Genomic DNA, 288,358 nt, shown 5'->3' with positions numbered 1-288,358 from the left:
TTGTGAAGGACTAGTGCAGGCAGCACACAGCTCGGTGTTGCTTTGTATCACTGTCACAGCCCAACAGTATGAAGTCACATTCCTGAATCAAACTCTGATTGACATTGTGTATACTTTTTGAACAGTTTCCATAGCTGAGTGTCAAGGCAGCAGACATCTTGTAGAAGTTACTTTTTAAATCATGGTACTTTTCCACAGTGCTAATGTGTGACATTGTATGTTACGGTTTGTAAGGTTTCAGGAACCCAGCAAACTTTTATATTATGTATGAGGATCCATTTTTGATTCAGAAAGTTTAAAAAAAAAAAAATTGCTCTTTTATATTGTGTACTTTGTAATAAATATTAAGCAACTATTTTACCTGGGGTGCCTTGCAGAGATTGTAACATTTGTCAATTGGAAATAGCAAGAAGTGAAGGATTGGGGGGTAGAAAAGTAGCTTAGTGGTTGTAACATGCTGAAAATGAGGGAAGCCAAGGTTTAAATCCTGCTTCTCCCACTGACATTCCCCTCATCCATCCATCGTCTCAGGTACAACTTAGATTGTAGACCCTTTTGGAGAAAGACTTACCAGATGTACATTACCTTGAGTTTGATTTTGAAAAAGGTGTGTAATATTATTATTACTTTTTTTTAAATCTACAAATGATACAAGCTTACTAAAGATTTCTGACCACATTAGCTTAAACATTTTACAAATATTGCTCAGATTGGGTCCTGCCTGGTGAAGCTTTTGTAGCTTTGTTCCCTGTAAAACACAAACTTTTTTTTTTTTTATTGTCAAAATGCCATCTTGCGTGCATTTACTATGCCCAGTGACATAGTAAGGGGAGCAGAATGCCCCAGGCGCCATTTTTGCGGGTGGCACCAATGCCTCTCCTCCTCTCCCCATGTACCTTGTTAAACGTTTGCTGGTGCAAGCAGTATCTTCCACCTGCTGCTCGCGCTGGCCTCGGCTCCCTTCTGACACCACTTCACGGAATCAGGGCGTGATGTCAGAAGGGAGCCGAGGCCAACATGAGCAGCAGGTGAAAGATGCCACTAGTTCCAGCGAATATTTCAAGAGGTACAAGGGGGGGGGGGGTGGCGCTCAAGCGGTAGGGAAGAGTGGAGGGCGCACAGCATGGTAATGCCAGACGCCAACCTCCTTTACTTACACCACTGACCATGCCAATGTGTTCCCTTAATGAAAGTTTTACCAGGTTTTGTAATAGTAGTAAGTCTTTGCTGTCTTTTGGGGTACATTGCAAATAGACCTCTGTGGTTCAAAAGCCTCTCCCCAGTGATGCTAAAATTACTCAAAAACAAGTCAGCTGGTTTCACTCTTCTGTCACTGGTACCCAGCAGATGGGATTGAAGGCTGGTTCTCCAATATCTGCACTTACAGTATTGGCTTGAAACCAGCAAAAAGTAGGCAAACAGAACTGCACAAAGCATGAATCATAAATAGAAATCCTTTTCCTGTTCTTCTGTAGCTGAAGGATAGGCAGTGGTTATTGGGATAAATAAAACAGGCTTTTGGCTTATTTATTCCCTCCTCTTTTTCTTTCTGGTTACAAGACTTATAAATATTGTACTTTATGCATTCACATGGTAATTCTTTGTTATATATATGGGCACAATTGTTTTTTGTAATTTTTCCAATCCAGAATATGGTTCTGTGTTGTCTGTTTTCCCTTTTCTTTCTGTTTGACTTTTTATGGCACTTGTCTTTGTTTTCAGAGTGGTAAAATTCGTATTTTTGTAGCTTTCTGAACACTAATCTCAGATAAATATTGTATTAGATCTTGGTGAAAATTTTTGTTAATAAATGAACAAGCTATGGGTAATTAGATCTTGTTTTTCTTTGTAACTAAATGTACACAAATGTTGGCATCTTAACTGCCAGTGTGCAGGAGATGTCTGTTATTAACCCTGGAGAAAATTGGAGCCTTCTATAGCTGATTAACTTTCACTGGACCAACAAAAATGATGTTGCCATTGCAGATGTTGCTTCTTCAGAGGACTGACTTGGATTAGTCAAACAAAAGGTATCACAATGGGCAATTTGTACTTTTCTCCAAGCTCACTGTGACAAGAATCATCTAAATACCGTAAGTCTCTTACTAAATTGCCCTTCAAACATTTGGAATGCATAGAACATGTGAGTCTGATGCCTGTTGAGCATTATCCGCTTTAGCTTATTGTTTCTGCTGTTGCTTTATTGGTACTTGGCATCAGGAGACGCCAGCATTGATATGACAAGACATCCAATAGATCATTTCTATTGAAAGTTATTGAGGCTTTTTATTTTTAAAGAAACATGTTTAACCATATTGTAGCCCACTGTAGCCCAGGACAGGGCTCAATAGCACTCCCAGTGGTTACCACAAAATAGCACACTGATGTGTGACCCAAAATGGAGTCACCCTGCAGGACTGGACTTTAAACAGGAACAAAAAAATCACAAAGCACCACAATCAAAGTTCAGGGAAAAATGATTCAACTTTACTCATTCCTTTCTTGAAAGTAAGTAGTTCATCATTATAACTTGTACACTTGTCAGAATTCTCCCACAGCAGCAAGAAACCAAAATATCAAAAGCAACAAGTGAAAACAGTACAAAATAAAGTTCTGGGCTTGTTCCCAGCCTTAACTCAATCCTCGCTGCAGGTGAGGGTTTAGCTCTCCCTAGAGCTAATACTGCCTGTGCCCAAGCAGACAGTTTCAAAGAAAACACAAAACACAGTTCAAGGCATTTGTTCAATAGCTCTAGTGTCCAAAGTTCCATTAAAACCTCTGGCCAGTTCAGCTCACTGCCAGGATAGGAGAGTGTCAGGTTTTGCAAAAGAAAGGCCTCAATACAGGCTTTCAAAATTCCCGCCCAGGATGATAGCAAAACCTCTCCCAAACAATACACACTCCCAGCTTACCAAAACAAAAATAGTCCCAAACAGTCCAGAGCAAAAATCACAACTCACTATTTGCTGGTAGAGACCCAGTCTACCTGCATGGCTTCAGAAAAATCAGGAGCGTACTCTGACAGACTTCCTCACACTCCATGGGCTGTTCTTCTGGAAATAGCAGCTCCTCAGCTTGTCCAGCCTCTAACAGCTCCATGGGAATAGGACGGTTGCTCCCGCTTGGCTCCGGGGACTCCCTAGGGAGAAAAGGTTTAAACCTTCTCCCTAGCTGACCTCCCTGTCTGTTATCAACTGCAGGTTTAAATACTTTGGGGCAACGCCCTACTCTAGTTGAGTCAGCAGAGTAGCTGGGACCTCTTGGGCTCCCCCGGTGGTGGCTCGGGGATGAATCAACCAATTCTTCATCAAATAAATCAGGCTCCCTCTGGTGGTCACAGGCTAAATTATCAGTCTCAGGATTTACATGCACCTTCCTGATTCCACCTCGGGTTTTCATTTTTACTTTTTCCCCTGAACTAACAGGGACCCTGGCAGGCATCGTGTCTGCCTGGTCACAATATGTACACCAGAGCTCATGTTGCTGTAAGAATCGATGTTCTGCATTTCTGACTAATAGGTTTTATATTTTTAACTAATATTTGGCATCTTATTTCCATTTTACTAATCTCAGGAGTAGGAATTGTTCACACATTTTCAGTAATGTCCAGTTTAAGCTGAATGCACTTTTTACCCTGAAGTGAATAAGGGCTCAGAGCAGCACAGTGTGGGTTGTACTAGAATGTGCTATTTAAAATAGGGTTAATGGTCTCTTCTGTTAGTGGGAGCCATGCAAATGCTGCTTTCATTCACAACACGTCTTGGGAGAAGTTGCATTATTTTCCATGAACAGCAGACTGATGACTCTGGTCTGTATTTGCTGCTTCAGTAGTAGCCAGGCTGAAGAAGATTACACACAAGGAGTCAGGCCATATGTCCCTCTGTATGCATCTGTTAGCATATGGACCCTTCTATTGTATATGCATGTTCTGCCCTCAGACAGATCATAGAAAGCGAGCAAAGAGGGAATCTGTCTGAGAAGGGAGAACAAGGTAGGAAAGGCAAAAGCACCCTCCTGCTATCCTTTTTGAAAATAACTTCCCTATTGTTCAATTGGTGGTTTACATATTATATACAGGGACTTATTTTGTACCTGGGGCAATAGAGGACTATTTGACTTGCCAGAGTCATAAAGAGCTGGAATGGGAAGGAAAAGAAATGTGGGTTGGTATGCATTTTACAATTTAAATATTCATATCTGCTAGGAAAAAAAAAATTTAAGCAGGATTTAAACTCAGAGCATCTTTTCTTTTAAATTTTGAATCTAACATTAATGTAACCAGGAATAAAGCATACCCACAAGGAAAAATGCTGTCGATTCACTAGTTAAGCCATTGAGAAAGATGTCTGTCTAGTGTGATCATTCTCAATCCATTCACCAAACTGTATTTAACCTTCAGAGAATTTCAACCACCAACCAAGGCCCTTCAGTACTCTTAGAGCTCATTTCATTTGCTGACAGCAGCTGCAAGGAGGTGTACACCCCCACAAAATGCATTCTAAATCTTTTAAAGTGCATCTTAGATTCGACAGGAAACATCAGTGAAAGGTGACATTTTGTAGTATATTAGCATCAGAATTAAGAGAGAGGAATATTGCTTATCTGCTATGTTATAAGAGAGACACTTGAAAGCAATCAAATTTTACATCTCAAATGTTTTAGGTACCTGAAACTCATGAAGCATCCACTCGGTCAGCATTTGTTTCATTTTTTTTTGCATTTGGTTTAATGAATACCACATGAGAACACCAGTTTTTATACACTATGATAACCTCAGAATCGGAGCAGGTGGCTTGATTTGATATATTTCAGTTGTTATGATGTATAACGGTCTCTGAACCAGTGCTATGTCTCTTATGTTTTGGGGTTTTAACAATATTTTCCATTGCAATAGGAATGGTGTGCTGAACCTTAGGGTACTCTGTCCATTCTCATGAGCATACTGCAGAAAGATGTCAACCACAGCTTTTGAAACCTCCTTCTCCCAGGAGTCTGCTGCTCCCTTCGGTTTCTCTTTCTGCAGGCTCATTTTTTTAAAACAATTTGTGATAGATTTGTGGTTTTTTGCTCTAGTTGCAATCTTTTGTGAAATCATAGATCCCTTTTGATAAAGGTCTATTCTGCTTGCATAGAAAGGAGCAGATTTTAAATCTGCAGCTAGTGGGTGTATCCTTTGGAAACCTGTTTCAGCCAACCTGCTGAAGATTAATGGAGCTCGGATTCCATTCCCCTGGTGTTTGCTTATTCCTTTGCCTTGGTCAGGGGCTGGAGCGCAGGCTGTGTAGTCACTAATAGTGTTCCTTCGGGGCATTCACTGTGCCAGCTCCATTTTGCCTCCCCCCTTTATTTTTGTGAGAGGTCTGGTGGGTGTGGTTGAGGGTCAGTCTGTGGAGGTCTAACTGGCAGCCCAAAGATCCCAGCAAAGTGGCTGAGTGACTGCTCTGAATACCTACATGAACAGGTGTCGCCCCCTCAGCCCTTACTTTCATCTCTGAAGTAGTCCAAGAACACAAAAATTATAGTTTAAACATTCAAAACCTTAGGAGTTCTTGGCGTCCTAGTAACTGGTAGAATACCAACCAAAAATCTCCCCAAATTACAAGTGACTGGTCATTTTATTAGGTTTATGACATCACTTAATTAATTATTAAACATAAGTGGTTAAAACAGCTTCCAGTTAAATTACAATTGCTTCATTATAGCCAATGATATATTGCACTGTTCTTCAACCGCTGGTCTGTGGACCGGTGCTGGTCCGCAGGAAATTTCTGCCGGTCCGTGCAGGGCCGGCGAGATTGACGAGTTATTTTCAGCTGGGCTGGAGAGATCATGTGGAGCCTCCAACAGTGGCTTTCTCCCCTCTCTGCAGCCCCCCTTTCCAGTGCAGCGATTCAGGAAGGCAGCCTTGGGGCTTTTGCTGAGTCGCGGCCACCTCTGATGATGCAACTTTCTCTTTCCTCAGAGGCGGCACGACCCAACAAAGGACCTGAGGCTGCCTTACTGAATCACTGCGCTGGCAAGTAAGGAGAGCTGCTGGGAGGGGAGAAAGCTACTTTTGGAGGCTGGGAAGCTGCTGGGCTAGGGGAAAAAGGGACAGCTGCTACTAGACTTGGAGAGGGAGGAGAGATGCTGCTGGGAAGGGAGGAGGGAAAGGAGTCTGGGAAGCTGCTGGGCAAGGGGAAAAAAGGGACAGCTGCTATTAGACCTGGAGGGAAGGATAAGGAGAGATGCTGCTGGGAGGGGGAGGAAGGGAAGAGAGTTACTGCTGGACAGGAGGAGGAGGGAAGGGAGAAGGAAAAAGAAAGGAAACAGCTGGCAGGGAGATTAGAGGAGGGGAAGGGGAGAGACAGGCATGAGAAAGTAGAGAAATTGATGATGGGAAGGGGTCAGCAGAGAAATAAGCAGAGAGGGACAACGATGCTAGATCTGGTGTAGGAGAGATAAAAATGAGAGCAGTAAAGTTGGAATGAATCATGTAAAAAGAGAAGGGGTACAGGCTGGATGGAAAGGGGAGAGGGGCATAGAAAGAAGACAGATACCATATGGAAGGGGGAGAGGGCAGACAGTGGATGGGAAGGGGCAGATGCAGGATTGAAGAGACAGGGCAGACACTGGAGGGAAGAGTGTGAAAAGAAGATGAAAGCAGAAACCAGAGATGACAAAAGGTAGAAAAAAATAATTTTTCTATTTTGTGATTAGAATATATCAGATTTGAAATATATATCCTGCTAGATATATATGTTTAGATATAACTGGGGACTGCAAAGCCCAGGCAGTGCTTCTTTAGCTTCCAGCTAGCTTAAGGTGCTCTCTGACCAGGGGGCAGTTGCCCTAGTTGCATTTCCCTAACGCTATTCCTGTCATGTGTGACTGCAATATTCTGTTAGCATGATATTTCTGTGTAGCATTCTGTAATAATTTGGCTTGTTCAATTTTCTTGATAGTAGAGGGGATATTTGTGAAGGGAAGGGGAGACAGGGGTTTTGTTGATCCTTGCTCAGTATTATTTGTATTTATAAAATGACAATTGTACAGAATATTGTTTCTTTTTATACTTTAATAAAATACATTCAATATAAAATCATAACTGAGGCTTGTGCAGATGGGATCAGATAATTTGCGGGGACCGAGCTCGCGGAGATGGGGTGGAAATGGGGTTTTTAAATTTTAGTCCTAGTAGTTTGCCGGTCCACAAAATAATTCTTTTATATCTGCCGGTCCACGGGTGTAAAAAGGTTGAAAAACACTGATATATTGCATACTCTAGCAATGTTGTTTTGGTTAGTTCTGATCACGTGATTTTTTTTCCCAATCTTATTTCATTAGTAATTTTCCCTATCAACAATGACTTATTCAGCTTCACTCTTGTCAGCATTAGAGGAGATGTTCTATTTCAGTGCATTACTCAACTTGTAATAATGTGTCCATTTAGGGCACAATGACCTTAGGCACTTCCTCTATTCTGTTAATAGAACAGGATGTAACTGGGTCAAACATCTAAACAATATTCTTTTTACTGTAACTCTGAAGCATTTCTATATCCTTCATCTTCACCTTTTATTTATTTATATAAATACACACTGGTGTCTCTTCAGGTTTCTCAGGTAAGGGGTGTCTCATACATATTGGATTATGGGCCCTGCTTATATCCCACTTAATACAAATATTAACATCAGTGGAAGCAGAAAGCCTCTCCTAGAACAGTTACACCTGAGAAGAGCTGAAGCAGGCAGCAGCACTATATCCCTAGCACATAGTCTGTGAGTAAGGCTGTGACAGCCTGTGGGAAACATTGGGGGGGGGGGGGGGGGTTGTCTTCAAAAGCTTTTTTTAACTGTTTCTACAGCTAGGGCCTTGGTCCCCCTCTCCTAAAATCTTAGCTTTTGAGATTTTTGGTCAACCCTGAGGTGATTGCAGAGGAGCGCCCTTGTGCCATGTGTTGTGTCAAATGGGGAGGTGGGAACAGGTTTAGCTCCCATGCGACCTCTGAAACATGACACATAGCTTTTGAGCCTGTTAGGGGTGCAACAATTTCCCCACGAGCCCTGAACAGTGGTGCAGGGCACGCCGAACTGGTGCAGAGGCTCTTCAGCCAATAAAGAGGCATCTCCTCCCTTCTAAAGGGGGAGGAGAGTTGCCTACTAAGGCCTTTACCCTAGAGTTCATTAATCCGCTCTTTCAGGTGTATGTGCACTGCCAAAATATGCAATTTAAGTTCTCTGAAGAGTGACCCTTGGCGCATGTCTCTAAGAATCCTCAGAGCACTTCTATGAGAGCAGAATTCCTCCCTGACTGATTGTCAGTCATACAGATTCAGGGGATGAAATGTCAGTCTTGAACCCCTTACTGTCTCAAAGCGAGGCCTCCCTGATGGGAGATTTGACCTCTGTTAAGGATCAGGATGGAGTCCCAAGGACCCAGGAGAGGATCCCTCCATATGGCGGCTTTTCGTCTTCAGCCCTGTCATTCATTATTATAACAGTCTCTTCATGAGCTCAAGATTAAACTAAACCTTAAGTTTGTATACCGCATCATCTCCACAGTCGTAGAGCTCAGCACGGTTTACAGGAAATGGTGTAGAGAAGGAACTCTAGTGAGGGTTACAGGACAGTATAGAGAAAGTTTAGAGGGAGTTAGTATAACAAAGAGGAGGACATATTACATTTTTGAGAATAGCCAAGTTTTCGGAAAAGTTGGAGGTCGCCCAGATTCTGAATTGGGTAGAAAGGTTGTTCCAGAGCTCTGTGATTCTGAAGGAGAGGGATGTCCCTAGTTTTCCTGGATGGGATATGCCTTTTAATGAGGGGAAGGATAGTTTGCATTTTGGGGTGGATCTGGTGATGTTAGGATTTGAGGAATTCCAAGATAGTGGGATAAGGGGAGGAAGGATGCCGTGTAGGATCTTGAAAGTTAGGCAAGCACATTTAAAGTGGACCCTAGAGACTACTGGAAGCCAGTGAAGTTTGGACAGGAGTGGGGAGACATGGTCAAATTTACTTTTTGCGAAGATTAGTTTAGCCGCGGTATTCTGAATCCGCTGAAATCTTTGAAGGCTTTTCTTTGTTAGGCTTAAGTAGATGGAGTTACAATAGTCCAATCTGGAAAAGATGATGGATTGTACGAGGACAGCAAAGTGTTGTTGATGGAAGCAGGATCTCGCTTTCCTCAGCATGTGAAGGCTGAAAAAGCATTTTTTTAACCAAGGAATTGAGGTGGTCATTGAAGCAGAGTGTAGAGTCAATGATGATGCCCAGAACTTTGCTGGAGAACTCAAGCTGCAGTGTGGTGCCAGAGGACAGTGGGATGAGGGTGGATAGCTGTTCTAATTTTGGCCCGAGCCAAAGTAGTTTTGTTTTGGACTCGTTTAGTTTCATTTGTACGGTGAGGGCCCAGGATTGGAGGTTTGTTATACATAAGGATATGTTCTCGGAGAGGTTGGTGAGGTTCGAGTTGGTCTTGAGGAGAACAAGGATGTCATCAGCATAAGTGTAAAGTGTTTCCAGGGGGGAAAATGGAGGAGTTGCAGGGAGGACATATAGATGTTGAAGAGAATAGGGGATAAAGGTGATCCCTGTGGGACTCCACAAATCGGTTTCCAAGGAGAGGATGAGGTGCCATTCATATTAACAGTGTAAGAGCGGGAGCATAAGAATTTCGAGAACCAGTCTAAGACTGTAGAGTTAATGCCAATCTCAGAAAGTTGGAAAATAAGAATATCATGATGGACAAAGTCAAATGCTGCAGAAAGGTCAAATTGTAGAAGAACAGCAAACTTATTACGAGAATGAAGTTGTTGAACCTTTGAGATTAATGAGGCCAATAGGGATTCGGTGCTGAAGTTGGGTCTAAAGCCATATTGGTAAGGAAGAAAAATGGAGAATCTCTCTAAATAGGATGAGAGTTGGGTAGATATGATGGACTCTAGCATCTTGGTCAGGAGGGGAATATTTGCTATTGGGCAGTAGTTGGAAGGTGAGGAGGGGTCTAGGTCAGCTTTTTTTTAGTAGGAACAGATCATTTTGGGAACAGAGATCATCATGGGAACAGAGATCATTTTGTGTAAATAAGTTGTCTTTTTCAATCCATGATTCTGTGATGCACAAGAATCCAGGGTTAAGATCCTCAAGTAGGTCCTTCAAAATTTGAGTCTTGTTGCATGCGGATCTGGCGTTGCAATAAAGAGTCGGGACTGACGTGAGAGAGTCAGAGGCATGGTTGAAAAGATTGGCAGGGGGGACAGGCTTTAAAGAGGCGTGATTGACTCTTCGAGGGTTTTTTTTTGGAGGGATGACTTCTGGTGCGCATAAGCGTGGGGATTCTGAGGCCAGGGCAAATGTTACTGCCATTTGTAGAGTCGAGTAAGTTGGGAGAGGGAGGTTTCAAGCAGAGGGTGGTATTGAAAGATGAGCAGAGTAGGAGAAGAAGGAGCCACAGAGGTAGCTTCATGGTGAGAATTAGGGCAAGCCTTTGGGAGGGCTGGGTGGCAGGACCTAAATGTTTCATGAATAAGTAGCTTCAAACAGAGGAAAGGCTTAGTGTCGACTCAGGGAGAGAGCGTGGGACTTATTTAATTTCTGAGTGGTGGTTTAAATCAGGAGAGCAACTCGGTATCTAATTGCTGCTAATAAGACAAGAACGGAGGTGAACTTAAGCATCTATTGGATTTAAGTGGGAGCTTGAACGGAGGTAGAACTTGGTAACTAATCAGAATAAAACTCCGCACTATGCCCAATTAACTTCTATTGGTTTCGTGGGGGAGCAAAATCAGAGGTGGGACCTAGCATCTAAACAGGAAAGAACTTAGTACTGAGCCCGATCCTTAGCAATGTGCCCAACTTGACATCTAAATAGGTTCGTGTAAGATCTTAAACTGGGTGTCTAATTAGGATAAAACTAGGCACTATGCCCAACTAACATCTATTAGTTTCGTGAGAGAGCAAAAACAGAGGTGGAACTTTGCATACTGAACAAGGAAAGATACTTAGCGTTGAGCCTGATCTTTAGCATTGAGCAGAGTTTTAACATCTAAATAGTTTCATGAGAGAACTTAAACTGGGTATCTAATCGGGATAGGACTTAGCGCTATGCCCAACTAACATCTGTTAGTTTCGTGAGAGAGCAAAATCAGGGGTGGAACTTAGTATTTGAATAGGGGAAACATAGCAATGAGTCTGGTCCTTAGTATTGAGCACAATTTAACATCTAAATAGTTCCAAGTAAGAGCTAAACAAGGAAAAACTTAGCATTGAATCTAATCAAGGTGAGACAAGACCAATTCTTCATAAATAAGTGGTATCAGGCGGAGGAAGGAGGGACAAGATAGAGGGAAGCTTCCTCCTTCCTCTGCCCCGAAGAATCGCTGGGGAGGAGGGAACTTTTGGCGGCCCTCAATGGGCTGAAAAGCAGGATGCTGAAGTGGGCAAAAGTCTAGCCCGATCAATCCTGCAGAGTCAGGATTGATCTGCCTTAGACACAGTCATGTCAGTGTTCTCTTTAGAGCAGGGTTTGATCTCAGCCCACATCTTTTCTGTGGCACCCAGACATGAAACTCCTGGTTACAAAGCTATGACTAGGTTGTATCTTCTGGATGAAGAGCTCTAGCAAATGTTTGCCAAAGGTACACTCCTGGTGGCACAAATGACTAAATGCATATCCTTACCCAGTGAGGGAGGAGTCATGCTGAAGGATACACAGGACCGCTGAGTGGATATGATCCTCAGGAGGCAGTTTGAGGTCCTGGTCCTAGGAGTTAGGGTGGCGTGAGCTGCTTCTTTCATAGCAAGCACCTGCAATTCGCTGCTGCGAACCCTGGACATGACAGCAGCTGAGCCATTACCTCAGCTCATGCTGGCACAGGTGGACTATATGGCTAACACACTTTATGATGTGATTAGAGTGATGGCAAGAGTCTCCACATATTACATTGCTGCCAGACACATGTGTGGATCAGACAAAGGAGTGGGCAAGTCAACCTCCAAGGCTATGCTTAGCAGGCTCCCCTTCTAGGGACAATGCTTTTTGGCAATGACCTGGATGATCTTATGCCAGTGTGCAATATCCTCATCCCAAGTCCTTACCAGACAGCAGACCTCGAGTGTCTAGAAGCTAGAACTGGAGCTCTTTTTGGGGTTCTCTTGTTTTTTTTTGCCAATATGCCTCAGGAGGCTCATCTCAGATAATGTATGAAAGTTCCAGACAGAGATATTCAGGAAGCTGGAAAATCCAAAATACATGTTCTCAGGCCACAATGGCAGCCAAGAAGCCACAATGATGCCAGGCCTTCAGCCGCCCTTCAGAAAATTGGAGATCATCTCTTGGACTTTCTGGAGGCCTTGGAAAGCATAACAGATCTTTGGGTCTTGGATATTGTCAGGGAAGGTTGTATATCCTCTGTCTGACTGATTCATGGATTCTCTGGCAGGCTGACAGATCAGGCAGTCTAAGTCCAGGCAACATTAAACTAATTACTAGGTATTCAAGCCTTAGAACCAGTTCCGGAAGAACACTCATTCTCAGGCAGATGCTCAATATACTTTGTCGTGCCCAAGAAAGATTCCAACTTCTGGAGGCCCATTCTGAATCTCAAACATGTCAATGTGGCCCTGAGAGACAGTGAGATTTGTCATTGCTGTGGTCTAGCTGGGAGAGTTTCTGGCCATACTGGATTTGATGGAGGCTTATCTCCACATTCCAATTTTTCCAGCACACACAGTTCCTGAGAGTTTATGTGTTTGAGAATCATTATCAATTCTCAGCACTAGCATTTGGGCTGGTGACACCCCAAGGTGATGGTGGTTTTAGCAACTCATCATCTCTGCATGTTCATCCTTATCTAGACGACTGACTTGTCAGAACCCCCCTCCCCCTTTGAGAAGAGAAAGAAATAGTAGTGGTGGCATTTGTGCAAACTTTGCAGAGTCTGGGCTAGATTGGCTCAGATGTCCTTGGTATGCGGATCTAGTACGCTTACAAGTGGATAAATGTCTCCAGCTCCAGGTGTATCCAGTCTTGCTCACACAGGGGCAATTGCTCAAGACGATCCAAATCACTTCATTCTTAGCGGCATGGTTCTTAAGCACGTGGCATTAGCCTAAAAGGGATATTTAGAAGTGGTCATTACCACCCTACTGAAAGCCAAGAAACCGTCCACTCTTTCTGCATTTTCCAAAGCATGGGATACTTTTCACTGCTGATGCAATTAGGAGATTCTGGATCTCCACAAAACTCCAGTATCATTGGTACGTTTCAAAGGACGGGCCTGGCTTGCTTTAAAGACCAATAGAAGTGAGTTTTCCTGGCTGCTCACCCAGACATTTTTAGATTTTTCAAAGGAGCCCTGAGGCTTAGGCCGTCGATCTGAGATCCCTTTCCTTCCTGGAATCTCAACATCATGTTAGAGGGTCTTCAAAGGGCCCTGTATGCGCCTTTAGAGGCAGCTTTTCTCATGGATCTTGCAATCAAAATGGTGTTCCTAGTTGCAGTTACCTCAGCCAGAAGAGTCTTAGAATTGCAAGCTTTGTTGTGCAGGGAACCATTTCTGAGGATCAAGGAAATGGGAGTGACCTTGTGTACAGTACCTTCCTTTTTGCCAAGGGTTGCTCAACATTTCATATCAACCAGGAAGTCAGGTTACTAGCCTTTCAACCTACAGATTCTAAGAAGACAAGACTTTACAGCTGCTGGACGTCCGCAGAGTTCTCTTGCATTATCTGGAAGTGACTGAGTTTTGTTTATTGGGCCATCTCTTTGTCCTAACCAAAGAGTCAACCCAAGGCAGACCAGCCTCCAAGGCCATGATTTCCCGGAGGATTCAGACGGCGATCTCCTCCACCTAATGTCATTGAAAGAACATTCGACTAGAGGAGTAGCCTCCTCTTGGATGGAATCGAGGGCAATACATCTGGAGAAGATAACCTAGATCTGTGACATGGTCTTTCCTATATACTTGCACTGCCACATCCACCCTATAGAATTTAGTGAAAGAGGATTCTGCTTTTGGATCCTCAGTCCTTAAGGTTCAGCATACCATTCCTCTTGCACTGGAAGAAGTGATTAGGTTCTTACATTGATAATATCTTTTCCCAGAAGACAGAAATGGTATGCTGAAACCCTGCCTGATCATTTCTGATGGTGTCTGTTATGCTTCATGGTCCTTTTCATAGCTAAGATTTCTCTGCCAGTTGGTCTATGGGTTCTAAATCAGTTTGTAAATAGTAGCGCAAGAGATAATCGAGTGATATTCAAGCTGTTGCTTTTTATTTGATATGTTTTACTGTTGATTAGTTATGCTCATATATGTATTTAAGTTTCATTGACTGTTATAACATTATGAGTTCAGAACCTTGGTTTGGGAGAGTACTCTAGAGCTCTTGCATGTTTTGGAACAAACTGACTCCTGGGAGGAGGAGGTTTCAAAAGCTGTGATTAACATCTTTCTGCAGTATGCTCATGAGAACAGAATACACTAAGATTCAGCATACCATTTCTATCTACTGGAAAAGATATTATCAAGGTAAGAACCTAATCTTTTTCCAGTGCAATAGGAATGGTAAACTAAGAAATATGATTCCTGCACACTGGACTTCGAGAGCCTCTAGGTCAGATTAAAGCCCATAGAAAGTCCTCCCAGCTTTATTTTTTCCCCCCAAACAGGGTCAATTGATAAATACACTCCTTTTTTGGGGGGCTATCAGACTCCTCTGTATGTGGATGTTTAAGGGCAGGTTTATTGAACAATACAGGCTACTTGTTCATTACCATAAACTACTTGCCACTATGCTTTGGTAATCTTATGGATGTAAAAGCAGATAGCATCTGATAAAGAAATTTGTTTAGGCTTAGAAAACTGCTAGCTTCTCTCTGTCTTGATGTTTCTTTTGGAAATGGGTTGAGCCATGATCCAGGTTGACACTATGGAGACCTAATGAAAAAAATGCATTCAAAAAGGAGTGTCTGTTTGTTTTGTGCTATAACAATGATTAGAAAGAGCCATTGCAAAGCATTGACTTATCCAAGGCTTGGGTGATAGCTTGTCTGTTACTGGCAGGACTTGGTGAGAGGAACAGAAGGGGTTAAAGCTAAAAACTCTTGCTATTGGGGCACTAAACAGGATCAATAAGACCATGTAGATCTGATTTGATTTTTGGCCAATTTTAAAAGAGCTATTAATGCACTAAAAATTTTGTATGCAAATGATTTGTGCAGAGGTTCTTCATAATATTCATCTCTCCTGTCCGATTTATCACTGTAAGAGCAACTCTTACATGTGCAGAGCTGGCAGGGGAATAATAATAATAACAATTTATATACCGCAGGACCGTGAAGTTCTATGCAGTTTACAATGATTATAAGACTCCTGACACTCAGCTGTTTGGGCAGGAACCTTTTTTTTTTTTGATGGACAGATGTGGATATGTTACACATGCACAATATCTGTCTTATTAAAAAAAAACAAAAAAAAAACCCCCTGCTGTTGACATTCCTTGACAAACTGGCATCAGTGACCCACACCCCTGGCAGTGAAAACAGGAGGGATGCCCATTCTCCTGCCCTACTGAACACACACATGGGAAGAAATTGGTAGGGATGCCCCCCCACGCCAGGCATCCTAAACCATCCCCTCCCTTCCCCCTAAAAAAAGGAGGGATGCTCAGTCCCTCCTGCCACCAGATGCTCCGCTGAACACCCCCCCCTCTACCTTTGAAGAGAGCAGGAGCGAAACTCAGTGCCTCCAGCTCCAAGGCTCACTGATCCAAAATGGTGGGCTTTCCCCTCAGTGCATCTTGAAGATAAGGACAGAGAGAGGAACTGTGAATTCAAAAGGCAGGGAGCTGAGGGGGAGAGAGGATCTGGTTTGAAGGAAGAAGCACTAAGGCGTGAAGAGGGATGGAAGTGGCAAGAGTGGTGAGACTAAGAAGAAAAAAAAAATAAGAATAAGAATACAGCATTTAGATTTTTGTGCTCCTGGTTTAAAACAATCAGTTGTCTCATAACTGAGCAAATCCAAGAATTACTGAGTGGGACATACTATATTGCTAATTGCACTGAGCAAGTTTTGGGTAGCTACTGGTATCTGCTCTTTTCTTCCAACCTTGCAGTCACGATGGGTAAATAAAGTATTTCATTATAAGGACTGGGAAAGGAGGTTGAAATACCATGAACTGAAAATCTATCTTAAAATTTACTTTCTCAGTAGTTTTCATGTTAAGAGCTCTCGTCAGAGATTGAATGAATGGAGAATAGTACTGTTCCCATTCCTCACAAAAATTAAAAAGATTATTCCCCCATTACATTTCACGGGAGATAACCCAGTGCCCCCATCATATCTGTGTGAGCTTAAAGAAGTAGCACAGCAGTGGCAGGAGCCTATGACAGTATTTGGGATGGGGAAGAAAGGACATATTGTCTCACAAAACTGTTTCCTGCTTTGGCTCTCTTCAATAAAACTCTGCAACCACCTCCCAGGTCTCAACTTGGCTCCTTGAGCTGTCAGCTTGCTTGTTGGCCACTGGAGCAATATCCTGCAAGGCAGCCCAGCACACAACAGCTTAGCATGAGTGCATGCTCCTATGACCTATGTTGCTAGAAAACCCCTCTGTAAGACAAGTTTTGCTGTCGGTAAAAAGCCGAAAGGCTGCTGTTAATTTATCTCAGGATTATCGGATAAGGAGGAACAGCTTTTATGTTCTGGTTGGTCCATATGTTCAAAGTAGGTTACAAAATACAGGGCCTGATGGAGCAGATTAAAATGTGCTCTTATCAAAACTTTGCCAGCAAACCCATGCACAGTGAGAGCCTCGATCCTTCCGTTTCAGGTGCAGTTTTACAATATATCAAGCTGCAGTATCTGAATGCCATTATATTCTTCAAAGATACAGTTGACATTCTGCACACAGTACCTTTGCTGTCTAATATAACTGAGCCTAATTGAAATATCTAACCTGTTTCCCCAACAATGACGCATCACCCCCTGCATCAGCCCAGTTCTGGCCTTAATTATAAGGGGATGCCCAAGAGCAATAACTGTGCAGTAAATGAAGAGACAGTTGATTTCTTTACTTTCAGCCTCCAGAGCATCATCAGTGCAGGACCTCAGTCGAAACTGAAACTGGAATCGGAATCAGAATCATCACCTGAAACAGAGAAGGCAATGATGAGCACTTTGGTGCTTTACCTACATTGTGCGCAGGCACTGCTAATCAGCGATTTCAGAATAAATATGGGAATAGATGTGCCAACTGATCATAAATATACAGATAGTGTATCGGCACAAAGAAACCCAACCCAAACCATAGAGCCCACATGTCACATCCATAGAATGGTCAACCAGTGGTCCTTTAGTCTTGTACTTCACAAATTGTAAAATAATTTTATTTGTAAAAACACTTTGCAGATATGCTGCTGGCTTTGTAGCAAGCCTTTTGGAAATGGGGATCACACTGGACAGTAAATATTTTTAGAGAACACCTCTGTAAGAAAAGTTCTGCTGTTAGTAAAAAGCTGAAAGGCTTCTGTTAATTTTATCTCAGGAATATCAGATCAGGAGGAAAAGATTTTTCTATTGTTTTCTAACTTTCATCCTGTTTCCAGTTTCTCCTGATCGAGCTAGTCCACAAGTCGCATTTATTACTAGATGTATGCAGCCAAAATATTCTGTTTTATATTTTCTGTGGGGGGGGTTAAATTTTTACTGGAGGAGGCAGTGGCGTACCTAGCATGTGTGACACCCAGGGCCCATCATTTTTGGCACCCCCCACCCATCTGTACGAAGCCACACGACACACATGAGTACCTAGGAAAAGGCAGCATCTTACATACTGCAGTGAGAAATACAATAGCAATACACCCATTGTAGAACTAAACAAGCCAGACTAGTACAGATCAATCCTGCAGTCAATCCCAACAGAAAACCATGTCTTTCGAACACACAGAACACAGAAAACACCTTCGCCTAGTATGGAATGTCATCACAAACTTACCCCTCCCCCTTTTACAAAACTGTAGTGTGGATTTTAGCCACGGTGGTAACAGCTCTGACGCTCATAGAATTCTGAGCATCAGAGCTGCTACCACCACGGCTGGCGCTAAAAAACGCTCCACAGTTTTGTAAAAGGGGGAATAAAATAGAAATACATAGACAAAGGTTAAATTGAACCAGCAAGAAGCTGGACTCTGCATACAATGCAATACCACAAAAACAGTGACACATGTCTCCTAAAACAATAAATAAATAGAAAACTTTTGTTCTACCTTTGTCTTCTCTGGTTTCTGCTTTCCTCATCTTCTTTTTACTCTCTTCCTTCCATCCACTGTCTGCCATCTCTCTGCCCCTATATAGCATCTTCTCTCCTATACCCCTTCCAGAAACTTTATGCCTCCTCCTTCCATCTCTCCTTTCACCCCCATTGGTCTGGTATCTGTCTCCTCTCCTTCCCCCCTGCTCTGGCATCTCTCTCTTTGCTCCCTTCCTCCTGTTCTTCCCTGGTCTTCCTTCTCAATTTATTTTCTGCCTCTGTCTAAATTCTTTTTTACTATTCAGTCCTCAATTTCCCTTTCACTGTATCTACCTATGGCTTGCCACCTCTTTCCCTCACCCCTTCCAGTAACTAACTCTATCCTCTTCCCTCAATCCTGCATGTGCCCTTTTTTTTTTCTTTCTCCTCCCCACTTCCTTCCAGCATCTGCTCCCCCTTACCCTCAAACTTCCAGTCAGCAACTGTCCTGTCTGTTTCCCTCTCTCTACCCCTTCCATCTACTGTTCACCCTCTATCTCGCCCCTTCCATTCACTGCCCTCTGCTCTTTATCCAGTGTGCACCCTCTCTCTCTCTCTTCCATATGGCATCTTCCCTCTTTCTATGCTTCTTCCATAAACTATCTATCCCGTGCCCCTTCTCTCCTTTGTACATGATTGATTTCAACTCTGTCACCTCTCCGTTTTTCTCTCTCTGTCACCACCCCCTCCCCTATGCTCTGCCATCTCTCTCTTCTCCTTTCTTTCCTTCCCACCTCACGGTCTGGCATCATCCCTTCCCTGATTCCCGGCATCTCTCTCCTTTCCTTTTCTTCCATCTCGCCCTCCCTCTCCATGCTCTGACATCTCCTCCTTCCTTTCCCCCTTCCTTTTCCCTTGATCTGGCATAGCTTCCTCCTTCCCTCCATGCCCTGGTGTCTCTTCTTCCCTCCAAGCCCTGGCATCTCCTTTCATTCCCTCCAGTTGGGTACAGCAACACTCTCCCCAATTCTCTCCCCCCCTCTGCTCCCTTTCCTCCTTCTGTCACCCAAGGCCTGGTGTCCTGAACTTCATCGGGCAGCAGCAGCATTCACAATTCACTTCTGTTGCCCGCTTCAGGCCTTCCTCTCTGTCGGGTCCTGTCTTCATGAAAATAGGAAGTAGGCAGGACCCGGCAGAGAGGAAGACTTGAAGCCGGCAACAGCAGCGAATTGTAAAAGCTGCTGCTGCCCGAAGAAGATAATGGTGCCAGGCCTTGGAGCACCGAGGCAGACCACTTCTCCCCCTCCCAGCTGAACCCCCGCTGACCCTCCTATCTCTCCCCACCCCCCCAAGTGAACCTTTCCAACCCTCCCAGCGAGAGCAGCAAACCTCTCTCCAGTAGCGTCGGCTGCTTCACGGCTTTCTCCTGCCAGTGAAGCGTCACTGATGACGTTATCAGTGACACGGCAGAGGGAGGAGAAAGCCGCAAAGCAGCTGACGCTACTGGAGGGAAGTTTTCTGCTCTCGCTGGGAGGGTGGGAGCGCGATAGGGACCGTGCTGGCTGTGCACCCCCCCTAAGGCTGCACCCGGGGCGGACTGCCCTCCCCCGGTACGCCACTGGGAGGAGGACAAAATTGTACTAGTACATATGTTCAAAGGAATGTGCATTATTTGTGACAAAAATTGATTTAGGCAAAACCCAACATGTGAGGACATGGTACATGTTTCAAATAAATATACAAAGATCTCCCCAGAAACGTTTCTTGGCTAGATGCAGTAGCCAGGTGTGATAGAGGGGAGTACTGTTTTGAATTATAAGCTCCGGGCGTTCCCAGCTTCACTCTCTTTATTTTTTTTTTTCCTTTCCTTGCTAATTGCTGCCTGTGCATGAGTGTCCTTTCTGTAACTCTGGCTAATTCAAGAAATCCGTACATCACGTGATGCGCCTCGAGATTGGTCAGCACCCCATTGGTGCTTCAAAATAAAAAGTGGCCATGCGGGAGCTACAGCAGCATGAGGTGAGTTTCTTAGGTATTAACGTTTTTGTGTTGTGGAATGAATCGTCGGTGTTTCCATTATTTCCTATGGGGAAATTCGCTTTGATATACGAGTGCTTTGGATTACAAGCATGGTTTTGGAACAAATTATGCTAGCAAACCAAGGTTTTACTGTATATGAAAATTTGTTACAAAAGATATACTTTTTCTACCATATTGATATATTTAGCATTTACTGCTGTTTAATTTTATTAAATAGCTTGTACAAACTCTAAATTGTAAAAATAGCTCTCTCCAAACAGCTAAAATGAAGTTGTAGTACTTCTGACCCCCATTTCATGTGGGCAGTTTCTTGTATAAAACAAGGACATAGATTGTTTAAGTTGTCTAAACAGTGTGTGTTTTGTGGACTCAAATTCCCAGAGGGCTTAGCAGCTCCCAGAGGTATTGGCTGCTGCTTGCTGTAGACCACTTTCTTCTTCAGTTCTGGAAGAAAGCTGACTCCATCTTAACCACACCAATAAATACAGGGATACAGTTGTATATCTATATACTGTATATATAAAATCGGAGGTATGTATGTGTGTATGTGTGTGTGTGTGTATGTGCCGCGATCACGCAAAAACGGCTTGACCGATTTGAACGAACCTTGGTATGCAGATCCCTCACTACCTGGGGTGATATGTTCTGGGGGTCTTGCGGCCCACTTGCACACGTGGGCGGAGCTACAAACATAAATTCAGATTTCACCCATTCATGTCAATGGAAAAAATGTAAAAAGCTGCCATTCTCACAGTTATTCAAAAACGGCTTAACCGATTTGAACAAAACTTGGTATGCAGATCCCTCACTACCTGGGGTGATATGTTCTGGGGGTCCCGCGGCCCACCTGCACACGTGGGCGGAGCTACAAACAGAAAATCAGATTTCACCCATTCATGTCAATGGAAAAAATGTAAAAAGCTGCCATTCTCACTGTAATTCAAAATCGGCTTGACCGATTTGAACGAAACTTGGTATGCAGATCCCTCACTACCTGGGGTGATATGTTCTGGGGGTCTCGCGTCCCACCTGCACACGTGGGCGGAGCTACAAACAGAAATCACCCATTCATGTCAATGGAAAAAATGTAAAAAGCTGCCATTCTCACAGTAATTCAAAAACAGCTTGACCGATTTGAACGAAACTTGGTATGCAGATCCCTCACTACCTGGGGTGATATGTTCTGGGGGTCTCGCGTCCCACCTGCACACGTGGGCAGAGCTACAAACAGAAAATCAGATTTCACCCATTCATGTCAATGGAAAAAATGTAAAAAGCTGCCATTCTCACAGTAATTCAAAAACGGCTTGACCGATTTGAACGAAATTTGGTATGCAGATCCCTCACTACCTGGGGTTATATGTTCTGGGGGTCTCGCGGCCCACCTGCTCATGTGGGCGGAGCTACAAACATAAATTCAGATTTCACCCATTCATGTCAATGGAAAAAAATGGAAAAAGCTGCCATTCTCACAGTTATTCAAAAACGGCTTGACCGATTTGAACGAAACTTGGTATGCAGATCCCTCACTACCTGGGGTGATATGTTCTGGGGGTCTCGCGTCCCACCTGCACACGTGGGCGGAGCTACAAACAGTAAATCAGATTTCACCCATTCATGTCAATGGAAAAAATGTAAAAAGCTGCCATTCTCACTGTAATTCAAAATCGGCTTGACCGATTTGAACGAAACTTGGTATGCAGATCCCTCAGTACCTGGGGTGATATGTTCTGGGGGTCTCGCGTCCCACCTGCACACGTGGGCGGAGCTACAAACAGAAAATCAGATTTCACCCATTCATGTCAATGGAAAAAATGTAAAAAGCTGCCTTTCTCACTGTAATTCAAAAACGGCTTGACCGATTTGAACAAAACTTGGTATGCAGATCCCTCACTACCTGGGGTGATATGTTCTGGGAGTCTCGCGGCCCACCTGCACACGTGGGCGGAGCTACAAACAGAAAATCAGATTTCACCCATTCATGTCAATGGAAAAAATGTAAAAAGCTGCCTTTCTCCCTGTAATTCAAAAACGGCTTGACCGATTTGAACAAAACTTGGTATGCGGATCCCTCACTACCTGGGGTGATATGTTCTGGGGGTCTCGCGGCCCACCTGCACACATGGGCGGAGCTACAAACAGAAAATCAGATTTCACCCATTCATGTCAATGGAAAAAATGTAAAAAGCTGCCATTCTCACAGTAATTCAAAAACGGCTTGACCGATTTGAACGAAACTTGGTATGCAGATCCCTCACTACCTGGGGTGATATGTTCTGGGGGTCTCGCGGCCCACAACTCTATGTTGCTTGCTCAAGGGTGGGTTCACCCAAGAATTTATATGTTCTTTCTCCAGGAGGTGAAACTAAAAATGTTGTTTATAATCATGTTTTGCGTTAGTTGTATTGTATTCATTTTGTCAAATATTTTACATTATAATTTGAATATTTTACTTTTTATTAAGCTGTAAAAAAATAATTTCATTCACCAATATAAAGTATCTTTATTTGAATCCATTTACAGTGTTATTGCTATAATTAAATACCCGTGCAACGCCAGGGCATCAGCTAGTACTGAATAAAAACAAAATAGGCAGCCATTTTGGGACCCCACCTACTTCGTTTTTCTAGTTGCATTACAGTGTGCTAATGTGTTGCTGATTGTGAGTGATTATCATCAAGCAATTTTTCCTTGATGTAGCCTTGACGAGAAGGCGAAACAGAAGTGCTTACTGTTGGGAGTAAGCCGTCAGAGCAATCTACGAAGTTGGAGTAATCTTTGAAGAAGCAAGTGTAATGTAATGTAATGTAAGTAATGGATTGCTACAGATAGACGCTTGTTTGCACGAATGCTAGAATTTAAAAGCATTGGTTTCCCTAGCTGTAGCCTAAATCCCGCCTTAACCATTTTTTCTAAAATATCCCTTTCAACTCTGGGCGTACAGTGACACTGAAAAGGCCTAAGCAGTTTTCAGCTATGTCTAAAACCTGTTTCGATTATCGGCACTTGGATGACCTGTCTTTAAGGTTGTTCAAGTGCCAATTTGGGCGGGATTTTAGATGTATTTCTGTTTCAATTATGAGCCCCACAATTACCATTATAGAATACTCCCAAAAGTCTGTAGTTTTATGCCTAACTTTAAGATGTGGTCACTTAAGCTAGCTCAGTGGCTGGTGTATGTCCCTCCTAGGACCATGCCTCCTTGCAGTTACTATGGATTTTGCATACTAATACAGGCTTTTATAAAGCTATGGTAGAGGTTTCGACCATGGGCTGGCGCAGTAAATACTGTGATGCTCATAGGAATTCTGTGAGCATCAGAGCATTTACCCCACTGGCATGCAGTAGAAAACTCTACCGCAGCTTTATAAAAGGAGCCCTAACTTTGTAGAATACCGATTGGACAGTTATATGTGTAACTGCAAATTATTGCCAACTAACTTCAATTAGAACATCATTTAACAAGTTATGTATGTAATTACCACTATTCCATAGCCTGCATGAACGGTTTTCCATGTGATCCTTCAACAAATTAAATATTCACTGTAGATTAAAGTAACATTTATTTTAAAGAGATTTTTCAAGAATTTTTTTATTTACCACACCATCTGTAGTGACTTTTTTCACCCACATAAACTCAAGCATGAAAGTGGGTGTTTAAGATGATAAAATTAGGGTATTAGGGTGTAAATTTGTATACAGAAGCCTGCATCTTCTTACCTTCCTTCTTCTGAGTTTGTGGGGCAGCTGCAGAATCCCTTCCGCTGAGGAATGGTGTGAGATCATTAAAAATCAGGTAGGTATCGAGAGCAAATGCTACAGTTGCCATAAAGCCAAATACCTAGACAACAAAGTTTGTTATTCACATAACTCAATTAAATGGGAAATGTCTCCATTTTAGGGAGGGCCGGTCCCCCTCAGGACTGGTTTGGAAGCCATAGGTCTCATCTACCTGGCGGTTCGGTTGGCCAGGGTGCAGTTGCAAGAAATCAGGACTTTATCTCAGTGCTTCTTAACCCTCTTCTAGAGGCGCCTTGCCAGTCATGGTTTTGGAATTACCACATTGAATATGCATAAGGTAGATTTTCATATACTGAAGACATTGATTTACATACTCTCTCCTCCATTTTCATTGTGATAATCCTGAAAAACAGTGTTGGTGTTCCTCCAGCAGACAGTTAAGAAGTGTGGCCTATTCCACTCATTTGCTTTTTTTTTTTTTATTATCCTTTGTTTTTGACATCAAATACATAGTGCAAACATATGAACAATCAAGTAATTTAACATACTGCACTCTATTACAACAAATAATATAAAGCTGTTTAACCGCCCCCCCCCCCCCCCTGGATGTGTATAACAATCTTTCATGAATCAAAGGGAAATAATGTTAATAATAATATTAATAAGTTACATTCATAACTTGCAATAATTTGTTAACGGGCCCCAAATTTCCTTGAATTTGCTATGCTATCCCCTCTGCAAAGAATTAATGTTTTCAAACTTATAAATCTAGCATAATGATTCCCACCAGAAACTATAATTTAAGTTATCCCAGCTTTTCCAATTTTCCATTATCAGCTGCATGGCTACTCCTGTCATGATGAGGAACAATTTATTCTGGTTTGCATTAATTGGTTTCTTAGGTAATAGTATCGTTCCAAACAATATTATGTCATATGATAATGAAAGTGGAACTTCCAATATCGTAATAATTTGACCCCAAATGGATTTCCAGAATTTGAGTATCAGGGGACAATAATATAGCAAATGATCTAATGTCCCCATATCGAGATCACAGTGTCGGCATATATTAGACTTAGACCTATCTAACCTTTGTAGCCTAACAGGGGTCCAAAAAGATCTATGCAACAAGAATAACCAAGTCTGTCTCATAGATGCTGATGATGTACACCTCATCCTCCGATTCCAAATTTGAGATGCAGAAATCTGCTGCTTTGTTTCAATGTTCCAAATGTCTTTAAGATTAGTTTTTGGCTCTTTATTCACAAATTCAGATATCAATTTATACCACTGGGCAGCCTGATGTCCTAGGAAATCCGTCTGGCAGCCACTCTCATTTGATAATTCATCCTCTACCTAAATTTTATAGTTTACATAGGCCTGTAACACTTGTAACCAGAAAGTTAGTCGAGCTCTGTAAGGCACCTCTGCTTCACAGTATAAGTAAAAATATACATCCCCATTCTTATGCTCATAAAATCTGTAAGTTCTCTTTACAAGAAGATACAGAGCGGTGTTAATATAAGAGTTGTGAATAGCAGACCCTATGTCACAAGGCTGAAAGTGTTCAGAAGTTGCAAGATTGACATGCAATACTTACAGCTGCAGCCTTGGACGCTGCACTGGATGTTCTGGAAATCACAGCTATTGATATGGCAAAATACACAACAGCTGCAGTCCCACTCCGGATGAAGTCCTACGGAACATGAAAACATCACTAGCGTGAAAATAGAGCAATTGCTGTCAACAGTAACACAAGCCAAGGGAGAGGAATCGTTTGTTAGGATTTATTTTTTTTAAAATTCACCCTAGAGCAGGGATGTCAAAGTCCCTCCTTGAGGGCCGCAATCCAGTCGGGTTTTTAGGATTTCCCCCATGAATATGCATGAGATCTATTAGCATACAATGAAAGCAGTGCATGCAAATAGATCTCATGCATATTCATTGGGGAAATTCTGAAAACCCGACTGAATTACGGCCCTCGCGGAGGGACTTTAACACCCCTGCCCTAGAGAATGAAACAGAGACAAATTTTCCCCGTCCCTGCCCCATTCCTGTAAGCTCAGCCTTAACCTCAAACACTTATGATTATAAAGTGTTTGAGGCTTGTGCAGATGAGGACAAAGTTTGCAGGAATGGGGCAGGGACAGGAAAAGTACTCTCCAGGATGGGATGGAAAAATTAGTTCCCAGGGGGATGAGGAAAAATTTGTCTCCGTGTCATTCTCTAGTTCACCCAAGGCAGTGTACAGCAATAATAAGCCCAACTGGTAATAGCCTAGTATAGTAGTAAAAATATTCAAACACCAGTATTTATGACATCCTGTGGTATGCTACTACCAGGGTCAATTTAATACACACTGATACAGACAGCATAAGGCGTAAGCAGAGGTGAAACACACAGTATAAACAGATAAGACAGATTAACAAGCATTAGAAATAAGGGTAACAAGGAAGTCAGAAATGGTGCATGAAACCGATCTCTGCGTAAAAGTGGATGAGCAAGTCCTACAGTTGGTACAGCCAGTATTATGGTTATGTGTAAGTGACTAGTTAGGATGTTATGTTGGATATGACAAAAATCCTTAAATAACAATTTCAGAATAAAATTTTGCTTGTGAAAAATAAGGGTAGATTTGTGATTAACCCCACAATCTTCACTCATCTCTGAAAAAGGAGCAATGGCTCTCCACCAAATATTGCACTGCAATAGTTGCACAAACCATCCATCGATTCTTGTTTGAAGTTTGTCAAATTTTCATTTGACTCATACGTTATCATACCAGTCTCCTCTTAGATTAAGTATTGCTCTGGAAAGCTCTGTCCAGTCAGCTTATGTGAGCCATTAATAACAATTAACAGGCAAGTTTGCCTTGGATAATTCAGGATTATTACATATGAGATAATGTAAATGTAATATTACATTTTATATTATGTACCTTATTATTATTACATTGTAATATATACTTAATACAGCTCACCATCATGCAGAATCAATGGGAGCCCTGAGCATGTTTCCCTAGATAGTCCCATTTGGGGGTGATGGGAGAAAGTGAAACCTGACGTGTGTTCCTTCTGCCATGTTTACTCCGTATTCTTCCCACCTTCACCTTGAGGCCCCTCTTGCATCCCTGTCCATCCGTCCCACTGTTCCCTCCAGTTTCCACCACCAACTACTATTTATCATTTCTATAGCACTGAAAGGGGTATGCAGCACTGTACATTGAAGACGGTCCCTGCGCAGAAGAGCTTAAAATCTAATTTGGACAGACAGACAGGAAATCTTAGGGTTGGGAAGATTCTGGTAGAAGGAATGATAACAATGGGTAAAGGTATCAGTTCAGCCCAGGGCCCACTGGTTCAGGACCCCTGCTCTGAACTGTTTAATAACAAGATGGTGCAAAGGCTTAATGTTATGTGTATATTTATCAGTGAGGTACAGGGACTGTATATATATAATGTAGAGTCTACAAATAGAAGTGGATGAATCTGGGTAAGTTCCAGACCAGTATCTGGCTTCCATCTTGCTTAGGCGTTTTATCCTCACAACCAAGGAGTCCACATGTGAGCTGAGTGAAGAATCCTTCCTCTAAATTGGATTTTGGGAAACAAAGAGTTGCAGGGCTAGTGTTAAACATGCTGGGGGCCAAAGGCTAGGGCAGGGGTAAGCAATTCCGGACCTCGAGAGTCAGGTTTTCAGGATCTCCATCATGAATATGTATGAGATGGATTTGCATGCACTGCCTCCTTGAGATGCAAATCTATCTTATGCATATTTATTCTGGATATCCTGAAAACCTGACCTGGCTCCTGCTTTCGAGGACCGGAATTGCCTACCCCTGGGCTAGAGTTACCAGACATCCTCTTTTTTGAGGACTGCATGGGTGCCTGAAATTTTTTTTTTTTAAATGGGGGGGGAGGGTGTCTGTGTTTAGCCGGCTCTCCTGACTCACCCCCACTTCCCTCCTCCCTGGGCCCAGCCGCTGTAATTGAATCTTTGGGCAGCAGCAACAACGTAAGCCTGCTACTGCCAGCCTACTCTGGAAGCCACCTCTGCATGTCCTGCCTATGCAGGAACAGGAAGTCACTGCAGAGAGCTGGCTTCTGGGGCAGGCCGGTGATAGCAGGCTTACCTTGTTGCTGCTGCTGGCTGCCCAAAGATTCAATTACAGTAGCCGGGCCTAGGGATGAGGTGGGTGGGGGATCGGGAGGGGAAGCAGTGTCAGTGGAGGGAGAGGGCTGGAGCAGCATTATGGAAAGGAGAGAGTGCTGGAGAAAAAAAAGCATGGAATAGGGTAGTGCTGGACAGAAGATAGAAACAGCAGGAGAGAGAGGGGTGCCTAGTGGGGGGGGGGGGGGGGGAGAGAGGGACCAAGGCAATAGGTGAAGTCATGCATCCAATTTTTTTTTTCTTTGTTTTCACAAATATGGTAAGCCTACCAAAAGCCCATGGCAATTGTCCTGTTCAGACCCCCACCCCCTTCTGCTGGCTCTGATGTACTATAAGGGGAGAATGAAAGATGGCAGGAATAGAGAATAGTTGAGCTGGGGAAGAATGTGAAAGGAGGCTTGCAAAGAAGAAAGTAAGAAGAGACACGAAGAGTAACAAGCACAGAAAAGTAGGGAGCGGGGGTGTTCTATGGGGTCTGTTGTGGAGTCAGAGGCTTGGCTTGCTATTTTTTAGAGAGAGGTCAAATCCTTTGGCAAACAATCCACCTTTCCTTAGTAATCCACCTCCAGGAATTCTTTCTGTAAATAGTCTAAGCAGGAGAGAGAAAGAGGGGAAGGTAAGACTAGAATAGGCGATCAATGAGTAGGATTGCCAGATTTCCTGTACAAAAATAGAAGACACCTGGTTCCGCCCCCCTCACACCCACCTCCCCCAGCTTGGGACTGCATCTGCGCATGTGCGGACATTGACATGATGACATCACACAGGTGCATGTGAAGAGTAATGTCATTGTGACGACGCATATGCAGCCCTGAGGTTGGGGGACTTCCAAAACCTGGAAAAACTGCTCGGTTTTGGAAATCCCTTTGGGCTCCTGCCCAGTCCTCTAAAAAAGAGGGCATGTCTAAGTTTCCTAGACATCTGGTAGCCCTATCAATGAGGAATTCTGATTACACAGAAAATTGATATCTGAAAAGGTCGAGAGCAAATCAGGAACTGAAGCCGATGAATGTTTCTAGGAAGAATTACCCTGGGATTGGAAATGTAACAGTGTGGAACATCATTTCATGGGGAAAATCTAAGACCAGAGATGCTGATGAGCTCTTTCCACTGCCTTGGACATGTTTCGTTAGCCTCCCTCAAAGTGGGAGCACTAGGCCCATGGCTCTTATTACTGAAATGTTGCCAATAACCACCTATCGTACACAACTGTCAATACTGCTGCTTTAACAAGGAACTACATGAACAATCTTAAGGGTGGACCACCCGCTCATGTCCTGCGCCTTGCTCCAGGACCAGATTGCTCAGTTTGTTTCACATCTGCAATGGGTTTTCGAATCTACATACCCACAGGGGCCAGTGGATTCCTTTGAACTTCTCGTTAAGTTTCATTAAATATGCACTAGAGATGAACAGTGCCAGAAGAAACTCTAGCAGGGGTACCGTCATGAAAGCAGCATCGTTAGAGCAGATGTAACACACAAATGTGAAAAATGAGAGAACCTACAAAAAGAAATGAGAGTTATTTGTGATTACATAGTTAATGATAGAATAAAATCCAACATGACATCTAATCTGCACAGTAAAGGGGCTAGGATTGTATGAATTAAATGAAAAGTAATGCCTCTAGCTCCATAACATTTGTTTAAATGAAGATATTGTTATGAATAAAAAACAACAAAAATAATGCTTGAAACTTGCTTTTACAGTGGTACCTTGGTTTACGAGCATAATTCGTTCCAGAAGCATGCTCGTAATCCAAAGCATTTGTATATCAAAGCAAAGTTCCCCATAGGCCTTAATGTAAACTCAGACAATTCGTTCCACAACCGAGGTTTGACTGTACACGTCTCCCTCCATATTCGCGGGGGATGCGGGCAGAACATAACCGTGAATACTGAAAAAACGTGAATAACTTTTGCATGTTATTCGCGGTTTTTCAGTAAAATAGACCTGAAAAAGATAATAAACCGCGAATAACCCGACTTGCGATTTGCTCCATACAACGCCAGGAGCAGCAATTTCCTTCAGGAACCATCAGGAGCATTGATTTCTAATGTGAAACACCGGGTTCAGTGACGAAAATTAGGGGGCGGAGTCAGCAGCCGAAAAATCGCGAATCTGCAGATACGGAAACCGCGGATATGGAAGGGAGAAGTGTATATGTATTTACTTTGTTACATAGTTGCCACACATTTCTGCCAACGATGGACAAATTTTTGAAACCTATTGCCAAAGAACTGCATATCTTGCCTCTTGAATCAGTTGCTCAAAAGTCCTTGTCACCTCTTCATTCAAGTCAAACAGATGCCCCATGAAGGGATTCCTCCAACGTTGAAAAAAAAAAAATGATGAAAATTGTATGATCCTCAGTGTGCAACCTTTTCTAGTGTGAGACTTGTCCATTGTTGTTACAGGTCATTCACTGCATTTTTGATCATACACTTTGTCCCAGTGATGCACAGTGCTCCCATCAAAGCCATCGCCATAAACAACCTGTGCGCAGCAGTAAATTTCAATTGGAGAGACAACTCCAACGATCAGATATTCTATCGTGGTACATTGCTTAAATCATTGTGTGCTCACGGCATGCTTCCATTTTGCAAGGAATAGCAAACCCCCTCTTCACACAGACACTTCTCGCCAAGTGAAATGAAGGGATTTCAAAGAACAAGTAAACACGTGAAGTGTGTCGGTGTTGCCATCTGTTGATGGATATTGCAGACGGAGGCATTACTTTTTTATATGACCCTCGTAATACAGTATTCCTCCGCGAAATCGCGGTTTGTGGATCGTGGACTCAATCATTCTCAGTCTGCTTCAATTGCCTCTTCCTGTAGTAAAGTCGGGCTACACCAATCAGGAGCTGCATGTCAAAGCAGCTCCTGATTGGTGTAGCCCAACTTTACTACAGGAAGAGGCGGTCGGAGCAGACCGCAAGTGATTTTCTTCACCCTCCGGCGCTCCAGCTGTCCTCCAGCTGCCCTTTTGACGGGAAAAACCACATTCACTGTATTTTGAAATTCGTGGGGGGTTCCTGGAATGGAACCACCATGAATTTCGAGGGAGTACTGTACTATATGAGACAGAGAACCTAAGTAAATGCATCACAGGTTTTAAATGTATTACTTTACTTAAGGACCATATTTAACCAATACACACATTACCTATGTGGAAAAGTAACTGCCCCCACTGTTTGCACTACCTTTAGCAGCAATAATTGTCTAATGGCACACTTTGTTTACAGCTCAAAAAGAGGGAGAAAAGGCTTTCATAGTGCTCTACTTTTGAAATCCTTAAGAACAACCCTATCCTGGAGGACCACCAGGCCAGTCGGGTTTTCAGGCTAGCCCTAATGAATATTCATGAGAAAGATCTGCATAGAACGGAGGTGCCAGGCATGCAAATCTGCTCCATGCATATTCATTAGGGCTATCCCGAAAACCTGACTGGCCTGGTGGTCCTCCTGGACAGGGTTGGGAACCACTGCTTTAGAACAGTGTTTCTCAACTCAGTCCTGGAGTACCCCCTTGCCAGTCAGGTTTTCAGGATAGCCACATTGAATTTGCAAAAACTTGATTTGCATACACTGCCTTCATTATATGCAAATGTCTTTCATGCATATTCATTGTGGATATCTTAAAAACCTGACTGGCAAGGGGGTACTCCAGGACCGAGTTGAGAAACAGTACTTTAGAACAAACACTTTGGTGGTGATTCTATAAAATGCCAATTTTAGAAAGGATTAAGGGCATGCCTAAGCTGTTAGAGAATACTGACACTTTGCCACACCTACTTATAATAGGTCAATGACTGGCATAAGAGGGTGTACCTAAGTGTGCCATGCAATGCAGGCTTTTTGACATTTTATAAGTCATATGCATTGCTTGGTGGCACACCCATATCCTGCCCATGTGTATGCTGCCCCTTGACAGTTGTGTGCCAAGTGAAGAAAGGAGAGGGGATATGTGCTAGGGTTGGAGAAGGAAGAGTGAGGATGTGTCTTGGGGGGAGGGCTGACAATTTGGGGACAGAGAACAGGGGCTCTTGCTAGGAGTTAGGGAAGAAAGAGAACAGCGGCAGGTAGACACCATGTTGGAGGGCAGTGAGTGAGATACCAGGAGCAGAGAGAGTGATGGAGGAGGAGAAAGAAAGCAGGGTCTGAATCTATCAGAGGAAGGAAAGGGGTTCAAGCTATGCTGGGGCAGGAGAGAGAGAGAAAGACCTGGGGCTATGGAACCTGGTTTAAGAGAGCCAGGCATAAGGAGGAAAATGGCTGGGGGGGAGGGGGGGAAGGGGGATTTCAGCCCTGGGAGAGGAGTTAAGCCTTTTGATGGGGGAATTCTGTACACTTCCACAAGTATACACAAACTCACTTCCAAGTGAGGGGGGAGGGGGGCGGGGAATTCTGTATATACAATATTCAAGTCCAAAGGGTTAAAGTTTAATTATTAAACCCTTCCTGAATGTTGTGCAAAATTCTTACTGTTATTTATTGACTTTATAATTAAATTTTAATAAGACATAGGGCTCCTTTTACAAAGGTGCACTAGCGTTTTTAGCGCATGCACCGGATTAGCGCGTGCTATAGCGTGCGCTAGCCAAAAAACTACCACCTGCTCAAGAGGAGGCAGTAGCGGCTAATGCGCGTGGCATTTTAGCGTGCGCTATTCCGCGCGTTAAGGCCCTAGCACGCCTTTGTAAAAAGAGCCCATAGTCCCAGTAAGTTTTGTCACTTATCTTTATTATGCAGCATTACTAGCCAGCCCGAAGGGACCCGTTTCGCCATATACTGGCTTTATCAAGGGTTCAGTAGGAGCTATTTTCAAGCGTCCTTTCTGTAGCTACAATCAAAACAGTAGTTTACATAACATAGTAACATAGTAAATGACGGCAGATAAAGATCTGAATGGTCCATCCAGTCTGCCCAAAAGTTATACTCATTAAAAATACATGATTAGATTAACTTGTCTCTTCTTTGATATTTCTGGGCCGTAGACTGTAAAGTCTGGCATTGTCCTAAGATCCAAATGCTGAAGTTACCATCTAAGCTCATGTAGGTGCTTATTTTATACTGTGTCCGGACGAGCTGCATGGAAACTGAGCCCAATTCCCCAGGCCACTGCACTAAGCACTGAGCTCCTCCTCCACTTTTAAAATATTGTGCGTAGAATTTTCTGGCACAGAATTCAATTTGTTGTGCAGAAGGGTCACAGGGGTAACTCTCTTCCAACCAGAAGCAGGTTCAGTACCTCACCAGGGGAAAGCACTTGTGTTGGAGGGCAAGAATTGTCTTGCCTTCCTGTGGGGCTCCCTGATTCTGCTGGGTGCTTGAGCTGCAACTTTTCAGGCAAAAACATTGTGCCTTGGTGATATCTTGAAATTTTGTAAGTGGGTTGTATAATTTTTATTTAAACATATGTTAGACCACCAGTACAGTTCCCAGTTCAGCTACAGGACAAATAACACATTAGATAAATTACAAAACATATATTAAAACCATAGAGGAGATAGGTGAAAACTCTAGGATTGCATAGGACAACAGTAAAATCTGTGTATTTCATTTTCTATGCTGTTCTCCCAGGGAAGCTCCAAATGGTTTGGTGTCAGGTCAAAAACGCGCCGGGACAAAGGTGCGCCCAGATAATTGAGCGCAGCATGTGGGCGTGCACCGCACAAAATTACTGTTTTTAGGGCTCCGATGGGGGGGGCATGGGGGGAACCCTCCACTTTACTTAATAGAGATTGCGCCGCATTGTGGGGGCATTGTGGGGGGTTGTAACCTCCCACATTTTACTGAAAACTCCACTTTTTCCCTGTTTTTAGGGAAAAAGTTAAGTTTACAGTAAAATGTGGACGGTTACAACCCCCTAAACACCCCATAACGCCGGCGCGATCTCTATTAAGTAAACTGGGGGGGCTCCCCAACAAAACCCCCCGTCGGATCCCCTAAAAACTGTAATTTTCTTTGGCGTGCGCCTCCGTCTTGCGCTCAGTTGTCGGCGCGCGCCTTTGTCTTTCGCAGGGTTGTCTATGAACCAAATGGTTCACATTAATTTATTCAGGTACTCAAACATTTTTGCCCTGTATCTAATTTAATCTTCCATTGTGCGTCGCACATACCCATATAGGCTCAAGGCGACAAGTCCTGGTGGCCTCACAATCTGATGTACCTGGGGTAATGGGAGGATTGAGTGACTTGCCCAGGGTCACAGGAGGCAATGTGGATTTGAAGCTGTAGCTTTAACCACTGTGCCACACTCTTCCCCGTGTAAGAACAGAACACTGACATGAACAAAATGTACACGGTAGACCTGTGCCTTTTTCGCCTGGTACTTCTCATGTTACCTAGATGTTTTATTGTGGAAAGCGCGATTGGAGGAACCAAAACTTTAGAGCTAATTTAAAATTCTTGAAGGAGATCTCAGTAGGAAGATGACAAGGGTTTCTAGTGGCACACAGCCGAATCTGCTGTGAGACAATAACAGCAGCATCGAATTCACCTGAGGGCCAGGGTCACAGTATAGTGCCTGCCCACGGAAAACCCCATATGGGGGTTGTTAGCAGTGTACAATTTATTTTAAGTTGGGTTTGGACAGGGGAGGGCTGAGATTGAATTTATTTTTCATTCGTTTTGGCCCAATTCCTTCAGTGCCCACACCCTTGGCTCTGTTTCTCCCTGCAAAGCAGGTACCATGGATAGTGCCAACCTTGCCTATAACATCACAGCAAGTGAAATCTGAAGAAGGAATAAGCGCAGTCTTGCACGCCCAGACCCGAGCTCGATAAGAAGCACCACAATCCCAGTTGCCTCAGGATCAGTATACCAGTAGGGACTGGAGCTCAAGTGGAGTTTAAGCCACTTGTGGTCATGCTCATGCAATTAGCTGCTGAACATGAGGTATTTCTGGGAACCTTAGCAGTCTATGCCCAGCGCACACAGTTCTCATTTTCAGATGGTGCACGTGCAACCCGCGTGCCCTTTGTGCACTTAACTATACAACAAATAAAGTGCAGTATTACCAACCAAGGTTGTATTTTATACTGCCCTTTATTTGTTTTAATAAGCAACGCCCCCATCTTGTACATATCTGCAGTTTTGGGGTTGTTTTTGTACTTGCTGCTTGCTTCACTGCAGATCCCGTTGGATTTCTCTTTTCTTTGTGCTCCTTAACTATACAACATCATTTTTGCAATGAGTAGTGTTCCACACCTATATTTAGTCACTCAAGTAACCCCATATTAAAAAAAAAAACAATTTGGGTTTGCAAATCAGATTTCTTTCAAGCAGGGTTAAAACTCCGTGCTGAAAGTTGACCTCATCTGCAGTGTCCATCTTTTCGTTTCCTGACTTGCAAAGTTCAGATTTCAGGGAACCATTTCAACATTAGTAACTTCGAGGATACGCTGTTAACGCACGTTTTCAAAGCCCTTACCGATTCCACCAGGAGGAGCTGGCCTTTGCGGGAGGAGAGGAGCTCTTTGGCTGGGGTGCGAAGAGCTCCAAGCCCCGGCTGAGGCTCCGGGGCCGACTCAGGGTCCTCCATAGTCCTCCCGATCCCAGCGAAGCAACAGCCCTTTGGAAGGAAACACAAGCCAGCAGCGCGTTACAATTGCTTTTCGTTTGCGAGTTGTAAACGGGAAACGGAAATAGTGACGGGGCTGCGGAAATGTGAAAATAGTTCAGTATCTGCAAATCTGGAGATAGTTAAGAGGGGAGGGGGGGGGGGGGAAGCAGCTGGATTGCCTTAACGCCGGCTGACAGTGAACTTTCCTTATCCAGCTTCACAAGCCTTTTCTCTCCTCCTCTGCCTCTATCGCTTTCCTTCTGACCTCCTAGTTCAATTATACCTTCTTCATCTTCACCCTAATCCCCCCCTCCCTCCTCCTGCACAATCTGCTGGGGTGATGAATCCCATCCCTTCTTTTCTGTGCATAAGTGCGAAGTGGCCTAGCTCTAAGCTCTTACCTAAACTCTGCAAGCCCATTTGCCATTAGTTTCCTGGTGAAAGGTATTTATTCAGTTTTCTATACCATTTTCCCAGGAGAGCTCAGAACGGTTTACATGAGTTTATTCAAGTCCTCAAGCATTAGGGTTACTATATGACTCCAGAAAAAGGAGACTACACTTCCCCCTCCCTATTTGCGGTTTTGACACTCACAGTTTCACATATTCGCAATTTTTTTTTGGGGGGGGAGGAAACATTCCCGCCTCCCTCCAGCCTTCCTCCCGGGGGAGGAAACATTCCCGCCTCCCTCCAGCCTTCCTCCCGGCATCCCAGCCTTACCTGGCGGTCTAGCGGGCTTTTGGGGCAGGAGCAATCTTCCTAGGAAATGGCTGCCGTGAGCTCCCATCGTAGTCTCGAGAGACTAGGGGAACTCAAGGCAGTCATTTCCTATTGGCGATCTGCACGGGGCAGAAGCATAGGAAGATCGCTCCTGCCCCGAAAGCCTGCTAGACCACCAGGTAAGGCTGGGATGCAGGGGGGGAAGGCGGGAGGGAGGCGGGGGTGGGTTAGAGCTGGACGAGAAGTTATTCGCGGTTTTTCTCAATTTGCAGTCCGGCTCTGCCCCTATCCCCCGCGAATACTGAGGGAGAAGTGTATTGTAATAAACTCCAGGGAGTTAACTGTTTATCACTGAGATGTGACAGATATTAAATATGAAAAATCCCAGATCAATTATAACAACATATATTTTAAATACTGTATTATGTGACGTGCTCAGACCCACAACCCTGTGTATTAGTATAAAACTTAACCAGAGCCGCCACTGGGACCATCATGGCATGTCACTGTCCCTACCGCTATTGCAAAATGCTTGTGACTAAATCAATATATATTAAAACAAATGTGTTTTTGGTTGGTCACATGTGAAAGCGACTGCTGAGGTTCTACATCTAAACTGTGAGACGCTCAAATTAACCCCCCCCCCCCCCGAGTTTTGCGGCCTTCATCTGGAGGGGAACTTACTGCGGCTGCACTAACCAGATGAGTTGGCAAGGCGGAAACTGTAAAAGCGAACAAGGAGGACAGATTAAGATATCCAGGTTTTACTTCCATTGAAAGCAATGGGGGAGGGAAGTTTTATCTTTTGTACAGATATTGGTTGATTATAAGTGCTTGGTTGATTAGCATTATTTGTATATAAATTGTATTGCACTTTTTGTTGGCATTAAAAACTAAATAAAGTAAAATTAAAAAAAAGAAGAAGAAAGCAATGGAAGTAAGGAGGACACAGTGGCTTAGTAAGGGGGAGGGGTCTGCCCCTGGCACCATCTTGGTGAGGGCACCAGCACCCCATTCCTTCCCCTGCCGCGCGTGATCCTTCACTTTCCCCCAACCGTAAGCTGCTCATGCCAGCGTTGGCTCTCCCTCGGATGTCACTGCCGGGCCCTGTGCCTAGTAAGTGACATCCGAGGGAGAGCCAGCGCCAATGCGGGCAGTAAGTTGGTGTAGGCAAGGGGTGCACGCGGGTAGCAGGAGGGCAGGGAAGAGGGCGGGGGAGGGTCACCACCGCCCTGGGGGCCTCTCACCCTCGCTATGCCACTGGGAGGACAGACTGAGATGGCTGGGCTTTACTTTTATTGAAAGCAATGGATGTTTCAATCCGTAATCCTTTTTCTGGAGCCCGAGGGTAACCCTAAAAAAGGTCCAAGGAGCAAACGGCAGCCGACTTGCCTATAAATGAAAGCATTCATTCTCCTCTCCCTTGCCATACTGGTACACGTGATCAGAGGGCCCTACATTTAGTGAGAATGAGATGGTTTGGTCGTAGGATGGGGTGTAGGAAGAAGATAGCAGAGGCACTGTCAGAAGGCAGAACAAGCTTTACGTGCTGATAGAGTCTTGTGAGTTGTCTTGTGAGTTGCGGCTTGAGAGGCAGATCTTTGGGCTACCAAAGCTGAGCTTTTCTGGTACTGTATTAGTTTTTATTTTTTAACTCTCCTGCAGCCCCAGTCAGAAATAGCAATAGGAAAACTTCTGTACTGAAAGATGCTGCCAGTGACCATGTTCTGTCCACTGTTGGTTAATCAGTTTGATAATGTGGCTACTGGAGTTCTGTATCCAGTGTCAGCCTCTCTGGTACCCAGTTCTTGAGATGGTGGAGGGTGTTTTGAGATTTTGCTGGCTCTGAGTAACTGAATCCTTTAAATTACCTATAGTGCCTTAAAATAAAGTCTTTACACCCTGCTGTCTAAAATTGCCACTCAAAATGCATTAAAGTAGGCCTTCCACTGATCTGTATAGTCATTACGGGGTCTACATTCAGCATGATTTAAGCAGGCAAGAGAGTTGGCAGGCTGCTGTTATTTCATGGTATTTAATTGGGCAGTTATTGATCATGTAAAAACCGACTAGAAAAAGGGGAGCCTGTGGACAGATGCCGGGAGGAAGTGGCTAGTATGTGGATACTGGCAAAATTTTATGTTAGCATTTGCAAGACTGACTGACCTCATTTTCACTGCTTAGCTATGCAGGTGCTGACCCTGAATCTTGGCCGTCATCCACATAATGTTTGGGTGGCAGCCTGAAGCTGACCTTCCATTCCTCCTGCCACCTCCCAACAAGGTCCAATCCTCCTCCTAACACTTCCTCCACTGCCAGTTTTGAACCCTTCTTGCCAATCCCTCGCCTTAGAAAAGGGTCCCTCCACCATTCCCCAAATCCCAAGATAACCCCCCCAGGCCTATCTTAACAGGCCTGGTGATTTACTGGTCTTTAGGTCGGGAGTGAACCTTACTCCTACACCTAGTATCTTTGGATTAAAAATGGATGCCATGACCTCTAGCAATAGCCCTCACAGTGGAAGTGGCGGAGACAAAAATGGTGACATAATTCAAAATGCATTGGATAAGCACAAAGGGTCCTTAAATACAAAAAGGATGGAATCAAAACAAAACCTATTGTTTCTTAGACAGTAATTCCAATAGTAGGGAAGTAAGGTCAGTACTGTCTTGTTCATTTAATCAGAATTACACAGAAACAGAACAAGGTACATCATTACCAAAAATACTATATACTGTATAAGGCATCAAATCACCAACAGCAATTGACATAAAAAGAATGTTGTACCACCCAAATCTTATATAAACATCTCTGGCTCAACTGTGTTTATACTCCTTGGCAGTGGAGACAGACACTGTGCCAGATAAGCAGCTGGCATTATATATATATATATAAAAAAGCAGGTATAGACATTTTACAGCCTTAAATGTTTAAAGCTGACAGCAATTTTAGAAACCTGGACATACCACATAGCAATGTTTATAGCCCTTCTACCTAGACCTTTTTGTATGGCACATTTAAATCCAAGTTTCCAAGTTGATTAAAATTTGATATACTGCTTATAATAGCTGTCTAAGCGGTGTACAAAGTTACAATCTAAAAGTTTAAAAATGTTGAGGAATAAAACAAGGACATAAGACGTAACACGACATACTGGAACAAATGGAGAGAAGGGCTCAGTTGAAATAGGACAGAAGAACAGAACTGGATGGCTAGCTTTGCGCTTCCTTTATTGGAATCGGGAGGAGTAGGGATCTCAAAGGTCATAAGCATCCTTAAATAAGAAAGTTTTAAAGTTTGTTTTAAATTTGTCAAGATTTGTCTCTTCTCGTAAATATATTGGAAGCTGCATGGGAAAATTTGAAGTGACTCCAAAGTAGTTCTGGTCCTGCAAGGGAAACATTGCCTTAGAGGTAAACATCCTGTGACCTCAACCACTGCCCACCATACCTCCTAACAGCCTCCAGTGCAAAATTCCGCACTCTACTTCTACTTTAGATGCAAATCATGCTCGCAGATGGCCTTTTCCCAACCGACCTTAGCGAAATCATCATCATCCCGATTCAAAAAGACCCAAAAGGACCAACTGACTAGAGAGTTGCGCGGGGACAGAAATCCCACCCGTCCCTGCCAAAGTCCCACCCGTCCCTGCCAAAGTCCCACCTGTCCCCACCCATCCCCGTGAGGAATCCCACCCGTCCCCACGAGTAATCCCCTCCATCCCCACCCATCCCCGCAAGGAATCCCCTCCATCCCCACCCGTCTCCGTGAGGAATCCCCTCCGTCCCCACCCGTCCCTATAAACTACGGAAATAGTTATTTCATTTAATTATGCTACTGAATTAAAGACTCTGGTAGAAACCCATTTACAAATAAGCAAAGCGACTTTATTAATTTGGAAATGTTAATTGGGAAGAATACATACTTTGTAAACGGGTTTCTACCAGAGCCTCTAATGTTTATAAATTTTTATCAACACAACTAATATATTACTTTATCCTAAAGCAAAAAAAAAAAAAAAAGAAATAGAATTTTTTTCCTACCTTTGTTGCCTGGTTTCTGCTTTCCTCATGTTCTCATTCAATTCCTTCCATCCATTATCTCTCTTCTCTCTGCGTCTTCCATTTGCTCTGTTACTGTGCCTCTCCCTTTCTCCCCCCTTCCAAATTCGTCTGGCACCCATCTTCTTCCCTCCGCTCCCCCCATAGTCTGGCATCTCTGTCTTATTCCCTGCCAGCATCTTCTACCCACTCTCTCTTCCCCATTTCCTTTCAGCATCCTTCTCCTCCCCATCTTCCCCATGTCCTGTCAGTGTCCTTCTCCCCTCTCTGTCTTCCCCATGTGCTTTCAGTGTCCTTCTCCCCCTTTGTCTTCCCCATGTGCTATCAGCGTCCTTCTCCCCCCTCTGTCTTCCCCATGTCCTTTCAGCGTCTTTCTCCACTCCTTTGTCTTCTCCAGTGCTTTCAGTGTCCTTCTCCCCCCTCAGTTTTACCTTAAGCGTCTTTTCCTCTCCACTTCACCTTTCCTCCCTTTCTCCCTCCCTGCCCCTTACCTTTGTGGTGCTTCCCCGCCCGACTGACAACAGAACAGGCCCAGTTCGACAAACCTCCCTGACCTGTAGCCACGAATCTACATTACCTTCTTACAGCAGCCCCCCCTTGGTTCGCCACTGCCGATCGCAGCACACAGCCGAAGTCTTCCCAATGTCAGCGCTGACATCGTGGAAGACTTCCGTTCCGATTGGCTGTGTGCTGCGGCAGGGCAGGTCGGGAGAAGACGAGCCTCGCATCCAACCCAGCAGGAATCCTGCAACCCTCAGAGGCGTCCCCACGGGATCCCCGCGACCATAGGGGGCATCCCCACGGGATCCCCATGACCCTAGGGGGCGTCCCCATGGGATCACCATGACCCGAAGGGGGAACCCGCGGGTCCCGCAGGATTCCCGTCGTCCCCGTTCCCGTGCAGCTCTCTACAACTGACCAGCCATCCAACTACAGACCATTGCTTCAATACCTCTATATGTCAAACTAACAGAAGGTCTAGTAGCAAACTCCTCACCAACTATCTAGAAGACCACAACATACTTCACCCCACACAGTCTGGCTTCAGAACCAACTTCAGCACAGAGACATTACTGGGATCCCTTATGGACACAGCCAGACAACATCTTAGCACTGGGAAAAAAATGCTGCTCATACAACTGGATCTGACCGCAGCATTTGACCTAGTAGACCATAACATCTTACTGCAAATTCTGGACACAATAGGTATCTCTGATAAAGTATACTCTTGGTTTGAAAGCTTCCTGAAATCCAGAACATACAGAGTAAAATCGGATAAAGTAAAATCTGAACCTTGGTCCAACTCCTGCGGCGTACCTCAAGGATCCCCACTATCCCCTACTCTATTCAACCTATATACTGCCTCCCTCGGAACATACCTGGACAATCTAGACATTACCTCCTATAGTTATGCTGATGACATTACCATCCTCATACCGTTTGATCAATCAAAGATCGCCATGACAGACACACTACATCGAACACTAGAAGCAGTAGCGACCTGGATGAAAGATCACAAATTGAAACTCAATCCAGACAAAACAAAATTCATCCTCCTAGAAAATAACAAAGCCCCCACCTTAACCAATATAGAAATCAACTCAATCAACTACCCCATTCAAACCACCTTAAAACGATTAGGAATGACTATAGACAGATGCTGCACCATGCAGCATCAAATAAACAAAACAATACAGAAATCTTTCGCAGTAATGAGAAATTTAAGATAAGTACGAAAATTCTTCGAAAGACCACAATTTCAGCTCATAGTTCAATCCCTTATACTAGGCCTACTGGATTACTTCAACATCCTCTACCTCCCCTGCCCTGCAACAATGACTAAACAACTACAAACAATCCAAAATACAGCTCTGAAACTCATCTACTCACTGAAGAACCACGACCATATTACAGAAGCATACATCGACTCATGGCTACCAATTCAAGAAAGAATACTATTTAAATTCTACTGCATGCTATTTAAATCATTAAACGGAGACAGCCCAATCTACCTAAACAACCGCCTCTACCAAACTACGTCACCCAGACATAGAAAAACACCCCCCCCTTTCACACACCCTCCAATCAAAGAAGTCAAACGGAAAAAACTGTATGACGGCCTCCTAGCAGCAAAACTGGATAACCAGGTCTCCAACCTACTGATAACCACCCCCGAATACAAGATCTTCAGAAAAGAAATAAAAACGATACTCTTCAAGAAATCACTGAAACACTCTTAATATATCAATTACCTTCCATCCTCCTGCCTTCACCCCGCCCACAGATACTACCAGTTCTTCTCAACTTCTCTTGAATTCACCAATGATCTTCTACTGTAACCCTCCATTTATATCTCTTTTGTAATCCGCCTTCTCAACTTCTCTTGATTTCACTAATGATCCTATATTGTAACCCACCATTTATAACTCTTTTGTAATCCGCCTTGAACCGCAAGGTAATGGTGGAATAGAAATCTCTAATGTAATGTAATGTATGTGGGGAGGGGTGGGGGAAGAGACACTGCAAACCCTTGCGATCCTGGGCAAGTCACTCAGTCCTCCAGGTACATTAGATAGATTGTGAGGCCACCGGGATAGATCGGGACAAATGATGGAGTACCCAAATGACAAACAAACAACTAACTTTTGTTGGACAGAGCAAAGGCTCAGTGTCTACACCATACAAAAAGGCATGGGTTGAGATGCAAGGGGCTCTGGGCAGAATGATGAATTTGCTGAGAACCAAACAGGATCACAGAAGAAAACTGCTGCACCCAGAGGGGGAAGGGGACAGGTGAAGGGAAAAAGTGTTTGGCATGGTATTGGAAGTAGCAGGTGTGGAGTTGGAGGGGTTCCAAATGACAGAAATGGCAATCATGCTCACAGATTATCTTTCCAAAAATACTAGGACTAGGGGGCATGTGATGAAGCTACTAAATAGTAGATTTAAAACAAATTGGAGAAAATATTTATTCATACAATATATAATTAAACTCTGGAATTCACTGCCAGATAATGAGGTGAAATTAGTTAGCTTAGCAGGGTTTAAAAAAGGTATGGATAATTTCCTAAAAGAAGAGTCCTTGGGCCATTATTCAGATGGCTTGAGGAAATCCTCTGGTTTTTTTTTTTTTGATAGGATAAGCAGCATATAATCTGTTTTACTACTTGGGATCTAGCTAGGTACTGGAAACAGGGTACTGGGCTTGATGGACCTTCGATCTGTCCCAGTATGACAATTCTTATGTTCCCCCCAATGAAGGAGAAAGGTATCCAATACTGTCTTGCCATGTTTCCTGGACAGAACTGAGGAAAATTATTGTTGAATGGAGTGATAAAAAGATCTATCAAAGGGGTGTCCCACTCTTGAAAACTCTTGTAGGTGACACTGTTGTTCAAGGACCACTCATGGGGAAAATGACTTTTACTTAAGTCTGTCTGACCACATTGCCCTTGCTTGCCAGGCATGTATGTGATCCTGAGGGATATTCAGTGAGAAATGGTCCATTTTCACATGCTGATTCCCAACATAGGGTTAGATTCACTAAGCAAACCAATCGTGTACCGATTGGTTTGCGACCCGATTTTCTTCCGACCCGATTCACTAACCTCTGTGCCGATCCGATTCCGATCCTTCCATGCAAATGGGGGGAAATGGCATGCAAAGTAGGCAGGCAGCGATTCGCTAAACAAAAATCTTGAACACCGACTGGGCTGGGCGATGAACAAGAAGCGACTGCTGGGGACCAGTCACTCACGTCCTTTCCGACTGTCCTGCCAGCCCAGAAGACTTGAAATAAATCTGCTCTCTGCCTCCCCGACTCTCTCTCTGCCTCCCCGGCTCTCCTGCTATCTGCCGCGACCTGCTCTCCGCCTCCCCTGACTCTCCTGCTCTCTGCCGCCTTCCCTGCAGTGCGAGCCCATGGTTTTAACCGTCTTTAAACCCGTGGGTTAAAACCACGGGCTCGCACTTCAGGGAAGGGCGGCAGAGAGCAGGAGAGTCAGAGCCAGTAAAAAAAAGTTTAACAAAACAGACAGCAAACACATACATAGACCATCTACAGGCAAAGTAGATGGTCTGCGCATGCGTCGGGACCGCTACCCAGCGATCCGTATCATCAGATGGGGGCGTGCCTCCGATTGCCCCCATTTACATAAAGATGGTTGCTGAATCGGTCGGCCTGCCTCCAATCGCCCACGGATCAGACAGATCGGAAGGTTGGTGAATCTAGCTCATAGTACTGTACAGTACAATCCTATTTTTCCCTGCTTATTCATGTAGTAGAAGGCTACCTAGCTGGTTGAATTAGGCTAACTTTGCTGGACAGCCATTTCTGAAAGTCCTTAAAGTGTTCCATATTTCCCCAAGCTCTAAGGAATTTATTTGATGAAACTGTTCCTGAGTGAGCCATACACCATGAAGGCGAAACACGTCTAGATGAACTCCCCATCCCAGTTTGGATGCATCTTTCATTAGGGTTACATGATATTGAGGAATTTTGGAAGTGTACTCCCTTTGCCAGATTGGAATGATTTATCTGTTACGACAGTGAGTCTTGCAGTGGACTGGTGACAGAAACTATGTCCTGTAGCCTGAGACCACCAGGTGGATAAAGTTCATTGGGCTTATCTCAAATGTAGCTTTGCCAAGGGTGTTCTGTATACTCTGGATGACATGTGGCCCAACATCCTCAGTATTTGACCAATTGATGCTTGCTGACTTTTCTGAGTTTCTTCTCCAATGCAGCCTTTGTTGCAGAAGAAAGGCAGACACTTGAGTGGCGAATTTAAATTGTGTTGGGCTTACATGAGAATTGGGATAATTTATGATGAACTCTAATAACTCCAACATCCAAATGGAATATTGCTACTTAGCATAGAATGCTGCAACTATTTGAGTTTCTGTCAGGTATTTGTGGACTGGATTGACCACTGTGGAAACAAGATACTGGGCCATAGCACTCCCAATTTGGGTAGATACAGTGCTATGACTGCTTGGCTTTTTGTAAATATATGAGTTGCTGATATGAGGCCAAGAGGCAGTACACAGTACTAGTAGTGATGTTCCCTATGATTAATTTTAGATGCTTGCATGTGCCTATATGTGGGTTTAAGCAACCTTCAAGTCCACAAGACCTAGCCAGTTTAATAAATTTGTTCAGAGCCTTTGGGTCCAGGAGGGAGTAGAATCCTTCTTCCTTTTTGATCAGAAAATACTTGGAAAAAATCCCTGTTCACTTTCCTTGGTGGAATGTGCTCTAAGAGGGAAGAGAGAGTTCTTTTGTAAGTATTTCCTGATGCTGAGTGCTTAATCTTGATGTTTTCAGGGGACAATTTGGAGGAAGATCCAGTAGTTCAAGATGGTCTCTTATCTGGACTATTACTATTTTGACAATCCACCAATTTGAGATTACAAGGGGCCATATTTCTGTGAAAAATATTAGCCTCCCTTCTACTAGAAGGTCATCTTGAATGGATACAGGGACTCATGTAACTAATTTTTAGCTATCTTGGATTTTAGAATGTAAGCCACCCAAAAGGTTTAAGACCCTTGGTGTGGGATAGTAAGATTTAAATAAACTTGGAATGTATGTTCTTCTGGGTGGAGTCAAAATCCCATCCCTGGTTTTGGTTACAGACCTGCTTGGGAGGTTTGGAGCTCTCTCCTGTGTGGTATGAGAGCAAGATCCCTGTCTAGTCTAGGATGAGAGGTATGGTGGAGAATACCTCTGCCTTTGAGTAGATATGATCTGTTGCCCACTGGTCGATACCTCCTGAAGGAGGAGTCTGGGACATAAGTGGGCCTAGAGAGGGTCTTAAGGATGTTTTTATTCTGCTTGTAACAGTTGCAGCTTACTGCACCTTATCTCCAAGTAGATTTTTCTCCATGGAAAAGCAAGTCAGTTTGCTTTTACTGCACAGCAAATCTTGTCAGCCAGGCAAGTTTGTTGGTGTCAATGCCTGTTGATGAAGCTCTCAATGATATACTAAAAATATGAAAGGCTGCATGGATCATGCATTTTCTGCATACTACTATCTGGCTACTAGTTCATGGAGTTCTTCAGCCTTTTCCCTGAGGAGAGTTTGGCAAATGTCACTACACTGCACACAAATACATGTTCATGGAGAGCTGACAGGATGCTAGGTAGGTCATTCTGAAAAATCTTAAGACTCCAATGTCTGAGCTTCTCGCCCAGGGGGCACAGAGGACTGAGTCTAGGAAATTTGGCCCTTTTGAGAGCAGATTCAATCACAATGGAATGGTGAGGAAGATATTGCTTCTCAAATTTAGGAGTCTTTTGGACTATGTGCAAAGAGTTGACCTTTTAGAGTTGGGGGCTCTCCCACATTTTCATCTGAACTTCATTCAGGATTCTGTGAATGGGCACTGTCACAGCTTCCTTGGGTGGGTTGAAGACTCACCCTGTGCTCCTTCATCACTAGCTTTAATGGGATGGCATGTGCCAGGACATACATCTCTTGTGAGGCAAGGAGGGATCTAAAGAGATGCCTAGTGGCCCCTCCTCCAAGAAGATCTCTGGTTCCTTTTCAGAATCTCAGAAGTGCTCTGAATCAGATTTATATTTATAAAAGAACTTCAGGGTGTTTGAGTTTTGATTTACTGACACCTACCTCAGGTCTTGGCCAGGGGCTATCAAAAGACACCAAAGATTCCTGATGTGTTGAAGGTTTTTCCCTGATAACACTGGAAACTGACATTGGTGCAACCAACAGAGACTCCAAAACCCTTTGATCTCTCAGTGCTGGAGTGCTTCCTTCGGGCAGTACATGTGTCTTGCAGATTGACTGGACCACTTATGGTCTCAACATAAATGATGTAAAAGAGACAGCATTGCTTTGAACAAAGAAGTGCTCCATTCTCTTTTCAAAATTCTTTGAACTGTTCAAAGGCAGCTATTGACAAAGGCATGGGCATCTCAGTAGGAGGGGGCCACTTCTTCCTGAGTTAACTGGAGTATATCAACATTTAGGTTTCAAGTCCATGGAGGCTGTCTCCAATGTCACACTTTCTCCAATGTGACAGAAGATAAGCGGTTCTCACACTTAGGGTGCCTAGAGGACACCAATGATCACAGTGCCTCAATGCTCTTGGTATTGTGGTTCAATGAAGGCCAATGTCAAGTTATTGCAGCTTCAACCTGACAACTAGCATCATGTTCCTTTGGCACTGCTAAAGATGAGAATGAATCCTTCCCTCTTCTTCTGGCAAGCAGGCATCAGACAATGACTGATCACTGTTATTTATCGATGCTTGATCTTAAGGGTGATCAAGACACTCTTGATGTCAATGCATCTGGAACAATTTCCCATAAGGACATAAAAACTTAAGGATTGCCAAACTGAGACAGACTGAAGGTGGCCAACCCAGGTCCCAAGTACCTAGCTAGATCCCAAGTAGTAAAACAGATTTTATGCTGTTTATCCTAAGAATAAGCAGACGATTTCCCCAAGTCATTTCAATAATGGACAAAGGACTTCTCTTTTAGGAAATTATCCAAGCCTTTTTTTAAACCCCACTAAGTTAACTGATGTCACCACATTCTCCAGCAACAAATTCCAGAGATTAATTACATGCTGTGTTAAGAAATATTTTCTCTGGTTTGTTTTAAATCTACTTCTTAGTAGCTTCATCACATACCCCCTAGTCCTAGTATTTTTGGAAAGAGTAAACAAATGATTCACATCTACCCTTTCCACTCCATTCAGTATTTTATAGATCTCTATCATATCACCACAATATCTACTTTTAAAGAAATCCAGGGTCTCCTTACTTCTAGGAGACCCCACAATATGGATACCCCAATCAACATCTGGCATATTAAAATTACCTATTAGTAAAACTTCCTCTTTTACATCTATATTTTGAATATCTACAATTAAATCTGTCCACTTCTTTGGTCTGAGAAGGCCTGTATATCACATCAATGTAAATTGATGTTTCATGCCCTCTCTACAGACTAACCCACGGTGTCTTTTCCTTACCCTGTAGGTCCTGCAATTGTATGCCTCTGGCAGCCTGGCAACCAGACCCTGTCCTCCTGATATAAACACCCTTCCCTCCACAAACTTTGCTCCTGATCCCTACCTTCCCCCCACCCCCAGGGCTAATGTGATGATTGTTTTTTGGTAGTGCAGTGATGCTGACCCAATGCCACAATGGAGGAAGACCACTGCTGTACAGCATAAGAACATAAGAATAGCCATACTGGGTCAGACCAGTATCCCATTTTCACAGTGGCCAATCCAGGTCATAAGTACCTGGCAGAAACTCAAATAGTAGCAATGTTCCATGCTACGTTTCCCCCCTGTCTGTCTCAATAGCAGACTATGGACTTTTCCTTCAGGAACTTGTCCAAACCCCACTCTTACCACAAACTCTGTCAATGCATTCCAGAGCTTAACTATTCTCTGAGTGAAAAATTATTTCCTTCTATTGGTTTTAAAAGAATTTCCCTGTAATTTTGAGTGTCCCTTAGTCTTTGTAATTTTTGGAGTACAAAATTGATCCACTTGTACCTGTTCTACACCATTCAGAATTTTGTTGACTTCAAGCTTATCGCCCCTCAGCCATCTCTTTTTCAAACTGAAGAGCCCTAACCTCTTCAGCCTTTTCTCATAAGAGAGGAGTTCCATCTCCTTTATCATCTTGGTCACTCTTCTTTGAACCTTTTCTAATTCCGCTGTATTCTTTTTGATATAGCAACCAGAATTGAATGCAATTTTCAAGTGAGGTTGCACCATAGAGCGATGTGGAGGCATTATAACATTCTTAGTTTTATTTACCACTAGCTGATGCCCCGGCGTTGCACGGGTATTTAATTATAGCAATAACACTGTAAATGGATTCAAATAAAGATACTTTATAGTGGTGAATGAAATTATTTTTTTACAGCTTAATAAAAAGTACAATATTCAAATTATAATGTGAAATATTTGACAAAATGAATACAGTACAACTAACGCAAAACGTGATTATAAACAACATTTTTAGTTTCACCTCCTGGAGCAAGAACATATAAATTCTTGGGTGAACCCAGCCCTGAGCAAGCAACATAGAGTTGTGGGCCGCGAGACCCCCAGAACATATCACCCCAGGTAGTGAGGATCTGCATACCAAGTTTCGTTCAAATCGGTCCCACAGCTTTTTACATTTTTTCCATTGACTTGAATGGGTGAAATCTGATTTTCTGTTTGTAGCTCCGCCCACGTGTGCAGGTGGGCCGCGAGACCCCCAGAACATATCACCCCAGGTAGTGAGGGATCTGCATACCAAGTTTCGTTCAAATCGGTCAAGCCGTTTTTGCGTGATCGCGGCACATACACACACACACACACATACATACATACCTCCGATTTTATATATATAGATTCCTTTTCCAATAATTCCTAGCATCTTGTTTGCTTTTTTGGCTGCTGCTGTACATTGGGTGGAAGGTTTCAGCCTATTGTCTACAATGACATCCAGATCTTTTTCTTGGGCATTGACCCCTAAGGTGGACCCTAGCAGCTGGTAACTATGATTTGGGTTATTCTTCCCAATGTGCATCACTTTGCATTTGTCCACATTATATTTCATCTGCCACTTGAATGCCCAGTCTTCCAATTTCCTAAGGTTTTCCTGCAATTTGTCATAATCTGCATGTGTTTAACAACTTTGAACAGTTTAGTGTCATCTGCAAATTTAATTACCTCACTCATTGTTCCAGTTTCCAGCACTGGTCCCAGTACAGATCGCTGTGACACTCCATTTACCCTCCTCCATAGCGAAAAATGGCAATTTTAACGCTACCCTCTGTTTTCTGTCCGATAACCAATTCCTAATCCACAATATTACCTCCTATACCATGACTCTAATTTTCTCAGGAGCCTCTCATGAGGAACTTTATCAAACGCTTTCTGAAAATATGGATCATCACTGCACCACCAATGAACAAACCCCAGATGATCCTTAGGTAGAATTCTGGGGAGAAGGGTAGGGATTGGAGTGCAGTTTAACTATAAGAGACAGGATGTGGATATTGGCGGGTGGGGAGGCAGGGTGTGATTGCCAGAGAGGGGGCATATGACTAGTAATGGGGGAAAGGGAATTGTAGACATGGAGAGGTGCGCTGCCCTAGGACTCCTGTTTTTTTCCTTTATTTCTCCTCCTCAACCTTCTCTTGCCTCTGTGTTGATAGCACTACAGCATTTAGCACCTCCTCTTGAGGTAGCAGTAATTGCAGTCATTCTATCAGCAGCTAACACGCAATAATCACTCATGTACTGTCAGGGAAAACTACTTTCTGGTCCCATCTGATTGCCACATTAAAGTGTGACTTTTTTACCTTCTCCCCCAATATTCAGCCAATTGCGATCACTGCTTTTTTAAATGTTTACTGTCGCCAGTTGAATTAGCCCCCAGTATTCAGTGCCAGGCACCAGCATTAAATTTTCAGGGTAAATGTGAGTAGGCAGGCTGCCAGAGCTCATGTGGGCCTGGCCAATATTTAGCCAGGCCCATATAAGTGAGTTAAGCGGCCCAGCTGAATATCAGGCTAGGACCATTTAACTTATTTTGCTATAAATTTTTTTTAAAAAATAAAGAATCCTAGAGTACCCATTCTTCCCCAATAATGCCTTTTCACCCCTCTTCCCTGGACAACTTCACCCCTCATGTGTAGGTAGGCCCCCTGGGCCTACCCAAATACCTAGTGATCAAGGGGGGGGGGGGTCATTTGGGGCAGCAGTATAGCCTCCTCACTCCTGTCCCTTGATGGTGCCTTGATAAAGTGGCTGCCTCAATTTCTCACAGCACTACACCAAGCAGTGAGAGCTATCCATTGGTAAAATCAGCCCCAAGCTAGAAAACCCTCTCCTTTCCCATGTGCCTACCATGAGTGCTATATCTCTCCTTCTCTCTTCTTCACCCTGCCCTGCGATTTTGTCCTTGCCTCCAGCAGTGATTACCTCAAGTGGCGTTTAACCAGCATCAGGACTTTCTCCTGTAGGGCCCCACTTGCACATAAGCAGGAAGTTGCATCATAGTAAGTGGAGCCCTGCAGAGAGAAGATTCTGATACTGGCTGAACGTGGCTTAAGGTAATTGTTACTGGGGACAAGGCTGGAAAAACACAGTGAAGGGAGAAGGGAGAGCGATTATGACAGAGAGATACATGACCTATGTGTGTTGGGGGGAGAGATTGCATTAGAGTAGGGGAGAAATGCTGGACTGTAGGGTGGCAGGGGAGAGAGATACTGGTTTTAGAGTAGTGGGAAGGAAAGAGAAAGGATAGACGTTGAATATGGAGATAGACAAGGACACAGAGGGCCAGGGGGAGTCAAAGGAAGCTGTGCCACTTCACAGAGGGACAGGGTGGGTGTGGGAAGGGTGCTACTGGACATGGGGGAGGGCCTATCCACAGAAATTTGGCCTAAGCCCCATAGGTAGCTAAACAGATCCTGAATACATGCACATGACGAATAGGGGTAGAAGGGGAGCATGCTCCCATAATTTGCTATACAGTTATATGTGGTTTTACATTTTACAGGAAAATGCCAAAGAACAAATGGTTTTCCATTCAAGAAGCACTTGATATGATTCTCGAAGAAAGTTTGTGGCAGATATGTAGAAATCACTATTATCCCCCCGGACACTGTTGATGCCATGACTGATGAGGATAATACAAAGGAATATTATTAATCCAAGTAAAAACACATCCCTCCTCTCCAATATTCAGCTGTACTTAGCCAGCCAGGACTGGTTATCTGCTGATATTCAGTGGGAAAAAAATATGAATTCTATTTGCAACACAGCTGAGTGTTTTAACCTTGCAAAGAATATAGCTTTGTATTGTAGTGCTGCTATACCACTGACTGCTGCAGCTCTACACTATAGCTGAGTGCATCAGTTTTGCACTGCTGCTAAATGATTCAGCACCACATGACTGAGGTTGATGGGAAGGCATTCATGCATGCATGGTGCGGGCCTACCAAAAGCTTTTTTTTTTTGCAATGAACAGTGGGTAGGGCCCGCACCAGGTCTCTATCGGGGACATTATCCATATGTGAGAAACCTAGTGTACCTGAATGTAACACTCTTTGAGATACTACAAAAAAAGGGTGAGCTAAAGTCACATAATCTTCTTCTTCTATATATATAAAATCGGATGTATGTATGTATGTGCTGCGATCACGCAAAAACGGCTTGACCGATTTGAACGAAACTTGGTATGCCGATCCCTCACTACCTGGGGTGATATGTTCTGGGGGTCTCACGGCCCACCTGCACATGTGGGCGGAGCTACAAACATAAAATCAGATTTCACCCATTCATGTCAATGGAAAAAATGTAAAACAGCTGCCAACGCAAAAACGGCTTGCCCGATTTGAACGAAACTTGGTATGCAGATCCCTCACTACCTGGGGTGATATGTTCTGGGGGTATCGCGGCCAACCTGCACACCAGGGTGGAGCTACAAACAGAAAATCAGATTTCACCCATTCATGTCAATGGAAAAAATGTAAAACAGCTGCCAACGCAAAAACGGCTTGCCCGATTTGAACGAAACTTGATATGCGGATCCCTCACTACCCGGGATGATATGTTCTGGGGGTCTCGCGGCCCAACTGCACACATGGGCGGAGCTACAAACATAACTTCAGATTTCACCCATTCAAGTCAATGGGAAAAATGTAAAAAGCTGTGGGACCGATTTGAACGAAACTTGGTATGCAGATCCCTCACTACCTGGGGTGATATGTTCTGGGGGTCTCGCGGCCCACCTGCACACGTGGGCAGAGCTACAAACAGAAAATCAGATTTCACCCATTCATATCAATGGAAAAAATGTAAACAGCTGCCATTCTCACAGTAAATCAAAAACGGCTTGACCGATTTGAACGAAACTTGGTATGCAGATCCCTCACTACCTGGGGTGATATGTTCTGGGGGTCTCTTCACCCAAGAATTTATATGTTCTTGCTCCTGGAGGTGAAACTAAAAATGTTGTTTATAATCAAGTTTTGTGTTAGTTGTATTGTATTCATTCTGTCAAATATTTCACATTATAATTTGAATATTGTACTTTTTATAAAGCTGTAAACAAATAATTTCATTCACCACTATAAAGTATCTTTATTTGAATCCATTTACAGTGTTATTGCTATAATTAAATACCCGTGCAACGCCGGGGCATCAGCTAGTAAATAAATAATAATGTAACCGTGTTTTCTATGAGCCCATCAAGTTTATCTGCTTTTTTAACATTGAAACTTTTAGAGTGTGTGTCAGCAACTTTGGTCTCTAGGGAGGAAAGCACTGAAGAGGGAAGTGTCAGCTGGAGGAGAGGGGAAGAAGAGTTAGAATCTACCTCATTCCTGCCCCAAATAAAGAGAAGTTCTAGAAGTAACCCCTTGTCAAAAGCCAGAAATTGGTATAGATGAACCTATTTTAACCCAAAAAACTCCAGGACCCTGGGGATGCTGAGAAAAGAGCAGGACTGAGTTTTGTAGAAAAAAATATTATAAGATTTTTCTTTTCCAAGGGAATTAACCAATCCCTGGGGAGCAGATATAGACCAATTCCCTTCAGGAAGCAAGTTGACTAGCATCTGCCTTCTCCAATAGAGGAAGAAGAATCCATGGAAGTAGGCAAGGAATTAGCAGAGATGGGAGAGAGTGAGAGAAACGCTTGAAGAGGGAAAGAAAAGAAGATGGAAATTTTTAAAAGTTTTGAACCATGGTATAGAGGTTGAAGGTGTAGAGGCAGAAATAAGGGGCTGGGATAATCCTGCTGAGGAGCATGAGCTCGAAAATCTTGACATGGAGTATGAATAACCAAGTCTAATCTACACAGGTAGGGTTACCATATTTGCTAAGTCAAAAACGAGAACACCTGACCCCACCCATAGTGCCCTGTACTGCCCTTGCTTCCTGCTAGTCTTGACCCTAAACTGCCCCATGCCCCCTAGCACAGCCTCTCTCTACAACCCTCCCCCCCCACCCTGGAGTTGGATATGGCTTCTTTGAATCTCTCGTCCTCGGTACTTTCTCTGGTGCTGCAATTTAAGAACTTTGAGCAGTCAACAGCGTTAGCAATGTGATTCTTCTGCCATTGGCCTGCTCTGGAGGCCTTCATTCCACAGCACTTCCTTTTCCTGTGAAGGCGGGATGCTACTGAGTGAAGACTTCCGGAGCAGGCTAACTGTAGAAGGATCATGTCGATAATGCTGCCAGCTGCCCAAAGTTTTTAAATTGCAGCTTCAGAGAAGGTACTGGGGACAGGGGAGACTCACAAAAACTATACCAGACTCTGGGGTGGGGGCTGGAATGGAGAGAGGGACCCCAGAACCCAGACAGACTCTCTCCAGTCCAGGAAACCATCCAGATACCTGGACAACCCTTTAAAAAGAGGACATGTCTAGGTAAATCTGGACATGTGATAGCTCTATACACATGGTATATGTTTGTGAAAAGTTGCTCTACTGAGTTGTTTTTCTTTTTAACCAATGTGAAATATAAGAGAGGACAGACTGCAGATATTTTAGTCAGTCTCCACACAAGCTGTAAAGCTTTTTTTTTACATTGTTAAATCTGAAACAAATTCAGCTACCTAGGACAGTGTCCCTCAAACTTTCTCGAGCCGCAGCACACTAAAGGTAGTGGCCATGGCTTGAGGCACCTGGAAGTAAGCGGATATCGCCGTGATGATGTAATGCATATGCGTGACATCATCATGTGTGTGAAGGCCCTCCAGGCGGGCCCTGAGACGCCAGTGGAAGGTGCCAGAAGGGAAGAGGGCCAGAGAGAAGGATAGGTGCTGATGCCCACTGATTGCCTACGGGACGTGCCTCTCGCTATGAGAAGCACATCAGCTGGTACTGGCGCCTCTCCTCCTCCCCAATGTACCGTGGCACACCTGAAATCTCAGGAGGCGCACTAGTGTGCCTTGGCACATAGTTTGAGATACACGACCTAGGAGAATGTGGGAGGTCAGTGTATCTCAATCACAGGAGTTGGTGGTGTTTTAACATTTCCCATTCAGATTGTACCTGACTGGAATCAGAGTGAAGTTAAAGGTAGCTGAGAGAAATGGACTGACTTTTGATAATTTTGGATTTTCTTTTTGAAGCTGTGGAGAAAAGTATAGAACTGTGGAAGAATAAACCAATGCACTGTTTGAAGAAAGCAGCTAGAGGAGAAAAAAAAACTGTAAAGAATTGTATAATAAGAAAGCAGTGCTATGCCTGGTACAGGCCGTTACCAAGAAATGAATTATAAAGGACTAATTTGGGGTGTTCAGGGTAGGAAAGCAGAGAAGCAGGGTGAAGGAACTCCAACCCAGACTGAATAGAAGACAGTATAAACTCTAATTATTTTTACATTTTTGTTTCTCTAAAGCAATGTATCGCAAATTGTGTGCCTCCTGAGATTTCAGGAGTGCCGTGACACACTGGTGGAGAGTCGTCTACGCCAGCTGACTGCCTACAGGATGCGTCTCTCGCAGCGAGAGGCACGTCCTGTAGGAAGTCAGATGGCGTAGATGACTCTCCTCCTGGCTGGCGTCTCTTCTCCTCTCCCCACTCCTCCCAGATTCCTCCACCGAAGCGGGTCGCGGCCAGATGGACCTTTGTACATGCGTCAACATGATGTTACACATGCATGTGATGTCATTGCATTGATGTCCGCGCACTACTGGGGTGCCTTCCAGCCTGTGCACTGGATTTAGTGTGCCATTGGCCAGAAAGTTTGCGAGACATTGCTCTAAAGAGTTTGGGGACAATAAAGACTTCCTATTTTGGCTTATGATCTGCATTAAACTTTGATTATAATATCAAGAAGTCTAACCAAATCTGTTTGTTAAGGATTGGAGAACAAAGAAAGGTCTTTTCCTGGAAAGTTGCTGGTCCATGCTAAGTTTGGATTGCTGTTTTCCTGAGGAGGTTTGGCTAGGTAACCGCCTAGGCTCAGGAGATCAATATTTTATATATATAAAATGTAATTTATTTATATTACAAGATAGATGGATATATATTAATTGTATAATCCTGCCAAATTTCAGCCTCAGGTATGAATTCATTACATGCCTATAAAAAAACAGAGATATTTATCAATAAAAATCACACACCCCATTTTAGGTCCTTTTAGGCTATTGAATGTGAAAAAAATAAAAATTGTGTACAAAAATGCATATTCCCATTCTACTGATCCTTTAGTGCACAAAAGTTATTTAACCCTTCAAACTTTTATATCCTTTATCTCTATTATTTGTAACTCCATTTTGGTACCTTTTTATTCAGTGGCCTGGCACTGTTCTCTCGAACAGCCAATGGGGGTCAGGACTTACAGTTCTGCCAATGGGGGTCAGGAGGTGGGTGCTGTTTCACCATCATATATTCAGTAGTGAGGGACAGCAAGTCCTCCAGAATTCCTAGAGACTGAAAACAGAATATTGAAGCACCAACCCCCCTTCTGGCAGCAATGCAATTGGAGGATTTCTGCTCTCACTCAGAGGGAACAGTGTCAGCAGGTCATACATATGTACTGTATGTATGTATTTATTCATACAGACAGACATGCATATGCACAAAAACTCTATGGGGGCAATTCTAGAACTGGACACCTCCATTTAGGTGCCCTGAGGCTGCATATTAAGCGCCTATTCTATAATGGCACCTAGAGATCCAGGTTCTGTTACCAAATACTAACATAACCTGGTATCCGTGCACCTAACACTTATGCAACTGCAGTTGCACCAATCAAAGACCTGGTGTAACTGCATCAGGGGCATGCGTAATTTACAGTATTCTGTAAGTTGCATGTACGAGGGTAAATCAAAAAGTAAATGGCTTTAATAGAAGTAACTGAGCAATTGAACATATCACTTTTCCACATAGTCCCCATGCAATATGACGCATTTGTTGTATGTCATATCATTCAACTAGATTCTGCATTCCTGCAGAAAAGATGTTTTTCGGCTGCTCCCAAAGCCAGATGAGCACCACTTCCTTTAATTCATCAGGATTTGTCTTTTGCTCTCTGGGTGACAGTGATGCACCTATGTCTCGTTGCTGTTGACAATTCTCTCCAGAATACTCAGATCTTCTTCATACCATCTCAGGAACTGGGTCGCAACCTCCACACGCTATTGCTTGTGCAGATCAATAAGCTGTTTGGGAACCCATTGTGCGCAGACTTTCCTGTATCCCAAGTCATCATGCATTATGGCAAATGCAGATCCATAGCTGATATCCAAATTTGCAGCCAACTGAGTCTTCTATAATCAAGGCATCTACCCTTTCAATGTGCTCTTATGTGTGCAATGTTGATTTATTTATTTAAATTTTTATCTCGTTTTCCCAGAAGCTCAGAACGGATTACAATTTAACATTCACAATCAATTTAAGAACAGACTAGTCATGACAACAATTTGGTTACATTTAGACAATTACAGAATTATTCGAGGGTCCAGCCTAGTCTTAGCAAAGAGTAATTGGAGAGTAAACAGAGGAAGCTGTTCAGTTGAGGCCCTATTGTTGGAAGAGGAAGGTCTTTATTGCTCTACGGAAGGACATTAGTGAGTCAAGTGACCTTATCTGTGTGGGTAGTTGGTTCCATAGCTGAGGGACGACCAGAATGACCTTCGTCGGTTACACTTGTTCTTCCTGCTTTAAACCTTTTTACCCACTCATAAACCTTTCGTTGATTCATGGTGCTATGTCGATACTGAGTCAATATTCGATGGTGAATTTCTAAAGGTTTCACTCCCTCTGCCCAAAGAAAGCGCACTACTGAACGTTGTTCTTCAATGGTGCAATCTTGCAATGGAACATCCATGTTTCTGACCTCTTAACTGTCACATGACTAAAGGCTTAACACTGCACTATGCGTTGATGAACTATCCAACAGGCAATGGACGAGTACATATGTTGCATTTCGCTAGCTCTGTTCATGTTATCATGTAATTCAACAATTGCCTTTAAATTTTTATTTGCTCCTTGTAAAACTGTGCATATTCCTCTTGTATTTATGTAAGTTTTGCACACAGTTACAAAATAGCTCTCAGACACCCTGCTGGCACTTTCAGATGTACATGTACACGTATAGAGATCTCCCTCCGTATTCGCGGGGGTTGGTGCAGAGCCGGCCCATGAATGGGGAAAAATCGCAAATACATTTTTGGGCCGGCTCTGACCCACCCCTGCCTCCCCGGACCTTACCTGGTGGTCTAGAGAGATTACAACGGGAACTCAAGGCAGCCATTTTGATGATGGCTCTGCACAGGGAGCATAGGAAAATCACTCTTGCCCCGTGTCACCACTAGAACACCAGGTAAGGTCTGGGGAGGTTCAGGCAGCCTGCAAATAAAAGAAAAAAAGAAGAAAATAGAAGGAAAAAAGTCACGAATAATCGAATTCGTAAATAGGGAAACTGCAAATACTGAGGGAGAGCTGTAGATGCAAAAGGCACAAAACTGGAACTTAGATTATAGAATTGCCCTAAATGTGTAATTTGTTAAAATGCTATAAAAATTTAAACACACAAAGGGCTCCTTTTATCAAGCCGTGCTAGTGGTTTAACGCATGTAATAGTGCACATTAAACCGCCGGCCACATTAGCTGCTACCGCCTCCTCTTGAGCAGGCGGTAGTTTTTAGGACAGCGCGGGGGTTAGCGCGTGATGAAAAGTCGGGCGCACTAACCCTGCTAGCGCGGCTTGATAAAAGGAGCCCAAAGATTTTCTCAGATGTATTAATTTAGTCCATTAAAATAAACCACCACCAATTCTTCCTTCACACTTATTTTAACACTAGTTTTTAAGCCCGTTATATTAACGGGTGCTAGAATATATGTCTCTTTGTCTTTCTTTATTTCTATCTCTCTCTGCCGCTGTTTTTCATTCTTTTTGTCTCTCTCTCTGCTCCTTTCTTCTTCTTTTCTTTTTGTCTCCCTCCCTCCCACTATTTGTCTTTCTTTCTATGTGTCTTTCTCTCTGTCCCCTATGCAGCAGCATTTATTTCCCCCCTCCACTTTCCTGTGCAGTAGCTACATCAGCATTCTCTCCCCCTCCATATTCCTGTGCAGCATTTCCCTCCCACTCCACTTCCCTGTGCAGCATTTTATTCCCCCCCCCCACTTCCCTATGCAGCAGCTACATCAGCATTCCCTCCCCTGTCCATTTTCCTGTGCAGCAGTTATCATTTTTTTTTTGAGACCGTGAGAAGGGAAGGTGGGTGGTCCAGCAAGCAACTAAGGAAACCGGCCAGATTGTGGAAAGGGAGGTTTGGATGGTAGGGTGAGACCACAGTGGGAGGTTTGGATGGGAGGGTCAACGGGGGTTCAGGTGTGTAGAGAAAGTTAGTGTGGTGTTGGGGGGTGGCAATGACAAACTGACTTACTGTGAGTGAGGGGAGAGCGTGAAGAGTAAGGGAGCCGACAAAATTGCAGGGACCGTTTTATGTGTGCATGTACACTTCTCTGTGCTATCGACCTACGTGTAATGGAACACGTAGGTAAGATTGTGCATGCACACTTAGCGTTTTATTATAGTAGATATTCATAAACACAATGGAAGAAAAACCTTAGGGCCTGTTTTACAAAGCCGTGCTAGCTGCTGTCCCGCACGGCCACAGCCCCGAAGCCCTTTAAATTTCTATGGGCTTCGGGGACATTACTGTGCAGCAGCCGCTAGCACGGCTTTGTAAAACAGGCCCTTAGTATATCAAGCCCTAAATGGGGAAAATTCTTTAGTAAATTTAGTCATGGCATTTGGCACCAATGTATAAATGTCTTATTATGTGAAGCCAAAACAAAGAAATTGAGGCACCATATGTTTAAATAATAGTTTTAAAGCTTGGCTTCTGTGTTTATTTAGAGAAATAAAAATACAAAACTTTACAGTATTATGTTAAAATAAATTGATTTTTTAGAAAAATGAAATCATACACTCTCAGTGGCAGAAAACAAGAGTATTGTCATTTCAGTTGATTAATTAGGTCATCTGAACTGTCGAATAGATGACCATGTGAATCTCATGATAGTTAAATGCTTTCAGTTTCATTCTGATTGGGGAGATTGATTCCGGCTACTGGAAGGTTGTTTCTTTTTCATTACCTTTCCAAGAAGACACATATCCAAGTAACATAAAGCCACAACTGTCAAACCAAAAGCCTGCAATAACAAAATAAATAAATAAATATGAATGTAGATATATATATTTGTCCACACCACATTAATTAATCTCTTAGAAAGGTATAATATAGACAAAAAAAGTATATGCACATTACATTTGTAAATGTTTATGCACATATGCAGGTAGCTGCCAAAATTCCACCTTAGTGCTATTCTGCAAAAACGAGTTTAGCTTACACAGCGCACATGTCAAAGGGAAGTATATTTGGGCACTACCGGTAATACTTTCACCAGTTCTACATGGCACAGCTGCTTGTGCCTAACTTATATGCATATATTTAAGTGGTTAGTTTAGCATTAGCAAGGAAAGAAGACATCTACATTCCTTTATAGAATAGGCTCCTACCAAGTTTCTCCTGGCCGCTTAATTGTAGGTGCCCATTTATAGAATTGTCGTCTTAGGGGGCTTTTACTAAATAAGTTTTTGCTCTTAACGTGGCCTAAAGTAAAAATCAGCACACGTTAGGTGCAAAGGCTGCATGCTAATTGTTGGGGGCATGCCCAGTGTATCCTCTGTAGTTGAAGGAGGTACCAAGTGGAGCTCACCACATTATACAGTCCATGCCCCCATGATTCCTCTAGTTCTTGCCAACACCATATGTTGTTAACATGCAAAGAAGTACAGGCAATCATCACTCCACTGCGGTAGCTGTTGGCACACTTTTGTGGTAGTGGTTAGCTTGCTCTTAGTAAGGGGGAAGTTATAACATGGGCTACTGTTAAGACGGGGTATTTTACCACAAGTCATGCCATTTGAGCACAGGGTCCCATTTCATTCAATGAAACCCTTGTGTTAAAATAACCTGTGTTTGTGGTAGCCCTGTTGATAACTTCCCTCTTTAGTGCCTTAATAGCTTTATACGCTTTAGTACATGGACCCTTTAGGGGGATATTCTATAAATGGTACCAAAACTTAGGCACCAGCAGGTGCCTACCGATATCTAAGTTAATTTAGAAATGCTATTTAAACAGCTTACATTTCCGGCGCCTATCTTTGCTGGGGGATCTCAAAAATAAGGTACAGCTTGCTATCAGCTGATCACAGAAGGGGAATCCCTGGTCAGCTGGCCAGCTAGCTCAGGTGATCGGGGATTCCCTTGCTGCAATCAGCTGAACTGACAGGAAGAGTCCCATTTTCTCTCTCTCTCCTTCCCATCCAATTCCCAACTCCCCTCCAGAGAGCCCCCTCCTGCTAAGCCCGACATCCCTCCACACCACCCAAACCCCCTTCCCCTCTCCCAACCACCCACCCACACCTCCAATATCCCCCTGTACCTTTGGATGAAACATCGGCAGGAGGGATGCCCACTTCCGATAGGGCCGCCTCTTCAAAATGGTGGCCCTTCCCCCAGTACATCTTGGGATGCACTGGGAGGGGCCTAAGGCCCTAAGCCAATCAGGGCCTTAGTCCCCTCCCAGTGCACCTTGGGCCTTAGTCCCAACCCTAGTGCATCCCAAGATGAACTGAATATGGGGGCAGAATACACTGTTTTTAAACCTCTACTACCTCTCCTAGAAGGGTGTTCCAGGTGTCTACTGTCTTCTCTGTGAAAAAGCATTTCCTGATGTTACTCTTAATTGTACATCCCTGCAACCTCCATTTATGTCCTCTAGTCCTACCATCCTTACATCTCTAGAAGAGGTTTCTTTGTATATTAATACTTAAATGTCTGTATCACATCACCGCTCTCTCTCTCCTTTTCTCTAGCATAGGTATATTCAAGTTCTCCAGTCTCTTCTTATATGGCAAAAACCCTGTACCATTTTTGTCACCTTCCTCTGACTTGCCTCGACTTTTTATGTCCTTGAAGCGATACTGGACACAATACTGCAAGTGCGGCTTCACTAACATCTTGTAGAGGGGCATCAACACCTCCTTTCTTCTGCTGGTTATGTTTCTCTCTTTGCAAGTTAGAATTCTTCAGACAATAGCCACCACCCTGTCACGTTGTTTTGCTGCCCTGACATCCTCAGACACTATTACCCCAAAGTCTCTCACCCCCTAGCACATACTGCTCGTTTGGATTTTTACACCCCAAGTGCATCACTTTCACTTCTTTGCATTACATTTTAACTGCCAAACATTCAACCATTCTTCTAATTTTTGATGATCTCATCTCATGTTGTCCACTTCCTCAAGAGAGTCCTCTCTGTTGCAAATCGTGGTATCATACACAAAAATATTACATTACATTTGTTAATTATCTATACCAGAGAGAGATCAAGGTAGGTTATAAAAAAAAAAAAGATCATGAAAACTCTATAAACACAAACAGTTAGGGCTTTAATGTGCGGAATAGCGCGCGCAAAATTGCCGCGTGCACTAGGCCTTAAGGCCAGCATTGAGCTGGCTTTATTCTAGAAGCATACCGCGCAGTATAGCACGTGGTAATTTCATGCGTGCAGTAAAAACGCTAGCACACCTCAGTAAAAGGAGCCCTTAATTTCTAGTATAGCAATCATTCTTATTAAATTGCCAAAAAGACAAATATTCTCTATCTATATATATAAAATCGGATGTATGTATGTATGTGCCGCGATCACGCAAAAACGGCTTGACCGATTTGAACGAAACTTGGTATGCAGATCCCTCACTACCCGGGATGATATGTTCTGGGGGTCTCGCGGCCCACCTGCACACGTGGGCGGAGCTACAAACAGATAATCGGATTTCACCCATTCATGTCAATGGAAAAAATGTAAAGAGCTGCCAACGCAAAAACGGCTTGCCCGATTTGAACGAAACTTGGTATGCCGATCCCTCACTACCTGGGGTGATATGTTCTGGGGGTCTCACGGCCCACCTGCACATGTGGGCGGAGCTACAAACATAAAATCAGATTTCACCCATTCATGTCAATGGAAAAAATGTAAAACAGCTGCCAACGCAAAAACGGCTTGCCCGATTTGAACGAAACTTGGTATGCAGATCCCTCACTACCTGGGATGATATGTTCTGGGGGTATCGCGGCCAACCTGCACACCTGGGCGGAGCTACAAACAGAAAATCAGATTTCACCCATTCATGTCAATGGAAAAAATGTAAAAACTGCCTCCGCAAAACCGGCTTGCCCGATTTGAACGAAACTTGGTATGCGGATCCCTCACTACCTGGGGTGATATGTTCTAGGGGTCTCACGGCCCACCTACACATGTGGGCGGAGCTACAAACATAAAATCAGATTTCACCCATTCATGTCAATGGAAAAAAAGTAAAACAGCTGCCAACGCAAAAACGGCTTGCCCGATTTGAACAAAACTTGGTATGCGGATCCCTCACTACCCGGGATGATATGTTCTGGGGGTCTCGCGGCCCAACTGCACACGTGGGCGGAGCTACAAACAGAACTTCAGATTTCACCCATTCAAGTCAATGGGAAAAATGTAAAAAGCTGTGGGACTGATTTGAACTAAACTTGGTATGCTGATCCTTCACTACCTGGGGTGATATGTTCTGGGGGTCTCGCGGCCCACCTGCACACATGGGCGGAGCTACAAACAGAAAATCAGATTTCACCCATTCATGTTAATGGAAAAAATGTAAAAAACTGCCATTCTCACAGTAATTCCAACTACCTGGGGTGATATGTTCTGGGGGTCTCGCGGCCCACCTGCACACGTGGGCGGAGCTACAAACAGAACATCAGATTTCACCCATTCATGTCAATGGAAAAAATGTAAAAAGCTGCCATTCTCACTGTGACCAATTTGGACAAAACTTGGTATGCAGATCCCTCACTACCTGGGGTGATATGTTCTGGGGGTCTCGCGGCCCACCTGCACACGTGGGCGGAGCTACAAACAGAAAATCAGATTTCACCCATTCATGTCAATAGAAAAAATGTAAAAAGCTGCCATTCTCACAGTAATTCACAAACGGCTTGACCGATTTGAACGAAACTTGGTATACAGATCCCTCACTACCTGGGGTGATATGTTCTGGGGGTCTCGCGGCCCTCCTGCACATGTGGGCGGAGCTACAAACAGAAAATCACATTTCACCCATTCATGTCAATGGAAAAAATGTAAAAAGCTGCCATTCTCACAGTAATTCAAAAACGTCTTGACCAATTTGAACGAAACTTGGTATGCAGATCCCTCACTACCTGGGGTGATATGTTCTTGGGGTCTCGCGACCCCCCTGCACACGTGGGCGGAGCTACAAACAGAAAATCGGATTTCACCCATTCATGTCAATGGAAAAAATGTAAAAAGCTGCCATTCTCACAGTAATTCACAAACGGCTTGACCGATTTGAACGAAACTTGGTATGCAGATCCCTCACTACCTGGGGTGATATGTTCTGGGGGTCTCACGGTCCTCCTGCACACGTGGGCGGAGCTACAAACAGAAAATCAGATTTCACCCATTCATGTCAATGGAAAAAATGTAAAAAGCTGCCATTCTCACAGTAATTCCAACTACCTGGGGTGATATGTTCTGGGGGTCTCGCGGCCCACCTGCACACATGGGCGGAGCTACAAACAGAACATCAGATTTCACCCATTCATGTCAATGGAAAAAATGTAAAACGCTGCCATTCTCACAGTAATTCAAAAATGGCTTGACCGATTTGAACGAAACTTGGTATGCAGATCCCTCACTACCTGGGCTGATATGTTCTGGGGGTCTCGCGGCCCACCTGCACATGTGGGCGGAGCTACAAACAGAAAATCAGATTTCACCCATTCATGTCAATGGAAAAAATGTAAAAAGCTGCCATTCTCACAGTAATTCCAACTACCTGGGGTGATATGTCCTGGGGGTCTCGCGGCCCACCTGCACACGTGGGTGGAGCTACAAACAGAACATCAGATTTCACTCATTCATGTCAATGGAAAAAATGTAAACAGCTGCCATTCTCACAGTAAATCTAAAACGGCTTGACCGATTTGAACGAAACTTGGTATGCAGATCCCTCACTAACTGGGGTGATATGTTCTGGGGGTCTCTTCACCCAAGAATTTATATGTTCTTGCTCCAGGAGGTGAAACTAAAATTGTTGTTTATAATCACGTTTTGCGTTAGTTGTATTGTATTCATTTTGTCAAATATTTCACTTTTTAATTTGAATATTGTACTTTTTATTAAGCTGTAAAAAAATACTTTCATTCACCACTATAAAGTATGTTTATTTGAATCCATTTACAGTGTTATTGCTATAATTAAATACCCGTGCAAAGCCGGGGCATCAGCTAATATGGTAATATAATTGGACAATTTACAAAAATTATAAATGGATCATACATCATGGGGGTCCTAATTAAAATCAAAATACTCATCTCTAGAATATCATGCTGTTTGCCATATTAGCGAACAGCAAGGAGGGCACACTTTTCCTTTTATTTATTTAGTCATTTATTTAGCCCAGGGGTCTCAAAAGTCCCTCCTTGAGGCCCTCAATGAATATGCATGAGATCTATGTTCATGCACTGCTTTCAATGCATATTAATTGAGGAAATCCTGAAAAACCGACTGGATTCTGGCCCTCAAGGAGGGACTTTGAGATCCCTGATTTAGCCCATCCTCCCAAAGGAACCCATTCATATTATGGGTAGGACAAATTTTAGTGAGACATAGACTTTACAGCATTTACAGCATGGACAAGGGTATAGCTTATAGCAATTACAGTATAGATATAACATTTAGACTTACAAATACAGACAGTGGACATAGGGTGGTTTAAATTGCAGCATTTTCAGTGTAGATTTACTAGGAAGTGAAATAGGTTTTCTTTGCAGGTGGGTGCTTCTTTGTTGTCAGAGAATGTGGTAGTAATTCAGGTTATATTTGGGGTAGCATGCAAATTTTAGCGAGATTCCATTTGGTATATTAGGTGGTGTCTTTGGGATTCCAGCCGTCCAGGGTGTAGACCTGGGTCTTCAAGGAGCTGGGCTTGTAAAGGTTTTCATGGCTTTTCTGAAGTTCCAAAGACTGTCTAGTGATCTTATGGATGAGGGGATGACATGCCACATTCTGGGTATGTAATGAGAATATGAGCGTCCTCGGGCTGTCACAGATGTGAATGAGCGGCCTGGTTGCAGGACCAGCTGTTTTTCAGTTTGGGATCTCAGTGATCGGTTGGGGACGTAATTTTGAAGTTTTAATGTTATGTAGTTTGGTGTCATTTTGTGGAAAGTCTTGAGAGCTAGCACTAAGGCTTTAATGGTGCATCGTTTTTGGATAGGCAGCTGTTTTGGATAGCATGGATGTTAGTGCAGGGGTGACATGGTTGCAGAAGCCCAAATTTTTTAGGAGTCGGATTGTGGCATTTTGCACACCTTGTAGACGGGAGAGTGTTTTTGCTGGTAAACCCACTAGTAGAGCGCTGCAGTAATCTAAGCGGGATAGTACAAACACGTATAGTAGCTGAGCGAAATCGTTTTCTGAAAAGTAAGCACGGATGCATTTTAGTTGGCAGAGGTAGTAGAAGGATGAAGATACTAAATCTGATACATGGTCTGAGAACGACAGATTTGAGTTGATAGTCACTCCTAGGCTGCGGACTTTGTCTTTGGCTGTAAGGGTGTCATTTCCCCAGGAAAGAGATGGGCAGGGGTATGTGCAGGAGTCTTTATGCATATAGAGAAGTTCTGTTTTTGGTGCATTGAGCTGTAGTTTATTTGCAGTCATCCAGTTTTTTTTTAATTTCTGTTATGCAGCAGTGCAGTTTTTCCATTTTAGTCCTACAGCAATGTCACTCAAAAATATGTTGAATAGAATCAGCCAAAGGCACTCCACTACTTACATTACTACAGGGAGCCCTTTGCCCCGATCCAGCCAGGCGTGTGAGCTCCTCCCCCTGCAGTCCGTTGGAGAGATCAATCTGCCTGCTTTTAAATATCAGCAGCAGTGGGAGATCAACTGCTTTTACACCTAAGCAGTAGCGGGACCAGCCGCAACCACAGAGAGCCCACAGACCCGATCCTGCCAGGAGTGTGAGCTCCGCCCCCCCCTGCAGTCCGCTAGGAAGATCAATTGCTTTTACATCTAAGCAGCAACAGGACCAGCCGCCACTACCAGGAGCCCTTTGCCCCGATCCAGCCAGGCATGTGAGCTCCTCCCCCTGCAGTCCGTTGGAGAGATCAATCTGCCTGCTTTGAAATATCATAATGAATGAAAGACTGACTATGATGGTGATAATTACCAGTGAGGAGAAAGCAAATGACTCTTTAGAAAAAATGCTCAGAGAAGTGAAACTCTGAAGAGGAGGTGAAAACCTCCTCTTGAGGGAAGAGTTTACCGTCCAGTCATTGCATTATCTTGTGAAACATCACTCTCTGACCACTGGTAAAATATATGTCAATTGTTAAATTGTTCTTGCAAAGTCGACATAAAATGTTCAAAAATTCTTATGCAAAAAATCTCTCTCGCTGGAAAAATGATGCAATGCACTTATCTGTGAAATACCCTTAAGGATCTTAGGGCTCTTAGGGGTCTCAACGCGGCCCCGTTTCGAGTTCTGCTTCAGGAGACCCAGATACACTTTTTAAACCCTCTGTGCAATCGTAATGCCTTTCCAAGAGATAATCTGAAATACAACAAATCTTTATCAATACTACACACAGCGCAGAAGAATGCTCAAACTACGCTGTGGGGAAACATAACATCTTATTGGCAAAAAAGAGAAGGAAGGAAGCGCTAGAAAATCACATACCGTTCACTAAATTCGGAAATTCCAAACGACGGAGACCGTTACCCACCTCACCCGATTTATACTAAAGAGAGGGGGAGGGGGAGGGTAACCTCCGTCGAAACGTGATGACGTCATAACGTCAAGAGGTTACTGTTGCAAACGAACAACTGTCACTGTAAATAAAGGCTATTGAAAAAATGAAAAAAATGAAAAATTACAGGGTCGTTTGGAATTTCCGAATTTAGTGAACGGTATGTGATTTTCTAGCGCTTCCTTCCTTCTCTTTTTTGCCAATAAGATGTTATGTTTCCCCACAGCGTAGTTTGTTTGAGCATTCTTCTGTGCTGTGTGTGGTATTGATAAAGATTTGTTGTATTTCAGATTATCTCTTGGAAAGGCATTACGATTGCACAGAAGGTTTAAAAAGTGTATCTGGGTCTCCTGAAGCAGAACTCGAAACGGGGCCGCGTTGGAACCCCTAAGAGCCCTAAGATCCTTAAGAGTATTTCACAGATAAGTGCATTGCATCATTTTTCCAGCGAGAGAGATTTTTTGCATAAGAATTTTTGAACATTTTATGTCGACTTTGCAAGAACAATTTAACAATTGACATATATTTTACCAGTGGTCAGAGAGTGATGTTTCACAAGATAATGCAATGACTGGACGGTAAACTCTTCCCTCAAGAGGAGGTTTTCACCTCCTCTTCAGAGTTTCACTTCTCTGAGCATTTTTTCTAAAGAGTCATTTGCTTTCTCCTCACTGGTAATTATCACCATCATAGTCAGTCTTTCATTCATTATGATAGCTACTTTACTGACTAGTGTTTATACACAAGTCCCTGTATTTGTCCTTAACGAAGTTGCTTTTAAATATCAGCAGCAGTGGGAGATCAACTGCTTTTACACCTAAGCAGCAGCGGGACCAGCCGCAACTACCGGGAGCCCATAGACTAGAAGACAGAACTGCCTGCCTGCATAAATAACTGTTAGGTATATGTTTCCATCAGAGACATACAATTACTAGATGGAGGTGTAACTGTTAATTGCATGTATAATTGTTAGAGACTTGAATTAGGACAACCTAGGAACTATAGAGGCTTGTGTTATCATCAAAGACACATATAGTTGCTAAATGAATGAGTAATTGTTAGATGCTTGCGTAATTACTAGAGACTTGCAATAGAATTGCTTAACAAACTATATCTACTTGGACCACCTTCAAAACTACGCCAATCCAATTAACAACCATACAAACGATAACTCAAGAATTCACAGGCATTCCATTACACTTTTTGTGCTAGGAATAATACTTTACCCTGCTAACATGAATCCCCTCCTGATTTTACTGATCTGTCTGTTAATTGGCAACATCAAAGATGTTAACTCACTCCACCCACAATTACAATCAATCAACTACCCGGATCTATCAATTTTACACATCACTAATTCACAAGAAAACACAATAAATCATATTACCATTATCTCAAATAAAAGAAGACATCAACGAACACTTAAAAAAAGAATAAGGCAAGTAAAATCCGTCAAAACCACTACCGCTACCAAAACTATCACACCCACATCTGTCTCCTGTGCATACCTTAATACTAGATCTATCAGGAATAAAGCTTTCCTAATTAATGATTGGATCATCAACAAGCAAATAGCCTGCCTTTTACTAACTGAAACATGGCTACTATCTGAAGATGATCCAATAATAATTGATCTCCTACCAAACAATTTCAAAATCCTTCCGCTAAACCGCGTGGGGAAAAAAAGGAGGAGGATTAGCAATTATTCTTAAAGAAGGATTTGACTTTGAACTTCTGGATTCCAAAATGACAGACCATTTAGAAATTTTAGCCTGTAAAATTAGCAACTGTCAACTAGAAGAATCCCTATCCTGCATATCATTCTATGTCCCACCAAAAAGCTGGCCAAAAGCCAAAGAAGACTTCTTTGCATTTGTCCTAAACAATTCAATTGGTCCTTCTTATAATATCATCGCAGGCGACATAAACCTACACCTAGATGAAGTGGACAATAGAGAATGACACGGTGAAAAAATTGGTCCCCGTCACCGCCCCGTCCCCGTCTCACCATCCCCGTCACCGCCCCGTCCCCGTCTCACCATCCCCGTCACCGCCCCGTCCCCGTCTCACCATCCTCTTCACCGCCCCGTCACCGCCACTGCCACCCCATTCACCGCCCCGTCACCGCCACTGCAATCCCATTCACTTTTCTTTATTTACGTATAAAGGAAACATTCTTTAAAACTTTAAAACTTAGTTAAATATTAGTTAATAACTATACAAAAACAAAACACGCAGAGAAAAAATTAATTAATATAAATTCTCAAAACTGACACATTTTGATCACTAAATTTAAAATAGTTATTTTTCATACAGTTTTTCAATCACTAATCTTCCACCACCCCTGGGGCTAGCAATGCAAAAACAAACACGACATGTACTTTAAATGCTTACAATGTTAGCCTATATGGTAATTAGACGCGGCCGCTGTACCTAATCGCGGCAAAGATCTCCCTGCCGTGATTAGCATAGTGACCGCGGCTACGGCTGCAAGTCTCCCCTCCCCCCAGCGATCACGGCAGGAGGGCACCCAACCCCTCCTGTAGACCCCCCCAACGGCCCTCCCGACAATCGCAGCAGAAGGGTACCCAACCCCTCCTGCCGGTCCTCCCAATGGCCTCCCCTAAGATCGCTGGCAGGAGGGTACCCAACCCCTCCTGCTGGACCCCCCCCCCCAACGAACCCTCCCACCCCGGAACCCCCTTAGTCTTACTTTCCAAGTTGGACCGGACGGCTCCTCACACGTATGGCCAGCAGGCTTGCCTCCGTCCAAATGAGGCGGGCCCGCCCCTACCCTGCCCAACCCACAGGATCCTAGGGCCTGATTGGTCTAGGCACCTAAAGCCACTCCCGCTATAGGAGGGGCCTTAGGTGCTTGGGCCAATCAGGCCCTAGGATCCTGTGGGTTAGGCAGGGGAGGGGAGGGGCGGGCCCGCCTCATTTGGACGGAGGCAGGCCTGCTGGCCAGATGAGCGAGGAGCTGTCCGGTCCAACTTGGAAAGTAAGACTAAGGGGGTTCCGGGGTGGGAGGGTTCGTTGGGGGGGGGGTCCAGCAGGAGGGGTTGGGTACCCTCCTGCCGGCGATCTTAGGGGAGGCCATTGGGAGGACCGGCAGGAGGGGTTGGGTACCCTTCTGCTGCGATTGGCAGGAAGGGTTGATCTGACAAATGAGGAGCACGGTGAAACACAGGTAAATAGCGGTTCCTAGAAGGGGGTACATTGGCCCGCGGGGACAAACCTGTTCACCGTTTCCGCGGTCGGTGAATGGCCTTGTCCCCGTCACCGCAGCGACTGCTAGTTTTCTTCCCCGTTTTCGGCGGTGACCCGCGGCTTAAATGCGGTGGCCGCGGGTAAACCGTCACCGTGTCATTCTCTAGTGGACAACACAAATGCGATAGAGTTCAAAAACTTTCTATCCCTACTCAATTACAATCTTCCTCTACTCACACAAACACATGAAAAAGGCCATCAATTGGATGTGGTAGCCATGTCCACAAAGGATGTCCCAGACCCTGCCATTTCGCTACTTAAAGGCACCTGGATTCATGATATCTGGTCTGACCATTTTACTTATTATTTCCAGCTATTCTGGTCTTATCATAAATCTAAAACACGCCCAATTATAAAAAGAGAACATCACACAAGAGGCTATATTAATCCAAAAGAATTCTGGTCACAATACGAATTGCAAACAGAGATAGATGAAGGAATCGATTTTTGGGATCATACATAATAGCAAAAGCAATTCAAATAAATATAACAAATGGTTTGACATCGAACTTCTAAAAATGAAACAACTAGCTAGACGACTGGAAAGAACTTGGAAAAAAACAGAACTAGCCGACCGTAACAACTGGAGAGCTAACATAAAAATCTACAAACAAATGTTAAAAGACAAACGTAAAGCATTCTACTCCACTAAAATCAACTCATCTTGTAATGGATCACAAGGAATCAATACAAAAGAGCTATTCAACCTAATCACAAATTTATTTGACACCACTCGCTACACCTCACCCACTCACAACATTAAACTACCCTCTGCAAATGACTTAGCTCTGTACTTCGATTCTAAAATTAAGAACCTTAGAATCCATTGTTCAACAAACGACTCTTGTGATCATCAAATAGCGAACACCCAAGGAAATGATATACCGGCAGACATGATCTGGAGCTCCTTTCAGGATTTAGAGTGGAATGATTATATCAGATTATATAACAAATACTCTAGAATCTAGATCCTATTGCGTTCTGGACTCATGCCCCCCAGAAATTATGAAAGCAGCACCTTTAGAATTTAAATTATCACTGATGCAATACTTGGCTTACAACCTAAACAATGGGAAGTTCCTCTCTAATAATGGTCACATTATTATAACCCCAATTCTAAAAAATCATAAAGTATCCTCAGCCCTAATATCCAACTATAGACCGGTAGCTTCCATTCCGTTTATTATAAAAATTATGGAGGGATTGGTTCACACCCAACTGATGGGTTATCTTGATCAATTCTCTCTCCTCCATGAAACTCAATCTGGTTTTAGGCCATTATTCAGTACGGAGACAGTAATTGCGGCTATCTTAGACAATTTGCACCTACTGTTTAGTAAAGGCCTTAATGCCCTGATAATGCAATTCGATATGAGTTCTGCCTTTGATCTAGTGGACCACATGAAACTGCTGCAATGCCTAGATGCCATTGGTATCCGGGATAAGGTGCTGAACTGGTTCCGTGGCTTCCTTATATCCCGCACCTATCAGGTTCGTTTTAATTATGAGCTTTCCGACACCTGGAGCAATCCATCCGGTGTGCCCCAAGGCTCTCCACTATCCCCATTGCTCTTCAACGTCTACATGTCCTCACTGGGCACGAAGCTAACCCAGCTGGGGATAAAACTATTTAGTTATGCAGATGATCATCCCATTCACCAATTCTGTCTCCGAAACTATTCCCAAAGCTTCAGAAGCTATAAACATGATGGAACAATGGATGACAAACTTTAGGCTCAAACTTAATTCAGATAAAACGACTTTTTTCATTGTTCACCACATCCACTTGACATTAAATCACCCCTCTGTATTAATAATCTTAGTTACCCTATCCAGCCCTTCATAAAGATACTAGGTGTAACTCTGGATCAATGCCTAACCATGAAAGACCAAGTAGATTCCTTAATCAGAAAGGGATTTTTCACTCTCTGGAAACTCAGATCCCTTAAAGCTTATTTTGTTACATCGGGTTTTAGAATCCTAGTCCAATCCCTCGTACTAAGCCTGCTTGACTACTGTAACATCGCCTATTTGGCAATTTCCCAAAAAAATATGCGACGCCTACAACTGTTGCAGAATGCGGCAGTCAGACTAATCTTTGGACTAAAAAAATTTGACCACGTGACACCCTACTACCGGCAGCTACATTGGCTGCCGATGAAGGCACGCGTAAAGTTCAAATTTGCCTGTTTCTGCTTTAAAGCATTACACGGACTTGCCCCCAAATACATTACTGACCTTTTCTCCTTCTCAACCAACAGACACAAGAGAAGTTCACATTCCAACTTCGTTTCCCCCCCAGTGAGAGGTTGCAAACTGAAAAAAACACCATGAATTCCTTCTCTCACACCAAGCAGCATCATGGGGTAAAGACCTAGAACAATTACTTTCGCCCTCTACTTATGAGGAATTTAGGAAACGTCTAAAAACACACCTGTTCCTAAAACATCTTGACAACTGATCCACTTATCTCTTTCCTCTCAATAGCGACCTACTGTCCTTTTGATCACTTTTCTCCTCAACAATGAATTTCCTGTCTAATTACTTCTCTTTCTTCTTCCCCTCTTGAAGTCAGTCAATTTGTACCTTTGCTTAATCTTTTGTAATCCGCATAGAACTTCACGGTATTGCGGTATATAAGCTGTTATTATTATTATTTCTAGACTCCATTTACCGCTTCCCTCTGCTGCCTGTCAGTCAGTTAACCAGTTTATGTCCTAACTTTTACCCACTTAGTTTAATTATGAAGCTCCTATGAGGGACCATGTTAAAGGCCTTACTGAAATCCAAGTAGATTACATCCAGCACATGTCCACTATCCAATTCTCTGGTCACCCAGTCTAAGAAATCATATCAGGTTTGTTTGAAACAATTTTCCTTTGGTGAAAGCATGTTGCCTTGGATCTTGTTAGATTCCAGGAAAATCACTATCTTTTCATTGAGCTATATCTCCATTACCTTTCGATCGAAGTAAGACGTACAAGCCTATAGTTTCCTGCTTCTCTATCTCCACTTTTGTAAAAGATACCACACAGCCACCCTTCACCACTCCTGTAGAACAGAGATTCTCAATGTGGTATGTGTACCATTCTCAGGGGGCACGAGGCGCTGTATGTCTTCTAATCCTCTTTCTGTCGTCGCATATCTCCTGACTTCCTCTTCTTCTCTCCCCAGCATCCCCCCCCCCCCCCCGGACTAACAGCGGTAGCTCACTATGTGCTTTTAACTTTGCCACATAGCTACCGCTAACATTAGTTTAGCCAGCAATTCCATCAGCCAGCCTTGGGGCCTTTGCTAGGCTGGCCCGCCTCCGATGAAAGAAGAAGTTACCTGATGGAACCATGGCTAAACTAATACTAGTAGCAGCTGGGTGGGGAAATTAAAAACACACAGTGAGCTGCTGCTAGGGGAAGGATAGATACTGCTGAACATGGGGAAGGGAGAGGTGCTGCTGGACAGGGGAGGCGAGTAAGGGGAGAAGAGGTACTGCAGAACATGGGGGACAGGAAGAGGTGCTGCTGGACAGGGGAGGGAAATGTGTTGCTGGATTTGAAGGAGAAAGGGAAAAGAGGTGCTGCTGGACCTGGCAGAAGGGAAAGGGAAAGGTGCTGCTGAACTTGAAGGAGAGGGAAGGAAGAGGTGCTGAATGCTGTAGGGGTGAGATGATGCATGGGGAGAGAGCATATTAGTTATGAGTGGATTTGGGGGAGGGAAGGAAGGAAAACTGGGGACATGATCGAAACATTCAAGATAATGAAAGGAATAGACTTAGTAGATAAAGACAAGGTAGAGAGAACGAGAGGGCACTCTCTAAAGCTAAAAGGGGACAGATTCTGTTCAAACGTAAGGAGTTCTTCACCCAGAGAGTGGTAGAAAACTGGAATGCTCTTCCAGAGGCTGTTATAGGGGAAAACACCCTCCAGGGATTCAAGACAAAGTTAGACAAGTCCCTGCTGAACCGGAATGTACGCAGGTAAGGCTAATCTCAGTTAGGGCACTGGTCTTTGACCTAAGGGCTGCTGCGTGAGCGGACTGCTGGGCACGATGGACCGCTGATCTGACCCAGCAGTGGCAATTCTTATGTTCTTAGAAGGAGCGTGATGAGAGAGGAAGATATGGACATGGGGTGGAGGGGAGGCAAAAATGATACATAGGAAGACAGCATGTTAATTGTGAGTGGTGTTGGGGAGGAGAGAAAGAAAATTAGTTTCAGGGTGAGAGGGAGAAATGGACATGGGGTGGGAGAAGGAGAATTGGTGCATGGGGAGAGAGCATGTTAGTTAGGACTCAAAGCGGGAAGGAAAGGAGGGAGAAATATTACACTAGGGGGGGAGATGACTCAAGGAAGGGAGAGATGTCAGATCCGGGGTGGGAAGAAGAGAGAGATGCCTGACCATAGAAGAGGAGAAAAATAGGAAGAGAAAGCAAAGTTGCTCACCTGTAATAGGTGTTCTCTGTAGACAGCAGGGGAATGCAGCCACACTTGTAGGTGAAGTCCGCTGATGAAGCCTATGCGCCGGTACTCTCCCCTAGCTAAGTAAGCTTTACACTTACTGGGCATGTGCGGGAGTCAGTACTCCCATCGATCCTCCCCTTGGAATGCCAGTTTTGTCCCTAGCAATAAGGATTGAAAAAGAGGGGATGGCGGGCAAGTGTGACTGGATTCCCCTGCTGTCTACAGGTGAGCAACTTTACTTTCTCTGGAGACAAGCAGGGGATATGCAGGCACACTTGTAGGTGAGTCCCAAGCATGAAAAAAGTATTTGGGTGGTGGAGAACCAGTAATACTGCAAAAAGGTTTCTTAAAACTGATTGACCAAATCGAACATCCTGTGAAAAACTCTGGTCCAAACAATAATGCTTAGTAAAAGTGTATACAGAGGACCATGTTGCTGCTTTGCAAATGTCCTGAATAGGAATAGGGAGTTACCTTGGGAAGGAAATTGAGAAAGTAACCCTGTACCACAATGGAGAGAACCCATTGATCCATCGTGATAGTCTGCCAGGTTGAAAAGAAATGAGTTAGCCGCCCCCCCCACTGGTAAATGGTCAAAAACCAGGCAAAGGCTTTAAAGCGGGAAGCTGAGGAATAGATAGCTGCTTCCTGTCTCTTGGACGCTGTTTAGGTAGAAAGGATGCAGATGATTGGTTTCTTTGTGGAATAGGACAATTGTATGGTGCAAATCTATGTCATGGGTAATATTGTTGAAAAAACTGTTGATGATAAGGCCGTCGATAAGTGAAAGAAGACAATGGCCGTCGAAATTGGTGAGACTGCTCAGAAGAATGTGCTGAGAGTTCCCTACTAGTAAAAAAAATCTTCTTTCAGCTGGGAAACCATTGCTTTGACTTTTTCATTGAAAAGACTATCACCCAAGCAGGGAGCATCTGCTAATCTTTCATGCAGATCTTCCCGGAGATCAGATGCTCTTAACTACGCTGAGCATCTGGATGCTTTAGCGACTGCTGCAGTTCTAGATTGCATATCATAGGCATTGTAATTAGTCTTGATGAGGTGATATGTATATTCCTGCAGGGCAACTAGATTTGGGAACTCTTCAGGGGTTGCAGAATCCAACTGCTACAAAATAGAGTGTTGAAAATGTAGAATTTGCAGCTGGTGGGCACTTATTTTCAAAGATAGCATAGAACCTTGATACACCTTGCGACCCATGGAATCAAGAAGGTGAAGGTCTTTACCCGGGGGAGCAGATAAAGGTCCCCTTGAGACTTTAGCTTTTTTACTGGCTGACTCTGACACAATTGAGGCATGTCGTGACCAGGGGCTAAAATATGAACTTTATACTTAATCTCCAAACATTTTTTCTTGCTACCAGTAGGAATAGCTGCCTCATTTAGGCTGAGTAAGGAAGAAACTTTTTGTATAAACTTTGGATAGGCATACTCTTCAAAGGAGCTCAGCTGAATAGGCTGCTTTGGCTGAGGGTCAGACTCTGGTAGGATGCTGGATTCTGACCAAGCAGGAGAAGAGTGAAGTTCCTGTCTCGGAGAAGAGCCTGGAGCCCATGACAGAAGAGGTGAAGGTGGCAATGAAATGGAAAGTAAAGGTTCCTCTGGGGTGACCTGCTGAATTAAATGTGAAGCGGGTTGAGCCGGTTGAACAGAAGGAAGCTGGTGAGAAGGCTGCAAAAAGGAAGCACTATTCAGAATAAACTTTTGACACAAAGAGAAAAAAACAGACATAGCCTGAAAAGACTCTATTCCATGTGAATGCGTTTCTGTTTGCACAGCAGGCAGAGAAACCCTTTTGGGAAGAATAGTATCTTCATAGCATAGTTCTAGCATAGGAGAAGGCTCCCCCTTTCTTTTAGAAGACTTTAAAGCGTTACCTGTATTTTTTGAAGTAGCAGGTTGTAGCACAGGAAAGGACCGCGAGGCTGAGGCCGTGGGAGCCTTGAAATGTTTTGAAGTGGAAACCACTTTTGAAGAGGAGCTCTGTGATAAGGATGACTCCGATGGAGGAAAAAGGGTTAAATTTCTGTCCTGCGTCGGGAGCTTCTTCTTCTGTCCCCCTGCCGATTTGATGTTTTTTTGTTTTCGTGCGGCATCGACATACGTTGGCTGCCCTCCCCTTGCAGTACTGAAACAGGGCTTTGGGGGGGAGGGAGAACATAAGAAGTTGCCTCCACTGGGTCAGACCAGAGGTCCATCCCGCCCAGCGGTCCGCTCCCACGGTGGCCCTTCAGGTCCGCGACCTGTGAAGTGGTTTCTGACCACTTCTATAACCTACCTCAAGTTCTATCTGTACCCCTCTATCCCCTTATCCTCCAGAAACCTATCCAAACCTTCCTTGAACCCCTGTACAGAGTTCTGGCTTATCACCTCCTCCGGAAGCTTGTTCCATGTGTCCACCACCCTCTGGGTAAAAAAGAACTTCCTAGCATTTGTTCTAAACCTGTCCCCTTTCAATTAATTTCTCCGAGTGACCCCTAGTGCTTGTGGCTCCCCACAGTTTGAAGAATCTGTCCTTATTCACTTTCTCTATGCCCTTTAGGATTTTGAAGGTTTCTATCATGTCCCCTCTAAGTCTCCTCTTCTCCAGGGAGAACAGCCCCAGCGTTTTTAACCTGTCAGCGTATGAGAAATTTTCCATACCTTTTATCAGTTTAGTCGCCCTCCTCTGCACTTCCTCAAGTACCGCCATGTCCTTCTTGAGGTATGGCGACCAGTATTGAACACAGTACTCCAGGTGCGGGCGCACCATTGCGCGATACAGCGACATGATGACTTCCTTCGTCCTGGTTGTGATACCCTTTTTGATGATGCCCAGCATTGTGTTTGCTTTCTTTGAGGCTGTCACACACTGCGCCTATGGTTTCAGTGATGTGTCGACCATCACCCCAAGGTCCTTTTCAAGGTTACTCACCTCTAGCAGTGTTCCCCCCATTTTGTAGCTGAACATCGGGTTCTTTTTCCCTACATGCATGACTTTGCATTTCTCTACGTTAAAACTCATTTGCCACTTTTTTGCCCAGTCTTCCAGTCTCATTAGGTCCCTTTGCAGGGCTTCACAGTCTTCCGTGTTTCTAACCCTGCTGCAGAGTTTGGTGTCATCAGCAAATTTGATAACCTCACATTTTGTCCCCGTCTCCAGATCGTTAATAAATATATTGAACAGTAGAGTTCCCAGCACCGACCCCTGTGGAACTCCGCTCGTGACCCATTGCCAGTTTGAGTATTGGCCCTTTACTCCAACCCTCTGTTTCCTGCCTGCCAACCAGTGTTTGATCCATCGGTAGATATCCCCTTGCACCCCGTGGTTCCACAGTTTTTTTAGTAGCCGTTCGTGAGGTACCTTGTCGAAGGCTTTTTGGAAGTCAAGGTAAATGATGTCTATGGATTCCCCCTTATCCATCTGGCTGTTTATTCCCTCAAAGATGTACAGCAAGTTCGTGAGGCACGACCTTCCCTTGCAGAAGCCATGCTGGCTCGCCTTCAGTTGTCCATTGTTTTCTATGTGTTCGCAGATTGTGTCCTTTACCATTGCTTCCATCATCTTTCCCGGAACCGAGGTCAAGCTCACAGGCCTGTAGTTTCCCGGGTCACCCCTTGATCCCTTCTTAAAGATGGGCGTGACATTTGCTATTTTCCAGTCCTCTGGGATCTCCCCAGTTTTTAGGGAGAGGTTACATATTTGGCGAAGTGTCTCTGCTATTTCGTTTCTCAGTTCTTTTAGTACCCTTGGGTGGATGCCGTCCGGGCCCGGTGATTTGTCGCTCTTCAGTCTGTCTATCTGTCTGAGGACATCCTCTTTGCTTACCTCTAGTTGTACCAGCCTTTCGTCGTGTTCTCCGTTTATAATCACCTCGGGTTCTGGGATATTGGATGTGTCCTCTCTGGTGAAGACTGACGAGAAGAATTTGTTTAACCTGTCAGCTATCTCTTTTTCCTCCTTTATCGCTCCTTTCCTGTCTCCGTCGTCCAGTGGTCCCACTTCCTCTCTGGCTGGTTGTTTCCCTTTCACATACCTGAAGAAGGGTTTGAAGTTTCTTGCTTCTCCTGCCAGTCTTTCCTCATATTCTCTCTTTGCTTTCCTGACCTCTCGATGGCATTCTTTCTGGTGTCTTTTGTGCTCTTCCTGGTTTTCCTTTGTTGGTTCCTTTTTCCATTTCTTGAAGGATGATTTCTTGTCGCTTATCGCCTTATTAACTGCAGTTGTTATCCATGCTGGGTTTCTAGTTCGATTTTTTTTGCACCCTTTCCTGAACCTTGGGAGCAAGCGGCAGTGTTGGCATTTGTTGCTGACATGCCTGTGGAGAAGTTCCGGCGCCAATTAACTGTGAGCCACTGTCCATCGTGGCTCTGAAGAGGAAGTGAGAAAAAAAGAGGCTTTGTGGTCCTAGCGCCCTCCCGTTAAAACAGTGGCGCTGAATTGAAAAGGTTTGACAGCTAAAAAAAGAGCTGTGTGCCACAAAGCAGGCTCCTCAGGCAATCTGATTTTTTAAAAAACGTTTGGTCAAGACTCACCTATTTCTCTCTATTTTAATTAATATTTTTTCTTTCTTTCCTGTCAGTGAAGAAAATTCAAGGAGAGAACAGGGGACAGCTGCGACCTATCAGGAGCGGTTAGAAAAAAACTGGCATTCCAAGGGGAGGGGCGATGGGAGTACTGACTCCCACACATGCCCAGTAAGCATAAAGCTTACTTAGCTAGGGGAGAGCTTTGTCAGCGGACTTCACCTACAAGTGTGCCTGCATATCCCCTGCTTGTCTCCAGAGAAGGGAAGATATGGAAAACTAGATTTTGAGAAGAAAGCGGAAAAATGGAAAAAAATTGAATGTTAAAAGTTACTGCCAAAGATGGATGCAGGGCAGAAAGTGAAGAAGGAGAGAAAAACAGTCAATGAATAAGAAGGCCCTGGAAACACAATTAAGAGCACAGACAGAAGGAAGTGAAAACAGATACTGGGAAAAGATGATTAGAAAAATAAAAATCACCAGACAATAAAGGAATTATTATTATTTTTTTTTTAATAATTCTTTATTCATTTTTGTATGTTACAACAAGTGTATCAAATAAACTCATATAAAACTTAAAGATACACACTTGATTAACTCACATATTAGCATCAAATTTAATTATTTTTAATTTACCCCCTCTTCTACAAAGCTGTGCTAGCAGCTGCCGCATGGTAACGGCCCCGAAGCCCATAGAGATTTAAGGGTTTCGGGGCTGTTGCTGCACGGCAGCCACTAGTGCGGCTTTGTAGAAGAGGGGGTTAGTGTTTGAAATGTGTCAGTTTTGAGAATTTAGATCATAGAAACATAGAAACAGACGGCAGATAAGGGCCACGGCCCATCTAGTCTGCCCACCTCAATGACCCACCCTCTACCTTTCTCTGTGAATAGATCCGTGTCTATCCCATTTAGCCTTAAAATCAGGCACGCTGCTGGCCTCAATAACCTCTAGTGGAAGACTATTCCAGCGATCAACCATGTATATTGTGTAGATGTAAAATGAATGGAAGAAATTGAATTACAATTAGTAATAGGGGCAGTATCTGGAGTGGAGCTTGGGCAGTTGGGGGTACTCGGTTTGTTAGACTTGAAGAAATTGAGAAACACTGCTGTAGAAAAATCTTTAAGAGGACTCACCAGAACCTCTCTGAGCTCCCTCAGGATTGGATCCCATCCAGCACCATGGCTTTGTTCACTTTCAGTTTATGCAGTTGTTCATAAATGCTTTCTTTTGTAAATGGTGCAGTATTAACTTCATATGAGTATGTACCTTTACCAACCAACCAAGGTCCTACTCCAGAATTTTCTTTGAAGATAGAAGTATTGAATATCTGCTTTTTCCTCATCACTCTCCACATAGTAGTTCGTTGTATCATTTAGTCTCACAATTCAATTTCTAGCCTTCCTCCATTCACTAATATACCTGAAAAAAAGTCTTCACCTTTCTTTATGGTTTAGCCATTTATTCTATCACCAGAGCCTTTGCCAGCCATATTTCTCTCTTCACTTCTTTCAGTTTTAACTGGTGATCTCTTCTATGTTCTCATGTGCTCTTTTGTATTTCAAGAATGGTACCTCTTTTGCCTTTTTTTTTTGGTCAAAGGCTTGCTTGGTGAACAATATTGGTTTCCTTCGTTTTTGCTTACCTTTCTTCTATAAAGACCTGTTGCTAATTTTATAGTTCCTTTCAATTTGAACCATAGATCCTCCCCTGCTCTTATATTTTTCCATTCCATCAGCTCTTTCTTCAGGTATTTCCCCATTTTAACAAAGCCAGTATGTATAAAATCCAGGATTTGGGATTTGTATATTTGCATTCCACTTTAGCTCTTACATCAAATTATATGGTGTGATGATCACTGTTGGCTAGGTAGGCATCCATCCTGACATTGGACACACTATATCAATTTGTAAACAGAAGATCTAGCGCCACCCCTCCCTTTATGAAGCCCATCACCATTTGTCTCAACAGTGCACTTTGAAAAGCATCCACATTCTCTATAACTTCTTTCTGATTCTGCAGAGGGGATCTTCCAATCTGCATATGGCAGGTTGAAATCTCCCAGCCAACAACACCTCCCCCATCATTCCCAACTTTTGGATATTTGTGACTGTGAAATATTATGGGCACCATGGTATAAAATAATTCATAAGAGGTAAGCCCATTTGTTATGGTACAAATATTGGGCTCAACTGACGGTTACTGCTTCCTTTTTGAGCTCTATTGTAGCAAAGAAAGCAACAAGCCAATACAGAGCAATGAACCAATGCCAACTGGCACACTAGTGCTCTCATTACTAGATGTCATTCTGTGAAAGGAGATGAGTTGCTAGAAAGTCTACTTTGATAATTTCTTTTCTAGCTCCTGTCTTATGGCTAAGCTTTGTGATATGTCAGTGAGAGCCACTGGCATAATTTGTCACAATAGATTCGGGAAGTTTGACACCTGTGTCTGCCATAGCCAGGAAAGAACTTGCAGCTTTGATAGCAGATTTGATACAGCAAACAAGGTGCTGTTTGTAAGGTGGACAGACAACAAAGGTGTAACACTTGCTTTAAATTTTGAGGGTGTTGAGTCATTTGCATCATGCATGTGAAAGGAAAAGAAACCCCCCACCCCCAAAAGAAGAACTTGTCAGTCAGTCCCTTAACCCAGTCTAATAAAAACTACAATGTGAACATGGGTGGCATAGATCTACATGACTGGCATACAGTCAAGTACGCAGTACAGATCCAAGGCAAGAAATGGAACCATGAATTGGCTTGTAGAGAATCCACACATTTTAAACCGTGCTAAGCTAACTGCTTTTACCACATTCTCCAGTAATTAATTTTCTCAATTTAATGAATTTGGCTAGATAAAATCAGAATTTAGTTTAACAGCTCCCTCTGCTTGGAAAAGCTTCCTGTTGTATCTTCAATTAGAAACATTGAGGTCTATATTCAAAATGATTTACAGTAAGCAGGAAGAAAAGGTACTTTGACATATCAGAGGGCTATGACTAGAGGAATCCCAACAATTGGTAGGAAGACAATTGGTAGAACAATTGGTAGGATTAAATTTGAAGGAAGACAACTGGTAGGATCTTCCTACCAATTGTTGTATCTAATTACCATACCCAATTGTCCTTACCAATTGTCCTGCTGCTACCATAAGAACATAAGAATAGCCTTACTAAATCAGACCACAGGTCCATGAAGCCCAGTAGCCAGTTCTCACGGTGGCCAATCCAGGTCCTTAGCACCTGGCCAAAATACAAGAAATAGCAACATTTTATGCTACCGATCCAGGGCAAGCAGTGGCTTCCCTCATGTTGGACTTTTCCTCCAGGAAGTTGTCCAAACCTTTCTTAAAACCAGCTATGCTATCCGCTCTTACCTGAACCTCTGGCAATGCATTCCAGAGCTTAACTATTCTCTGAGTAAAAAAATATTTCCTCCTATTGGATTTAAAAGTATTTCCCTGTAACTTCATCGAGTGTCCCCTAGTCTTTGTAATTTTTGAAGGAGTAAAAATTGATCCACTTGTACCCGTTCTACTCCACTCAAGATTCTGTAGACCTTTTTAGTCTTTTCTCATACGAGAGGAGTTCCATCCCCTTTATCATCTTAATTGCTCTTCTTTGAACCTTTTCTAGTGCCACTATATCTTTCTTGAGATAAGAGCAGAATTGAATGCAGTACTCCAGGTGACGTCGCACCATGGAACGATACAGGGGTATTATAACATTCTTAGTCTTGTTGACCATCCCTTTTTTAATTTCTAGCATCCTGTTTGCTTTCTTGGCCACTGCTGTACATTGGACGGACACCCAGATCCTTTTCTTGGATGCTAATCCCCAAGGTGGACCCTAGTGTTTGGGTTATTTTTCCTAATGTGTATCACTTTGCTTTTGTCCACATTAAATTTCATCTGCCACTTGGAAGCCCAGTCTTCCAATTTCCTAAAGTCTGCTTGAAATTTTTCACAGGAAATTGGAAGACTAGGCATCCAAGTGGCAGATGAAATTTAATGTGGAAACCAAAGGAATGACCAGAAACTGCGCACTAGGCCTCTATAGAGCGAGACCTATTCCACTCAATGCAAAGAACTAAACTGCTAGGACAAGCCTGCCAAAGATCAGTATTAAATAACATCCATGCCTGGTTTACAGGTTTGCAGCTGATCCTTTTAGCTTCTTTTCAACCATTTTCCTCATTTTATCAGTCATCCTTTCAAAAATTAAATGCCACTAAAGTAAATTTCTTTTGCAACATCATCCCAAGTATCAGCTCAAATTTGACCACATTATGGTCATTGTTTCCCAGCAGACCCAACACAGTTATCTCCTGTACTATGCCTTACATTCCACTAAGGATCAAATCTAAAATAGCGTCCCCTCTTGTCAGTTCTGGGAACAGTTGCTCCAAGAAAGTCATTTATGACGTCTAGGAATTTTACCTCCTCAGCACTCCCCAATATAACATTTAACCAGTCAATGTTGGGGTAATTAAAATCACAAAAAAATAAAGTTCTTTATAAATGCTAAATCTTTAAACTCAGACTAGCAGGACAACATTGCCCTAATGATCAGTTAATAGCAAGGAGCACCCAAAACACAAATTTATTTTGGAGAAAACAGGGGCCTCAGTTAAAGGGCTTCATGGGTCCCCCCCAAAAAAACTCCAATATGGTCCTTCTACTCACAAAAAATCCATTTGTTTAATATCAAATCTTGTGTGTTTTGTCCATCTGAGGTTTCTTTACCTGCCTACTTAATCCATGTCTGTGTTTGCGTGTAGTCTTGGCGATTGTGACTCCTTCCCATGGGTGATGTAATAGTGGGGGAGTTTTTTCCCTGTCGGTGTTTGAGCCGGCTTTGAAGTTTTTGACCCTTCCCCTTATGATGATATAATAGGGGAGGAGGCCTTTGGAGTGTTTCAAATTCTGCCTCGGCCATCTTGGAAACGTTGATGGATGTGTGCGAGTTAATCTTCTCACCTTAGCGCAGGTGAAAGTTTTCATCTATACCCCTGATGCAGCTTTGATAGAGTAAAACGGGGACTTTCTGTTTGGTCTGAAAAGGAACAAGCCTGCATGGTAACGAATAAGAAATAGATCTACCAGCTGATTGCTGATATCGGCTTGTGGAGTTAAGTACCTTTTCTTATTTCTGCCATAAACAGTGCTGGTGTTCTTCACCGATATTGAAGAAAAATCAGTCTGTTGGAAAACTGACCTGTTGTGGAATTGTTTGATATTAAACATGGATTTTTTTGTGAGTAGAAGCACCATATTGGAGTTTTTGGGGGGGGACTCATGAAGCCCTTTAACTGAGGCCCCTTTTTTCTCCAAAATAAATTTGTGTTTTGGGTGCTCCTCGCTATTAATTGATTATTATGGTCAATGTTGTCCTTCTAGTCTGAGTTTAAAGATTTAGCATATACTGTATAAAAAACTTTATTTATTGTGACTGGAGATATATGCCTCTCTAATTGGATATAGTAATTGAAATTACCCATTATTATATTATTGCCCAATTCTCCAGCTTTCCTAATCTCTGAAAACATTTCTTCATCTGTCTGCTCATTTCGTCCCGGGTGATAGTAGTATAACCCAACCTTTATATTCCTTCCCTTCACACATGGAATTTTTATCCATATGGATTCCATACTGCTATCTACGTAATGCAGAATGTTTATTTCATTTGATTCAATTCCCTCTTTAACATATAGCGCAACCCCCCCTCCAATTTGATCTTCTCTGTTCTTGTGATATACAGTGGTACCTTGGATTATGAGCATAATCCGTTCCAGGAGCATGCTCATAATCCAAAATGCTCGTTTATCAAAGAGAGTTTCCCCATAGGAAATAATGGATACTCGCTTTGATACGTTCCCACCCCCCGAGGCCAGTGGCGCTGCTCTATCCCCCCCCACGAGAACCGGCATTGCTCCCCCCGAAGGCCCCCCCTGCGATTGGGCACCCTCCCCACCGCGATTGGGCACCCCCCCACGCCGTGATTGCCCCCCCCCGCCACGATTGGGCACCCCCACCGCCGCGATTGGGCACCCCCTGCCACTTCTTACTGTCATCTGGGCCTGGGCACTGGCACCAGCATGTCCTGTGCATTGGTGCCGGCCCGAAGATCGGCCTCCTCTTCTTGCTGGGCCTTGAGCATCTGCGCAAGCTCAAGGCCTGCGAGTTCACATTCTCTCCGATATTTCCGAGCCTTAGGATTTTTATTATATGCTTTATTTAGTGTTTCTTTCTTAGATAGTCTTAGGGTTATATTGTATGCTTATTTAGTGTTTGATTCTTTGCAGGTAATGAAATATAACAGCATCAGAACTAGAGGGGGGATGCATCTCACGCACATAGGCCAACTCCACACCTCCATAGCCCTTCTTCCAACACCCCACATACTCTCCAACACCCTTCTACCATCCCCACATGCCCCCCATACCTTTCCCTCTCATGGGTGGAATAGCCCCCTTCCTGACACACCTCCGACATCCACACCTTTCCCTCATAGGCGGTCCCCCTCTGCCTGTCATGTAGGCCTCAACATCCCCCCCTGAACACCCAGCCCCCTTGACATCTCCACACCTCCCTCCCTCCCTCCTGACACCCTCTGATATCCACACCCTCCACTGTATCTTTCCCTCTCATGGGCGATCCCCCTGTACCTGTCATGAAGGCCCCTACATTCCCCCCGATCCCCTCAGCCCCCATGACACCCTTCTGACATCACCACAACCCCATTCCTTTTGCTGAAACATCGGCAGGAGGGCTGCCCAGTCCTGCCTACTGATAGGCCGCCTCTTCCCTCTCCCAGTGCATCTTGGGATGCATTGGGAGAGGCCTAAGGCCCTGATTAGTTTAGCCTTCCCTCTGATGTCACTCATACATAACCTGGTTGTCTTTATGAAGGCTTACTACTTAGTTATATCAGTATACTTTTGTGGAGGATAGTTGAGTAGACGGATGGTATTATAATAGTTAGGGTGCAGGATGTTGCTGGAGTATTTTTGGATTGCATATTTGTATTATTTACTTTGTATGATGTGATGTATTGTTGATGAACACCACAAGTAGTTGTGGTTTATAAGTAGAAATAAAGAGTGGTTAGAAGGAGAGCTAGGACTTTTTGACTTGAGTAAAGGGTATTGACAGTTTTATAGTCAGTTTGTTTTATTATGAATGTAGCATTATAACCAATACATTTGCTAGGCAAACTGCAAATCAATCATTAACTCAATAAATTAAATGTTATGTTATGTGTAGGTACACCTTTAGTGGAAGAAAATTTCTCTTGTTTGTGTGCAGAGGTTTACTGGCTTTTGTACAAGTATCTTTCTGAAAGGAAAATTTATGTAGTAGCCTTTCCACTATAGATGACTTCTGAACAGATGTTTTCAGTAATATTTTCTATGGAATGGCTGGTTCATCTCTTTGCACAAGCAGTGAATGAGATCTGCCTTCTGCACTGACCATCCTTATGATGTCTGAAGCTTTCCTCTAAGCAGGGCTTTGCCCACATTTTTTTTCCAAAGTCTTTATTCATTTTTCATCTTACATTAAGTGCATAATATTACATCATTAAAATTTATACACATCACTTGAATTTCTTTCTACTATTATCTTAAATACATAAATTTATTCCCTCCCCACAAATATTTTAATCATAAATTTTGTATAAATATTACATTCTTATCTAATGATGAAACCTTAAATAGAACTTTAGGGGGTGTGGCTTCGACGTGCTGAGAGATGGCTGTGTAGGAGATTGTCTCTGTGAAAGCAGGCAGTTTACTGAACTTTTAAGGGGAAAATAATAAAGAGATTTTAAAAAAAAGGAAGCATTAAGATTGTTAAAATGGCATCGGGGTCGGGTAAAGGAAATAAAAGTGCGATGGCAAATGGATCAAGCGGAGGAAAAAGGTCAAAACTGGAAGTGACTTCTCCTCAATCAGTTCCTTTGCCTGTGGAGGAGGTTGATAATAGAGATCTTTTGCGGGAAATTCAAAAGGTACAAGAAATTGTGTTAGAGAACTCAAGATATATAAAAGAAGTTAGAGATGAGACAGCAGGGTTAAAAAGCAGAATGGATATTGTAGATTTAAAAATGAATACTCTGGAGAAAAAGGGAAATAATTGGGAAATAACTGAATTGGAATCAGGGCAGTTTAAAAAGGCTCAGAAAGAAATTGAAATATTAAAGAGAGATTTGGAGGATTTGTCGAACCGCGAAAGGAGATGCAATTTAAGGGTTCTTGGCCTACCTGAAGAGGTAGAAAAAAATGATTCAGTTACATTCATGACTAGCTTTTTAATGAAGATTTTACCTATAAAAAGCAAATTTCAGTTAGAAGTGGAACGTGCACATAGGATCCCAACAAAAAGGCTAACTGCACAAAAAGGACCCAGGCCAATGATTATAAAGTTGCTCAGATATCAGCAAGTAGCTGAGATATTAGCGTTGGCTAAGGAAAATAAAGATATAAAGTGTCAGGACTCAAAAATATCAATAGTGCCTGATTTTGCAAGAGTGACAGCTCAAAAAAGAAAGCTGTTACTGGAAATGCGTCCGCAGTTAAAAGCTTTGGGTGCGAGATATGGGTTAATATACCCAGCAGTCATGAAAGTTACATATGAAAATAAAACTTATAGTTTTGAAGAAGCAAATAAATTAAAAGAATTTATAGAAAATGTGAAGTGCCAATGAACACATAAAAGGAAATGTAAAGAAGAGGATATATGTTATCTGTTGAACATATTTTCTTTTAAGAATACTGATATTTTATTTTTTTTAATGATGCTGAAGAGAGAAGAAAAGATTTGTTATAATATTCAGAAAGTCAGTTAATAGTTCAAATGACTTAAAAAAAAACCCAAAACCTGGACATTCTAAGGATTGCAATAACCTGGTTTTGCCTGAAGAGAAGGGGGCGCTGTGTACTACAATGAGTGAAGCTGAGATATAAAATGACGTCAGAGAAAGGGCGGGACCGCCGGAAGAGGAAGCAGCGCAGGCGCAGGGCTCACAGAAGGGCCGGGACCGCCAAGAGGAAGCAGCAGGACACCGGTAGGAGCTTCTACATGATGGGGGGGGGGGGGTCGGGAGGCTGTGGGGGTGCGAGCGGTCCTTCGGGGTGGGGGTGCGGGTGCGTGCGAGCGGTCCTTTGGGGTGGGGGTGCGAGCGGTCCTGCGGGGTGAATCGGACATCGGGGGGGGGGAAATGATGTAAAAAAAAAATTTATACAACGCGCTCACGCGTATAACGCGCAACGTTAAGCACGGTTTGTAAAAATTGTGTATAACGCGCATGTTGTATGCGTGAAAATACGGTAATATTAAGTGTGAGTGGATAATGTGAATGGTGTGAATGCCTAGAAAAGGAATTAAGATTTTGTGATATATATTAAATAAAACTGAAAGGTTTAATATATTCTTTTAGGATGTACTAGAGAATGTTCAGAGATACATGGGGTAAATAGAGAAATATTATATATTGCATAAGGCATATAATAGAATACAATTAGATATTTATATGAGATTAACATATATGATTAAATTGAAGTATTTCTTACGTGGTTTAAGAATTTTTAAGTTTTAAAGAAACTTAGAGAAGAAGTAAATACCAATATTTTTATTTTATGGTAAGGTACAATAATATTATAGAACGGAAGTACAGTGGTGCCTCACACAACGAACTTAATTGGTTCCAGGAGCAAGTTTGTTATGTGAAACGTTCGTTATGTGAAACGCGTTTTCCCATAGGAATACATGTAAAAAAAAATAATTCGTTCTGCAGCATAAAATATGCTAAGATGACATAAAAAAGATAAATTTTTTGTTATTATTTTTATTTAGATACATCTAAAAACATACATCTCCCTGTCCTTTTACTTCCACTATCTTCCTATCCCATCTCTATTCCCTTTTGTCCCTCTCCCCATGATCAATCATCTCACCACCTCTCTCTGCCCTCACCCTCAGGGTTCAAGATTGCTTCCACTCTTTTTCCTGTTGTTCTCTCTGCCTGTCACCCTATGATTTAGCATCCCTTCTGCCCTTGTCCAATATTTCCCCTTCTCTCCCTCCCTCTCATCCCCTGCTCCAACATGTGCTTTCTCCACTCCACCTTTCCTCCCTCCCTGCCTCCACCTTTGTGGCGCTTTTGCACCCGACCGACAACAGAACAGGCCCGGTCGGACAAATCTCCCTGTCCTGTAGCCGCGAATCTAAATTACCTTCTTACAGCAGCTGGATTATTGAAGCTGCTGTAAGAGGTAATTTAGATTCGCGGCTACAGGGCAGGGAGGTTTGTCGGCCGGGCCTGTTGTCGGTCGATCGGGGGACCTGACCATCTGTGCACATTCTTCGGGGCGGACCGCCCCCTCCCCCCTCTTTCGTTCGCCATTGCCTTCTTCCTACCTGCCCTGCCGCAGCCGCACACAGCCGACCGGAAGTCTTCCTGATGTCAGCGCTGACGTCGGAGGAAGGGAGGGCTTTGCTTAAGCCCTCCCTCCGACGTCAGCGCTGACATCGGGAAGATTTCCGTTCGGCTGTGTGCGGCTGCGACAGGGCAGGTAAGGAGAAGGAGACTACCCTCGCGGCTCGACCAACCCCGCTGCGATCCAACCCCGCAGGAACCCCGGAAGTATGCAGCTCGGGCGACTTCGTTGTGTGAAACGAAGTACGTTATACGGATCACGACATAAAGTTCGTTGTGCGCAGCGTTCGCTGTGCGAGGCGTTCGCTGTGCGAGGCACCACTGTATTTAAAGATTAAAAATGTCTTGGTTTCAATAAGATAGAAGTTGAATATAATTAATATACAGAATGGGTTTGATTTTGGATTGGGAAAAAAAAAAATTAATGATGGGGACAATAAATATTATGAAAATGAGATTTGGAATATTATGTAATTTTACTCCTTTGCTTAAGATGATTCTCTTTTTATTATTAAGGTCTTAAGTTAATGATTGAATGGGTTTAATTTGCCTGTGGGGAGTTTTTCTTTTGCTTGGCCACTATGGGCGTTTCGAAGTTTGCATTTATTTTGGGGAGGGGAGGGGTGGGAATAAGGGAGGGGATATGGGGAGGGGTTAGGAATGAGGGTTTAAGGATGTGCTTAAGTTTTTGGTATGAGGAAAAAGTTTATATTCTATTTTTGAGATGGATATATTTGTATAATAAATTTCAGTTATATAATGGGTTTTAAAATTTTCTCCTTGAACGTAAATGGCCTCAATCACCCAATAAAAAGAAAAAAGGTATTGTCATATCTTAAGCAACAGAATATAGATATTTGTTTTTTATAGGAGACACATTTGTCTGGGTCAGAATCCATGAAGCTGTAAGATAATTGGATAAAACAATGTCTATATGCACCAGCGATAAAAAAAAGGCAGGAGTAGCAATCTTGGTTAACAAAAAATGTTCGGCAAAATTTAATATGGTTATGGCAGATCCTCTAGGAAGGTGGGTACTTGTTGACATGAGCATGGGTAATACTACAATGGCGTTATTAAATATATATGCCCCTAATTCGAATCAAAGTGAATTCTTTAAATCTCTACAATTAGTATTACCACTGGCTGCTACTAATTTAGTGGTGGCAGGGGATTTCAATGCTGTTATAGATCCAATAATGGATAAAAAACCTAGTAGAATTATGAAATCAATGGGTTTAGAAAATTTAATACAATCATGTAATTTAAAAGATATATGGCGTATTCTTCATTTTAATGATCGGGAATTTACGTTTTGTTCACATGTTCATCAATCATTTTCAAGAATTGATTATATTTTTGTTTCAAATCAGATGTTGCAGCAAGTTGGAAAAGCTGCCATAGAACCAATAGTAATATCAGATCATGGTGGTATATGGATAGAAGTGAATTTAGTAGATCAAGATAATTCCAAACCTGTATGGAGGTTTGATAATGCATTGCTTGCTGATTTTAAATTCTGTACAGATTTTCAGGTCAAAATGAAGGAATATTTTACACTTAATGATTTAGAGGAAATATCGATTGAAATTTTGTGGGATGCTTTCAAAGCAACTATGAGAGGACAAATTATTTCATATTCTGCATATAATAAGAAACAGTTAAGAAAGCAGTTTGTAAGCTTGGAAAAAGAGATTAAACATTTAGAATTACAATTGGTTAACAAGTGGGAACAGGCTGCATTTCAAATATTGTTAAAAAAAAATGTGAATATAATGAGGTTTCTTCTAGGTTAGTAAGAAAGGATATTTTTGCTCAGCAAGCATTGTATTATGGTAGTTCAAATAAGGCTGGAAGATTATTGGCAAATTATTTAAAACAAAGAAAAGGAAAGAGAAAATTGGCATAATTAAAGATGATTTAGGGAATTCTCATTCTCAGATTGGAAATATATTAAAACAATTTTTGAAATATTATCAGTCCCTTTATTCTTCTGAGTCTTATGCAAATAAAGAGAAAGATGGGTTGGTTTTTTTGAGTTTAATTGAAGGTCCTAAGGTTCCTGATCATGTAAAAAGAAGTTTAGATGAACCTATATCGCTAAAAGAGTTACAAACAGCATTGAAATTTCTTAGAGTTGGGACCGCTCCAGGTGGGGATGGATTTACGGTAGAGTTTTATAAAGAATTTCAAATTTCCCTTTTACCCTATTTGTTAAAATTATATCAGGATCAACTGAATAAAGGTTGTATATCAGGCACTATGGCAGAATCTTTAACTATTGTTTTGCCAAAGCCAAATAAAGATCCAACATTGGTTTCAAATTACAGGCCTATTTCTTTAATAAATGTAAATGGTAAATTATTAGCTAAAATTTTAGCTTTAAGATTGGCTAATGCTCTTCCGCATATAATAGGTATGCATCAAACTGGATTTGTTGCTCAAAGACACTCTTCCAATAATACTAGATTGGCATTTCAGATGTATTATTTAACAAAACAAATTAATGATCCGGCTTTTTCAGTATCATTAGATGCTGAGAAAGTTTTTGATCGTGTAGAGTGGAAATTCATGTATCAAGCTATGGAATGGTTTGGTATTGGATCTGGATTTATACAAATGATTCAAACACTGTATAGCTCCCCGATTGCTCGTTTATATATAAATAATAATTTTTCGGATGCTTTTAAATTGCAAAAGGGAGTTAGGCAGGGTTGTCCATTATCTCCTTTGCTGTTTGATATAGTACTTGAACCCTTGTTATTAGCTATTCGACAGGCAAAGGATATACAAGGTATTCCATGTGCTGGAGTGGATTATAAAGTATCCGCTTATGCGGATGATATATTGCTTCATTTGAGAAATCCGGAAACAACAATTCCATGTCTGCTTGAAGTAATTGATACATTTGGAAAATTCTCAGGATACAAAATAAATTGGACTAAATCAGAAATTTTACCTTTAAATGTATATTGTACAAAAGGTATATTTGATTCTTTCCCTTTTATTTGGAAAGAGGATGGAATAAAATACTTAGGTATTTGGTTGAAAGATACACTCGAACAGACAATGAAAGTAAATGAAAAATTTTTATTACAAAAAGTAACAGAGTTGTGTGAGCAATGGAATCCTTTGCATTTATCATGGTGGGGAAGAGTTCAAACTGTTAAAATGATGATTCTGCCTGTGGTTTGTTACCAATTGGGCATGATACCAGTGTTTTTTCAGGGGTCTTTCTATAAAAAGTTAAATAGTATTCTGGTTAAATTTATTTGGCTGGGTAAAATTGCAAGAATTGCTCTAATGTCTTTGCAAAGGCCAATTAGGGAGGATGGGATAAATTTTCCTAATTTTTATAGGTATCACCAATCCTATATCATGCGCCAAGGTATGTATTGGGTCCTCCCAGAGTTTTTGGAACAACTGCCAGACTGGTTATGGGTTGAGAGGTCGCTTATATTTCCACTTAGACTTGATCTTCTGCTCAGTATAAAGATGCCTAGAATACGTAAAGACAATAGAGTATTAATGGATACCTGGAAAACATTAAGATGTGTGGACAAATTAACTCCTGAGTCTATTGGAAAGTCTACTCATCAATCTATTTGGGTAAACTCCAAGATACAAATAGGCGGGTTTAAGATTGTCTGGAAATATTGGATTAAAGCAGGTATAAAATCCTTAAATGAAGTTATTCAAAATAGTAAACTGCTTGATTTTTCACAATTGCAACATAAATATGGTCTAAATAAAAAACAAAGTTATAAATTGTTGCAGTTGAAGCAGGCTATTCAGGTAGGGTTCCCTGAATGGAAATCTTTACATGATCATTATAGCTTAGAATTCCTATGTTTTCAGGCAGATTTTCTGGGACACCAGGCCGCCAAGTGGTATAAAATTTTATCTAATTATTTGAATAAGAAACCTAAAAATGGATTAAGGGATATTTGGAGCACTGAGATTAAGCATTAGATTAATGCATCTCAATGGCCACGTATTTGGTCTTGGAGAATTAAAGGTACGATGTCGGCATCTATTAGACAAACATGGTTCTTTTTGTTGCATAGAGCATTCTGGACCCTTACTAGATTACAAAAATTAGATTGCTCTAAGTCTAATAGGTGCTGGCATTGTAAAATTGAAGTTGGAACTCTGGATCATCTTTTATTTTATTGTCCATATATTCAGGCATTTTGATTATTAATATGGGATCAAGTTAACCTCTTTATGGAAAATCATGTGGCATTGTCATATGATACAGTTTTATTTGGAATGTGTATGAGAAATAAAAGCCAAATATCTGCAGTAAATAATAAGCTTTTGATGATCCTTACAGGAGTAGGGATACAACAAATAACATTGAATTGGAAAAATTGTTCTAGACTAGTGGAACTCAGTGTGTCATCTGTACAAAATGGAATGTTTACTTGCAAATACAAAATGGCCATTTTAATAGATTTAAAGATGTGTGAAGGCCAGTAATAAATTACCATAATGATTAATGTTAATTTATTATTCTTTTTCCTTATATGATAATTGAAATAATGGGGGATGGGGGGTTATGATAATTTAATATATATGTGCATAATTTAATTGATTAATATACATAGGAATTATATTTTTCATGTATAGATATGAGATGGGGGTGGGATATAAATCTTTTAGTTATATATTGTTATGGAATTATCAAGTGATAATGTAATATGTTGTGTTCATATTTTAATGTACACTTGATGTATATGTTAAAATGAATAAAGATTTGAAAAAAAAAAAAAATAGAACTTTATACCCCCCATATTATAAATGTACTTTCAATGGAAAATGGTGTCTAATCATTGCAATATGTTGTCAATGGCCCCCAGATCTTTAAAAAATTATTATAATTTCCTTTTTGTATGGCAATTGTTCTTTCCATTTTGTAAATATGGCACAATGAATTCCATCAGAAAGAATAGTTAAGTCTGCTATAATTCCTCCAATTCCTGGTGATATGTTGTATGGCGACTCCTGTCATAATCAATAAAAGTTTATTATTGTTTGATGAAATTTGACTTTTTGTTCTTCCTGTGTTAAGGTGACTCCTTACACTTTGCCTTTTGGTGTTATAAGTAAACTAGACGTCATGCCCTCAGTTTTGAATCTTCTCTACTGTCTTACTTTTGGCAACATTCTCCCACAGTAAAGATAGTATAGGACACTGTGGTCCAATCCCAGGCAGCAGTAGCATCTTTGGTGAGTGTCTAGAGTAAGAACACTTTTTGAGGTCCTTAGAAATGGTAAGCACCACCCTTGCTCAGTTTTGACATAAGAAAGCTTTTACTTTTTAAGAGAGGGCTCAGAGGAAAACAAAAAACCTATACACTAATAAAAGGGAAAGAGGGATAGGATTTGATATACCATCTTTCTGTGGTTACAATCAAAATGGTTTACATATTATTATATGCAGGTTCTTTCTCTGTCCCTAGTGGGCTGATATCTTTTTGTACCTAGGGCATTAGAGGGTTAAACAACTTGTTCAGGGTCACAAGGAGCCGCAATGAGAACTGAACCCAGTTCCAGAGGTTCACAGCCCACTGTGCTAAGCATTGGGCTATTCCTCCACTCCTGCAACTATTAGAATCAATCAAAGACAAGAAAAGAGGAACCATGCCCATGTGATAGCTTTGACAAAAATAAAGAAGGGACTTGGGAGGCAGTGGCTACTTGAAAACTTCAGCACATGCTCAAAAGTGCAGTTACTTACCTGTAACATGTGTTATCCAGGGACAGCAGACAGATATTCTCACAGATGGGTGACATCATCTATGGAGCCCGGTATGGATGGTCTAAAATCACTTTAACTCTTCAGAAGTCTCGAGATAGTCCATACAGTGCATGTGCGAGTGCCTTCCCGCCCGACATCAGCTTGCAGGATTATCAGTTCAGTAAAAAAGCTAAGACGTCAACTAGGGGTGGTGAGAGGGTTGTGATAATATATGCCTGCTGTTCCTGGATAACACCTGTTACAGGTAAGTAACTGTGCTTTATCCCAGGACAAGAGGGCAGCATATTCTCACAGATGGGACTCTCTAGCTTCTTTGAAAGGGATGGAGGGAAGTTGGCACTTAGGTGGAGAATAAATTTTGTAGAACTGCTTTGCTGATCCAACCATCCTGTCTGGAATGAGTCTCCAGGCAGTAATGGGAAGTGAAAGGATGTATTGAGGACCAGGTTGCTGCTTTACAGGCTGCCAATGTGCTTACTTTATGGGCAGTGACACAACCCTCCAACGGTAGCCCAGCCGAGCATAGCAGTAGGAGAAACAATCTTCCAACCATGTAGAGATTGTTCTCTTGGATACAGGAGTTCCCAGTCTGTTAGGATCAAATGAGAGGAACAGCTGAGTAGATGTTCTATGAGGCTTTGTCTGATCAAGGTAGTAAGCTAAAGCATGTTTTTAGTCCAATGTGTGGACTGCAACTTCACCAGGATGGAAATGCGGTCTCGGAACTATAGACTGGTTGAGATGGAATTCCATGACTACCTTTGGCAGGAATTTAGGATGAGTACAAAGGGCCACTCTGCCATGATAGAATGTGATATAAGGAGGGTCTGAAACTAGTGTCTGAAGCTCACTGACTTGACGAGCTGAAGTGATGCAAATGGGGAAAATCACTTTCTATGTGAGTTATTTAAGGGAGCAAGATGCTAGTGGTTCAAAGGGTGGCTTCATGAGCATGGAAAGTACAACACTGAGGTCCCAAGCAACTGTAGGAAATTTGATTGGAGGTTTGAAATGCAACTAGTGGATGTGTAGCAAGAGGTTTGTCATTGAGCAGGACATGAAAAGCATTGATGGCACTGAGGTGCACTCTAACTGAAGCAGTGTTAAGTCTAGAGTTAGAAAGGTGCAATAGATAATCCAACACTGATGACAAAGGATATGCATTTGGTAATAATGAAAGCTGGGAACACCATAAGGAGAAGTGAGCCTATTTAAAATGGTAACAGCGCTGTGTGGACAGTTTCCTGGCAGCGTCTATTATAGCTGAAACCAGAATGGGAGAGATGGAAGTCAGCTACATGGATGGAGAAGTAGTGACCGCAGATTGGCGTGGAGGAGGGAACCCTCGTTCTGAGTGATAAGAGTTGGGAAAAGTTGTAGAGGGATTGGTTCTTCGGTACTGAGTTGCAGAAGGAAAGGGAACCAGGGTTGTCTTGGCCACCTCGGAGCAATGAGAATCATGTCCGCTGGTTCTTGCTTGAGTTTGAAGAGAACTTTCCCTATCAAGAGTATTGGCGGAAAGACATAGAGAAATTTATTCATCCAATCTAGGAGGAAGGCTTCTGAGTCCAGACGGTGGTGCGAGTGCAGTCTTAAACAATAATGTGGAAGTTTATAATTGATGCTTAGGGAGTTCCCCACATTAAGAAGATCTGTTGCACCATCTTGGTGCTCAGGGACCATTCGTGAGCTGGAGGAATCTGCTCAGCCTCTCCACCAGCAAATTCTGTTTGCCTGCCAGATAAACAGCTTTGATAAAATGTATTATGGAATGGCCCAATTCCAGATGTGAGACTCCTCTTGGCAAAGGAGGCAAGATCCAGTACATCCTTGCTTGTTGATATAGTATGTATGATAACTTGATTGTCTGTCCATATCAGGACTACTTTATTGAGGAGGCAATCCTGAAATATATGCATATTGCTTGTAGTTCTAGGATATCGATGTAAAAGGATTGTTCTTGAACAATCCAAGACCCTTGAGTGCGAAGTCCATCCAAGTGAGCTCCCCAACCAGACTTGGATGCATCTGTTGTTAAGACTTTTTGATGCAGAGGGATATGGAATAGCAGGCCTTTGGATAGATTGGAAGGGATGAGTCACCACTGCAGGGATTGACGAAGAAGTGGGGTGACTTCAAGCTGATGGGAGAGGGAATCTGTGGCCTGAGACCATTCAGAGGCAAGTGTCCATTGAGGATTCCTGAGATTCAGATGGGCAAAAGGAATAACATGAACGCATCATCTGATGTGCTATGATGGTATGTTGAGAAGAGACTTGGTTGCAAAGGGAAATCAAAGTCTCAAGTCTCTGTTGAGAAAGATAGGCAACAGACTGAGTTGTGTTCCTGAGTTGAGTACCTGATTGTAAAAACTGCTTAGATAATAACCTTGATAGGCGGTATATAAAATCCTAATAAACTTGAAACTTAATTCTCCTATGAATTCCAGGGTTTAAGTTGGTTGGAGGTAGGGTTTCTGATAGTTGATTGCAAATCCCAGAAGCTCCAGGAAACAAATGGTTGAGTTCATTGCTAATTGAGCGGTTTGAGGAGAGGATGCCTTTATCAACCAGTCATTCAGATAAGGGAATACATGAAGACTGTAAGAGCGGAGTGTTGCAGCTACCACAACTAAACACTTTGTGAAAACTCTGAGTGCTGGTGCTAGGCCAAAGGGTAGCACTTTGTACTGAAGATGATGTGAAAACGGAGGAATCTTCTGTGAGCTGGAAGAATAGGGATATGAGTACAGGCTTCCTTGAGATCCAGAGAACAAAGACAGTCTTTCTTCTCCAGTAGGGGATAAAGAGTGCCCAGAGAGAGCATTTGAAATATCTCTTTGACTAAATACTTGTTGAGGGCTTGGAGGTTGAGGATTGGGCGCAGACCTCCGGTCTTCTTCAGTATGAGGAAATATTTGAAATAGAACCCCAACCCCTCTGCAGAGGAGGAACTGGTTCGATGGCATTCGACTGCAGGAGGGCCAAGAGTTCTTGATGAAGAAGGGAGGTCTGCTGCAAGTTGAAAGAATACCTTCTTGGAGGTCTGTGTGGAGGCATCCTTTGAAGACGAAGAGCATAGCTGTCTTTTAGGACATGTAAAATCCAGCTGTCGGTTGTGATGTGTCCAACATTAATGGTAATGTGATAGGTGACCCCTGACGGGATAAGGAGGAGTGTAGGATGGTGGAACAGTGGCTAGTCTCTGGAGAAAGCAGTCAAAAGGACTATGTAGACACATTTCTGAGAAGGTTGTCTAGACAAATAGGATGGCTTCAGACAGTGGTGTTTGTAGCAAGAGGAGATATCGAGGATATAGTACCGCTTAACAGACTGAGGCTTAGAGGACTTAGATGTAGATAAAGCAGACATGCTCTGCTCAAGTTTAGTCATTTTTTTAGTGGCTTCCTGAATCTTTTCACCAAAAAGCTCATCACCAAGGCAAGGGATGTTAGCCAACTTATCCTGGTCTTTAGGATCCAGGTCAGAAACCGATCAGGCCTGTTATTGCACGGCAATAGACAAAGCAGAAGCTCAAGATGTGATGTCAAAGGCATCGAATACTGAGCGGGCCATGAATTTTCTGGCTTCAAGTAGGTTATGAGTTATACCTTAGAACTGCTCTCAGACCTTATCCGGCAGATGTTGCTCCAGGGTAGCCAACTGCTGGACTAATTGCTTAAAACAAAAGGTTATATAAAAATTATAACTCAGTATGCAATTTGTGAGCATGGTATTCTGGTAAAGTCACTGACCAAATTTATCCAGGGTCCAGCCCTTGCTCCCAGGAGGTGTGCTGGCATAAGCCCTGGAACTAGATGACCTCTTAAGAGCTGACTCAACTAGGAGAGAGTGATGCTGAAGCTGGGGTTTATCAAACCCAGGACATGGTTGGACCCTGTAGAAGGAATCTAATTTACGTGGTGTACAGGCAAAAGAAGTAGTGTTTCCCAATTTTTAAACATAGTGTACTTCATGAAATGGTGGACAACTTTAAGCAATCTCATGGAACAGTCTCAAAGTCCAAGGCATCAAACAATTCAGCCCTGGGCTCTGACTGACTCCATCTTGACTGGCAGAGATTGCCCCATATGACGAACATAGGATTCAGAGGCTGAGAGGTCCTGCTAAGAGAAAGTGTGATCAGAAAGATCTGAGTCAAAATCTGTTCTCCTAGTAGAGGCATGTTGTTTAGCAGAATGGTCTCTTGATTTAGACCGGTGCCAATGAGAGGACCGATGACTTCAGTGTCTGGTAGAGCTCTGATCGGTATCTCAGTGCTGATCTGAAGTGGAGCGGGAAGAAGATCTGAGATGACTGTGAGTAATTAAAGTTTCGGTACTGTAATCCCTGGTGGGCTGGGGCGGTACTGATAGAGCCGAGGGAAGTATGAGGGTTGGTTGAGATTGCAACATGAGTGCCAATCCCTTTGAAGCAGCTCTTTAATCTGGTTCTGCAAGGATTGCACCGGTACCACAGATGGTGTCAGTACAGACAGTGCCAAGGCAGCCACGGTGTGTTGAGGCATTGGTGACCATGCCTCTGTGGTGACACCAGCAGTAGCGAGGGAGTCCTGGACTTCTTGTCAGCGCTTAACATGCATCGATGCTTGGGACAATGCCGGTGTATGAGTAGGAGACACATGTCTGCGCTTCTTAGCATTCTTAGGAGGCAAAGTTGATGGTACCAATGGAGCCGACAACGAGCGGGAAGTTGATGGTACCAATGGAGCTGACACCGAGCAGGATGCCGGTGCAGAGGTCGATGTTGATGCCTCTGAAGACTGATTCTTGGATTTTGGAGAAGGAAATTACATGGTCGCTGGCAAAGGAGACTCAAAAAGTTTCTCCTACTTTAAAATTTGTGCCTTCAGAGAGTGTTTCTGAAGCGTGGAACAGCAGAGACAAGTGTCAACTCAGTGCTCGGGACCAAGACATCGAAGGCATCAACTGTGTAGGTTAGTGATAGAAATAGCCCTTTGCACCAAGTACACTTTTTAAAATTGCTGGAAGGTTTGGACATAGACGGAAAAATAGCCACTGCAAAGTCAAAGGACTCAATTTTACTGATGTTGGAATAGGAAAGAGTCTGAAAAACAATTGATGCAGCTGGCCTGCACAAAGACTGAAGGTGGCCCATAGGCCTCAGAAGTCAAAAAGAAAAAAACTTTGACTAAATGAAGAAAATAAAAGAACGAAAATAATGAAGAAAAAGGGGCGAAAAAACGATGGAAAGGCAAAAGTAGAGAGAAAAACTGACGCGCACTTGGAGATATAACTGCTTAGCTCCACGGAAGACTAAGAAGTGATGGTCCTGCAAGCTGACATCGGGTGGGAAGGCACTTGCACATGCACACTACGGTCCGTTTCAAAACTTCTGAAGATACAACACTTTTAGACCATCCGTATCGGACTGCCTGCTTGTCCTGGGATAAAAATCATTCTTCATTTTTCTAAGCACAAAGGAGGCTGTTATCACTGCCATTGGGCAATGCCATTCATTTGCACGGATAATTCCAGGGTCGGCTCAACTTATGAACCACATGAGGCCCTGGCCCAGGCCGCCGGTGATAAAAGGTGCCAAAGTCCCAGTCAGAGTTCTAGAGGTATAGATGCAGGACTGGGATTTGGCACCCTTTATCAACAGTTCTCTGAGACAGTGCATCATCTGAACAAGGAGGGGAAGACTTGAGAGAGATGGATATACCAGATAACAGGTGGGGGGAGGAGAGAGATACCAGATTGCAGAGGTGGGAAGGCACCAATGCAGACATTGGCTTAGGGCACCACAGTCCCTTGGTATCCTGCTCGTCAACAAATAATTAAAAAAAATTATATTTTATACAGCAGACCTAGCAGCAGCTTTTTTTGAGGTTCATTCTAAACATGTCTCCCAAAGGCTAGCATATTTGTGAAGCAATGCATTGTAGTTCCTGAATTTTCATTGATGGATAACAATACAGTAATTTCTCTACTTACCCCTCCAACCGTAGTTGCAAGATTCATCTTACTTATTATTGCAATAATAGACACAATAAAAAGAAACACTGTAGTCAACATTGTGTTCAACAGATCCTAAAAGATAACATAGAAGACATTCAGTTTTTTAAATAAAACTGCCAATTAGGAGCCACCCAGATCATTTTGTTGCTGCTATTGCTAAAGCTCCTCACCACATATGCCTACTAATATTGGAATAATTTAAAAACCAAAACAAAACAAAAAACCCCAAACAAACGTTATGTTCAGGCTACACATTTTTTAAGCTCTTCTTTTTTCTGAGGAAGTAAAAGTGTTAGGGAAAATGTTTACAGAGAAAGAAGAATGATTTGGTTTTAATCTTTCTGGATTAGTTTCCAGTACAATAGCTGATGGGATCAAGAAACAAATACAAGGCTCTTTCAATATGGTTTTTTCAAGCCAAACAAAATGCAGCCAGCCTGAGAGCTCAAAATGGGATCTATCAGTATTCTAAGGGTATACGAAGTAATCCTATATTAACATTCATGATAAACAAAATCAAAACAAAAAGCTATAAAAATTTGTACTTACAATTAAAATCCAATAGAAAAAGGTTATCTTTTTGTCCAATCCTGTTAAATATATCAGCATAGAACACAAAGTAAAAAAAAATTCCAAGCCTGTAACACCTATATACATTCCATTTCGAGATCCGAAAATAAAACAGCCACATGCTAGTAGTGAAAACACCTGAAAGGGAAAGAAAAGTCTAACATAAAATAATGAACTGAATTAACTGTATCATTACAGTCACAATTAATGTCTACAAGAAGAAAAAAAAGCTGAACAGTTTTGTTTTCTATTCCAGTAATGCCACTTGTCAACTTAAAGCACAAATGTTCAATGAAAACCATAGGATTGCATAACATTTGCTTGACTGGCAATGGTGGAAATGGAATTCTTTAAAAAGTTTGCAGATTTAAGATGCACTAAAAGGATCATTTGTTTTCTTAAGGTTGACTAGGTACTGAGGGCCAGATTCTATAAAAGCCACCTAGCCTGCTTGGTGCGGTTGTCAGTTAACTGCTAGACATCATTTATAGAATCATGCCTAGTGGTGCCTAAGTGGGCTTAGGCATCAGAAGGCATCCTAGTATATCAGGCCAGGTTTTATTAGACCTAATTTACTGGCACCTATCTTGGATGCCTAGCAACAACACTTAACTAAATCATGCCTTTTCAAGTAGGCATCATTAAGCATGGGAAAGTGCCTCGACTTAGGCATTCAACGCCTAATTTTTTTTCAATTAATCAATTAACTTCAATGGCACGATCAAGTACCACACCATTTAAGCTAATTGATTTAATTTAGGTTAGGAATGGATTTTAATTAGGCATCGCTAGGCAGCCTAAGGTGCAGTTTATAGAATCAGGGCCTGATTGTTGGTGTGACATGAATATTGATCCAAGAGTGCCACTGATTGATGAAGTTTGAAATCCATTTGCTATTTCATCCTATGGATGCCCATCATGGTCCATATTATTGTATCTGACTTGTATGTATGAGGTAATGAATAGAGTTTGACTTCATCAATTATGTTGCTTATCAGAGATGCTAGTCTGCCATTCTGATTTCAACCTTCATGTTCTCAATGGCCCTCTTGTCTAAGCTCTAGATAAGGCAGGGGCTGTTTGTGGCTAACCTCTACCACTGGAGTCTTTTTGATTACCTCTAGCTGTGCCAAAATGCAAGCCAGATTGCATACTGTCTGCTAGCTAAATTCAGTAAAACTGTAGGTTAAAAAAATAGTATATGGCTACTTAGGATGATATTTTATTAGGCTAACCTGCACAAGATCTAATTGACAGTTTCCTGCAGTGTCCAATTAATTGAAATAATAGCAAAGAAACATTTGAAGTAGCCTTTATATAACAATAAAGCTATAGAATTTGTTGTCAAAGGATGTGATCAAAATTTGCAATACCGCTGAACTTAAAAGGATACATCTCTTAGCAAATACAAACCAGACAGATTAGTACATATGGAAATGAAAAATAGGGAATGAACCTAGTTATTAGGAATAAGAATTAGAGAATAACACAGGGACAAATTTTTCCCCGTCCCCGTGGGAGTTCATTTTCCCGTCCCGTCCCTGCGAGTTCTTTTCCTGTCCTTGCCCCTGCCCCATTCCTGCAAGCTCCATCGTCATCTGCACAAGCCTCAAAAACTTTAAAATCATAAGTGTCCAAGGCTTGTGCGGTTAAGGCAGAGCTTACAGGAATGGCGCAGCGACAGCGACAAAATGGATGGGGCGAAATCTGTCCTTGTGTTATTCTCTAATAAGAATATAAGAATAGCCTTACTGGGTCAGACCAATGTTCCATCAAGCCCAGTAGCTCGTTCTCATGGTGGCCAAACCAGGTCCCTAGTACCTGGAAAAAAACCAAGGAGTAGCAACATTCCATGCTACCAATCCAGGGCAAGCAGTGGCTTTCCCCATATCTTTCTCAATAACAGACTATAGACTTTTCTTCCAGGAAATTGTCCAAACCTTTCTTTAAACCAACTACACTATCCGCTCTTACCTCAACTTCTAGAAATGCGTTCTGAGTGAAAAAATATTTCCTCCTATTGGTTTTAAAAGTATTTCCCTGTAACTTCATTGAGTGTCCCCTAGTCTTTGTAATTTTTGATAGAGTGAAAAATCAGTCCACTTGCACCCGTTCTATTCCTCTCAGGATTTTGTTGACTTCAATCATATCTCCCCTCAGCCATCTGTTTTACAAGCTGAAGAGCAACTTTTTTTCGTTTTTCCTCATATGAGAGGAGTTCCAGCCCCTTTATCATCTTAGTCGCTCTTCTTTGAACCTTTTCTAGTGCCGCTATATCTTTCTTGAGATAAGGAAACAAGAATTGAACGCAATTGAACGCAGGTGAAATCGCATCATGGAGCGATACAGGGGCATTATAACATTCTTAGTCTTGTTAACCATCCCTTTTATATTATTATTTATATTTATATTTTTTTTACAACTTGTTAAACAACAATTAAATAGAAAAAAACAATTGAAATAGGGAGCAAATAAATCAAATTATAAAATAATTCCACATTAGTAACTAAAATCATAGTCCACAATATGAGGAGAGCGAATCCATCACCTCCAAGGGAAGTTGGTTTTCAGGGAATAATTCAAAATCAAATCACATTATAGAGTGCAGCTGGAGTCAATTAATTAATGGCTTGGTTGGGAGATTCCATGGGAGCCTCTAAAGTTCTTTTATTTGCTTTACCGTCAAGGAAAAAATTCAACTGATCAGGTTCATAAAAAATATATCTATTATTCTGATAAGTAATACAACATTTGAAAGGAAAACGTAATTAAAAAGTTGCTCCTATACTCAAAACAGACCGACGATAAGCCAGAAATTTCTTACGTCTAGCTTGCGTCCACTTCGATACATCAGGAAATATTGAAATTTTGAATCCATGAAATTCCACATTATCAGTCCTATAAAATAGACGAAGAATTGCCTCGTTATCTTGAAGAAAAACAAAAGTCACCAATAAAGTGGCTCTAGTAATTATTTCTTTGTCTATTTTCTTCAAGTTAACCATCCCTTTTTAATAATTCCTAGCATCCTGTTTACTCTTTTGGCCACTGACATACATTGGTTTCATCGTATTGTCTTGGGCGCTAACCCACAAGTGGACCCTAGCATCAAGTAACTGTGATTCAGGTTATTCTTCCAAACATAACTTTGCATTTGTCCACATTAAATTTCATCTGCCAGTTGGATGCCCTTCTTTTTAAGGATGCTTTTGACCTTTGACTGCTTTAGCTAGGATAAGCCTTTAATCCTTAATCTATGATTTCCTATGCAAGGACAAGTTTATAACTATCTTATTCCCATTCTTTAACTTTTTCCCTTTTCTTCTCTCCTGTTTCTCTTCTTTTTTTCTCATACCCTACCTTATAAGAACATAAGAAATGCCTCCACCGAATCAGACCATTGGTCCATCCAGTTCGGTGACCCGCACACGCGGAGGCCAATCCAGGTGTTCCCTGTTTACGTCCTAGGTGTTCCCTGATGAAGACCCTGTTTTCCCGAATCCCTCAATGTGATTTGCAAGCAGGTGTGCTTCCAACCTGCACTTGAATCCCATAATGGAGATTTCCGTCACCACCTCCTCCGGGAAAGCATTCCAAGCGTCCACCACTTGCTGTGTAAAACAGAACTTTCTGACATTAGTCCTGGGCTTGTCGCCCCTCAATTTTAGTTTATGGCCTCTCGTCCGAGTCACATTTGACAACGTCAATAATGATGCTTCTTGTTCTATTATGTCAAAACCTTTTAGTATTTTGAAAGTCTCTATCATATCCCCTCGCAGCCTTCTCTTCTCGAGGGTGAACAATCCTAGTTTTACGAGGCGTTCTTTATAGCTCAAATTCTCAATACCTTTTACTAGCTTCGTGGCTCGCCTCTGCACCCTCTCCAGCAGAGTTATATCCTTCTTTAGGTAAGGAGACCAGTGTTGGACACAGTACTCCAGGTGTGGTCTGACCATTGCTCTGTAAAGAGGCATGATGACTTCTGCTGATCTACTTGTAATACCCTTTTTTATCATGCCCAACATCCTGTTTGCTTTCTTTGCCGCCGCTGCGCATTGTGCCGATGGCTTAGGGTCCTGTCTATCAGTACCCCCAGGTCCTTTTCTTGTTCGCTTTTGCCCAATGTCACACCTAACATTATATAATCATGTTCCTTGTTTTTCGTACCCAGATGCATCACTTTGCATTTGTCTACATTAAACTTCATCTGCCACTTTTCTGCCCATTTTTCTAGCTGGTTCAGATCTCTCTGGAGTTCTTCAATGTCCTTATGTGATCCAACTGGTCGACATAGTTTCGTGTCATCTGCGAACTTGATTATATTACTCGTGGTTTCCTCTTCCAGGTCATTTATGAATTTATTGAATAATATGGGTCCAAGAACTGAGCCTTGGGGCACACCGCTTGTCACATTTTCCCAGTCCGAGAACTTTCCATTTATGCTTACCCTCTGCAATCTGTTCTCCAGCCAATTTGCTATCCATCGTAGTATATCCCCTTCAATCCCATGGCTTTGTAGTTTCCTCAGAAGCCTAGTGTGTGGAACCTTGTCGAACGCCTTCTGGAAATCCAAATATATTATATCCACCGGGTCTCCGCTATCAATTTGTTTGTTCACCTTCTCAAAAAATTGAAGTAAATTCGTTAGGCATGACTTCCCCTTCCTGAAGCCGTGTTGACTAGCTCTCATCAAGTCATGATTCTCCAGGTGTTGCACTATGCTATCCTTGATTATTGCTTCAACCATCTTCCCAGGAACCGACGTAAGACTCACAGGTCTATAGTTGCCCGGTTCCCCTCTCGATCCTTTTTTGAAGATTGGAATGACATTTGCTATCTTCCAGTCGTCTGGTATTTTTCCGGTTCTAATTGACAAGTTGGCTAGGGTTTGTAAAATCTCTCCGATTTCCATCTTAAGTTCCTTTAGTACTCTCGGGTGAATTCCATCCGGTCCAGGGGACTTGTCACTTTTTAGCCTATCAATTTGATAGTATATCATGTCCAAGTCCACATCAACTATAATGAGGCTATCCTCAATTTCTCCCCTGAATGCTTTCCCTGGTTCGGGCATTGTTGTAGTATCCTCCTCGGTAAAGACAGATGCGAAGAATGAATTTAACCTATCCGCAATTTGTTTGTCTTCCTTGATGCACCCTTTTATTCCTTGGTCATCGAGAGGGCCCACTGCCTCCTTTGCTGGTTTTTTCCCTTTTATGTATCTAAAAAAGGGCTTGAAGTTTTTGGCATCTTGCGCTATTTTTTCCTCATAGGCCTTTTTTGCGTCTCTTACCACCTTGTGACACTTCTTCTGATCGACCTTGTGACTGTTCCAGGCTTCCGTTGTTCCTTCTCGTTTCCATTTTTTAAACGAGTTCCTCTTTTCCCTTACCACTTCCTTCACCCCTTTATTTAGCCAAGCTGGTTCTCCTTTGTTCTTATTTTTCCTTCCTTTGGATATCTGCGGAATGTAGAGAATCTGCGCTTCAGTGATGGTATTCTTTAGTAGGGACCATACTTGGTCGACCGTTTTGATTTTGGCTGTCATTTTCTTGAGTCGTTTTTAACCATGGCTCTCATGCTATCATAGTTCCCTTTTTTGAAGTTAAAAGTTGTGGTTTGGGTCCTGGTTCGCTTCCCCTTCCCGATGCCAATTTTAAATTTGATCATGTTGTGATCACTCGTCCCCAGCGGGACCGAAACTTCCACATCTGTTGTCCTTCCAGTTATGCCATTTAGGACTAAGTCCAAGGTTGCGGTTCCTCTTGTCGGTTCTCCCACCAATTGTTCCAGGAAGCAGTCTCCTATTGTTTCCAGGAACTTTGTTTCCCTGCCGCAATTTGAGGTTCCTATGTTCCAGTTTATCCCCGGAAAGTTGAAGTCTCCAATGAACGTTTCCTGATCTACATTCATGGTTGATTTCCTCCATCATTGTTGTGTCTGCTTCTTCCGTTTGTGCTGGGGGTCGATAGTAGAGGCCAATTTTTGCGTCTGCTCCGCTCTGTCCTGGAATCTATATCCAGAGGGACTCTAGTTTTTCTTTTCCTTCCGTCTTCCCTTCTCTAATGGACTCAACTCCTTCATGGACATACAGGGCAATACCACCCCCTTTTTGCCCCATTCTATCTCTTCTGTATAGTTTGTATCCCTGAAGTACTGTGTCCCATTCATTTTCTTCATTCCACCAAGTTTCGGTTATTCCAATGATATCTAGTTCTTCTTGTCTTGCTAGTGCTTCTAGTTCCCCCATTTTGTTTGATAAGCTTCTGGCATTCGTGTACATACATTTGAGATCCCTTTGTGTTGTCTTCTTGGACTTTCCAGTCTTTATAACTCTTTTTGTTTCTTTTTGCGTTCTTTCTCTGTCACTTTCAATTTCTGCATGATCTTCCCGTTTATTTGAGCCGTTGTTTGTAGATCCATCTTTGGGATCACCTATTTGTTTCTTTCCTATCTTATATTGTATTTCCCTCCCTCCTTCCCCATTGGCACTGTAAGTCCTATATGTTAAGTCTATGTCACATATATTGTATCCCCAGAATGTTTTAAAACTTTTATTTTTGTTCATAGCTTAGAGTATGATTAAGTGATTAATCAAATTTTAAATAAAACTTGAATCCTTGAAACACTGTGACTCCACAAGGTTTAAATAGAAGTAGAGTACACAACTTTGTGGGTATTTTAAAAAATAAATCTTTATTCATTTTCAATCTTACCTTAAGTGTACAAACATCAAAACAATAAGATTAAATATATCACTTGACACAAGTTTGTGATAGGTTATCATTGATACCTGGGCAATATCACAGTGACTGCAATATTTACTTCAAAAGGCTCTCTCATTTTGTTATGAACTTTAAAATTCCTTTCCCCAAGTGAAATGCAACTTTGAAGAAATGGGGAGGATATTATACGCAGAAGAGCACACGTGATATGCATTTGACAAACAACTTGCGTACAAAAAGGGAGCATGTGAAGTACGCAAAACAACCAATTAGAATTTGGCATCTGTTTGACGGTTGCTGAAGGTGGGGCAGTGGAATTTCCACTGTGTGCACCATGAAAATTTGTAAGATGACTGTGTTGCATTTATATTAGTTATTACATTTTTTAAATGATGCATGAATTAATTCATCCCTCTCCTTCAACAAGTATTTGTTGAGTCCTCAGAGGTCTAGAATTGGTTGAACGCCTCCAGTCTTTTTTGGCATCAGGAAATACTTGGAGTAGAATACCCGACCCCTCTACTATAGAGGAACAGGCTCTATTGTGTTTAGCTAGAGAACGGCTGAGAGCTTTTGGTGGAGGGTCTTCTGGAGGGAGCTGAAAAGAAACTCTTTTGGTGGTTGGTCTGGAGGTCTTCTCAGCAAGTGCAGGGCACAGCTCTGGGCAAATTACTCGAAGCACCCACTCATTGGTCTGTTGTGATAAGAGGCCATCATTGGTGAAAATAGATTGATCTGCCTCTGATGAGAAGACTGCGAGAGTCGGGGGAATTTTGGCTATGCTCTCTAGAAAGGAGTCAAAAGGACAACTGCTGCTTGGATTAAGGGTAGAGATCAATGGAAATTTCTCTGAGGAAAGGGATGTTACCAGTGGTGTGCCTCAAGGTTCTGTTACGTTTGGCGAAGGCACAGGCGGAAGAACAAATGGCTAAAAATGTAAAAAAGGGAGATAAAAATTTTTTCAGATATATTAGTGAAAGGAGGAAGATAAAAAATGGAATTGCTAGGCTAAAAGATGCTGGGAACAAATATGTGGAGAGTGATGAGGAGAAAGCAAATGTGCTAAACAAATACTTCTGTTCTGTGTTCACAGAAGAAAATCCTGGAGAAGGACCGAGATTGTCTGGCAAAGTTACACGAGAAAATGGAGTAGATTCTGCGCCGTTCACGGAGGAGGGTGTTTATGAGCAACTTGAAAAACTGAAGGTGGACAAAACGATGGGACCAGACGGGATCCATCCCAGGATACTAAGGGAGCTCAGAGAGGTTCTGGAGAGTCCTATTAAAGACTTGTTCAACAAATCTCTGGAGACGGGAGTGATTCCTGGGGATTGGAGGAGAGCGGATGTGGTCCCTATTCATAAAAGTGGACATAGGGATGAAGCAGGAAACTACAGACCGGTGAGCCTCACTTCAGTTGTTGGAAAAATAATAGAAGTGTTGCTGAAAGAAAGGATAGTGTACTTCCTTGAATCTAATGGGTTACAGGATCCGAAGCAACATGGCTTTACAAAAGATAAATCGTGCCAAACGAACCTGATTGAATTTTTTGATTGGGTGACCAGAGAGCTGGATCGAGGACATATGCTAGATGTAATTTACTTGGATTTCAGCAAAGCCTTTGATACAGTTCCTCATAGGAGGCTGTTGAACAAACTTGAAGGGCTGAAGTTAGGACCCAAAGTGGTGAACTGGGTCAGAAACTGGCTGTCGGACAGACGCCAGAGGGTGGTGGTTAATGGAAGTCGCTCAAAGGAAGGAAAGGTGACTAGTGGAGTCCCTCAGGGTTCGGTGCCTAGGCCAATCCTGTTCAATATGTATGTGAGTGACATTGCTGAAGGGTTAGAAGGAAAAGTGTGCCTTTTTGCAGATGATACCAAGATTTGTAACAGAGTAGACACCGAAGAGGGAGTGGAAAATATGAAAAAGGATCTGCAAAAGTTAGAGGAATGGTCTAATGCCTGGCAACTAAAATTCAATGCAAAGAAATGAAGAGTAATGCATTTGGGGATTAATAATAGGAAGGAACCGTATATGCTGGGAGGAGAGAAGCTGATATGCACGGACGGGGAGAGGGACCTGGGGGTGATAGTGTCCGAAGATCTAAAGGCGAAAAAACAGTGTGACAAGGCAGTGGCTGCTGCCAGAAGGATGCTGGGCTGTATAAAGAGAGGCGTAGTCAGTAGAAGGAAGAAGGTGTTGATGCCCCTGTACAGGTCATTGGTGAGGCCCCACTTGGAGTATTGTGTTCAGTTTTGGAGACCGTATCTGGCGAAAGACGTAAGAAGACTTGAGGCGGTCCAGAGGAGGGCGACGAAAATGATAGGAGGCTTGCGCCAGAAGACGTATGAGGAGAGACTGGAAGCCCTGAATATGTATACCCTAGAGGAAAGGAGAGACAGGGGAGATATGATTCAGACGTTCAAATACTTGAAGGGTATTAACGTAGAACAAAATCTTTTCCAGAGAAAGGAAAATGGTAAAACCAGAGGACATAATTTGAGGTTGAGGGGTGGTAGATTCAGGGGCAATGTTAGGAAATTCTACTTTACGGAGAGGGTAGTGGATGCCTGGAATGTGCTCCCGAGAGAGGTGGTGGCGAGTAAAACTGTGACTGAGTTTAAAGAAGCGTGGGATGAACACAGAAGATTTAGAATCAGAAAATAATATTAAATATTGAACTAGGCCAGTTACTGGACAGACTTGCACGGTCTGTGTCTGTGTATGGCCCTTTGGTGGAGGATGGGCAGGGGAGGGCTTCAATGGCTGGGAGGGTGTAGATGGGCTGGAGTAAGTCTTAACAGAGATTTTGGCAGTTGGAACCCAAGCACAGTACCGGGTAAAGCTTTGCCCAGAAATAGCTAAGAAGAAAAATTAAAAAAATTAAATTAAATTAAAAAAAAAAAAAAAAAAAAAAAATTTAAATTGAATCAGGTTGGGCAGACTGAATGGACCATTCGGGTCTTTATCTGCCGTCATCTACTATGTTACTATGTTCTTGGGCCTGTTCTTTTTAACATTTTTGTAAATATTGCTGAAGGGTTGTTGGGTAAAATTTGCCTCTTTGTTGATCATACCAAAATCTGCAATAGAGTAAACTAAATCTTAAGCTTATGGACTGCATCATCTCTATAAAAGATGATTCAAAGAAGAGAGACAAAGATGATAAAGGGGATGGAACTCCTCTTGTATGAGGAAACTAAACTAAACTAAATCTTAGGTTTGTATACCGCGCTATCTCCGCAAGCGTAGAGCTCGGCACGGTTTACAGAGTTAGGATGGAAAGGAACTCCAATGAAGGGTTATAGGATAGGAACTAAGAGGGTATGGAGGGGCCAGGGTACCAGAGAGGGGGGAGGTGTTACATTTTAGAAAAGAGCCAAGTTTTCAGGTGTTTGCGGAAAAGTTGGAGGGAGCTTGAATTTCTAAGTGGGGATGTAAGGTTGTTCCAGAGTTCTGTGGTTCTAAAGGGGAGGGATGTTCCTAGTTTTCCTGCACGGGATATACCTTTTGTAGAAGGGAATGATAGTTTTAATTTTTGGGAGGATCTGGTGGAATTAGGGTTTGAGGAATTCCAAAAGAGTGGGATAACGGGAGGAAGGATGCCTTGTAGGATCTTGAAGGCTAAGCAGGCACATTTAAAGAGGATCCTGGAGGGTACAGGAAGCCAGTGAAGCTTGGACAGGAGTGGTGAGACATGGTCGAATTTGCTTTTTGCGAAAATAAGCTTAGCCGCGGCATTCTGAATCTGCTGAAGTCAATGGAAGTTTTTCTTAGTTAGGCGTAAGTAGATGGAGTTGCAATAATCCAATCTGGAGAGGATGATGGATTGTACAAGGACGGCAAAGTGATTTTGATGAAAGCAGGATCTTACTTTCCTCAGCATATGAAGGCTAAAAAAGCATTTTTTTACCAAGGAGTTGAGGTGGTCATTGAAAGAAAGACTAAAATGGTTAGGGCTCTTCAGCTTGGAAAAGACAGCTGAGGGGAGATATGATTGAAGTCTACAAAATCCTGAGTGGGGTAGAACGGGTACAAGTGGATTAATTTTTCACTCCGTCAAAAATTACAAAGACTAGGGGACACTCGATGAAGTTACAGGGAAATACTTTTAAAATCAATAGGAGGAAATTTTTTTTCACTCAGAGAATAGTTAAGCTCTCAAACGCATTGCCTGAGGTTGTGGTAAGAGCGGATAGCGTAGCTGGTTTTATGAAAGGTTTGGACAAATTCCTGGAGGAAAAGTCCATAGTCTGTTATTGAGAAAGACATGGGGGGAAGCCACTGCTTGTCCTGGATCGGTAGCATGGAATATTGCTACTCCTTGGGTTTTGGGCAGGTACTAGTGACCTGGATTGGCCACCGTGAGAATGGGCTACTGGGCTTGATGGGCCATTGATCTGACCAGTAAGGCAATTCTTATGTTCTTATATTTGTGACCTTTGTTGTCTTGTATGAGGTCATCAAAGAGCAAGCATAGAGGACAATGATGAAGGCTGATTTTAACACCTTTAGGTGTTATAATAATATAAACATCTCACTGAGTTGCTGGTGTTGTTCAGAAGGAGTTCCCTGACTCGGTGCACAGATGTTTGGCACCATCAAAAATGGACATCGGGCAGGATTTTCTGCCTAAATCCCGAACCCATGCCGACTTCCTATCCCTTGAGGACTCGGAGGCGAGGCCCGAAGCTCCTGCTCCCTTCCCCAGTGTGCTGCAGCATGTGGTACATGGATGCTCTGTTGCTGGCAATCTGTCACAATCCAAATATGTATTTGACAGATTAGGGGCTAAGTCCATTCATACCGATTTTATGCAAAATTGAGGGGTTTTGAGGCAGAATTTAAGCTTAGAAAAAAAGATAGATAAAAATACAAGAATGCCGCTGCTAGCAAATTCAAGCCAAAAATGACAATAATAAACAATTTTCAAACATAAAAAATAGCAATTTGGGGTTCGGGGAGGTGGGAGACCTGAATTCTATCCTCAGAAGCCCTTAAAAAATGCATTTTTCAGACCACCGCTAAAGCTCCCATAGGAAATAATGGAGGTGTACTCACAGTCACTGAAGTGCCTTGCCTGTCAGCTCTTTTTACTGCAGCTGGATAAAAAGGATTCTCTGCCTCAGAAATATTCCAAAAGGACCAAACTTCAAGATCTTCGGACTGCTAGTCAGACGGAACCCGACCAAAACCTCGGCCCCTTTGGAACCTCTCCGCGCAACCGGGGACAGAAAAGGCAGACTGCATTCTAAAATCCCAAGGGGCTATTTACTCAGGATGCACCCATTTTGCACTTAAACCTCTGACTAGCTCCCAGGGAACGGACCCAGAGCCCTAAAAAGGTGGCACACAGCAGGCTGGTTCCACAGGTTCACCAAAATTTCTCTGTGAAGCTACAGTCCGGCTCTGTGATACTGTTCCTTTCCTCCAGAAGACCACCGCAAAGGGTCTCCTGACATCCGAGCCACCAAAAAAGAACTTTAATTGAAAAAATAAGAAAAAGATGCAGAGCAGATAAGACTTCTGTACGGATTACTTGCATAAATTGAAACTGCAGGGGGCTCTGTCTCTCTTTCAGAAGTAGTAGGAGTACATTGTGAGAAAAGTGTGGATTTCTGCAGTCCCAGATCACAGTAATGGACTGGACACCTTGACTATAGAATCCAAAAGGGACATGCCAGAATGACCCATAATGCTGAAAATTTACCGCCCACTGATGGGCAGCCTAGATGGTTTTCAGAAGATTAATAGTCAGTTTTCATATTGCATTGCAGTTTGTCTTCTTTTGTAAGGGCAAGGAAGCCCATGCACATTTGAGTGCCACTAATGAGAACCAAACTTCCAAGGAAAACTGAAAGCAAAACATTGGTGCCTGATTTGTACTTATATATGAGCATTTAACAAAATTAAAGTGAAATATTTAAAAAGGTTTATTTTTTAAAAGTGCAGAAAAGGGATGTGCTTGCACTTCCAGTTTTATCTGGCCTTATATGGTCCTCCCTTTGGTTTTGGGTTTTGTTAAGGCCAATTAACCACACATATCATTTGTATTATTATCCAGAATTGTTTCACTGTTGCTTTACATCTGCTTTGAGCATCGGCCCCTGGGGAGGTGAAAGGGCATCAGGTCTTTCTCCTTTCAAACTTGCCTTTATTTTATTTAATAAACACAGGATCAATTCAGAGAAGCTCTAGCAAGAGCAAAAAGGAGTTCGAGACCTTTCAATGAGCCCGACACACTAATAAGCAAGACTTAGCACTTCTGATGAACTATGCAATACCTTCGGACATTGTTAATGTTTTCAGGGGGGGCGTGAAGCATTATAAGGTGCTACTAATCATACTCTCAGCAATCCTACCTACCAGTCTTAATATTTTTACAATCCCCGAAGCGCTCTTCAAATAACCGGCCATTGCATTTCTTAAGAACGCGCCAGCAGCGACCGTTGCTAACGACAAAATGCCGACCTCATCAATGACGTCGTAAAAGCACGTGCACTGAAGCCAATGAGCAGCTCCCTTCACCTGCCCCCCCGCGCGTCCTGCAGTTAATGAGTGGGACCCCTTACCTATCCCCGAGCGCACCCAGAGGCCCTTGGGAAGGGTTGCAAAGCAGAAATAGGATTCTCGCGCGCCAAAGGCCATCCGCACAGCTATTCTTCAGCCAAAATAGGGCTAGTTTGTTCAGTAAGTAGAAGATGGTAACGGGATAACGCTCCCTGCAACGAGCAGGTTGCCCCCTAAACCTTTGGGCCCCAGACACATGCCTAGTTTGCCTATGTCTTCATCCAGCTCTGTATGCGTTATGTGTGCCAAATTTCGAAAACATTTTTTTAGGAAACTAAGCGCTCTCCATGTCGGTCCGTGTCCGTGCCGCTTGTAGTTTCTGTCGCCGACAGACCTTGATGAGATTTGAGCGCTGACGGATCCGTCTCAGCATAGGGAGGGAAAAGTGTTAGGATCCGTCAGCGCTAAAAATCTCTTCGAGGTCTGTCAGAGCCAGAGACTAGTGCTGGAGTTTGGAGACTTCTTTTCCATAACGCACGTCCAAAACCTATGTCCCCGCTCTCTTGGCTTCTGCTCTGCCGCTCCAGCATTAGTCTCTGGCTCTGACAGACCTCGAAGAGATTTTTAGCGCTGACGGATCCTAACACTTTTCCCTCCCTATGCTGAGACGGATCCGTCAGCGCTCAAATCTCATCAAGGTCTGTCACCGACAGAAACTACAAGCGCCACGGACACGGACCGACACGGCTTCAGATTTTTAAGCCGTACGGGTTTAGATCCGCGAGGTCCGTCAGGTCCGTGAAGTCCGCGTTTTACCCCTTCCCAGCCATTGTTTTGGTTTTTGCTTTTTGCTGCCGAACACAGAACAAATGAATGAACGTGCTCAATATTACAGCATAGAAAAAATGAAGGCAGATAAAGACAGTATATAGCCTGTGAGAAATTAAATCAGAAATAACAGAATAATTACTCATAAATAAATGATGTTAATTGTTGCAGTACACGGAATTTATTTAACACCACGTGCATATAGCACAGTGGTCTCAAACTCAAACCCTTTGTGGGGCCACATTTTGGATTTGTAGGTACTTGGAGGTCCGCAGAAAAAAGAGTTAATCTCTTATTAAAGAAATGACAATTTTGCATGAGGTAAAACTCTTTATAGTTTATAAATCTTTCCTTTAACAGTTAAAGGAAAGATTTATAAACTATAAAGAGTTTTTACCTTATGCAAAATTGTCATTTCTTTAATAAGACATTAACTATTTATTTCTGCGGCCCTCGTATTTAAAGTTTAATATCTTTCCTTTCTCAAAACTGACACCTTTCAATCACTATATTGAAAATAAAATAATTTTCCCTACCTTTGTTGGCTAGTGACTTTATTTTTCTGTGCCTTCTTGTCCTTTGACTATTTTTCTCTCCGTCTTCACTTTCTGCCTTGCATCCATCTTTCTTCTCATTCAAATTGGTAACCAAACTTCAGGATTGCAACCATCAGTTTGAAAGTCACTCAGAGGTATAGAGTTCTTCAAGAAGAGAGTTGCGCCCTCTAGTGATGAACCAAAGTATATTTTTCAGTCGTTGCAACTTTATTAGTTCTGGTTACGCTCCAAGTTTGATTACAAAAGTAAATAAATAAATAAATGTCTTTACAGTTTTTCAAACACTTGTATGAAAATACTTTGTTTTTTCTTATCTTTACAAATCTTTTCAAATGAACATCGCTCTGTGAGAAAATTGAGAGCAGCTTGATAATTCAGTTTATAACAGGTTCGGGGTCTCTACGTGGCCCCGTTTCGATTCCTTCTTCAGGAGACCCTATTGTATGTAAATTGAAAAACCTTTTCAGTGCTGATAGAATGCTTCAAGTTTGCGATGTGGTAACATCGTCAAAAGAACGCTGTCGGTGCTGTTTAAATTCACAGCACCGACAGCGTTCTTTTGACGATGTTACCACATCGCAAACTTGAAGCATTCTATCAGCATTGAAAAGGTTTTTCAATTTACATACAATAGGGTCTCCTGAAGAAGGAATCGAAACGGGGCCACGTAGAGACCCCGAACCTGTTATAAACTGAATTATCAAGCTGCTCTCAATTTTCTCACAGAGCGATGTTCATTTGAAAAGATTTGTAAAGATAAGAAAAAACAAAGTATTTTCATACAAGTGTTTGAAAGACTGTAAAGACATTTATTTATTTATTTACTTTTGTAATCAAACTTGGAGCGTAACCAGAACTAATAAAGTTGCAACGACTGAAAAATATACTTTGGTTCATCACTAGAGGGCGCAACTCTCTTCTTGAAGAACTCTATACCTCTGAGTGACTTTCAAACGTGATGGTTGCAATCCTGAAGTTTGGTTACCAATTTGAATGAGAAGACAGTTCTTTTATTTGAACTATTTTCTGACTTCCACTAATATTTAACTATTAGTACCCCAGTGACATTATAAAGAAATTGCATCCATCTTTGGCATTAACTTAATATCCAATTTTCCTGCTTTCTTTTCAAAATCTACGTTTCCATGTCTTCCCTTCCCTTCATATCTCTCTCTTCTGTCCCTATTTCCATGGTCTGACATCTCTTTCCTTCATTTCTCTCCCTCCCTTCTTCCTTCCTTTCCCCTGGTCTGGCATCTGTCTCCTTCCTTCCCCTCATGCCCTGACATCTCTCCCTCCCCCTCCATGGTCTCCCTTCCTCCCATGGACTTTGCATCTCTTGTTCCTCTCCTGTCCCTTGTCTTCCTTCACCTTCCTTCCCTCTCTTTCCCCAGTTGGGTGCAACAGCAGCAGCATTTCTCTTCCCCCTTCCTTCCCTCCCCCTCCCTTTCCCTGTGCAGCAGCAGCAGCAGCATTTCCCTTCCCCCTTTCCTGTGCAGCAGAAGCATTTCTCTTCCCCCAATTACACTCTCCAACATGGGGTAGACTTTAGATACAAATTTGAGTTGGAGAGTTTAATTGGTGATACATATTTTCACATTCAGGAGAGGTATTTTGAGTCTTTGATTGAAATCTGGAACCTTAAAAGTCTTGGATTTATTTCTGGTATTTCCAAGCTCCCAGCAGATTTCTGAGATCCTTTTTCCTCTATTTTATATCCATACATTCAGTTTAGACACTTTATTTTCTAAGTAGAAACCATTCATATTGGTAGGGAGAGAGCCTACTGGACAACCAGAGAATTTCTCAAGGTTGGAAGGGGGTCAGGTTGGGAGGCCCACTGAACTACAGTGAATTTTTCAGGTTTGAGGGAGATCGGGAGGGGACGGTCAGGGGTCCACTGGACCACTGGGAAATGTTTAAATGGGGGAGGCTCGGGATGGCTGCTGCCTGTGTTTATTTTCCTGTCAGTCCCTGAGCCAATCAGGGATCAGTCACTTGACAGGAATGTTAGCAGGGACCATGGACAGCTTAGAGCTGTCAGTAGTTTTCAGTGGTTAGGGCAGGGGTATTCCCTGAGCTTTAGAGGGACTTGCCAATGAGCTCCTTTAAATACCAGTGAGCTCATTAGCATTAGGACTTAACTGCAAATAAGAAGTAGGAGAGTCATGTTCTAGTAAGTGCTTGCATGTGGTCCAGGGATGTTTTCAGCCCTACTGGAAAAGCGCTAGAAAGAGTTAATGAAGCAAACGGGTTAGGTTCTGCTTTTCAGTGGGAGAAGCTTTTCAACATGTTCGCTATGACACTAGAAGACGCAGCAACCTTTAGTTGAAACCATGCGATCAGGCCGATTGATCTAGGCATTTTGCATGAGCTGCTTTAGCCCTTGATCACTCCCAACCCACCCCGCGCGTGCACTGTGATAGACATTATAACACACAGGAAGCAGATGGCGCGTGGCGGAAGTGGCCGAGAAAGGGGGAGGGCGAAAGCAGAGCAGAGGATGCGTCATGCTGGTGCTGAAAGGGCTCCGGACGTGGTCCTTTCTTGCTGGTTCTCGGTACCCGGGAAGTGCATGGCCGACACGGGCGCTGGTGCAGTCCGGCCGGAGGAAGAAGCTGTCTAGCGGCGCTCGGGAGCACTACTGCACGACCAGCCGCTTTCCGGACCCACCACCAGCCGGTAGTGTATTTCAGTCCGCTTTAGCTTCAGCTTGAGCTTTGACTTGCGGTACAGGGAGGTGTGTGGGGTCTGCTCAGCATATGGGTGAACTATTCGTGTTTCCCCGAAAATAAGACAGTGTCTTATTAATTTTGGGTCCAAAAAACGCCCTAGGGCTTATTTTCTGGGGTGTCTTATTTTTTTTCAGCCAGACTGGCTCCCTTCATCTCCTCCATCCCATTTCTTCCTCTTTCCTTTCTCCCCCATCCCCATGTGCAACATCTTTCCTCCCCTCCCCTTGTGCAGCATCTTTCTATCCCTCCCATCCCCCTGTGCAGCAGACCCCCACCGACCCTCCCACCTGAAACTGACATCTCTTTGCTCTGAAGCCTCCTAAAGTAGCAGGGGTGGGGGTTGCTGAATCGATGAGTCCAATTTTTTTCAGCAAATCAGGCAGCACTAGTGTTAGGGATGGAGTCGGGGGGAGGGGTGGGAGGCTTCGGTGGTTGATCTCAACTAGGGCTTATTTTTGGGGTAGGGCTTATATTAGGAGCATCTTTAAAAATTATGCTAGGACTTATTTTCAGGGAAACAGGGTATGCCTGTTTTGGCGTTCAGGGAGCCCGAATCTCGGCCCCTGTATTCAGCCAGCCAGTCTGGCACCCATCATGGTAACTCAGGCATCCAGTGGAAACGGATGAAACAGAGCTGCAAGTTCAGAAAATAGTTAAAGGCGAGGTTCTGCCCTCAAAAGTCTGGGCACGTGGCCATAGGAGCCATCTCTGGGGGTGCTTGAGCACCTCTTTCCCCCCAATGTCAAATGAACTCCTTGACTGTGTCCAGAGAGAGGGAATTTCCATTGGGTTTAGCACCCCCAATCATTTTGGAAAGTTGGCTCCTGTGCACTTGGCAGCTGATTTCTCTGGTTGCTGGACCTGTTTGATCTGAGTATCTGTCGGGAAAGCTCTGGCACTGTTGTATGATGTGATATTATTGAGGCTCTGCCAAACTGGTTAACAAGTAAGCCAAAACCTAGGAGTGTATGTGGCCCACTCACAGAAAATCAGATATTCAATCCCTGCCTCGTAATACAGTTTAGTTTTAAATGAAAGAAAACCTGTACATGATGTGTAACATTAATCAGTCAGGCCTTAGAATCTTTTTTTTTTTTTTTTAGGCAAATAGCAGCTGCCAAGCTAAGTCGTTGGAGAAGTTCTGATGATCATGAACCCTTCCCTGACTCTTTCCCTCTCCCTCCTGCCAATGTGACTTCCCTCCCAAACAGCAGCAATACGGCAGGAGGGATGCCCACTCCTTCCTGCCACCAAAGTCCTGCGCTATGCATTCCCTCCAAACATCTCCTCCCCTCCTCCCCGAAAAAAAAGACAGGAAGGATGCCCACTCCCTCCTGCCACCGGAGGTTCCCCCCCCCGAGCCAATCAGGGCCTTAGACTCCTGCCCCTTGTATCATGGTATACAGAGGGAGGAACCTAATGCCCTGATTGGCTCAGATGCATAAGGCCCCGCCCCTTAGGAGGGGTCTTAAGCATCTGAGCCAATCAGGGCTTTAGGCCCCTCTCCATGCATCACTGGAGAGGTGGTAGAGACGGAGACTGTCTGAATTCAAGAAAGCCTAGGATGAGCACATGAGATCTTTTAGAGAGAGGAATAGATAATGGTTACTGCAGATGTTTCTATGTTTCATTTTGGAGAGGCAGCCCTACGAGTGGGATGGGCTGAGCTTCTGTCCTGCTCTAACGTTTTTAAGAAGGGGGGATCACGGGGGACCTCTTTTGGCAGGAGGGAGTGGTCATCCTTTCTGCCCTTTTTTCAGGGGGTAGGGGTAGGGTATGTTTGGGGGAGCGCATGATGGGGGAATGGGCATCCCTCCTGCTAATTTTTTTTCATGGGGGGAGTCTTCCTGGTGCCGTGTTCACAGGGAATGCTTTTTTTTCCTCTAATGGGGCAGATATTTTGTATGTATAATATGCACAGCATCTGTACTCCATTTAAAAAAAAAAAAAGGTTAAGAGAGATAAGCAACTGGTGAGGGGGGATGTTTACAGAGTTGCATATTCTATGTGTAGTTTCCTAGTTCCTCTAACATTTGTATTTTCTGGCACAGGGAAACTACAGAAGAGTGGAGGAGAGACAAAGTCAGTTGTAAGTAAATTAGGCATTAAAAGTTTGAAAAAAGTAGAGTGGAGTCAGTTTCTTTTGTTTACAGTTGGATCAAGAATGCTATCGAGAGATTGGATATGTATATATGTATGTAATGTATGAATGTTGATATGGTTTTTCACTCTCTACAAATGGGGATGGGTGGGTGGGTGAGGATTTTAAGTTCATTTTAAGGATTTTAAAAAAATATCCTAAGCTTTGTGTTAATATTGTTATGAGCAACTTGTTCAAAATTTATATATATTCTCCTGCTTTATGTATGTTGTTATATGAAAAAAAAATAATGTCCTATCTTAAAAAAATATTAAGGGTTCCTTTTACTAACCCGTGTTAGGTGCTAATCAAGCTCAAGGAGAAAAAAATACTTTACCTCACAACAAGCAGAGTAAAAATGGAAAACCGTGGGATGCGCTTAGGCAATCTGCACATGCTAACTGCGTGCTAACAAATATTTCTAATTTTTTGAAGGGGGAGCTCTCCACTAACCAGTTAGCATATGGGTACTTTGTGAACCCTTACAGCCTACAAAATAGGTGGCAATAAGGACTCGTGCAGTAATTTGAAAAAATGGCTTTTCACTGGCTTAGTACTTGGCCATTAATGCAAAAAATAGAAAGTGACATTTTTATGGTTGGCCTTAGCACACAGGAAAGAGCCATGCAAAAGGCCACTTTTTTTTTACCACAGTTTAGTAAAAGGACCTGAATTTAAAAAGAGGCAGATATGTCATTATGATGTGTTGTAATTAAATTAAAAGATAGCAGCTGTAGGCTTTGCAATATTTCAGAAATATATGCAGTAAATTATATTCTCCGTTGCCCCACTAACAATCCTAGAAAGGTACTTAAAGGATCTTTAAGCTACAATTTCATCATTCTCCAGAATTCCTAGAAAGCAGCCATGCTTGGAAGAAAGGCGGTGTTCAAATCCCATGCCATAGGAAGTGATTGGTCCATGTCATGTGGGTGTTTTATTTTACCGATGTCATAGCCAGCATAGCCCAATTGGATCTAGTAAGTTTGAGCAGCCAATGCTGATCTTTAACTTTTCCTTCCAGAGGCTGGAAGTTTGGAGGAATGGCAGGAAGGCTGATCAAAGACATTAAGGAGCTCATTTTCTTTTTTTTTTAAAATTCTTTATTCAGTTTTAACTCTTGAAACAAGTGTACAAAATTCAATCAAATAATTCGTACAAATCACTTGACATTCTAACAATTATGTCAAATGCATATAAAAAAGACCCCTCCCCCACCCATCCCATTCATCAGGAATAAACCCATTAAATCACATAACATACCTCCCCATCCCCACATTAAATATAGTCCAATGTAATAAAAAGGTGTCCAAGATGTCTAATCATTAGAATATGCAATCAATGGCCCCCAAATCTTTTTGAAACTATTATAATTTCCTTGCTGTATAGCAAGCACTCTCTCCATTTTATAAATATGACAAACTGAATTCCACCAAAAGGTATAATTAAGTTTAGTATAGTCCTGGAAATTGGAAGGAGCTCATTTTCAAAAAAAGAAAAATGTCCAAAAAGTGGCACTCGGGGCAGATGTACGTTTTTCTCACCAAACTATTCCAATTTGCTATTTTCAAGACCTGTTTCTAGATAGATTTTTATGCTGTTCATCTTCAGTTCGCCTACTACTACTATTTATTATTTATATAGCGCTGAAAGGCGTACGCAGTGCTGTACATGCCTAAATCTCAAGAGGACATGCTAGAGCCGTGGTGTGAGTGGGACTAGGGTGGACTTTTCTGCCATAATCAAACATTTAAGAAGAAGTGCAGTACGCAATTTGGACATCAGGGGTTAAACCTGTTTTAACTGAATAAGTGCCAAAAAGGTGCCCAAACTGACCAGATGACCATTGAATGGATATAAGCATGACCCCTTCCACACTCCTCCAGTGGTCACTGACCCTCTCTCACCCCCCCAAGATATGAATGAAACGGTGTATACCTGTTAGTATAACAGTTTCAGATATTATGGCCAGACCTGTTAGAGCAGCAAGCAGGTTCCTGGAGTAGCCTGATGGGCAGTATAGTGAACAATAGAAGTGGAGGCTCAGGTCCATATGCCACTCTGACCACTACACTTATGCTGGAATTTGTGAGCCTTCCAAGCCTCATCTTAATTCTACTGTACCTACATAGAGGTGTCACCTCCAAGCATAAGGGCTATTGCTTATTGTGAGCTTCTATACTGCAACTAACTGGGGAGTCAATTCAGAGTGGTTTGTATGAGCTTCTGTAAAGGTGTTACGATACATGGGCTCTATATAGAGTTACAGGGGCTTCTGTAGTGGTGTACTGTTGAGTACATTGGGTTTGGTTGTGTTTTAACCATACATTATTTTCCATTTTCTTTGTATTATACACCGCTCTGCTGGTAATGTGAAGAGTGGTATATAAGATTTTTAATAAACATAAAACATATAATGGGGCTATAGTGAGAAGTGCCCTGGGACTTTTTATGTGAGGTTCACTGCAGTGCCCCCTAGGGTGCTCCCACTGCTCTGCGGGAATGTCTTTGTAGCCAGTCTACCGAATGCTGGCTCCTTCTACATCCTAATGGCTTGTTCTGTGCATTTTTGTTTTGGATGTGTTTTTTTTCCCCAAAAAGGGTCAAAAAGATGGGCGGACTGAGCACAAAACATCCATTTTTGAAAAAATCAAGATAGATGTTTTGCAGTTTAGAAAATGGGCATGTTTGGTACTGGATTTTTGTGTGTTCTGCAAAAACATCTAAACTTGGATTTAGACATCATATAAAAAGGGGGAAAGGGATTGGGATTTGTATTCCGCCTTTTTGTAGTTTTACAACCACACTCAAAGCAGTTTACATACAGGTTCTTCAAGTATTTTCCCTATCTGTCCCGGTAGGCCCACTGTCCAATGTACCTGGGGCAGTGGAGGATTAAGTGACTTTCCCAGGGTCACAAGGAGCAGCGTGGGGTTTGAACCCACAACCTCAGGGTGCTGAGGCTGTGATTTTAACCACTATACCACACTCTTCCTTCACATAATACCCCCCAAAAATTAAATTAACATAGGCTGATTTTTCAGTTTCTCGGTGTTTATGAAATAGAAACATAGAAAGATGACGGCAGATAAGGGCTACAGCCATCAAGTCTGCCCACACCATTTACCCACCCTCTTAAATCTACTGACCCCCTAAAGTATAATTGTAATTATACTGTCACTCTACTGACCCGCTCATTCAAGTCCATACTGCGCAAGACATGGGTCTTGGCTTTATCTTAATGGGCATGCTAATGGACTTAAGGTAGGTTTCTTCTATCCCAGGGGTAGGCAACCTGCAGCTTGCCATCAAATGTTTTGCAGCCCTTGAGACCACGGGAAGCATGCACAAAAAATAGCCCACACAACATCATTAACCAGAGTTTTTATTGTCAGAACAGTGAGACAAGACTTATTTGACAATGTTAGCAACTGCTTAGAAAGACAGTAACGGACCATTCTGGTATTTGTTTATTTAGTCGTCATATTGAGTTTTTGAATTATATGACACCTTTGTTAATTTTCTGTGTGCGGCACACTAGAGATAGTACTGACATTCTTGGTGCCCTCTGTTTATAAAAGTTGCCCGTCCTTTCCTGCCAGTTGCAGAATAATTAGGACTTAGGATGCACATTTTCTTTCTGTTTTGTGATTCTCTTATATTATTTCACTGAGTAACTTCAGTTGGAATGTAGAAGAGGACTGGAAGAGTTCCACATGTACGTGAAATGGGGTGGTGACTGTGATAGTCTACTCTTCAAGGTAATATGTAAAAATAAAACAAAAACATAAACATAAAGGAAAAAATAATACCTTTTTTATTGGACTAACTTACCCCCCTCCCCTTTTTACAAAGCTGTAGTACGGGTTTTAGTGCCGGCTGTGGTGGTAACAGCTTTGAAGCTCATAGAATTCCTATGAACGTTGGAGCTATTACCGCCATGGTCAGTGCTAAACTCCGTGCTACAGTTTTGTAAAAAAAAAAAAAAAGGGGGGGAAGGGTTAATGTAGTTTATAATTAGCTTCCAAAGGTAATACCTTCTTCCTCAGATCAGGAAGGAGGTTATCTACGAAAGCTAATCATAAACTACATTAAGTTAGACCAGGGGTGTCCAACCTGCGGCCCAGTGAAGTATTTTGTGCGGCCTTGGTCGAGGGCGATGCAGTGTTTTCCTCTGCTGCCCCTGGGTGTTTACCATCTTGCCGACTCTCTCCTCTGTCTTGCTGCAGCATTTGCGCGGCCCCAGAAACATTTTTTTCGGCCAATGCGGCCCAGGGAAGCCAAAAGGTTGGACACCCTTGAGTTTGACTAATAAAAAATGTATTATTTTTTCCATTATGTTTGTTTTCTTTCTGCATATTCCTTGAAGAGGGGTTACCTTCAAAAGCTAATCAGCATACAGCAGTAGCTGTTTTATCACGCGCTAAAAATTAGTGCGCACTAAACGCAAATACGTGCGAATACGTCCATTATATCCTATGGACGCATTGGCATTTAGCGCATGCTAAAACGGCTACTGCACCTTATTAATAGGACCTGTAAGTTAGTCCAATAAAAAAGGTATTATTTTTTCCTTTATGTTTTTGTTTTATTTCTATATATTACCTAAGCATGACGGATTGTTTTTACATATTGTTAAACAGAATAGATGATGATGAATACTGTTCTATTTACAGATTTGCATAGAAGGCAACATAGCCAGTGGGAAAACGACATGCCTGGAATATTTTGCTAAAACTACCAACATCGAGGTATCTGGCTTCATATTGTATTTGGGATGTACTGGGTCCTGCCCAGTGACCTGGCTTGCTGACTGTTGGAGACAGGGTGTAGAGCTTAAAAGGACCTTCGGTCTGACCCAGGGGTTCTCAACCCATTTGTCGGGGTACATCCAGCCAGTCAGGTTTTTCAGGATATCGACAATGAGATAAAATGTGCTTGCACTGACTCCATTGTATGCAAATTTATCTTGTGCATATTCATGGTGGGTATCCTGAAAACCTGGCTGGATGTGTCCTGAGGACAGGGGATAGAACGCCTGTCTGTCCTGACATGGCACACCTTTATGTTTTGGTCATAATAGGGTGTGGAAAAGGCAGTAAGTAGCAAAAGATTCCTTTGATGTTAACCAGTTTTGGTGAAACAGGGCGTATGCTGGGAATTTTATTTTTAGTGAAAAATCCTTTTAAATCTGGATGGTAATGTCTCAGATATGGACTAGAATCAGCAACACTTCAACTTAGAGCAGGGGTAGGCAATGTCAGAGGTTTTCAGGATATCCACAATGAATATGTATGAGATGGATTTACATGCACTGCTTCCTTGAGATGCAAATCTATCTCATGCATATTTATTGTGGATATCCTGAAAACCTGACCTGTCTCCAGCTCTCGAGGACAGGAATTGCCTACCCCTGGCCTAGAGCAATGGTTCTCAAACTGTGGGTTAAGATCCCAAAAGAAGTCATATTGTCAGTGGCTGTGATCATAGAAAAAGGGTTACTCCTCTTCTCTCTTGATCTCCACTGTGACCTAGAAACATAGAAACATAGAAAGATGACGGCAGAAAAGGGCTATAGCCCATCAAGTCTGCCCACTCTACTGTCCCACCCCATTAAGTCAGAGTGCTGCTCGACCCACGTAGAGATCCCACGTGGGTGTCCCATTTATTCTTAAAGTCGAGCACGCTGGTGGCCTTGATCACTTGCACCGGTAGTTTGTTCCAGTGATCCACCACCCTTTCTGTAAAGAAATACTTCCTGGTGTCACTACCAAATCTCCCTCCTCTGAGTTTGAGCGGGTGCCCCCTTGTGACTGAAGGTCCCTTAGGAAAGAATATGTCGTTTTCCACCTCGACACGACCTGTGACGTACTTAAATGTCTCAATCATGTCACCCCTCTCCCTGCGCTCCTCTAGAGAGTAGAGCTGCAACTTACCCAGTCTTTCCTCATATGAGAGACCCTTGAGTCCGGAGACCATCCTAGTGGCCATTCGCTGGACTGACTCAGCTCGAAGTACATCTTTACGGTAATGTGGCCTCCAGAATTGCACACAGTACTCCAGATGAGGTCTCACCATGGTTCTGTACAGTGGCATTATGACTTCAGGTTTACGGCTGATGAAGCTTCTATTGATACATCCCATCATCCGCCTTGCATTGGATGAGGCCTTCTCTACTTGTTTGGCAGCCTTCATGTCTGCACTGATGATCACTCCCAAGTCCCGTTCCTCTGAAGTCTTAGCTAGTGTTTCTCCATTCAAGGTGTATGTTCTGCATGGATTTCTGCTGCCGAGATGCATCACCTTACACTTCTTTGCGTTGAAGCCCAGCTGCCATGTTGAAGACCAGTTTTCCAACTTGAACAGATCCTGCGCCATACCATCCGTGAGATCGCTTTCACCTACTATATTACACAGTTTGGCATCATCGGCAAACAGCGCTACTTTACCCTGAAGCCCTCGGGTCAAGTCCCTTATGAATATGTTAAAAAGGGATGGTCCCAGGACTGAGCCCTGTGGCACTCTGCTAGACACCTCCGATGTCTTAGAGAGGGTGCCATTGACCACCACCCTCTGAAGTCTTCCACTCAGCCAATCATTGACCCATGCCGTTAGTTTCTCACCTAACCCCATCGATTTCATCTTGTTTAATAGTCTACGGTGTGGGACACTGTCAAACGCTTTACTGAAATCCAAGTACACTATGTCCAGAGACTCTCCCGAGTCTAGCTTTCCTGTCACCCAGTCAAAGAAGCTGATAAGATTGGATTGGCATGACCTGCCCCTAGTGAATCCATGTTGACAGGGATCCCTCAGATTCCCCTCATCCAATATTGTGTCCAATTTCCCTTTAAGTAGAGTTTCCATGAGTTTACACACTATTGATGTGAGATTTACTGGTCTGTAATTCGCAGCCTCCGCTCTGCAACCCTTTTTGTGCAGAGGAACAACATTGGCAGTTTTCCAGTCCAGGGGGACTCTCCCTGTACTTAGGGAGAGATTGAAGAGTATTGCTAATGGTTCCGCCAAAACATCGCATAGCTCTCTGAGCACTCTTGGGTGCAGATTGTCCGGTCCCATGGCTTTGTTCACCTTGAGTCTTGACAGTTCTTTGTAAACATCAGCTGGTATGAACTCAAACTTCTGAAATGGGTCATCCATGCTTTGCTTTGCATCCAGCCGAGGCACGTGCCCTGGTGCCTCGCAGGTAAAGACTGAACAGAAGTAATCATTCAGTAGTTTGGCTTTATCCCAGGACAAGCAGGCAGCATATTCTTAACACATGGGTGACGTCACCGACGGAGCCCTCGGTACGGACCTTTTTAACTAGAAGTTTCTAGTTGGCCGCACCGCGCGTGCGCGAGTGCCTTCCCGCCCGACGGAGGAGTGCGTGGTCCCCAGTTTCTTCGTTTCCGCGGAGCGAAGAAGACGCGTGTATTTTTTCAACGACCGTTGAATCACTTTTCTGCCTTCCCGCTCGCGCTTTTTTCCTGAATTTTTCCTTCCTTACCTTCGGGTTTAATTTTCTTTAATTTGCAAAAAAAAAAAAAAATATATATACTTTGATTTTTCCCTTTCTTTCGTTTTTGCCCCGGCGGGGCCTGTTGCCATTATACAGGCCTCGGACTTCGATTTTGCGGAGGCTATCTTCCCCTTCATGCCCCCGCAGGTCGGTTTTAAGAAGTGCCAGCGGTGTGCACGCCCGATCTCCATAACTGACCCACACAATTGGTGTTTGCAGTGTCTGGGTCCGGAGCATCGGGCGGACTCCTGCACCCGCTGTGCCACTCTGCAAAAACGAACTCTTAAAAACCGAAGAATCCAACAAACCCTTCTCTTCGGCACCGAGTCGGCGATGGACTCCTCATCTTCAACGGCGGTACCTCCAAAATCGGCACCGTCATCCTCGACGCCGACCGACCCCGCATCGGCGTCGCAGGCGCCAGGTAAGCCGGCTAAGAAGCCTTCCTCTTCCCTCGAGCGCCCTCCAGCTACGGTGGCGACACCGTCCCTACCGGCATCGCACCGGTCCCGCAAACGCTCCGCCCCGATCTCGGTGAGTGCCTCGTCATCGGCCTCCTCATCGCCGGGGCGTGGAGCGGCATCAAAGGAACCGAAGAAAAAGAAAGCGGTTCCGATGCCACCCCTGGATGACCGTATCTCGGCCATCCTACAAGCTCAGCTCAAGGAGCAGTTGAAGAAACAACTTGAACAACTGTTACCCTCTATCTTGGCACCGCTCCTTCCGGTACCAGACCGGCCCGAGCCCCGCACCGAGCCCCCGGTGTCCACTCCTACGGTACCGGTGGACACCTCTATGCCGATCCTTTCGGCCCAGCAACTTCATGACGATCCGGTGGTTCATTCCCAGGCCACATTGGATCCTTCTCGGCACCAGGCGGCACGGCATGCTTCTCGGGACCGAGATCGACGCCGATCGTCCTCCCCTGGTGCCGTTTCCGTCCGCTCTGGTAAGTCTTTGTCCAAGACTCGCCACACCGCGCCCTCCACCCCGGTGTCTCGACATGCACCAGAGATCAGGGACCCTGATTTATGGGAGGAGACTCCTCTCGGTACCGAGGAGGATCCCTCCTCATCTGATGAGGAACCATCGGCACCCGATGCCACATCTAAACCAGAACAGTCCTCATTTTCTAAGTTTCTAAGGGAAATGTCTGCAGCCCTGTCCCTTCCCTTAGAATCTGACTCAAAGAAGTCTCAAGCCTTCCTGGAGGCTTTAGATTTCGAACAGCCTCCTAAAGAGTTTCTCAAGCTCCCCGTTCATGACATCCTACGGGAGACCTTTTACAAAAACTTAGAGAACCCCCTTACGGTACCGGGGGCTCCACGTAAGCTGGACAACCTTTATCGAGTCATCCCTATTCCGGGGTTCGACAAATCTCAATTGCCCCATGAGTCCCTTCTGGTGGAATCCACTTTAAAGAAGACTCAGGGCTCCAGTGTCTATGCCTCTACCCCTCCTGGCAGAGAAGGTAAGACCATGGACAAGTTTGGCAAGAGGCTTTACCAGAATGCCATGCTTGCCAACAGGGCAAACAACTATTCCTTCCATTTTTCTTTCTACCTAAAACACTTGGTCCAACAACTGTCTGCCCTCCAGAAGTATCTTCCTGAGCGCAAGGTCCCGCTGTTCCAACAACACATCTCTGGCCTTCTCCAAATGCGCAAATATATGGTCCGCTCTATTTACGACTCCTTCGAGCTCACCTCTCGGGCCTCTGCCATGGCCGTAGTCATGCGTCGCCTAGCCTGGCTCAGAGTTTCCGACCTGGACATCAACCACCAGGATCGTTTGGCCAACGCCCCCTGTCTCGGGGATGAACTCTTTGGAGAGTCACTGGATTCCACCACCCAGAAACTCTCGGCCCATGAAACCAGGTGGGACACCCTGATCAAGCCGAAGAAGAAGGCTCCGCCTGCCCGACCCTATCGGCCTCAATCATCTTACCAGCGGAGGTTCTCAGCCAGGCCACTCAATCCGCCTCCCCAACAATCTCGGCGACCTCGCCAACAGCAGCACCACGCCCAGGCTCGATCTCAGGCCACTCAATCCTCTAAGCCACCTCAGCCTGCTAAGCAGTCTCAGCCCTTTTGACTCTTCTCTCCAGGGCATAGCCAGTCATCCACCCTCGCTGCCTCTTCCACAGCCTATCGGGGGTCGTCTCACCATTTTCTCCAGCCGTTGGGAAGTCATCACGTCGGACCAGTGGGTCCTCAACATCATCCGCCACGGCTACTCTCTCAACTTCCAGACTCGTCCACCGGACAACCTTCCCGTAGAGTCTGCTTCACACTCATCTCAAACCCCCCTCCTACTGAGGGAGGTTCAATCCCTCCTCCTTCTCAATGCCATCGAAGAAGTACCTCCAGATCAAAGGGGTCAGGGATTCTACTCCCGCTACTTCCTGGTTCCCAAAAAGACGGGAGACCTCCGTCCCATTCTCGATCTCAGGGACCTCAACAAGTGTCTGGTCAAGGAAAAGTTCAGAATGCTCTCCCTTGCCACGCTTTACCCTCTTCTTTCTCAACACGACTGGCTATGTTCCCTGGACCTCAAAGAGGCCTACACTCACATCTCCATCAATCAGAATTCTTGCCGCTACCTGCGGTTCCAGGTGCTACACCACCACTATCAGTACAAAGTGCTACCGTTTGGCCTCGCTTCCTCCCCCAGAGTCTTCACCAAGTGCCTTATAGTGGTGGCGGCCTTCCTCAGGTCTCACAACCTCCAGGTGTTCCCCTACTTGGACGATTGGTTGGTGAAAGCACCTACGTCTCAACTTGTGCTACAGGCTACTCATCACACCATCTCTCTCCTCCACCTCCTGGGGTTCGAGATCAACTACCCCAAGTCGCATCTGCTTCCCACCCAGCGACTTCAATTCATTGGAGCAGTTCTGGACACCACGCTGATGAGGGCCTTTCTTCCCTCCGATCGCCACCGGACCCTGCTCCATCTCTGCCGTCAGGTACTCATGCATCCCTCCATTCCTGCCCGACAGATGATGGTCCTCCTGGGTCACATGGCCTCGACGGTGCACGTCCTTCCTCTGGCACGTCTCCACCTTCGTACACCTCAGTGGACTCTCGCCAACCAATGGTCACAGACGACAGATCTTCTTTCTCATCCCATCTCTGTGACATCATCTCTTCAGCAATCTCTCCAATGGTGGTTGAACTCCTCAAATCTTTCCAGGGGTCTACTTTTTCATCTACCCCCTCACTCTATGATCATCACCACGGATGCGTCCCCCTATGCGTGGGGAGCTCACCTAGGAGATCTACGCACCCAAGGACTTTGGACCCCACAGGAGCGTCGTCATCACATAAATTTCCTGGAACTCAGAGCCATGTTCTACGCCCTCAAGGCTTTCCAACATCTTCTCTGCCCTCAAGTCCTCCTCCTGTGCACAGACAATCAAGTCGCCATGTACTACATAAACAAGCAAGGCGGCACCGGATCTCGCCCCCTTTGTTTGGAGGCTCTGCGCATCTGGACCTGGGCCACGGACCGCAATCTCTTTCTCAGGGCGGTCTATATCCAGGGCGAACAGAACTCTCTGGCCGACAACCTCAGCCGCATCCTTCAACCTCACGAGTGGACGTTGGACCCTCCGACTCTGCTCTCCATCTTTGCTCGATGGGGTACTCCGCAGGTGGACCTCTTTGCAGCACCTCACAACCATCAGCTGCCCCAATTCTGTTCCAGACTCTTCTCTCCTCACCGTCTGGCTCCGGATGCATTCCTGCTCGACTGGAGGGATCGGTTCCTGTATGCCTTCCCTCCACTTCCTCTGATGTTGCGGACCTTGTCCAAACTCCGCAAGGACAACGCCACCATGATTCTTATCGCACCTCGGTGGCCTCGCCAACACTGGTTCTCACTCCTGCTCCAACTCAGCTCCAGGGAACCCATTCTCCTTCCTGTGTTTCCTACTCTACTTACGCAGCAACATCAGTCTCTACTGCATCCCAATCTGTCTTCGCTCCACCTGACAGCTTGGTTTCTCTCGGGCTGACTTCTCCAGAGAACCTATCTCAGCCGGTCCGCCTCATCTTGGATGCCTCCAGGAAGCCGGCCACCCTTCAATGTTACCATCAGAAATGGACCAGATTCTCCTCGTGGTGTCTCCGGCATCATCAGGAACCCACCTCCTTAGCGGTGGAAACTGTATTGGAATATTTGCTCTCGCTGTCCAATGCTGGCCTCAAAACTACCTCCATCAGAGTCCACCTCAGTGCCATCACTGCGTTTCATGAGCCTATTCTCGGAAAACCCCTCACGGCTCATCCTCTGGTTTCCAGATTTATGAGAGGCCTCTTCAATATCAAACCACCTCTCAAGCCTCCTCCTGTCGTCTGGGACCTGAATGTGGTACTCTCAGCTCTCATGAAACCTCCATTCGAGCCTCTTGCCACAACTTCACTTAGACTCCTTACCTGGAAGGTGCTTTTCCTGATTGCCATCACCTCTGCCAGGAGGGTTAGCGAACTGCATGCACTGGTTGCCGACCCACCGTTCACTGTTTTTCACCATGACAAGGTTGTTCTGCGTACCCACCCTAAATTCCTCCCCAAGGTGGTCTCGGCTTTTCACCTCAACCAGTCCATTGTGTTGCCCGTCTTCTTCCCTAAGCCTCACTCGCATCCTGGGGAACAGGCGTTGCACACGCTGGATTGTAAGCGTGCCCTTGCTTACTACCTTGATCGTACCAGAGCTCACCGAACATCACCTCAGCTATTTTTATCTTTCGATCCCAACCGTTTGGGTCGTCCTGTCTCCAAACGGACACTTTCAAATTGGCTTGCTGCCTGTATTGCATTCTGCTATGCTCGGGCCGGTCTCTCACTGGAAGGAACTGTCACGGCCCACAGAATCCGAGCTATGGCTGCTTCTGTAGCTTTCCTCCGTTCCACGCCCATCGAGGAAATCTGCAAGGCGGCCACTTGGTCCTCAGTTCACACGTTCACTACTCACTACTGTCTGGATGCGTTCTCCAGACGGGATGGACACTTCGGCCAATCTGTGTTACAAAATTTATTTTCCTAATGGCCAACCATCCCACCTCCCTCTTTGTTAGCTTGGAGGTCACCCATGTGTTAAGAATATGCTGCCTGCTTGTCCTGGGATAAAGCACAGTTACTTACCGTAACAGGTGTTATCAAGGGACAGCAGGCAGATATTCTTACGTCCCACCCACCTCCCCGGGTTGGCTTCTTAGCTGGCTTATACTAACTGGGGACCACGCACTCCTCCGTCGGGCGGGAAGGCACTCGCGCACGCGCGGTGCGGCCAACTAGAAACTTCTAGTTAAAAAGGTCCGTACCGAGGGCTCCGTCGGTGACGTCACCCATGTGTTAAGAATATCTGCCTGCTGTCCCTGGATAACACCTGTTACGGTAAGTAACTGTGCTTTATCGGAGTCAGTTTCCACATAATTCCCGTCTGGCGTTCTAAGGCGTACTATCCCGTTTGTGTTCTTTTTCCTGTCGCTAATGTATCTGAAGAAGGATTTGTCCCCTTTCTTGATGTTCTTCGCTAGAGTTTCTTCCATACGAAGTTTGGCTTCCCTGACTGCTGTTTTGACCGCTGCAGACTTTGTCCTGTATTCAATGTTTGCTTCTTTTTCCCCGGTGCGTTTGTATGAGAGAAATGCTCTTTTCTTCTCCTATGTCCAGAAATAAGTCCGCATGGGGCCTGGGAGTAGAGAATGACACGGGGACAAATTTTTCCCCTTTCCCACAGGAACTCAATTTCCCCGTCCCATCCCCAAGAGTTTTGTCGCTGTCCCTGCCCCATTCTGTAAGCTCTGCCTTAACCACACAAACCTCAAACACTTATGATTTTAAAGTGTTTGAGGCTTGTGCAGGTGAGGACGGAGCTTGCAGGAAAAGAACTTGCCGGGATGGGAAAATGAGTTCCTGCAGGGACAGGGAAACATTTGTCCCTATACCATTCTCTACCTGTTAGTCAGCTAAAGTCCATGTGCTCTGCCCCTTCTCCTTTGTAAGCTTCCTGTTGGACTAGGAACCATGTAGAACAGTGGTTCCCAACCCTGTCCTGGAGGACCACCAGCCAGTCAGGTTTTCAGGATAGCCCTAATGAATATGCATGGAGCAGATCTGCATGCCTGCCACCTCCATTATATGCAAATCTCTCTCATGCATATTCATTAGGGTTATCCCAAAAACCCGACTGGCTGGTGGTCTTCCAGGACAGGGTTGGGAACCACTGATGTAGAACATTGGGTCTGTGAGCTCATTCTGACACACAGGGCCCTGTGCTGACTGAGGCCTTCAAGCGTTATTTAAGTTGGAGGATGGAAGAGGCATGAAGATCTGCTATTTTATTTTCCTTATCTGGTGTTGAATTTTAAGTATTGAGATGGAGTCATATTGTATAAAAGTTTGGGAAACCTCAATAAAAGTTGGCAAGCACTTCACTGAGGTAAATGAGTTTTTAACCTTTTGACTTCTCCAAATTCTCATGGCATTTTGCTTCCTAGGCAGCTGAAGAAACTCTGTGGTCCTTAACTCTTGCACACGGCAGCACCTCTGGATGCTGTTATTAGGACCTGCACAGGACTTTGGTATAAAAAAAAACCCCTACTGGTTGGTGATTGGCTAGTATAGGGACTGACTGTATGAGTGTTGCACAGTGATTACCCAGCAATATTTTATTGTTGTTTTTTTTAGTAGGAAAAATGCGAAACACTTTTCTTCCAAATCAGTATTGTGAATGGACTTGTTCGATGCATTTTTCTGTTTAACCATTTATGTAGTTTCTGGAAAATTACCATGTAAAATCATATTTTTAAATCCCTGAAGCCCATTCTTTCTGTTCTAACACAATTATCCATTTTTTTTACATATATTAAGAAGCATATTTGTGTTTCTCTTCCTACTGATCATTAACGAAGTGAGAGCTTGAACTGGCAGTTGTTCCACTATTTGTTTAAATGGTCTGAGGATTCCTGCCTTTGTGTTCCTCTATTGCCACTAAGTATTACTTATGCTGCATCCAGATTCTCGCATTTCAGAATAAGCAGTTTTCCTAATGTGTTTTGCCACATTGGGATCTCAGCAACAATGAGACATTTGTACACATCTAACTAATAATGTTGGTTCTCTTAGGTTTTAGAGGAACCTGTGGCAAAATGGAGAAACATTCGAGGTCATAATCCCCTGGTAAGTCACTTAAATTAGTATGTTAATTCTAGCATTAATTTTAGAGGAGTTAGGCTTTTTTTAATTTTAGGATTCCTCTGACTTTGCACAAATAACTTTTTTGGTTGGAGTTTTGGTCTTCCCCTCCCAGTTGAGGGCCACCAATAGGTCAGGTTTTCAGGATATCCCTGATTTGATATGCATGAGAGTGATTTGAATACAAGGGAGGTAGGAGGTGTTGAAAGCTCTCTCATGCATATCCATTAGGGATATCCTGAAAACCTTACCCATTGACAGCCTTTGAGGACTGGAGTTGAAGACCAAGGAATTAGAGCAGGGATTCTCAACTCCAGTCTGTGGGACACACCAAGACAGTCTGGTATTTTTTAAAGATATTCACAATGAAACATGACGGCAGATAAAGGCCAAATGGCTCATCCAGTCTGCTCATCTGCAGCATCCACTATCTTCTCCTCTCCCTAAGAGATCCTACATGACTGTACCATGCTTTCTTGAATTCAGACACAGTCTTTTGTCTCCACCACCTCTACTAGGAAACTATTCCATGCTGTCAGATTGACTCTCAAATGTCAGTCTTGGACAGTGTATCACAAACTGTGTGCCTCCTGAGATTTCAGGTGTGCCGCAACACACTGGCGAGGAGGGGAGTCATCCATGCCTCTCACTGCGAGAGGCACATCCTCTAGGAAGTCAGCCGGCGCAGATGACTCTCCTCCTGGCCGGCGTCTCTCCTCCTCCTCCTCTCCCTGCACCTCCCGGATCCCTCCACCGAAGCGGGTCGCGGCCAGATGGGCCTCCACACACTTCATTTTGCCTTCTGGCTGGGGCACTGGATTTAGTGTGCCTGGTCCTGAATAGTGGATAAGTGTGGCTAGGCAGAAAAGGAGAGAGACAAGCAAGAGTCCAGAGAAGGGGGGAGGGTTTTAATCTGCATTAAAAGTTAAGACTTTTTCTAAAAAATAGTATCTATTATTGTTATTATTCATCTTAACATATTTTCCAGTATCTTTCTTCTGTTCATAATGGAAACTATTTGAAACAAGATTTCCTTAAGCATCTGTCTTTAGCACATCTGTTTAAACTCCAGGGCTGTGGTGGATACTCCAAGCACTGTGCCAAAAGTTCTTTGTTAATCTCAACTACTGGTATTTTAGAAGTCATTTAGTGGCATTCTAATGTCTTTTCTGAGACTGAATGGCCAGGAGCCTTTTGTCTATCTACTAACATTCCAGAGTCAGATTGTTCAATATAATATCCCAAAGACCTTTGCTGACACTCTGGTTAGGCCAACAGAAATGCTGACAGCTAGCATACAATAATGTGAAGCTGAGATTATTCCTGAGCCTATCACCTCTTAACCTCATTCTATGCCCTCTCTGGAGTTTCCTTTCAACTGAAAGAGACGCCTCATGTGTATTTATGCCACATAGATATTTAAATGTTTCTATCGTATCTCCCCTCTTCTGCCTTTCTTCCAAAGTATATATATTGAGATCTTTAACTCTGTCCTCGTACGCCTTACAATGTAGATCATCAACCATTTTAGTTGTCTTCCTCTGGACCGACTCCATCCTGTTTATATCTTTTTGAAAGTGTGGTCTCCAGAACTGTACACAATATTCTAAATGAAGTCTCACCACAGTCTTATACAGGTGCATCAATACCTCCTTTTTCCTACTGGCCATTCCTCTCCCTGTGCACCCAAACATCCTTCTAGCTTTCTCCATCGTCATTTCAACCTGATTGGCTGCCTTAATATCATCACATAATATCACGAATTTGCATGCATCACCTCCATTGTATGAAAATCTGTCTCATATATATTGATTGTGGGTATTCTGAAAAGCTGACTGGCTGGGTGTTCTGAGGACTGGGTTGAGAACCCCTGGTTTTAGAGGATTGAAGTCCATACTTTACTAAGTTAACAGAGCAAGCTGTTTGCCTCAGTAGCATACACTTACTTGGTGTTCACCTGGCTGCTTTGATAGTTATTCAAACATATTCCCTCTTCAGGGTTTGATGTACCAGGACGCTGCTCGTTGGGGTATAACTTTACAGACCTACATTCAGCTCACCATGCTGCAAAGGCACACCAGGCCAAGTGTAAGTTTTGACTTTTACCTTTCTCACTTTGATTTCTGAAGGGATAGGTGGGAGAGTGAGAAATTTTTTAAAAAACTGCACTGATTTATTCATGCAGGAAATGAGGTCATACAACCACTGATAAATTTTAGGGTAGGCCAGTAGCATAGTTTGCAAATTTTGGGTGTGTCAGTGGGTAAAATGGGTGGGCATGACTCATTCTCCTTCCCAGCCTCCCCCCAGCTTGATTTTAAAATTTAAATACCTTAGCTAGTGAGAATCCCCAAGACCCACCAGCTGGAGATGTACTAAAGCTGCCAGAACTCTTCTCAGCAGGCAATCAGTGGCAGTGTACTGACACCTTGTACATGCTTGTTTTTTTTGTACGTGAACTGAACATGCATAGGCTGCCAGCATTGGCAGGTGAGGAATGCTGCCGCTGTTTACTAAGGTTGGTTGAGGGGAGATCTAGTGGTTTTCATATGCCTTCAGCTGATAAGGTGTGGGGATCTACACCAGCTATACTGAGGTGCTGAAAGTGAATGGACCTCAAGTGTGAAGTCCTTTCTTTCCATGAAGTTATGGTGGGTGAAAAGATCTAGGAGGTAGACTTTTAATATTGGACTTTAGTCTGAAGGGGAAAACAGTACATTAAGCTTGTATTGATAAGGAGATAGATTTCTAATCAGATGAACATAAGAACTGTTGTACTGGGTCAGAGAAAATATATGATTGCGATGTGAGGGTTATTACTACATTGTTTGAGATAGGGGCGTAGCCTACCCTCTAATTTGGGGGGTGGCCCAGGCATAGAATGGGGGGAGGCAACACATTTCTCTTCCCTACACCCCCCCTCTCCCCGGGGAAACATACATTGTTTTTCTCCCTCTTGGTTCCTATGGGCCAGTGTCTCTCGCCTTTCCCTCATCCTCAAGGTTCAGCATCTCTTTCACTTTCCCGCACCCTACATGCTGCAGTTTTGTGTTGGCACTCAAGGCAGCCTCACCTCTTGCCAGACTCAGAAGCTTTCTCTCTGCATAACTTCCTATTGTATGCAGCAGAAAAAAAACTTCCAGGACTGACAAGAGGCGAGGTTGTCTTGAGAGCTGACACAGGAGAACAGCAGCATATGGGATGGGGGAAAGTGAAAGAGACACTGAACAGCGAGGACGAGGGAAGGTAGAGAGACACTGGACTGCACAGCTTGTGGGGTGGGGGGAATGCCAGACAGCATATGCACTACCACTAGGGAAGCCTGAGCCTAGTGGCTATGCCACTGGTATGAGATAGAATGTTCTTGTCAACTCTCTCAAGACAGCCTCGCCTTTTGCCAGTCCTGGAAGTTTTTTTTTTTCCTGCAGTATCCAATAGGAAGTTATGCAGAGAGAAAGCTTCTGGGTCTGGCAAGAGGTGAGGCTGCCTTGAGACCTGACACAGGAAAACTGCAGCATGTAGGGTGCGGGAAAGTGAGAGATGGCAACTAAAATTCAATGTGAAGAAGTGCAGAGTGATGCATTTGGGGGGTAGTAATCTGAGGGAGTTTTATGTGCTAGGAGGTGATAGGCTGATAAGCACAGATGGTTCTAAAGCAGTGGTCTCAAACTCGCGGCCTGGGGGCCACATGTGGCCCGCCAGGTACTATTTTGAGGCCCTCGGTATGTTTATCATAATCACAAAAGTAAAATAAAACAGTTTCTTGATCACATGTCTCTTTAGCTATAAATTACAATATTATTATTAAGACTTAGCCAAAAGGAAAGATTTATAAACTATAAAGAGTTTAACCTCATGCAAAATTGTCATTTCTTTAATAAGACATTAACTATTTTTTCTGAGGCCCTCCAAGTACTTACAAATCCAAAATGTGGCCCTGCAAAGGGTTTGAGTTTGAGACTACTGTTCTAAAGGCATCTAAACAGTGTGATAAGGTGGTGGCTATAGTCAGAAGGATGCTAGACTATAGAAAGAGTAGTAACCAGCAGAAGAAGGGAGGTGTTGATACCCCTGTATAGTCTGACAGCTAGAGCACAGTAAAAACCCATGTCTAGCTACATCTCTGCCCACCCATGTCAGGATTTTTACCAAAGCAAAATATTGTACTAAATTCTTCTCAGGAGAGACAAGATAAGCTACCTCAGTTGTTAATATGCAGTAAGAAATTTGGGCACCTAAATGGGAAGGTTTGTCCCACAAAACACGTAGTCTACTATTTGAACTCAAGATGCTGGAGCTTTCAGGGGTGGGGGGAGGTGGATTGTTTAGTTTTCACTGTCACATTTTAAGCTTCCGTGAATAATCCACGCAGATAGCTTTACATTGTCTGTTGTTCCGAAGGTTGTTATTTGTACTATTATGTATTGTTGTAGTGTATACTAATGGAAAGTCAATAAATACAGATTAAAAAATAATAATAATATGCAGTAACAGCTCAGGTGTTCAAAAGATCAACCTGTAAGGTAGGAAATGGTCAAGGAGGAGCTCCAGGGAAGAAATCTGTTGAAACCAGTGAATGTCTCCTTGTGTTTTCTAGCGTTACCCCATGAGAATGATGGAGCGGTCCATCCACAGTGCAAAGTACATCTTTGTGGAGAACTTGTATCAAAGGTATATTGCGTTGAACCTAAAAACCTTTGTGTACAGTGATGTGAAAGTTTCCCCCGCCCTTCCTGATTTTTTCCTATTATTGCATATGTTTGACACCAAGGACTGGATGCACTAAAAAATGGTCATTAAGACTGTGTGAGATGCTGTGGGCCAATTTTTTTTTTTTTTGGGGGGACTGTTTTCAAAATAGGTTCCTATGCAAACAGTGGCATAGCAAGGGTAGGACACACCTAGGGTGGTGGCATTCCCTGACAAATCCAAAACTTCACCTCATTCTACAAAAAGAGGAAATGAACAATTATCCGGCTAAATCTCAAAGCTGAGATCAGCCACCTCTGATATGTTGTAGATTTTAACATTTAAAGTACTCCGTCATCTTCTAATCTTTTCAGAAGTAAGACAAACCAGTTGCATCAGGTAATTCATTCATTTATTTTTCTTCCATAGTGCAGAGATACTAGCATGCTCCCAACGGGACCCGTTTCGCCCAAGCAGGGCTTTCTCAAGGGTTCACACCTAGCACCTGAAATGTGAGGATGCCGAAGAAAGAGCGCCTACTGTGAACCTTTGAAAAAGCCCTGCTTGGGCGAAACGGGTCCCGTTGGGAGCATGCTAGTATCTCTGCACTATGGAAGAAAAATAAATGAATGAATTACCTGATGCAACTGGTTTGACTTACTTCTGAAAGATTAGAAGATGACGGAGTACTTTAAATGTTAAAATCTACAACATATCAGAGGTGGCTGATCTCAGCTTTGAGATTTAGCCGGATAATTGTTTATTTCTTCTTTTTGTAGAGTGAGGATTTTTGGATTTGTCAAGGTTTGATTTACCTCACTTTCATCTTCATACACTTTTTGAGTGGTGGCATTCCTCACTGCACCCTCCTCTCCACCCCCCCTCCCAGAGCTTCCACGTCCCCACCCCACAGTCATGCCCTCCCTTCCCGTCTCTCTTTAAATCTTCGCCAGCACGAGCAGCTTCTCCGGCCTGCTAGTCACACTGGCATTGGGCTCCTGGGATGCATTGGGATTGGGGGGGGCTAAGACTCTGATTGACCCAGATACCAAAGGCCCCTCCCACAGGAGGTTTTTAGGATGAATGAAAGATATCGCAATCCATTTGTTACCAATAGACATTAAAGTAGTCTAGGGTTTGGATTCTGAGATCCTTTTCCTTCCAGAAAAATATTTTCAAGTAAATTTGATGTTATAAGGGCATGCATTTTCATTGAGTAAATCGTTTTTGAGGTGTAAGGATTACAGTTGCTCACATTTTTGTGGTTTTGGGAAGAGCTTGCTTTTTATCAATTTTTGTTTCAGATTAGGTGGGGAGCTTGCTTTCACTCAATTATGTGTAAGGAAACTGATAATTTTCACGAGCTCCACCAGATGGCATGCAAGGTGCATGTAATCTTCTGGTGCCTTCTTCATTCCATGCTTTATTTTTAGCAGGCCTGCGCTGGGTGTTTCTGCACTCTGGATAAACTCTTGATACAACCAGTATTCTCACTCCATCACGAGACTCCAAATGTTACAACCAATAGCTTCCCTGTAATCTTTTGGAAATGACTAGAATCTCTTCCTTTGGTAATCCGCCTAGAACCGCAAGGTATTGACGGAATAAAAAACTAATGTAATATAAATTGTGATTCGTCTGACAGTGGGCAAATGCCAGTGCAGTGACACAGTGTGCATTGTTCATCCTGGAGTCATTATTGATGTTGGTTTTTTGGTGTGCAGAGTAGGATTAAAGATGCCAAGTGTTTAGGAGGGGCACTCTCAGATATGCTAATATAGGATTTTGCCTTGGTAAGTCAGCTGCTAGCAGAAAGAAAAGAGGGGGTGAGCCAGGGTCACCCACCCACAGAGATTTTTCTGTGCCCCCCTTGCTTACCCCCCAATCAGCAGGGGTCTCAGTGAGCAGCGCTTCTTACCAGCTGCTTCCTCCTCTGCAACCAAAACCAGATGGGGCTGTTTGTGAGAGTTTTAAAATGGGGACTCCTAACATGAAAGAATTAAAACCTGCCTTTGCAAAAGCTGTGTGCTTAACTAACTTTCAGAGGAAAAGAATATGGGTCCTATTAGAGAATGACACGGGGAGCGATCCCCGCAGCGAACCGCTGCGTGGCTGCGGTTTGGCTGCGGGTTATGGTGACCTCATTAGCAAATCGCCGCAGACGCGGGGACAAATCCTTTCACCGACCGCAAAAATGGTGAATAGATTTGTCCCCGCAGGCCAATGTCCCCCCCTCTAGGAACCGCAATTTACCTGTGTTTTCACCGTGCTCCTCATTTGTCAGATCAACCCTTCCTGCCAATATAACCCGCCCCCCCCCAACGATCGCCCTCACTGGTAGGAGGGTGCCCAACCCCTCCTGCCGGCACCCCCAACGGCCCCCTATATCGCCAATAGGAGGGTGCCCAACCCCTCCTGCCGGTCCCTCCCCCAACAAACCCCGCCATCCCGAAACACCACCCTTAGTCTTACTTTCCAAGTTGGACCGGACAGCTCCTCGCTCGTCTGGCCAGCAGGCCTGCCTCCGTCCAAATGAGGCGGGCTCGCCCCTCCCCTCCCCTGCCTAACCCACAGGATCCTAGGGCCTGATTGGCCCAAGCACCTAAGGCCCCTCCTATAGCGGGAGTGGCTTTAGGTGCCTAGACCAATCAGGCCCTAGGATCCTGTGGGTTGGGCAGGGTAGGGGCGGGCCCGCCTCATTTGGACGGAGGCAAGCCTGCTGGCCATACGTGTGAGGAGCCGTCCGGTCCAACTTGGAAAGTAAGACTAAGGGGGTTCCGGGGTGGGAGGGTTCGTTGGGGGGGGGTCCAGCAGGAGGGGTTGGGTACCCTCCTGCCGGCGATCTTAGGGGAGGCCATTGGGAGGACCGGCAGGAGGGGTTGGGTACCCTTCTGCTGCGATTGTCGGGAGGGCCGTTGGGGGGGTCTACAGGAGGGGTTGGGTGCCCTCCTGCCGTGATCGCTGGGGGGAGGGGAGACTTGCAGCCGTAGCCGCGGTCACTATGCTAATCACGGCAGGGAGATCTTTGCCGCGATTAGGTACAGCGGCCGCGTCTACTTACCATATAGGCTAACATTGTAAGCATTTAAAGTACATGTCGTGTTTGTTTTTGCATTGCTAGCCCCAGGGGTGGTGGAAGATTAGTGATTGAAAAACTGTATGAAAAATAACTATTTTAAATTTAGTGATCAAAATGTGTCAGTTTTGAGAATTTATATTAATTAATTTTTTCTCTGCGTGTTTTGTTTTTGTATAGTTATTAACTAATACAGTGGTGCCTCACACAACGAACTTAATTGGTTCCAGGAGCAAGTTTGTTATGTGAAACGTTCGTTATGTGAAACGCGTTTTCCCATAGGAATACATGTAAAAAAAAATAATTCGTTCTGCAGCATAAAATATGCTAAGATGACATAAAAAAGATAAATTTTTTGTTATTATTTTTATTTAGATACATCTAAAAACATACTTCTCCCTGTCCTTTTACTTCCACTATCTTCCTATCCCATCTCTATTCCCTTTTGTCCCTCTCCCCATGATCAATCATCTCACCACCTCTCTCTGCCCTCACCCTCAGGGTTCAAGATTGCTTCCACTCTTTTTCCTGTTGTTCTCTCTGCCTGTCACCCTATGATTTAGCATCCCTTCTGCCCTTGTCCAATATTTCCCCTTCTCTCCCTCCCTCTCATCCCCTGCTCCAACATGTGCTTTCAGCGGCCTTCTCCCCCCTTAAGCGTCTTTTCTTCTCCACTCCACCTTTCCTCCCTCCCTGCCTCCACCTTTGTGGCGCTTTTGCACCCGACCGACAACAGAACAGGCCCGGTCGGACAAATCTCCCTGTCCTGTAGCCGCGAATCTAAATTACCTTCTTACAGCAGCTGGATTATTGAAGCTGCTGTAAGAGGTAATTTAGATTCGCGGCTACAGGGCAGGGAGGTTTGTCGGCCGGGCCTGTTGTCGGTCGATCGGGGGACCTGACCAGCTGTGCACATTCTTCGGGGCGGACCGCCCCCTCCCCCCTCTTTCGTTCGCCATTGCCTTCTTCCTACCTGCCCTGCCGCAGCCGCACACAGCCGAACGGAAGTCTTCCTGATGTCAGCGCTGACGTCGGAGGAAGGGAGGGCTTTGCTTAAGCCCTCCCTCCGACGTCAGCGCTGACATCGGGAAGATTTCCGTTCGGCTGTGTGCTGCGACAGGGCAGGTAAGGAGAAGGAGACTACCCTCGCGGCTCGACCAACCCCGCTGCGATCCAACCCCGCAGGAACCCCGGACTTCGTTGTGTGAAACGAAGTCCGTTGTACGAATCAAGACATAAAGTTCGTTGTGCGCAGCGTTCGCTGTGCGAGGCACCACTGTATTTAACTAAGTTTTAAAGTTTTAAAGAATGTTTCCTTTATACGTAAATAAAGAAAAGTGAATGGGATTGCAGTGGCGGTGACGGGGCGGTGAAGAGGATGGTGAGACGGGGACGGGGCAGTGACGGGGATGGTGAGACGGGGACGGGGCGGTGACGGGGATGGTGAGACGGGGACGGGGCGGTGACGGGGACCAATTTTTTCACCGTGTCATTCTCTAGGTCCTATTTCTCTTTAGGAAAAGTTTGAAAATGCCATAGTGAGTCAGAGCTCAAGGCTCATGGATCTGAACCTAGAGGGGCCCAGGAGCTCCTTTACCTTGCTATTCCATTGATGTAGATCGGGAGGGGTGTGAATGTGCAGTGCCCACTCCAGGTACTGAAGATGAATTGGCTCCCCCTCCGCTAATAGGAGCTTTCTACTTCTTGTTCCCCCTCCCTCTTAAACTATGCAGGGAAACTACACCTATGTTATCATTCCAGGGTTCCTTTGGGGCTGATTTATCAACTCAGCTCTTGTTTGCCAGTTGATGGGAATGGACAGGATACCAGGCAGAGCACCACAGTTGTGTGACAAAATTACTTCAGTAAGGGCCTGCTTTCAACAGCTGACTTCCTTCAAACTGGAGAAGGCTGACCTGAGGAACTAGGGTGAATTTTGGGTCTCTCTGGATTTCTTTAAACTGTTGTATTACTTTTGTGTAGCAGCAGCCTCTCACAGCTAATATACTGTTTATTTAAAGAATTTCTATTCCGCCTATCAACTAGGTGGATTACAAACTAAAACACACATAAAATGAAAAACCTACCAAAAATACAAATTCAAATAAACATTCTAAAATACAGACTCAATTAAAAAAAACACAAAACTCAACAAATAAAAATGATCCTAGAAAATAATTACAGTCGACTCCGCTTAAGTGCACGCCCTTTGGACCGGGTTGTTACGTGTGCTTAAGCGGAGTGTGCGCTTAATAGGAGTGGGGGGGGAGGGGAGGCTAGGGGGAGGCTGTAGTTAAGCTGGCTCAGTTTAAATATGGCACGTGGGCTGATGGAGCCTAAAGTACGGGAAAGCTCTGCCCTACAGCTTGAATGGAAGCGGAGCACTCATTTTCCCAGCGCTTAAGCTGCTGTGTGAAGCCTAGCCATTCCCAGTCAGAACGTGATTGCATCTAACCAGAGTGAATGTAACGTGAAAGAATATAGAGGTTGGACCTATGACATCAGTGCGCATAAGCGGATTGTGTGCTTATCCGAATTGCAGATATCCAGAGTTTACGTCCATTGACTTTAATGTAAAAAAAAAAAAAAAATGGGACCGTGGTGGTAGGCTGTGGATAACCAAAGCGTACGCTTAACCGACGTGCACTTAGGTGGAGTCGACTGTACATCAAAGCAGTAGTTCCTTATTCATAGAAGGCTTTTACATATAGAAAAGGCCATTCTGTTTTACCTCTGTAATGGAGGAAGCGGTAGCTCCTCTCTTTATTTATAGTTTCCATATCAGCAAAGAGCTGTTAATAAGATCTGGAAATGGCCATAACTGAACAATTCACAGACAGTGTAAGACAGAAGATAGAAGCAGACACAAAACTATCCCTCTGCATTAAATAAAAAAGCCAAAGGCATTAAACTATACAGGTGCACCACAGAATATCTGAAGACTTTTATTGTGCAGAGCCATTTCTCTTTGGCTTTTGCCTGGTGCTCACACACTTCATTTTTGAATGATGGGTTACCTGACCATATGCCTCCAGAAAAAGGAGGATGGATTGAGACATCTGGGTTGTACTTCCTTTGAAAGCAAAGGAAGTAAAACCCAGATGTCTCAATCCATCCTCCTTTTTTTAGAGCCATATGGTAACCCCCTTCCCCCCCTTACAGATACAATAGTTTTCAGAGGAGTAACTAGGGATGACTGCTAGTTATCTTCTCAGATACAGTTAGAAGCACGCGAGGGGTAGCTAGGGCTGATTGCAAGGTATTCTCCTTAGATACAGCTAGAATACTGTGGTGGATAGACGAGAGTGGTTTGAAAAGTTTGGTAAAAAAAACAAGTTACTTTTTAATATTTTCCTTGCACCCCTTTTAACGTTGGGACAATCCATTGGCTTTACAATGTTTGCTTATGCAGATGATGTGCAATTAATTCATCCAATAGATTTAAGCGACTTAACTGAAATAAATCTTATAAACAAAAAATTTGAAAAAATCAACTCTTGGTTAGACTTACACATGCTCTCTTTGAACATCAAAAAGTCTAAATTAATGATTTTTCCCAACAAAGAAGGACTTTCCCTTTTATCTCCCATTACATTTAAAACTCAATCTCTTCAAGTTGTCTTCTTTAAAATTACTAGGAATCACTTTCGATCGTAAACTCAATTATCATCTCCAGATCAGCACAGTTGTTGAGCGCTGTTTTCACCGGCTACGAATGATTAGATCCATCTCTAAAGTTTTAGAGCCTACTTCTCTGAATATCTTGGTCCACTCCCTTGTGATTTCCTGCATTGATTACTGTAATGCGCTCTGTAAGGGCATAACTAAAAAAGAAATAAGAAGACTCCAAATCATACGGAACACTGCAGTGAAGATCGTATTTAACGCAAATAAGTTTGACCATGTTACTCCCCTCCTTTATACAGCTCATTGGTTGCTGGTAGAACATAGAATCACATACAAAAGTCTTTTACTGACCTTTAAAACTAGACAAAATAGTCAACCAGAATTTATCAATAACCTTCTTATTTCCTATAGTTCTTTTGAGACTCTACGATCTTCTTCTAAAAATCTGCCATCTGTTCCATCAGCACAATGAGGTCTACCATTTTTTCTGTCAGCGTTCCATCTCTTTGGAATAATCTGTCTTTCCCCTTCTACTCTCTGTGGTCTGCACTGATGTTTTCAGGGGTGAGTTTTCAAAAGGGTTCTTCATGGGTAAATGAGTGTTACCTGCAAAGATAGCTCCTTTTTGAAACTGCCCTCTTCATCCTCCTGCCTGCCTGCCTGCCTCTGCAGGATAAGCACCTCTGTTACCAATATAGGGAAATGGGGAGAGACAATAAGGACGGTCCAGCAGGATTTATTTTTAACTCCCTGCATATATTTTCCAGAGGCTGAAAATTAGCATTGTAATGTGGATACTTTGCAGTTAACTAATTTTCAAGGGAAAATGATATGGGTCCTTTCTCATTAGGAGGTTTTACTTTGCATGTTTTTTTATGTTTTTAACTGCTGTGTGCTATTAAAGTCAAGTGGTATATCAAATTTTAATAAAAAACATTAAAAGCATTTGTTTAATTGCACGGGGTGTTGGAAAATTGTCCTTTAAACTGATACAGAATAGGTGTCTTACTATACTGCTGCCTCTATATTGGTAAGCTACCCTTGCGGGCCCATTAGTGTGGAAGATTCTCTGGCCAATTTTGAAACAGCGATTGATTCACTATCAAGTTTGCATGCAAATGATTTGCACGCAAACTCGCCGACTCAAATCGCTCAGTGAGCAACTGAGTTGGTGCAGAGCCCTGACAGTAGTGACAGGAGAAGCAGCCCTCTGTCACTGCTGTCAGAGCTTCTGCCGGGGTTGTTTTTTAATGAAAAAGCCCCCCCCCCACACACAACACCCCCTCACTCCTCGAACCAAAAAAATGGCAGGAGGAATACCCACTCCCTCCTGCAATCGCCTTCCCCTGAACTGATATGGTAGGAGGTATGCCCACTGCCTCCTGCCATCGGGTTGGGTCTATCGCCCCCCATACCTTTATTGGTAGTAGGAGCAGTGCTCAGTCCCTCCTGCTCCTCTGCCGGCCGCTGTCAGCAATGCAGGCCTTAGGCCCCACTCCAGTGCATCATGACTATTTTGCATGGGGTTTTACAAATTTGCATGGCCGGATTGGAAAATGGGTGCTCAAGGGGGAAAACACGCGGTGGGCCGTTTTGTGAAATTATGGACGATCGCTGCCTTTGGTGTCAGGTCAAAAGTGCGCCGGGACAAAGGCGCGAGCAGACAACTGAGTGCAGCGTGGAGGCGTGCGCTGAAGAAAAAGACTGTTTTTAGGGGCTATGATGGGGGGCGTGGGGGGGAACCCCCCCCACTTTACTTAATACAGATCGCGCCGGGGTTTGGGGGGTTGTAACCCCCCACATTTTACTGAAAACTTAACTTTTTCCCTGTTTTTAGGGAAAAAGTTACGTTTTCACTAAAATGTGGGGGGTTACAACCCCCCAAACCCCCCACAACGCCGCCGCAATATGTATTAAGTAAAGTGTGGGGGGGCTCCCCAACAAAACCCCCCGTCACAGCCCCTAAAAACAGTCTTTTTCTTCGGCGCGCACCTCTGTCTTGCGCTCAGTTGTCGGCGCGCACCTTTGTCTTACGCGTTACTGTCTATGAACCCTGACTTTAGTGAATCTGGGCCTAAGAGTACAGAGCTAGAAGCCCCCCACCAGCTTCTGACATTCTTCCCTTATGTCTGACCAATTGGGCTGAGATTCTCAAGAGCATCTCTTCCAATATTTTCACCTCTTCTAGACTGCAAACATAATTCTCCGGGGTACGATGAATGCTAAGCTGTGTAATACTTTCATGTCATGAATTGCATTCCCTGTTATCTGTTGTAGTGGGAATATGCCAGAAGTGGATTATGCAGTGCTGACGGAATGGTTTAACTGGATTGTGGAAAACATCGACATTTCTGTTGATTTAATAGGTAAAAGATTTGCTTTCGCTTGGCAATTAGCAGTTTTCCATACATGAATGATCCTCGGTAGCTTAAAAAAAAGGGGAAGGCATTTTACATGTTTAAGGTGTCGGTGTCTCTCAAACAAAATTTAAGGACATATTAAGTATGAAAATGAAAGTAACAGCAGCATTTCAGTTAAGAAGCTAAAAGCTAAATCTACCTTCCTGGATTTATCTTTTCATTTGGTTTGACTAATGGTGTTACTGAAACCCAGCACATGTTTAGAACCTGAAGACTGGATTAGCTTTTGAAAAGGTTTCATACGGTGAAGGCATTCTTTGTAAGATAGCTAAGTAGTTCTCTTTCACATGTTTCTCTTATGTTCATTCCTTCCCCATCTCCCCCCCCAGGCTAACTGAAATATTCATTGACAAATACTGGTGGCAGTTAGCTCGGTTAGTATGTTTGTTTGTGCCAGCATTATTGTAAATGTCTTAGTTCTTGGAATACAAGTGTGTTTGTACTGTAGGTATGTTACGCTGCAAACACACCTGAGAAGAGGCACCAGGAAGAGCTCTGGTCCAGAGTAGAGAGTTGCGCGGGGACAGAAATCCCACCCGTCCCTGCCAAAGTCCCACCCGTCCCAATGAGGAATCCCACCTGTCCCCTGAGGAATCCCTCCATCCCCACCCGTCCCCGCGAGGAATCCCCTCAGTCCCCATCCGTCCCCGCGAGGAATCCCTTCCGTCCCCGCCCATCCCTATAAACTTCTGAAATAGTTATTTCATTTAATTATGCTACTGAATTAAAGGCTCTGGTAGAAACCCATTTACAAATAAGCAAAAAGACTTTATTAATTTGGAAATATTAATTGGGAAGAATACATACTTTGTAAACAGGTTTCTACCAGAGCCTCTAATGTTTATAAATTTTTATCAACACAACTAATATACTACTTTATCCTGAAGCAAAAAAAAAGAAATAGAATATTTTTCCTACCTTTGTTGCCTGGTTTCTGCTTTCCTCATGTTCTCATTCAATTCTTTCCGTCCACTATCTCTCTTCTCTCTGCATCTTCCATTTGCTCTGTTACTGTGCCTCTCCCTTTCTCCCCCCTTCCAAATTGGTCTGGCACCCATCTTCTTCCCTCCGCTCCCCCCATAGTCTGGCATCTCTGTCTTCTAACCTGCCAGCGTCTTCTCCCCACTCTCTCTTCCCCATTTCCTTTCAGTGTCCTTCTCCCCCCATCTTCCCCATGTCCTGTCAGCATCCTTCTCCCCTTCTGTCTTCCACATGTGCTTTCAGTGTCCTTCTCCCCCCCGTCTTCCCCATGTCTTTTCAGCGTCCTTCTCCCCCCCCATCTTCCCCATGTGCTTTCAGCGTCCTTCTCCACCCCTTTGTCTTCCCCATGTCCTTTCAGCGTCCTTCTCCACCCCTTTGTCTTCCCCAGTGCTTTCAGCGTCCTTCTCCCCCCTCAGTTTTACCCATTTCCCTTAAGCATCTTTTCCTCTCCACTCCACCTTTCCTCCCTTTCCCTTTCTCTCTCCCTGCCCCTTACCTTCGTGGCGCTTCCTCGCCTGACCAACAACAGAACAGGCCCGGTCTGACAAACCTCCCTGCCCTGTAGCCACGAATCTAAATTAGCTTCTTACAGCAGCTGGAGTATTGAAGCTGCTGTAAGAAGGTAATTTAGATTTGCGGCTACAGGGCAGGGAGGTTTGTCGGACCGGGCCTGTTGTCGGTCGGTCAGGGGAAGCGCCACAAAGGTAAGGGGACCTGGCCGGCTGTGCACCCCCCTTAAGGCTGCACCCGGGGCGAACCGCCCTCCCCGCTCCCCCCCTTGGTATGCCACTGCCTTTCCCTACCTGCCCTGCCGCAGCACACAGCCGACCGGAAGTCTGACGTCGGAGGAAGGAAGGACTTTGCTTAAGCCCTCCCTCCGATGTCAGCGCTGACATCGTGGAAGACTTCCGATCGGCTGTGTGCTGCGGCAGGGCAGGTAGGGAGAAGACAAGCCTCGCGAGTACATCCAAACCCGCAGGAACCCCTCGACCCTAGGGGGCATCTCCACGGGATCCCCGCGACTCTAGGAAGCGTCCCCATGGGATCCCCCGTGACCCGAAGGGGGAACCCGCGGGATTCCCGTTGTCCCCGTTTTCATGCAGCTCTCTAGTCCAGAGATCTCCCAATCCCCACCAGGCATCTGCCTCTTTCAGCAGCTAGCTGTATGGCTCAGTTCAGCCCTGCTGAGCAGTCTTTCTTTTCCCCCTACACACTTTCAGAAATAGCAGAAAGGTGTGATGAGAGGAAATGAACCTTTGAATCAGCAGGCTTAGAGATTTCCTGGAGGGATGCATAGGGGAGCATTTTTAACTGCTACATCTCAGAATCATTCTGATTCAGATGCCGGCTGCTTCTCTCTCAGAAACTGTTCATCTGCGATTCATAACATTACCAATGGCACCTTCAGTAGAGGTTTGCGTGACCTGTGGCTGTTAGCATAGCCCGTTTTGCTCTTTGGTCTTGGTTTGTTTTATGCTTCCACTTCTCCCTTTTCTCCCTCTTCTTATTGCAGTTATGATGTGTCACCCCCTGAGATAAATTACCATTTCCTCATGTGCACTAAAAGGGTAGTGAATCCTTGGAGTTTTTCTTTATTTAGATATAGCAAAAAGAGTAGCCAAATCAGTGACACAAATTCAAGTGTGAATTAGACAAATAAGAGAGTACCATCAAGAGAATGAGAGCATAGGTGGGGTGGACCAAAAAGGTTTTTAGCTACTGAGTTAATATGGTTACTAGATAGCTGTTTCATTGACAGGGTCAGCAGTGAGTAAAGTGCAAATACTGAAGCTGCTGTTATTTCTACGTGCCTATTCTTTTCTTTATTCCTCAGTGAATCTCAACTGCTGTGCTTCCTTTGGCCTCTAAATCTAGGCCTTCTGAAAACTGCTGGTCTTTAGAATATAAGAACATATGCAATGCCATGCTGTGTGTGAAGCCCACCATCCTGTCTCCAGTAGTGGCCAGCTTGGTTGCAAGTACCCAGCAGATCCAAAAATAGATCTATTTCCCACAGTTATTTTAATTTTCAGGGCTGATCCATGCCCCTCTGAAGTTTATCTGGCTAGTAATTTTTTAAGAACCTTTCCTCCAGGAAATTGTCCATTTCTCTTTTGAATTCCACTGTTTCATGCTTAGGTAACAGATTCCATAGCTTTATTAAACTTTGCATGAAAAATAAAATTTTCTGGGGCAGATTCTCAAAACTAAACGTGCTCGCTAAACCGGTTCCAGCTGGTTTAGTATGCATGTATTTTAGTGGCAGATAACGGCTTACCGTGGTCTTTTCCAAGTTTTCTAGCATAAGAGGGGCCCTAAACAACCTGGGCCAATCAGAACCTCAGGCCCCTCCCTGGTGCATCCCAGGATGCACCGGGGAGGGGAAGGTCCACCATTTTGAAGAGGTGGGCCTGCTGGCCGGAGGGAGTAGACATTCCTCCAGCTGATCTTCTTCGATTTGAGGTTTGTTTGTTTTTTAATGCATTTATTCTGCGCATGTGCTGATCACTATCACCACAGTAGGCACATGCAAATTTAGCGAACCTTCACTACTATACGCCATGTGTGTTTTTTGGAGAATGACTCGCCTTTTTGAAACTTGTTACAATAATGGCTGCGACAGCGGCCCATTGTTTTTTAACGTGACATTTTGAGAATCTAGCCCTCTGTATTTTGTTTTCAATCTGCTGGTCATTGATTTCATATCATCTCCTCTTGTTTTGGTGGTGGTTTTGACAGTTTACTTACACACTTCTCCTGAGACCTGTTACAAGAGATTGAAGGAGCGGTGCAGAGAAGAGGAGAAGCTCATTCCAATGGTAAGGAAAACCCACATTTGCATACAGTTGGTTTGGCACAGGAGAATTCCCCAGCCTTTACTGTTTATTTTATCAAGCAGCATCACTTTTAATGTTGCATATCATATCCATAAATTTAAATCTGGATAGTCTGAAAAGTCCTTAGGCTTTTTTCCAGCCGGGAGAGAGCTAAATCACTTACCCATTACTTAATTTGCATGAAGAAGTGTACACCATATGCCAGTTCAAAGAAGCAATGAATAATTAACCACAGCACATGCAGATGCCATTGATAAAGGGGGTGCTGCTTTTTTTTTTTTTTTTTCCCCCTCCAAGGACGAGCAGGATGAAAAATATATTTTTACTGTTGGGTGATAGCATCAATGGAACCTAGCACATAGATGCTCTCTAGCAATATTAGAAGCTTCTGGAAGCACCTCATTGTGCAGGTTCTTGTCTTCCTCCCACCCCTTATGTTGAACCAGGTCAGTCTTCCACTGTAAACGTGCTCCCCTCATCTTGTATCTCTTTTTTTCCTAGTGGATATTCGCCATTTGTTTTTTTTTAGTAATCTGTTATTTTATAAGTTGCATGGGGCCAAAACAATCTCCCTTATTTTTTTTAGTTAGATATTCAGCATTTTAAAAAAAGTTTTCTTTATTTTCTATGCTCATCAGGCCCCCTTAGACCTTGAGCTTCCTGGTCAGGTCTCTCTTGACCGTTTAGCCTTGATTGTTCTTTTGGACATGTCTCTTAAAACTCCCAATGATTTTAAGAAGTGTACCAGGTGCAATAGGACATGTCCCTTATGAAAGCTCATAATTGGTGCCTGCAGTGCCTGGGGCATTCTCATAATCCCTCTTCTTGCAAATTCTGTTTATAGATGTTAAGAGGTGTTAGAAATCAAACGAAACGGTGTGGGAGAAATTTTGGTACTGAGAAGTCCAGTTCATCAATTTTGGCATTGGAGGAATAGGTTTTAATGGCTCCTGGGGCTGTATCAGCATTGAGGAGACATCCACTTGCTGTGACATTGAGGGTTGGCATCACGCATCCTCCGATCACACCATGGATAAGGAATGATTAGTCTTTGCCTTTGTTGGTGCCAAGGGACCTTAATGTTGGGCAGAGGCCGGTGTCGACTCCTGTAGGTAAGCCGGCTAAGAAGCCTTCCCCTACTGTCCTATGCCCGCCAGTCGAGCATGCAGTGAGCCAAGTCCTGCAGACTGAGCGCCGGCCTCGTAAACGCTCCGCTCCCATTGAAGTCACTGCCTCGTCATCGGCATCGACTTCACCAGAGCGTCGAGCGGCACCGAAGGTACCGAGCAAGAAAAAACCGGTACCGGTGCCATCGGGACCAACGTTGGATGAGCGCATTGCCTCTATCCTTCAGGTCCAGCTTAAGGAGCAACTCCAACACTTGCTCCCGGCTCTGTTGACTCCGAACCTTCCAGTATTGGTACCGACTGAGCCTTCGGTGCCGTCTGTCGATCAGCCTCTTTTATTGACATCGACTGTTTCGGCACCGCACAAATCTTTTTCCATGCCTGTTCTGTCAGCGGAACCGAAGCGGCGTGCTACCCCTACGGTTTCTGACCCGGTACCGTTCTCTGAACCCCGTACCGTACTGCATTCCCCAGGTACCGTCTCCACCCGTTCAGGTAAATCGGTACACAAGACTAAGCACACCGAAACATCTACTCCACTTTCCCAGGGCCGTTTCCAATCGGTACGGGACCCTGACTTGTGGGACGACTCAGATGATCCCCTCGGTATCGAGGAAGATTACACATCTGATGAGGATGATCCATCGGTGCAGGATACTGCTGCTAAGCCAGAGCACTCCTCCTTCACCAAATTTTTAAAGGAAATGTCAGACACCCTTTCTATTACATTGGAGTCTGACTCTAAAAAATCCAAGGCATTTCTGGATGCTTTGGATTTTGACCAACCTCCTAAAGAGTTTTTAAAGTTACCCCTCCATGACATCTTGAGGGAAACTTTTTATAAGAATCTGGAAACTCCTTTGACGATTCCAGGAGCCCCAAGAAAACTGGAATCTCTGTATAAAGTTATTCCAATCCCAGGATTTGACAAGCACCAACTTCCCCATGAATCTTTGTTGGTAGAGTCAACCCTGAAGAAATCTGCAGGAGCCAGTGTATATGCCTCTGTCCCTCCTGGCAGAGAAGGAAAGGCCATGGACAAATTTGGGAAACGCCTTTACCAAAATGCGATGCTGGCCAACCGTTCAGGTAATTACGCATTCCACTTCTCTTTTTACCTGAAGCATCTCATTCAACAGGTGACCTCTTTTCAAAAGTATATTCCGGACCGTAAGCTTCCTGCTTTTCAGCAATGTACCTCTAGTCTTTTGCAACTCAGGAAGTTTATGGTCCGTTCAATTTATGATACTTTTGAACTGACATCACGAGCTACTGCTATGTCTGTGGCAATGAGAAGGTTGGCATGGCTACGGGTCTCAGACCTGGATGTAAACCATCAGGACCGGCTTGCCAATGCGCCTTGCCTAGGGGATGAGCTGTTTGGGGAGTCCATGGATACCACCACACAAAAGCTCTCCGCCCATGAAACTAGGTGGGACACCTTGTTGAAAAACAAGAAAAAACCTCCGCCTCCTCGTCCATTCAGGCAACAATCCTCATATCAAAGGAGGTTTTCTGCTCGACCGGCTCAGCCTCATCCTCCTCAACCTCGCAGACAGCGTCAGCAGCAGCAACAGGCCCGTCAGCAACAACAGCCTACTGTAAAGCCGGCTCCTCAACCTAAGCCGACGCAGCCCTTTTGACTCTCTTCTCCAGGACATTGCCAGTCTTCCTCCCTCATGTCCTCTACCTCAGCCCATAGGAGGTCGACTACAAGTTTTTCTGTCTCGCTGGGAAGCAATCACCTCCGACCAGTGGGTACTTGCTATCATCGCCCACGGCTACTCCCTAAACTTTCAGACTCCTCCACCTTTAAGTCTGCCAAAAGAGTCTGCTTCCAACAAGGCTCAATCCCTCCTCCTCGCTCAGGAGGTTCAATCCCTCCTTCTTCTCAATGCCATCAAACCAGTTCCTCTAGACCAGCAAGGCCTGGGATTTTATTCCCGGTACTTTCTTGTACCCAAAAAGACCGGAGATCTCAGACCAATATTAGATCTCAGGGATCTCAACAAATGTCTGGTCAAGGAGAAGTTCAAGATGTTATCTCTTGCCACCCTATACCCTCTTCTCTCTCAGGAAGACTGGCTATGTTCCCTCGATCTCAAGGAGGCGTATACTCACATTCCGATTCATCTGATGTCCAGACAATATCTTCGCTTCCTTGTCAACCAACATCATTACCAATACAAGGTGTTACCCTTCGGCCTAGCCTCCTCTCCCAGGGTATTCACCAAATGTCTGATTGTGGTCGCAGCTTATCTCCGCTCCCACAACTTTCAAGTCTTCCCTTATCTGGACGACTGGCTCATCAAGGCTCCTTCTCCTCAGGCCGTTCACATAGCCACCAATCAGACCTTTCACTTCCTTCGACTGTTGGGGTTCGAAATCAATCTACCCAAGTCGCACCTCATTCCAACTCAGCGACTTCAATTCATTGGAGCCATTCTGGATACTATTCGAATGAGGGCGTTTCTTCCTCCAAACCGCCTTCACACCGTCCTTCATCTCTGTCAGCAGGTGTTCCAGCAAACTTCCATCTCTGCAAATCACATGATGGTGCTCTTGGGTCACATGGCCTCCACAGTACATGTCACACCCTTCGCACGTCTCCATCTGCGTACTCCTCAATGGACCTTAGCGACCCAGTGGTCCCAAGCGACGGATCCTTGTTCACAACTCATATCTGTGACCTCGTCTCTTCGACAGTCGCTTCTTTGGTGGTTGACATCCTCAAATCTATCCAGAGGTCTGCTGTTCCATCTACCTCCTCATCAACTGGTCATCACCACGGATTCCTCCCCCTATGCATGGGGAGCTCACTTGAACGAGTTCCAAACTCAGGGGTTTTGGACCAACCAGGAAAAGAAACACCACATCAATTTCCTGGAACTCAGAGCGATGTTTTACGCCCTCAAAGCTTTTCAACATCTTCTCTTTCCTCAGGTACTACTCATTTGCACAGACAACCAAGTTGCAATGTACTACATCAACAAACAGGGAGGAACGGGATCCCGTCCCCTGTGTCAAGAAGCTCAAAAGATTTGGACCTGGGCGACTGCTCGTCACCTATTCCTGAAGGCAGTCTACATCCAAGGGGAACAGAATTGCTTAGCAGACAATCTCAGCAGAATTCTTCAACCTCACGAATGGACTCTCGACCCCTCAACTCTCCAGTCCATTTTTTCTCAATGGGGCACACCTCAAGTGGATCTCTTTGCAGCTCCCCACAACCATCAACTGCCCCTGTTTTGCTCCAGACTTTACTCTCCTCACCGTCTGGAACCCGATGCATTTCTCCTGGATTGGACCAATCTCTTCCTTTATGCATTCCCTCCTCTTCCGCTCATGCTGCGCACATTATTCAAGCTCAAGAGGGAACAAGCCACCATGATTCTCATCGCTCCACGGTGGCCCAGGCAGCATTGGTTCTCCCTTCTGCTTCAACTCAGTTCCAGGGAACCCATACCTCTTCCTCTGTTTCCTTCACTACTTACACAGCATCAGCAAACGCTACTTCATCCCAGCTTACAGTCTCTGCACCTGACAGCTTGGTATCTCTCGGGCTGACTTCGCCTCACTCTCTCCTGTCTCAGCCTGTCCGTTCTATTATTGATGCCTCCAGGAAACCGTCTACCCTTCATTGTTACCAACAAAAGTGGTCTCGGTTTTCTTCCTGGTGCCTGTTACATCACCATAATCCCATGTCTACAGCAGTGGGACTGGTGTTGGACTATCTTTTGTCCTTATCTGACTCTGGTCTTAAATCCTCTTCGATAAGAGTTCACCTTAGTGCTATTGCAGCTTTTCATGCGCCGATTCATGGAAAACCCCTCTCAGCTCATCCCTTAGTTTCAAGGTTCATGAAGGGCCTTTTCAATGTGAAGCCACCTCTTAAGGCCCCTCCTGTTGTGTGGGATCTTAATGTGGTTCTTTCTGCGTTAATGAAGTCTCCTTTCGAACCTTTGGCCACAACGCATTTTAAATTTCTAACTTGGAAAGTGGTCTTTCTGATAGCTCTCACTTCTGCCAGGAGGGTCAGTGAGCTCCATGCACTGGTGGCTGATCCACCTTTCACTGTTTTTCACCATGATAAGGTCGTCCTCCGTACACATCCAAAATTCCTTCCTAAGGTTGTGTTTGAGTTTCACCTTAACCAATCCATCGTTCTACTTGTTTTTTTCCCAAAGCCTCATTCTAATCCAGGTGAACAGGCTTTGCATACCTTGGATTGTAAACGTGCTCTGGCTTACTATCTTGATCGCACCAAACCTCACAGATCATCTCCTCAACTGTTTTTGTCCTTTGATCCTAACAAGTTGGGTCATCCTGTATCTAAACGCACTCTGTCCAATTGGCTTGCTGCTTGCGTTTCATTCTGTTATGCTCAGTCGGGCCTGACACTGGAAGGTTCTGTCACGGGCCACAAAATTAGAGCTATGGCAGCGTCTGTAGCTTTCCTCCGTTCCACTCCTATTGAGGAAATCTGCAAGGCTGCTACTTGGTCCTCAGTTCATACTTTTACATCTCACTATTGTCTGGATGCATTCTCCAGACGGGATGGACACTTCGGCCAATCTGTTTTACAAAATTTGTTTTCCTAATGGCCAACCTTCCCTCCATCCCTCTTTTTGTTAGCTTGGAGGTCACCCATCAGTCAAGAATATGCTGCCTGCTTGTCCTGGGATAAAGCACAGTTACTTACCGTAACAGGTGTTATCCAGGGACAGCAGGCAGATATTCTTGCGTCCCACCCTCCTCCCCGGGTTGGCTTCTTAGCTGGCTTATCCTAACTGGGGACCGCGCGCCTCTGTCGGGCGGGAAGGCACTCGCGCACGCGCGGTGCGGCCTAGCTAGAACTTTCTAAAGTTCTTAGAGTGCAATCACTCTAAAATTGTCCGTACTGGGGCTCCGTCGGTGCCGTCACCCATCAGTCAAGAATATCTGCCTGCTGTCCCTGGATAACACCTGTTACGGTAAGTAACTGTGCTTTTTGGACTATTCTTAGACGTTTGATGGTATTTTTATAGGATCCCAGGTAAATGATGTTGCAGTAGTCTAATATGCTTAATACCAGAGATTGAACGAGTAGTCGGAAGGCTAGGTGGTCGAAGTAATGTTTGATGGTGCGCAGTTTCCAGAGGGTGCAGAAACATTTTTTCACCTGGGCGCTGATGATCTTCTTTAATGAAAAGGTGGAAGAGGTCATGGACCTCATCAAAAAATGTTCTGATACAATCAAACCAGGCTTACTCCTAGCTTAGTCTCCATGTCCAGGAGATATAGTGGCAAAGGACAAAGGAGAATCTACTACTCAAAGGTATAGGTATTCTCCACCTTCTCAACCACTCCAGAACAACCAGAAGTCTTGCAGAGATCCCAGAAGTCTAAGCAGGATCCCCAGTGAAAGCAAGGGACAAGCTTTTGACTGGTTCCAGGAGAGCATAGTTGCAATCCCAGTAACTGTCACTGATGACTTTCCAAGGTGGCCTCTTGCAACTTCAGACTGGCGGATTCTCAAAATAGTCTGGACTGGTTACACTCTACAATTGGAAGCTGTCCCTCCAAATTGCCCTCCAAGAGCATCACAGTTAAGCTCTTAACAGCAGGAATTTCTTACAAAGAAACTCTTCCCTCTTACAGGCCAGTGTGGTTGAACCCGTTCTGCCATGGACAAGAGGGCTGGGATTTTATTCCAAAAATTTCTTAGTTCCCAAAAAATGGGGGATTTCATGCCATCCTCGACCTAAGGGCCCTGAACAAATATCTGGCAAAGCAGTTCAGCATGGTTTCTCTGGGTGGCCTGCTCCCCATGATTCAGGACAAAGACTGGCTATGCTCTCTGGACTTAAAGGATACATATACCCACATACAGATACATCCCAGTCATAGGATGTATTTCAGATTTGAGTAATAGTGAAACACCACATCCAGTGACTAGAATCCAAATGGTAGTACACAGTAGCACCTAGAGCCTTCACCAAGAATCTAGCAATAGTCACAGCATTGCTATGCAGACTAAGAATGCATGTATTTCCCTACCTAGATGATTGCTGATCAAGAGCATATCAAAGGAAGGGGTGTAAGAATCAGTATGTAGAACTATTTGAGTGTTACAACTACATGATTCATCATCAGTTACCCTAAGTCCCACTTCAACCCATCCCAGCAATTGGAGTTTATAGGAGTCCTTCTAAACATGACTCAGGCTAAAGTCTTCCTCCAGGTTTAGTGAATAGAGGCTCATACCTGGAGAGTGCAACAGAGTCAACAGTATATGCGGCACCTTAATTTGAGGATAGATCAATGGACCCTGTCTTAAGAAACTCTCTGTCTTAGTGGCTAATTTGAAATATTTTGGACAAGGGACTCCCATTTCAAATTCCTTAGCACCACAGGACACTGACAGCAAATGCATCCAACCCTGGGTGGGGGGCTCATCATGCTTCACATGCAGGGTCAGTGGTCTGCTTGGGAGAAGCAAAGTCAAGTTGACCTCCTCAATCTAAGAGCTATCTGAAACACTCTAAAGGCTTGCAGAGGCTGGCTAAGAAACAAAAGTATTTTATTTAGATAGACAACCAATTGGCAATGTACTGTTAACAAGCAGGAAATATGAGTTTGTATCTCCTGTGTCAGGAAGCAATCAGGGTGTAGTACTGGGCTGTCTCTCAAAAGATAGTTCTGAGAGCTATTTAACTGGCAGGGAAGAACAACTGTCTGGCAGACAGAGGAGACATGCAGCCACATGAGTGGTCCTTGAACATGGGTGATGCCCAGAAGATCTTTCAAGAGTGGGGCACCACCTTAGAGGATCCTTTTGCCACTCAATCACTGCACCAAAGCCACTCAGTTTAGCTCCAGAACCACTATCGCACAACATCCTAGACTCAGATGCCTTTCTCCTCAATTGGGGAAAGGTTGGGCAAGCATATCCTTCATTGCATCTCATAGCAAAAATTCTGTCCTGAAACTTAAGCAGGACCAAGGAACTATGATCCTTATGCTGTACTGTCCACAACGGATATGGTTATATGTCCTTCTAGAGCTAGGCTCAGGTTTGTAGAGACTTTATTTTTTCTGTCCCTCTTACAGCCTGACCTCAGTTCATGGCCCTCATGGCTTGGATATTGACTTTTTGAATCTACTGAAAGGGGGGGGGGGAGTCTCTTAAATCCTACTTGCATCCAGGAGAAATTCAACTAGGATGCTATATGGTTCCAAGTAGAGGTGGTCTGTCTGCCATCTGGTGTTAGGGCAGGGCCCTAGATCCTTTTTCCTGTCCTATACAAAAACTGCTTGAGTACCACCTACACTTGTTTGAGTTGGGTTGTGGGTTGCAAATTGACAGTGTGGAATAGTGGGGGTGTGATGAAGAGGGAAGAGGCACTTTATTTAACATGCATCTTGTATACTCATTGTTGGACACAAGGGATGGTGAAGAGGGGGGAGGATAAAGATACTGGATAGGAGCCTGGAAGAGAAAGGGAGAGCTGGTGGACCCTAGGGTGGTGGGGAAGGAGGGAGAGATGCTGGTTGAAAGGGTAGTTGAGAAAAGGAGATATGGTGGATCTGGGGATGGTGGGGTCCATCGCTGCGGGGATGGAGATGGAAAAAAAAGGAAAGATGCCAGACCTCAGGGGGAGGGAAGGGAAACAAAAGGGGAGGACAGAAATGGAAGATGGATGGTTAGCATAGAGAAAGAAGGAAATGACAAATAGGCAGGAGACTCTGGCAAGCGAGTTATCAGAAGACAACCAGAGCCTGGGACCAAAACGATTTGAATAATGACCAGAACTATGGCAGAACGGGACCTGGGAGTAATCATTAGTGAAGATATGAAGGCAGACAATCAAGTAGAGAAAGCCTCATCCAAGGATAGACAAATGCTGGGTTGCATCCGGAGAAGCTTTGTCAGCTGAAAGCCCGAGGTGGTAATGCCGCTGTATAGGTCCATGGTGAGACCACATCTGGAATACTGTGTACAATTTCGGAAGGATGTGCTGAGAATGGAATCAGTTCAACGATTGGCCACCAAGATGGTCTCAGGGCTCAAGGATGTCCCATATGAAGAACGACTAGGTAAGTTGCACCTTTACTCTCTCGAGAAACGCATGATAGAGACGTTCAAATACGTCACTGGCCGTATTGAGGTAGAAGAAGACATCTTCTTCCTTACAGGCCCTACGGCGACAAGAGGGCATCTGCTAAAAATCAGGGGCGGGAAATTCCATAGTGACACTAGGAAGTACTTCTTCACCGAAAGGAATGATCTTCCACTTCAGGTAGTTGAGGCCAGTAACGTGACTGACTTTAAGAACAAATGGGATCAACACGTGGGCTCATTTCAAAGAAGAACTTAGAGGGGAGGGTTATTTGAGTGGGCAGACTTGTTGGGCCGAAGGCCCTTTTCTGCCTTCATATTCTATGTTTCTAACAAAAGAGAGAAAAAAATTTTATTTTCTGTTTGTGATTACAATATGTCAGATTTGAAATGTGTATCCTGTCAGAGCTGGTGTTAGACCATGAACATGAGCTAGGACTTAACAGAGAGAGGAAAAGTCTTTTTTTTTGTTTGTTTATTTTGTTTACACCACAGCGCCACTGTGGGTAGGAGAGGCTATAAAATAAACCCACTAGGATGTTTAAAAAAAACACCCAATTGGGCAGGAAAATCGAATCAAAAAATCGATTCAATAGGCTGAATCAAATCGAATCAAAAATTTTTTTCCTGAATCGGGCAGCACTACTACTAAGCTCATGCATGTCATTTTATTTATTTATTAAAAAATTTATATCCCGTAAATCCAACAATTCTATGCGGGTCACAAATGAACATACGTAATACAATACAAAAATACACTGTAAACACATAACAAAAACAAAACACAGCCTAAATAATCTCTAAAAAAATAACAGCAAAACATAGCCATCTATCAATAATCGCATATAAAAGCAAAATATAACTCTCTGCCTTTCAAGCATAAATACGTTCAAATGACACAGTTTTTTAATATTCTTTATTCATTTTATAGCTTACATCAAGTGTACAGTAAATATCAAACAATTATAATACATCACTTGAAAAATCTTCAATATCCTACACCAATAAGATTTAACCCCCACCCCCTCCCAAATTCATATATAACTAATCTATACCACCTGAAAATAATATCTTATGACATTCATATATATACTAGTTGTTTAGCCCGTTACATTAACGGGTGCTAGCAGCCCTTCTCCCTTATTTTTACCTCCTCCCTGTCCAGCAACACCTCTCCCCCTTTCCCTGCTCCCCCCATATAGCAGTAGCCCTTCTCCTTTTATCTCCCCCTGTCCAGCAGCACCCCTCCCATTCCCTCCTCCCCCTGTCCAGCAGTAGCTCTTCTCCTTTATGTCCTGCTCCCCCTCTGTCCAGCAGTAGCCCCAGGAAAAGAGTGAGGATCACAGGACCAAAGCTTTTACTGACATCCAAGTAGGGGAAATCCACTCTCCCCACCTCCTTGCTCCTGCTGCACTTCCTCCTTGGCTATACACACGCGCGCGCACACACTTACATACAGCTCTCCGGCTCCTTGCGCCCCTCCTCCACATTCCACTTCTTCGGCGGGGGCCAACGTTTTCTTTATTTTGTTTTCTTTTCACGTGTTCCTCCTTCATGGAAAAACAGCACTACCGGCCAACTTAGTCCCTTGCCGCCCCCTTCCCGCGCCGCACAACCACCTTTCCTTCCCTCCCTCCATCAGGTGCAGTGAATCCACCAATGTTAAAAGGAGCCACGTCGAAATCGGAGGCCTGCCACTGCCGTAGCACTTTCCCCTCTGCCTTGGCAGAGAGGAACGTGTTACGGTGGCGGCAGGGCTCCAATTTCAAAGCAGCTCCTTTTAACATAGGCGGAGTTGAACTGACCTGATGGAGGAAGGGAAGGAACGGTGGGGCAAATTTCGGCAACAGCAGGAATTGTTTGGCGGGCCAAGCACCGTGAAACTTTGTTTCTTTAGGCAGCCCCGGGGGGGGGGGGGAGGGGGTTGAATCGTCGATGTGCAGGCCGCTGAGACGGGAGTGAGCAGTTCGGCTTCCCCTATCTGGGGAAACCGGGGAAATCGCCGTGCCGAACTCAGCTGCGCGTCGGGAGTGAGTTTTTCGACTTCCCCTATCTGGGGAAACCGCCGTGCCGAACTGAGCTGCGCATGGGGCCGTAGTAAGCGCGGGGCATGCTGCAGTCTTGGCGGCCACGGACATACGGATCACGGAAGCACGCCGATAAGACTGCGCATGCGCCGCCTACGGTTTTATTATATAGATTCTTAATGGAAAACCAAGAACCCCCCCCCCAAATCCATATGTGTATTAAAATTGGGAAAAGTGTAACTTATTCATTACTATAATTTAATAATGGTCCCCACACATCTTTAAATTTATTATAATAACCTTTTTGAACTGCCAACGCTCTTTCCATTTTATACACATGACAAACTGAATTCCACCAAAAACAATAATTCAGTCTTCTACAGTCCTTCCAATTATGTTATTTGTTGGATGGCAACTCCTGTTAATATCATCAAAAGCTTGTTATTATTAGCAGATATTTGACATTTAGCTCTCATAGACATGCCAAATAAAATTGTGTCATATGACAATGCTACATGATTCTCTAACAGGCAATTTATTTGATCCCAAATAGACTCCCAAAAAGCCTTAATGAATAGACAATAAAACAATAAATGATCTAAAGTTCCAGCTTCGAGATGACAATGCCAACATCTATTAGACTTAGAGCAATCCAATTTTTGTAAACAAACAGGGGTCCAGAGTGCGCTATGCAACAGGAAAAACCATGTTTGCCTCATAGACGCAGACATTGTACATCTCATCCTCCAAGACCAAATACGTGTCCATTGAGATGCATTAATTTGATGCTTAATCTCAATACTCCAAATATCTCTAAGTCCAGTTTTTGGTTTCTTATTTAAATAGCCAAATGACACAGTTTTTAACATTTTCTTTGGATAATTGATATGTTGGTTTGCTTAAAAGAACCACAGCCTGCAAAGAATCCTGTTTTCACTCTTGAAGCCCAGTAATTCATGTTCAATGGGTTTGTGTGCAGGAATACTTAGAAGCAATCCATCATCTTCACGAAGAGTGGTTGATTCAACAAAACAGCTTTCCAGTGCCTGCTCCAGTACTTGTAAGTCTAGATCCAACTATTCACAGTGGTGTGGCTTATTGAGTATGATCTCTAGCAAGCTCACTAGAATTCATTTTATTAATAGCTAGAATTTAGAGTGTTTTCCAATTTGATCTTCTTTAAAGACGAGCTTGAGCATATTCCTTACGCCAGAAGTATCCCAAGATTTTTCAACAGTGGGCTATATGATTAGACATTTATGTGTTTAGGCTGCATGAATTTTTAGCCTGTTATTATATGACTTATACTCATCAAAAGGTGTGAATCTCTTCTGAAATTAATCTCAGCTCCACAAAATAACCATGTAATGCTTAAAATTGTGGGCTAGCTACTGAAGTAAATCAATTTTTTCCCAAATAAAACTCAACCAAAGGTCAGGTTGATTGCATTGCGGCTACAAGCTCACATATTGGATGTCCCTACCTTATTGAATCAAGTCATTTTCAATGGCATAGGTACCAGGATCATGTGCCATATTCCCTACTTCATCCTGATCGATCCATAGAGAAATTTATCTGCAGATAAATGCTTTGTGTACACATAGGGGAGAATTCTATATATAGCACTGAATGTTAGGTGTTTCAGCACAAAAAAGCATTGGGACAAAAATGGTAATCCATGCACAGGTACTGTTCTACAAATGGGCACTTACTGTAAGGGGCTGATTCTGTATAGGACGCTGGTCTCAGCCACTGCCTAAGGAGCGGCTGAGAATTGCATACCAGTATCCTATACAGTAGGGGTGCCCAAAAGGTCGAACGCGATCAATCAGTAGATCACAAGGGCAACATGAGTCGATCGCGGAGCCTGGGATAGACTCGCGTTGTCTTTGCGTTCTCCCTGCTTCCCTGACACCACAAAAGCCAGGCGAGTGCAGCCACTCCACAAACGCCTGGCCCACAAGCCTCCCCCCACGGCAATTTTGACATTGGAGAGGAAGTTCTGGGCCAGCCAATTGCTGCCTGGCTGGCCTGGAACTTCCTCTCCGATGTCAGAATTGACGTGGAGGTGGGTGGGCTTGTGGGCCCAGCACACGGTTGGGAGTGAAACGCAGGTTGGTAGTGATGTCATGGGAAGGAATAGAGGGGACTATGAAGGGATGAAGTGAATTGAAATGGTTAATTGCTGGGACAGAGAATGTTGCTACGAAGAGCCAGAAGTGTCTGAAAGTTCTAAAGCGAAGAGTGACAGACTGATGGAGACAGAAACTTGGAGTAGAGCTGTGACAGTGGAGAAGAAATAGGCTGTGAGGGTGACAAAAACTCAGAGAGGGAGCATGTGCTGTAATGGGGGAAGGGAACTGAGAGAAAAATACATAATTTGGGAAATAAGAGTAAGAGCAGATAGGAGGAAGTGTTTGTTGGGGGCATTTGGCAATGGTGGAGGTAGGTTTGTGTGGGGGGGCAGGCAGGCAGGGAGAGAGAGAGAGAAAGAAAGACAGAAAGAAAGGGTGCAGAGAGAAAGACAGAAAGGGGGGCAGGGAGAAAGAGGGGCAGGGAGAGAGAAAAAGAAAGACAGAAAGAAAGAAGGGGGCAGGGAGAGAGAAAGATAGACAGAAAGAAAGAAGGGGGCAGGGAGAGAGGAAGAAAAAGTCGACGGTGGGTAAGTCCTCACTTCCTTCTTCTGTTCCAGCCTCGAAGAAGCCATCCTCGGGCTCATCGACGGGGGCGGATGGGTCGTCCTCGGCCCCGCCCCGAGCGTCGAAGTCGGGTGCCCCGCGGGAATACTCGAGATCGAGGTCGCCCTCGAGGGAGCACCCGCCGGCCCCGGATCTACCGGCTATGATGGGGGTTCCCGTTTTTCAAGACTTACTCCGTGCACTCATTGCCTCGGAGCTGTCCGGTGCCCTCGCGCAACTACAGCCGGCTTCGGCCTCGTCTGCCCCTGCTTCGGCAGCCTCGGTCTCGGTACCCTCGACTTCGGCCCCCGGGGTGGCTTCGGCCTCGACCCCGACCTTGCCCTCGACCTCGGTTGACCAGCCTGAGCGGAGCGTGCGGCCTCGGGACAAGGTGCGAAGGGTTCGGAGGATCTCTTCCTCTTCTTCCTCGTCGAGGTCCTCCCGGGGCTCCTCGGCCTCGGGCGAAGCGTCGGCCGAGGAAGCCCAAACGTCTTCGGGGCTCTCCTCGCCGACGCGGTTACTCCTCGCCGACCGGGCTGAGACCCTGCGTGTCTCGGAGCTCCGCCTCGATAATCCGAGGCTTTTCCGTTCCTCCGAGGTAGAGTTATCGAGGGACTCCTCGCCGAGACGGAAGGGGCATGCCTCGGTGTCTCATACCCCGGGGACTTCCCGCAGGGGTTCCTCGGGGCATGGGCGGTCCCCGACCCCGTCGAGGTCGCTGGGTGCGGCTTCTTGGGGTACAGGGGTCTGGCACGGGTAAGGAACCTCGTTACTCCTGTGAGGCTTCCCCTTCTTTTTTGGCGGCGCGGGCTTCTCGATCTCCCTCTCCGCCTTCGAAGCCCTCATCCTTTTCGAGATTTGTGCTTGATATGGGGAGGGCTTTGGACCTTGATCTTGTGTCGGGTTCTCAATATACGAAGGAATTTTTGGAGGAGCAGGATTTGCCTTCTACCCCAAGGGAGACTCCTCGTCTGCCTCTCAACAAAGTTCTCCATCAGACCTTCCTGAGAAACTTGGACTCCCCTCTCACGGTTACGGCGGTTCCCTCGAAGATGGAGTCAAAGTACCGTACAGTCCCTTGCAAAGGCTTCGAAAAAGCGCAGCTGTCCCACCAGTCGTTGCTGGTGGAGTCGGCGTTGAAGAAGTCCCAGCCTTCTCGGGTCTCTGCTGCGGTCCCCCCCGGACGGGAGGGACGGACCCTGGACAAGTTTGGTCGTCGCCTCTACTCCAATTCCATGATGGCTGCCAGGGTCCTTAATTATGCTTTCACATTTTCGTCCTATTTACAGCAGATGGTGAAGGCGTTGCCCCGTTATCATGGGGTCATGCCGGATTCCCATAAGGGGGATTTTGGTACCTTTATGGCCAATTTGTCACAGCTGCGTCTGTACCTCTTTCACGCAGTTTACGACGCGTTTGAGTTGGCCTCTCGAGTCTCCGCCTTTGCGGTGGCGATGCGCCATCTCGCATGGCTCCGTACCCTTGATATGGACCCGAACTTGCAAGAACGTCTGGCCAATCTTCCATGTGTTGGCTCAGAATTGTTCGATGAGTCCTTGGAGGCGGCGACCAAACGCCTGTCCGTAAATGAGCGCTCCATCACCTCCTTGGTCCATCCTAAACCCCGGGTACCGCTGCAGAAGCCGTTTAGACCTCCACCGCGGCGATACCCGCAGAAGTCGACGCCGGCTTTCTCTAGGCCTCCACCCCGGCGTCCTCCTCAGCAGGGCAGAGCGTCCCAACCGAAACCTCAGGCGCAAGGGGCGTCTAAACCGGCTCCATCTTTTTGACGTGATGAGCGGATGGGGGCGGGCCCCCTCCGCACTGTCGACGGACCCCCTTCCAATCGGGGGCCGCTTGCAGGCCTTTCATCCGGCCTGGGCCAGGATCACGTCGGATAATTGGGTGCTCCGGATCATCTCCGAGGGTTACTCGCTAAACTTCTCAGCCACGCCGCCGGAACATCCGCCGGGGGCTTCTCTTTGCTGTCGAGCCCAGCTTCCTCTTCTCCTTTCGGAAGCCAGGTCCTTGTTGAGCCTTCGGGCGGTGGAGCCGGTGCCCCCGAACCAATGGGGACGAGGGTTTTACTCCCGTTACTTTTTGGTCCCGAAGAAGACAGGGGACTTACGCCCCATTCTGGACCTCCGGAGGCTCAACAAGTTCCTTGTCCGGGAGAAGTTTCGTATGTTATCCCTTCCAGTCCTGTACCCTCTGTTAGAATCGGGGGACTGGATGTGCTCCCTGGACCTGAAGGAAGCATATACTCATGTTCCGGTGCATCCCGCCTTCCGCAAGTTCCTCAGGTTCCAGGTGGGGGAGTTGCACCTTCAATATCGGGTCCTCCCCTTTGGGCTGGCTTCGTCCCCTCGAGTCTTCACGAAGTGCATGGTGGTGGTCGCGGCAGCCCTGAGATCTCGGGGGCTGCAGGTCTTTCCCTACCTGGACGATTGGCTGATCAAGGCGTCCTCCAAGGAAGGGGTTATTTCAGCGACCCGACAGACTATCATCTTCCTTCAAGGTCTGGGGTTCGAAGTGAACTTCCCCAAGTCTCAGTTGTGCCTGGCTCAATCCCTTCAGTTTATCGGGGCCGTGCTGGACACGGTTCGCCTCCGTTCGTTCCTCCCCCGCAACGGTTGGAGGCCCTGCTTCGATTGAGTCACCAGGTTTCGCTGCTGCCCTCAGTTTTGGCGCAGCGCCTGATGGTTCTGCTCGGCCACATGGCGTCGACGGTCCATGTCACTCCGTTCACCCGTTTGCACCTGAGGCTTCCTCAGTGGACCTTGGCCTCCCAGTGGCGTCAGGATCGGGACCCAGTCTCCTCCCCTATAACAGTGACTCCTTCCTTGAGACGCTCGCTCCGTTGGTGGACCAACTCTTCCAATCTTTCTGGGGGTTTGCTCTTTCTTGTTCTTCCGCATCGCAAGGTCCTGACCACGGACTCCTCGGAGTACGCGTGGGGGGCTCATCTAGACGGTCTGCGGACTCAAGGTCTATGGTCAGCAGAGGACCGTCGTTGTCACATCAATGTTTTGGAGCTTCGTGCCATTTTTCTGGCTGCTCGAGCATTCTGCCACCTGCTGCACGATCAGGTAGTCCTCGTGCAGACGGACAACCAGGTGGCAATGTATTATGTAAACAAGCAAGGGGGAACGGGCTCTTGGTCCCTGTGCCTTTGGGAATGGGCAGTCTCCCAGAACATCTTCCTACGTGCGGTTTACATTCAGGGAGAGAGGAACTGTCTGGCAGACAAACTCAGTCGTCTCCTCCAGCCGCACGAGTGGTTGCTAAACTCCCGAGTTCTGCACGAGGTCTTCGAACGTTGGGGGACTCCTCAGGTGGATTTGTTTGCCTCCCCGGAGACTCACAAGCTGCCCCTCTATTGTTCTCGGATGTACTCCCCGGACCGTCTCGAGGCCGATGCCTTTCTTCTCGACTGGGGAGGGAGGTTCCTTTATGCGTTTCCTCCTTTCCCTCTGATCTTGAGGACGTTGGTTCATCTCAAGTCGTCCGGAGCCACTATGATTCTCATTGCGCCTCGTTGGCCTCGTCAGCACTGGTTCTCCCTGCTCCTTCGACTCAGTGTCAGGGAGCCTCTGCTTCTGCCAGTTTTTCCCTCTCTGCTGTCTCAGAGTCGGGGTTCGCTGTTGCATCCCAATCTTCAGTCCTTACATCTGACGGCTTGGTTCCTTTCCCCTTGACTTCGGTTTCTGTTTCTCAGTCGGTCAGGGAGGTGTTGGAAGCCTCGCGCAAGGTCTCGACTCTGCTTTGTTATTCCCAGAAGTGGACCAGATTTTCATCCTGGTGTTCCTCGCACCATCTGGATCCGAGTTCGGTTCCGGTGTCTTCGGTTCTGGAATATTTGTTGCATTTGTCCAAGTCTGGGCTGAAAACGACTTCCATTCGGGTGCATCTCAGTGCTATTGCTGCTTTCCATCGGCATCTCGAGGGTCGGTCTCTCTCTCTTCATCCTCTGGTGACTCGTTTCATGAGGGGTCTCGTGAATGTTCATCCTCCTCTGAAACCTCCTCCGGTAGTTTGGGATCTTAATGTGGTCTTGGCTCAGTTGATGAAACCTCCTTTTGAGCCTCTTGACAAATCTCATCTTAAGTTTCTCACTTGGAAGGTGATTTTTTTGATTGCACTCACCTCTGCTAGGCGAGTTAGTGAGTTGCAGGCTTTGGTTGCGGATCCACCTTTTACTGTGTTCCATCATGACAAGGTGATTCTTCGCACCCATCCTAAATTTTTGCCGAAGGTTGTGTCTGATTTCCACCTCAATCAGTCCATTGTTCTTCTGGTGTTCTTTCCGAAGCCCCACTCGCATCCTGGCGAGGTGGCGCTTCACACGCTTGACTGTAAGAGGGCGTTGGCTTTTTATCTTCAATGCACTCAGTCTCATCGGAAGGTTCCTCAATTATTTTTGTCCTTCGACCCTAATCGGTTAGGACGTCCGGTTTCCAAGCGCACCTTGTCCAACTGGTTGGCTGCTTGTATTTCCTTTTGCTACGCTCAGGCTGGTCTCGCGCTGCATGGTCGGGTCACGGGACATAAAGTCCGAGCGATGGCAGCTTCTGTCGCTTTCCTCCGGTCTACTCCAGTGGAGGACATCTGCAAGGCTGCCACTTGGTCTTCGGTTCATACTTTCACCTCCCACTACTGTCTGGATACGTTGTCCAGAAGCGACGGCCGGTTTGGCCAGTCGGTTTTGCGTAACCTGTTTTCCTAAATTGCCATCCTCCCACCTGCCCTTTTGTGGTTGGCTTGGAGGTCACCCACATGTGAGAATATCATGCCTGCTTGTCCTGGGATAAAGCACAGTTACTTACCGTAACAGGTGTTATCCAGGGTCAGCAGGCATATATTCTCACAACCCGCCCTCCTCCCCGGGGATGGCTTCTTTGCTGGCTATGGAACTGAGGACCACAAGGTGGGGATGCGCCCTCTAGTGGGCAAGAAGGCATGCACATGCGTGGTGCAGCATAGCAAACTTGAAACTTCAATCAAGTTTGCTTGAAAAGCTGTCCGCGCTGGGGCTCCGTAGATGACGTCACCCACATGTGAGAATATATGCCTGCTGTCCCTGGATAACACCTGTTACGGTAAGTAACTGTGCTTTCTAAAATAACACTGAAGTCAATTTGCATGTATATAAATGACCTGGAATGACAATGAAAATATCTTTTTATTGCTTGGCCATTCCTGTAAATCCCTCAGTAAGTTGATACAATGGATATGTTGAAAGGTGTTAAAACTGCTCTATCACCTGCTGAAATGTTAAATTTTTTTAATGCTGTTTGGGGACTGTGGCTGTGATCAGTAGAACAGTGCAGTTTCCCCAGTGTCCTTAATGTTAAAACAGAGCAGGGTTTGGTTTGCTGTTTATATATCTATTTTTTTTTTTAATAATTTTTTTTCTTTCTTGGGGCGGTGGGTTATTTTTTAGGTAATAGAAGCGGATGATGACTTGACCAAAATAATCCGGCAGTATGAAGAAAACCGAACCCGCATACTGACTCCATCCAATAAACAATGGTGTTTGTAATGTGGGGCAGGGAGGGGTGGCTGCCTTCGCTTCAAAGTGCCGAGACTGTTTCCTGAGTAGTTGCATTAGAAAACTTCAGATCAGCAGGAACTCGGGCAGGCTTGGCAAGAAATGGCTTCAGGGCGTGGATTTGTTTAGACAATGAAATGTGCTGGGGCTCCGTGAGCTAAGCTGTTGGATGGCAATGTTTTTATAAGTCTTGTCCTTTGAGTCCCCGGACATCCTCGCTGTATTGCTCTCGGCCTGCTACTGCATTCCTTATGCGCAAGTATAGGTCAGCTTTGAAAGAGGCCAGTGTGAAAAGAAGACTGATTTTTGTGCCTTCCTTTGCTATGAGGGGATGAATGCTACCTTGACTGAGAATAGAAAAGAGGTATGTCCCCGTCCTCAGACTTTGATATTTTGCCTGTTTGCAGATGGCTTGAACTTATCTGCTGCAGTACATCATTCCTTAGGGTTTTCTGCTTTTGGGACCTTATTCTAAGACTTCTTGTTTTGCACTTTAAATGGATTGTGGCCTGAACTGGTGCATAATCTGTCAGCTTGCCTAATCTTTGACTTTGAGTCTTATTCTTAAATCCATTTTTCATCTCTTCAGTTGTATATTTTATTTATTGGGGATGCGGGAATGGAGACGACTAAGTATTTTCTTATAGGTAGACATTATGTTAAAAAAAAAATCTTTTGCAGCATCTGTACTTTAGCTAGTTATCCATACTTCCTGTATGGGGTTCTGGAAACAGCTAGAACAGTGGCCCCAGTTTTACATTGATAACGGTGAGAGCTATTGGTGAAGTGGTTAGAGCTAGAGAATGACACGGTGGCTGTTACCCGCCGAAACGGTGGGGAAAAAACAATGTTTACCGCAGCTCCGGGGACAAGGCCTTTCACCGCCCTGTGGAGCGGCGAATGGCCTTGTCCCTGCAGTTAAGGGAGGGAACGCGCACAGTCACCTATCGCGCTCCCTCCCTCCTTACTGATTGCCTCTGCTGCCGCTGCCCAGTCCAAATATCTCACTACTCCCTCCCTTCCCCTTACCTTCGTGGCGGTTGATTTCTAAATTTCCTTCCTACGAGCAGCCGGAGCGTTAAAGTTGCGTATGGCTGCCGTAAAGGTCATCTCTGATGCAACTGTTAGAAATTTGAGGCCAAAAGAGGAGTATTGTTAAAGCGGCATCCTATGAACCAGGAAGCCAGGCTAGAAATCCTACTTCTCCCACCTCTGCTACTTGTGACATAGGCAAGTCACTTCATCTTCTGATGTCACAGGTACAACTTAAAACTGTAATTCCAGACTGTAATTTGTCCTCTGCTTCAGTGTGAAAAAGCAAGTCATTAAATCTAAAAACCCACATCCCAAATAAATCAGATTGAAAAGCAGAGATTTCATTGATTCACTTAAATAATGTTGCCAGTCCATCCCCTTTAAGCACCCTTAAATCTGCCTGAACAAACAGACCCTAGTCTCTGTTATAAAGCTACTTTAGTGAATCACATCTGCATAAGATGGACCAAATTTAAATCTAATGAGTTCTACCCTGAGTTCCAGGTTTCCTGCTGATGCCTTTGAGAACTAGCAGCCCATTCACCTGTTAAATTTTCTATTACCATTTAAGGCACATCTTTGCTGTACATAGATTTATGCATGACAGGGAATATTTTCTCTCACCATACCACGGACTCCTATGAGAGAGATTATATTTTCTTAATACAGGAATAGATGTCACATTGTGTGCTCTTGGCTGGTTAATCTAATCTGGAGCAGGGAATGGGGCTTAGCCTGCCCTGTAACAAGAAGATATACTGTTTACCAATCTTCATTAAAAAATATATATATATATTCCCAGCTGTGAGCCTGTGAATTGGAGAAAGAACAGCATCCTCATATCCAGCTCGTATTTTCATGTTTCTGAACACTGGCATATCAGCTCTTGGGAATGCTGATGCATTTCTAAGCACAATGTACACCAAGGCTGTAGCTTTATTTCAATTTTCTTTTAAAACTAAGTGTGAAGGTCATAGAGCAGAGCTGTCAGTAAAAAGGTAACTTAATTGCAGTCTGAGTTACTCCTCTTATCATGTCTACCAGATGCTCAAAAAAATATACTTAGTGTGTGTGTGTAGTTTGGGGGCTTAGTTCCATTCAAGGACTTATTTATTGGACCATGATGGAAGCTGGGGGGGGGGTTGAGGAGGGAGTAGAGTGTGAGCAGATGTCTTAAGCATGTTTATACTAGAAATAAATACACTTTTTGGTATTTGAGCTAGATGATTGAAAAATAATTCAGTAATTATGTGATTTTTGCATAAGGGAATTACTTATTACCGTATTTTCACGCAAATAACGCGCACCCGTATAAAACGCGCACACGGGTATAGCGCGCAGAAATCACGATGATATGTACAAAAACTTTGGTATACCGCGCTCACGGGTATACCGCGCATGCTGCCCGACGCTCCTTTCGCCCGCCCTGACTTTCCGTGCGCTGTCCCGACTCTCCGTTCACCCCCCCTGACTTCCGTGCACTGTCCCCCCTTGAAGGTCTGTCCCCATCCTGAAAGCCTGATGCCCCCCCCCCCCGACGTCCGATACATCCCTCCCCCCGAAGGACCGCCGATTCCCCAACAATATCGGGCCAGGAGGGAGCCCAAATCCTCCTGGCCACGGCGACCCCCTAACCCCACCCCGCACTACATTACGGGCAGGAGGGATCCCAGGCCCTCCTGCCCTCGACGCAAACCCCCCTCCCCCCAACGACCGCCCCCCCCAAGAACCTCCGACCGCCCCCCCAGCCGACCCGCGACCCCCCTGGCGACCCCCACGACCCCCCCACCCCCCTTCCCCGTACCTTTGGTAGTTGGGCCAGAAGGGAGCCCAAACCCTCCTGGCCACGGCGACCCCCTAACCCCACCCCGCACTACATTACGGGCAGGAGGGATCCCAGGCCCTCCTGCCCTCGACGCAAACCCCCCCCCCCCCCAACGACCGCCCCCCCCAAGAACCTCCGACCGCCCCCCCAGCCGACCCGCGACCCCCCTGGCGACCCCCACGACCCCCCCACCCCCCTTCCCCGTACCTTTGGTAGTTGGCTGGACAGACGGGAGCCAAACCCGCCTGTCCGGCAGGCAGCCAACGAAGGAATGAGGCCGGATTGGCCCATCCATCCTAAAGCTCCGCCTACTGGTGGGGCCTAAGGCACGTGGGCCAATCAGAATAGGCCCCACCTATGGGTTGGGCCCATGTGCCTCAGGCCGCGCCCCCAGGTGGGACCTAAGGCTCCAGGGCCTATTCTGATTGGCCCACGCGCCTTAGGCCCCACCAGTAGGCGGAGCTTTAGGATGGATGGGCCAATCCGGCCTCATTCCTTCGTTGGCTGCCTGCCGGACAGGCGGGTTTGGCTCCCGTCTGTCCGGCCAACTACCAAAGGTACGGGGAAGGGGGGTGGGGGGGTCGTGGGGGTCGCCAGGGGGATCGCGGGTCGGCTGGGGGGCGGTCGGAGGTTCTTGGGGGGGACGGTCGTTGGGGGGGAGGGGGGTTTGCGTCGAGGGCAGGAGGGCCTGGGATCCCTCCTGCCCGTAATGTAGTGCGGGGTGGGGTTAGGGGGTCGCCGTGGCCAGGAGGGTTTGGGCTCCCTTCTGGCCCAACTACCAAAGGTACGGGGAAGGGGGGTGGGGGGGTCGTGGGGGTCGCCAGGGGGGTCGCGGGTCGGCTGGGGGGGCGGTCGGAGGTTCTTGGGGGGGGCGGTCGTTGGAGGGAGGGGGTTTGCGTCGAGGGCAGGAGGGCCTGGGATCCCTCCTGCCCATAATGTAGTGCGGGGTGGGGTTAGGGGGTCGCCGTGGCCAGGAGGGTTTGGGCTCCCTTCTGGCCCGATATTGTCGGGAAGTCGGCGGTCCTTCGGGGTGGGGGTGCGAGTGGTCCTGCCGGGGGGGGGGGATGTATCGGACGGCGGGGAGTCGGCCGGGCAAGAGGGCTTGGGCTCCCTCTTGCTCCGATCGTGGATGCGGGTGCGGGTGGGAGCGCGTGCGAGCGGTCCTTCGGGGTGGGGGTGCGAGTTGTCCTGCCGGGGGGGGGGGGGATGTATCGGACGTCGGGGAGTCGGCCGGGCAAGAGGGCTTGGGCTCCCTCTTGCTCCGATCGTGGGTGCGGGTGGGAGCGCGTGCGAGCGGTCGTTCGGGGTGGGGGTGCGAGTGGTCCTGCTGGGGGGGTGAATCGGGCGTCGGGCGGGGTGGGAACTATGTTTTAAAACTTTCGTATACCGCGCTCACGCATATAACGCGCGAGGGGTATGCGCGGTAGGTAAAAACGCGTATAACGCGCGCGTTATATGCGTGAAAATACGGTACAGTGAAGGATCAAGTAGCCAGTACAAAATACATAGTCATTCCAGTGGAAAAAAAATTCACAAGCTGAATCAAGTTCATGCCGTAGACTTGGTTTTCCTCATAAACCATGACTGACTGACCTTGATACATCTAGTTTGAGCAATTTGTATCCCAAACCTCTTTATTAAACAGCTTTTTCAAATATCAGGGAGGTTGCTAAAAATTAGCTCTGTCTGCTTTACTAGAGGATAAGTGAACTAGAACTTAAAATAAGTCAGAATTCCTTTCCTTCCTCCCAGTATCTCTTTAGAAAATATCCAAAGTCCTGCCCTTAAAATATGAGTCAGGATCTGTAAGAACCCTAGCGTTTCCTGCTTTCCTTATATTACTTCCAGGGACATTTCAGAATGAGGCAGGGGTAGAGGGGAGATGAGAAGAATTTTTGCACCTTATTCTACTAGTAAGGCAGTTTGTTAAGACCATTCTCTTTTTAAAACCTTGTGCCTGGAGTAAAGGATTTGAGTTTCAGAACAAAACTTGGTGATGTTCTATTAGCAAATCCAGGAGCCAAGTAGAAAAGTATGAGCCATGAAGATATACTAAGGGCCAGTGGCGTACCTAGCTTATGTGACACCCGGGGCCCATCATTTTTTTGACAACTCCCCCATCTGTACAAAAAACATGATTTTTAGTAACAAGCCATACGTCACACATGAGTACCTAGGAAAAGGCAGTATCTTACATACTGCAGTGAGCAGAACAACATCAATACACCCATTGTAAAACTAAACAAGCCAAACTAGTACAGATCAATCCTGCAGTCAATCCTAACAAAAAAATATGTCTTTCAAACACACAGAACATAGAAAACACCTTTGCCTAGTATGGAATATGTAATCACAAACGAACCCCTCCTTGTTTTACAAAACTGTAGTGTGGATTTTAGCCACGGTGGTAACAGCTCTGATGCTCATAGAATTCTGAGCATCAGAGCTGCTACCACCACGGCTGGCGCTAAAAAATGCTCCACAGTTTTGTAAAAGGGGGATAAAATAGAAATATATAGACAAAGGTTAAATTGAACCAGTAAGAAGCTGGACTCTGCATACAGTGCCCCACAGAAACAGTGACACATGTCTCCTAAAGCAATAAATAAATAGAAAATTTTTTTTCTACCTTTGTCTTCTGTGGTTTCTGCTTTCCTCATCTTCTTGTAACTCTCTTCCTTCCATCCACTGTCTGCCGTCTCTCTTCCCCTACATGGCATCTTTTCTCCTTCTATGCCCCTTCCAGAAACTTTATGCCTCCCCCTTCCATCTCTCCTTTCACCCCATTGGTCTGGCATCTCTCTCCTCTCCTCTCCCACACCTCTCTTCTGCAATCGCTTTCCCTTTTTTCCCTCATTTTCCTTTTCATTTTATTTTCTGCATCTGTCTAGATTACGTTCTTACTACCCTCTCATCAATGTCCTTTTTTACTGTCTACCTAAAGCTTGCCACCTCTTTCCCTCACCCCTCCAGTGTTTCCCTAACTCAATCCTTTTCTCCCCATCATGTGCCCATCTTTTATTTATCCCCTCCTTCCATCATGTACCCTCTTTCTCCAACCCTTCCATCTAGTACCTTCTCCTCTCTCTGTCCACTTCCATCCAGCATCTGCTCCCCTCTTTCTCTCCTCCCATTTCTTTCCTGCATTTGCTCCCTTATCTCTCCCATCTGCACTACCATCCAATGTCTACCCTTTCTCTCGCCATCCACCCCTCTTCAATCTACATCTGCCCCCTTTCTTTCCCTCCAATATCCTTCCCCCTTATGTCTCTCCCCTTTCTCTGTACATCAATTCCATCAGCACCACCCTTCCATATCACCCTGCCCCCTTTCTTTCCCTCCACCACTCTTCCATTCCAGCAGTCCTGCTCCTTACTCTCCCTTCATACAGCAAGGTCCCACGATGACTGTAGCTGCCAGCTGCCAGTCCACCCCACTCCGACGTACTTGCTCTGGAGCGGACTCAGCAGCCACATGCTGGAAGGTCCCGCGATGACTCGTCTGCTGGCTCTGCTCCGGCAGACGCAGGGAATTGTGGCAAAGTCTCGCAATGACTGCGTCTGCCGGGTCCACCTCCTCCGACGTAACTTCTTCCAGAGCAGAGCCGGCAGACGAGTCATCGCGGGACCTTCGTGCACCTCAGCGCGGCTGCCGACTGCTGCAGAGAAAGTAAGTCAGAGGTAACATCACCATTTATTTTTTTCATCAAAAGGGGACATCTATTAATTGACTGTGTATCCTTTTTCATTTCTTTCTTTCTGCACTCAGGCCCAACAATTGTCCCTTTCTATTCCCTCCCTCCTTCCTTCCCATGTCCTTAGTGCCCCCAGTGCCTCCTTCCCGTGTCCTTAGTGCCCCCAGTGCCTCCTTCCTGTGTCCAAGGTGCCCCCAGTGCCTCCTTCCCGTGTCCTTAGTGCCCCCAGTGCCTCCTTATGTCCCATCACTACCTTCCAGATTTTGTCCACCCCCAAAGCCAGCCTGCCTGCCTACCTCCCTCCCTGCTGCGCTAAAGCCAGCCAGCTTGCCTGCCTACATCCTACCCTACCTGCCGTGGGGGTGGGGTGGAGGAAAGCGCTTTTCTCCTTTCTTTCCCCTGGTCCACGCCTGCAATCTTACCTTCCTCTGCCGACAAAAAGTCTTTCCGACGTCAATTCTGACGTCTGAGAGGACGTTCCGGGCCAGCCAATCACTGTCTGGCTGGCCCGGAACCTCCTCTCCGACATCATAATTGACGTTGGAAAGACTTCTTGTCGGCGGGGGGAGGTAAGATTGCAGTGGCGCGGGCCGGGGGATTAGAAGGGCAGGAGGACCCAGACCTGGCGGCTGTGCACCCCCCCAAGCCGTGCACCCAGGGCAGACCGCCCACCCCCCCTTGGTATGCCACTGCTAAGGGCCCCTTTTGCAAAGCTGCATTAGCCAGTCCTGTGCAGCAAATGTGATTTAGCCCATTCAGTTCCTATGAGCTGCGTTGGATTTCCTGCATCGGGACTCAATACTGTGGCTTTGCAAAAAGGGCTCTAAATTACTAAATACACTTCTCCCTCCAGATTCGCGGGGGATAGGGGCAGAGCCAGACTGCAAATGGTGAAATACCGCGAATATCTTCTGGTCCGGCTCTGACCCACTCTCCCCGGCCTTACCTGGTGGTCTAGCGGGCTTTAGGGGCAGGAGCGATCTTCCTACGCTCCTGCCCCGTGTAGATCGCCAATAGGAAATGGCTGTGGGGAGTTCCCGTAGTCTCTCAAGACTATGACGGGAACTCCTCACAGCCATTTCCTATTGGCGATGTACACGGGGCAGGAGCGTAGGAAGATCGCTCCTGCCCCTAAAGCCCGCTAGACCACCAGATAAGGCCGGGACGCTGGGGGGAAGGCTAAACTATGTTTTGTTATGTTTTTGTCCCCCTCCCCCAAAAATCGTGAATATGTGAAATCGCGATTGCCGAAACCGCGAATGGGGAGGGGGGAAGTGTATGTTCTTTACATTGTGTGCAACATACAGGCCTGTTGTACTGATAATGGGAGTATTTGCATGTGAAATTTTTCTAGTAATGGACTTGCATGGAAGGAGTGGTGGGGTTAGAGCAACAGTCCTGGCACCATCAGATTGTGGGTTCAAATCCCACACTGCTCCTTGTGACACTAGGCAAATCACTCAATCCTCCATTGCTCCCAGGTATGTTAGATAGATTGTGAGCCCACCAGGACAAACAGGGAAAATGCTTAAGTACCCGATTGTAAACCACTTAAATAACTTTGATAGGCAGTATATAAATACCTAAAATACATAAATGTTCTTTACATTGTGTGCCACATGCAGGCCTGGTGTACTACTGATGGAGTATTTGCATGTGGAAATTTTCCTAGTAATGGACTTACATGTGGATGTTGAATAAAAGGGTATTGGCAGAAAGTGGGCTTACCATAAGGTGTTCCCTAGTACTATCTACGCCGGACACTCGCAAACTGACATTTTTACATACAAAGAGCTAAGATGGAGGAAATGACATTAATATGAGAGCACTTCATTTTAAATCTTGTTGAACGTTGATCTGGCTAACTTGAACTGATTTTTGGCCAGACCACGGTTAGTATTTACATTACATTACATTAGTGATTTCTATTCCTCCAATACCTTGCGGTTCAAGGCGGATTACAAAAGAAGTTATCTGGCCATTTCCAGAGGGATTGAAGAGTAGAGCGAGTTGCTTCAGAGAATTGGGATGAGTTTGTCTTCAAGGATGTCTTGAATAGGATGGTTTTTATTTCTTTTCTGAACGATTTGTAGTCTGGAGTCGTCGTCAGTAAATTGGAGAGTTGGTAGTCTAATTTTGCTGCTTGTGTGGCTAGAAGACCATCGTACAGTTTTTTTTTCGTTTGACGTCTCTGATTGGGTGATGCGTGAACGGTTTGTGGGTTCTCCTATGTCTAGTTGAGGTAGTTTGGATTAGGCGGTTGTTTAGGTAGGCTGGGCTATCTCCATTTATGGTTTTAAATAGTAGGCAGTAAAATTTGAATTGTACTCTTGCTTGTATTGGGAGCCAGTGTGAATCTAGGTATGCCGCTGTGATGTGGTCTTGTTTCCTCAGTGAATAGATAAGTCTTAGCGCTGTGTTTTGAACTGTTTGTAGTTGTTTTATCATGGTTGTGGGGCAGAGGCAATAAAGCACAGTTACTTACCGTAACAGGTGTTATCCAGGGACAGCAGGCATATATTCTCACATGTGGGTGACGTCATCTACGGAGCCCCGATGAGGACAGCTTTTTCAAGCAAACTTGATTGAAGATTTAAGTTTGCTCTGCTGCTCCACGCATGCGTGCCTTCCTGCTCCACTAGAGGGCGCATCCCCTCCTCGTGGTCTCCAGTTCAAATTTTTCCGCTGAGCCTTGAAGTTGTGTTTTTTCAGGCTCTGCCCCAACTGCCTTCTAGCAATGCGATTTTTTTCTTATTTTTTCGATTGTCGCTGTGCGCGTTTTTTTAACTTGTTTAATTATTGTTCCTGCTTCGTTTTGACCGACCCGGAGGCTTCCATGTCGCTGCGGCCGCGTGGCTACTTGGGCCGCAGCCAGTTTCATTTTCTATGTCCTGGCCTTTGACCGGCTTTAAAAAGTGCACCCGGTGCAAGCGGCTTCTTTCCATCACAGACCTGCATCACCGGTGCATCCTCTGCCTGGGGGCCGCCCATCCAACCGATTCTTGTCCCCAGTGCGCCATATTTCAGAACCGGGCCCTCCGTCAAAGGAAAGCCCGCATGGCGGACCTTTTCACCACCGACCAGCCCACTACCTCGGCCTTGAGGTCGGCCCCGAATACCTCGGCACCACTTCGAGACTCAACCCCGAAGTCCTCGGGACAGCAGAAAGCCTCGGCTCCGGGTAAGTCTCCTCTTCCTTCTTCAGGTTCCGCACCAGCGAAGAAGCCAGCCTCAGGGACACCGGCGACGCATGGTGGAAGTCCCATGCTTTCAGCCCCGGCGAAGTCCTCCAAGCCTTTGGGCCGTGCCTCCACCACACGGGAATACTCTGATATGAGGTCACCCCGATGATGTCACCCACATGTGAGAATATCATGCCTGCTTGTCCTGGGATAAAGTATGTTGCAGTAGTCTAGAAGACCTAGGACTAGGAACTGGACCAAGAGCTGGAATTGTGTTCGGTCGAAGAATTTTCGAATTTGCCTTAAGTTTCTCATGACCGTGAATGATTTTTGCATTGTTTTGTTGATTTGTGGTTGCATGGTACAGCATATGTCTATTGTCATTCCTAGAAGTTTTAGAGTGGGTTGTATGGGGTATGTGATAGAGTTTATTACTAGATTTGTTATAGTTGGAGTTTTATTATTTTTGAGGAGAATTAATTTTGTCTTGTCTGGGTTCAGTTTCAGTTTGTGATTATTCATCCATGTTGCTACAGGATAAATAATCACAAACTGAAACTGAACCCAGACAAGACAAAATTCATTCTCCTCGAAAATAATAAAACCCCCAACAGAGTGATTACCTCTGGGCAAAGATGACTGAAGTCTCTGGAAACAAAAAAAATTGAGTTTTAATGAATTCTGTTAGAGCAAACAATTTGCTATACAACCCACCCGTTTGTGAGCCAAAATAAAAAAAAGATACAGACGTTTAAACATTTAGGGGCTCTCTTACAAAGCTACAGGACCCCAAAAAAGAAGGCTTACTGTGGGGCACATTGTAATTTTGGGATGTGCACATACATACCCACCTGGGAGCAGGTCTCGGATGGAGAATGGGTATGTTCTGTGCTAATCAGTTAGCACAGGTTTAAGCACTTAAGTTCCTACCTCTTACAAAATAGATAGTGGAAGGAGCCTATATGCTAATGGGAAAATTAACATGTGGCCCATACTAAACATTGAAAATTAACCATTTTTCCCCAGCAGTAAAAATGGCCTTAGGCTGTGGGAATAATCTTCATAAGGATGTGCTAAGGCTACTTTTTACCGCTGGGCCTCATAATGTTTTAAGGCTGCTTGAGTACCCATTCAGAGCATTTAGGATCCGATACTGTAGTCGCTTTCCCCAGAGGCCGTCACATTTGATCTGCTAGTGCTGACCAGTGACACTATTTGGTTAACGATAGTCCACTATATGCTTTGCCACAAAAATGGTAGATGTGGACATAACTGGATAATTTACCTGGTTGGGTGGTAGAAATTTAACCAGTTTTCTCTTTATAGATCAAGTTTAACCAGATCTCAATGCTTCTTAAACACTGGATCAGTTTTCTGTTTTACATACACAAGTTTTTAATGTTCTGCTGTAATATAATCTTTTACATGTACATGTATGTTTATCCAGTATAACCCCAGCTGCTGAGGAAGACAAAATTGCAGACCCCTCTTTAAGCCAGCACAGAGGCCCTGCGTGTTGACATGGGTTTCTAGTCTAAAAGGAGGACAGACAGGCCTCATGCTGACTGCCATTGCTTGGTATAGGTGATGGCAGATGCCCTGATAGAGGGGAAAAACTGACTCATGTATTTACTGTACTTCTTATTGTACAAAGTTGTAACTATGTTTGTACTAAGCTATTTAGCTGGTATACTGATAAAGCTGTGCTTTTCTTTGTTTTGTTTACTAGCTGACTGTCAAATGAATATTTGTTTTGAAAGATCTCTCTAACCCCCCCCCGTCCCTTTTACTAAATCGTAATAGCAGTTATGAGTGCAAGGAGTCGTGCGGCTCCTGACGCTCATAGGAACTCTTGAGTGTCAGAAGCAGCACGGAGCATTCAGCTTGGCTCCCTGAGCTAATAACCACTATCGCGGTTTAGTAAAAAAAAAAAAAAAAAAAAGGGGGGGGGCTTTAAATGTCTCCCCTCTTCTTTTTACGTTGTAGCTCTTTCTCCCTCCTTTATTAAAAGGACAGCTGTTCTTTACTTTCATAAAAGTGTTGCAAGCGCTTGCCTAAATGGTTCTGTATGGATAAGGGTTCACGCTAGCAGTGGCCACAAGATATCACAAATCTTAAAGCACATTATGATATAGGACTTTTAAGGAGATGTTTGATAATTTTGCATTATATTCAAATAAATAAAATACTGGTGTTGGAATGTGAATCGGATTTTTCTTCCGCCAGCCTGTCGGTGCCCTTATTTGATCTCTTGATTTTTCTCTCTCCGCTGTCTTTACCATTGTATTTGTACCAAACATACCTGTGTTTCATCACTGCTTTAACACCACTCGCTCTAGTAGACCATTTCAGGCATCCATTGTCCTTTCAAGGAAGAGCAGTGGCCCTGAGCTTGAAGTAGGCAATGGGTAAAGCAGCCAGGCAAAAAGGCAGATAATCTGATAGAAATATGTGTTACATTTCTTGTTTATATCCAGCAAAATTGAGTACTGTATTTTCACGCATATAACGTGCGTGTTATACACGATTTTACAAACCGTGCATAACCTTGCGCGTTATACAAATTTTTTTTTACATAGTTCCCCCCCCCGACGTCCGATTCACCCCCCCCCCCCGCAGGACCGCTCGCACGCACCCGCACCCCGAAGGACCGATGGGGCAAGAGGGAGCTCAAGCCCTCTTGCCCCCCCGACTCCCCGACACGATCGGGGCAAAAGGGAGCCCAAGCCCTCTTGCCCGCCGACTCCCCAACTCCCCGACAATATCGGGCCAGGAGGGGCCTAAGGCTCCCGGGCCTATTCTGATTGGCCCAGGCGCCTTAGGCCCCACCAGTAGGCGGAGCTTTGGGACGGATGGGCCAATCCGGCCTCATTCCGTCGTTGGCTGCCTGCCGGACAGGAGGGTTTGGCTCCTGTCTGTCCGGCCAACAACACAAAGGTACGGGGAAGGGGGTTGGGGGTCGGCCAGGGGGGTCGCGGGTCGGCTGGGGGGGCGGTCGTTGGGGGGAGGGGGGTTTGCTTCGAGGGCAGGAGGGCCTAGGATCCCTCCTGCCCGTAATGTAGTGCGGGGTGGGGGTAGGGGGTCACCGTGGCCAGGAGGGTTTGGGCTCCCTCCTGGCCCGAACAACTAGCGGAGGGGGGGGGTGGTCGCCAGAGCCAGAAGGGCTTGGGCTCCCTCCTGGCCCGATATTGTCGGGGAGTTGGGGAGTCGGCGGGGCAAGAGGGCTTGGGCTCCCTTTTGCCCCGATAATGTCGGGGAGTCGGGGGGGGCAAGAGGGCTTGAGCTCCCTCTTGCCCCGATCGTGTCGGGGAGTCGAGTACGTGCGAGCGGTCCTTCAGGGTGGGGGTGCGAGCGGTTCTGTGGGGGGGGTGAATCGGATGTCGGGGGGGGGGGGCATCAGGCTTTCAGAGTGGGGACAGGACTTCAAGGGGGAGAGGAGAGTCGGGGCGGGCGAAAGGAGAGTCGGGGTGGCCAGAGGAGAGTCGGGCGGCGACGGGAGAGTCGGGCAGCATGCGCGGTATACAAATTTTTTTTTACATATATTTGGGTTTCCCGCGCGCTATACCCGTGTGCGCATTTTACACTGGTGCGCGTTATCTATGTGAAAATACGGTAGTTTTAGCATCTTTATAGCATGCAACATTTAATAAAGTTGCAGTTTAAAAGAAATTAGTACTACTATTACATCCATTGAGCAAACTCCCCTCCCAAGAAGGGCAATAACAAAAACCTACTATGCCACACACACAAATATTTCTTAGTAACACGAAAACAAATGGCATTCTGGTCCCTTTGGTGATGATCCTTACCTGGAGCTGAATGCAAGGCCTGGAACTCGTGACTTGCCAGGAACCTAGGGTCCAATTACTGCTGGAAATTGAACTGTCACATTGAGGGGCATTTTTTTAAAGGACATCCAAGTCAGACTAGAGGCATCTAGCTCATATCATCCAATACATATGTCCATCTCACATGTATGAGGGGATTTGCTGCTGGATGGGTGTGGTCAGGGAAAGTGAGAGGGAGAGATGTTGCTGGATTGGGAGGAGAGGTGCTTTGGGGCTCTAGGAGGGCAGTGGAGAAGCAGAGAGAGAGAGACTGGATTGGGGGAAGGAGAGAGAGAGAGAGAGAGAGGTAGGACCATGGGAGAGAAGAGAGAGTGGAAGGGAAGGGAAGACATGGAAAAGTAGATTTTGAGAAGGAAGCAGAAAAATGTAAGGAAGTTGAATTTTAAAAGTTAATGCCAAAGATGTATGAATGGCAAAAAGTGAAGAAGGAGAAAAAAACAGTCAATGAATAAGAAGGCCCTCAAAACACAGTTAAGAGCACAGTCAGAAGGAAGTGCAACCAGACATTGGGAAAGCGCCCTCTGCTGTCCTGAACAGAGGCCTAGTTGGTGACAGTATGTGACAATTAGCACTATTATGGATGAAATTGATATCTCCAAAAATACTCTCAGTGGTGAAAATGTGAAGCTCTATTATGTGCGTGCTGTGTACTAGAGAATGACATGGGGACAAATCTGTCCCCATCCCTGCAATTTCCTTGTGAGTTTTGTCGCTGTCCCTGTCAGCTCTGCCTTAATTGTAACAAGCTTCAAACACCTTTGATTTTAAAATGTTTTAGGCTTGTGCAGATGAGGATGCAGCTTGCAGGAATGGGGCAGGGACAGGAAAGGAACTCACGGGGAAAAATTTGTCCCCATGTTATTCTCTACTGTGTACTTTGCCTTATAAATGCATAAACCATATGATGCAGCAACTGTTTATATCTTTTTGAAGGTGCTTTCTCCAGAATTGTACACAATATTCTAAATGAGGTCTCGCCAGAGTATTATACAGGGGCATCAATACCTCCTTTTTCTTATTGGCCATTCCCCTCCTTTTGCACCCTAGCATCCTTCTAGCTTTCGTCCTTTGGCCATCTTAAGATCAACACATACTATCATACCAAGTCCTGATCCTCTTTCGTGCACAAAAGTTCTTCTAAACTGTACCGTTTCCTCAGGTTGCAGCCCAAATGCATGGCCTTGCATTTTTTAGCATTAAATCTTAGCTGCCAAATTTCAGACCATTCCTCAAGCTTCACTAGGACCTTCTTCATGTTATCCACACCATCAGGGGTGTCTACTCTATTGCAGATTTTAGTATCACTCGCAAAGAGGCAAATATTACCAGATAGCCCTTCAGCAATAATCACTTACAAAAATGTTAAAAAAAAAAAAAAACAACCCCAACAAAACATGCCCAAGAACCACACCTTGAGGCACACCACTTATAACATCCCTTTCCTCAGAGCAATCTCCAATGACCCTTTGTTGCCTTCCACTCAACCAGGTCCTGACCCAGTCTGTCACTTTCGGGCCCATCCTGAGGGTACTCAGTTTATTTATTAGGTGCTTGTGTGGAACACTGTCAAAGGTCTTATGAAAACTAGGTCATAAAAAATGATCACCAGATATGACCACATTTCTAAAGCAATGTTGCTTTAAATTTACAATCAGTAAGTGTGCAGAGCATAATCACACTTCTCTAAAGGAAGCACTTAAGTGCATAATAGAAATTTTTAACTTTCACACAAAATCTTACATCCATATAATATCAATCTATGTACACTGGGCACTATAAAAATATTGAAAGTGTAAAAAAAATAAAGATAATCCACTTAGCCCCTAACATAAAGTGAAAACAAAACCTAACCTGATTAAAACAACATTACAAGACATTAAAAAAAATCTTGCTTTTATGTTTTTATTTACTCTTTTATGAAGCCATTTAGCATGGGCCACTGTGCCCTGATGCCCATAGGGATTTAAAAGGGATTCACAGCTGTTGCTGTGGCTTTGTAAAGGGAGGGAGGGGAGAGGGGTTAGAACTTGATACCTAAAAAACAGCTTTTTAAGCATTTAGTAGTGTGTCCAGTTGAATTCTTGTATCTAGTGATGCTGCCAAAAAAGTGTTTTTAAAAAGCCCTCTCTTTAAAAAAAAAAAAAAAAAAGACTGCATTTTTAATGTGTTTAGTAAAGTATTTCTAAAGCAATTTTAAAGCAATGTTATTAATGGTGTTTTTGGCAGGAGCACTGCATTTTTAAAAATGTTTTACTCAGTTTTAGATCTTACTTTCATTTTCTTTTAGGGGCTATATTAAGCTAATTTCTCAGCGGATTTTTTTGACACTTTCAATATTTTTATGGTGTCCATAGTATGTAGATTGATATACGGATGTTAAGAGATTTTTTGTTAAATGTTCTATTATGCACCTATTAGGTGCTTCCTATAGAGAAGTGCTATTATGCTCTGCACACTTACTGATTGCAAATTTACCCCCTCCCCCCCACCTTTACTAAGCTGCAGTAGAAGTATCTCAGCGTGGTCCAGAGCGCTAAAAGCAATGATACTGCTTCAACGCTCATAGAATTCCCTTGAGTGTTGAAGCAGTGTCGGAGCACTTAGGGACAAATTCTATAAGAAGCGCCCAAAAGTTAGGCACCGTTCAGCGCGATTCAAGTAAAATTGGGTGCTGTTTAGTGAATCAGCACCCAATAAATAGGTCAGCTCTAGGCACAACTAAAAGTTAGGCGGCCTCACGAGCGCTTAAACACGCTTAACAGCAGGGATTCTGTAACAAGGTGCCTATTTTTTTTGAAGGCCGCCTAAATTTTTAGAGGCGCCTTGTTACAGAAACGCTCTCTTAATAGTCACCTAAGTTTCAATTAGTGCTGATTAAAAAGCTTAATTGAGCTTGTTATTCAATTTAGATAGGCGCCTATCTAGTTGGGCGCCTCCAAAATAGGTGCCTAACATTAGGTGCCGGTTTAGAATATGGGCCTTAGCGCCGCGGGCCACAGTAGAAACCTTTACCTTGGCTTAGTAAAAGAGGATCTTAAAGCTACATTGCTTTAGAAAAGAAGTCATATCTGGGGATCATTTTTTATGAGTTTTCATAAATCAGTTTGTAGACAGATGGATTAAATATCATTAAGAATCATATATGGCAGTGGTCTCAAACTTGCGGCCCGCCAGGTTCTATTTTGAGGCCCTCAGTATTTTCATCATAATCACAAAAGTAAAATAAAACAGTTTCTTGATCCTATGTCTCTTTCGCTATAAATGACAATATTATTATTAAGATTTAGCCAAAAGGAAAGATTTATAAACTATAAAGAGTTTTACCTCATGCAAAATTGTCATTTCTTTAATAAGACATTAACTATTTTTTCTGCGGCCCTCCAAGTACCTACAAATCCAAAATGTGGCCCCGCAAAGGGTTTGAGTTTGAGACCACTGATATATGGCTTCCAGCTTGCTAGTTAATTTTTAAATTATGGACTTTTTATTAGTCTCAAGGGCTCTTTTTGAAGAGGTTGGATTTTAAGAGGTAAATGTATTTTATCTTTTCTATTTATCTTTTTGAGGTTTTTGGTTCAATTTTGATGTTTTATTTTGTTTATAGGTAGATACATATGGTTATCAGAGTTAGAGAATGACACGGGGACAAATTTTTCCCTGTCCCCGTAGGAACTCAATGTTCCCACCCTATCACCGCAAGTTTTGTCCCTGTCCTTTCCTGTAAGCTCTGCTTTAACAGCACAAGCCTCAGCCACTTTTGATTTTAAAGCGTTTGAGGCTTGTGCAGATGAAGACAGAACTTGTAGGAATGGGGCAGGGGCAGAAAAAGAACGCACTAGAACAGAGTGGGACAATCAGTTCCCACGGGAACAGGGAAAAATTTGTCCCTTTGTCATTCTCTAATCAGATTCACTACAAATGCCTCTAATGCAGGTGCTGTAATGCTAAAACAAAGGCTTTTCTAATAATTTATTGATTGGGATTTATTAACTGTCTTTATGAAGAGATTCACCCAAGGTGATGTACAGTAGGTATAATTCAACATAAAACTTACAATTTTGTTAACAGCATAACAGTAGTAAAAAGACCAAATATATACATAGATACAATGAATGAGGTAAAGTTAAAAGCAGTAAACTTAAACTTAATAAGACTACCATAAACAGTTTCAAAAATATACTTATTAATAGCACTGAAATTCAAATAAGAGATATAATACATACTAAAAGGGAGACATAATACTTCTGAAGCATAAGAATAACATAAGAATAGCCTTACTGGGTCACACAATGGTCCATCAAGCCCAGTAGCCCATTCTCACAGTGGCTAACCCAGGTCCCTAGTACCTGGCCAAATCCCAAGGAGTAGCAATATTCCATGCTACTGATCCAGGGCAAGCAGTGGCTTCCCCCGTGTCTTTCTCAATAACAGACTATGTACTTTTCCTCCAGGACACTGTCCAAATCTTTCTTAGCACCACCTCTGGCAACGCGTTCCAGAGCTTAACCATTCTCTGAGTGAAAAAATATTTCCTCCTATTGGTTTTAAAAGTATTTCCCTGTAACTTCATCGAGAATGCCCTAGTCTTTGTAATTTTTGACGGAGTGACAAAGACTAGGGGGACAAATCACAACATCGATATGACGCTAATGCTTTTATATAATACAGCTTATCCTATAGCCAAGGAGGCAAATGCAGATATCAGATGGGGACAAGATGGGTGGCACAAAGTGCTTTGGGATAAACAGATGGGAGGCTAAACTCAAGGCAAATTGTGTTTACAGATAAGGGATAAGGAACTGATTTAGTTAGTGTGTGTGGCTAGAATGAGTGTATAAAGTCACTTATCCATGCTCTCATCACCTTGCGCTTAGACTACTGCAACTCGCTACTCTCAGGCCTTCTGTTTGCCATCACGCTCCCCTTCAATCAGTCCAGAATTCGACTGCACGACTTGTATTCCAGGAGAGCTGCTGTACTCACATTACCCCTCTCCTAACGTCACTTCATTGGCTTCCCATCTCTTTCCAAATTCAATTCAAACTCTTCTTACTGACCTACAAATGCACTCACTCATTCTCTTCACTTATCTCCTCCTATGTTCTTCCTCCCCCCAGTGAGCTCCGCTCAGATGGTAAGTCTCTCCTTCCTGTGTCCTTCTCTTCAACTGCCAACTCCAGACTCTGTCCCTTCTCCCTTGCTGTGCCGTATGCTTGGAACAAGCTACCCAAATCCCTACGGTGGGCTCAGTCTCTGGCAGTGTTTAAGGCCCAGTTAAAAGCACATCTCTTTGAGAGTGCTTTTGATTCTTAACTCCTCTCACCTTGGGTTCTGCATCCCCAATCCTATATGTCATGTCTGTTAGATTGTAAACTCTTCTGAGCAGGGATCAGCTATAAATGTCTGCACAGCGCTGTGTACGCCTTGAAACGCTATATAAGTGATGATTAGTAGTATAAGTAATTAAATAAATAAAATAGTCAATTCTTGACTTATATGGGGATGGTTTGAAAAGTTTAGTAAATAAAAAAAAAAAAAGCAAGTTAAACAATGTAGTCTCCATTGAGGGCTATACCCTTAGTCCAGTGGTCTCAAACCCTTTGCAGGGCCACATTTTGGATTTGTAGGTACTTGGAGGGCCTCAAAAAAAATAGTTAATGTCTTATTAAAGAAATTACAATTATCCCAGGACAAGCAGGCATGATATTCTCACATGTGGGTGACGTCATCTACGGAGCCCCGATGCGGAAGCATTTTCAAGCAAACTTGATTGAAGATTTAAGTTTGCTCTGCTGCTCCACGCATGCGTGCCTTCCTGCTCCACTAGGGGGTGCATCTCCTCGTGGTCTCCAGTTCACTTAACCAGCAAAGAAGCCAACCTCGGGGAGGCGGGCGGGTTGTGAGAATATATGCCTGCTGTCCCTGGATAACACCTGTTACGGTAAGTAACTGTGCTTTATCCCAGGACAAGCAGGCAGCATATTCTCACATGTGGGTGACCTCCAAGCTAACTGAAAAGGGATGGAGGGAAGTTGGCAATTTAGGCGAATAGATTTCGCAAAACAGATTGGCCGAACCGGCCATCGCTCCTGGACAGTGAGTCCAGACAGTAGTGGGAGGTGAAAGTATGAACCGAAGACCACGTGGCAGCCTTGCAGATTTCCTCGATAGGTGTGGACCTGAGGAACGCTACGGAGGCTGCCATCGCTCGGACCTTGTGTCCCGTTACTCGACCATGCAGCGCGAGACCAGCCTGAGCGTAGCAGAAGGAGATGCAATCGGCCAACCAGTTGGACAAGGTGCGCTTGGAAACTGGGTGACCTAACCGGTTTGGGTCGAAGGACAAAAACAATTGTGTCGTCAGTTTCTAAGAAATCATATAACAATCATTCCCACAATTTCTTCTTGATAGCAGTATATCAAAAAGATTTTTTAATGTCTCTAGGGATCTTCAGACCTCCGTGCAAGTAATATAACTCGCAACGGTCTCAATCCTCATTAGTCCCAATGACATTAATATTTAATATCGAATTAGTTTTGTTTTTTCTTTTACTAATTTATTAATTTCATATTGAACATATACTACTTAGCTTTTTCATAGTTGTCTCAGTTTTCTTAATTTGATAACTCTCCTTACCGACGCATTCCGAGATTCTTTATCAAAAGATTTACTAGACTATCTAACAACAGCGAATTTCGGGGAAGTACTGTATGTGCCTTCTCGTTCTTTAAGATCACAAGACAGAGCTTTTTTGTCGTTCCTACTCTTCATTCTGTCACCAAAGTTGCAAATCGATCACGTATGCTCCAAGTAGCCGGACCTTTACTATGGAACTTGGTTCCAGATTCTATCCATCTGACCACTGATTTTTTTGGCATTTCGGAAAAGTTTGACAACCTATATTTTTCGACTTGCCTTTTCAAATTTGGTTACTTTGTAATCTTGTAATTGCTTGGCTTTTTATTTTAAGGCATACGTGTAAGTTGTTTATTAAATGCTGTTATTTTAATAATCTGCTATATTTTGTTTTGTTATGTATGCAATGTTTTGTTTTAATTATGTATGTGTCATTGTTATCCGGGCTACAAGTGTTTTAAATAAATAAATACATACATACATAAATATAGTACTTTTCAACTTTTCAGCTGTTAGATTCTGGTGAATTTTAGGACTCCTTTTACTAAGATGCGATAGCGTTTTTATCGTGCGCAGAATTTTAGCATGTGCTAAACCTGTGCTACGCGGCTAGAACTAACGCCAGCTCAATGTAAAAGGAGCCCTTAGTGGAGCGAAGCCATGACAAAATTTGAACCTGATTAGTCTACGTTACCAAACTGATATCTCCAGCTGACTAGTATTTCAGTGTGTCTGAACTAATTTTTGAATGTGTTAAGTAGTGCAAAAATGTTGAAGATTTCAACAGATATTTTTTTTTATTAATTTTGTGTTTTTATGCCAACAAAAAGCTTACAGAAAACCAATGCTAGTCTATTAATAAATAGAAAAAAAAGACAGGAAAATGTGAATTATACTATTAATCCTATAATATAGAAAAATATTCTCTGTTATTAAAAAAATTCTAACAAATAATCACACATTAGGGATATTTGTAAGTGATAGAGAGAAAAAAAAAGAAAGGACCAAGACTTAACAAAACAGGAAAAATAAAATGGATATCTAATAAATACAGGGAGAAATGTTAAGGTAAGAAAAAGACAACATTTAGAAATAAAGACTGAAAATGAAAGCAATTGAGTGGAGAAATAAATAAGCCAATGTTTTTCAGACTATAGAATAGTTTTAGAATTCTGAAGTATTTTCTAATTAACTTGACAGGCATCAGCTTACCCTTGAATACTAGTCTTTTGGGGTTGGTTGTTTGCTGATAACTACAAACTTCTCTTGAGTCTCTTCCATTATGTAGATGGAATCATCTTTTTGGTATGTGGCTGTTAAGGAATAAGACTGAGAAGACTCAAGCGGTGTTGCATTTTGTTCGCTAGCTGAATCTTTCCAGTCTTTCAAGGTGGCACAAGCAGGATGATTTTCCAAACTAGCTGGAGGGATGTAGACAGAGTGAGGTGGTTCTTTAATATATATAAAGCTTTCTGAACTTTTCTCCATTAGTAGTTGCTTGCCATCAGAATCAGTACACTCATCTCCTGCAGATTTTCCACTGGGAGCCACATTGCCAGATGACTGTAGACGTTCTTTATCAGTATGATTTGGGTCACCGATATATACATGACGGTGTCCTGTGTATAGCTCATGCTCAGCTTGTGCACTTTCCTCCACTGGAAATTTCATACCATCTCCCTTTTTTTCTGATATTTTTAGTTTACTGAAAGATGAAGACAGTTCTTGATCTATATGGTCTTTGGCCAAGTCCAGTTCAGTAGCTGGCGTATTATACAACATGGCATTTTCCTTCTCATTTTTTACCTTAAGGGATGTGCTTTCAGGTGGATCATGGCTTGTGTCTTTAGGTGCGGTGGCATTATTAAGCGGTAAAACATTAGATGTTTCCTGAGTAACTTGTTTAGGTGTATTTATGTCCAAAGCTTTGCTTTTCTCTGAAGTGGCTTTAGTACATACTGCAAATGACTGAGGGCTACTTGGACCAAAGAAGCTTGGTCTGGCAGTGTTTGCCTCAGCAGTTAATACCTTCACTGCAGTAGCTTTCGATGGATTTCCAGCTTTATGTTTTTGCTCTTTTTTTAATTTCTTTAAAGGGAGATCTTCCTGAAAAATGGGCTTTTGGGCTATGTTGATGTCACTATATGTATTCAGGAATTCCTCACTGTCTGAGCACTTACTGCGAACATGGCTAGAGACGGTAGCTTGATGCACATTTCTTCGATGTTTCTCCGTGGTTTGATTAGCAGATACTAATGGAAGCATACCTCTAGTGGGAGAGAATTCAGAGAGGTGATCCTCTTTATTTATTCCGGTTGTTTCAAGAGGCAGTTGAGTTTTGCTCGAAGAACTATGGGTGCCAGAACATGGGGGTGTCGTTTGATCTTTTCCACCGGCCATAGTAAAAGGCTCTTCCTGTGGTGGTGGGTCCTTTTTTGGCTTATTGCCATCATTGTGCCAGTACATTCGAGATCTTTGTTGGATAACGGCCAAGAAACTGAAGTTTTCTTCTTTGTTTGCTCTTCCAAGGATAACTTCAAACTCGTTCCGTGCAAGAAATATTTCAAAAGCAGTCTCTTTTGTCTTCTGCTCATTTATGCTTTCGATGACTGAGAACTCCGTTGCCTTTGTTGGGATATAACCTATTTTCCTTAACACATTTTTCAGTGTGTTTTCTGGAAGCACAGACTGTACAAAGTAGACAAAGTTGCCTGTAAAAGTCTAAAAGATCAAAGAAATGAAAAATGGGTTACATCAAGAAAGATTGCATAGAGGAATATTACTAGAAATGCTTTTATTAAATTAAAATAGATCTGAAGTAATGTTTTGTACATTGTCTGTAGGGTTTTGCTGCCCCAGTTGATGGGAAGCAAGGGAGAACAGATTCATTTCGCCATGTATTAGATACACAAGCCTTAGAAGTTTGGGTTCTAGGTTAGTCTAGGATTTATATAGATATTTGGGGTCAATCTAAGCAGCTTTTGAGAATCATATACAGGCGCCCTATACAGAATCGCATCTCTCCTAACAGACAGACGCCTAACTACCCTGATTCTCTAACTGGCGTCCATGTCACAGGCACTGTTTAGAGAATCGCGCTGCTGATGAGCTGATTGCGGAAAAGGAATCTTCCTGCTGTGATCAGCTGAGTGGCAGGGAACCTCTGAACCCCACCACAATTCAGCCTTCAGGAGGAATGCACACTTCCTCCCACTGCCACCCCTGAACCCCCCACACTGTCCATGGCAGGAGGGATGCCCACTTCAACCTACCGGAACCCCTGAAACAACCCCAGCAGGAGGGATGCCTAGTCTCTCCTGTCGGCACACCCCTGCAACATCCCCAGCAGGAGGGATAAACACTCCTTCCTGCCGATAGCCCCTGAACACATGACCTCCCATTCCCCAAAACCCTGACCCATGGGAGCAGCTTTAGGGATATGGCTAATTGGAGTCTTGGGCCTCTCCCAGTGAATCCCAGAATGCACTGGAAAGGAGGCCTCAGACTCTGGTTGGCCCAGGTTCCTAAAGCTCCTCCTCTAGGAGGGGCCTTAGGCCCCTCCCCGGTGCATTCCAGGATGCACTGGCAAGAAGGAGGCCCCCCCCATTCTGAAGAGGCGGGCCTGCCAGCCAGAGGGAATAGGCATCCCTCCAGCCAGCTTTGCTGATAAAGGTACAGGGGGGGGTCCGAGTGGGCTTTGTGGGGCAGGGGTCAAGAGTCATGTATTCGGGGGGGGGGGGGTGGCAGGAGGGTGTGGCATTTCTCCTGATGGCCAACTTGTGGTGGAGTTCGGGGGGTTCCCTGCCACAGCCACTTAGCTGATCGTGGCAGGGAAATTTCCCAGCTGTGATCAGTTTAGCGGCCATGTCTATTTGACATTTAGGTCAGCATTTTGCTGGCCTACATTTCAGGCACCTATCGCGGCCCTAGGGAGATGCCTAGGGCTGTTTAGGCTCGCCTAAGGCCACTTCCAGATGAAACCACGCCCATGCCCAGCCTTGGGTGAGCTTAAGTGTCCCTAGGTGCCTCCCTGCACCCGTGACAGACGGCTACAGCGTAGGCAGCCTGCCTCAGATTTTTTTTCATTTTTTTTTAGAAAATATGCATCCAATTGGGATGCTGTTTATAGAATTTGGCCCTTTAAGTAGAAAATCAAAACTGTAGAACCTGGATTGAATATGGAAGCATAAAACGCTTAAAGGGGCAATTTTATAACAGGGCCCCTAGGTTAATTGGGCAGGAAGGTGCTTATTTTTACTTTGTGTGTCTTTATATAGTAGTAGCACAAATTCTTCAGAAATTGCGTTTAGATTTAAGGTGCAAACATAACTGTTAGCATGTACATGTATGTGTTTATTTTACAAAATAGATGCATGAATTGTGACTGTCAATGTTCTGCCCTGATGAGCTCTTAAGCACACCTACCAATCGCCATGGTTTTCATTCAGTGAAAATCAGGGCCAGCTCAACCACTGAACCTGGTAAGGCTCTGGCCCAGGACCTGGAGATACATGGCGTCGAAATCCCCACTACCGGTGCTTCATCTGACAATTTAGATGGCTTTTCACTTCTGTGTAGTGTTTTGAGCTTTTTGTTGGTTACAGTTTTATCTTTTGAACCTCAGGTAAAATCATATTGTTCTTACTGATTTTCTGAAATTATATTTACTTCATAAGATTCGTTCTTTATTTACTGAGGAATGCTTTTCTGTACTTTTTCAGGTACCCATCCCTGTTTCAGATTTATAGTCTAATTATTACAGTTAAAACTGCTCCAAAACTTCAAACAACTTCAGAACATTGCTGCTAAAGTTGATTTTTCATTTCAAAAAATTTGGCAGAGCCATGCCAGCCTTGATCTGTTTACATTTCTCCCTCCGTATTCGCGGTTTCAGCAATCACGGTTTCGATTATTCGCGGCTGGCTCCTCTCCCCAAATTACATCAGCTTGCATAGAGAAATCACAGATTCCAAGTGTTTACAGAGAAAATCGCTGATTCCCATCACTTTCTTCACCGTGTTTTGCCTCTCCTTCAGGAGCAGGCCAGGTCTCCCACCATGTTAGTCGCGGTTTCACCATATTCACGATGGTTTTTAATAGAAAACAGTGAATAACATATGAAAAAATTATTTGTGTTTTTTCTGTATTCGCAGGTCTGTTAATCCCCTATCACAGCGAATACGGAGGGAGAAGGGTACATTGGTTGTCAATATCAGTTTTAAACTGGAGTGTCTGATACAGTATAATCTCGTTATAACGGACTCGCTTATAATGGAACCTCGCCTATAGTGGACGAGGTCCGCTGGTCCCGGCCGAGTGCCATTATAAACATCCAGAAATTCATCAGATATAGCAGACTCGCATATAATGGACTTTCGGATATAACGAACAACTATTTTGGTCCCCAGAGCCGCTTTTAGCTGTAGTTTTATTTGGCTATAACGGACATGCAGGCTCCGCCTACAAGGCACATGGCATGCCGGTGATATAGTGTCAAAATGACAAAGTATTTTTATTTCCAGTACAGTGTTCTGGTTTGCAATCATTTCGTGCCATACCAATGTTTTGCTGACTTTTGTTCTTGATGTTGTTGATATGGTTGTGCAGTGACTGTTCATTGATTTACGTTGTTTCAAGTTGCCCTACATAAAGTTTTAAAAAAATGCAACTCTGGATATAACGGACCGTTTTTCCAGGTCCCTTGAAGTCCGTTATAATGAGATTATACTGCATATAAAATTTTTGATGGTTCCAGTCCAGAATACTTAATTGGTCTGTTCTCCTTTCCCAATAATCTTAGATTAATCCAGAGCAAGTGATTCTTGTTTTATTTTAGCTCAGTATCATGTCTTCACTATAAAAAGATACTGAAGAATTAAATCTATTATCAAGCTATTTGAATTTGGTGTTCCTTCCTAAGGAAATAAGAACCAAGACATCCTATTGCTCGTTTTAGAAATCCTTAAAGACATTATCTATTTTGACAATATTTACCGTATTTTTTGGCCTATAAGACTCACCTGAACATAAGATGCACCCTCCTGTAGAGGAGGAAAAACCAAGGAAAAACATTTGGTTCAGAATTTTTTTTCCTTGGTTTTTCCTCCTCTATACGTAGGTGCGTCTGGTGCATCTTGTGCTGGGAAGCCTGCAGCCTGAAGCAGCCCGCAGCCCCACTGGTGGTGGTCCAGCGCGGTCTCCTGCTGGACGGCTGCCTTTCTGTTGCAGAGAGGCGCACAACGCTAGAGCGCTTCCTGCCTGATCCTGCGCTGCTCCGTGATTGGCTGAGGTTGTGAGAACTGATCTCAGCCAATCACGGAGTGGCGTGGGACCAGGCAGGAAGAGCATCGTGTGCCGCTTTGCAACAGAAAGGCAGCCATCCAGCAGAAGACTGCGCTGGACCACCGCCAGTTAAAAAAAGGTACGGGGGGGGAAGGTATATTCACTCCATAAGATGTACCTCCTTTTTGGGGGTGGAAAAAGTGCATCTTATGGAGCGAAAAATATGGTATGTTAATGTGTCAGATTTTCCACAAAAATTGTGATTTGCGTTCAAACTTTATTGAGAGTTGATGGTATGCAAACAGAGTACATCACATTACTTCCATCCCCATGCCATTTTTATGATATCAGGGGTTGGCAACCTTGGTCATCAATTTTCAGGATTTCCTCAATGAATATCCATGAGATATGCTTTCAAACAGTGGTGGCAGTGCATGCAAACAGATCTGCATATTCATTGGGGAAATCCTGAAAACCTGTCTGGGTTGGCCACCCCTAATTTAGGCTGAAAGAGACGATTTTAAAAAAATGGTTTTATGGCTCATTTAGTGGTATACCATTTTTCAATCCAATTCAAAACAGATTTTAATTCTGGACACTAGAGTCTCGAACAATAGTGGATATCTACAAGCATCTGAAACCCTCACAGCTCTGGCTTCTATCCTTCATGTATTGGGATGGATGAAACCTTAGGCCGTTACCAATACTATTATTATTAATTATTTCTATAGTGTTACCAGATGCATGCAGCACTGTACAGAGTCACAAAGAGTAAAAAAAACAGTCCATGCTCTAAAGAGCTTACAATCTAAACAGGCAAAACAGACAAACAAGATGTTATGGATACAGTTAAGGGGAATTGTTAATCAGCTGGCTGGGTTGGAGGGCAGAGGGGAGTATAGGACAGTTAAGCCATTGTGACATCACTGATGAGGTTGGCTCTTATTGGTGGAATGAGGCATTATGACATCACAATCTCAGCTCTGCTTCCCAAAAACTAAAACTCTTCACACTACTACTATGAATTATTTCTATAGCGCTACCAGACATACGCAGTGCTGTACAGTCACAAAGAAGACAGCCCCTGTTCGGAAGAGCTTACAATCTAAACAGGCAAGACAGACAAACAAGATGTCATGGATACAGTTAAGGGGAACAGTTAATCAGATTGGAGGGCAGAGAAGTAGGGTTAAGAATTGATGGCTATATCAAAAAGGTGGGTTTTCAGTCTGCTTTTAAATAAGGGAAGGGACTTGATGGACAAACTCTGGTAATTTATTCCAGGCATAGGGGGCAGATAGATGAAAGGAACAAAGTCTAGAATTGGCAGTGGAGGAGAAGGGTAACATTAAGAGTGACTTATCTGAGGAACGGAGTTCTCTGGGCGGTGTATAAGGAGAGAGAAGCGAGGAGAGCTATTGAGGGGCAGCAGAATTAACACATCGACTCCCCTTCTCCTTGTATAGATCCTCCTCTAATTTTGAGCTTCAACATCTAACCCAGCTCCACGGGGAGAACATCTTTAAACCTACCAGAGACTTTTTCATTCTATGGACTTTCCCGCCAAAATTCAAATTGGTGGACTGCCCTGTTCCCAATCAGGACAGTGAACTCACTATTTCCAAAGTCACACTGCAGACTTCAGAGCATACCCTGAAGAAAGTCACAGCATGATGGCTGAAATTTCAGTACCTGCAACAAGTACAAATGACTGCCCAATTCTTCTGCATCTAGAATGCCTTGATTTAACCATTCGCACATATAAAGCCCAATGTGCATAGCCAATCTCACAGAACCAACTCACTTTAGAGCAGTGTATTGCAAACTGTGTGCTGTGGTGAGATTCCAGCGAGGAGGAGAGGCGCCGGCTAACTGCCGCACCCGCACCTCTTCTCCTCGCTGGTGCCTCTCCTGCTCCAGCACCCCCACTGGTGGCTCAGGGCCCTGTCTGGAGAGCCTTTGCACATGCACAGACGTCGGCGTGATGACATCATGCACGCACATGACATTATCACGTTGACGTCTGCGCATTTTGGGTGCCCTCCAGCCGTGGCCTGGAGTTTACTGTGCCAAGTACAAAAAAAGTTTGCGGGACACTGCTTTAGAGAAAGTGATTCCTTAAATAAAAAAAAAGTTTAAAATTCCAAAATCAGCTCCAAAAACTGCATCTTCACTTAAAATATCCCAGGAAATGCCACTAAATTACAAAGAAAGGAGAACCCATTAATGCAGTCTTCTAGCAAAGTACAATTAAGAAAAATCCTAAATTTTATTTATTGTGGAATGTCAATTTATCCGCTGAATTGCAGAAGACACCATACGAAAGTACATTAAAACCAAGGTAAAATCACGCAACTAGCATAATTATGAAAACACATTAACTACAAGATAAAAAGAATGCAATCACGTATCAATATAATGCACCCCCATTCTTAAATTACCATTAACTAACCTACCCCGGAACTTCACTGAACAGGAGCCTGAACCCCTCCACCTAGTGTGAAACAAGAAAAAAGGAACAGAGATTAATTTTCACCTAGCTACAAATTAAATGGCCACTATTACAAGTCTGGAAAAGCCAGGTAAATTTCAAGGCTTTCCTAAATGTAAAGATCTCAATCTGTATACTTTGGAGGAAAGGCGGGAGAGGGGAGATATGATAAAGACATTTAAATACCTACGTGGTGTAAATGCACATGAGTCATGTCTCTTTCATTTGAAAGGATGATAGTATTTCCTTAAAACACTCCTGAGCCTTTTTTTACAGAAAGGGTGGTAGATGCGTGGAAGAATCTCCCGGTAGAGGTGGTGGTGATGGAGACAGTGTCTAATTTCAAGAAAGTCTGGGATAGGCACGTGGGATGTGATCTCTTAGAGCAATGGCTCCCAACCCTGTCCTGGAGGACCACCACCAGCCAATCTGGTTTTCAGGAGAGCCCTAATGAATATGCATGAAAAAGATTTGCATGTAATGAAGATGATAGGTGTGCAGATCTGCCCCATGCATATTCATTAGGGCTTTCCCCAAAACCCGACTGGCTAGTGGGCCTCCAGGACAGGGTTGGGGACTACTGTATTAGAGAGAGGAAGAGGTAATGGTTACTGCGGATGGGCAGACTGGATGGGCCATTTGGCCTTTATCTGCCATCATGTTTCTGTGTTCCCTCAGGAGGGAATTCTAATGACCTATAGCCCCCTGGTTTTGGACTAGCTCTCTATCAATCACTTAAAGAAGGAAAAACTAGTGAGAAGTAACCCTTTAGCAGAAGCTTATTAACGAGATGTTCTGCTGTTAGCCTAGCGCACTTTACCCCATCGGGGAAATGAGACAGAAGTTAAAGACAAAAATGAACCCTTTGCTTCACAGACACAAGGCGTGCCACTTCTACATGGAACATTTTCTCTACATTACATAACATAACCAACACATTTCTAGACCACATAGCCATAAGTTCAATGCGGTTAACAAAAGATTGTGCTATGAAAAATACAGAAAGATCTAGGCTAGATAACTACTGTATTTACATCAATGAGATTATGATCTGGGACATCGAGCACACAAACAGTCAAACTTTTAAAATGATCAGATGCTGAAAACCTCAAAGGAACTTAAGTATGCTGGCTTCTTCTACCATAGCCCTCCTTCTAGCTGTAGAGCTGTCTCCTTCCCTTTTCTGCTCCCTCAGCAAACACCACCATGTACTATTTCTACATCTAACCAGTATCATCTGTATCTACTACACTGATCTGATGAAGGGGGCCATAGCTCCCGAAAATGAGTTGCCAACTATGCTAAAGCTAACTCATAAAAAAAGGTCTGGCCTAAAGCTTTTTTGCTTGATCTCTATTTCTAATCATCCAGGTGCATCAAAGGGTTAACCCACCCCCCCCAACTAAGCGATGCTTCACTTCTTAGATGTAGTGCAACGACAAGCGAATGCTCTAGGTCAGGGGTGTCAAAGTCCCGCCTCGAGGGCCGCAATCCAGTCGGGTTTTCAGGTTTCCCCAATGAATATGCATGAGATCTATTAGCATACAATGAAAGCAATGCATGCAAATAGATCTCATGCATATTCATTGGGGAAATCCTGAAAACCCGACTGGATTGCGGCCCTCGAGGAAAGACTTTGACACCCCTGCTCTAGGTGTAGCAACACATCATATGGACCTGGAGAAGTGAAAAATTCCAGTAGGCATTTAACTATTTTATCCAGATGAGATAGTAACTGTCTAAAAAAACTTCTGTTATGTCTTTTTTTTTTTTTTATAACTAATCTTGAATATTATTTTGGTGAGGCAACTCCTCTAACGTGACTAAAACTGATCTGGATCCTTTCTCGAGATCTTACCTTGAGGGTCCGAATTTCTTTTCTCCAAGGAGAGAGGAACAGGTTGACACAGATGAGCTCCAAAACCTCAAAGGCTCTCATGAGGTTGTGCAGACCCTTCTCCGCACGCTCCTCCCTGGCTTTAAGGCTTCCCTCGGCAATGCTGTAGACATCAACCACCTGAAACCCTTCCCAAGTCCAAGGTTCGGACTCCAGGTATGCTTTAGCTCTCTCTTTTAAACTCGCGTCGTTGCATATACAAAGCTTGCCTTCTAACCAAGCAGCGTCGTAGAAGGCAATATAGTCCTGAAAAAGCCCTGCCTTATCCAGGGGCTGCTCGCGACGAGCCTTCATGTCCGACTCAGAACTGCTGGCGTTTATTTTTGAGCCACGATCTGAAGCTCAGAACAAGGAAGCGGTCAAACACGTTCCACCGCTCCTAGGCTTAACAAGTGGGTGTTTCTTTTTTCCCGTGCTCCACCACGATTGGGCAGCTGAGCCCAGTATCGTGGATTGATTGGCTGTGGAGTCTGTCAATCTATCTCGGCGTGGGGATTGGGGAAGTCAGTGAAACAAAACCGAAAGTGAAACTTGTTCGTGAGAGCGAGGAAAAAGAATGCAAATGAGCGGCTTTACCCCATGTATCTGGCAAGTTTAGACTAGGCAACATTTTATTTCATTTTCTAGCTGTTGTACAAATGTATGTCTGTTAGGAGAATGGTGTTACTGTAGGTTGAAGTGTTTAAGGCGATAAGCTACAGAGAAATTTAACGGGATGAATGACTGCGACAGATATTTCCTTCTGATAACCACCCAACCTAATGCAAAAATGGCAGAAGTCTGTTCAATAAAGAAACTGCAGATTGTGTCACCGTCTATCACAGGACCCCCTACATACCATACTTCCTTTTTAAAGAGGACATGTCTTCCTTTTAGACATCTTTAGTTCTCCTGTTTTTTTTAATATTTAGAAAAATACCCTCTTTTTTATGTGCGATGACCATCCCAAAATAAAATCGTGTATTCTAGAGTTTTTTAATTATATATTTGAGTTTATATTTATTGATTGATACTTGTATCACATTTTATTTTAATGAACTATTTATTGTATATATAATTTGTTCCATATTTGCATTGTATATCTATATTTCCTTATTTGCATTGTATATATGAATGTATTATCATATTAACCATTGCGGTATTCACTTATAGTTTGATGGTTAATTATTGTATATGGTTTCTGTTCTTTCTTTTGTCTTTTCCAATATCTGTAGACTCCTGAGTCAATAAGAAGTTGGCAAGCTTTAATAAATTGTTTTATGTGACTTTTTAGTCATCTCCACTGTTGTTTGTTCTCCTGTTATTCTGGCCGCATGAGAGTGTGGCGCAGTGGTTAAAGCGCATGAGAGAGATTTGCATATAATGAAGGTGACAGGCATGCAAATCTGCCCCATGCATATTTATTAGGGCTATCCTGAAAACCTGACTGGTTGGTGGTCCTCCAGGACATGGTTGGGAACCACTGGTCTAGAGCCTTGCCTTTGGAGGACGGTTCACCTAGGGTTGCCATATTTCCTCTTTAAAAAAAAAGAGGGCACTTAGCCCCACCTCATTCTGCCCCCCAGCCCTGCATTCCGCCTTCAGCTCTGCCCCCAGCCTTGCTCCCAGATGAACCACCTGTCTCCTTCCCCCGAGGTCTGGAGGGCCTTTGCACATGCACGGATGTCGATGTGATGATGTCACACGCATGCATATGACTTCAGAGAAATAGGTACAATCAGAGCAAAATGTACAGTAAAGAAGGTCAGGACAATCTGCATAAAGGATAAATCTAAGAAAGTAGGTAAAACAAAGGGGGTTCATACAGTGGAAATGCCTATATCCACTGTATGAATCCCCTTTGTTTTACCTACATTCTTAGATTTATCCTTTATGCAGATTGTCCTGACCTTCTTTACTGTACTTTTTGCTCTGATTGTACCTATTTCTCTGATTGCTCCATCTTTCGCTGACTGTACCATTTTCGCTGATTGTACCATTTTCCCTGATTGCTCCAATTTTCTCTGATTGTACCATTTTCTCTGGCACCTAGTTTCTCTGATTGTTCCATTGTAACATTTCGCTGATTGTCCAGTCCTTCTTCATTGTAAACCGCCTCGAACTACTACGGTTTTGGCGGTATATAAGAAATTAATTATTATTATTATTATTCATTGTGTCGACGGCCGTGCATGCACAGAGGGCCTGCAGATGCGGACCCGAGCTCGGAGACTTCCAAAACCCGGACCAAGTGCTAGGTTTCGGAAATCCCTCCGGGCACCTGGAGGACGTGTCCAGGTTTTTCTGGACATCTGGTAAACCCTAGGTTCACCCCCATGCCTATCTTTCTCTTTCTTTCTAGCATCTTCATGTGTTCAAAGTGACTAGTAGACAGGAGGAGTTTCTCTCACTGTGTGGATTGCAGGCAGGTCCAACTCTTCCGATTGCATTGGCTCCTCATTCAAAAGCAACCTAACATGCTACTTATTCAAAGATGCTTTCAATCTGCACTAATTAATAGAAGAAGTTTGGTTGTTTCTCCTTCAAATTCTTCATTCCTTGTTCCCATCCATGTTGGTTTTTTCCTTAAGTGTTTTCCTGTCCTATTATAATAATGTATTTCCTACTCCTTTCCTCTCAAATTATGTCAATTGTTTTTAATTTGTTTTAATGTTGTTTTGTGAGTTTTCATTATATGATATTTCCCTATTTTTTTTTCCAAATTTTTGTATATTGCTTAGGATATGGATAAGCAAATATCAAATTTTAATAAAAACTTGAAACTTCTATATTTCCTTAAAGATACATTGGGCCTGTTTTACAAAGCTGCGCAGTAACGGCCCTGAGGCCCATAGAGATTTAAAGGGCTTCGGGGCTGTTGCCACGTGGCATTCGCTAGCGCGGCTTTGTAAAACCATTGTCATATATATAAAGGACTCGGTTCTATAAATGACACCCAAATTTGGGTGCTGATAAAAATTCGTGTTAAGTGCTATTCTATAAATGATGCTCAAGAGTAGACTAGCGTTTGGGACTGGGATCCATGCCCAATTTTGGATGTGAAGATTTATACCAGCTGCAACCTGGTATAAATTTTCAGGCCTAAATTACGAGTATGAATCTCCCTTAGTCTGTAACACTACACAAATTCCAGGAATGCCCCGATCCACCCATGACCTTCCCATAGTCATTCCCCCTTTTCTGATCTAAACCAGGAAAGGCCAATGGTGTCAGATGGAGTAGGTGAACCTTCAGACCCTTCTTCAGTCAAATGCAGAAATATGGACCCATCCCCTCCCCTTGCAAACCCCATCAACCAAAGTTTTGCCGCCAGAGCCCTGCTTGTACTAAGAAGTGGGGATGCAGGCAGACCGCTCCAGCCTCCGACACCAGCACTTCTGCACATGCTCAGTTCAAATGTACGAAGTGAGCATGCGTGGAAGTGCTGGTATCGGCGGCTAGATCACCTTGCTGATGTCTTGCTGCTCAGGCAGCAAAACTCTGAACACCACTGCCAGCCTTGTATTAGCTGTTACAATTTTGTAGGGGGCCTGAGCCCAAAGTGTGTGTTGGGGGGGGGGGGGGTGCTCACTGGCTATGCCACTGCTGTAACAGTCATGCTAGTATGCTATAATTATAGCACACAGATGGTAATTAACTTTAGGTGCCAAGGCTATAGAACGAGGGGGAAAAGCCACTTGTCAGCCAGTTGTGATCAGTTCATTCTTTAATAAGATGCCCACATAGGATCCTGATATATTTATGATAAGAGCAAATTAGAATAATAAAATTCATTAATTTTGCTAGCACAGCTGCTTGAATGCTAACTGTACTTTCAGATTCCTGAGCTGTGCAAATTCAGAATATCTGGAGATAAATCACAGTCACCTTTTTTCCTCTCTTGCTGCAATAACAATTTTCAGACAGGCGCGGGGGAGGGAGGGGAAAATATATCACACTTTCATCATGCAGTATGCATGATATTACAGTGGTACCTCAGAATCCGAACGCCCCAGAACTCGAATGATTTGGAATCCGAACTTTTTTTTCCCTTCATTATTGCCCCGGAATCCGAACGCTGCTTTGGAATTCGAACTGCAAGCAGTGCTCAGCCCAAAGCTTCCCCTCTGACGCAGCTTCTTGTTTCTGCCTGGGAGGGAAGATTTGGGGTGAACACCACTTGCAGCTGCCATTGCCAATCTTGCTGTCTTGCCGCTGGGGATCCCGATCTTGCTGCCTCTGCTGCTGGGGGTCCTGATCTTGCTGTTTCTTCCAGGTAGGCCCGATCTTGCAGAGTTTGTGGGACCAAGGAACGGATTAATCCAGTTTCTATTCTTGTCTTGGAACTCAAACGTTTTGGAACTTGAATGGGGTTCTGGAACAGATTAAGTTCGGATTCCAAGGTACCACTGTATTTTGTAATCCCCAAGTTCAGGGAAAGGGAAATCAGAGTGCTTTGACTTAACAAGGATGTGTCAAACCTGCAGACCCCAGCGATCAGCAATTGTGTACCACTGCTCACCTAACAAATTTCTTATCCAATGAACAATGCTCTGAAGGTGTCAATCTTTTTTATACAGCTTTTATTATTGGTACAGTTATTCTATAAATTATTCTCACTTACTTGCAGGTGCTGTTTCCAAGGAGTGAATACCTCAGCTGTTAGTTGCATGTTGTGATCCATTATTATCCCTTACATGAATTGTTGCAGAACCATTTGGAAAGCAAAACATTCTGGCCTAGGTTTATTATGTAATTAATGTGCAAATCTTTTTCAATAGAAGGAAATCTTTAGAAAAATGACTGGGGGGGGAGGGGGGGAAGATTCTCAAAACTTTAACATGGTTGCTAAACTGGTTCCAGCCAGTTTAGCGTTCATGTATTTTAGCAGCGGAAACGGCTTACCATGGTCTTTTCCAAGCTTCCTAGCAGTCTCCAACACTGCCATGGGAGGGACCTTAAGCAATATGGGCCAATTAGAGCCTTAGGCCCCTCCCCAGCACATCCCAGGATGCACCTGGGAGGGGAAGGCCCACCATTTTGAAGAGGCAGGCTTGCTGGCCAGAGGTAGGAGGCATCCCTCTAGCCTTCTTAAACAAGGCAAGGCGGGGGGGGGGGGTCATCGGGGGTGTGACTGTGGTAGTGGGAGAGGCATCTCTCCCACTGTTGGGGGGATATCAGGTTGCTTGGTGGAGGGAGGGAGTGGGCATCTCTCCTGCTGCCACAAAGAGTGTCAGGAAGGATGCTGGCCATCCATCCCACTGGCAGGGGGGTGTCTGGGTTGTTGCTTGGCAGCGGGAGGAAATGGGCATTTCTCTTGCTGATCTTCAATTTGGGGTCTTTTTAAACTTTATTTTTATTCTGAGCATGTGCCGATTGCTATCACCAACGATCTGCACGTGTAAATTTAGCGATCCTCCATGACACTCTGCCAACCTCATTTGCATGCATGGTTTTTATAAGAATGACTCATCTTTTTGAAATCGTTAGAGTGGCGGCTGCAATAGTCTGTCAGATTTTACCGCAGACATTTGAGAATCTTTCCCTGGATCCCTATTCAGGAATAATTTTCCTACAAACTGTGCCTACAAAAAATGTTTACTGAACAAGGCCCAGTGACTGAAAAACAAAGGTGTCCTTTTAGTAAGCTGTGACAAGCGCTAATGCATGCTTAGTGCCGCTTTAAAAGCGTTACCGTGAGATGCGCTGAGGTGTCCCATAGTGAATTTGCTAATCTGTGTGCACCACATGCTAAAAAAAAATTACAATTTTTGTTTTCTGGGAAGGGGGCATGCTTGGGAGGTGGAATGTCCATGACAGCTCTAATCAGCGTGTGACTGGTAGTGGTAAGAGCTGACACAATAGTATTTTAATGGCCGTGTGCTAATTGTGCAATTAACATTCATTTCAGGAATAAGAGAATCGGCCTGTTTCCAACCGTGTCGCTTTTGCCATGAATTAAATAAAAGGGTGCCCGTAATAATTTAAATAAACACAGAGTGGGCAGTTCTAATTTGGTGCCACAAATTTACGCTTAGATGTAGCACACTGAGTGCTAATTCTATTACACTGCACAACAATTTTTTGGTTAAGTCTTGATTCCTGAAAAGTTTTTGGTGATTATGACAGGTACCAACTTGGTATGCTCAAATATGGTTTTGGTTTTACTGCATCACGTAAGAACTATGAGAAATAGACATTTTTATGTTTACTGACAATAAAATATATAGTCAAGTTTACGTTTCGCACAAGCGACTAAATGAAACAGAATTAAAAGTGTTTTGCTCCCGAGTTTCTTTTATATTCAGTGTCTGGTGCATCACGTTGTAGCATCCAACAATAGTCGGCAAGCATTGACGGATTCCAATTACCCTGGTATCGTTTCTCCATCGTAGCTATGTCTTGATGAAACCTTTCACCGTGCTCGTCACTCACAGCACCGAGATTTGCGGGGAAGAAGTCCAAGTGTGAATGGAGGAAATGAATCTTGAGTGACATATTGCACTTCATTCTCTTGTATGCTTTGAGAAGTTTGTCTACCAGCTGAATGTAGTTTGGGGCTCTGTAATTGCCCAGAAAATTGTCAACAACGTCTTTCAAGGCTTTCCAGCCAATTTTTTCCGGCCCAACTAACAGATCTTCAAATCGCTTGTCACTCATAACATGTCTGATCTGGGGGCCAACAAAAATACCCTCTTTGATCTTGGCATCAGTTATTCTTGGGAACATCTGTCTTAAATAACGAAAACCTTCCCCTTCCTTGTTCATTGCTTTCACAAAATTCTTCATGAGTCCCAGTTTAATGTGAAGAGGAGGCAAAAATATCTTTGTCGGGTCAACAAGCGATTCATGTGCTACATTTTTCTGTCCTGGAACTAACTTTTTACGGAGTGGCCAGTTCTTTCTAGAATAGTGCGACTCTCTGTCTCGGCTGTCCCATTCGCAGATGAAACAGCAGTACTTTGTATAGCCAAGCTGCAGTCCTAGTAACAGAGCAACGACTTTGAGGTCTCCACAGATATTCCAGTTATACCTGGTATACTGGACATACTTTAGTAACATTTCCATATTCTCATATGTTTCTTTCATATGTGCTGCATAGCCAACAGGTACTGAAGGATAAACGTTGCCATTGTGCAACAGAACAGCTTTCAGGCTTAACATTGACGAATCAATGAAAAGACGCCACTCTTCCGGGTTGTGATCACAACCAAAGACCGAGAACAATCCTTCAATGTCACAACAGAAACAGAGAGTGTCGACTTGTGCAAAAAATTTGGTTATATCATGATGCCGGTCTCGAAACACAGAAATTTTCGTACCTGGTGATAGCAAACACCATTCCTGCAGTCTCGAACCTAGCAGCTCAGCTTTTGCTTTTGACAGACCCAAATCTCTGACCAAATCGTTCAATTCGGACTGTGTTATCAGATGTGGATCGCCTGATGAGGATGGTTCAAAATCCGGGTCAATGTCACTGTTAGAACCCTGCACTGCAGTTTCTTCATCTGGTTCGTCTAAGGTCCAATCCTCTGGTGGTTTCGGAACTGGAAGACTGTCATCATGTGGCATGGGTCTCATTGCTGAAGGCAGATTAGGATATTCAATTGACTTCTTGTTTTTGGCAGAGAAACCAGACACATTAGTCAAACAGAAATAACAGTCCGTCACATGGTCTTTCTGTTCTCGCCATATCATCGGAACAGCAAATGGCATCGTCTTTCGAGTACCTCTGAGCCAGGCTCTCAGACTAACAGCACATGTCGCACAGCAAATGTGAGGCGCCCATTGCTTGTCTTGATCACCTATTTTGCAGCCAAAATACAGATGATAGGCTTTCTTTACAAGGGCAGTCATCGAACGTCTCTGAGGCGTAAGTGTATATTCCCCACAGATATAGCAGAATGTGTCGCGGCTGTTACGACACCGACGAGACATATTGCCCGACACCAAAACGTCTATAGCATCAAGCTTACTTACTGTTATATTGCTACAGCTACTATACTACTATACTTTACTATACTGATACTATATACACACACGGACTATCTATATTAACCAAATGAGCAGGATCGGTGTATGGAAGCCACCATTATAGCATGGTGAGACAGCGTAAGCTCGTTCAGACCTGCCCAGACATGCCCAGGATGTCATCTTCCATAAAACAGCTTCCAACCTGGCTAGATTTTATGCATGGACATACCCAGGCGGCACAAACCGTTGTTGATAAGACACTTATGGGAGAAAAAATTGTTTGCATCCAAATATAAGAAAAAATCACGACAAAATTGAAGATTTCTCTGAAATGGTACGTGATGGGTAATTTTTGATGTAATATTCATGATCAGCACCCAAAATTCTATAAGAAACACCCAGCAGTGTTCAGGAAGCAAAAACTTTGTTGTGCAGTGTTATTAATTCCATTATAAAATACTATCCATTCTATTATAGATTCTATTATAAAATAGTTTCGTAAGCTGGCCTCTATGTGCCTGCATTTAGACACGACCACTTCAGTACAAGGCATAAAAGAGAGCATGTAAATAAAGCACTTTAGCGTGTAACCTACAGTATTTTTTTAAGTTATGTGTCTAAATGTTGGACATGCCCCTGCTCCTCCTCCTGCGAACATCCCTTTGCTATGTATGTAAATTGCATGCTAAAAGTTATAAAATATGGTAAATATGATCTAATCTAATCTGGTATTTCGGAGTCACGCTTTGCCTAAACAGGTTCAAGGCGACTTACAATATTTTGAATTACTGAATGAATATACTACTTTATAGTAGTTTGAGGAGGTCAGAATTATGGATAGGGTAATAGAGAACAGAATGGAGGTTCTTTGATCGTACTGGTATAGCGTTTGAGTAGAGGGTGAGGTTTAGTGGTATTAATTATTTTGAGTTAGTTGTCTAAGGTGTGTATGCTTTCAAAGAGAGTTTTTTGGGGGAATCTGTTAGAGAATGTTTCCATCTTGATGTCAGTCGGGAGGTTGTTCCAGGTCTTGGTGCCAAGATATGTGAAGAGCGAGTCAAATACGCATTTGTATTAAACTCCTTTGGGAGACGGGAGTAGTAACATAGAAACTTGATGGCAGATAAAGGCCAAATGGCCCATCCAGTAGTTGAAGGGATTTCAGTTTTCTGGTTGACGTAGCCTAAGAGTTGACAAATAAGTTTATGAGCGGTTCAGCAGTTTTTGCATATAGGATTTGAAACATCATGCATGCATCATGTATGCTGGGCCTATTCTCCCTTGAAAAGAGGAGACTGAGAGGGGACATGATCGAAACATTCAAGATAATGAAGGGAATAGACTTAGTAGATAAAGACAGGTTATTCACCCTCTCCAAGGTAGAGAGAACGAGAGGGCACTCTCTAAAATTAAAAGGGGATAGATTCTGTACAAATGTAAGGAAGTTCTTCTTCACCCAGAGAGTGGTAGAAATCTGGAACGCTCTTCCGGAGGCTGTTATAAGGGAAAACACCCTCCAGGGATTCAAGACAAGGTTGGACAAGTTCCTGCTGAACCAGAACGAATGCAATTCTTATGTTCTTGTAACTTTAAATGGTTATTTTTGCAAGTGCTATTGTTATATAACTTACACATGCATTCCGAACATAAATAGAGATGCAAGTTAGAGATGCATTTTACCGTTCACACTATAACGTACAATTTGATACTATGTATTTGCGACTTCTTTTCTCATCACCAGCACCTAAGTTAAACATATGTAGGGTCATAGGGCCTGATACGTATTTAAAGCAATTTAGCTGGCTGCAGTTAAATTGCTTGGTTAGAACTAGCTGATAGTATTCAGCGGCACTTAGCTAGCTAAATACCGCCAAATATCATGATTTGCGCCAAACTCTAAGCTGGCTATGTTAAGGATGGGGGGCAGAGTCAGCCCTTAAGCAGCCGGGTTTACTACCTAAATGGAGCCACAGAAAAAGCTGTCCTATTTTAATGTGATAATGAATACCGATTTAAGAGGCAATGGGGCTCATTTTCAAAAAAGACAGATGTCCAAAAGATGGCATAAACTGGCACTTGGATGTCCAATTGGGCACTTTTGAAATTAGCTTTCTTGATGTCTTTCTGGTCGTTTTGTCTCCAGTGCATCTAAATCTTAAGGGGGGCATTTTGTTTTGGGTAGAATTAGGGCGGGCTTAGCACTTGGACGTTTTATGGTAATAATCAACATTTTACAAAATGTCTAGGGTGCAATTTGGACATTGTGGGCTAGACATAAAAACATAAGAATTGTCGCTGCTGGGTCAGACCAGTGGTCCATCGTGCCCAGAAGTCTGCTCACACGGCAGCCCCTAGGTCAAAGATCAGTGTCCTAACTGAGACCAACCCTACCTGCGTATGTTCCGGTTCAGCAGGAACTTGTCTAACTTTGTCTTGAATCCCTGGAGGGTCTTTTCCCTTATAACAGCGTCAGGAAGAGCATTTCAATTTTCCACCACTCTCTGGGTGAAGAAGAACTTCCTTACGTTTGTGTGGAATCTATCCCCTTTTAACTTTAGAGAATGCCAATAAAGGTATTCAAATGACCAGATGACCACCAAAGGGATGAGAATATGGCCCACACACACTCCCCTTGTTGTCAGTGACCCTCTCCCACCACCCAACTATCTGCATGAAACAGTACATGTCTCTATGACAGCTGCCAATACTGTGCTGCAGTGATAATACCACTATTTGTAGAAGGTGGGGGTGCTACCTCAGTTGAGTCGATCCAAACAAGCTGGTTCAGTTTTGGCTATTCTTATGAGATAGCAGCAAGGGTCCCTTTTACATAGTAACATAGTAGATGACGGCAGATAAAGACCCGAATGGTTCATCCAGTCTGCCCAACCTGATTCAATTTAAAAAAAATTTTCTTCTTAGCTATTTCTGGGCAAGAATCCAAAGCTGTACCCGGTACTGTGCTTGGGTTTCAACTACTGAAGTCTCCATCAAAGCTCACTCCAACCCAACTACACCATTCCAGCCATTGACGCCCTCTCTAACCCATCCTCAATGAAATGGCCTTATACAGGCACAGACCATGCAAGTCTGCCCAGTATTGGACTTAGTTCTTCAATATTTACTATTATTTTCTGATTCTAGATCCTTTGTGTTCATCCCCCGCTAATAGACACAAGTGTGCAATAAAGGCCCAATTTTATATATAATTCCTAAGCATACTATAGAATCATCCTTAGCTCACCTAAACGGCCTTTGGTGTGGCTAGGTATCCTAATACCTGCGTCTAAGTTAGGTGCCTGAAACAGGCACCTATATACCAAACATGCCAATTAACCGCCCTCTAACCACACCTGCTTTGTGGTAGGCACATTGGACTAGGCACCTACCAAGGGCTAGATTCACTAAGCTTTGCAAGCCTTCTCCGACCCCAACTCGATTCACTAACCTCCTGGCCGACCAACCTCCCACCCGATCCGATCATGCAAGTGAGGGAAAATGGCATGCAAAGTAGGAAGGCAGCAATTCACTAAACAGAAGAAGGAACATCAATTGGGCTGGCTGATCCCAAAAGAAGTGACTGCAGAGGACCAGTCGCTCACATCCTTGCCGAGTGTCCTGCTCTCTGCCGCCCTGAAATTCCATTATTAAAACAAAAATAAAACATTTTAAACACATCTCCCATGTGCAAAAGCACAAGAAGGCAAGCTCTGCCAACTCTCTTGCTCTCTGCCACCCTTCTCTGCAGTACAAGCCTGTGGTTTTAACCCACGGGTTAAAAGCATGTTCTGTTCCATCTGCAGCATGTTCTGTGTTGGCTAAAGTGTGTTCTGTTCTGGCTGAAGCGTGTTCTGGCTAAGGCATATTCTGGCCACTCAAAACTGAAGCCACCCCCCCCCCCCGTTCCCCTTTGTTTTGACCTCGCTTGTGCGGTCTGCGCATGCGTCTGGATCGATCTGCAGCGATCCGCACAGACGGTGTGGGGCGTACCTCCAATCAAATAATTTGCATGAGGACTGTTTAGTGAATCGGTCGCCCGACAAGTCTCGGCCACGGATTGCCCACGGATCGGATCAGAAAGGTGAGTTTAGTGAATCTAGGCCCAAGTTAGGTGCCTACCATCTAATTAAGTGCAATTTACATCAATTATAAGGTGCTAATTGTCAATTATCAGCTTCAATTAAGTCTATTAACCCCCTGTTTTACAAAGCCATGCTAGCGGCTGTTGCTGCAGTAATTTCCCCATAGCCCATAGAGATTTAAAGAGCTTTGGTCGTGTGGCAGCCACTAATGTGCCTTTGTAAAAAAAAAAAAAAAAAAGCTGGGGGGAGTAAATTAGATGCCTACATCAGCCAGGCGCTCCAATGTAGGTGCCTAAGTTTAAGCAGACTTTATAGAATTCCCCAGTAAGTGCCATGTGGTCCATAAGTATAAAATAGGATACACAGCATGTAGCATTCATTAATGTCTGTTAGCACATGCTAAGCTTTAGTAAAAGGGCCCCTAAGTTTGCTAGAAAAAGTTGATTATCTATAGGTACATATATCTCAGATTTGCAAATTTAAGCATGCAAGATTAGACATATCAGCCTTGATCACCCCGCCCCCCCCTACTTTGTAGGTGCCTAAATTTAGAAACCCAATAAATAGGATTATAAATCTAGGCATTCAGGCATAAGTGCCTAGATCTTTTGAACATTGGCCCGTACTCTATGCATGAAATCAGTCAGATGATATGCTGAACTCGGTGCATATTTTTCAAAGGGAAAGAACAAGAATTTTAACACTAGCTGCTATAAAGTTTTGCTGTATTGTTTTAATGTCTAATGTGCTAAATTACATTGTGTCATTTGCTATTGCCATAAAGAAGTCATAAGCTTAAATGTAAAGTTTGTGAAAGTTTAAAATAGCTGAAAGATACATTAGCACATTGTTTAAAAATACTTCAAGTGAAGCTTAGTAAATGTATTAAGCTTCAGCTTCCTATCACATTTAAAAATTAAATTCAGATTCTTGCATTTTCTATTTAGACTTGTACTTCCTAAACTATAGCAAGTTGAAATCTCATTTTTTTAAAAAAAGAAGCCTAAATTTTACATATACTGTATTCACACTTTTTTTTTTTGTTCCCAACAGCTCTGTTATCAGCTGTCACTAAGGCCTCCTTTTACAAAACTGCGATAGCAGTTTCTAGCGCGGGGAAGCCGTGCTGAATGGCTCGCGCTGCTCCCAATGCTCATTGAGTTCCTATGCGCGTCGGGAGCGGCGTAGGCCATTCAGCGCAGCTCCCTGCACTAGAAACTGCTATCGCAGTTTCGTAAAAGAGAGGGTAAGACTTCAAAACACACACGATATATCATAAGAGATTTCATACAATGTGGTATACCACAAAATACAGTAACTTACCTTTTGCTAGCATGAATATCAAGCTGTAATCTCTAGCAGGGCAAGCGGAATATCTTTTTCTTGGGGGGGGGGAAGGGAATATCAAACAAACCAATTTTGGGGCAGGGGAGGTGCTAGGATGTTAGGTACCTTAGGTGAGCCGTTATTCTTGCCCACCCCCCTACCCCCTGTCGCCATCTTACTGCCCCTGTATCTCCAGGACTTGTTGCAGTGGTAATAAAAATAAAGCAGGAAAGAAACTCTGGGCAGAGCTTTTGAACCTCTGTGTGCTGTACTTTGAAAGTCCAATCAGTCTCTTTCCTACCCAGGAAGGAAGGAGCAGAACCCGATGGACTTTGCGAGTGCAGCGCACAGGGCTTCAGAGGCTCAGTGCCCTGCTTATATGCTGTCATACTGCAGTTGACACCACTGTCAGTCATCCCAGGGAGATGTGGCAATGGTGCACCAAAAGTAATGGCAGGGATGGAAGATTGGAGGTTGTCACTGCAAGAGCTTTTTCAGGGCCGACTTCCCCAGAAGCAGAGGCATAGTCACAGGGTGGGAGGGGCCTGGCCCACCCAGTGTGAGCTCAGGTCCGCCCACTCAGAAGCCACAGGCTGCCTGCAGTGGCTCCTACATGCTGCTGGCGGCTCACCCAGAAGCCTTCCCTCTGTCGTGTTTGCATTTTGTGTAGGAGAGGCGGCTTCCAAATCAGCCAGCAGCAGCACGTGGGAACCGCTGTCACGTGATCTGAAGAAAAATAGAAATTCTGCACTGGCAGTGTCATAGTAAGGGAGGTGTGTGGTCTACCCCAGGTGCGGTCTTCCTCGCTGTCATCCATCCTACTCTCTGCACCCCTTCCCACTCCTCCCATTGCCATGTGCTCCTTCCCCTCCCCCTGTACCTTTTTAACTTCAGTGTGAGCAGCCATGAAGTAACTGCTTGCATCAGCTCTGATGTCACTTCCGGGACCCGTGCCTAGTAAGCGCCGACGTGTGATGCAACTTCCTGGCTGCTCGCGCCAAAGATAGAAAGGTACGGGGAAGGGGCGAACACATGTGTGGCAGGGAAGAGGGTGGGAGAGGGGCACCACCGCCTGGACGACTCACCCCTGTTACACCATTGTGCACAGGTTGGGGGGAGTAGGAGAGAAATACAGGCTGCTTCCCAGGCTGTGGGGAGGGGGAATAGGAGGGAGGGAAAAAAATGTCTGCCCGCTCAAAATTGGCTGTCTGCCTATGCCACTGCCCAGCAGGTATAGAAGATGTACTGTAGTATAAGGTGATGGGACAGAAGTAAGCCACTGGTTTTACCTCCACTGCATCTATGGATCTTGCATTCCTTGAGAATCTGAAACTACAACTCACTGCAACTGACCCAACCTCTCTGTTAAAATATCCACACTCAGGAATGGGAGATCCAGGGGGCAAGGGGAAGGAAAACAATGTGTGGCTGGACTTTCTTGCTTCCATCCTCTAGTATCCTTTAGCATGGTACCTCAAGGAGGAGCATCGTTTATGTGCCCATATTGACAGCCCTATTGTAATAGCAAATATCTAGTCGAAGGTCAAGAATCTACATTTCTCTAGCTCCTGTTGATCATCTTTTCTTGAAATGTATAAGGCCATCAGAAATGTTAATGTGCTTATTTCTGCCACACCATTGAGTGACTTGGTAAAAGGTGAACCAAAACAAAATCTGTTGAGGAAATCCTTATCACCCCAATCAGCTCCTTTCATCGTTTCATGATGCATCTTGAAGAGTATGTGAAACTTTCCCATATGTGCACATGAGAAACAGGTATCCACATTTAATACCAGTGATATTTAGAGAATACACAACAGTTGCTACAATTATTTGGTAGTGTTATGGGATATGTTTATCAAACTTAAAAGTTGTAGAAACCCCCCCCTCCCAAAAAAAAAAAAAAAAAAGGTTTGTCACGCCATCCTTTCAAAGATATAAAACATCAATATTTCTTATTTCATTTACGATTTTTGGAAGAACTCCGATTCTTCTCTGACGATAAAGGCCAAAGGGTTCCCAATCTTTTACATTATCCTATTGGAAGAAGCATGGGATTGTGGAGTTGAGTTTTTGGGTGTATCCAGTGGAATGAGAGGAAAAGATCTGCTTTGTTTAGTGGCAGTATTCTTGTAATGGGTTGCGACACCAAATGTGACAGTTGAGAAGGAAATGGAAGAGAGAGGCAGTTGGCTCCCTTCCACTTGGACTGAACCATCCAAGACATTTTCTGTAACCCCTGGAGTCATCTCTTCCAGGCTGATGCTCATCGATGACGCATTCCTACAAGGGTCGGCCATCGAATATGGAGGAGGGTCATCTGTAGGGATGTAAATTTGAGTTGCTCGGGGCCCAACACATTCATCATAGCTGGAAAAAGAAAAACACACTTCGTCTTTCACTTCTGCATACATGAGACCTGATTATGTGACTATGCAAACTGTATGGACAGAAAGGAAAAGCAGCTCATAATATTCTACTGAATGGTACACAAGATTTTGCAGAATGTTGAAAGACTATGCTTGGTTCATTTAATAGAGCTGGATATAATTTTGACTTCCTTTGTATTTTTTATTTTTTTTAATTTGATTGAGGAATGGAGCTATTTGAATACTTTGATAAATATATGCCTTTGCTTGTTCAATAGTTGTACAATTTGTTCCTTCATTCAATAACATGTAAGATATATATATATATATATATATTTTAAATCTTAATATGTATAATTACTTGTTGCTTGTAATCCATTTGGGAATCAAGGTCAAATCCCTTGATAAAGCAATCAGAAGGGAAACTGGGGCCTGGATTGGGGATTTATGGGCACTGTCTGGTCCCCTCATAGACAAGAACCCCATTTTTACCATGTTTTCAATTGGGCTTGTGAACCAGGAGGCAAATATGGTATTTTCTCTGTCAGCTGCCTCTCTTTTTTCACAGAGAATACCTTGGCGGGGGGGGGGGGGGGGCACCATTTATCTTTTGCTTGTAAAATTCTTAACTCGATCAGGGTGACGTATACTGTAAATGCTGCTATTTCTGTATGAAGATACTTTTAAAATAGAGGCCTTCGCCTTCTGCATGATATATAGAGAGTTGGCCCGAGGGGTTTATGGCACCCTAGGCAAACCTTCAGCTCACTCTGGTGCAACTTAATGCTCTCACTCCCCCTATCTCATGTGCCTAGCCTCTCTCCTTCCATATCCGTCCATCCTCATCCATAGTCGAGCATCTCTCCTACCCCCCCCTGCGGTATCCTGTTCTGTAAATACCTATATTCTACCAACTTCACTGGCTACCTGCAGATGCTCAAATTTTGTTTAAACTGTCCTGCATTATCTACCATGCTCTTGACACCAGTGCCCCTGAACAAATAGTCCACTTGTTCTCCAAGTCATCCTTCACATCATCCAGAATCAGCAACACGCACCAACTGCTCCTCCATCATCCAAGGGAGTGAAGTACACACAGATATTCAATACCCCATTCAGCTATATGGCAACAAGAAACTGGAACAACCTCCCCACATCAATAAGGACAGAGTCAAGATACCTCACCTTCAGGAAAAGGCTGAGAACATTCCTTACTGCTCAGTGACTGAGGCCCACCCCCCCCCCCTTCAATGCTAAAAGTCATCTGTGATTGTTACTACTTCTGACCCACATGTTTACACTCCCTTTCTCCATTTGTAATCCTGTGATTGCCTTCCCCGCCACTGTTTGTTTTCCCCTCCCTTCTATGCGGCGTTACCTTCTCCTACTTCCCTATCTCCTTACCACAGGGTTTCCTTTCTCATTGATGTCATGTATAGAGAATGACACAGGGACAAATTTGTCCCCATCCCCGCAGGAACTCAATTTCTCCACCCCGTCTCCTCATGTTTTGTCGCACTTCCTGTCCCGTTACTGTAAGCTCAGCTTTATCCACACAAGCCTCAAACACTTATGATTTTAAAGTGCTTGAGGCTTGTGCAGATGAGGACGGAGCTTGCAGGAATGGGGTATGGACAGGAAAAGAACTTGCGGGGACGGGATGGGAAAATGAGTTCCTGCGGGGACGGGGAAAAATTTGTCCCCATGTCATTCTCTAGTGATGTATCCACTATTCACCATGCTTTGCTATGGGCCTCTTAACTTGAATATTGTCTTGAACCTGTACTGGATAAAATTCAGATTAGATTAGATTAGGGATATAGGCCCCTTAATTTATTTCTAGAATAGACTCCGACCAGGCACCTGTTTATAGATTCACAGTTACAGAGTTGTCCCTGTCATGCCATTCTTCTTGCTCTGTCCTTCCAATCAACTTTGTAGGCAGTGTCTATTTTCAAATGTTTTCAATGTTACTCTGTGTTATTTATTTTTTTTTTTAAAAGGCTAAAATGATAGAATAATAATTGCAGGCCATGAAGGACAGATGAATATCTCGTTACTTCACACTTGTCAATTTTTTGGGGAATTACCACATCAAATCATTTTGACTGACAGCTCCGCTAATGTCAGATTCATTAGAATATTATTAATTCTCCTTGAGAGAGTTTAGGGATATAAGCACCATTTACTGAAGGTCGATAAATCCAAGTAAAATGCTTCATCAGCCTAGTCAAAGCAGGAGTCAACATTATGACAAACCTGACCACATGATACCTCCCCAAATCTACTCTAATATAAGAAACTAGACGGAGAAAACCAATCTGTGTATAAAATGAAATTGAGATCCAAATGAGATTTGTAGCTCTTATTTCAAAATAATTACATTAGTAACATCCGAAGTTCTCTATACAAATTCACTACCAGATGACGACCTTTGCAAATTGCATTTTGCAAAGGATGTTTTGCTGTTTGGGTCATCTGGACACGACACATTAATGATGAATGGTCAGACAGAGGCTGGAGTGGTACTGAGCTAGCAAACAACTGCTCTGCTAATGTAAATAGGTTGATCCTCAGGCGTCTCACAGAAAATAATTTCAAGAGGCCTTGTTTATTCAGTAGAGGTACTGTACCTTCAAACAGGTTTACAGGGCTCTGCTTTTAAAAAGATTCCTTTCAATCTGTGGGTATGGCACAGTTGAAACTTACAAGATCATGAAGGGCATAGAGAGAGTCGAGAGGGGCAGATTCTTCAAACTTTCGAAAAATAAAAGAACAAGAGGGCATTCGGAAAAGTTGAAAGGGGACAGATTCAAAACCAATGCTAGGAAGTTCTTCTTTACCCAACGTGTGGTGGACACCTGGAATGCGCTTCCAGAGGGCGTAATAGGGCAGAGTACAGTACTAGGGTTGGACAATTTTCTGCTGGAAAAGGGGATAGAGGGGTATAGATAGAGGATTACTGCACAGGTCCTGGACCTGTTGGGCCGCCATGTGAGTGGACTGCTGGGCACGATGGACCTCAGGTCTGACCCGCAGAGGCATTGCTTATGTTCTTATGTTATCATTTTAAAGTGTTTGAGGCTTGTGCAGATGAAGACAGAGCTTAGGCATTGGTGGAATGAGGCATTATGACATCACAGTCTGAGCTCTAGAATGTTGCCGAAAGGGGACAGATTCAAAACGCATGCTAGGAAGTTCTTCTTTACCCAACGTGTGGTGGACACCTGGAATGCGCTTCCAGAGAGCGTAATAGGGCAGAGTACGGTACTGGGGTTCAAGAAAGGATTGGACAATTTCCTGCTGGAAAAGGGTATAGAGGGGTACAGATAGAGGATTACAGCACAGGTCCTGGACCTATTGGGCCGCCGTGTGAGCGGACTGCTGGGCACAATGGACCTCAGGTCTGACCCAGCGGAGGCATTGCTTATGTTCTTATGTTCTTAACCGTTAGGCAGACTAGGTGATGGTCTAGATAGAACCTTGTTTTTCGCTCCCAGTTCTCAAAGGCCATTGAGGAGTAGACATTTAGCATATCCTTCATGAATTCATTGTAGCAGTAGTTAGATACAAAAATATTGTGAATGCAATGTAATAAGGAGCCCTTTTATTAAAGCTCAGTTCCAGCTTAGTGCGTGCTAACGGTCATTAGCATGCACTAAGGCCCTGATTCTATACATAAATGATATTTAAAGTTAGGCTCCTAGATCGGCGTGCCTAGCTGATCTGGGCAGTGGCGTACCTAGCATATGTTAGAGTAAACACTTTCAACACTGAATGTGAAGATGTCCAAAAATGTAAGACAGGAACAGCATAGACCTAACTCAATCCAAAAAAAGCCTCAGAAAGGGCCCTCCCACCTCACCAAAATGGCTCAAAGAGGTGGTCGAGTGTTCACCTCACTGGCAAAAAACCTTCATTATGTGATAAAGTCTTATGCTGTGCTGTAATGTGCCAACGAAAATTAAATAATAGAGGAATTATTCCACTTATCTTCACTGATCGGTACCGGAATAATTCCTCTGAGAAAAAAGAGGAGCTATTAGAATCCCAATTAGTAAGGAATGATTCAAGGTTCACTAGGACGAACAGAGAATTATTGTCCTTAAATCTTTTCTTTAATTTGTTTGATTAGAAATTGTAACATGCTTCCCCATAACGTGGGCTTAAAAGGAATTATGTATGTATGAATGATTATGAATTGTTTTGTGGGATTTTTCTTTTTTCCTTTAATAATTGGATATTGTAAATGTATTCAAAATTATAATTTAAAAAAAAAAAAAATCATTTATGAGTTTTGGTTTTTTCCCCAAAGATGTCAAGGCAGATGACTTTAAAATATGCAATGTCATCTTAGTAACTATAGAAAAATAGATAAATATAGTGCAAAATATAGACAGCAGATATAAATTTTCAAAACTGACACATTTTGATCACTAAATTGAAAATAAAATCATTTTTCCTACCTTTGCTGTCTGGTGATTTCATGAGTCTCTGGTTGCACTTCCTTCTGACTGTGCATCCAATATTTCTTTCTTTCTTTCACATCCAACATTTCTTTCACAATTTAGCCCCTTCCCCTTTGGGTCCAGGTCTCTCTCCTTCTTTATCCAGCCCCATCCCCTTTGGGTCCAGGTCTATCTCTTTCTTTCTCCAGCCCCATCCCCTTTGGGTCCAGGTCTCTTTCTTTCTTTCTCCAGCCACATCCCCCTTTGGGTCCAGGTCTCTCTCTCTTTTCCCTCTGTTATCCTCCCCAGATCAAGTGTCAGTTCTCCTTTGTACCTTTGTTCCAGATCTCCTTCTCTCCTCAGTTATGATCTTGATCTCTCTATTCTTCCTCAGGGTCTCTCCCCCTCTGTCTGAACCTCCCATAGTCCTGCATCTGCCTTTCTTTTCTAGTCTTTCTTCTGCTTACAAACCCCCCCTTCTCTGCCTCTTTCTCTCCTTCCTTCCTCCCTCCCTCCCCCTCATTGCCTTCCAGCCTTTATCCCACCCCCTCCCCCAAAGCCAGCCAGCCTCCCTCCCTGCTGCACTGAAGCCAGCCAGCCAGCCTGCCTGTCTGTCTGTCTGCCTCTCTCCCTTCGAAGCCTACCGCTGATTCTTCTGCTCCCCCCACCTAGTCCGCCACCGCCGCACACTGCTGCTTCCTGCCCACAGCAACAACCGCAGGAAAGGCATGTCCAGGTGCCGGCCCAGAAACCTTCTTCCAGATGTCAATTCTGACATCGGAGAGGAAGTTCTAGGCCAGCCAGAACTGACATCAGGGAGAAGGCTTCTGGGCCGGCACCTGGACATGCCTTTCCAGCTGTTGTTGAGGCGGTGGGCGGGGAAGCAGGGAGAGAGCCCATTCTTCTCCCTCCTTGAGCTCGCCGCCAGTGTAAAGCAGATCCGTGGCATCGGAGGACAAAAGAGGAAGGAGGAAGGGACACGGTGCCCCTGCTGAGAGAGGGAATTTTAAGTGGAAAAGTTTTCGGATGGAGTAGGATGGTCAATTCCTTTTACTTTCATTTGTAAAAAGTCCCAATCCAATCCAATCCTTAGGTCCATCCAATCCAATCTAATCCCAATCCAATCCAATACCAGGACATCTCCAATACCATGTGCCCAACTCGGTTTACTTGATGAATTTTATATGAGGTAAAGGGCTTCCTCCAAAAAAACCCCACCTGCAGTACACGTTCATTAATATACTTTCTCCAACTCGGGCTTTGAGATGGCGGGAAATGTGTGTTTACGAAGGGGAACGGTTGGGAACACCTCAAGCTCGTTCAGAGTCGGTTAGGAATGGTTTAAAGAAAAGGAGAAGTAAGAGATGGAGGCGGATGTGGGGAGACAATGGGGGGGGAGCAACTAGGCCAGGAACGGCTGCAGCATCCCCTTACACAAAAGCTGCCTGCTGCAACCATCACCCTAATGATGGCGGGACGCACGCTGAGTACGGAGTCAGCACCTCATAGCCCCAGGCGCCGGGTGCGTGGCCAGCCTGCACCAACATGAACAGGTGAGAGACAGGAAGGGGGGCCGTGAGAATGCGCATTGGTCTGACGTCATCCTAATCCCAGTGCAGCTCGCACCCGAAGACGAGGGACTCGTTGGGCGAGTGACATCACATCCTGCCCCTTGCTGTGTGTGTGAGTGCGTAAAGCCCAGCTGTCGCGTGCGCACTGTCCCTCGGTGGCTGGCGGCAAGCTCAACGCTGTTCTCAGTGATCGCCTGCCCTGTTGTCCCCACACACAGCTTCGGGACGCTGCCTCTGAAAACGGGACATTTTGGCATCCCGAAGCTGTGCGTGGGGACAACGGGATAGGGGATCTGAAAAAGGGACGTATGGTCACATTATCCTTCCTTCGCCATTTCTTCAGGCTTCCACTGCCCTGCTCCGTTTTTGAGCGTGCGAATCAGGAGGATTTTTCCCGCCGATCTTCACTTCTGGAGTCGCCGAGCCCCACCGAAGCCCACCGATTGGCCTGGACTGCTGCTCACGCCCACCTCTGCTCCTGATTCGCATGCTCGTCCGCTCCCCGCCGTGGATTGGCTGCAGCCCTGCTGTCTCCGCTGCCCCAAAGCTTTCCCTCTGCTGTGATCTGCCATGCCGGAAATGGGAAGATCGGGCCCTGGTTTTCAGCAGCGAGGGAGGTTCTGGACCCAGCCGGCTGTGCACCCCCTTGAAGCATGCACCAGGGGCGGATGGGCCCCCCCCCCTAGGTACGCCACTAGATCTAGGCACCTAACTTAATTATTTTAAAGGTGTAATTGGCACCGATAATTAAAAATTTGCACCTCATAATTCACTTAAATTGCACTTAATTGGATGGTAAGTGCCTAGTCCAAAGTGCCTACCAGAGAGTAGTCGTGGTAAGGGGGGGGGGGGGGTCCAATTGTGGGCATGTTTTTCATGTAGGCGCCTATTTTGGACTTACTTAGATGCACTCATTTAGACCATGAAAACCCTGCCATAAATATGGTGCACCTAAGGTTAGGATGCCTATAGACATCTAAGCCTACTTTAGGCCACTAGACACTATTCTATAAAGTGCGCCTAACTTTTATAGAATCACGCTTATGCACCATGCTACTTGGTGCCTAAATTTTAGGTGCCATTTATAGAATCAGGCCCTAAATGCTAAGAAGTTCATTATATATCTATGGCCAGTGGTGAAGTAAAGGGGGGGTAGGAGGCCACCTGCCCCCGGGCTCCATCTTGATAACAGTAACATAGTAAATGACGACAGATAAAGACCCGAATGGTCCATCCAGTTTGCCCAACCATACATGCTCCATAAATTAATTATTTAGTTTAAATTGTCCTTCTTTGTAGCTATTTCTGGGCCAGAAACCAGAGCCCTGCCCAGTAGTGTGCTTAGGTTCCATCCACTGGAGTCTCCATCACTCCAGCCCATCTTAACCATCCCAGCCATCGAAACCCTCCCAAGCCCGTCCTCAACTGCCCAGTACTGGCCTTAGTTCCTTCAGTGTATACCTGCTGCTCACACCAGCATTGGCTCTTCCTCTGACATCACTTCCTGGACCTGCGCCTAGGAAGTGACATAAGAGGAAGAGCCGATGCTGGTGCGAGAAGGAGATTGGGGTTGCTTCTCACACCGGGAATGTTAAAGGGATACGGGGGAAGGGAAGGGGCATGCGCGTGCGGCAGGAGGGGGGAGCAGAGAAGGAGGTGGGGGAGGGGCACCACTGCCCTGGGATCCTCTCACCCTTGCTACGCCACTGCCTATGGCTTCTTAGAATTTAGCGTGCACTAATTCTGTTAGTGCACCAAGTTTTAGCAGAAGAGCTCCTAGGAAATTCGGCTTTTTAAATTTCTTTTCCTGTGGGATGACATCTATTTAGGATTATGCACAACGCCAAAGACACAATAAAATGTTGCAATAGCTAATATGAGGACTTGACTTATTTTTCAGCAAAAATAAGTTAGTAGATAATGAAAGAATATGTCAGTGGACCTCACAGTGGACTTGTCAGGTCTTTGCACAACATCCTTCAATTGAGTCTTCTGAAAAAAGCAACAAGTAAAGTTACTTGCACACACCATTCAAAGGAAATGTTTTCAAGCCTGTCAGCTAAGATCGCAGGATGCCATGTTGCCATTCTTCTCTGTTAAAAACTGCTCTACAGAATGCTAAAGGGGATTTTCCATTTCAAATCTTTCACCTGACTTCAATGACCTGAACTGTTCAGTCTCCAACTGCTGGAGGCATACAAGAAGATACTCCATTTTGGATGGTTTCTTCAGGAAGCATGAGAAAGATGTTAAGTGGGGGGTCGGATGCAAAGAACTCTGCCAACCTGGTGTAAAACTTTCATTTTTGGGTCACTGCTCAACACAAACAGCATGCAAATGATATGCACGCTGTTTGTGCTGGGTATTGTGGTGAAACGGGGAGGGACTGTGCCTGGCATCTGTGCACAAGAACTGAGTGGTAGTCAAAGCTCTTGTGCATAGGCTCTGTAGCGTGCGGGGCTGTGATTGATGGAACTCTGGAGGTAAGTAGCAGCAAGAGCAAAAAAGCAAAAAAAAAAAAAAGCCTTCCAGCTGCCGCTGAAGCCTCTTTTTATAGCAAGTTTGAATTGAAAGTTCTTTTTTTTTGGAGTTGCACAGTAATTTTAAATGTGACTGTTAAGAATGGGACACACATGCACCCAACACACGCACATCAGAATTAAAATTCAAGCGGACTGCTCCTACCAGAGAAGACCTGCTAGAAAGGCTTGCGCAATAAAAGGTGGGCATTCCTTGCTGTGCATTAAACAGAGTGCTCATTTTAATACTAATGGTCTCCCTGTAATGTATTTGTGTAGGATTTTCAGTGGCTGCTACTGCAATCAGTAAAAGACCCTGAATCCCATTTTGTGCATTGATGGCTCAGCTAATTTGCAAGTAAGCTTTTGAGCATCAGGGCCTGGGTGAACCTGTCAGAAACTTAAAATAAACATGTTTAAAAAAATAAAGAAAAAAGAAACTTAAAATATTCCAAACTGGCCACTAGTTGGCGCTATTATTCTTTATGGCACTATATGGTCCTTGCAAGATGTATGACTGTTATTTTCTCCCATATCGCTCTGTATTTAAAACATTTCTGGAATATTATGAATAATAATCCCGATTTGTGCTTTTTTTGAACAGAATTGATCTGTCTAGATTAGTATAATCAATTATGAGTCCCTTTTAATAAACGGGGTTAGCCCTTAACATGCACTTTGGTCCAGATTCTCTATATAGCGCCAATATCAGCAGCCGCCGATCGTGTGTCAATCACGTGAGGGTGCCAGAAATGTGGTCCAAGGTTTCCCAGGCCTAGATTTCTGGCGCCTATCTTTGTCGTGAGTCGCGTTTATGTGGGCGCATTGAGCCACCTAACGCCGCTTCTTTAGTGTTAGCCACACCCACAATGGCTTTAGGCGGCCTAAAGCGCCTATGGAGGAGTGATTCTTTCTGATGCCAATTTTTTGGGCACTGGTAGGCACCTTGAAACTCAGTTTAAAACATTATTTGAACGGCATTTTTTACAGAGTTAGGAAATTTGATCACGTGACTCCACTCTTCAAAGATGCACATTGGCTTCCTATTTGCCAGCGTATACAGTTTAAAGTTTTACTACTTATCTTTAAAAACTTGATTTTCAAAGAACCTCAGTGCATTTCTAAAATGCTAATTCCCTATAGTTCCGCTCGCGCACTCAGGTCATCTTCCCAAAATTTATTAGTTATTCCATCTTTAAAAATTATAGGCACCCGTAGATTAGACATGTTTTCGGTCGTGGGCCCCCAATGGTGGAATTCATTGCCCCAATATATAAAAAATGAAAAAGACATTCCCTCTTTTAAGAAATCTTTGAAAACATTTCTTTTTAAAAAGATTTTTAATACATAAAAAATTTGTTTTTCTTAATAAAAATTTTTTTTTGTTTCAAGAATTTTACTACCTCCTCAATGTTTTACCCTTAAATGTGTTTCTTATTATAAGATATGTAACTTTAACCTCCCTTTCCTCCCAATTGTTGTCTGTCTTGTCTAATATCTAATGTTTATATATTTATTGTATGTTTTTATCTTAATTAATTGTATTTTAATGTACATCGCTTTGTATAAAGATATAGCGATTTATCAAATATTTAATAAACCTTGAAACCTTTGCTGATGCCAAAAAAGTCAGTGCCAGTTACAGAATCTGGGCCTTATTCCATAAACACAGGCTACTGTACAAATGTTTTAAAGTGCTTTATGGTATTTTTTTTCTGTTCCTGCATGTGAAACCAAGTTTATTTAATTTTTAAGAAATTTTCTCAGCGGGGGCACAGCAAGAAGAGTAGGCATGGAAAGATTAACCACCTAAGGATTAACCACCTAAAAACAAAACTGCAGTGTGATGTACAAGGAGCAGGATTTTAATTAAAAAAATCATAAAAGGCATACATAAAAATCTGGTTCTAGTATTCTTGTGGACTTGACCCGACACAGTCCGTGTTTCGAAGAAACACTTCTTCCTCAGGGGTCCTAACAGGAAAGTGCCATGAACAAATCTAAGTGGTATTGTAAGTGATGTGAATTATAAAACCAAATGGTGAATGTGAAAAAAAGGGTAAGAGGTAAAAATAAAAATATATCGGTAAATAAAAAGTGTTGGACAAAGTGATCGGAATACAACAACAGTGAAGTGTTAAAGTATCTGTGAATTTAAGATTAAAAGAATCATCCGGATGTGGGTGAAACAAAATCTGAAACGAAAAGGCATAAGACCAAGTGGGAATCATGCCATATTGCAATGTAAGCAACCATGAAGCAAAAGGGAGAAAATCAAAAGACAAAAAACAAGTGAAAAACATGCCATATTCTATGTGAAAAACCATGTGCTATGTGGCTAACACAGGTTCTAAGTGCTCCCCATGTTAACTTTATGCAGGTAACATGTGCTACTGCTAATGGGAACATTAGCACATGACCTGCGAATTTAAAAAAAATCCTAAAATGCTCCATTATATTTCGGCTTGGTGAGGATTATACGGACATGTCCACTTTTTAGAGGTTTTCTTTTTAGGGTTTTCCAAATCCAGCAGTTTGACCAGGTTGTGAAAAGCGTTGAACTCGGGGCCAAGTCTGGAGGACATCTGCGCATACGACCTGATGATGTCACGCACACGCATGTCACAACCGCCCATGCACTGTGGTCCTCCAGACGCGGCCCCAGAGTGGACGAGGTTTGTGTGGGGCTGGGGGATGGAACGGGGCAGGGCTGTGGGCATAACAGGGTGGGGCCCTGGGTGGAATGGGACAGCTGGGTGGAATGGGACAGGGTGACGAATCTTCTTTTTTTGCATCAGAAATCTAGTAACCCTAGGCTTAGTGCAAGAGGAAGTTCCACGTTAAATGTGTTAAACCCAGATTCTAATCCAGGGAATTCTATATATGGTGCTTAGCATTATGTGATATTGCCATGCTGATTTTTCACCTTGGAAAAGCATTATAATGGATGCAAGGTGTGTGTCCTTTATAGAAAAGCACATAGTGCCGATTTCTGTACCTTATTTTGAATGTCATACTTACACCTGCTGAAACCTAGTCCTAATGAAAAAAATTACTGACACAACTTTACTTTTAAACGGTCAATCTTATTCGATATCTCCTACGTTGAAAATTGTAGGGGTTATTTTAGATCGGTCCTTATCTTTTAAGGCCCATACAGATTCTCTAGTTAAGAGATGTTTTATTGTCCTCTGGAAGTTGCGTACAATTAGGGAATATTTTGATTTTATATCAATTAAAATCATGGTTCAATCTTCAATCCTTTCAATATTGGATTATTGTAATGTTATTTATCTGGGATTGTATAAAATAACCATTAGCTGACTAAAAATCATACAAAATACAGCTATTTGTTTGATTTTTAATCTGAAAAACCAATCATATCAGTGTATATTATCAAAAGCTACCATTTGAGGCTAGAGTGTTATTTAAATTTGGATGCATTTGTTTTAAAGTTTTATTTGGTTTAGCACCGGCTTACCTTGTTTCTCATTTTAGTTTTTTTATTTCAAAGAAAAATATTCGTAGATCTGGTTGGTTTTATCTTCCTTCAGCAAATGCATGTTGTTACAAAAAATTTTGGGATAGGACCTTAGCATTCCAAGCAGGATTAATGAATTCATGTTTGAATCTTCTTGTTTCTCCTTTTCTTATTTACTATCAATTTCGAAAAGATCTTAAAACCCACTTATTTAAACAATATAATATACAGTGGAACTTTGGTTTACGAGCATAGTTCGTTCCAGAAGTATGCTCGTAAACCAAATTGCTCGTATATCAAAGCGAGTTTCCCCATAGGAAGTAAGGGAAACTCGCTTTGATTTGTTCCACCTCCTCCTCCCCCCCCCCCCCGAGGCTACCGGCGCTGCTCCATACCCCCCCCCCGCGATCCAGCATCCACCCCTGCGAACCGGCATCCTCCCCCCCTGCTTGCGTCGCCCCCCTCCCCCGCGATCCTACATCTCCCCCCCGAGCACCGCAACGACATCGCTTACCCCGATTGGGCACCGGCACCAGCACCAATGCACAGGAGGTGCCAGTGCCCGAAGATCCTTCCTCTTCTGACCTGGTCTGGGCTGGGCGGTGTGACGGAGATCCTCCCTCTTCCCTATGCTGGGCTGGACTGGGCTTTGAGCATTTGTGCATGCTCAAAGCCTTCTGGTCTCGCTCTCTCGCTGGGGGGGATGCCGGATCACGGGGGGGGGGGGGGGGTGGCACTCGTAAACCGAGTCAAACTCGGTTTCCGAGGTGCTGATTTTGCGAATGTTTTGCTCGTCTTGCAAAACACTTGCAAACCGGTGCACTTGTAAACCGAGGTTTGACTGTACATTATTGATTTTCATTATTCATTAGTTGTAATGCTTGTATTAGTTACTTAGAATTTTATTATGTATGATGTTATTATTATATTGTATGCCGAGGTCCTATTGTGTAAACCGCTATGAACTGCTGGTTAGGCGGTATATAAAAATAAATTATTATTATTAAATGGAGACACCCAAGTTAGTTATACTTACCCAGTGTTCTATAACTCTGTGTGCAACATTTCAGAATGCACGTGACACGCCCATGCACATCCCATGACCACACCCCTTTTGGAATATAAGGTATGGGAGTTAGGTGCCCCGCCTTATAAACTAGTGCAAAGCCAGATGCACATGCAAATTTTGACAAATACCAATTAATCTCAATAATTGGTTGTTGGCACACGATTGTTGATGGTTAAGAGCTCATTAGCCAAGTTGCATGCACATCTTACCAGTGCACAGTGGCATAGTAAGAGGGAGCGGGGAGGGGGGACATACCATCCCGGGTGCCGGCATCTATCCGCTCCCCCATGCCACACTTGCAACCTCCCTCCACCCCTGTACCTCGTTAAGTCTTTGCCAGCGCGAGCAACTTCTCTGACCTGCTGCTCGTGCTGGCCTGGCTCCCCTCTGATATCACTTCCTGGTCATGGGGGCCAGGAAGTCACATCAGAGAGAAAGCCAACGCCGGTGTGAGCAACAGACCAGTGAAGCTGCTTGCGCTGGCAAAGATTTAAAGAGGAACAGGGGGAAGGGAGGGCGTGTGTGTGGCGTGGGGGGCAGGGAAGGAGGGGGCGCAGAAGTAGCAGGGGGTAAAGAGGGCACGGTGGGGCGCCACTACCCCGGGAACCTCCTACCCTCGCTACGCCACTGCCAGTGCATCCAAATGTGGGTGCCATATACATAATGCAAGGGATATATTTTAGGTGTGATGACTTATGCCAGTCATAGAGCTGGTGTAAATGCTTGAACCTCGATTGCTATAAAACATGCATAAATTATGTAGGTGCTTAACTTTAGGCACACTTAATAGAATTTGGGGGTAAGTGCTTAATGCTCTTTAGCAAAAGGGCTCCTTATTTTTACATACTTTTTGATCAATGGATTTGTATACTTGTGTACCAACTGGATATAGCTCAGATTTTGCCCCTGAAAATGACTTTACTATAATTTCTTGAAGATTCTGAAGCTCTTACCATGGTGGTGAATCTGGATACCCTATATTAACCTGTGACATTGTTTCCATGTATGAGCCAAGATCGAATGCAGGTGAGAATTCCTCAATGCAGGCGGATTGTAGCTCTCCATTTGAACCACCATACGAGGAACTGTCTGGGCCTATAAAACACAGAAAGGTACATGACTAAAGCAGTTTTTCTCTGATGGAATTTTGTAGCAGTGGGTATGAAAAGCATAGCACTGAATTAACAGGGTTATTAGCGGCTGACACATCACTATAGGGCCTAGTTACCAAACTCTTTGCTATGTGCAAAGCCTATTGTAAGGTTTGCCTACCTTTGTAATAATTCACTGGCTGGATAAGAACATAAGATGTGCAATACTAGATCACACCAAGGGCTCATCAAAACCTGCACCCTGTCTCTGACAATGGCCAATTCAGATCACTTGTGTCCAGACAGATCCCAAGGAGCAGAGAAGTACATAAGTATTGCTGTACATTCCCTCAAGACCAGTATCTTGTTTCCAACAATGGCCAATCCTAGTCCTGAGTACCTGGCAGGATCCCAAAAGAGTAACACATTCCATGTTGCTTATTCCATTGCTCATACTTAGAGATATGTGGTAGTTTTTCCAAGTTGACATCCTATATAATAAAATGCTAAGCGCGCATGCGCACTCTTACCCCGTGTTCCCTGATCCCTGATCTGTCGGGCTGTGTCAGGTAAGAGTACGCATGCGCGCGTCTAAGGACCGGTGATAGGTAACACACCGCAATTTTTCCCCCCCCGCCGCCAACCCTACCCGGCGCACCAGAAACACCCGTTGACCCTCCCAGCTGACCCACCGCGAGACAAACACAAACCTCCCGGCTCCAGCAGCATCCGAAGCAGAATAAACACGCTGCTTCGCGTCCTTCTACTGGCCTAATTTCCTCTGCCGCGTCCCTGATGACATCATCGAGATGCGGCAGAGGAAATTAGGCCAGTAGAAGACCGCGAAGCAGCGTGTATACTGTGCCTCGGACGCTGCTGGAGCTGGGAGGTTTGTCAGCTGTCTAGCAGTGGGAGGGTTGGCTGGAAGGGTCAACGAGGGTTTCAGGTGTGCCGGGTAGGGTCGGCGCAGGGGGGGGGGGTTAAATGGATACATGCCGCTCAAGGGGATGGGAGGCAGGCAGGCAGGCTGGCATTGGGGGTGGGGTGGGGGGGAGTTAAATGGAAACATGCTGCTCAGGGGATGGGAGGCAGGCAGGCTGGCATCGGGGGTGGGGGTGGGACAAAGTCTGGAAGATAATGATGGGGACATAGGAAGGAGGCACTGGGGCACTAAGGACATAGAAAGGGGTACTAAGGACATAGGATGCACTGAGGGCACTAAGCAGGACAGAAGCACTGGGGGCACTAAGGACATGGGTAGGAGGCACTGGGGGCACTAAGGACATAGGAAGGGGGCACTGGGGGTGTTAAGGACATAGTACGCTGGCACTGGGGCACTAAGAACACAGTACGCAGGCACTGGGGCACTAAAGTAAGGACGTAGGAAGGCGTACTAAGGACATGGGAAGGAGGCACTGAGGGCACTAAGGACATAGGGAGAGTCACAGACAGAAAAAATGACAGACAGACAGGCAGCATGCAAGGACAGAGAGACAAAGAAAAAAAACCCCAGACAGACAGACATCTACTCTAGCACCCGTTAATGTAACGGGCTTAAAGACTAGTACCTCTATAATAGTGTCTCTGCAGGAACTTGTCTATCCCCTTTTCAAACCCACCTATGCTTGACCACATTCTCTGACAACAAATTCAACGGCTTAATTGTAGGTTGAGTTAAAAAATACTTTCTCAGAATTGTTTGAAAAGTGCTTCCTATTAATTTTATGTCGAGCCTGTTCATTCTCCCACCCACCTTTTACAGAACTGCGCAAGAGGTTTTTAGCGCTGGTTGGCACGCTGGATGCTTTGCGCTGTTCCGACGCTCATAGGAACACTATGACCGTCAGAGCATCGCAGACCATTCAGTGCACCGGCCAGCGCTAAAAATCTTGTAAAAGGGTGTATGTGTGTGGTGGTTTATTATTATTTAAAATAAGGTACACAAAAAAAGTGGATAACATTTCTGGGAATCATGTCTTAAATTTTTGACTGCCCGAGGGACTTTGCCAAATGTCTTTTAGAAATAGAAATACAATTAAAATGTATATTCAGCAGATTACTAATTATGGTCTTATGTGGATTACAAGAAGATTAACTAAACATTTCCAAATTTATTAACCTTTTTTTGATAAAACGCTAATCATAACTTCTAAGCGCTTTACATTAAAAATGGGGGAAACTATCAAGAGACCAACTGAAACAATGCAAATAAAAACAGACTATAAAATGAATCAAACAGACTTGACGTACAATGAAACAAAAGGAAAGAGGGGAGAGCTACAATATTTAGAGAAAAGAAGACATTAAGAGCTCCTTTTTAGGGCCTTAACGCGCGGAATAGCGCACACTAAAATGCCATGCATGCTAGCCGCTACCACCTCCTCTTGAGCAGACGGTAGTTTTTCGGGTAGTGTGTGCTAATCCGGGGTGTGTGCTAAAAACGCTAGCCCGAAAGGTAAGAGCCGAGGGGATGTATAGCCATAATATAATAAACAAACCAAACTGGATCAAGGAAACATTTCTTAAAAAGATGTGAAAATCTGTATCAACCTATTCCCTCTAGTTTTACCCACATATTTATTAATGCCTCCAAAAAAATCTAACCGATTTTTGAGGCAAGCCTCCCTCCCACCCCTTGCAATCTGTTTTGGCTCTGCCACATTAAGCTATGTCTATCCATGTGGCCAGTAACTCCAGAGCTCCATCAATCGTAGTCCTGCACGCTTCTGGGCCTACGCACAAGGGCTGTGCCTACATCTCAGCTCTTGTGCACAGATGCCAGGCACAGCTCCTCCCCGTTGCACCACTCTATCATTTTGTCCAGTATCAACATCAGGCTCACCAGACTGGAGTCCTTTGTAATGGTTGGTATTTTATTTGCACATGATTCGAGTCTCTTTCAATTGAAAGGAAGCTCTGGAATGAGAGGGCATAGGATAAAGTTAAGAGGTGATTGGCTCAGGAGTAATCTAAGGAAATACTTTTTTTAAAGAAAGGGTGGTAGATGGGTGGAACAGTGGAAGGAAGTAGTGGAGATAGAGACTGTGTCTGAATTCAAAAGAGCCTGGGATAGGCATGTGGGATCTCTTAGAGAGAGGAAGAGATAATGCTTATGCGGATGGGCAGCTCTATGACCTCACAATGCAGGTGCACAGAGCCTTAGCCTATAGGAAGAGGAGATACAAATATTAAGAGCCTTAGCCTATAGGAAGAGGAGATACAAATGTTAAGAGCCTTAGCCAATAGGAAAAGGAAAAGATAATGCTTACTGCGGATGGCCACTCTGCCCCAGTCCCACCCCTACACAAATCTCATGTCTCCTTCCCTGAGCTTGGTGCTAAGTCTGGAGAACCTCCATGAATGCGTGGGTGTCAGCATCGACATCCGCACATATGCAGAGGCCCTCCTGACGTGGCCCCGAACGCGGGGGCCTTCCAAAACCTGGACAAACTCAGGTTTTTTAAATCCCTCCAGGCACCCGTACAGTCCTCTAAAAAAGAGGACGTGTTCAGGTTTTCCCGGACGTCTGGTAACCCTAATTCTAGTCCTGGGAGCATGAGAAATAAAATGGCTACAACTTCCCTGCCCATTAATTTCTGCGGAGTGCCTGACTTCCAGACTGGGTGGTAGCATTTTTTTAAGAAAAAACAGTAAAAACAGGAGTATGTTCAGGCACATTGCACAGGACACCCTAGGCCTGTCCCAAATTTGCTTATGCCTTAATCTGCTCCTGGATCGAGCAATCATGATTCCTGAATGAGTTTAGCTCCATCTCCATTCTAAAGCCACCCAGGACCCTGGTTGGCTGAAATGAATATAAATCCAATCGTTTCTTCTAGTATATCTACTATAATCTCCTATACAAAGGCTAACTTTAGGTCAAGAAGATCTTTACTCAGTAATATCAGGAATAAAGACAAAAACGTAAATGAATATATCACTTCCAGGGAAGGAATACCGGAAATGACATAGAACGCCGTTAAAAATCAGAGTGAACAACGTATTGGGGATCTAAAATGGATTATAACTTGCTGAGAACCAACGGCGGTCACATCAAATAGTAAGTAAGTTGATCATATTCAAATACGCGGTGTAATACAGGTTCAATTTCTTTGTGAGATTTTAAGAAAAAAAGTATCTAAACAACAATAGAGGGCGGTTTCCCGAAGGCTTCATAGACAAATAGAATGAGAGGTTTTTAACTAAAAAATAACACTATATAAAAATATTTTGTTCTTTTGTTCTTAGAATAATTTGCAAAATACAACGCTCAGTCCTGAATAAGCTCTCAGTACTACACGAGAGCGAAACGGAGATCCTCTGTCACGGTGGAGCAAGCCGGGCGATACATAACACCCGAGCTAAGTATCATATAGTACCATTGAATATAAAGAACAATAGTAACAAAACAGCAATTTTCTATGTCCCTTCAATAAACTGTATATCCGGGGTCCCTTCTCTCCTTTGCACATGATTCATTTCAGCTTCACCCCCTCTCCATTTTTCTGTCTTTACCCCCTCCCCTATGCTTTGGCATCTCTCTCTTTCTCTTCTCCTTTCCTTCCTTCCTTCCCACTCCACACCATGGTGTGGTATCTCTATCTCCTTCCCTTCCCTCCCCCCATGCCATGGCATCTCTTCCTCCCCCTCCATGGTCTGGTATCTCCTTTCCTTTCCATCCCTCCCATGGACTTGGCATCTCTGGTTCCTCTCCCTTGTCTTCCTTCTCCTTTCTTCCCTCTCTCTCCCCAATAGTGGTTTAAACAGCAATTAAATAAATATGAAAAATGTATGAATAAAAGGGAAAGACTCTGATCAATGATAGCCCGCACACATGGCCAATTAACCAAGATTAGTTCTGGTAATTGACCGCGGGCACTTGAGACCTGTAGTCTTTATTCCTGATATTACTGAGTAAAGATCTTCTTGATCTAAAGTTAGCCTTTGTATGGCTGAAATGAATACCATAAATTAGCATTGCAACAATAAGCCTAAGCTGTATCTTACCATAGCCAGCATCTGATCTCAGGTGGGGCTGTCTTAATCGCCCATCTTTTCGTAGGCTGCCGACGATAATTGTCACACAAGACAGAAATAGCACAAGTCCAATCACTATTCCAGCCACGACTAAGGGTGACACCAACAAACTGGTGTCACTGTTGCTTTCACTGTAGCTGGGGCACTCGATGGGGCTGCTTTGGTTTGAATGAATTTCTGCAAAGTACAGACAGAGGAAGCAAGAATGTCAGTGAGGTCACAAGTGTCTCCGATGATGGCCAAGATTAGTGCTCAGTTGCCATCTATGGTAGAAGCTTTTAACTCAGTCCTTAAGACACACCCTACCGGTCTGTTTTATCAGGCTATTCATGCCAAAAATGGCCGAGATAGATTTGCAAGTATATTCATTGTAGGTTTCCTGAGAACTGGACTGGGAGAATGGGTCAATAAGCACTATTCAGCCAATTGCACAAAGTACAGATTCCCCTTAATTCTATAAATTTGCAAGCACAATTTTATGCTTATCTCTGGATTTTATATATGGTAAGAGTGGATAGCGTAGCTGGTTTTAAGAAAGGTTTGGACAATTTCCTGGAGGAAAAGTCCATAGTCGGTTATTGAGAAAGACATGGGGGAAGCCACTGATTGACCTGGATCGGTAGCATGGAATGTTGCTAATCTTTGGGTTTTGGCCAGGTACTAGGGACCTGGGTTAGCCACTGTGAGAATGGGCTACTGGGCTTGATGGACCATTGGTCTGACCAGTACAGCTGCTCTTATGTGTGCCAAGTATAGGACAATCAAGCCATTGTAACATCACTGATGAGGTTGGCTCTGAGGCATTGTGGAATGAGGCATTATGACATCACAATCTCAGCTCTGGAATGTTGCTCTCATTGGGGTTCCGGAATCTTGCCGGGTTAAGGAATGACTCTGCGGGGGAGCCGGTGCCGGGATGCGGTGGTGAGATGGAGCAGCGTCAGAATAGGGAAGGTGGCCGGCTGTGCACCCCCTTGGGGCGTGCACCTGGGGCGGATCGTCCCCCCCCCTTAGTACGCCACTGATTATTATTAAGACTCAGCCAAAAGGAAAGATTTATAAACTATATAGAGTTTTACCTCATGCAAAATTGTCATTTTTTTAATAAGACATTAACTATTTTTTTCTGAGGCCTTCTAAGTACCTACAAATCCAAAATGTGGCCCTGCAAAGAAAGGGTTTGAGTTTGAGACCACTGCACTAGATGGACATGACCCCTCCCTGACCTCAGAGTTTTATATTCCCCTCCAAAAGTTAAGACTTCAGTTATATTGGGTTACTTTCCTGGAACAGATCACCCCCCTGTTCAGATTTGATTAGGTTTTTAAAAAAATTTATAATCCACCTTTCACAAGGCATCATCACATGCAGAATAAATCTACACAAACAACATCAATTTCATCATACAATAATTAAAATTTTCTACATAAATCATTTAACATAAAAATAAAAACATGACAACAATAATATTACACAAATCTTTTCTTACTGCAATAATCACGTAACAGATCGCCTCTTCTCCACCCGCCAACTCAACCTGCGTATTTCATAAGGCAAAACAGGTATTTTGTACAGGCGCCCAAACTTCTTTGTTGTTTAATGTAAGACGGGAGTTTATTCCACTCTTCTGGTCCTAAATAAGGAAAACCCCCCCTCCAACCCTCACAGTCTGCAATCTTAACTCTTTTCTCGATGTTTTAGACAAATCACGCTGTGTTGCTGAGCGCAACTTCAGGAGCGCAATATAGGGAGATGCACATTCAACCATATATTGTGGGGCACACCCTTGCACACTTAGGGCTCCTTTTACGAAGCCGCGTGACTTTTCATCACGCGCTAACCCCCGCGCTAGCCAAAAAACTACTGGCTGCTCAAGAGGAGGCAGTAGCGACTACTGCGGCCGGCATTTTAGTGCGCGCTATTACGTGCGTTAAACCGCTAACGCAGCTTCGTAAAAGGAGCCCTTAGATAAATTAATAATAATAATTTATATTTAATCCTGAATTCAATCCTCAGCCAATAAGGTTTAAGATAATACTCCGTTACATGTTCATTTTTCTGAAGTCGAAACACCTTCTGGATTGGCACCTTCTGGAACAAGAACCTGTACAGTTCTTCCTACAATTGCATAGGAAAGCACATTTTGGCAGCTGCTTTTCATGGCTTAATATATAAACACAATATTTGTCTTCAGACAAATTTAGTCTTTTTGTATAGTGGATCCTCAGATGGCTACTATGAGCTGGTAAATGTAGAACATTTTTTTTAAATTTAAAGGAACAACGCTGAATTTTTCAGCTCAATAACTTAAATGAAGAAATAGACTGGATGTCTATATTGTAAGGCTTTCCTCAATGATCCAGCGTAAGAGTGACTTTTTTTTTTTTTTTCAGTTTATATTACCTGACCTCAAATGCTGTGAAGAGTAGAAAAAGCAATGTCGTCGTGAGTTTGATATGCAAGTATGCTGGGATCCTTTTCAAAAAATGGTAAATCCCACAGTTTTTAATCTCTGTGTGATTATATATATAATAATAATTACTAAACTGGTATCCTCATTTTTTATATGACGTGGAGGGGCATATGCAAAAGAAACATCTAAGTCCGTTTTTCGCCTATTTCCAAAACATTTTTTTTTTTAATGAAAATCGTGTAACTGTACGTCCAGCTGTTTGATTACCCAGACTGCTAATTCTATTTTTATACCTCATTCTCATCCAAAAATTTGTCCAAGTCAAAAACGCCCAGAACAAGACCTTTTGGATGTGGGCGGAGCCAGCAAAGTGATGGAATGGACACCCAAACATTGCACCAGAGTATGGGGCACCTTACAGGGCACTGCTGTGAACTTCATAAAAAGGGCTCCACATATACATCTCACCACAACAACCTTATAGGTCATGGTGAGCCCCCTAAAACACCCCCAGAACCTGCTAGACCCACCTGCCTACCACCCCAATAGCCCTTATGGCTGCAGGTGCCACTTATATGGCAGTACCTAAGGGTTTTGGGGGTGCACATGTTTCACCATGCATGCAGTGGTTAGAGTGGCTTATGGGCCTGGGTCTTCTTCTCCATGGTTCACTAGGCTACCCCCCCAGACCATTTAAGTCACCTCTGTGCAGCTCTACTAGGCTTTCCTATGCCAGGTGCTGATGTTCTGGAGGCAGATATGTGATGTTTTTATTATGATTTTTATGGCGGGGGGGGGGGGGGAGGGTGTCAGTGATCACTGGGGGAGTGTGTAGGGGTCTGTACTTTGTTCCTGAAGTGGTTATCTGGTCACTTTGGATACCTTCTTGTGACTTAGACCTGGTTTTAGATGGCCTAAGTCACAACGTCCAAGTTCCATCTAGGCAGTGTTGTTAAACTTTCGGTTATACATGCAGTACGACTACATGTAGGACAGCTCACATCCTGCCCAAATCCCGCCCTTGCCACTCCTCCTGAAACACCCCTTTTAGCTCTGGGTGTACTGCAGCACTGTGAAGGCCTAAGTCGTTTTTAGATATGTCTAAAACTGGATTCAATTATCGGCACTTGGCTGACTTGTCTCACTGATCGTCCAAATGCTGATTTTGGCCGTTTTTTTAGACGTATTTCCGTTTCGATTATGAGCCCCATAGAGTATAACTAGTGCGAGGTGCCTCGACCCTGAAGACATGGTCATGTCGGGAGATGTAGTCCTTACAGCGTTTTAAACCAGATAATTGTCTATGAAATAAGCATTGAATGAAGACTATTTTTGTCAGAAAGTAGTAAAATAATATATTATATACATCAAGATATAAATTAATGTTTTGGACCAATGAAGAATTTGGCTGTGAAGTGGGCATTAAAATTTTTCAGGTCATAATAGTCACCTGAGGATTCATGAAAAAAAATATACATTTGTTTGAAGACTGACATTGTGTTATATATTTCACTTTGGTAAATTGTCATTGAAAGACGGATTGGCAGACTGTGATTAATTTACATGGTATAAGACACCTTCTCTGTCTGCTAAGGCTGACAAAAGGCATTGACCTTGAAGGCCATATTCAGATTTCCCAGGCATATTCGAGAGGCCGCTGAAAAGTTCTCAGCCCAACCAAGAAACTTGCCAGTTATTCTACACTTTTCTTGACCCTTTTTGTTTCAATGAAGCAAATGCATCTAGTAAATGGACACAAGTATAGGGAAACCAAGCCATTGTGACATCACCAATGAGTTGGCTCTCAGACATTGGTGGAATGAGGCATTATGACATCACAATAGGAAAAACTGCTGAAAAGTTCTCAGCCCAACCAAGAAGAGAATAATGTGGGGCCATGAAACTTACACTTTTCTTGACACTTTTCATTTCTCAGGTTGGTCCTTGAACACTCCCTTGCTAGTCAGGTTTTCAGCTGAGCCGGCAGGACTCCACTAAGCCACGGCTTTGGGGAGGTATGTCGGCTCAGCTGATCGGGAATTCCCTTGCCTTGATCAGCTGATGACAAGGGATGACTTGATCAGGCAGGCGCGATTCTGTAACCGGTGCCATGGGCGCCAGTTACATAATCTGGGGGGGGAGGGGAGGGTTAAGGCGTCTGTTTTTACAGACAGATGCAATTCAGCATAGGACGCTGGTGTGCGAATCTCAGCTGCTTCTAAGGAGGCTGCTGAGACCGGCTTCCTATCCAGCATCTGCCCCTTTAGGCGCCTAATAAGCATGCAAGTATGTTTAGTTTTAGGCACCCATTACAGAATCTGACCCTTTTAGGTCCATGAAATCAATAAAACACAAAGTAGGTCACCATAAAACTATTTGATTTAAAATCCTGTCTAATGTGGATTGTGTAGCCGCAACCAAATAAAACCAGGCCCACGTTAGTAAAGAAAAGCAATGCCCAGAATGAAACCAAACGCAATGTTGCCCCAGGGATCATACAAGATAAATACAATAGTCAGTTGCTGGACACTTTAAAGATGACCTGCTTCGCTTTCTCATTTTATATAACACAAAGATCATTTGGGAATTTTTTGTCGCTGAATACATTATATAAAGACCATTTTGGAAAAAAAAATCTGCCCTAATGAGCATTCTTTCAAATGCTTTCAGCATGCCTATAAATCTGAAAGCTCAGTGCCAGAGATTTGGCCAGGCACCGTGCAACTCATTCAGATCAGTCCTCTGTGCCTAGATTGAACTCTTCATATTCATTGAAACAAATCTCATAGGTGACTGGGAACCTTTCTAAAGAAATCATTGCAACTGGATGACCTTGAATAATACAATCATGAGAATAAAAAGGGGGGAGGTCTAACTATGCTTTTTGTTCCAGGATGCCTTTGGCCAATAACTGTCCTTAAATGGACAAAAACAAACAAATTTTATCATCTTTTACTCTAACCTATTGTATTTTCCTTTTTCTTTCACGATTGTAGGTCTTCCCTTTCTTTCCTAACTAGTCTTTAAGCCCGTTACATTAACGGGTGCTAGAGTAGATGTCTGTAGGTATGGTGTGTTGTTTTTTTTTTATTTGTCTCTCTCCCTGGACGCTGTCTGTCTGTCATTCTTTGTGTCTGTGTCTCTCCCAGGTCCCCTGTCTGTGCGTCTTTCTTTCTGTCTGTCTCCCTGGCCCCCCCCCCCTGCTTGCTAAAGCAGCCCCCTTTCACCTCTCCCCCTGTTGTGCAATGCCTGCCTGTTTCGTGGCCCCCCTTCTGTTCCTCCCTACCCCCCGATTGCTGTCTGCCCCCAGCACAACTCTCCCCCCAAAGCAGCCCCGTTTCCCCCTGTTGTGCAATGCCTGCCTGCTTCATGGCCCCCCATTTGTTCCTCCCCCAATTGCTGTCTGGCCCCAGCACACCCCTCCCCCCAAAGCAGCCCTCTTTCCTGCCTGCTCCATAGCCCTTCTTTTTCGCTTCCCCTCCCGTTCTTCCCCTTCCTCCATCCACCCATGGTTGCTTCCACCGCTGTCGCTCCTGTTCAAAGCTGCCTGCTTCAAACAGGAGCAGAAGCAGTTGATGCGGGAGGGGGGACTCGTGGACGTGTTCCCTACCGGACACTGCCGCCACCAGCGCTGCTCCGCACCCCCTTCATCTTGCCCTCTGGTGCGCCAAGCCAGCGCATGCACGTAAGCCGCTGGTCATCCGCCTCGGGGGGGGGGGGGAAGAAGAGAGAGAGCAGAGAGGCGGCGACGGCAAAGTTAGTGTAAGAAAGACGCTGCGTCTTTCAACAGGGAGCAGGACAGAGCGTAAGCCGCGCATGCGCACTTCCTATGTGTCGCTACAGCTCACGGAAAACCGGCGCACACATAGGAAGTGCGCATTTGCGGCCTAGCGTTTTATTATATTAGATGTTTGAAGTAAGTCCATATGTCTTATTATGTGTTTTATTAAGTCACTTTGGTTCTGTCTAGTATCCCTGACTTTTAAATTGTTTTTATTTAAATTTGATATTGTACACCGCTGAGAAATCTGATTAAGCGGTTTAAAAATTTTTTCTAATAAACTTGAAAACTTGAACCTTGTCTTTCAGCTGTCGCATAAAAGTTAATTCTATAAACTGGTACCAAAAATTAGGCACCTATAGCATGCGTATGTTACAAGATACATGCATTGACGCACATCGTCAGCACCAATAATTGCAAGTTACATGCATACATGCTGGGTGCTGCTCAATGGAAGCCACGTAGCACACCACTGCATGATGGGTGGAGCATGGACGTGTCACCAAGCGATGCACACAATGTATAGAATAACATCAGTTGTTCGTATTGCATGGCAGTTTTAGGTGCACCAAATTACACCTGCTATTGACATGAGGTGAGGCTAGGTGGCGAGGATATAAATTCCCCTGAACTATCTCTGTGCTCAGCTTAGACATCTCTCTCTGTATAGGGTTACCATATTTTTGATAGGAAAAAAAGAGGACACCTGGCCTTGCCCCATTCTGATTCCAGGCCCATCCCCTTCCAACCCCAGTCCCACCCCTTTCTGCTTCCATTCCTGCTCCCACACATATCTCCACTTCTTCCTGGAGCTCAGGGCCGCATCTGGAAAGCCTCTGAGCATGTGCAAATGTGACGCAATCTCATGCATTTGGGCTGCAAAAACCCAAGGGAACGGTACAGTTTAGGCGGTGAAGAACTTATGTGCATGACAGAAGAGCGGGACTTGGGTGTGATTGTATGTAATGATCTTAAGGTGGTCAAACAGGTTGAAAAGGTGACGGCGAAAGCTAGAAGGATGCTAGGTTGCAAAGGAAGAGATATGACCTGTAGGAAAAAAGAGGTATTGATGCCCCTGTATAAGACTATAGTGGGACCTCATTTAGAATATTGTGTACAATTCTGGAGGATGAACCTTCAAAAAGATACAAAAAGGATGGAGTCAGTCCAGAGGAAGGCTACTAAAATGGTGTGTGGTCTTTGTGATACAGCGTATGGGGACAGACTTTAAGATCTCAATATGTATACTTTGGAGGAAAGGCAAGAGAGGGGAGATATGATAGACGTTTAAATACCTATGTAATATTAATGCACATGAGTCGAGTCTCTTTCATTTGAAAGGAAGCTCTGGAATGAGAGGGCATAGGATGAAGTTAAGAGGTGATAGGCTCAGGAGTAATCTAAGGAAATACTTTTTTACAGAAAGGGTGGTAGATGCATGGAACAGCCTCCCAGAAGAGGTAATGGAGAGAGAGACTGTGTCTGAATTCAAAAGGGCCTGGGATAGGCACATGGGATCTCATGGAGAAAGAGATAATGGTTACTGCGGATGGGCAGCTTTATTACCTCACAATGCAGGTACACAGAGCCTTAGCCTATAGGAAGAGGAGATGCAAATGTTAACCCTTTCAGGACCATAAGGATCGTAGGCCAATTTTTGTGGTTTTGATGACATTTTTTATGGTAAAAAGGGCTTGCAGATGCCAAAAAATTGATTTTTTTTGTGAAATATCATTATTTTTATTTAAAAAAAATCACACTTCTGGCTTATGGACAGTGTGGCAAGTGAATCTTCTCGTCAATCTAGCAACGACGCTAATGAATGAATGTCGGAACCAGTTTGTTTACATAAAGGCAGTATCATATGGAATCCGTACATATCAAATTTAGAACTGTAGACTATCCCAATCAAAATTTATAGGATTTTAAAGTTATGGGACAAATATGTCCCTTGGTCCTGAAAGGGTTAAGAGCCTTAGCCAATAGGGAGAGGAGGAGATAATGGCTACTGCAGATGGGCAGACTAGATGGGCCATTTGGCCTTTATCTGCCATCATGTTTCTATGTTTGAAGATCCTCCAGGTGCAGCCCCCAAGCTATGGCAGAGTCAGGACCGTGCAAAGTCCAGACAAAATGCCGGGTTTGCAAAATCCATCTGGATACCCAGACAGTCCTCTAAGAAGAGGACATGTCCAGGTAAATCTGGACATCTGGTAACTATCTCTGTACCACTGCGTTAGAAAAGTTTCTCAGACTCTAATCAATATTTTATAAACTTCTATCATATCCCCTCTAAGAAGTCTTTTCTCTTAGTTGAAGAGTCTTCTTTCTTAAGGGAGGTATTCTACATCATATTCTGATTACAATTATATAGCTAAGCTAATAAATGTTCAACTAAATCAAATCCTACTCGGACCTAGTAATTATTTGCTGATGAGAAAAGCCACTCCTTCAGCTACTTCCTCAGTAACCTATTATCCTTCATCCGTTTCACCTTTTCTGGAGGAACAGCTATAGAAAACTTCTGCCAAGATCATTCCTCACAAATAAGTTGAACACTAGAAACCAATGACTAATCCTGCTGGGAGGAGCATAAAGGCCTAGCAGCAGGGCAGGATTAATTCTTGGGCCTTAGGCAAAATGTTGCCTCCCCCCCATCTTTGCAAGAGGTCAGGGAGACAAAGAGCCTGGAACACACTACCCTCCAGAATGTTGACTGGGATGGAGCCACAACCACAAATGTGTCCATTTATATTGGGCTCAAATGTCCATTTATATTGGGCTCAGAAGTCCATCGTGCCCAGCAGTCCACTCACACGGAGGCCCAACAGGTCCAGGACCTGTGTAGTAGTCCTCTATCTGTACCCCTCTATCCCCTTCTCCTTCAGAAAATTGTCCAATCCCTTCTTGAACCCTAATACCGTACTCTGTCCTATCACGCCCTCTGGAAGCGCAATCCAGGTGTCCACCACTTGTTGGGTGATGAAAAACTTCCTAGCATTGGTTTTGAATCTGTCCCCTTTCAACTTTTCCGAATGCCCTCTAGTTCTTGTAGTTTTTGAAAGTTTGAAGAATCTGTCCCTCTCTACTTGCTCTATGCTCTTCATGATCTTGTATGTCTCTATCAGATCCTCTCTAATTCTCCTCTTCTCCAGGGAAAAGAGCCCCAATTTCTCCAGTCTCAGTGTATGAAAGGTTTCCCATACCTTTTATCAAACGTGTAGCTCTCTCTGAACCCTCTCGAGTATCGCCATATCCTTCTTAAGGTACGGCGACCAATATTGGACGCAGTACTCCAGATGCGGACGCACCATCATCCAATACAATGGCAGGATAACTTCTTTCGTTCTGGTTGTAATACTCTTCTTGATTATACCTAGCATTCTATTCACTCTCTTAGCGGCCGCTGCGCACTGTGCCGACGGCTTCATTGTCTTATCCACTATTACTCCCAAGTCCCTTTCTTGGGTACTCTCACTCAATAACATCCCTCCCATCATATAGCTGTACCTCGGGTTTTTGCTTCCTACATGCAATACTTTACATTTCTCTACATTGAACTTCATCTGCCATCTCGTCGCCCACTCCCCTAGCTTGTTCAGGTCCTTTTGTAATTCCTCGCAGTCCTCTTTAGTCCGAGCACCACTAAATAGTTTGGTGTCGTCTGCAAATTTTATTATTTCGCACTTCGTCCCTGTTTCTATATCAATTATAAATATATTGAATAGCAGCGGTCCAAGCACCGACCCCTGCGGAACACCACTCGTGACCTTCCTCCAGTCCGAGTGGTGGTCCTTCACTCCTACCCACCAACCAATACCTGATCCATCTATGTACGTCTCCTTCCACGCCATGGTTCTTCAGTTTCCGAAGTAGGCGTTCATGGCTAGGCTTGTCCAAGGCTTTTTGGAAATCTAAATATACGATGTCTATGGGGTCCCCTTTGTCCATTCGTTTGTTAATTGTAAGGTTCCGTTAACTTGGGGACTCTGGAAGTTAACTGGGAAAAAATCAGGGCCTTTGGAGAGGGTTGTGGATAAACTTGAGGCTCAGTCCCAGTTGATCAGTGTGTGTGTGTGTGTGTGTGTGTGTGTGTGTGTCAGGGGGGAGGGGGGAGTAATGTATTCCTGGACCTATGGTTCAATGGAAGCAAAAGTTTGCTTTGGGAAACACTGAATTACAGATATGAAGAAGAGGGAAGAAGCTAGTGGCAGGTTGGAGCACAAAAAAAATAAAGGTAAAATAGATAAAAATAGCACATTTATAATGAACATTGAAGGCTGAATCCTGATGCAAATGCTATACTTTCAGTGAAAGAAAACATACACCTGTGCTGTCCTTGGCATTTTCACCACCTGCTTAGCAGTTCAATTAAGTGATCTAATTTCAGAAGTGCCCTACTGATTAAGCAGAAAATATCTTTCCTTTCAAGCAACACCCAAAGGATGCAGCTGACATCTGCTATCTGGTCCCAGCCACGTTCAAAATGCCAAAGTCACCTCTCGACTGTTTTTGAAAACAAGGACTCCAGCTTGAGCACCTCTCATACCTTTGCCCCAATGATCAGTGTAAAATAGACTTTGATTTTCCCAGTTATCAGCTCTTAATGTGTAGATTCTACTGATGTCCACTTGCTAACCCCCCCCCAAAAAAAAAACCCCATTGCGTTTCGACAGCCATGGTAGAATTATGAGCATTGGGAGCAGCGCGAGCCATTCAGCGCGGCTCCCAGCGCTAGAAACTGCTAGCGCAGTTTAACAGAAGAAGGGGTAAGTATGTGCCTAGGGCATAAATGTTTAGGAGAGGTCTTTTTGTGGCCAGAAGGATGCTTGGTTGTCCAGGGAGAGGAAAAAGGAGGTGATAATGCCTTTTTATAAGTCTTTGGTGAGTCTCATTTAAAGTACTGTGTAGAGTTCTGGAGGCTGCATCTTTAAAAAGATATAAACAGGGTTTAGTCAGTCTACTCAAATGGTCAGTGGTCTTCATCATAAAGCATATAGGGACAGACTTCAAGATCTCACTATGTATACTTTGGAAGAAAGGCGGGAGAGGGAACTTATGATAGAGATGTTTAAATATCTATGTGGCATAAATGTACTGGATGAGCGTCTCTTTTAATTGAAAGGATGCTCTGGAATGAGGGGGCGTAGGGTGAAGGTGAAAGGTGACAGACTCAGAAGTAACCTGAGGAAATACTTCTTCATGGAAAGGGCGGTGAATTCATGGAACACAAAATCCAAATAAGGGAGAAACTGCGTAATAAGAGTGATATAACTTCAACCAATGAATGACACAAATGATTTTTTTTTTTTTAAATGAAGATAAAATCAGGAGAAAAAAGGCCTCAGCGGGTATGGTGAATTTCTTAAATCATAATGCTACTAATACTGACCCCCCCACCACTGCAAACATTGGCCAAAAAAGCTCCCATAATCTTTTGACGTCAGCACTGCTTATCTCACACTGTATGACATTCCGTTCTTTGCAAATCGCCTCGATCTACTTCCTATTGACCAAGAATTCCCAAAGCCTTCACTGCTTACCCCACACTGTACTACCTTCTCTTCCTTTTGACTTACTCTTATTGTAAACCCGTCCCTACAATGTTACCGTACTGTGTACAAACAGTCATGTTCTCAAAGACTTCGTGTCTCTTGTTTTTTTTCACTGTATGTCCAGCTCTTCTTTATTGTAAACTGCCTCGAACTACCTTGGCTTTGGCGGTATATAAACAATAAATTATTATTATTATTATTATTTAATCAAACTAAAAAGAATATGTAAATCCATATGCTTGAATACCTGAATAAATTAATGTAAACCGCTCTGAGCTCCTCTGGGAGAATGGTATAGAAAATTGAACGAATAAATGTGCTTAAATCTACAACCTCTTCTTATTGGTGTACTGGTGATAACAAAAGGCAGCACTTATCTGAACAATTGAATCCCTATGGGAATCTCCGTTTCACCAAATGGCTTCTTCAGGAAAAAAACGTCTGTCCATGAAATTCACACCGTTTCCCTTCAGTGGCTTAATATCGCATACCGACTTTTCACAAGTGTAACTTACAACCAATTTAATACAGACAGAGAGCAATGTTCAGTCATCCATGTATTGCAAAGGCAAATCTCTTCATGAAAAGGCAGTTGATAAATCCCAATAAATAGAAACTACAGAAAGGTATCGCAAACAACCAACGAAACAGGCATGGTTATTTCATAACATTCCGACAGATGAAATCAAGACCCTCCACCTGGTGAACTCCATTTTCAGTACCGTCTATTCTGCTGAGGTAAGGGGGGGGGCAGGGAGGGTGGTCCACCCCGGGCACCATCTTGCTAAGGATGTGGCATCCCTCCTCCTCTCTTCTCCCCGCTCCTCTCCTTGCTGCGCGCGCCCCTTGCCCTCCCACGGACTTTTTTTACTTCTCCGGGGTGAGGTTGCTGCCCGCGTTGGCATTGGCGCTCTCTCTGATGTTACCTCTGGGAAACCGCACCTAGGAAGTGACGTCAAAGGGTGAGCCGACACCAATGTGGACATTCTTCTCACGCTGGAGAAGTTAAAAAGGAACGGGGAAAAGGGGAATGTGTGCACGGCAGGGGGGTGGGGTGAGAGGGGTGCCATCGCCTCGGGTGCCGCTCACCATTATTACGCCAAGTGGCTGAAGTGTACCCCAGTATATCAAAACACACCATAAGCCATTCACACCAACTACATTCATCCAAACCCTCCCCTGCCCCCAGCTCTGGCAGCGACTGATAAAAGAAACCGGTGGTTAATGACAATACAGAGCTGATTCTTTAATACATTTTTATGGTTTATATAAAATTCTCATTGAAGGTCAAAATTTAATCAAATGCAATTCTAAAGCTATTTACTCTTCCTGAGAGTTTCACTTCACTGAGGTTAATTACATTTCTGTAAAGCCAGTGCTGGAAAAAAAAAAAAGATCATGGGGGTCCTCAATTCCAAATTTCCTGGAAAATAGTGGTGACACATCCAGCCACATGGAACAAAAATACAGTGATACAAGTCTCAAAAGACCTGAGAGACTGCCATTTGAGAAGACTTGATCAAGAACCATTGACATGGTATAAAAAAGGAAATACTTTAGCTACAATGTTGCTCAGAATAGTAAACAGGTCCTCTTAGGCATGGGTGTTGGAACGGGGGAGGCCACACCCTCCACAAAAATTGTCAGTCGCTGGTTGGTTATGGCTGTACTTCCCTATGTAAGGGCAGTCGCCGTGCAGCGTCAACAAGCAGGCCTGCCCTGGAACCCTTCATTCTACTTCCAGGGGCAGGCCTGCTTGTTGACGCTGCCTAAAGATTTTAAAGTACGGCACCGGAAGGAAATGGGTGGGGGGAGTCGGGAGCTGGTGAGATGTCATGCTGCAGGATCCCAGCAGGGTGGGATTGAACTCACAACTTCAGTGTGCTGAAGCAGCAGCTCTGACCACTAGGCCACACTCCCTTCTAGGATATATGGTTCTCTTCTGGAAGTGTAGGTTTTGCTGACTTGATAAATAAAGTTGTAAAAAAAGTGTTATTAAAGAATCAAACACAAGTGCCTTGTGCTGCAATGTGCTACCATAACGAGTGATTTGAGTTAGATTCCTGGATCAAGGGCTTCTGGGGAAAACAATTAATCAGGAGCAGGTTAAATATAGGAAAAGGCTTTACTTGTGGAATAATCTGTGTATGAGGGTCCTAGAGCTGAAAAACAAATGATTTGAAATTTGTCACTGTACCCGCTCTACTTGACCAATAAAGATGTCTATAAAAAAGAAATAAAAAGGGTTGACCTACTAGACTGGCCTTGCAATTTTATTTTTTCATTATATTTTGTGTTTCTGTGCACCTCCTTTGCTGTCTTAATGAATCTAATTTGCAATAGGTATGTAAGACCTAATATTTCTGCATCAAGATTTGCAGCTGCTCCCTGGCACATTCAGGTATTTAAAAAGTGCTCGTTTTGGCCTTGTATATAGGGTTACCATTTTTTGGGCCACAAAAATCTGGACACCTGACCCTGCCCTGTTCTACCCTGGTCTTACCCAGTTCCACCTTTGGCTTTGCCCCATTCTGCCCCAGCCCATCCCATTTCAGCCTCCAGCCCTGCCTCAACAAATCTCCTCTCTTCTTCCCCGACAAGCTCCGGCCACGTCTGGACGGCATGGAGCATGCGCGGATGTGTGTGACATCATTCGCGCATGCTCAGATGCCGCCGGAGCTCATCGGGCTTTCCAAAACCAGGAAAAACTGCCAGATTTTGGAAAGTCCAAAAGAGGACATGTCCAGGTTTTCCCAGACGTCTGGTAACCCTACTTATATAAGAGAGAAACATAGAAACATGATGGCAGATAAAGGCCAAATGGCCCATCTAGTCTGCCCATCCATAATAACCATTATCTCTTTCTCTCTCTCTAGAGATCCCATGTGCCTATCCCAGGCCCTCTTGAATTCAGACACAGTCTCCCTTTCCACCACCTTTTCTGGGAGACTGTTCCATGCATCTACCACCCTTTCTGTAAAAAAGTATTTCCCGAGATTACTCCGGAGCCTATCGCCTCTTAACTTCATCCTATGCCCTGTCATTGCAGAGTTTCCTTTCAAATGAAAGAGACTCAACTCATGCATATTTATGTTATGTAGGTATTTAAACAACTCTATCATATCTCCCCTCTCCTGCCTTTCCTCCAAACTTGCAGTGGTTCCCAAACCTGTCCTGGGGGACCCCCAGCCAGTCAGGTTTTCAAGATATCCCTAATGAATATGCATGAGAGAGATTTGCATACCTGTAACTTCCATTATATGCAAATCTCTCTCATGCATATTCATTAGGGATATCTTGAAAACCTGACTGGCTGGGGGTCCTCCAGGACAGGTTTGGGAACCACTGCTCCAAAGTATACAAATTGAGATCTTTAAGTCTGTCCCTTTACGCCAGGGGTCCCCAAAGTCCCTCCTTGAGGGCCGAATCCAGTCGGGTTTTCAGGATTTCCCCAATGAATATGCATTGAAAGCAGTGCATGCACATAGATCTCATGCATATTCATTGGGGAAATCCTGAAAACCCGACTGGATTCGGCCCTCAAGGAGGGACTTTGGGGACCCCTGCTTTACGCCTTATCACAAAGACCACACACCATTTTAGCAGCCTTCCTCTGGACCGACTCCATCCTTTTTATATATTTTTGAAGGTGTGGCCTCCAGAATTGTACACAATATTCTAAATGAGATCTCACCAGAGTCTTATACAGAGGCATCAATACCTCCTTTTTCCAACTGGCCCTACCTCTCCCTATGTACCCTAGCATCCTTCTAGCTTTCGCCGTCACCTTTTCAACCTGTTCGGCCACCTTAAGATCAGGGAGTTATCTTCCTTAATCCTCTATTATTTCCCCCTCCAAACTGAAGTTAAAAAAAAATTTGGCATCGCTTATTAAAGCAACTGCATTTACACTTACATGTACATGTGCTTATATTTACATGTGTGCCGAGCTTCCTCTTGATTTTTCCCATGAGAATATATGTAAAATGGCAGCTCCTGTTGCAAGTGCTGGCAAATGCACCTCCACTCCTGCTGGTATTTTGGAAAATGCTTTGCAGAGCCAGATCTTTTTCTAAAGAACTGTCGGAATTGAGCACGTCTCAAGTCCAGTCTCTACATTCTATGTAAAATAGGGCTCAAAAGTAGAGAATGACATGGGAACTCAGTTTCTCCGTCCCCTTCCCATAATTGTGAATAGTACAAAATGCGTCGGTCAGGCTGATTTTTAGGTTGAAGAAATATGATCACGTAACAGCCTCCTATCGAGTACTGCATTGGTTGCCAATGGAAGCGTGGGCGAAGTTTAAATTTGGTTGCTTCTGGGGAAGGGGTAAAACGCAGACCTGATGGACCTCGCGGATCTAAACCCGCACGTCCTTAAAAATCTGAGGTCCGTGCCGTTTGTAGTTAGTTTCTGGCTCTGACAAACCTCGGTGACAATTTAGTGCTGACAGAGCGCTAAAATGTCACCGAGGTCAGTCGGAGCCAGAGACTAGTGCTGGAGCGGCTCAAACTGGTTTCCTGCAGCCCCAGTAAATCGGCTCTGACAGACCTCGATGACATTGTAGCGCTGACGGATCCTAATACTTTTCCCTCCCTATGCTGAGACGGATCCGACAGCGCTAAATTGTCACCGAGGTCTGTCAGAACCAGAAACTTAACTACAAATGGCACGGACCTCAAATTTTTAAGGACTTGCGGGTTTAGATCCAAACAAAAAACTTTCTTATTTAGGGAGGCATTTCTAACATGAGAATGAGGGATTCATCTAACCTACACTCTCCGCTCACAGTAATGAATACCAAGCGCTTTTATGAAGCGTCATCCCTTCATTCTTTGTTTTTTCCTTGTCCTCTTACCACCCTCTTTTATTTATTTTATCTCGATGTATTTTATTCTTGCCTAAACCTTGATCCTCTTGTTTCTGTACGTTTATGTCCTGTCAACTGAACATGTATATATTTTTATTTTTACCTTCTTTAAAATTTTTTAGTATTGTAAACTGTCTAGGTACAAATTGATAGACGGTTTATCAAGTATGGAATAAACTTGGAAACTTATGACTTTAAAGTGTTCGAGGCTTGTGCAGATGAGGTCGGAGCTTAGGCATTGGTGGAATGAGGCATTATGACATCACAATCTGAGCTCTAGAACAGTGTTCTTCAACCACTGGTCCATGGACCAGTGCCGGTCCACAGAAATTTCCTGCCGGTCCACAGGGCCAGCACATGCATCAGGCCCAAAACAGTGTTCTTCAATCGCCGGTCCACGGTGCGATCGATGCGGCGTTATCTTTGAGCCAGCTCCTTCTTACCTAACTGATTCAGTGCACAAAGCCATGGGCAGTGGCTCCTACGGGCATCCTGCGCCTGAACCGGAAGCCTTCCCTCTGACGTGCAAGGTGCAATTAGTACTATTATGGGGGCGGGGTCTGGGGTGGAGATTGGGTAGAGATGGGCGGGGTCTGGCCCATGACTTAGCCCCGTGTTCTTCAACTGCCGGTCCACAGACTGATGCCGGTCCACAGAATAATTCTTTTATTTCTGCCGGTCCATAGGTGTAAAAAGGTTGAAAAACACTGCTCTAGAATGTTGCTACTTAGGATTTTAAAGTGTTTGAGGCTTGTGCAGATGAGGACGGAGCTTGCAGCAATGGTACACGATTGGTTTACTTTGTGAATCTAGCCCTTTGAGCTGGCATAAGCGCTTGCACTTAAAGTTAGGCGTATAAATACGGACTTAACGCTGGTATTCTATGATGACAACTGTGGGATTGCTGATATAAAATTTGCAATTAGAATGTTTTATCCCAGTACCTAACTTTAGTTATCCTTTCGAGTACTCTCGTCCAGTGCAACGTATTCAAGTGCAATTAGTTCATTCCCCAAAGCGATTACTTAGTGGGCAGATACCACAGCAGGTAAAAACATGACTTGCCAACAGTGGCGTAGTAAGGCGGGAGGGGGGGGGGCGCTGGCACCCCGCCTCCTCTCCGCCCCTTCCCACTAGTCCCCCTGCCGCACACGCGCCCCTTCCCTTCCCCCGTACCTTTCTAAGTTCAGCGTGACCGGCCGCCAACTCGCTGTGTCGGCTTCGGCGCGCTCTCTCACGTCACTTCCGGGACCCGTGCCGAGGAAGTGATGTCGGAGGGAGTGCCGAAGCCGACGCGGGCAGCAAGTTGGTGGCTGCTCACGGCTGAAGTTACCAAGGGATGGGAAAGAGACATGCGCATGCGGCAGGGAATAGGGCGGGGGAGGGGCACCACCGCCATAGGCGTCGTTCACCCTCGCTATGTCACTGCTTGCTACGGTTCTTAGAAGTGTTAGCAAGAGCAGCAGGATTTACACCCCAGCTTTCAGTTCACTGTGCAAACTACTAGTCTGCTTCTCCTCCTCCACCTTCCCGAGAGGTGTTGACAGACTGATAAGTGGTCTGTCCTTTTTTCTTTCTTTCTTCTAACTTCCATTATTTTATGTGTTAAGCATTTGGACAAGCAAAGCATCTGGCCAGAAAGACTTTTCTTTATTGATTCTGGCTGGGGGCCAATCTTGCCTTCCTTACTGCACTGACATTTGGTTACTTCTGTAATGTCACCTTTGGACAACGTTTCCCCGTTTCTAAAATGTCCGTCATCACTCAAAAAATACCTTTCACAAGGCCTCGGTGAAAACATTTGGAGTCAAATATCAGCCACCGGCACTCTGCTGTTCTTTCGGCATGCGAATCACCGTCGTGCGTTTGTTTGGTGGCTAAAAAGTGGCGAGTATGTCATTCCCCCTCTCCCCCGCAAAAAAAAAAAAATTGATGAAGCCGGATGAGGAGGGTTTTACATTAGGTTTTACTAAGGTGCGCTAGCATTTTTAGCGTGTACTAACCCCTGCGCTATGCGGAAAATACTAACACCAGCTCTATGGAGGCATTAGCGTGTAGCACGCCCTAAAACCGCTTGCGCGGCTTAGTAAAAGGAGCCCTAGGTTCCCTTATTTAAAATTTGGCTCATGTCTTTTTTTTTAAATAGTAGTTTAAGCTGTGTTACATTCAGAATCAGTAGCTATTTCCCCTGATTCTGACAAAGTGCCACATATATTACATTGTAATTCACAGGACAAGAGCCAAAATATCTCTCTGCTTCGCACTCTAGCTGCATTCGCCTCTCTTTGGCTTCTTATCAAGAACAGAAACAAGGGATCAGGAGAAAATCTACCTTTTTGATACCACGCACAAAGCACTGAATGATCTGAATTTTCAGACACCCAGGGAGCGGTGTGAGGGCTTTTCTGTACGCCACAACGAAAACCAGGGAGGAGGAGGAGTGGAGAAGTGACTCACTTGAGCATGTTAGTTTGATGGCCATGAACTCTCTGCCGCAGTTCTTCTGGTAGTGACAGTGGAGCCAGTTCAGCAGGCAGAGCCCCTTGCCACACTCTAATGCTTCCTTTTTGCAAGGCAGGATACTCTTCTCGGCTATGGGAAAGACAAAGAATTAAAGGCCTTAGGAGCAATGATAATGAACTCATAATATTCATAAATCCTCCTGAGAGTTCAGCATCTCTAGCTACTTTGGAGCAGTTCATGAACTACAGATTTTTTTTATTTTTTAACCTAGAAACATAGAAATTGATGTCAGATTAATGGCCTTTCCAGGCTGCCCATCCATGCCAAATATTGAGCTCTGGGTTTTTTTTTTCTCCTTCTTCTCTATTTGCTGCATTGGCTGCCGGTGGAGGCACGAGTCCTATTCAAATTTTCTTGTATCTGTTTTAAATTGATTTGGGGATTGGCCCCAACTTATCTTTTATCTCATTTCGTGTTGTATAGTCTTAAAAGGAAAACTAGGAATTCACATTTATTTGCTTATCCAAAAATTACTGGTTGCAGATACAAGACTTTTTTTGGATAAGACTCTCGCATTCCAAGCAGGTAAACAGCAATTTTGGCTGGGTAAATACATTGGTGAAGCTATGATGTCTTAATGGTGGTGCATTTCGTAAAGAAATTAAGTCAGCGCTATTTGACAAATTTATTTCTTAAACGTGGGTACTATTGTTAGCAAAACTCCACTTTGAGTATATCTAAGTAATTGTTGTATTTTTAACTATTTGTATTTCGATGATTGTCCAGCCTTCTTTTGTGTAAACCGCCTAGAAATCGTTTGCTTATGGCAGTATAGAAGAATAAAGTTATGTTATGTTCTTGAATCCAGATACAGTCCACATCTCCACCACTTTCACTAGAAGGCTATTCCATGCATCCAGCACCCTTGCTATAAAATATATTTCCATTGACAACTCTTGAGTCTATCCTCTTTCATTTTATGTCCCCCCCCCCCCATCAATCCATAGCTTCCTTCGAAAGAGGCCTCCCTCCTGCGCATTCATGCCACTGAGGTATTTAAATGTTTCTTTCATATCTCCCCCCCTTCCAGCTTTCTTCCAAAGTATACATGGTTACCTCTTTAAGCCTCTCCCATATGATGAAGCCCATTGATCATTTTGAGAGATGAGTAATTGCTCCCTCCCCCTACACTATCTCTCTCCTATCTTTCTTTCACCTTCCTCCCCTTCCTTTATCGCTGCTTGTACTTTTGATAAAACTCTGTTTATTGCTCCCACGCTCCCTTTCTTTACTGCTGTAACTCTGTCAAAATATTGTAAATCCGTGTGTCTGCACGGATCTTAATTAATGAATGTGAACCACCTAGAACTTTTTGGGTGTGGCGGTATACAAGAATAAACTATTATTATTATTATTAATCTTGTGGTCTGCGTAATAGCTGAAGGAGCAAAGAGAGAAACTGAAAACCCTTAATAAGGGAGAAGTTTCTCTTTATATCCAAGCGGCTCATACCTGTGGAAGTGATGGCATAAACTCTGTATTGTTATCACCTAGACTTAGGCGACAGAGTTATTGAGAGATAATATGGTCTAGGGAATGACTTTGATTCCAGTCATAGTTCAGATGGAACAGTAACTTCATCAGATGTTTCTCCTACTCAGTCATGCACTAATCTGGGATCCTCTTGTTCCTGCTGAATCCCTGTTATAACTTCATTGAAATGCTCAGTGTATCACGAATATCTTCCCTCTTGCCCCAGCCTAAGGAAGAGTACATGAGGTATTATCTAGCCTCATTACTAGCATGGTGCATTCAGCAATAGTCGCTACACATTCATTTCAATTTAAAGTATTTCTTCTGCAATTTCACCCTCTGAGAACTTATGACCTGATGTCCCCAGGAGCTGTAATTAGTGTCAGTTCATGAAACTTCCAGAGGGGGTGAAAAAAAAAGACACTGTAATAGGCTGAGTTATAGTCACACTTGTCCTTCATTTGACCTGGTCACAGGTACAGGTACAAGATCCTTTATCTAAAATGCTAAAAACCAAAAAGCTCCAAAAACCACAAATTTTTTGTAACATTGTTGCATTAAGAATTTGAACAAAAAACAGCTTACTTTTAGCAACCTGGCCCCAAAGTCCCTTATAAGACTTCACTCTCTGCTGACAGTGGTTTAGTTAAGTTTTTTGGTTTTTTAAAAAATCTTACCACACATTGGTGTATCTCTGAGGTGTTGCCAGTGGCTGCAGTAATTCATACTGTATATGCTGGAATATAAACCGAGATTTTTGGGCCAAATAGTTGACCCAAAAATGGGGAGTCTTGGTTTATTTTTTTACCCACCATCCGACCATTCCACACCCGAAGACCACCAGGGCTGTAATCTTCAAAAGGATGATGCTCTCCCCTGTTCTCCCCACTGAATTCCGGCATGGTTATCCTCCATGGTTATCCTCCATACATGCCCCCGTGACGAACCTTGGTGCCGCTATCCTTCATGCACACAAACTCCCGCCGCAGCCACCCTCCTCCTCCTCCCTGACATCGTGCTTACCATTAGTACTGAAAATCTGCTGTCACCATCGATGCTGTATTCTGATACAGTGCATGCTCAAGGTTCCTGCCTTCTCTGAGAATCTCGGAGGGGAGGGAGCTGGTAGGCTTTGAGCATGCACCAGATCAGAATACAGCACTGATGGTGGCAGCAGGTTTCCAGTACTAATGGTAAGCACGATGTCGGAGAGGGGGGCATGCATGGAGGAGGGTGGCGGCGGTTCATCATTGGGGGATAGCAGCAATGATGATCATCACAGGAGGGGGTGGGGGCCTGTGCGGTGGATAGGCAAGCTGGTTTTCAGCAAAAAGTTTCTTCGGTACCAACGGAAAGCACGATGCTGGCTGGGGGAGGGGAATATCTAATTCCGTGCCTGTGTAAATGCCAGAATGGTTTATAATGAAAAGGAACTTGCTTGTGAGTAGAAGGGGCAGCATCCATTACACTTAACAAAAGTCTTTACAAAAAGTCCAAACTTAGAGGTCCTGTGCTGTGAAATACCAAATGACTCTATCAAAACACTTTAAATCACTCTAGCAAAACAACCCAATTTTCCTGTTGTTTCCCAGGAACCTGCTATGATGTACAATAAGATTTTTGATTGATTCTCCACTCCCCCCCTCCAATATGTTTAAGTTTTATTAATTGTTTACTCTTAGGTGATCATCCCTCAATGTAAATCACTGTTTGTAATTATAGAATTCAGGTCTGGTTTTATGCTCCTAGTACACGTGGAAAGGGACATCAGATCTTGTTGCCTATGCTCTTAATTAAGAACATAAGAGTTGCCATACTGGGACAGGCTGAAGGTCTTTCAAGCCCAGTATCCTGTTTCTAGCAGTGGCCAATCCAGGTCACAATTATCTGGGAAGATCCCCCCGAAAAAATAAAACAGATTTTACTCTGCTTAATCTAGATAAAAAGCAGTGGATATTCCCAAGTTTGTGTAGACTGGCTCACCAGGATCACCCAAATTTCTAATCTTGGTTTATGGTTTATATTTGGACCAGTTTATATTTGAGTATATACGGTACTCGTTGCCTGCTGCAGCCCCCACATGCTTCTCTCTGTCACATCCAGCCAGGAAGGAAAGAGGAAGTGATGTCATCAGGGCACGAGGAGGCAGACAGAAGCCTGCAGGGCTGTAGCAGGTGTCAAATATGAATTGCTTCGGCCACTGGTAACACATCATTTCAAAAACCGAAAAATTCTAAAATCTGAAATGTCTCTGGTTCTGAGCATTTTGGATAAAGGATCTTGTATCTGTACCATAAAACAGGTACAGTTTTTGAATAACATTTCCAGTACAATATTAAACTTTGACAGTACATAGGTGCCGCAACAGACATTCACTTATCATGGCCAAATGCTCTACTTTATTCACTTACATATGCCGAGATGGTGAACTGTCATTGCTAGTTTGCAACATTTGTTCATCTACTATTTGTCTGAGGTCTTGCTGTTTTTCTGCTATGTGGGACTGGCTAAGATTCCCTCTCTAGTCTTTGGTAAGGGGGGGGGAATGGGATGGTCCCTGTTGGTCATCTTTCTTCCTCAGTGGCAGCCAGAGGAACTGAGAGGTTTGGTTAAGGTCCTGTTTTAAACGGGACAGTCCCTTTTCGGATCCCCTGTCCCGTTGTCCCCACACACAGCTTTGGGACGCCCAAAATATCCCGTTTTCAGAGACAGCGTCTGGAAGCTGTGCGCGGGGACAACGGGACAGGCGATCACTCCTGTCCCTTCCCTGCCGCACCAAAAAAAAGTCTCCCTCCAGGCCCGACTTAGGTACACTGCCGCTGCTCCTCTGATGCCACTACTCGAACCTGGAAGCCTTCTTCCCGACGTCAATTCTGACGTCGGAGAGGATGTTCCGGGCCAGCCTGGGGCTGGCTCTGGGGTAGTAAGACAGGCAGACTGGCTTTGGGGAAGGCTGGCTTTGGGGAGGTAGGCCGGCAGGCTTTTTGGGAGGGGGTGGGACAAAGGCTGGAAGCAGTGAGGGGACATAGGAAGGAGGGATGAAGGAAGGAAAGAAAACGGCAGAGAAGGGGGGGGTTGTAAGTAGAAGAAAGACTAGAGAGATAAAGGTCTGGACCAAAGGGGAAAGACAGGAGGCAGAAACAGAACTTTGGGAGGTGCAGATAGAGGGGGAGAGCCCCTGAGGAAGAGCAGAGAGAGGCAAGATCATAACAGAGGAGGGAGAGAGAGAAAGGGAGACCTGGAACAAAGGTACAAAGGAGAACTGACACTGGATCTAGGGGCACTAAGGACATAGGAAGGAGGCACTGGGGGCACTAAGAACATAGGAAGGAGGCGCTGGGGGCACTAAGGACATAGGAAGGAGGCGCTGGGGACACTAAGGATATAGGAAGGTACTGGGGGCACTAAGGACATAGGAAGGAAGGAGGGAGGGAGGGAATAGAAAGGGACAATTGTTGGGCCTGAGTGCAGAAAGAAATGAAAGATAGGATGCACAGTCAGAGGGAAACACAACCAGAGACTCATGAAATCACCAGACAGCAAAGGTAGGAAAAATGATTTTATTTTCAATTTAGTGATCAAAATGTGTCAGTTTTGAGAATTTATATCTGCTGTCTATATTTTGCACTATATTTCTCTATTTTTCTATAGTTACTGAGGTGACATCATTGAAAACCCCCCAAATATAAATAATTAACATTTTCTCTGCGTATAGGGTGCTTTGTGGTTTTTAAAAAATTTTATGGTTACCATTATGAAATAATAAGATATTGTGTGTACATGAAAAATGAATGGAAGAAATTGGGGGCGGGGCTAGGGCGGGATTGGGGGCGGGACTGAATATTAATAGATGTCCCGTTTTGATGAAAAAAATAAATGGTCACATTAGGTTTGATGTCAATTCTGCCTCCTTCTGCAACCATGGGTAAAAGGCCTTCCAGCATGATTTGCTGGCATCCAAGCTGTCAAATGGAATAAATGTTTAACCACCCTCATGTCAAGTGCACCCTCCTACCAATCCTTCAGGAAATCTATTAAAACCTATCTCTTTGATAAATTTCTCTGAACCCTCCCCACCTTGCTTACCACTGAAATTACCCGCTATACCTCTGACATATTTCCGTCTATTCCTAACCTCTCTTGGCTCATCAATTTAATTTGAAATTTGTTACCAATGTACTTGACAATACTTTCTGTAACTTCGCTGTATATGTACAGTCTCTTCCTCTGTAAACCGCTCTGAACTGCTTGTGGTATTGCGGTATACAAAAATAAAGTTATTATTATTATTTAACATTGGCTGTGAGCCAGTTGGCAAAAAGTGAGGGTAATCTAAAAAAAATCAGTGACATCTGGTAACATAACTTTATGAGAACATTCTCTTCAAATTCAAGCCTCAGAATTCCATTTCTCAGTCTGTTTGCTGATTGATGTATGGTGCGACAATGTGTAAGACTAAGCTGTACTTGCAAGCATTTTAATTGGTTTTCAATTACCGTATTTTCACGTAGATAATGCGCACCCGTGTAAAACGCGCACACGGGTATAGCGTGCGAAAAACACAAATCTATGTACAGAAATTTTTATATACCGCACACACCCGTATACCGCGCATGCTGCCCGACTCTCCCGTCGCCGCCCGACTCTCCTTTCGCCCGCCCCGACTCTCCTCTGGCCACCCCAACTCTCCTTTCGCCCGTCCCGATTCTCCTCTCCCCCTTAAAGTCCTGTCCCCACCCTGAAAGCCTGATGCCCCCCCGACGTCTGATTCACCCCCCCCCCACAGGACCGCTCGCACCCCCACCGCGAAGGACCGCTCGCACGCACCCGCACCCCGAAAAACCGCTCGCACGCACTCCCACCCGCACCCGCACCCCCACCCTGAAGGACCGCTCGCACCCTCACAGGCTCTCGACCACCCCCCATCATGTAGAAGCTCCTACCGGTGTCCTGCTGCTTCCTCTTGGCGGTCCCGACTCCCCGATACGATCGGGGCAAGAGGGAGCTCAAGCCCTCTTGCCCCAGCCAACCGCAGCACCCCCGACACAATCGGGGTAAGAGGGAGCTCAAGCCCTCTTGCCCCAGCCAACCGCGGCACCCCCGACACGATCGGGGCAAGAGGGAGCTCAAGCCCTCTTGCCCCCCCCTGACTCCCCGACATGATCGGGGCAAGAGGGAGCTCAAGCCCTCTTGCCCCAGCCAACCGCGGCACACCTGACACGATCGGGGCAAGAGGGAACTCAAGTCCTCTTGCCCCAGCCAACCGCGGCACCCCCGACACGATCGGGGCAATAGGGAGCTCAAGCCCTCTTGCCCCCCCCGACTCCCCGACACGATCGGGGCAAAAGGGAGCCCAAGCCCTCTTGCCCCACCGACTCCCCAACTCCCCGACAATATTGGGCCAGGAGGGAGCCCAAGTCCTCCTGGCCCTGGTGACCCCCCCCCACTAGTTGTTCGGGCCAGGAGGGAGCCCAAACCCTCCTGGCCACGCGACCCCCTACCCCCACCCTGCACTACATTACGGGCAGGAGGGATCCCAGGCCCTCCTGCCCTGGACGCAAACCCCCCTCCCAACGACCGCACCCCCAAGAACCTCCGACCGCCCCCCCAGCCAACCCGCGACCCCCCTGGCCGACCCCCACGACACCCCCACCCCCCTTCCCCGTACTTTTGTGTAGTTGGCCGGAGAGACGGGAGCCAAACCCGCCTGTCCGGCAGGCAGCCAACGATGGAATGAGGCCGGATTGGCCCATCCGTCCCAAAGCTCCGCCTACTGGTGGGGCCTAAGGCGCCGGGCCAATCAGAATAGGCACGGGAGCCTTAGGTCCCTCCTGGGGGCGGGACCTTGGGCACATGGTCGGGTTGGGCTTCTACATGATGGGGGGGTTGGGAGGCTGTGGGGGTGCGGGTGGGGGTGCGTGCGAGCGGTCCTTCGGTGTGGGGGTGCGAGCGGTCATTCGGGGGGTGAATCGGACGTCGGGGGGGAACTATGTAAAAAAATTTTGTACAACGCGCTCACGCGTATAACGTGCGAGGGTATGCGCGGTACGTAAAAACCACGTATAACGCGCGCGTTATATGCGAGAAAATACGGTAACTCATTGGAGAGAAGAGAGTTAGAGGATTGATTATATATGAAGGCACAAGAGCCAACTTTTCACAAATGAGTGGGGGCTGCCAAATCCGATAGAAATTGCTGCTTTCAGACATAGAATTTGTTCAATATTGGGTGCTCAAATCCTGAGATCATCTAAGGAGGTCATCTAATATCTTGTAGCTATTCTCATCTTTGTTATTAGAAATATTTTTGCAAAATCAAATTCACAATATATCTAAGAGATTCCTTGAAATATACTGTGGGAACCATTTAGTAAACTGCATTAGCATCTAACATGGCAGTTAACAGTTAACGTGGGTATCAAGCTAACAGTTAACATGACACCTTAGCACTTGACTAATTTCTGTATTAACTTCTAACATGAAACAGAGTAGAAAATGGATGGAACCGTATCTTACACGGAGGTGCTCTAATTGTTAACTTATCAGATAACATGGCGTAGCTAGTGCTGTCTCAGTTGGTGAAGCTAATAGGGGGGGCCTGTGTAGAAAGGCTCATGTTAGATCTGCATTTAGCTTCTTACTTTGAGTGTAATACTGTGCCAAGCAAAAAGGTGATGGCACGCAAGTGTTGTGTGGCAAACTTGTGGCTAGTTGGGGGTGGGGGGTAGGGAGTGGAATGTGTCAGACACATATGCACAAAGGTACTTTATGGTAAGATTGGCTTCTTGTGTGCATGTCCAAACAAAAATCGAGAGTGGTGCCTGTTCTGTGGTAAATACAAACCTCGTAAAATTTGCTCACACATAAAATTTTTACGAGGCTCTTATTTAGGCACAGATGAACAGATGCCCATGTGTGCTTTCACTTTCAGTTTTGTTCAGACATGTGCACATGCCTGTTAGCAACTGTCTGCCTGAATCTTTCAGGAGTTTCCTTTTTGGGCAAAACAGGAGGTGAAGCCACAGGTGCACCTGGGTGGGCCATGGCTAGAGAATGGCACAGTGACCTGTATCCATGGTAAACTACAGTAAAACTGCGGGGGGGATGGGAAAAAAATTTGAGCTGCTTACTGAGTGCAAGAGCAAAGCTTTTCATTGCTCCACGGAAATGGTAAAAGCTTTGCGCCCACAGGAGGAAAACAAAATTTGTTTAGTGCTCCCCAAATCTTCTTTCCTCCCACTTTCCCTCCTTGATATGAAATCTTGAACACAGCACAGGGAGAGAGGGAGAGACACACAGGAAAGTATACTGAAATAATGGGTATGGAAAGGAGACTAGAGACATGGACACAAAAGGAGAAGCTGCATTGAAATGGTACATGGACAAAGAAGGGCAATGCCAGACATGGGAGGGAGTATATGGACACAGAGGGAAGGTGCTAGATATGAGGGAAAATAGGACCACAGAAGGGAGATGTTGAACTTAGGGGATATAGGGACACAGGGAGAGGGGTCAGGGACATAGAGTAGTGGTGATAAATGCAGGGGGACGGACAAAGAGGAGATGCTGGACAGGAAAGTATATAGGGGACACAGAGAAGGGAAAGATAAGTGCACAGAGATGAATGGTGAGTACAGAGAAAGAAGAAATGTCAAATGAGCAGGAGACCCTGGTGAGTGAATTAAGAGAAGACAGAGGGAAACAGAAACCAGAGCCTGGGACAACATGACTTAAAAAATAAAATGACCAGACAACAAAACTCAGAAAAAAGAATTGTATTTTCTATTTTGTGATTGGAATATGTCAGAATTGAAATGTTTATCCTGCTGGTGAAAGTGTATGATTTTATATTTGAATCATGTTATTAAAGTATAAAAAGAAACAATATTCTGTTCAACTGTTGTTTTATAAATCACAAATACAGAAAAAGCATCAACAAAACCTCGCTCTCCTCACAAATATCCCTTCCACTATCGGGAAAACTGAACAAGCCAAATCACTACAGAATGCTACACAGAAAATTCATTGTAACAGAATACCTTGATCACACACAGAGAACACAAATGCCAAATATGGAATAGCTGGCCAAAAATGATAAACATAAATTAAACCAATATCCTAAGAAGCCACACCAGTAAAAGTTATGATTTTATAACTGTATGAAGCTTGTGCAGATGGGGTCAGACTGAATTTGTGGGTACAGGGACAGAGCTCACGGGGATGGGAACAGATCTCATGGGGACGGGTGGGGATGAGGTTAGAGACAAGGTGGGGTCAGGGACAAATTTTATCCCCATGTCATTCTCTAACCATGGCCCGCCCACTTTAGACTCAGGCCCACCCAAATTCTGCAGACCATAGTGCACCAGAAGATGGAAAAGAAATGTATAGAAATTTCTCTCTATCTCCCTGCTTCTGTCCTCTCCATCTTGACCGAGGTAGCAAACCTTTGATCCTCCTAGCGCTGCATAACTTCAGTGATAAATTGCAGAACAGCAACCCATGGAGCCTCACGCTCATGCAAGGATCTGCTGGACCAAGTCCCACCCCCTCTGACATGCACTTCCTGCTGCATAGGGGGCAGGAATGGGACCAGCAGGCCTGGAACAAACATAAAGATGATCAGAAGAAATGTCACAAGGCGGTGAGGGATGCAAAACAGGAATATGAGGAAAAAATAGCCCAGGAGGCCAAAAACTTCAAGCCCTTCTTTAGATATGTGAAAGGGAAAAAACCTGCAAAAGAGGCAGTCGGACCCTTGGACGACCAGGGAAGAAAAGGGTACATCAAGGAAGATAAACAAATCGCAGACAAACTAAATTCCTTCTTTGCGTCCGTCTTTACGAAGGAGGACACCTCAACAATACCTGAAGCGGAGAAAGTGTTTGCAGGAGAAATAGAAGACAGCCTCACCACAGTTGAAGTGGACTTAGACCAGATATACTATCAGATAGACAAACTTAAAAGTGACAAATCCCCTGGACCGGATGGAATTCACCCGAGAGTCTTAAAGGAATTGAAGGTTGAAATCGGAGAGTTATTGCAAAAACTTGCAAACCTGACAATCAGAACTGGACAGATACCGGACGACTGGAGGATAGCGAACGTCACCCCAATTTTCAAAAAAGGATCGAGAGGGGAACCGGGCAACTATAGACCTGTGAGTCTTACGTCTGTCCCCGGCAAGATGGTTGAAGCACTGATCAAGGATAGCATGGTCCGGCACTTGGACGCACACGACTTGATGAAACCCAGTCAACATGGATTCAGGAAAGGGAAATCATGTTTGACGAATTTACTCCAATTTTTTGAGACCGTGAACGAGCAAATTGATAGTGGGAAGCCGGTGGACATAATATACTTGGACTTCCAGAAAGCGTTCGACAAAGTTCCACACGAAAGACTTCTCAGGAAACTACAAAGCCATGGCATAGAGGGGGATATACAAAGATGGATAGGCAAATGGCTGGAAAACCGAAAGCAGAGAGTGGGCATAAATGGGAAGTTCTCCGACTGGGAGAAAGTGACTAGTGGAGTACCCCAGGGCTCGGTACTTGGGCCGATCCTTTTTAATATTTATATCAATGATCTGGAGGAAGGAACATCCAGTGAGATCATCAAGTTTGCAGACGATACAAAACTATGCCGGGCGATCAGATCGCATGAGGATAGAGAGAAACTCCAGAGCGACTTGTGTCGGTTAGAAACATGGGCGGAGAAATGGCAGATGAAGTTCAATGTGGAGAAATGCAAGGTAATGCATTTAGGCAATAAGAATAAGGAATACGAGTATACAATGTCAGGTGCAACTCTGGGGAAGAGTGAACAAGAAAAGGACCTGGGTGTACTGATAGATAGGACCCTGAAGCCGTCGGCACAATGCGCGGCAGCGGCAAAGAAGGCAAATAGAATGTTGGGCATGATAAAGAAAGGAATCTCGAGTAGATCGGAGAAAGTTATAATGCCGCTTTATAGGGCAATGGTCAGACCACACTTGGAATACTGCATCCAACATTGGTCTCCCTACCTAAAGAAGGATATAAAACTGCTGGAGAGGGTGCAGAGACGAGCAACAAAACTGGTGAAGGGTATGGAAAAACTGGAATACGAGGACAGACTTATAACACTAGGATTATTCTCCCTTGAGAAAAGGAGACTGCGTGGGGATATGATCGAGACCTTCAAAATACTGAAAGGAATCGACAAAATAGAGCAGAGAAGATTATTTACATTGTCCAATTTGACACGGACTAGAGGACATGTAATGAAGCTAAGGGGGGACAGGTTCAGGACTAATGTCAGGAAGTTCTGCTTCACTCAGAGAGTGGTTGACACCTGGAATGCCCTCCCAGATGAGATTATTGCGGAATCGACCGTCCTAGGCTTCAAGAACAAACTAGATGCATATCTCCTTAAGAGAGGCATGTAAGGATATGGTGGACTATAAATTACAACAGGTGTACACCTGGCAGGGCCTCCGCGTGTGCGGATCGCCGGACTTGATGGACCGAAGGTCTGATCCGGAGATGGCATTTCTTATGTTCTTATGTTCTTATAGAGTGCATGAGCGAGAGGCTCTGTGGGCTACCTGGGTCAAGACAGAGATGCCCAATCAGAAGAGGGCATAGAGAACAGAGATGGGGAAAAGCTGAAGGCTGAGAGGCCAGTGAGACAAGGAGACTATGGAGAGGGGGCTAACAGGCAGATGGTAGGAATGGGAGAAGGATGGGATTGGCAGTTGCTGCAGCTGGGGAGGAGATTAAGCTGAGAGAAAGTTCTATTGATGGGGCTGGAAGAAGGGGGCTAGGAGCTGATAAAATAACTGGCTGGGAGAAGGGTTCAGATGTTGGTAGGAGGCAATGGAGGAACATAGCTGATGCAAGGGGTATAAGAAAGAAAATTAGGATAGTAACTAGGGGTTGGGTGAAGCGGACCATCTGTAGTGGAAGATGGACATGGAGAAGCAGAGGAGTGGACGCTGGGAGCAGAAAGGACAGATAGGGTAAATAAATATAGGAGAAGAGTCACATGGTGAGGAAGGGGGTATAGGGAAGGAGGTAGAGAACAGATGCTAGGGATGTATGAGAGGGAGAGGCAATGGATGCTGGAAAAATGAGAGAAAGAGGAAGAGGAGGGCTGTGGAGAGGGTGAGAAAAAAAGGAAGTCGAAGGATCTTTGAAGGAGGTGAGGGGTAGAAACGAGGAAGGCAAAGGGAGAATGGTAACCAGGTAAGAAGACAGGAACCAGAGGTGTAGAAGGGATGAGTGACAGGGAAGGAACTGGGTTTGGTAAGGGAATGAGAGGCAGAAGTAGATTAGATTAAAGAAGAAATGAGAACAGGAGATTAGAAAACAGCTGAAACATAAAAAATGGGAGTCTGAAGAAAGGAATATGAAATACAGGTCAAAATAGGACAACTAGAAAGATAAGCATAGGAAGTAGAGGGAGAATGAGGATCGGAAAGAGGAGGAGGGAGAGACAGAGAAATAAAATCTAGCTATAGAAAGATAAACACAGATAAGAGAAATGGGGAAAAAGATGAAAGAGAAGGATCACTGTCAGAGTTAGATGGAAGGGATGACGGGAAGAAGACAGGAGAAATGGGAGAAACTCCCCCCCCCTCACACCAAAACTTAGAATGGAGGTCCTGGAAAAGAACTAACCCAAACTGAAAAATAAAATCATCAGATAAAGGTACAAAATACTTATTTTCAATTTTTAGGGCTTGAAAATGTTGATTTCTTTTATTTTGTTCACAGAAGGAAATGCATTTATATCTCTCTTTCTTCAAAGACAGAGAGATTGTTCACCCTCTCTAAAGTGGAGAGAACGAGAGGGCACTCTCTAAAGTTAAAAGGGAATAGATTCCGTGCAAACGTAAGGAAGTTCTTTTTCACCCAGAGAGTGGTAGAAAACTGGAACGCTCTTCTGGAGGCTGTTATAGGGGAAAACACCCTCCAGGGATTCAAGACAAACTTAGACAAGTTCCTGCTGAACCGGAATGTATGCAGGTAAGGCTAGTCTCAGTTAGGGTGCTGGTCTTTGACCTAAGGGCCGCCGCATGAGCAGACTGCTGGGCACGATGGACCACTGGTCTGACCCAGCAGTGCCAATTCTTATGTTCCACTTTTCACAGGCTCGGTTTTTGGGTATTCCTTTTTTTTTTTTAATCTTTATTAATTTTTCAAAACTAATACAAAGTGCCAGGAATTATACGAACAATAATAATCAAAATAAGCACTTATATTCAATCAATAACAATGCAGAAGAAAAATATTCCCCCTCCCATCCAACACATTTAATCAAAGAATAAACCAAAGAGACATCCCCCCCCACCCACCCTGTCCTGGATGTGTATGGAAAGAAACAAAAATTAAAAACAAAAGACAACTATAAAGAAGTAACAAAGGATGTCAACGGTCACCAAACCAGTTTAAATATATTGCTATTTCCCAACATATCAGCATTAATCTTCTCATATCTGTAGCATAAACATAAACTCGCTCACCAAAAAGGGAAAATTAAGGTGATCACAATTTTTCCAATTGTGAGTTACCATTTGCATGGCTATCCTTGTCATTATTAGTAAAAGCCTGCATTTATAGTGGTCCATGGGGGGGGGGGGGGGGTATTCCATTTAAAAAAAATCTTATATTTATTTATAATTTCTCATTCTATTTTAATGTTAACATGGAGGTTCTGGGTAGGAAGCTATAGCAGTCCAATTTGTTCTGTTTTCTAAAGTGGAGGTGTATTGGGTTCTAAAACATTTTCAATGCTGACTTTTCATATGAATGGTTGCTGCAGGTAGAATTATTGTTGGTATGAGTGTCTGTTTTCAGGTATGTATTACTCTGTTTTCTCTTTACTGCTAGCCACTGTGGGCCAGATTCTTAAAACTCACTGTGCATTTAACGGATGCTAAACTAGTCCTAGCCGGTTTAATGTCCAAGTATTTTACCTGCTAATTCTCACCTAGGACCGTTCAATGCCCCCATCCCCAGTACTTTAAAAAAAATCAACAGGAGAGATGCCCACTCCCTCCTACTGCCGGGGCCCCCTGCCTCCTGACAACCCCTCCTGTAGCTTTAAATTGAAGGATAGAAGGATGGATGCTCATTCCCTCCTGCTGACTCCCTGACAACCCATAGCCCTTTTAAGTTGAAGGATGATAGGAAGGATGCCCACCCCCTCTGGGCAGGCCCACCTCTTCAAAATGGTAGACCTTTCCCTTCCCAATGCATCCTGGGATGCAGTAGGAGAGGCTTAAGGCCCTGGGGCCTAAGGCCCCTCCCCTGAGCCAATCAGAGCCTTGGACCTCTGCTTGCTGCATCCTGGGATAGGGAGGTGCTTTAAGCACCTGAGTCAATCAGGGACTAAGACCCCTCCTAGTGCATCCCAGGAATCACCAGGAAGTGAAAGGCCCACCATTTTGAAGAGGCAGGCCTGCTTGTTGGAGGGAGTGGGCATCCTTTCTGCCATCCTTCAACTTAAAGACAGGGGGGCTGGGGGGGTTGGGGGACCCCTCCTGCCAAGGCACGGGTGTGTGTGTGTGGGGTCTGGGCTGTGGTGACTGAGGCAGGAGGAAGTGGGCATCCCTCCTGCTGCTCTTTGAAGGAGAGTGTAGTGCCTGCCAGGCACTGGCAGGCAAGGGGGGATGTCAGTGGAGGGGGACTTTTCTTCCTGCTGCTCTCCCTGCCGGTCAATCAGTTGAGCCAGCAGGACTCAAGGAGACATGTGACTCAGTTGATTGGGGCAGGGAGAACTGACTTGAGAGGAAGAAGGGGCTGTACCTAGCAATTACTCATCTGAGCAAGCATCAGGCACCTTTACCAGCGATTCTCTGCACAAATAGTGTGCATATAATTTGCATGCTATTATGCTGAGTATCGCCAGTAAAAGAAAAATCGTTCCCACTACAGCTGCTACATCAATCCGCCAGATTGTACTGGTGAGTTTTGAGAATATGGCCCTGTGTGAGGTATCTTGGGGGAAAGGGAGGGAGAAAGTGAGGTTGGAGGAGTGTGCCAGGAGGGGGAGAAAAAGAGAGAGAGTGTGTTAGGGAGAGGAAAGGTGAGAGATGGGAGAGATAAGAGGAGATGGTAAGAGGAGAGGGAAGAAAGAAATGGAGAGGGAAGATAAAGGAGGGAGAGAAGATGGAGGGTAGAGAAATGGAAAAACTGATGGAGGAAGGGGGAAAAGTGAGAAAGGGGAAGAGCTACTGAAAGATCGGTGGTGAGAGAAGAATGGGAAGGGGCAGAAGTGGAAAGAAGGAATAAGGGAAAAAGTGCTATGGAGGAGAGAAGGGCAAAGAGGGAGGTGTTGAAGAGAAGGGAAAGAGTTGGCAGAGAGGGAATTATGAAGAGATGGAAAAGAATGAGTGGAGCAGAAGAATGTATACAAGGAGGAAGATGCAAGGGGTGTGTGTGTGTGAGCAGAAAAAAAGCAAGAAGAGAATGGAAGAATATAGGCAGGATATTTTGAATTAAGAGGGTTGGAAAGCAAGAGAAAAGAGAAAATTTTGTGTCCACCGGCTTTAGACTCAGGCTCACCCAAAATTCATTATCTGGCTACGTCAAAAGAAATAAAACGGACAGTGATATGACCAATTGTGTGTGAATAAGTTAATCTATCAGTAGTAACACAAAGCTATATGTCAGTATTTAAGTGTCAGTGATGGCATTTTATGGTCAGTTAGTCGAATGGCTTGAATTGCTGCTTAAATGTATTAATGCATGTAGAAGATTACAATCAGTTCATGTATGCCAAAGATTTATTAAAAATACAATTAATTATTTCATTGTTTTAGATAGTTTTGTCTCTCCTAAAGAAGTTGGAAGTGAAACACAGACCTGTATATTATACTAGCACAGGGGTAGGCAATTCCGGTCCTCGAGAGCCGGAGCCAGGTCAGGTTTTCAGGATCTCCACCATGAATATGTATGAGATGGATTTGCGTACACTGCCTCCTTGAGATGCAAAGCTATCTTATGCATATTTATTGTGGATATCCTGAAAACCTGACCTGGCTCTGGCTCTCGAGGATCGGAATTGTCTACCCCTGTACTAGCAGATCTCCCGGCGTTGCCACGATATTTATTTATCCCAATGGCCCTCTGTATGGGGCTGAACTTGGACTTAAACAGCATCGGGAGTGTCAGTATTCATCTCTGCGAGCCCAAAAACTATGGGTTAGACCAGACATGGGCAACTCCAGTCCTCGAGGGCCGGAATCCAATCGGGTTTTCAGGATTTCCCTAATGAATATGCATTGAAAGCAGTGCATGCAAAATAGATCTCATGCATATTCATTGGGGAAATTCTGAAAACCCCATTGGATTCCGGCCCTCGAGGACCGGAGTAGCTCATGTCTGGGTTACCCCCTCTAAAACATCGGAGGTGACCAGCGGTCAGCGGAGTGCCACAGGGCTCAGTCCTGGGTCCACTCCTTTTCAACTTATTCATAGGGGATCTGACTCAGGGGCTTCGAGGTAAAATAACATTATTCGCTGACGACGCCAAACTATGTAATATAAAGGGTGATTGCAATTTAAAAAATAATATGGAGCAGGACCTGCTTACTTTGGAAAGTTGGTCCTCAACCTGGCAACTAGGCTTCAACGCTAAGAAGTGCAAGGTCATGCACCTCGGAAGCGGTAATCCATGCAGGACGTACTCCTTGAATGGAGAAACTTTAACTAGGACTTCAGCAGAACGAGATTTAGGAGTAATCATCAGTGCAGACATGAAAACTGCCAATCAAGTGGAGAAGGCTTCATCCAAGGCAAGGCGGATGATGGGTTGTATTAATAGAAGTTTCATTAGCCAGAAGCCTGAAGTCATAATGCCATTGTACAGGGCCATGGTGAGACCTCATCTGGAATACTGTGTACAATTCTGGAGGCCACATTACCGTAAGGATGTGCGCAGAATTGAATCGGTTCAGCGGATGGCCACCAGGATGATTACGGGCCTCAAGGGTCTCTCGTACGAAGAGAGGCTGAACAAATTACACTCTCGAAGAACGTAGGGAGAGGGGAGAAATGATTGAGACATTTAAGTACATCACAGGACATGTCGAGGTAGAAGATGACATTTTCTTTCTCAAAGGACCCTCGGCCACAAGAGGACATCTGCTCAAACTCAAGGGCGGGAAATTTCATGGTGACTCCAGAAAGTATTTTTTCACGGAGAAAGTGGTGGATCATTGGAACAAGCTTCCAGTGCAGGTGATCGAGGCAAGCAGCGTATCAGACTTTAAGAACAAATGGGATGCCTATGTCGGATCCCTATGAAGGTTAAGTTAAGGAATTGGGTTATTAGGGCATAGACTACAGGGGGTGGGTCAGTAGGGTGGGCAGACTTGATGGGCTATAGCCCTTTTCTGCCGTCATCTTTCTATGTTTCTATGACACTAATATCTGTTATTTTTACATGTCAATTACATGTCACCCCTTCTCACCCCCACAGTATTTTTCCCCAGATAGTAAGTCATATGTATACCTAGTTTGGTTGAAATCTGTCCACGTGTATCAGTTATGATGGAACATACACACACACATAGATATATACGATTTTATATAAATATAGATCAGGGCTGCCCAAGTCCGGTCCTCGAGATCTACTGGCAGGCCAGGTTTTCAGGATATTCACAATGAATATGCATGAGAAAGATTTGCCTGCACTGCCTTCTTGGTATGCAAATCTCTCACATGCATATTCATTGTGGACATCCTGAAAACCTGGCCTGCCAGTAGATCTCGAGGACCGGATTGGGCAGCCCTGATATAGATGTATGCAACATATGCTGTGAAGGCAGGAAAATACTTACAGAGGCTGGAATAATTTCTTCCTAACCCAGTACGGATAGAGGTTCCAGAGGCCAGCTGACTGAGGAAGAAGAGCACTAGACAAAGAAATGGGAAAAGTCTGTATTGTGATTCCAGTTTGCTGAATGCTGTCATCAGATGCCAACACTTCAGTTCATTTACCCCCCCCCCTTTGCAGAGCCGCGCTAGCGCTTTTAGCGCCAGCCGCAGCGGTAACAGCTCCAACGCTCGTAGAATTCCTATGAGCGTCTGAGCTGTTACTGCAGCGGCCAGCGCTAAAAACGCTGGTGTGGCTTTGTAAAGGAGGGGGTTACTGATTCGAAATTTCGCCAATAAAAACGTACACTAGTCACGAAGCCAGGGACGGCTGCACTGTGGATGGATTCTCTCTGTTTTCAGAATTTTTGTTAACTGAGATAAACTGATGCATATATTTCGAATTCTTCTGGAGTTTGCCAGAAAAAAATTAGCATTCTGGTAGTGCTTATTTTTGTAAATGATAATACTGAATGTGCATTCTTAAGATATCTAAGATGGCAAATGTCGGCTCAGTTAATTATGTATGTACAAGTAATGAAAATATGCTAATTTCATGGTAAAGGAATACATAGCCAGCAGAATGGGGTGGGCCATAGTGCAATCATCTTTCTACCCACACAACATTAGCGACCAAGGGCTGGATTCTCAAAACTCACCATGCCTTTAATGACGGTCGCTAAACCGGTTCCAGCTAGTTTAGTGTGCCAGTATTTTATTGCTCAGAATGGCTGACCATGGTCTTTTCCGAGCTCCCTAGCAGCCTCCCACTCTGCCATGCAAATGTAGTACAATGAGGTCATTAATATTAAAATAATATTACAATGCGGTCATTAATATTAAAACGAGCACTCCAGGCGATTCTCTAATCATTGCCGGGTGATTCTTCAAATGAAGCGCCGGGTTGCAATGACCCAAAATCATTGACTGATCCAGGGGTGCTGGTACTATGAAAAACGCATCTCAGGTGTGTGTATCTGCATATGGCTCATGACAAAACTTTAAAGAAAGCATAAATGATAGCAATGGGTAGAAAATTTCAAAAGCATGCGTCTCAAGCATGTGTATTAATGGTGCATCTTATGTGCATACTCACTGAAAGCTGACGATTGACCTTCCCCTCCGTCCAATAGCACTGGCACGCCTATGATTGACACATGCATCATTCGCTAGTAGTTCTCCACCCCTCCTACCCACCCATGCCATCAATATCCTATGATATGCATGCCTAAGCGCAGCTTTTCCTGGCACATGTGCACATTTACACCTCTTTCCGTGGACTGTTCTGCGCATGTGTCGACCATTATCACCAGCAACTGGTCTCAAGGAAATTAGGCGACCCTCTGCAAACCTCAAGTGCATGCAAAGTTTTTTGAGAATTGCTCGTCTTTTCTGAATCATTGGATTTACGGCCAGTACCGTGACCCAGCGGATTTTACTGGTGAGTTTTGAGAATCCAGCCCTAAGAAACTTGGGGAAGGGGGGCAAAGATTGGTTGGTTCGGCTCCCCTCCCCAACTAAAATCTTGTTCTGTTGAACCAGGAATTTTGTTTTTCATTTAGGGTTTAATATAGAAATGCAAATCAACCACATGTTTCCTGCTCCTCTCAAGAAGATCTAGTAGGTACTTCCGGGGCTGGTGTTAAATGTGCTGAGGCCCAGGGCAAAAATGGGAAACAAGACCCCCCTCCAAATCAACTGGCAGATTGCACTTTTTTTTCCCCATTTCAGAAAGTTTTGGATCTCCTCTTTGGCATGTGGGCTCAGGGCAATTGCCTTTTTTTTTTTTTTTTTTTTTAGCATCCTTGCAACACCAGCCCCGAGTACTTCGTTCTATCTCCAGCACCAGCAATGGTATAAAGCTCCTGTGTGGTACAAAAAACTAAAGCACTAATGTCAGTAATAATTTTCTTTAAAAAAAAAAAAAGAGGTAACTTCCACTGGAATCAAGTTCTAAAAGGTTCCAGAATAGTGATGCAGAAAAAAAAAGAAAAAAAAATCACTACTTGCACGTGCTTTACCCCACAACCAATTTATGCTTAGCAAAGAAATAAAATGGCAGCTCTTCTGCCAGTGTTTTCATTGGTCTGCGCAGAGGCAGGTCCAGTCCAATCATTAGGCATGACTAGGCAGTTGCCTAGGGCTGCAGCAAATAGCAGCTATGGTCAGCGCGAAACAGTAGATCCTGACGGCTACGTAAAACACAAAGAACCATCCATGCGTACTTTCACCTACAGGACAGGTGGACAGTTTTCAAATAGCCCCCATTTACCTGGGGGAAAGACTTTTGGAAATTGCCTCACCCTTTTGGTGTGTGCGATATCCATATGTACCTCGCCAACTAATAAAGATCTCAACATGTACAATGCATCCATTTCCCGTCGGACCAAAGATCTTTAACGTTAAGTACCACTCCCCTACATAGAAATGGCTTCCTATTATTAAGAATCTTCAAACAGTAATTTCTAGGTATTGTCCTACTCGTTCTCCATGGACAAGCAGTATAAGTCAGCCACACTTTTGGTGACGTCATCTACGTTCCCAATTCGGATTTGCTCTCCCAGAGCTCAGGTGAGGCTTTAGGAGCCTCATCTGAGCATGTGCAGGTAGCCCTATATATACCTGTGCTGTCCCTCACTAATCCAGTTTAGTTAATCCGCCCTTCCCAAATGGATGGATCACAGCTCTCCATTCAAAAAAAAAAAAAAAAAAACCAACAAAAAACCCAGAAAGAAAGAAAAGAAGAAGAATGGCAAAACAAAAACAAAAAAAACAAAAAGCCTGTAGGAAAACCAGGTTTCAAGAAGTGCCCGGACTGCAAACGAAAAAGGAGCTCCTTGGACCCCCATGAGGTGTGTGTCCATTGCCTAGGAGCACACCTCATGGCAGCCTGCCCTCAGTGCCTAAAAATGTCTCAGAGGGCTAGAAGAAATCGGCTCCAAAAGCTGCACACCATGGGGGAAGACCAGCGAAGGAAGAGAGAAAAAAAAATAAAATGCAGCCAAAAAGCAGCCCCTGCTTACCTGATGCCTCAGGAAGCCCAGCAAAATCAGAGTAGACTGCTCCTGAAACTTTCCGACTACAGGATAGCTCCCCGACAGCTGCTCCATGGCCTAGGGTAGAGCATAGAAGTGCAGACAGTGGCAAAAACGGCCGAGGGTCTCCTATCCCCTCCGCCGGCCATTCCAGCTGCATCAACTCAGGACTGCTCCGATTTCAAAATCGAAGCCATGCGGCCATTAAAGCCATGCTATGTCTGCAGCCCCGAGATTCAAACTGCCTCGATCTCATCCCAGGATGATATCAGTGCACTGGGCCCCGCCCCCTTAAAGGCACAGACACAGCAAAAAGGCAAGCCTGGATACAGACAGTGCCTTTGCAAGCATGGAAAATAACTCTGCACACCTAAAGGCACAGGACAATGTGCCTCACAGGAGCCAACACACCAGAACCTGCAAGGAGGGAACATGAAGGAGACAGAACATCTTCCTCCCCCTCCTCTTCATCATCATCAGCAGCAGCCTCACCAAGACGGCGGAGGCACAGAAGGTCGAAAGATCGCGGGACCAGGAGCAGGGGCAGACCCCATCAGCCGGCTGACCACCCACGTGCATTGGCCGCAGATCCCAACATCCAGCCACGCCAACTGACCACTCCTACCGCTCACAGACAATTGTTAGACTTTTTCAACAGATTCATCGCACAGCAACTCTCAGGGCAAAGGGCGCAGAGCAAGAGCTCAGCACCGAATGCAGAACAGATACTGCAACCACCGGCAACATGGAGGCAGGGAGCAGAAACAGCCGCATCACACTCTCCAGCCATAGACGGCTATGCCTCCGAACGCAGTGGGCGCTACCAGCAAAGCTATGCTTCAATACGGGGCAGCCCACACACATCAACAACCCAAGACACCCCAGACACAGAGCACGCGTCTGGGACAACACAGTCCAACATGCCGGCGGAGGACCTCACTTATCCAAAGTTCCTCCAGAAGGTAGTTTCCAAGCTGGCACTCACCCCAGTACAGGTGCTAGAGGCGACAGAAGAAGCACCGGGACTGCTGAAATACCTAAAGTTGCAAAAGGCCATAGCCGCACTACCAGCTCACAGAATGCTACTAGATTGCCAGGACCAGATCCGGAAAACCCCACGGTCAGGCCCGGCTGTGTCCAGGAGGCTAGACCAAAAAATACCAGATCAGCGAGGCACTGGGGTTTGACAAACCACAGCTCCCTCACCAGTCCATCATAGTAGAAAGTGCCCTTAAGAAAGCTAAGAGCAATCGCCTGCAGGCCAACGACCCTCCGGGCAAAGAACACAGGACCCTGGACGCTACCGCCAAAAAGGTCCACCATGGCTCCATACTGAATGCCAAAATTGACTCTCACCTGTTCCACCTTACCCTGTACAATGATACCCTCCGGAGGAAAATAGAGGAAACCCTAGACACGCTACACCCCGAGGGAAAAGCCTGCATAGTCCCCATATTACAGGATATGGAGGAATGCGAAAAACACATGATAAAAGCGACTTTTGATGCATTTGAAACATCTGCCCGCATGGCCAGAGTGGCCATAGCATCCAGACGCCTGGCATGGCTGCAGGCATTGGGCCTATGCGAGGACACCCATGAGCGTATCGCAGATGCACCCTGCTCAGGGGAGAACTTATTCGGAGACAAAGTCACGGAAACAGTGGACATAATGAAAGCCAATTGCACAACTCTCCAAACCCTCTCCTCAGATGGCTTCGTAAAAACCCCCGGCATCAAGGCGGCTTAGCACCAACCACTGTCGCCGACAAAATAACACCGTAAGGTGCTTCGACAACCAGACAAGAGGGTCGTCCCACAGAAAGCACAACCCTGCAGCGCCCCTTACCAGAAAAGGCAGCGCCAGAGGGAGGGAAATCAGCAGAAGCCAGCTACTTCCACCACCGCTTTTGACTCATCAACAAGGCCCTCCACCCCTGTTGGGGGCCGCCTCTCCGCATTCAACAAAGCCTGGGAGAAGATAACAACAGAAAAATGGGTGCTACACACCCGCCAGCCAACCCACCAAAGAACTCATCCTCAGAGAAATCAAAGCTCTCCTTCAAGCAAGAGCAATAGAACCAGTATCCAAGTCACAGCACAACCAAGGGTTCTACTCCCACCATTTTCTCATCCCCAAAAAGACAGGAGGGTTCAGACCCATCCTAGACCTACGAGGCCTAAACAAGTATGTAACCAAGGATAAATTTTGTATGCACTCCTTAAGAACAATCCTACCACTAATTCAAAAGGACGACTGGCTGGCTTCACTGGACCTCCAAGATGCGTATTCACACATCCCTATGCACTCCTCCCAAGGAATGTTTCTGCGGTTCAGGATCCAAACCCAGTACTTCCAATACAGGGTCCTGCCCCTTTGGACTCTCCTCTGCACCGAGAGTCTTCACAAAATATGTCATGGTAGCAGAGGCACACCTCCGCAAGAGCGCCATATGCGTGTTCCCTTACCTGGACGACTGGCTGCTGGGGGGTCCATCAGCCTGGAAAACGACAACAGCAGTCAATACAACGATGTCACTCCTGCAATCCCAGGGGTAAACACCAAAAAAATCAGTGCTACAACCAGCATAATCAATAGAATTCATTGGGGCAAGGATCTGCACGCCCCTGAATGCAGCTTTTCTGTCCCACTCAAGGGGACAAGCAATACAAAAAACTGGTTCAGCAAATATCAGAGACACACACATTCACAGCAAGAACAATACTACGCCTCCTGGGCCATCAAGCAGCCTCCATGCATGTTGTCCCACGCACCAAACTCCACATGCGACCCCTTCAGTGGTTCCTCAGAAAGAATTGGAACCAACACACACAGCCTCTGTCTCAGAGTCCCAATGGATCAGAAAATTCACAACAACCTCAAGTGTTGGACACATCAACAGAATTTGTACACGGGCAAGCTTTTCCAGCAGCCACAACACCAACTGACACTCACCACAAATGCCTCAAAACAGGGGTGGGGAGCCCACCTCCTCCATCTGAGAACCCCTGGTCACCCTCCGAGGCCAAACAACACATCAACCCGCTAGAACTCAGTGCAATTGGGAATGCCCTACAAGCCTTTGCTCCCTGGATCTCCAACAAGACCTTACTGATCCAGACAGACAATCAGGTGGCAATGTTCTATATCAACAAGCAGGGAGGCACGGGCTCACTCACCCTCTGCAGGGAAGCCCAAAAAAATCTGGACATTTGCTTTACCAACCAATATTCTCATCCATGCCACCTACCTCCCGAGCCTGAACAACGCCCTGGCGGACAGCCTCAGCAGAAAGCTGGATCCCCAAGAATGGTCCCTCCATCTGGAGGTAGCCCAGGATCTCTTCCACAAATGGGGCCTCCCAACAAGGGACCTCCTTGCCGCAGAGGACAACAAGAAGTGCCCTCAATTCTGCTCCAAAAGACCGGCACAATACCAGTCAAACCAGGGACGCTTTTCTCCATACATTGGGGGGAACGCCTGCTCTATGCTTTTCCCCCCATACCACTCATCCACAGAGTGCTACAGAAGATCAGGCAGGAGGCAGCCACAGTGATCTTCATTGCGCCCCACTGGCCGAGACAGGTGTGGTTCCCCTGCCTATACCAGATGTCCCAAAAATTCTTAAGATCTTCATTCATCCCCTATGGCTTTGTAAGTAGTCAATTAGATAATTATTCACTCATAATAAATTATATAGAAAAGATGATAACTTAGCTTTTTTTCATTTTTTTCTTTTATTCTTTTTCTATTAATTATATTGCACAGCTTTCTCTAGCAGTCAGCATAAATCGCTCCCCTTGTTGTTTAGCCCGTTTTAATTACGTAGGTTCTAGTGTTTGCATAACTAGGAATCTACTGTGTAGGCTCTTCAATTAATTATTGGAAGGATTTTCTACATTTTTAAGGGATTATAACTTGCATCGGAGACTACCTGGGACTACCAGGTGCTGTAGGCTGAGGGGCCTATGTTGGGCAGCAGCGACAAAGCAGATTAACACACTACGTGGAAGAAGGCAATGGCAAAGCACTCCCTGTACTCTGCCACGAAACATCACAGGGTGGATTCCTCACTGTGGATTGCCAGGGGTCAATAGCCGACACCAGGTGGCATAATCCATTCATAACTTGTATCACTGCATTTGAGTTAAATGTAATAATTTTATATGTTTTAAAATTCAGGAGTGTGCGACCCCGTGAAATATTTTGTGCGGCCCCAGTCAAGGGCGATGCAGTGTTTTCCTCTGCTGCCCCCGGTTGTTTACCGTCTTGCCGGCTCCCTCCTCTGTCTTGCTGCAGCGTTTGTGCGGCCCCAGAAAATTTTTTTCGGCCAATGCGGCCCAGGGAAGCCATAAGGTTGGACACCCCTGTTTGAAATGGTAGCATATGTAAATTGATAATTAAAATTTTTAAAAAAAGGAGTGCCTTATGCATTGTCAGAGGGTAAACAAAATATTTAGTGGAAAAAAAACAAATAACATGGCCAGAATCCAGCTGCTGGGGTTGGCAGCTAGTTACTTCCCTCCCAGCTGATTGTCAGGAAGCACCATCTACCAGAGCCCCAACAGGGAGGCAGAAGGTCCCTGCGAGCTGAGTAAATGGCTTCAGATTGCAGGTGGAATATTATTCTTAAAAGTTATTTTTCTGCTCCTCAGTGAAGCCCTATAGTACAGTGTTATCTAGTCTAACTGGAAACATTCAGGCTGCCTGATAGTTGTCAATGACGGAGATACAGTACATTGCTTTAGCTATAGAGCAGGGGTCCCCAAAGTCCCTCCTTGAGGGCCGAATCCAGTCGGGTTTTCAGGATTTCCCCAATGAATATGCATTGAAAGCAATGCATGCACTTAGATCTCATGCATATTCATTGGGGAAATCCTGAACACCCGACTGGATTCGGCCCCCGAGGAGGTATAGAGATAGTGTTGAAAAGCACATTTATTTAGATCTGCCACTTTGCACATCAGTTTACATTAATTTTCTATCTTGTTTTTATTTTATGACTAGCATGCACTTCTCGTATTGCAAACTTACTATGCCAAACATTTATCTTCAGAATTTTCTTTAGAAAAACACCTAGGGCTCCTTTTACGAAGGTGCGCTAACGTTTTTAGCGTATGCACCAGATTAGCGCGCATTATCCGAAAAACTACCGCCTGCTCAAGAGGAGGCAGTAGCGGCTAGCGAGCGCTGTTCCACGCTAAGGCCCCCAATGCGCCTTCGTAAAAGGAGCCCCTAGTTTTTGTACAAAAATGTAGTTATCCGTAGGCAAAATACTCATAACCACAAAAATATATTTGTTCATTTAACCTGTAAAGAACATTTTAAATAAAAGAATCGAGCAATTCTGCGTGGATTAAGACACTGCTGAGATCATATACCATTTGGGGTGTATGTGTACATGCAAATAAATGCTCAAACAGAATTAGATTCCCCCCCCCCCAGCAATCTATGTATGTATACACACATGCAGATGCCTTTCTTCACTGTCACAGATCTGCAGCGCGTGAGATTTATGCTTTTGGAAGAAACATTACAGCATTTATATGATTTATAAGTCGTCCCTGAAAAAACATGCTCCGTCCTGTGTCTTCCTAGGAAGAGTCGATGCAGGGGTTTTGCAAGATTCCACTGATCCTTTCTTACCCGTACAGAGATAGGCGCCTCTTATCTCCATGCTCCTCATCGACAGCTCTGCATGGCGAGGGGCTCATTTGCACCAGAAGCCAACAGGATGCAGCCCGGAGAGAGAGAGAGAGTTAAGATCTGATTTCCCGTTTCAATAATCCAGGAGTGAGAAAGGGAGGGGGGGGGGGGGGAAGCATCCAACGGCGGGAGCCTGAGCAAAAATGACCTTAGAGAGGACGGGGTCAGTCGGCTGCGGCCCATTTCACTGTCCGTTTCTGACCCACATGTAATGCTCTCGCTCACGTCTGAAAACTAGGGAGAGGGAGAGGAAGAGAAACCGGAGCAAGCAACAGACCAGAAGTTCATTGCTTAGATATGCTTCTTGGGGGTTGGTTTTAATGCTCCCCATCTTTTTTTTTTTTTTTTTTCTTCTGATCCTCCGCTACCTTCCCCGGATGAGAAGTCCGGACAGTTTGGAACCAGGTGCGGTTTGCACATTTAGGTAAAGCGTATGATATAGTCAGGTGACCTGGGACCCTCTAGAGAGGAGGAGAGAGGGAAACTAGGTTGAGAGTAGGGTACTCAGGAGCGGGTTTTATTTCAGTTTCACACGCCTGCCTGCTGCACTTGCTAAAATGCACGTAATTCGTGCTGAGCAGGAAGGGGGGGGGCAGTGTAGGAAAGTGAGCAAGATCAGCTCAAGCCACCCCCTCCCCTCCAAACTGGAAAGAGCTTGAAAAAAGAAGCACAGGGAAAAAAAAACTAAGAAAAAAGGGTACCTATATTTTTCGGGGGGGGGGGGGGGTGTTTCTCTCCATATGTAACGCCCCAGGAACAGACAGGGAAAAATGCTTGAGTACCTGAATAAATTCATATAAACTGTTCTGAGCTCCCTTCAGAGAACGGTATAGAAAATTGAATAAATAAATAAATGAATAAAGATGTGTGATACAAAACCGTTTGAGAAACCATGGAGCACTATTTAGGCCATGGAAAGTGAGTGCTTTACAAGTCTGCTACAGATATTTTATGAAAACAAAACCAGTAAAGCAGCTGGTTTGAGACATACAGTAGGTGGCTCCAGATTATAGATAATGGAGCCTTTTTAGCATGCTATAAGTGCAAAACTGACATGTATTTGGGGGAGGGGGAGGGGTGCATGCCTAGCATGCCGTTTGCAGTTTCCACTTTAAAATGTCCATTGTGTGCAGTATTCTGGCCACCATTAGTGCAGATGCTAACTGCAGGCGGACTTTTACTAACTGCACAAATGCCGATTTGCACGCAGCATGTACCCCCGCTATCTGCTGTATGCAGTTCACACTCATTCTCTGCCTAGTCACTGCCCCCTAACATACAAAAGTACGTCAATTAGCACATGCAAACCCACCACTATAACGGCACACTTGCATGATAGCTTGTGTATGCTCATTTGTCTATTAAATGCTTAAATGCACTTTAGTAAAAGGGCCCCATTGTGTTAAGAAGCAAGCTTTAGACGGTGTCAGGCCAAAAGCGCGCCGGGACAAAGGCGCGCCCAGACAATTGAGCGCAGTGCGGAGGTGCGCGCCGCTCTAAATTACTGTTTTTAGGGCTCC

General features: G+C 44.3%; 5 protein-coding genes across 9 annotated transcripts; 1 reads left to right on the top strand and 4 right to left on the bottom strand.

Annotated features, from left to right (window-relative positions):
- Positions 1 to 15,406: 15,406 nt before the first annotated feature.
- CMTM3 (CKLF like MARVEL transmembrane domain containing 3) lies at positions 15,407 to 36,269 on the bottom strand. The gene is made up of 6 exons (XM_033943017.1): positions 36,133 to 36,269; positions 35,600 to 35,740; positions 29,511 to 29,666; positions 25,594 to 25,689; positions 23,973 to 24,093; positions 15,407 to 17,132 (listed from the first exon to the last, which is right to left on the bottom strand). The coding sequence occupies exons 2-6, from the start codon at positions 35,708 to 35,710 to the stop codon at positions 17,092 to 17,094; spliced, it is 525 nt and encodes a 174-aa protein (XP_033798908.1). The 5' UTR covers positions 35,711 to 35,740; positions 36,133 to 36,269; the 3' UTR covers positions 15,407 to 17,091.
- A 23,935-nt stretch (positions 36,270 to 60,204) lies between these two features.
- On the bottom strand, positions 60,205 to 116,688 carry LOC117359976 (chemokine-like factor). 3 transcript variants are annotated; one of them, XM_033943484.1, is made up of 5 exons: positions 116,538 to 116,688; positions 106,274 to 106,347; positions 103,429 to 103,587; positions 102,856 to 102,951; positions 60,205 to 60,678 (listed from the first exon to the last, which is right to left on the bottom strand). In XM_033943484.1, the coding sequence occupies exons 2-5, from the start codon at positions 106,337 to 106,339 to the stop codon at positions 60,565 to 60,567; spliced, it is 435 nt and encodes a 144-aa protein (XP_033799375.1). In that variant the 5' UTR covers positions 106,340 to 106,347; positions 116,538 to 116,688; the 3' UTR covers positions 60,205 to 60,564. The 3 variants fall into 3 exon arrangements, with proteins under 3 accessions (XP_033799375.1, XP_033799376.1, XP_033799377.1); XM_033943486.1 differs by lacking the exon at positions 60,205 to 60,678 and adding an exon at positions 94,309 to 94,613; XM_033943485.1 differs by lacking the exon at positions 106,274 to 106,347.
- Positions 116,689 to 120,530: 3,842 nt separating this feature from the next.
- TK2 (thymidine kinase 2) lies at positions 120,531 to 175,363 on the top strand. Its single transcript, XM_033943400.1, has 10 exons — positions 120,531 to 120,748; positions 122,853 to 122,890; positions 127,618 to 127,692; positions 137,597 to 137,650; positions 139,664 to 139,753; positions 142,263 to 142,336; positions 151,335 to 151,423; positions 155,198 to 155,277; positions 167,530 to 167,610; positions 174,672 to 175,363. The coding sequence occupies exons 1-10, from the start codon at positions 120,577 to 120,579 to the stop codon at positions 174,768 to 174,770; spliced, it is 852 nt and encodes a 283-aa protein (XP_033799291.1). The 5' UTR covers positions 120,531 to 120,576; the 3' UTR covers positions 174,771 to 175,363.
- A 19,288-nt stretch (positions 175,364 to 194,651) lies between these two features.
- LOC117358777 lies at positions 194,652 to 206,054 on the bottom strand. Its single transcript, XM_033940420.1, has 2 exons — positions 205,632 to 206,054; positions 194,652 to 197,721 (listed from the first exon to the last, which is right to left on the bottom strand). Exons 1-2 carry the CDS (start codon positions 205,962 to 205,964, stop codon positions 196,222 to 196,224), a joined length of 1,833 nt encoding a protein of 610 aa, XP_033796311.1. The 5' UTR covers positions 205,965 to 206,054; the 3' UTR covers positions 194,652 to 196,221.
- Positions 206,055 to 218,418: 12,364 nt separating this feature from the next.
- BEAN1 (brain expressed associated with NEDD4 1) lies at positions 218,419 to 286,914 on the bottom strand. Of its 3 annotated transcripts, none has more exons than XM_033940441.1 (6): positions 286,779 to 286,914; positions 278,064 to 278,138; positions 259,694 to 259,828; positions 240,587 to 240,793; positions 235,442 to 235,583; positions 218,419 to 221,401 (listed from the first exon to the last, which is right to left on the bottom strand). In XM_033940441.1, the coding sequence occupies exons 1-6, from the start codon at positions 286,816 to 286,818 to the stop codon at positions 221,059 to 221,061; spliced, it is 942 nt and encodes a 313-aa protein (XP_033796332.1). In that variant the 5' UTR covers positions 286,819 to 286,914; the 3' UTR covers positions 218,419 to 221,058. The 3 variants fall into 3 exon arrangements, with proteins under 3 accessions (XP_033796332.1, XP_033796331.1, XP_033796333.1); XM_033940440.1 differs by lacking the exon at positions 286,779 to 286,914 and adding an exon at positions 281,121 to 281,350; XM_033940442.1 differs by lacking the exons at positions 240,587 to 240,793; positions 286,779 to 286,914 and adding an exon at positions 281,121 to 281,350.
- Positions 286,915 to 288,358: the final 1,444 nt, after the last annotated feature.

The sequence above is a fragment of the Geotrypetes seraphini genome, chromosome 4 (genome assembly GCF_902459505.1).
Source record: "Geotrypetes seraphini chromosome 4, aGeoSer1.1, whole genome shotgun sequence".
Classification (NCBI taxonomy): Eukaryota; Metazoa; Chordata; class Amphibia; order Gymnophiona; family Dermophiidae; genus Geotrypetes; species Geotrypetes seraphini.
This window is presented reverse-complemented; position numbering and strand designations above follow the sequence as displayed.

Coding starts and splice junctions, on each gene's coding strand:
- CMTM3 (XM_033943017.1), bottom strand. CDS start 35,710: ATGGAGGACCCTGAGTCGGCCCCGGAGCCTCAGCCGGGGCTTGGAGCT. Junction 25,690..29,510: donor GAATCCACTGGCCCCTGTGG/GTATGTAGATTC, acceptor CATGTTCCGTAG/GACTTCATCCGGAGTGGGAC. Junction 17,133..23,972: donor ACAAACTCAGAAGAAGGAAG/GTAAGAAGATGC, acceptor TCTCTGTTTCAG/GTGATGATTCTGATTCCGAT.
- LOC117359976 (XM_033943484.1), bottom strand. CDS start 106,339: ATGTGGAATTTCATGGATTCAAAATTTCAATATTTCCTGATGTATCGA. Junction 103,588..106,273: donor GAAGTGGACGCAAGCTAGAC/GTAAGAAATTTC, acceptor TTTCCCTTTCAG/GTGTTTTCACTACTAGCATG. Junction 60,679..102,855: donor TTGCAACTACGGTTGGAGGG/GTAAGTAGAGAA, acceptor TTGTTATTGCAG/GCTTTTGGTTTGACAGTTGT.
- TK2 (XM_033943400.1), top strand. CDS start 120,577: ATGCTGGTGCTGAAAGGGCTCCGGACGTGGTCCTTTCTTGCTGGTTCT. Junction 127,693..137,596: donor CTAAAACTACCAACATCGAG/GTATCTGGCTTC, acceptor TGGTTCTCTTAG/GTTTTAGAGGAACCTGTGGC. Junction 167,611..174,671: donor CAGTGCCTGCTCCAGTACTT/GTAAGTCTAGAT, acceptor GTTATTTTTTAG/GTAATAGAAGCGGATGATGA.
- LOC117358777 (XM_033940420.1), bottom strand. CDS start 205,964: ATGAAGGCTCGTCGCGAGCAGCCCCTGGATAAGGCAGGGCTTTTTCAG. Junction 197,722..205,631: donor AAGAAATTCGGACCCTCAAG/GTAAGATCTCGA, acceptor TTGATCTTTTAG/ACTTTTACAGGCAACTTTGT.
- BEAN1 (XM_033940440.1), bottom strand. CDS start 281,292: ATGCAGCTGGAATGGCCGGCGGAGGGGATAGGAGACCCTCGGCCGTTT. Junction 240,794..259,693: donor CATCAAACTAACATGCTCAA/GTGAGTCACTTC, acceptor TGTACTTTGCAG/AAATTCATTCAAACCAAAGC. Junction 235,584..240,586: donor GAGATCAGATGCTGGCTATG/GTAAGATACAGC, acceptor TGTGTTTTATAG/GCCCAGACAGTTCCTCGTAT.